Below are 211,686 nucleotides of genomic sequence, written 5' to 3'. Positions count from 1 at the left end.
GGTAGATGGTTGGACCAGATGATCCTGAAGGTCTATTCCAACCTCAATTTTTCTATGATTCTATGATTTTAAGTTATTGCAGGTCTTGAATTACAGCTGAGCCTACTTTTAAGATTTTGAACTGCTGAGATGGGTAGAAATTCCACTCTGTGGGCTCTGCCTCTGCAAACACTTTGGCACTCCTGGCACTAATAGCAAGGCAGAGGGGCCGGCAGACAGCAAGAATTCAATTTCTCAGAAAAGAACGGATTGGGCATCCATTTACATTCCCTATGCAACCGATGACAAAGTCAAAAAACCACCACCACCACCAAAACAAAACAAAACAAAACAAAACAAAACAAAACACTAAAACAAAATAATAATTTTTAAAAAAATGGACACATAGAAGGAACTACACGGAAAAAGGAGCACAATGAGTACAGGAGATGGCCCTTCTACCATCCAGAAGCACAGCAGGAGCAGCCTTGCACTGAATCACGTCTTGTCGCGTGTCCCTGTCCCTGTCCCTACCAGGACTGAGCATGTCCCCAGCTCGGCTTATTATAAGACACTGGGCAATGCAGGAGCCGTGTGGCTCCTGGGCTTTACTCCTGGGCACCTCCCGCTCCCCTGGGACCCCCAGAGGCAGCCCCACAGCATGGCAGCACCCTGGCCGTGCCGGCCCCGCCAGCTCCCACGGCACCTCCTGGCTCCCATGGATTATCAGGGCCTTTCTGCACAGCGCAGTTCCCTTCGCTTTGTGTCTCTCCTGGCTCTTCGCAGACGTTTTAGATATTGCATTCACATAAAATTCACATCTTTAAAGGATGTTTAGATGTAGAGCTTAGGGATATGGTTTAGTGGGGACTGTTAGCGTTAGGTCAGAGGTTGGACTCGATGACCTTGAGGTCTCTTCCAACCTAGAAATTCTGTGATTCTGTGTGAGGGCATCTTCCAGGCTGCTCCCAACCCAGCCGCCTTTGGCCACGCCTGGGCCACTCCATCACAGAGCCTTGCTGAGGTCACAGTGGCCACCACTGCCCCGTGGGCCCTATAACACAGGCTGCCTGCCACTGGCCCACCACTCGCTCAGCGACTAGCTCTTCTGACAGCCGGCGTACGCGGCAGGAAGACGACTAGAAGCATTAAGGCGAGAAGCGGCCCTTCTTGGTGTGCGAGGACAGGCATGCCGTCCGAAGGAGCACCAAGGAGGAGCGCAGCTAACATGAAGGAGATGTGTCGTGGGCGGAGGGAGAGCGCCGGCAGCACAAGAAACATCAGTGCTCGAGAGACCTCTGGCGCCCAGCCCACAGAGAGATATCAGCGGTACCACTGGTACCGCAAGGACGCGGGGAACAGGCCGCCCCCTCGAACACCCAGCAACAGGGGGCCCGGGCCTTCCCATAGGCACAGCGGTGGCGTGGAGCATCAGGCATGGAGCCGTGGGGAGCAGAGGCGTGCCAACGGTCTGGAACAGAGCGTGGGACCCAGGCATGGCCGGAAAACTGTCAGCAACATCAAACCCAGGTGTGAAAACCAAGCTGACAGCGGCATGGGACCTGCGGGCGGAACCGGACGACCACCTGGCTCGGCACCCTGGCCCGAAAACATTCGGAATGGGAGGCAACCCGTTTGGGCAGTCCCGGGCAAAGCCTGGCTTGATGTTCTGCCAAGCACTGTGGAGCCCATGGAGCTGGGCTCCACACCAGAAGAGGTGGACGAACAAATGGACGTGGATCCACCTCCACCAGAGCAGACCTGGAACTGCCGCAGCGTGTCGATGCTCTCTTCCATCCGAGAGCACCACCAGCGGCGCAGGAGTGCCCGCCCAGCTCCCTACTCCTTGCTCAGGCTCCATCCCAAGCATTAGCTTGGAGCCACCGAACAACACGGACATCCCGCAGGCTTTTCTGCAGGATGTCCTGGCAATAAACATCTCGTGCCAATTCTCAGGGGTTGCGTGAGTGCTTCTTTCCCATCCCACAGCCTTTGTGCGAGAGGTGGCAGCCCTTCTGCACAGAGCCTCGAGGAACAGCACAAGAGAGGCCCCAGCTCCCTTCGGGCTGCTGTGCTGGGTGACAGGAGGAGTCCCCAAGGGCTGCCATTCACCTTTAACAGTTGTGAAAATAGACTGAGGTGTGAAAATAGTAGTGGGTATGTGAGTACAGGTGGCTAATTTCTTCTATTAGGAGTGAGTTTCTATATCTGAGTAATGGGTAACAACAGACATGGAGAAGGCTGAGGTACTCAACAACTTCTTTGCCTCTGTCTGCACTGGTAGACGGGCTTCCCAAGCCTTTCATTGCCCTGAACCCAAAGACTGGGGGATCAAAGTCCCACCCACTGTAAGTGGAGAGCAGGTTTGAGACCACCTGATGAATCTAAACAGGTACAGGTCTATGGGACCTGATGACATGAATCCCAGGGTCCTGAGGGAACTGGCAAGCCAGAAATTCTGTGATTCTGTGATTCTGTAATATCCCTCTTTTTCTGTGCAGCACATGAGGTAGGAGCTGCTGGTGATGCTGGAAGGCCAAATGCATCCCTTCATCCTGCTGGGGCACACACATAACGTGCAATCGCTTCTGTTTCCTGATCAGGAGCCTGTAACGCCTGCAATGAAGAGGAGGGCTGGAAGAAGTCCCAGGGATTTGGGATCTCTCCAGGAGACAGAACGGCTTGGGGGAAGTTAGCAGAGAAACAGGATAAAGGCATTTCAGAACATATTGAACCTTTTTCTTTTTCTGGAACACACAGACATTGACTAGATGCTGTCTCCGGAAGCACTACACCACAAGTAGATTTATTGGCTTGCAGCAGAGTTTATACTAAATTTTTTCTCCACCAATTTACACAAAATATTTCTGTAGTTATGCAGGGAGTTTTTGTAATTAGATCCTCGTTTGACTGCTTTAATTGCAGCTGGTCTTTTGGCAGAGGGGTTGGGCAGTACCACCCTTTAGAGGGCTTGTGCAGTCTCCCACTCACCTGAATGATTGTGGGATATAGAGAAAAAAAAAGCCACAAACATTCCCCTAGCTGCCCTGCCAACACCTTGGAAATGGCACGTGGAGAGGCTTTTCCAGCTTCTAAAATTATCTAAGGAAAAAGGTGGGACAGGATGGATGTGAAGGCCTCTTCCATCCTCAGAAGGCATCTCCTGGGAGTTCCTCACATCACTTTGGTCACTGAGTACTGCAAAGCACCACGGCTTTTCTGCCCTCCCGAGGGACAGACAGCCTGGAAACCAAGGCTGAGTTAATGAGACACCAGAACAAATCACACAGGGAGGAGGAATTTTGGGGATCTTCAGCCAAAACACCACAGACTCTCAAGGCCTCTTTCAGTAGGCAGTAACTGCACTGGAAACATTTACAGACCAAAACCTAAGTCAGCTTTGGGGCTCCATAAATCACAATAAGAAATAACTAAATATCTTACTTTGAATAATTGAAAAACAATCTAGATTTATGTTGTAGTACAAATGCATAGTTTCCATCTTACAGATGAGAAAAATTTGATTTCTTAGACTCCCCTCAGCAATACAAGTCTGCCAATCAAAAGTTTCATGCTTCTAGGTTGTTGGGTTTTTTGGTTTTTTCTTTTTTGGTTGTTGTTGGTTTTTTTCTTTGACCCTTTTGTAACACTGAATGCATTAAAGCAAAAAACGTCCAAGGATTGATTTCTTTTCTCTGTACTGGAATTTCTCAGCACTTCACTTTTGCTTTTTCAAGTTGCCATTTTTACACAGTTGCAGTCATTATTTAAAGCTATGGAGTTGAAAAGACTCAAAAACCTGGAGAGAATGTCTTCTCTTCCCCATAAACATTTGCCATCCTATTGTGTTCTCGTTTTTGGCACAGAGAGAGAGAAAGAAATAAGAGAAGAGGGAAGGGAATAACTGAAGACATGAATAATTTCCTCTTTCTCAAACCCAAAATGAAAAGAACGTATGAATACAGAATGAGACATAAACTTTATTTTTTTTCTTTCAACTAGAAATTTTCCATGCAAAGATAACAATGTGCCTCTGCTGCATCTATGCCTGTGGCTCCTTTGACACTCAAATCTTTTCCCTCGCAGCCCAGGAGGAGAGAACGGGACATTGGAGCCTCCTGGGGGGTGACTTAAAACTCTTTGGGTGTCTTCGGTTTGGGATTTGCACAGACATTAGCACCCTGGAGATACGGGCTCTGCAGGAGGCTCCAGGTAGGTCCCACAGGTTCAGCTCTCTACGAGCAGAGCGAGCGCAGGACAGGTCTCTTCTGTGCTTGGTTGTGCTCCTTGGGGTTGCTTCATTAGAGCAAACAGCGGAATATTGCCCTTTTAAGGTTTTTAAGACATCTGGAGGGTCAGCAGTGGAGCAGACGGCAGGCCTGTGCTGGGCAGTGGGCTCCTGGGATCAGGCACCCAGCTCCCCCTCAGCAGCTCCTGCTCCTGAGGCTGTGGGTGCTGAGACCGGTGGGATGGGGACCAGGTGGTGGATGCGGTGCTGGGGAAAGACCTGGCTGAGTGTTGACTTCTTTTTTTTTTATTATTCTGTTGTTCTCCCATGATTTGCCGTGCCAAAGTGGGTGCTGTCAGCTCTCCCCCAGCATTGCTCCACCAACGTACCGGTGCTGCAGTCGGGGAGCAGCACTCTCCTCTCACCGCTCTCCTCAGCAGGCACATTGCTGGGCTGGAGGTGGCCCAGTAACAGCTGGGAGAAGGAGAAGGACCACCCAAAAGCCTGGAAAAAAAAGTCATTTGCCCAAATAACTACTGGAAGAACCCAGAAAGGAGTTGCCTGGAGCAGAAAGACCCCATGCCATAAGCCCTAGATCTGGCCACCAGAACCGTGGGAGAGGCAGCCTAGGTCGTGATGGCCAAAAAGGGATGGAGAAGGCTGGGGGCCCAGCCAAGAGCCACCATCTCAGCCCGGTTATGCAATAGACAGGACGGAGGTTTCCGGTGGTATTTGCAGCAGGAGGTGGAGCCCAAGAGGTGCGAAGGTCCACCTCCCACCGCAGACCTTTCCACTCGCCGTTTGACAGCGCTCGCTTCTCAGTTTATTATCTTGCGGTTTGAAACAATACAGGAAGGATGTAGGTGTTTGCAAGAAGAAAGAGAAGGAGGAGGAGGGGTGGAGGGCTGGCGAGCCGCTGCCGGGCTTCTTGGCGGGTGTCGCTTGCTGGAAACTGCTCACCCACGCACATTATTAAGGGCGATGAAATTAATTTGGGGGAGAATGGAGCACAAAAGGGTCATGTTCCCACCAGGGCTGGACTGGGAGGGGTGAAGATGCACTCATGAGTGTCCTCAGCCATGGATGAGGGTATCATCCATGGGAGGTTCCTCTTAACATGCAAAAAGAAGCTGCTGCTGAGGATGAACTGGGAATTTGGTGGAGATGGGATGAAATTGGAGAGTAAGGTTAGCTGGGAGGAGGGTGGCATGTGGGCAACACGGCCTCCAGCCAGCAACCTAAGGACCTATAGGAGGCCCAGCAGCATTTGGAGACCATGTGCAGGGTCATGCCAGGAGCCCGGGGTGCTGCAGGTCCCCATGGATTTGCCAGGCTGCTGCAGAGCCCACAAAACATCTGCTGGCCAAAGGGATGGGGCTGGCTGCAGGGCAGGTGTCAGCGCCTGGCCTGCCCTGGGCAGCATCTCCACTGCAGCTCAGTGCCCTCTCAAAGGGCTTCTCCACCATCACCGTCCCTTCAAACCACCTGTCTGTACCCCTTGCTCCTCTCCCAACCACAGAGAGAACACAAAATTTGTATCTACCTTCAGACCACAGTGATTTATTTTTCCTTTGGCAGTCTCAAGTGAGCCACACTCCGGCAGCACATTCGCACACAGCACGTGGCCATCATAGAGCAAAACCCAGGGAGCATCTCCAGAAACGGTGGATTCGCTGGGTTTTGGAACACCCCAGCACAGAAATGCCCAGGAGAGCCCGGTTTGCACAGCCAGTTGATTTGTACCTGGTGTAACGAGGGCTGAGGAAATACAACGGGGGCGGGCAGGTTGGAAGGCTGCTTGGAAACCAGCGGGTTTCGCCTTCAACACAGCTGAGCCTTCTTGCATAGCCTGCAAAATGCGCCCAGCGAATGATTTCAGCCCTGCACAGAGCACCCAGGGTAAAAACAGAGTGAGAAGCAGAAAGGTGTGAATGCTGTGTGGCAGTGCTCTGGTAGCAGGGAACATCACAGGAACAGCGCAGATGAGCCTGAACCAGGGGCAAGCTGGTCAAACCCCATAATTTCACTACACAGTAGTCAAATAGTAGCAGTAGCAGAATAAAAACCAACATTTGTGCAAGATTCTTTATGTTATATAATACTCTTCCTCCTCCTCGAAAACAAGACAAATAAACCCCACCAAACTAGGATCATTTTGAAAATTTCATCTCGGGGAAAAACACGGAATTGTTTTTTGAAAAGATATCCCCATTTTCAGAAGTGTTTTATTGCACTGCTGTGAGGTCACTGTGCTCTCCCATCACATCTGGCATCAAGCCGATAACAAAACAGCAACAAACGGTCAATCCAACCCACCGGCACATATTTTGCAGGAAAAGTTTCCCCAGGCTGCACAGATGCTGCAGGTGATCTCCACAGCACTGCGAACCTCACGTGGGAGCGATCTGAAGCGGTTTTGTCCCAGCTCCAGAGCAGGACCCAGCACAGCAGCAGGGACGTGGGACAACAGCAGTGCCCTCAGCACCGCCCCGCGGCTTGGCACCGCTGTAGGCTCCTGGGACACCGCTGTCCCTTTCCCCGCAGGGAACACCCCAAGCCGGGAAGGGAGCTGGCAGCTCCCCAGGCGGGATGTGGAAGGTGTATCGCTGCCGCAGTGACAGGAAAGCTGTGCTCTTGAGCGGCGTTATCTCATCTATTTTGCAAATACAAATGTGATAGAAATCTGCAAAATAAGGAATATGCATTAACTTCTGAAAAGTTTTGACTACATATCATTATCTGTAATTTCACTGCTTTGATTTGCATATTCATAAAAGAAACATACAGCACGGATGTGTCAAAGGCTTTCAGATGAGCATGAACAAAACCAGCAGACTTGCAAGCTCAGTTCTGAAGTAATTGCTAAGAAGCCTTTGGTTTCCCTGATGTTAGTTTAATATTTTGTCCTTGAGCTTGCGAAGCGTTTCCTAGGTCCTGCTCTGCTTTGCTCATCTCAGAGGGCAAGAGCAAGCCCTAGGGCTGGGTGATGTGCACGCATGGTGCATGAGCACTAGCAAGACAGCTCGGTGATTTTCCAGCTCAGGATGCTGTTGTTGGGGGTTATCCCAGCCCCAGCAGCACAGAGCATCCTCCAAAGATCAAGGTGACCTGAGAAGAGATGCTGGGTGGGTGCGCTGCACCCCATCGAGCTGTAGGTGCTCAGCCTGTGCGCATCCCTCTCCAAGCTCCATCAGCGAGCACCACCGGAGGTGTTGCACAGCCCTTGTTTTTCAGCCCTGGGACACAAACAGGCAAACCTGGGGCCACCGTCCCTGCAGGCAGCTGGGGAGGCGGCAGCGCCTGCAGCATGGCTGATACCGAGGTGATAAAAAGCATGAGAGACTTTGCTTTTAACTTATTTCCACGCTTTTAAGCTGTTGAGTAGGTGAAGCAACTGCAACTGCCGCTCTTTGTGCTGTTGCTCTTGATATCACAGCAACGTTATTCCAGGGCCTTGGGGACGCTTGTGATTCACCTCTCAGTCTCTTCTATAGCACCAAAATCTTTCCTTCCTTTTCCTTAATCTTGTACAGAGGAAGGGCTCAGTGAAATTGGATCCCACATTGTCACCCACGTCCCTGCGGCAGGAGCAGCACCCATCACGTTCAGTGGTCCTCGGGGAGATGCCAGCTGGTGTTCAAGGAGAGCAGAAAAAGGGAAAATGTTATTTTTCAATTTCCCTCTAACATTTTTCAGGGTTGTTTTTTTAACAAGATCGCAAAGCAGAGCTGACAGGCTTAAATACACCCTTGTGTTCAAAGTTGTTTTGGGTGCAGAGTGGGGAATTTTGGTTACAAAATTAAAATGCTCTGATTTCAGAAGCTGAGCCCATCCTGTTCCCCTTCCCTCCTTCTCCCCCACCCCCCACCTCTTTTTATTTTTTTTTTCTTTCTTTCCTTCCCTCTAACTACTAGAAAGCTATTTAGGTAAAATCCGATGAATTTTGGCACCAACCTCAGCCACAGCCTCACCCCAGGGGCAGGACAGCTGTGGCCCCGCAGCGCTCCTCTTACCCTGCAGAAGAGCACTGGTTTGATGGGAAGGATTTCAAAACCCTTTCTGTCTGAAGGGCAGCTGCAGCAGCCCCTGCCCATGTCGGATCCTGACACAGGTGGTTTTGGGGAGGCCATTACAGTGTCCAACTGCATGGAAAATGGGAGTTAAACTTTGCAAGACGTCTTCGGAGATTTTCAACTGGAACAGAAGAGCAGATAAGGGAAATTCCAAACAAATATGTTCAGAGTGGAAGAGTGGACCAAACCCTTTTTTCTGAGCCGTGCTGAGCACCACCAATAAAAGCTCTCTGTAGTTATCACCCTATCCCCTCCTGTAGCAGCCCAGAGCTGATGTCCTCATAGGTGCGAGGCAGCAAGGAATGTGCCTTCCATAAGGTGTGGTTTTCCCTCATTTTCCAGCCTTCCCAGTCCTTCCCCACTTGGTTTCTGGATGGGGACAGACAAGAAAATGGCCTTTGCTGTCCAAGGAAAGCTTAAAATTGCACATGCAAATGGTGGTGAAGCACAAGCGGGTGCTGCTTTGCTTGGAAGGGGATGAGCAGGGTGGGGGCAATCAGCCCAGCTTAGGCTGGGCAGTAAATTCACGGGTCTGCCTGTGAGGGTGGCACTGGCCCTGCCACAGAGGCTGAACCCATCCCTCAGCACAGGAATGCTGGTCCCACTGCGTTACAGGGCTTTGCTTTTCCCATATAGCTGCAAGTCACCTCTTCTGGCAAGTGTCCAGTGACTTACAAGAAGGCAAAAAGTAAGCTTGCCTTTCAGTTTCAAAGGGAAGCCTGAAAGTGGAAGCATTGCACGCTCAGAAAGCAAAACTGAACACGCAAAACTCAAAGTGCATATTTTCAAACACAGATTTTTCTGGTCATCCCAACAGATACCATGATTTTTGAACATCAGGCATCATTCGGCATCTGCCTGCCACTGCTCATCTCTGGGGCTGGGGGGCAGCCTGGGTGAGCAGCACCGTGGGATGTGCTGTTTGAGATGCTCTGCCGCAGTGGCCAGAGGCTGGACACGGGCATTTTGTGGCCAGAGCAGCGTGTGAAGCAAGATGAACTGATAAGCAGAGCAAGGGGCTCACTGGGTTTCTCAGAAAGCTCACCTGGGGCTTTCCCTTTCTCACGGTGAGAAGGGAAGGGCTGGGACAGGTGCTGGGCTTTGCAGCAATGCGGGCAGGCAGGAGGGGCTGCAAGGCTGGGGGCTCCGGTAAGCCCCATGCACAGCCAGCTCCTGTCTCTCGGGGAAGGCAAGGGAAGGCAGCCAGCCTGTGGTGCACTTGCCCCATGCCCCTCTCCGTCCCCAGTCTCTCCCAGCACCCATTCCCTACCCTCTCCCCAGTCTGAAGTCCCTCCTTGATGGAAGCTGCTGTTGGACTTGGTGTGGCCAGATGTGCACCACGTTCCCCCACCCCATCCCCGCCCTGCAAGAGCACCAGGGCCGGCACATTTACAGCCACCCTAATGCGAGAAGAGCTCTGGTTGTGCTTCCTCCAGCAGCTGCAGTTTGCACCCATGGCCGTGCAGCCCTGCCCTGTGTATCGTGGGTGATGAGCAGCCTCCAGGGAAGCTCCCAGACCTGCACATCTCCCGTCCCATGGGCAAAGCCAGGCCAGCACCAACACTTGTCTCCATTTGTTGTCCCCTTTGCAATGGGGACCATCTTCCCTACTCAAGTGGGCAGGCTACTGAGATCACCTTGCATGCTTCCACCCTTTTCTCTCCTTCCTATGCTCATTCCTTTCACTTTGATTCTTTCCTTTCCCCTCCTTAGGCCCTTCCCATAAACATCCCATAAATATCCCGTAACACCTGGACAACCGCCAAGCTCTCTTGTTTGGTCCCAAACTCCCTGCCCCAAGAACACCCTAAGAAGTCCCCTCCACCATCATCCTTTGCTGGCATGGCTCCCTGGTGAGCAGCTCCTCCATGGGACCCACAGGGACAGTGGCTTCCTTGTCACTCTCAGTGGCCTGAGACAGGGCAGGTGCCAGCACTGCTCCCCTGAGCCTAGCCATAGCATCTATTTATGCCATGAGCCAGTTATCTTTACAAATAGGTCATACGTCACATTCTGAGACAAAATTGCAAAGGAAGTGATAAATCAAATCTGCTTTTTGTGTTAAAATGAATCACTTCATTTAAATGAAAACACAGTATTCTCACTTAGCTTTCTAGCAGCAAGACTTCTTGAAGCCAAAAAAAAAAAAATATATCAAAAAAGGCATAACTGATAGGAGTTCTGTCTTTTTGGAGTTGCTTTTGTAGTTTCACATGAAGAGCTCCCCACTGCCAGCAAGGAGTGACAGCCACTTCCCAGCCACCAAACTTCCATCCTGGAACATTTCAGTGCGTCCTGCTTCAGTGGGATGTTGCAGTGACAAGGGTGACAATCAGACTTGCTCCATAGATCGGACCTGCTCTTAATCCAGAGTGACCACTGGCACTGGGGTTGGGATGTGGCATCAGCTGAACATCAGCCTCCTCCCTTCTGCCACGTGAGACCACCGTGGTGCTTCAGCTCATCCACAGCCACACCTGCAAGCCATGGGCTTGGGCAGCCTGAAGCCAGGCATTAATGAAGGCACCTTTCAACTATTCCTGCTGCCCCTTGCACCCTCTGAAGCTGCTGGAGATGTGGCTGGGTCGAGTATTTCTGGCCAGGGCCGCCGTTCCTACAGCAGAAGGAATTAGTCCAGCTGGCAACAGGAACAATCAGAATTGTCATTTCAAAAATAATTCTCAATTTATTCCCTTCTCTGTGCAACTCAAATGGGAGTTAAATTGATTTTTTACACTGCCTTCGCTTAATGTACACAGCTATTTCACTCTTTGCGTCACTGGAAGAAACCTACGAAAGCCAGTTAAACAAACATCTGTGCTCGGAGCCCCGGGAAGGCAGAGTGGGAGTCTCGCTGGGAGACCAGAGTGGTCTGCAGAGCCCAGAAATGGACCTCCCCCCTGCGCAGGGGCTTAAGAACATCACGTCTGGAGGAAGCCACACAGATCAGGGCCTCAGCCTGGGACACGAGCTGGGTGTGAGCCAAGGACATTATAGCAATGCACAGAGTCTGCTTTTCTGCTTCAGATGGTGCTCGGTGCCCAGCTTGCAGGAAGCACCGTGCCAGCACAGCCACCCAGTATCAGCGTGGCTACAAATGTCACCGAGCATCCTGCATGGCCTTTTCTACTCTACCGTTCAGCCACTGGCAGCTGTGTTGTGACTTCTGCCTCCCTCAGCATCACCCTGTGGTCTCTCTGATGAGTTTTTCTGGGGGGAATTAGGTGGCAGGCTCAAGCTCTAGCATTGTCCAGCACAGGTCAGCCCCAGTAGATGTGAGGGATGGGAAATAGGTGCTGCTGAGCAGAAGGTGCAGGCCTGGTAGAGGCTGGGGCTTCCACCAAACCAACCTTTGGTGAGATGAAAAGCTGTGTTGTGGGCATGCTGCTGAGCAAGCTCAATAGCCCTCTGCACGAAGCCTCAGGGCCTTGTGGCACTGCTGGAGCAGCGAGGCAGGGCCGCTCCCCTAGGGATGGGGGCAGCCAGGGCCCGATCCCACAGCACCTGAGCCAGGTGAGCAGGACAGGCCCCGGGATGGCAGCCAGCTCCAACCAAGAGCCCAGCACGTGAGGCAACACCGCAGTGATGGGGCACGTCTGAGGCCAGACCTTGGAGTCAGTCTCTAGGTGAGGATCAGGCTCAGCGACCACCAGAGAAGCTTTTATTGGAGATGTAGGGCCAACGCCAAGAAGCAGGCACTGGCCATGGGCAGAGGGGAGGAAGGAGAAGGCTGGGTGCCTACGGGGACAAAGTGCCTTGAGACAAGGCATGTCAGCTCCAGCACAGGCCCTGTCGCATCTCTTCAGGGAACAGGGTGCCAGGGACCACGCAGCCCCTGGCGTGGAAATCCCCCCATGGATTTGCCCACCTGGGGCTCCACGAGTCATGCACACGATGGCAGATGTTTAAAAAGGAGTTTGGAAGAATGCAAAACTTCGTCTTTGGGGCTTATTTTCTGTACAGAATATGGATATTGTTGGATGGATAATGCACTGCCAGAGGTATGTACCTAATGGATCTCAAGGAGCCACTATCTCTTTGCTGATGGTTTGTAAAGAAGCTCACCTATTCAACCATCAGAAACATGAACAGAGATTTAATAAAGGCATATTTCCAATATACAACAAAAAAAAATAATTAATTTGTATAGTATAGTATCCTGCCTACAAGATGCATTAATTTAGACAGACAGCACTCAAGGCTTTAAGAGCTGGTACTGCAGGAGGTGGACAGTACGAAAGCAGAGGAGAGTAAACAGAGAAGAGATTTTTCTAAGTGCCCATGACATTTGTGCAAATACTTTATTTCAATCAGCTTAAAAGGGAAACATAAAGCTGAGGTTGTTCGTAGGAAAGGGGATGAAATTGAAAACCGAGTAATGCACTGAGAGCAATTCAAAGGGAGCTGAGAGGCAGCCGTCTGCTGCAGACGGGGCACAAGCAGCCAAGGCTGGGCTACTGCTCTTCTGGTGGCATTTTTGTGTCCAAATACATTGTCTCAAGTGAAGCTACTCCAAAAAACAAAAACAGTGCCCGAATGACACTGGGAGTTTCACTTGCACTGAGTAAGCACAATTATTTTGCCAAGGAAACCAAAAATTTAGGGTAGGGGTCCAGGCTGGGTGGAAGAGCTTGCTTTTCGGGGAAATATCCAGTATGTAAAGCTCATGTTCAATTCAGTTTAGAAACACCAAGGAGAAAAAAAAAAAATGGCAAAGGAACCTGAAATATCATCTCAGAAAAGGCGTGAAATTTCACTGCAATGCTTTTTTTTTTTTTTTTTTCTTGAAAAAATGGAAAACCAGCAAGCTGAAGAAGGAAGGCTCTTTCTGACCACCTTTGCTACAGCAGACTGTGGAATAAAACATGTATTTGTTCAGCAATGCAATTTACTTCCAGTAACAGAAGAAAAGGGTGAGGGGCTGCTGGTTTATCACTATTTTATATTTGTTTTCTTCTTTTTTACGTTCATTAGCTCATAGTGTTTCTTTCATCTGGGAGCTGTCTCTGATGGTATTTCTATATATCATTTAGCATTTCTATAAATATGTAAATATAAGATCTGTATGTGTAAACACACACACGCATAAATAAAATGGTAATGATGCGTACATCTATATTTGTGTATATATAAAAGCTAAATTACCTCCAATTTATCCAATGTCCTTTATCTCTCTTCAATGCATCCCAAGCCAGCATTATGTTCCTAAGTACATACAGTCCTTGTATTTATGTGAGAATGGTACCTATGAGGAATAGATAAAAGACCAAAAAGTGTCTCTGACAGATAAGTAACCACTAATTCCTTAATTTCTTTTCACTTGCCTCCCAGAGCAAGCAGTGGAAAAAAACCCTATAAGCCTGCACACGTGTAACCTCCCTGCTCAGCTGTGTCTGTGGGGTTTGTACCAGAGATCGGAGCTGATGCCGTGAGCCTGCCAGGAGCTGGGTGCTGGCTTTGTGCTATCCGGAGCAAAGCCTAGAGTTAGAGCTGGGCAAATCCTCCCTCCTGAGGAGGGCTTGCACACCGGAGCTCCTTTCCCCAGCACATCAACATGCTCTGCAGCATGGCTCCCACCACGGGGCTTGCTGAGGGGTGTGTGGGACCGCATGTAATCCCCTTCCCCCAGCCTAAACACAGTATCCTGGGGGTTGTCCCCCTCTTCCTACACTCATGGTTGATCCTAGTTAATGTTGAACCTTCTCAGGTCACTAGAAGAGAAAATCTGCTGAGAAGAGTCTCCATCCTTGTTAGAAACCATGAGATTCCCCAGCAGCACCCTGAGATCTGGACCGGTACCTGGACCCCTTGGGTCACCGCAATCGCTGCTGCCACCTCTGCTGGTCCCCTGGGAAGCTTTTGCTGGGGCCTGGGGGAAAAGCATCCCATAGAGGCTGGCCCATGGCTTGGGCTATTTCATAGGCACCAGCAAATGGAGCTCAAAAGGCCAAAAACGGCGGGTGGGAAGGAGCGCAAGGAACTGGAAAACCAGGGGAGTTGGTTTAGGTTTGTACCAGAGATGCACAAGCTGAATGAGCCCAAAGATCGCCAATTGCTCTCATTTCAGGAGAAAACACTGCACCTGCTAGGCGAAGGCATCTCTTCTCCTGCTTCAGACCATGCATGAGCATCTTTGGGGAAGGGGCTTGCTCCTGCTGACCGCCCGCAGAGCGCTGTGCGTGCTGCAGCTGCACAGCCCCCGAGAAGCGCCCTGTGGCCGCTGTGCACCGCAAGCAGGGAGCTGTCGTCGCCCTCAACTTCTCCTCCGTCAGCCTGGGAGCCAAGTGCGAGGAAAGCAACCGGGACTGGCTCCCAAGGCCTCCTCCTGTGCCGAAAAAGCGACGGAGAGCGGCGGGCGAGGAGGAGCCGCTGCGGCACGGTGCGAGCTCCCCCTGCAGCGCCCGGGGAAAAGCGGCGCGGGCCTGAGCCCTCCCGCAGCCCCAGCACGGCCTGAAGGGAAGCAGAAGTTGTCCCTTCTTAGCCCCAAAATAGCCCCTGCGAGGGGCTTCGTGCCAGTGGTGTGCGCGAAGCTCCCGGTGCATCGCTTGGTGCTTCCCAGCCCTCTCCCTCTCTTCAGTCCCGTTCTGGATCTGAGCCACGGAGCAGCCCCGGTCTCAGCGGAGACCCCAAAGGTCCCTGCAGCAGTGGTGGCATCTGGGGGGGTCCAACCTGCCCTGAGCCACCACAGCCTGTTCCTGCCATGTGCCCAGCTCCCAGCTGTCTGTTTGGGGCCGCTTTTGCAACCCCCTGCACCTGTCAGAGGTCAAAATAAGAGGGAGAAAAGTGCAGGGCTGGGAGGGAAGGGAAAAGCTGCTGAAGCAGCCTGTAGGGGATGGGGGTGCTGAAATGCACTCACAGGGCCCAGCTTGGTGGCACTGAGAGCAAAGCCCCAGCTCGGCAGTGGCATGAAGGTCTGGGGGCTTGAACCCACAGGAACCTGTATGTTCTTCCCTGGGACAGCTCCCCTGCAGAGAGCTTGTCTCTCCTGATGCTGCAGAGAGGTCGAGGTGTGTGACACGGGCAACCAGAAAATTGGCCAGCCACAGGGACAGATGGCAAACACCCGGTGTGCTTTCCAACAACAGGGATGTGGTTGTGGATGTAACCACCATGGAGGTCCCCATGGGTCCCCTGCCCCAGAGCCCCGGCTGCTGGGTTTCACCAGGAACTCCCAACAAACTCCTGTTTTGTCCCCGAGCTCATAAAGCACCCAGCATCGGCGCCAGCTGGGTGCCTCCACTGTGCTGCAGTCAGCATCAAGCCGAGCAGAGCCCTGCCTGTCCAGCCAGCCTGGGTGGGGAGGACCAAAAGCAGGAGCATCCCTATCCAGCTGCCATCTGGGCCCCTCGGATAAGGGGACTCAGCCTGGGGTCTTGGGGACATCGCTGAGCTCCCACACCGGCCTTGCAGAGGACCATTCCAACCTGCCTGTACGTTTTGGGGTCAGTTTTCCCCTTTTTCCCTTCATTTCTGGGCCAGCTTCCCCTCTCTGTGCTGCAGCCTGTGCCCAGGGTTTGAGCAGGGCACCAAGGGGGTGTTTTTGCCCTACCTCTCGATGCTTCCCACAGGCAGGACCCAAAGATGCCCCCGAGGGGGGGAGGGCACAGGGTGCTGCCCCTGGGGGTGCTGATGTGGGGACTCCCCCACTGAGCTGTTCATCCCAAATCCCAGGCATTTCTGTGCTGGTTTTGTGCAGCAGTAGCTCAGCGCCACCACACTGCCCCTCCTCAGAAGGACAGGGGAGAAAGTAAGATGAAAAAAAGCTCAGGGGTTGAGATAAGGACAAGGAGATCGCTCACCAGTTACCATCAGGGGTAAAACAGAGTCAGCACAGGGAGATTAACGTAACGTATTGCCTGTTGGTAGCAGGGCAGAGCAGTGAGAACTCAAAGCAAGCTAAAAATGCCTTCCCCCCATCCACCCTTTTCTATGTCCTTCCCCTGAGCAGGGGAATGGGCAATGGGGGCTGTGCTCAGTCCCTGACACTTCGTCTCCGCCGCTCCTTCATGGTCCCTCTCTCTGAGGCCCCTGCTCCCTGTGGGCATCCACGGGATGCCGTCTTTCCCAGATTATCTTGTGGGGGCTGCCCACAGGGGCCTCTCCTTCTGCCCTGGCACCTGGAGCCCCTCCTGCCCTCCTGCACTGACCTTGGGGGCTGCAGAGCTGGGTCTCTGCATTTCCTTGCTCCTCTCTCTTGCTGTTGCACAGCAATTTTTTTTTCTTCTTTTTTTTTTTTTTTTTTTTTCCTTTCTTCACTCTGCTCTCCAGAGGTGCAGTAGCATTGCTCACTTTGGCCAGCAGCGGGTCCCTTTTGGAGCAGCTGGAGACCTCCTCTAGGCTCTCCTCTAACACAGGGCAGCTGCTGGGCTCTGCTCATGGAGGCCACCCCCGCAGCCCCCCTGCTACCTTACCTTACCACCTAAGCCCAGTACAACTTCCCATGGGGAAAAGCATACTTTTCCTACCCCTACCTTTCTTCAAAATGTTCTGCAAATCTCAACACACCCCTTTTTAACCACTGATAGAACAGTGACCCTCTGAGACCAGTCTCCAGGCCTCTTTGCAAAATCCCAAACCAGGAGAAGCTCAGCCAAGGTGCCAGATCTCCCCGGCTCTTTTCTCTTTACAAAAAAAGGGCAAAGTCTTTGCAGTGCTCCTGCAGCTCGCAGCTGGCCAGCACATCCCTGTGCAGCCACACGGCGGGATGCTGGGCACGCCGTGGTGCCACGGGGATGCTCTCTGCTGCTGCAAGCTGCACGGCCCCATAAGTTCCAGCTTTTGCCAAGATTTGTGTGGTTTTGGGGTTGCACACTGGGATGGATGTCCTCACTGGGGTCATTTGCATGGGAGGCTGAGGAGTCCTGAATAGGGCCATGGGCTGCTTACCATCCTCCTGCCGGCTCCGCAGCACAGGGGGGCTCAGCACGACCCCTCTGCAGGGTCTCGGGGCTGTCCCACAGAGGGGAGGACGCTGTCCCAGGGCTTCTCCCCACAGCCCCCGAGCTCCCACATCCCCTCTCCCCACCCGCCGCGGGCTGAAGAACAGCCAGGATTACTTTGCAGGCTCCTCTGTCTCATTCTTCACTCCGATGCCCAATATTTCATCATCCACCTCAGTGAAATGTATATTTCCCTTTTAAGAGCTCTCCTAGAATAATATATTTTTTTATTATCGTGACAGTGAGGGCTCCTGTTGCCATGGTTACGTGCCCTTTCCTAGAGCAAGAGCTTTCTGGGTGTTTGAAATTCTGTTATTTTTCCTGATCTACGGGGTTTGATTCTTTTTTAATTTGGTATTTATTCCCATTATCATCATCTGAAACAACAGGTCATTTATATTGCATACGGATATGTCACCACTATGGTAAAGCCTTCAGAAATAAGCTTCTGCTTTCAGAAGGAAATTTTTTGGGGGGGGCAGAATCTACCATGCAGCATCACTAATATAGAGTATAACAAAAACATGGAAACTCCGAAAGGGGCTCATCTGTATCTCTCCGCATTACACATTAAATCCCATTCCTGGCTTTAGGACTCCTGAATAAGCGTTATAAAACGAATTCCAATTTTATGTGGTTTTCATACTCTTGCTGCAGAACAAACCTCTATCTTCGGGTTGTCATCTCAGCTGTCCTCAGCTCCTGAGCCTCTCGAATCCTAAGCTATTTTAGGACACCGAGTGAGAAATTAAATGGATATATTCAATGGAGATAGATAGATAGATGGATAGATGGATAGATAGATGGATAGATGGATAGATAGATAGATAGATAGATAGATAGATAGATAGATAGATAGATAGATAGATAGATATCAATCCAGCTTTTATCTCTAGCATTTCCTGGCAGGTGAGTGCCATAACATTTACAAAGGTATCACACGTAGACGATTACAGGGACTTTTCCAAGACATGTGGCACCTTGGGGCCCTGGTGATGCAGGGTCACTCAGCTGCCAGCGCAGGCTGGGGCGGAGCACGAATATTCCCATTTTACAGAGGGGGAAGCTGAGGCACAGAGTGGGCCCAAAGCGGCTGAGTGGCAGAGCTGGGATGAAAACCTCTGATTTCCTTGGCTTGTTGATGATTTTTTTTTTTTTGAGACAGGCACAGTGTGGGCACGCAGAGAAAACAAAGATTTTCCATAAGGGATGAAAGGAAGAGGAAAGCCTGAGGAAGTGGCAGCGCGGTGGGCACAACGCAAAGCAGGAATGACGTGGTGCCGAGCTGAGGCCCCTGCAGGTCCAGGGCCATGTCCCCCACCCATGTCCTCAGGTCACCAGCAGAAATTAACAGCAGAGCAGCAACTGAAGGCTGCGTGGACATCGTGCAGGCAGCACCCTTATTCCTCCGAGCAAAATACTTCTGCGTGCAGCCACGACAGGAGATGCTGTTGGACGCCAAGTGGCTGCACACACAGATGCTGCTCCTCGTCCTCCTGCGAAGTCCTCAGGTGACAGCCTGTGGCAGCAGCACGCTGTTGGCACTAGGAAAAGCTGCACACCGAGCAATGCTGGGCTGACGTGGCAGCAAGGAGCGGTTTGGATGTCCCATGTCCTGGCCTCAGCATCCTCAGAGAGCCCCAGCGATGGGCAGCGGAGCCCAGCCCTGCCCACGGGGGCACGGAGCAGGAGCACCCGGGGGCACCCAGGCGCATGCCCCGTGCTCGGTTTTCAGGCAAGGATGCAGCCGAGGCTGACCAAGAGAAAACATCCTCATTACCGACCTGGCTCCTTAACATTTAATGGAACTTCCCCGCTGGGGAGGATCACCCGTGCTCACATCCATCAAATGCCAAATCCAGTTTCTCCGCGCCCAGCACAGGCACTGGCTCCGGGATCGCCAGCTCCGGCTGAATATTGACTTTTTAATGACAAGTGCTCCAGTACAAATACCACGCGATGCGATGCGGGCCCTGGCAGACAGCTGATGGGGGCCGGCGCGTGTGTTATTCGGCAAATGAATTATTTGATTCCCGTTCCCTGCAGCATGCTGTCTGTTAGGAAATTTTCATTTGGCCTCTCTAACGTGAGAACCAATTGTAAATGTCAGCGCTAAACGCTCCGATTTAAGTGTTAGGTTGTCTTGTTTGATTACGGCGCTAAAAGGTCAGAGCTGACTAATGAAAAGTACAGGGGGGAGCGGGAAGGAAGCCGGGAACCTCCTTCCTTCCCATTTGCCACCCGTTTCCCCAGCACTCACAGCACCTTCAAAATCCCCTCTACCTGCGCTCCTCAAGTCCTGGTGGCCAGACTTAGCTGCACCAAGCCGCCTTAGCTTCACAAATCTGCTTTTTATCTCAGCCCTTTAAGAGCAGCTCCACACGCGGAGTTCACTACATTTAGTTTAAAGCCGCTTTCGAAAATATTAGTTCTCATGCTGTAAAAGCACCTGGAAGAACAAAACCCTTGTGAGCTGTTGTTCCTCCCTGGGGGATACAAGCCGTGGCATCCCCAGGGAGGTGACATGCCCACACATCTGAACATCCCTGGACATTTCCATCAAGCCCACAGAGCAGGGAGCTGTCACCTGAGTAACTCGGTCAGGCTGCTGGCATCATAAAGTGGCAAGAGCAACCAAACCAGAGCTTGGCCAAGCTCACCACAAGGACTGACAGTGCAGGATCCAAGATGGTGAGAATTAGGATTTATTTTTTTTTAGGAAATAGATGCTTTAAGCAGTCAGGAAGAGCTGGGGGGGATTCTTGGCTGATGCTGTGTGGGAAGCTGCAGTAAGAGCAGGATGAGGAGCTCCAGCAGATGTGGGATTTCCCTTTTTTTTCTAGCCTTGGCTCAGCTGGAAGCCAAATTCCCAGCCCCACGCACCAGAGGAGCAGCCATGGTGCGAAAACGCAGAGTTCCCCCTGGCCTCCAGCCTTCTGTCCTGATGTGATAACTCCTGGCCACGAGCACGGGGCTGGCCTCACCCCAACCCTAAGCACCTCAGGTACCCAGGCTCGGAGTGACTCATGGGATCCAACCTCCAGGGGCAGACACAGGGAGACCCCACCAAAAAATACCCGGGGGAAAAACTCACCGCTCCATCACCAGCACCGAATGTGAAAAAAATCCAAGAAAATAAAGCTCCATCTCCAAACTGAACCATTTTTTCCACTGCCCAGCGACGGAGCAGGATGGCAGTTTGTAGGCTATGAGATTAATAGGAGATCTGCTTGGGACTGGGAGTGATTCCCTCTTTTATTGGAATGAACCCCAAAGAGTAATGGCTGTAGGGCAGGAAGAGGAAGGTAAATTGCAGTAATAACATTTTTCCTTGTGCAGACATGCTTTTCATCATAGAAAAATACACCATCTGTTTCTAAATTACTTGTTGTATTGATTTAGCAGTTAGTAACATGTTGGATTTTTTTTTCCTTTTTTTTTTTTTTTTTCCTGCAAATCCATTTTGCAAGACCTCCTGGAAATCTGACAGTGGTGTGCAGCAAGAAGCTGGGTTTGCTCACTGTGGACAGCGAGTGCCAGCAGCCACAGGGCTCCTGCAAGGGCACCAAGGGGGCTCCCTCCTCTCCTGCCCCCCGTCCCACCAAGACAGAGCAGCGCAGTGCTTGCGTGCCCCATCAGACCTATTTTTCACACCACATAGATGTTCCTCTGCTTTCTTCCTGCTCAGATCTCATGCACCTCACTTCCTTGGAAGTTTTGCACTTTGACTGCTTTCCCTCACCCCTTTTTTTTTTCTTCAGCTTATTTTTTCCCGTGCATCCCAAAGGCTGCATCAGAGTCCCCTTTGCAAGGGACCAGCTCATCTTCATTAGGGAAATCATTAACTTCAGTGGCTCCTCTCGAAGCAGACACCCTGCAATCTCACCTGCCGGTGCTGCCCAGCTCAATAAGCACTCAAGGAGCAGCACTGCCCCCCACAGATGTGGGGATTTCATTTCTCCAAGACCAGCAACACCACTGATGCACCCCACTACCCTGAGCCACGCCACATTAACACACAGGAACAAGATGCACGAGGAATTGTTAGGAAAAAAAAGGATATTTGCTGCTGATTAGTTGCTAATATTCAGTGTGAGTGTTAGCAGCTCTGCTAGGAGACCCCGGTCTCCCCCATGCACACGGACAGGGCCAGGACAAAAGAAAAAGGCTAACCCAGAATTTGTCACTTCCGAGTGATGTGAGCGTGGCCCTTTCCTGTCCCCATGTGCAGATGCTGCCTGCACTGAGACCCCTTAGAAACTCATCAGGCAGTACCCATGGATTTTCCACTTCAAGCAAAACCAGGAGACCCTCGGCTCCTGCTGGGTGTGAGCTGCAATGTTTATTTGGCCGAAAACAGAAAGAAAAAAAAAAAGAAAGAGACATTTTCACGCAGGATTTTTTGGTTCATAAAACAAGTTGTTTCCCACCAGCCGCCTGATGTCCCTCCCCCCCAAACCAAGAAATAAAATGATGCAGGAGTTGGCAAAGTAACACGAACCGTGTGACCATCCCAAAGAGAAGTGGTTCCTATAGCACGCTGCGATACTGAAAAATTTGGCAAATAAGAGCTGATCTGCAGTTCCCATCTATCCAGCAACACGGAGCTGACCCCAGGCTGCAGCCCCTTGCCGAGACGCATGCCCGGGGGACGGACAGACACACGGCCTCGCGCTGGAGAACCTGGGGGTTTCTCCCGGGGTTCAAAGCGGGTGGATGAGAGCTGCCCCATCGGCACTTGTAACGGGGTGATATAAATATAAAACATCCATACAAACAGGTTCATTGTACAGAAAATATCATCTCACAAGGCACTCGGGTGACTGTGCGGCTCCCACGGGGGCTCCTCCAGCCGAGCATCGTGGTGGGAGCAGGGAGGGGAAGGGGGCACCGCAGGCGTCCTGGTGCTGCCATCCCAGAGGGACGTCACCCCACTGCTGTCCCCAGCGCCCCGGGGGCGGGTAGCGGGACCCCTCGGGGACTTTGTGTCCTGTCCGGATGGCTTCGGGCTGCACTTGGCCTGGAGGGAGGTGCATAGATGTGACGGGGGCTGGGGCCCCGCTCCGTCTTCACGCCAGCAGCCCCAGGCGGGTCACCTTGGCCGAGAGGAAGGAGTGGATGATGAAGACGATGGTTTTGGGGCAGGAGTGGAGGTCCAATTGCTGCAAGGAAGAAGCAGAGAGACATTTGCAATGGGAAGGGCTGCAGAACAGACAGCGGGTGGGTGCCATGCACGGGGTGGGCACCCCACTGCACCTCCCGGGTCGGAGGGAGCCAGGGGGAAGCGAGGGCGATGCCAACTCACGATCTCGCCCTCCGGGCCGCCAAAATCCAAGTAGAGCATCTTAGTGCCGTCGTCGGAGGACATCTGCAGCTTCTCGAAGGGCTGCTGGAGCAGGATGGTCTTGCTGAGCCCCGGCTCCGTGGTGGAGATGGTGAAGCCCTTGTCGATGTGGATGGACAGGGTGCAGTCCTGCCCCTTCCAGCTGCAGGCTGGGGACAGGGACGGGCTCAGGGACGGGCGCAGAGCCCCCGCCACCCCACATCCCCCCTCACGGGACCCCGCTGACCTGCGGACACCTCCTGGGCGAGCTCGGCGGCGCCGTGGGTGCCGTCCACCAGCAAGCGGGTCCAGAGCGCCAGGTCGCGGGGGCTCTCCAGGCTGAAGAGGTGGCTCTGCACCCCCAGCCGGGTGCCGGCCCGCAGGGCGAACGCCAGCTCGGCCTCGTCCAGCGCCGAGCCCTTGGCCGGGCCCGAGTGCACCAGCCTGCGGCACGGCGCGCTCAGCCCCCAGCGGGCCGCCAGGGGGCGCCGCAGCCCCGCCGCTGGGCACGGCCATCTTGTGCCGCCCCCCCCACACACACACACCCCGGGCACTGCCACCGCCAGGCTGTGCCACACACCCTGCACACCCTGTCCCCACGGTCCCAGCACGACCCCCAGGCGCTGCCACCACCTCCCAGGGTCCGCCACTAAGTCGTAGGGTGCCCGTCACTACCCACAGATCACTGCCACCACCCCACAGACCACTGCCACCACCCACCGGGCACTGCCACCATCCCTTGGGTACTGCCACCGTCCCCCAAGCCCCACCGCTACTGTAGGACACTGCCACCAACCATGCGGCCCTGTCAGCACCCCTGGGTGCCACCACTATCCCAGGACACCACCATTATCCTTGGCCACGACTGCCAGCCCTGGGACACCACCACCACCATCATTGGGGACACTGCCACCATCCCTGGGGACACCAACCACCAGCCCTGAGGACACCGCCACCATCCCTGGGGACACTGCCACCATCCCTGGGGACACCGCCACCATCTTTGGCCACAACCACCATCCCTGTGACACCACCACCGTCCCTGGGGGCACTGCTACCATCCCTTGGGGCACCACCACCATCCCTGGGGACACCAACCACCACCCCGGGGACACCGCCAGCACCCCGGGGACACCCGCAGGACCCTACCTGGTGGCAATGAGCGGGTAGCTGTGCACAGGCTTGCCCAGGGCATCGCGGCTCTGCGGCAGGCTGCCGTACAGGAGCAGCTCCTTCTCGGTGAGGACGGCCAGCAGGTTCCTGGTGCCGGCACCGGGGAGCTGCAAGGAGCCGGGGTGGGTCAGGGCTGGCCAGGGACCCCTCGGCAGCGGGTGGCAGGGGTGGGGGGGACACGGGGGTACCTGCTCGGTCAGCCAGCCCACGTGCCTGACGTCCCTGCCGCCCGCCGTGCCGGCGCCCGCCAGCTGTGCCCGCAGCTCCTCCTTCACCCGCGGCAGCAGCGCGCCCGCCGCACCCTGGATGGCCCCGAGCCACGACTGCGCCGTGGCCTCATCCTTTGCCCGCAGGAAGAGAGCCACGCGCCCGTCCGCCGAGCAAACCTCGAGGTACCTGCAGGGACACGGCCCCGCTGGGTCTCCGCCGGCCCTCCGCGGGGCACCCCGAGCGGTGGCCGGCACGGTGGTGGTGGCATCACCCTGACCTGTGCTCCGGGTCGGCGGGGAGGCACTTGCGGGACACGTAGCACATCTTCAGCGGGACGGTCCGGCTCTCGCGGGGCGGCAGGACGGGGGACGACCGCTTCTGCTGGCCAGAGGGAGAGGGGTCCCAGCTGACCGTCGCCCCCGCCGCCGAGTTCTTGAAGTAGGGCGAGATCTCCTTCATGTACTTCACTGGAAGAGAGAGGGCGCCCAGTGAGAGCATGGCGTGGCGGCCACATCCTGCCCACCAGCACCAACCCACACTGCCAAAACCCCTCGTGCCTCCTCCATCATTTCCCCCCTCCCCCCGGAGCTAACACCCATGGGTGCTCTGTCTGCAGTCACCCCACACCAGTGCACGGGGCACGCTGCCAACTGCTCTGGTGAGCTGAGCTGGGCTGAAAAAAAGTCTTTTTTAAACGTGGTTCAGGTCACAGACCCAATTCCAACCTGGACCCTGTTGGCCGGGGCAGCACATGGAGGCGCAGGGCGGGGAACGGGCAGGAAGCCCAGGCCAAAATTACACAGTCCAAATTGTGCTGGTACAGCCGGTCCCGCGGCCAAGTGGGAACAAAGCAGTAATAGCTCTCAAATACCATGGCTTGGACCCAGGAAAAGCCTCGAACTGCGTGTGCACAGCTCACATAACCCTGAGTGGTGAGTTAGAAACCAGGGACGAGAAATCATCTTTAAGTGCCCGGCGACTCGGAGTCAAACATCAGAGCCGCTGTACCGCAGCCTGGCTCCGGAGGTTTAGGAGAGGGGGAGATGAAAGTTACAGCAAATTGATGGGGCCCCACAGGCACTGCTGGAAAACTGGGTCAGTGGCTCCCAAGGCTGATCCAAACCATGGGGAAAAATCCTTTGGTTGGGCAAGGGGATGCTCTGAGTGCTGTGGGGCTGGCTGATGGCTCTGGGGAAGGGCTTTCCTTGGGTGGCCCTTGGGAAAGGACCAGGGGACAGACATGTGCCTGCTGCCACGTCCCAGACTGTCACAGCTGGTTTCACTCCATGCCTTGCAGCTGAGTGCCAAAGGTGGCTCACTGGTGGACCAGCTCCATTGCAGCGGCAAAGCCAGAGCGAGCGCTCCTAAACCTCAAAATCCCCAAATCCGGCGTGCGAGCTGCAGCGGGGTCACCACGGGGAGAGGCAAAGCCCCAGGGCACGAGGGGACGCACCCCATGGGGGGACACAGCCCCATCACCTCGTCTCACCCCGTTCGCAGTGCTGAGCCGCCTCTATAGAGGGCTGCGACACCGCTGCCGCACGTGGGTCGCTCACCCCGTGGCAGCCCCGTGCCTCCCGGTATAAATAGCCGCCGCGCTCCCGCAGGCATGCGAGCTGCGCTGGAGGCTGCCCTGGGCCAGCAGTCTTGGCACAGACTCGTCGTTATTCGGGTGCTTGGGAGCTAATTGGATTTCACAGAGACCAGCGTTCATCCACGGGCACCGGCGCGCGCAGCGATAGCGCTTTGGGGCATGGGGACACGCTGCCCGCTCTGCCCCCACCCCAAGCCCTCCCTTCCTGACGCCACCCCCGGGAATTCCTTCCAGCATTCCCGCAGCACCTGTCCTGTGTGTCACCTCCGGCCAGGCAGGGGACGTCACCGGCATCAGCTGTGCCGTGGCTGGAACACGTCCCGATGGCTTCGGCTCAGGGCAGGAGGAAGGGGCACAGGGAAGTGGGCGATGCTGCCTAACTCCAGGAGAAATTCCACTGAGCAGGGATGGGGTGCAGGGGTCCTGCCCTGGGGGTGCCCTGGGTGAGTTGTGCCAGAGACCCCCAGCCCAGCACACACACTGCAGAGCCCATAACATGGGCACGTGGCCACCGCGCCCATGTGAAATGTGACCTCAGGCCAGCTGGCTCTGTCCCTGCCCCGAGGACAGGCTGCAAAGCTGGTCAGGGGACACTGGTGCGCCCCAAAAAATTCAGGGCAGGACCCCGAGATCCTAGCACCCACCCCTAGGCATTCAGAACAGCCCCATCCATGTGCTGTGCTGCAAGGTGGACATCACAGCACGGACGTATGGCGAAGATGCTCACAGCTACGCTGCTGGCCAGGGCCTCACTGTTTGTCCCCGAGAGGCAAGAGCGTCCCAGCAGCACCTGCACAGCATCGCAAGCCAAAGCGCTCCGGCTGCAGGAGCGGCCATCACATCTGGAAGGCTTCCAGAGAGGTCCTGGGGACCCAGCTCCAGCCCTAATGCGGTCCTAATCCCAGCTCCAGTGGGCTCCTCTCTGCCTCAGAGTAACACCGGGACCGACGGCATGAAACTAGCAGATGAAATCACAAGGCAGAGGTGGGCAGGCTCCCACACTCTGCCAGGGGCAGGGGAGGGGAGGTGAAGGTAGGACAGGGACCCTCACCACCTCCGCATCATCCCAAGGTGGCTCCGAAGTCTCCTGCTGTGGTTCATGGCCGTGGTTAAGCCACGTGAGCACGTGCGGCACTTCCTAGGGCACAGCCCAGCCGCAGCTTCTCAGAGCGGGGTTTTGCTCTTGCGGGTTCAATCCTGCACAGCTCCGGCAGGCACAAAGCCAGGATGCTTGGCCCCAGTGCCCCGTGGGCACCTGATTTCTGCTCCACTGCGCAAATACAGGTCACTGCCATCCCAAAACCTCCAGCCACTTTGGTCCTGTGGTTATTTCTCCAGGGCCAGCTGAACGTTGCGGCTATTTAATATCTCACACCATGCACATCTCCACCCTCTGCAACCACTGCAGCCGGATCCGGGCACCCAACAGTTATTTTTTTCTGAATTTCAACCTTCCATGCTATCCCTCGGCCAAACAAGTCCTGGAGAACTGCTTTATACCCAGGGATACAAACGCCAAAAAAATAAAATAAATAAAAATCTAACGAGGAAAAATAAGGTCAGGCAGAGCGCCTCTCCCTGAAATAACAGTGTGATATAAATACAAACTCCTCCTCCAAGTATGAAGATGGCAGCTTGGCACACGCAGAGGCCTCCTGGCAGGGCACGCCGGGAGGTTTCCGCACGTCATCGCGCCCGGCCAGGACTGGCACTGCCACGCGGGGCCGGATCCAGCACGTGGGGCACTTCTGGCGCTGGGACCGACGTGTTTCAGTGCTCAGCTCGGCCGTTTTGGGGTTCCACCTGAATTCACCACCCCGATCAGTGACCACGCGAGGAGCGTGCAAACTCTGCCGGTGCTGCCGCGTGTGGTTGCTCCCCTAATTAGAGCGAGATGAGAGCTTCGTTTCCTTCTGGCACATCACTTGGGAACCGCCCTTAAAGCTCCAGGTCTGAGAACAAGCGTGGCTGGGAGGAGCAAGGTGGTGTAAACACGTGCTGGCCGTGCTGAATGACTCATTTTCGGTATTTCTGGCAAACGTAAGGGAAGGCTGAGCTAAATGAAGAGTTGGGGAGCACCCAGGGGCTGCGGGGACCCCGTGCTGCTGCTTGTCCTTGTCCCCAGCCGTCCCAGCACAGATGTCACCAACCCTCTGTGCCAGGCTGGGGTACACAGGGGACATTTCTGGAGCTAACTGAAACAGCACAGGGCTGGCCCGGAGCTGTCTGCGGGGCCAGGGGACAGCAGGGGACAGCCAGCCCTGCACAGAGCCAAGGCACAGGGTTCTGCGAGGGAGAGAAGTCAGCACCAGAAGGCACCTGCTGGACGCTAAGGTCCTCGTGCTGTTTTTCACCGAGCCTTGGAGCAAACCCAGGGACAAGAAAGGAGCCGGGGAGTCCCCTGCCACCACCCCTCTGGCTCCAGAGCAGCGCTCTGCCCCCAAGCCCTGCTGCACTCAGAAAGGAGCGGAGATGGAGACGCCGTGCGCACATGCGACGTCCAGCAGCTGCCCACAGCACCCCGAGCAGCACCGTGCCACAGATCGACAGCATCGATCCAAACCAACCAAAACCATCACGGCAGGAGCCAGCCCAGCTCTCCTCCTGGAGCAGAAGTGTGCCCGCTGGGAGCTTTCGTTTTGGAGGAAGCCCGGCTTCTGCAAAAATGTAGGTGCGTCCCGGCAGGGTGACCAGGAAGCACCCACCCGGCTCCCCAGGAGAAGGTTGGTCCGGGAGAGGAGTTGTTCTCTCGAGAAAGGGCAGCCCATCTCCACCTCCCGCAGAACCTCCAGCAGAAAGGAAGCCCATGCCAAAGTAAAGGATGAAAAGAAAATGACAGAGAGAGGGTGGTCTGAGTGCAGCGGCCACGGGGAGGAATTTCAGAGACTTCCAGAGAAAGAGGCTCTTGTATTTCTCTTTGGTCAGAAAAAAAAAAATAACCCCCTATCTGCTCCCAGCAGCTGTGCAGAGCAGCACATTCCTCAGGCTGAAGCGTGGTTCTGCGGCTCCCAGGAGAGGAGGAACCCACAGCAGAAAAGGGCTGAGCGAAGCGAAAACTGAAAATCTGGAGATGACACAATCTGGGGAAGGAGCAGGGAGGAAAGCGCCGCGGAGGTTGCTCACAGCAGAAGACACAGAGCTCTTCTTTGTCCGGGCACAGCCCACAGCGCTGCCCCCAGCCGAAAACCTCCCTGTGGGACCTGCAGCCCTAAAACCGCCCAAGAAAGTGTCTCGGGCACCGAGACCACCTGGGGCAGCCCGCAGAGCCACGCGGCCCCACTCTGGCCAAAGCTGTGGATTTAAATGGAAGCCAGGGGAAGAACACGGAGCTGACCACCAGCCCTGGCACTGAGGACCTCGGGGTGCAGCAGTAGGACAGAAATGTCACCTGCCCCATAGACCTGCCCCAAATCTCCCATTGCAGCCTGCCCGTGGTCCCTGCAGCTGGGACACAGCCACCGGCACCCAGCGCACCCCTCCGGCTCCCCGGATGAGCAGAGAAGCCACTCTGCATATTTTGTTTTCCATTTAAAAGAGCATGCAAATGGCGATGCAGATGCTGTGCCACCCCCGGGCTCCCTGCTCAGCTCCAGCACACCCTGGAGTGTCACGGGGTGGGCACCCAGCACGTGGCTGTGCAGGAGCTCTGCAGAGAGGGGCATCGGCAGCCCAGAAACAGGAGCCCCCCGGTGCCGCCTCGGCCCCTACCTTCCAAGACGACCTCCTTGCCCGTCTTCTTCAGCGCCTGCACCGCCTCGTCGTGCGTCGCCTCGGACAGGTCGGTGCCGTTCACGGACAGGATGGCATCTCCCACGTACAGCGCCTCGGTCTGATCCGCCGCCAGCCCCTTGAATATCTTGGATATCAAGATGGGCATTTTATTCTCTCGGCCACCTTCGAACAGAAGGGAAACCAAGCGGTTATGGATGTGCAGAGGGGGATGCCCGGGTTCCAGCCAGCCCTGCAGCGACCACGCTGCCCTCCGCATCTCTCCCTGGCAGCACCCAGCATACCATGAGGCTTCACGGCAGCTGATAATTGCTCCCACAAAACCTCCGAATGCTTGCAGATTTCCTTGTGGAGCAAACACATACCTTGGCTGTCTCCCCATCAATTTTGGCAGGAAAACACGACATTATTTGCACTATTAATTGTGTGTGCTGAGCAACCATCCCTGCTCCGAGGACTTCACGATCTAAATGGATCAGTTTGGAGAGGCAAAAGAGCCAGGGAGAAGCGACCCGACCTGGGTATTTGCTCCCCTCTGCCCAGTGGCTCTATTTACCTGCTGCTTTCCATTCTGCAGCCTAAAAGGATGCTATTCAAGCCTCCTGGCAGCTCAAGGAGATCAATTTGCACATTAACTTTTGAACCGGTGGGGAGATGCGAGCAGCCTGCAGGCGCAGGAGCAGCAGCTCCAGCAGCAGGGTGGCGAGCAGGGACAGCAGTGCCCGACGTGCCCCGCGCCCCCCGGGACACCCTGTCCCCAGGAGCCCCCCCGGGAGGATCCCTCGTCCCAGGGGGAGAGCCCAGCGGTGCGTTACCACCCCGGGGCTGCTCCCGGCCCTGCCGCAGGCATTTCCTTGCTCAGATTTCTGCCAAGCCGCTCGAGGAGCAAAGGGCTCCGGTTATCAGCTGTCAGAGGCCCCCGTGGGGGTGCTCCGAGCTGCTGAGCCCCCCCTCGCAGCAGCCCGGGCTGCGTGCACAGAGGGGGAGCTGCTGCCAGGAGCATCCACGGTGGCTCCAGCAGGACGGCACCCTGACCCCAAAACACCAGAAACTTGAGCAAAAAAAAAGCTTAGGCTGGCTGGGGCATGGACCCAGCCACAACGCTAGGGCCAGAAGGGTTTGGTTCAGGTTCTGCCCCTCGCCCTGCCCCATTCCACCCCTGGGCCACGGAGAGGAGCAGCAGGAGCTGGTTGGCACGAGGGGGACCAGGCTGCCGGAGCCCCTCAGCTCCCTTCCCCGCCATCCCCTCCACACCCCCTCAGGGCAGGAAAGCAAGGTTAAACTGCAAGAAGGGGGCTGCTTGTTATGAGGAATAGGAAAGCATCCGTGTGTGTCCCCCCCAGTTAAGGCAGAGCAACCCAGAGCCTGGGCTGCCCAAGCAGCCGTCACGCTTTGCAGCTCCCAGTTTGGATTACGGCTCCTTGGTTTCCACATACGTCACTGCAAAAATAAAGTTTTAGCTGAACCAAGTAACGTTTCTCCTTTCCTGGGAGAGCCTCGGAGCCAGCGGCAGCTTCTCTGCCAAGGGGTTGTTGCAAAGGGGGGTTTTTCGCTTCCCAAAAGGGCTGGCGAGCTCCGGCATCCCAAAAAGCAGCCCACAGCACTGGGTTTTGACCCAGTCCCCGCACAGGGACACCCACGGCACAAAACCTCCCTGTGGCACCCGCTTACGGAGCGAGCTGGAGGCTCCGGGGAGGGGAAGCCACGTCAGGAGGCGAGAGCCACGCTGCCACCGTCCCCGGGCCCCCCAGCACGCAGCCCCACCACCCCCTTTGGCCATGCACGGGGGCAGCCCCCCGGACTAAGCTCCCCCTGCACGGAGTTTCCAACAGAGCTCAGAGCCCCGTGAAAGCCAGACGGGGCCAGAGGAGCCACCCTCGCCCCGAGACATTTCCAGCCCCAAATTCGGGCAGAGCCAGCCGGGTGCAGGGCGGGCAGCGGCTCGAAGGCGCTCGGACACAGGGACACGGGGACACGGGGACGTGGGGACACGGGGACACGCCGGAGACGAGGACGCACGGGCGGAGCGCTCCGCCCGGCTGCACCAGGGGCAGCTTTTGTGCCCGTCCCACCTGCTCCCGCAGCCCCTGTCCCCATATCCCCGTGTCCCCCCGCTCCCGGAGCCCCTCTCCCCGCGTCCCCCGCCCCTCCCCGGCAGCCCCCTGCCCTTCCCCACCTCCCCGGCGGCTGCGCTCGGACGCTGCCCGACACCCCCCTTTTTCTCCCCGTTCCCCCGGACCCCTCACCCCTCACCCTCGCCGCTCGGAGCACGGCAGCGTCCCCCCCCCCCTCACCTTTAATACTGATGCCGAGCCCCCCCACGTCCTGCTTGACGACGTGCACCGTGCGCCTGATGTTGGCGAGCGCCTCGGGCACGCCGGAGCCCCCTTCGCCGCCGTTCAGCTGCGCCGCCGGAGCTTCCCCGGGCCCGGGGCCGTCGGCGGGGCTCACCCCCAAATTGTCCTCGGTCAGGGTGAGGAGGACACGGAGCCAGCGCCCTCCGGGGCCGCGGAGCTCCAGCAGCCCGCTGCGCGGGGCGCGCCTGCCCGCCGCCATCTTCCGCGCCCGCTCCGCGCCCCCCCGCGCACCGCCCCCGGCCCGCCCCGGCGGGGGGGCAGCGCCTCCCGGCCGCTGCGGGGCTTGGGCTTTTTATTTTTTATTTTTTTTGGGGGTGTGGGACGGCTCCGCACCGCCCGCCGGGCCGCCCCGCGAAGGGCCGGGGAGGGTTCTCGGGGGGGTCGTCGGGGTGCGGGGTCCGCGCCCCCCGCCCCGCTGCGCGTCTCCGGACCCAAAGGAGCCGGGAGCGGCCCCGGGGTTTTCTCCGAGGCTGCTCCCTGCACGGCCCGGGGGTGGGCGCCCCCCGAGCTGCTGTCGGGCAGGGGAGGCACGGGGGGGGTGTTCGGGGTGTCCCCTGCCACCCCCGTGCCCGTCCCGCTTCTGGAGCACAGCGACGGCGCTGGGCTGCCCTTGGCACGGCTGCACTGCTCGCTGCAACCGAGTGGCAGCAATTAGGATGGAAAAAACACCCCTCGGCGCAACCCCCTTCCGTGGGGGCAGCTCCAGAGGCCTCCAGGATTGGGGCTACCGAGGTCTCTGAGCTCCAGCCTGTGCAAAACGCCAAGATTTAGAAGGATTTTGTGGCAGCCACCTGGAACGGGCACAGGGGCTGCAGGGACGGGGGGTGCAGCCCTTCCCCATCCACGCACCGAGGAGGAAAAACGCCCCTCCTATCCCGCTGCCTCCCCAGCAGCTGTGGGATTTTGTGAGGCTGCATCCAAGGAAACCCTGGAGGTTTGGTCCTTATGAAACAGACAGTTCAAATATTCTACATTTCTTTTTATAAAAAACTGTTGGAGTTTGGTTAAGCAGAACTGGGAACGCTGCTTTAGTGCCGCAGAACGGCCCCGTCTGAGCTGCTGGCATGGCTTGCTCAGCCCTGGCAGCACGGATACAACACCCGTGCGTGGATGAAGGGAGCAATGCAGAGCACAGCGATCCCATGTAAAGGGAGAAACCTCCTCTCGCCCCATCCTGCTGGCATGCTGAAAGCAGCTGGGCCCCCAGGGCCCGCCTGGGGATGAGTTCACCTCCCCGCAGCTGCAGCCTCATCCCAACCCACGGCATCATTTATTTCCCCCGAGTCACCCAGCGTGGGCTTTGTCAGTGCGAGAACATGGAGAGCAGGGGAGAGGGGTGTGTGGGATGCCACGAATCGCCCCCCTGTGTCCTGCAGACACGGCAGAGCTGTTGGCCCAGCCGTGCTCGGGGACAGGCACCGCTGTCACCACAGGAAGCCTGTATCACGGACACGGTGGTCGCACAGCTGCGGGACCCCTCTCCCCTCTCTTTTTCAGCACCTTTGTAGTCCTTCAGCAATCGTAGCAGTTACTTACATGGGATGGTGACCCAAGGCGAGGTGTCAGCACACTGGGAGGACAGGCCTGCGGGACGATTTGGGGGTCCTGATGTCCCCAGAGCAGAGGGGCTGCTGTTTTAGGGACCTTCCTGGAGGCTTGGTTCCCCAGGCATGCCCTCACCCCGCGTGTTCTCAGGGTCCCCGCATCCCAGCACAGGGGATGCTCCTGCTGCAAGGTGCTGTGAGCACAACTCACACGGGAGAGGTGGGTGAAGGACGACAGCTCTGGCTGGGCACGAGAGGTGGCTTCCCAAGACTTTTCCAAATGGATTTTCCAAGCCAGCTGGGCCAGATGTGCAAAGCCCCCAGGTTACAGTGTGGAGGGTGTGGACCCCTGCCCGCCCCGGGGTCCCCATGCCCGTGGGGCTGGTGCCACTTTTGCTGCTGGTTTTCATTGCACGCCGGAGCCTGTCCTGGCATTTTCCCTGCAGAATCTCCCCGCTCCCCTGGACTCGGTGGTTAAGCAGCTATTATTAGCCTCATTTCTTGGCACAGACGGGAGCTGTGTCAAAGCCCACCGGCCTATTTATAGAGCGCCGTTAGTTGCATTAGTTAAATTAATCACTTGTGAAACAAACGAAAATCTCGCGTTCAGGGTCTGGAACCATGTTCCCAAGCCAGATAACGACACCTCCGGCTGCCCACGGTGCTCGGGCAGCACACGGGGCAGCTGGTCCTGCTCTGCCCAAGCGAATCTGCAGGAACCAATGGCTGGAAACCCACTGGCAGGGACAGAAAGGGAAATAAAAGAGATTCAGATGTGCAATATGTACTTAACTGAGTGATTCATCCTTTGGTATACAGGAAATGCAGCGAAATGGCTTTGTCTGACCATAAAACCTCTGGAGCCTCTGACTCCTCTCACCCGACAGCGTGCTGTTTTCTCCGGGACACCATCAGTCCCAGCAAAGTTTCTTCCTTCTCGGCCCAGGTTCTCGTATGGATCCCTACAAGACAGTCACGTCAGCAGGGCTCCCTGCTGTGAGAACACCTTTGTTGGCACACGGCAGACGCGTTATCGAGGCAGGATGATTTCCGTCGAAGAAATGGGACAAAGCAGCCCCTGGGGCCTAAACCAGCTCTGGGCAAGGCAGAAGCTGGGTGACGCCGCAGAGCTGTGCACGCCCTGCCAGCAGTGATGTGCACAGAGTCCGGCTGCTCCGGCAGGCACGGCTGGCTTAAGCAAGTCAGCAAATCTCCTGCAAGACCACTTGTTGGCCTTGCATCAGGCAGACCTCACCCGTTAGAGCCCGGTATTCACTGCCTGCTGCAGCTTCTGTGTCTCAGATCCAAGTGGCATCAGTGGCAGGACTCCGCTCAGCCCCCGAGGGAGTTCAGAGGGCGTAAGTCAATCATAAAACTCAGCTCATTAATTGCAGACTGTAAAATGTACCAGCACGCTTGTACCTGCTGCTGGGCTGATCACCCTACTCGCCTCTTATGTAGGCCACAGGGAAACCCCCTGTGGTTTGGATAATTCGCAGCTCACAAAGGAAAATGCCAGATCCTGGGTGCCCCTGGGACTGCCACGATGTTGAGCTGCAGCTGCTGGTGGTGCCACCCCCGATTTTGCACATCCCCTGGTACCATGGGTGCAGTCTGTGCCACCAGCATCCCCCTGCGGCCTCTGGCCTGGGGTGTGCTCAGGGGGAAACCGAGGCACGGAGCAGGCTGGGGTGCAGCGTTCCCTCGCCCACAGCTCCCAGCGGCTTATTTTTGAACTCCCAGAAACGTCTGGAGAAGAGGAGGCTGGGGAGGGGGAGGCCTCCCCTCCGTGCAGCAGCCCGGCAGGAGGACGGGAGGGTCTCGGTGCCACGCGTGGGCAGGGGGCCCCCACGCCACGCCGCAGCCGGGGCCGGGCGCAGGGCGCGGGGCTGACAGCAGGGGCCAGCAAAGCGCCGCTCGGCAGCGAGCAGGGCTCCTCCGGGGGGGCAAAGCCCTCCTCGGCCACCCCCAGCCCCCTGGGGGGCGCACACCTCGTTCCCCACCCTCCCCAGCCGGGTGCGCACAGCGCCCTGGGGCCGGGGGCTCTGGGGGTTTGTGCGCAGGGCTGGGGTGGGGTGAGCTGTAGGAGGGGGCTCTGAGCACCCCATTCCCCCGAGCAGTTTTGGGTCCGGGTGCCACAATGGGGTGGCAGTGACGCGGACATGGGGACGGTGCTCCCTGCAGTGTGTCGCCAGGCTCAGCTTGTGGCCGGGCCAGCAGCACCCTCAGGGGGCAGGGGACGCGCGTCCCACCCCACGCACCCAGCTCCAGGCTCCGCAGGGGGTTTTCACCTCTGCCTCTGTGCCCCAGAGCTCCAGGCTCCGGGCTTTCTGCTTGGTGCTGCAACACCAAAACCATCCCCACCACCTCCAGGAGTTGCCTTGTGGTGGGTGTCAGCGATGGTCCCCCCCCAGCTGCACACCCACTGCCATGTCCCGGACGTCCTGGGCCAGTTGTGTCCTGCCCACCCCGTGCCACCACGCCATGGTGCCACCGACTGTCCCCATCTCCGTGCCTGCCACGCTCTGCAGCCACCCCGGCCCTCCTCTGCTGGTGGCCGTGCCCTGCTCCATGCCAGTGCCCCATGGCCAGCGCTGCCAGCCCTGCCCACGGCATCTCCAAAGGGCCCCGCGGCACAGGGGGGGTGCAGGGATGGCAGCACAGGTGTCCCCCACCTGGGTGTCCCCCATGGCCCTGGGCTGGCACCCACGCCTCTCTGCTCGCCTCAGATGCAGCCTTTTGTTCCCTTCCAAACAGAGGTTTTAATTTACCCTCTCGGCTGGCGAAATCCTATCCAAAGCAATTCCCCAGCCGTTCCTCCAAATCACAGTAATTACCTCATTACTTTGATATTAATAGAATTCATATGGCCTGGAGAAGATAATTGAAATTAGCCCCACGCCGCTTGCAAGGGGGAAGCCGAGCCGGATGTGAGGCCGGATCCTGGCACCCACCCCAGGGCTGAAATATCACCCGAGGTTCACCCTACAGAAAAGGGGCGAGCGGGCAGGACGGGAACCCGTCCCTGTCCCCATCGGGCTGCTGCGAGCCAGAGCAGGAGGATGCTCAGCACGGGGCCAGTCCTGGTCTTTCTGGGGAAAAATACAAAATAAAAAAGGGGGGAAAAACAGAGTGATTCATCATCTGCAAGAGCAACAAAGGCAGCACGGCTCTGAATGGGTCTCACAGCCGGTGCTGTGCCCCCCGAGACAGCCACTGCCCGCCGGAGCTGTCCCAGCGCCCTCCAACCCCGCGGCTCCGTCCCAGCTGCTCCCCCGCCAGCCGGGGGTGACCCCAACAAAGGCCGGGGCCGCCCCTGCCACCCTTGGGCTTTGCCCTGCCACGTGGCTCCGTAACCTCTTCCTCGGGGCCAGCTGCCACGAGGGGACCCTCCTTTGTGGCCCCGGCGCAGGCGGCGCGGCAGACGGGTCTCCCCATCTGGCCGGCGAGCCCTCGTCTGTTGGAGACCCCCTGCCCCGGCTTATAACGGCATTAAACGGCCCCGCTCCCACCCCGTATCAACCGTCACGGAGAGCCCTCGGTCCCCTGGGGATGTGGGGCTGGGGGCTGCTGGCAGCACAGGCTCCTCGGGCACCCGTCCCCGGTGCTGCCTGCCCACGGCCAGGAGGGATGCGTCCCCTCCGCTCCCCTCCCGACACCACGGCACCAGTGCTGCGTGGAAATGCTGAGCGCAAATGCTGCGTGGTGTGATTGCTGCGTGCGCATTGTGCACGGTGTAAGTACCACGTGGATGAAATGCTTCGTGGTCTGGGCACCGCACGGCATCAGTGCTGCGTGTGAACGGTGCGTGGTGTAGGTGATGCCTGCTCAGTTTTGCAAGGTGTAAATGTTGCGTGGTGGGTGTGTAAAGGCTGCACGTAAGCTCTGCCCGGTACAAATGCTGCACATCGATGCTGCTTATAGGTAGAAATACAGCAATTCAGCATCTCCGAGCCATAGGGGAAGGGGATGGGAGTGCCAGGCCTGCAGCCACACTGCGCCCCGCTGTGAGGGTCTCAGCAGCAACACCTCCAGCCCTGGCACTGCAGGGACAGGGGCCAAGCCCTCAGACCCCTCATGCCCAGGACCTGGACCCCACCAGGGTGGGTCCATCCCAACCCTCTACACCCTCGTCCCTTGCTTGCTTTGGCACCCAGCCCCCAGGGAGCGGGGGCCCACCGGGGGCAGGGGGCAAGGAGCAGCGATGCGCAGGGTCTGGCCCCCCAGCCCCGGGGGAAAGGAGCTGGAAAAGGAGCCAGAGGTGTCCCCAGGCCGGGGCTGAGAGGAGGAGACCCCGCCACCGCCGCCTCCCTCGCCAGACATCCATCTCCGCGGAGGGCCTTATCTGCCGCTAATGCTTCGCAGCAGCCTCCCAAAAAGCTTGTGGGCTTGGCAAGATGCTCCGAAACTGCATTTGCTCCAAATGGATTGTATCAGAGGGAGAACAAAGCACTGGAGGGTTTTCAAAGCAAAGCCGCGATGGCAGCCCCGAGGAGAGGCAGCCGGTCCCCTCCGGCGGCACCGCGCGGGTGACTCAGCTGGCTGCCCTCGCTGTCCCTGCACGGCGGTGGCTGCGGCGGGAGCCCTTCGGGATGTGCTGGCCAGAAACAAACAAAATAAAATAAAATAAAAAAGCATCCTGCTGCAAAATCTGGCCCCGCTCTAGCTGCGAATGGAAAAAATATGATTTTTTTAAATTTTTTCCTCCCCCAAAGTTTCTTGGAAAGGCGCAGCAGCGCTGGGGATGGAGCAAGCTCCAAGCGGGCGTTGCAGCGCGGTGCTGTGTGGGTGCTCGCCCCCCTGGCTCCCCACCCCTGCTTCCTTCCCAGCCCTGCACCACTCCTGGCTGCTCCAGGTGATGTGGGGCTGTCAGCACACATGGGACATGTGTGTATATAAACCAAATATCATTTCCAACTTCTTCTTAGTGTGCAGAAATGGTGATGGCAGTGTCAGGATCGGTGCTCGGGCAGCTCCGTGCCCTGCAGCATCAGCAGGGACGGCCGCAGTGGGCACACCGAAGGCAGGCAGGAGGACACGGCCTGGGGAGCCACGGGGAAACCTGTTTTCCAGCTGCCAAAACGTCCTCCCCTAAATACCAGGGAGGTGGGCATCCACATCTCCAGATTTCTTCCGGAATGGTTCAAAATAGAGGAAGTTCAGCACTATGGTGGTGCTGCGGTAACACGCGAGGTGCTGCGCTCTTTGGGAAGCGCCTGAGGAGGGGGAACGGCGCAGGCAGAGGCAGGAGCAGGAGCAGAAGTCGTGATGCTTCGGCTCTCCCTCGGGTGTGCAGAGAAGGTGGTGTCAGCAGTGAGTCAGCTCCAGGAGTGATGTGAAATCAGAACTGAAGAATGTTGAGAAAACATCAAAATCCCATGAAAAAATAAAAATGGTGTGTGCTGGGGAAGACTCAAGCCAGAGCAGCAGAAGGGCTGCAGATCCCAGAGCCGTGCCAGGGGCTGTGTGAGCAACTTGTCCTTTTTCGGCTCACGCAGGGAACATTGCAGGACTGAACCCACAGTGGTGGCCAGGAGGGAACCCCACAAAACCCCAGAGGTTGTCCCTGCCCCTGCTTGCCCATCAGAAACATCACATCTGCAAGGTGCTGTTGAACACGTGCCATTGGGAAACGGGGAAACCAGAGGGGCACGTGGTGCCAGCCTCTGTGGAGCAGCTCCCTCGTGGCACAGCCAGACAGTGCAAGATTTGCTCATTTGGGATCGATTTGCCATGGGGGAGGTGCAGGGGCTGTGCTGGGACGGCTTGAAACCCCCACAGGCAGTGCACAAAGCAGGTGAGCTGCCTGCAGCAGAAAGTGCAGGATGGTTCACCAGGAGCTGGAGGGAAGAGCCATGGGGAAATCAACCAAAAGGGCACAAATCCAGAAATTCAAAGAAAATAGGTTTGAGCAGCGTACAAAGTTGAGAAGGGACCTGTGGCACGGGAGCATCCACCCAGGGAGGGGTGGGGAGAAGTGAGAGCTCCTGCAGCAGCTGAGCTTGGGTCACACACGGCCCTGGAGCTCCAAAACTGTGCGGGATGGGGGCAGGCAGGGAGGGACAGGGTTGTGTTGTGCCCCCCCATGCCCTCACCACCGTGTCCTCGTCCTCATGCCCCAGCTCTGCCCCGTGTGTCCCCGTGTGGTCACCACGTGGCCGCATCCACCTGGGGCTGTGCCCTGGGTTTGGGACAGCCGATGCGATTCAGAGCGCACTGTGCTCTAACCCTGGCCACCTGGCATACGGTGCTGAGGCTCTCCTCTCTTTTTTTTTGGGCTGTCCTGCCTTGTATTGCTGCGTGTGGGCTTTGGGCTGGGATACAAAGCAAGCCCCCAAGCACAGTGCCTGTAGCGCAGCTCATCCCTCCTCCTGGCTGCTTTTGGGGATGCTGCCAAAGGCATCCGTAGCCCCACAGGCATTTTTGCTCGGAAATATCTCTGTATAAATCCAACTCCAGCCATGTGTCAGGTGCAGATCCACTGTTTTCTCTGATAACAGTTCAATATTTTGACTCCTTGACGGCACAGGGTGGAATTCCACAAACAAAATCCGTGAAGGTCCCTGCTGAAGCTGGAGCAGGGCTGGTGCACGTCCCCTCCCAGCACCCTGCTCTGGGCTTGTCACAAAAAGCCAAGAAAAGAAATCGGTCCTTGTTGATTTTTGATGTAAAATTTAAACTGAAAAAAATAAAAAATAAAAAATAAAGGAAAACTGAACCCCCCAGGCTTCATGGCTGGCTGCTGTGAGCGCAGAAGACGTGATGCCCCTCACCACGAGCTGATGCGTTTGTGCCTCTTTCCCCATAAATGACCCCAAACGGAGGGGCCACCCCGCAGCAGCCGTGCGGCACCCATGGGTGCACCCAGGCGCTCGCTCAGAACAGAGGCGCCGCGGGCAGAGCCGGCAGCTCACCGACATCTGCAACCATCCCCGGTAATCGCACCCAGAGGCCCCAAAACGTTTGGGAAAAAAACAAACAGGGCTCAAAGGAGGCGAAGGGATCGAAGGGAAATGGCCATTAGCAACTCTGCGTCTGCAGTGAGAACGCCAGCCGTGTCCGGCGCTCTGGAGCTAATGGGATTTTAATATTCTCGTGGCACGCACCGTGGTGTGCATGGCGAGAGGCGCGTGGAGGTCTTGCACGAGCACCAGTGCTCAGGGGCTGCTCGTGGGGCTCGGGCTCTTCCCTTCCCCGCCAGCTGCCGCGTCGATTTAGATGTTGCAATTATTCTGTCAGCTGCGTGTTCCAAATTAAGGCCGGAGAAGTGTCTCTGCATTGCACAAATATATATATACACACACACATATATCCCTAAAAGGAAAAGAAACGAACTCAGAAATTAATAAGGCTGATTGACAATGCTGCTTTGGAAGCCCCGGTACCATATGGCATCCCTGAATGGCTGCAGTGCTGCTCGGCTGGGGCTGACCAGCTGGAGAGTTACCGGGCTTGTTTGTAATTGTAATAATGGATATCAGATGGCTGGTGTGGAGCAGTTTGTAAATGAGAACAGACAATGAGCCGCACTGTTTGTCAGGAAATCATTGCTGATATGGGCTGCGCGCTCCCCACCGCTCCCCGGCGGGGCTGGCTGCTCCGGGGCACCCCGCAGGATCCGGCCCCGGCTCGGGGAGGAGAGGGGGGAAGGCTCTGGGGACGCAGAGGGGATGGGGGCTCGGCCACGGCCACTTCCAGGTCTTTTTTTGTGCTGAACGGCCAGAAAGATCACGACATTTCGGAACTGGCCATTTAACGGATTTTTGTGGGTGTTCTTTTTTTTTTTTTTTTTAAGCTGGCAACAATAAAATTCATTATTTCGATTCCTGGTCTAAGCTCTGTGGCTTATCGTATCAAACAAAGCTGAGATGAGAATAAAAACGCCACATGCTTATTCCCTGGTCTTTTCCAAAAGGAAATTTCATCCAAATTAGTGCCCAGCGTTGCCCAGCTGAAGCTTCCCGTGGCAGCAGCTGCCCCGTCCCTCGCGCCCCCGCTGCACCAAGGGCAGCCACACCGCCTGAGGGGACAGCAGCATGCACCTGCACAGGTTTTACCCCAAAAATTATCCAAAAAAAAAACCACTCACATGAGTTTGGTGCCCTTGGAGCACTGGAGAGGAGCTGGCGGTGCCGGGGCATCGCTGGGGCTTGCACCTCGCCCTGCTCTCGGCTCAGAAAATGCTCCCAGAGCTCCGGTATTGCTTTTTTTTCCAGTTTGGAGAGAATTATTTATTTGAGGCTGCACATTCAGAGCCTCAATTCCTAGCCTTTTATACAAAATGTAGGCAACTCATTCACTTTCATAGCGGGGACTCATGGTCTTCCCTCTATCAAGCACGGTTCAAAGGGGAACGGGCAGCGCATCACAGTGCACCCAGCATCACAGGGAGTTGTTTTAATTAGGGAGCGGACACGGGGATTTGGCACAGACGAAAGGCCCCAGTTTCTGAGCCCACCTCCTGCATCTGCACCGGCTCGGGAAGCAGAAGGGCTGACCACTCGCCAGAGGAGCTCTTGCTCCCTGGTCCCCAAATCCCCACGGACTGGTGACCTGCCAGGCCTCGCCCTCCCATCTTTAGCCCCAATTTTTCGCTACAAGCCCCCCCCCGGACATGAGGGAAGCCCCCCAGCATCTTGCTGTGCATGATCATGGTGCCTCAGAGTCTCTTTTGGCAACCTGCAGGCTGCTTTTCCTGCCCCACCCATAGCAATATTTCCCCATTTCTCAGCTCAACAAGTCCCCAAATTCCCCTGTCCACGCGACTCCACTGGCACCTCTTTCCAAACGGTCCCAGCAAAGCTGTTGTTGGTTTGTTTTATTTTTTACAGGGGCAATCGAGCCTCCCCACATCCTCCCAGCCCCGTCCCGCCCTGGCTCCCACCCACGCACCACCTGCATTAATGGGTTTACTTTGCAGGTACCGGCCCCCGAAGGCAGCTGCCGGTTTGTCCTCCCCAGCCAGCAGCTGCACATCGGGGCAGCAGCAGGTGACAGCCCCGCGGCCCCTCGGCATGATGCTCACGGGACCAGTGTGTCCTGGAGGGCCGGATTCGGGCCGTGGCACCGGCCCCATCCCACTCCCCGAGCCCGCTGGCTCCGAGCCCCGTGCGTCTCCGTCCTCGCGGAGCGTGACCCCGTGCAGAGACACCAGCCCGAGAGCCTTGGCCAGCTGCTGGTGGCTTGGGAGTCCCCACGTGTCCCTCGGAGGAAGAGGATGAAAGCACAGGGATTGGGATGAAGCCAAGAAGGTGTGATAGGAGCAGAGGGAGGTGAAATAAAGGGAAGTCCAGGGTGATGGCAGCAGCGGCAAGCTGCAGAAAGCTCCTAAAAGCTTCCATCCTCAGCCACCGGGCAATCAGTGTGTGGTGCGAGCCCATCCCGTGGCTGGGGAATGCCACCAACACCTCGCCGAGCTCCCCAAAAGAGCCAGGTACACAGGGGCAGGTGGGGACGACCGCTGGGGCACATCCTGCAGGAGCAACAGAAGGTCTGGGAGCTGTGCGGGGAGCTGGAGTGGGCTTGGGCTGCGATTTGTAAAATGTCCTTCCCTTAAAGGAGGAAAAAATACAGGGTTTGCTCCGGGGATGGAGGTAGGGCTGGATGCTGAGCCTGGAACAGCCCCTCTGCCCCCCCAGAGCCCCTCCAGACAAGGTTTGCTCGGAGCATCCCCAAAGCCTTCATCCCCCAGCCCATCTGCTGCGTGAATCCCCGCTCCCTGCTCCCGCTCCTCGTTAGGGGTTGCAGCCCCTGAGCAAAGATTAATCTGGTGCTTGTGAGAGTTCAGCTGCTTGAAAAGAGAGGGACCGGTCCTGACCTCACAGTCTGGAGGCTGCTGGGGAGTTCACCATCCCCGGAGCTGTCAAGCCAATTCCCTGCAGTACCAAGCTGTTGTTCTTGGCATCTGCTAGGCAGAAAGCCCACGAAACACCCCAAATATCTGTTTGCTTTAAAAGGTAAATATTAATTTCAGGATGCTGTTTACACAACCAAGACTCTTCGAGCTGGAAGTCGCTGCCTCTCGCTGGTTGTCACACGGTGTTAGTGTGCGTTTAACATTTATTTAACTCCACTCTCGTGCCAGATGGCAGGCAGCCCGCGTGGCAAGGCAAGGGCTGGGCTCAGCGCTGCTTTGGGATGGGAGCGGGGGACTGGGGACCTCGAGGTGTCTGCGGGTCCCCGAGGCCATCCCAATGCCAAGGGGGCACGAGGAGGGAGCGGTGGGCTCCCAAGTGCTCCTGGCAGCCCCACTGGTCCCCTCGGCATCTGGCGGGGTCTGGGCACCGCGGCCAGCAGCAGAAGGAGGAGGAAGAGAGCAGAGCTTGCAGAGGGAGGCAAGCTGAGCCACGGGGCTCAACACCATGACCAAAGCCACGCGGTGACCCAAGAAATGCTGTCAGGAGCAGGGCTGTGGGGTGGGCAGCACCCCGGGGCTGCAGAGCTCATCGGGTTCTGTTTGGGGGTAGAGACCGGGAGGGAACCCCCCAGCTCTGAGCACCCTGAGCAAGGCTGAGCTCCCTCAGCGAGGAGTTTAGGAAGTCCCTTAGTGGGAAATGAGGAGCTGAGCTGTGGGAAGCCAGAACAGACACATGTCTTTGCCCAACAGCTTGTTCCAGCCCAGGTCACCAGCACCATCAATGAGAAACAGATGCCAGGACCGGTCTTGGGGAACCACCAGCCTCCAGCCCCTCCCTGATGCTGTTTGCCTCTCTCTTCTTTCTCCACTGTTGTGATTCTTGTGCTAAACTTTCCATTTTGCCTTGAAAACCAGCCCGTAGTGAAGGATGCAGGCAGGTAACTCTGCCACGACCTGGCCTGCGAGATAAACCCTTTATCTCATTTCCCACTCAATTTTATGGCAGTAATTACTCTTTCTTCAGCATTTTTAGAGCTACACATGCCTGTGAAGTGAGATGTCCAAACAACTTTCCCTCCTGCTCCGTGTTTGCGAATCGATTAATTTCCATTAATCCTTGCTAGCAGATTCACTGCCCCTTGGAGGGAGGGGGAGGACCTGGGAGGGGACAGCAAAGGGTGAGCCCAGAAGGGTGCCCGGGGACGGCTGGGGATCTGCTGGGGCAGAGACCAGAAATGAAACGATCTGTCCCCGAAATGATCTGTCCTCGGGGCACAGCTCGGGCAGCGTGGCATGGTGCGGGGTGCCTCCAAAGCTCCACAGCAGATGCCAACTTCCATTGCCTGTGCACCAAAGAGCCACACTCCATGGGAAATCACCGTCTGTGGCTTGATCGTTTGCCTGGCACACAGCTAAATGCGGTCACACGGTTGAAGGGGATGGGAGCATTTCCTGGCTTGTGTAGTGCGTGATTTTGTGGTCTGAATATTTAAGGTTGTTGTGTTTTACTGGCCATAGATGTATCACATATATCATGACTGTGTACCTGTAGTCCTAAAAATGCTCTTTGCAAAACTGTGGATGCTCAGTCAGATGTGCTACATACCTGTGTGTTATACACACGGATCTTCCTCTCTGGGATGTGTACCCACAAACACCACCGGGCTGAGCAATTGTCTCTTGTCCCAGACACATCACTTTCAAGTGACACAATGAAAAGGGCTCCAAATACAGTCCATGTGCCCATAGAGCATCTTCCTAATGCACAAGCCCATTTCAAGGATGCACAGAACCATCAGCTGGCGGAACAGGAGTAGCTCGGTCGGACACATCCCATAAATCTGGAGTCACAAGGGGAGCCAGGGAAGTGGTGTTCCCCATGCCTCGTGATGGCAGCTTGTGTCCCAGGGCGGGTCGTCCCCCTGCTGTCCCTTCTCATGCCCAGACCTGGCACCACATCTCTGGGAGCACAGAGAGCCCCTGCCCTGCTTCCAGCTCCCCATCACTGTGGAAGATGCGTGGTGGAGGAGCGGCAGGGTGACACGTGTAGCACAGGAGCTCATTTCTGCGAGGCAGCCACATGTAGGTAAGGAATTGTCCCCAGAGCTGCTGTCCTGAGCTCCTACATCGTCCATTGGCCTCGAGATCTGCAAGACTGGCCCCTGTATGTACCATGCCCTGACTCTGTGCTGGCATTATGGGGATATGCGGCACAGTCCTTTAGTCGCTGAGGTTTTCCTCTGTGGCTATTTCATCTAGAAATACCAGAACAATACAAAGCCTGCAGCGGAGCTGGTTTGTACCCATGGCTTCGCCTTTGGCAACTCCAGGGCTGCTTACCAGAAAGATGAACACACATCATACATTGCTTCTCCCTCAAAGCTTCCCCCAGGGCGATGGGATGCTCTGCATCACCTCCTCCACGTCCCCAGCAGTGACACCTCAAGGCAGGGCATGTCCCCCAAGGCCATGGTGTCTGGGATGGTTGGGACACAGAGCAGGGCAGGGACAGCCCCACGCTGTCACCACGGCTGTTCCCACCTCCTCTCCTGTCCTGGGGCATGTGGAGGGCTCCAGAGCAGGCAAGCTCTCCTGGGAGCCTTGGGGAGACACCGAGATGTGGGTGGGGAGGACAGCCAGGTGATTTGGGAGCTGCTCCCATCACCTTGGTGAAGCCTTTGGGAGGCTGCCCCAAGGACGGAGCCCAGCCTGCTGCTCTCCTAGGGGTTTCCTTGGCTTCAGAGACCAGCCAAGTTAAAACAAAACACCTATCAGCACCCCAAACAATGGAACTTGCTGCCTCGCTGGGGTAAATTTGGCCACAGGAAGGCTGGAGTTGACACCAAAATGAAAGCAGTGATAAACAGGGGCCAGAGTCAAGCCGCAGCCAGCGTGGCCAGAGATAAGAGCCATGGGAGGATGCAGGCTCTGATGGACGGGCTGGGCCAGTGAAGTGCCGGTGTCTCTCCAGGGGAGGGGGCAAAGCCACAAAGTTAAATCGAGGCCGATGCAACCAGACGGCTGCTCCTGTCATGTTAGAGCAAGTTTGGATCTGCTCCATCACGGGACTTCTGGACCTGAGAGATGCCAGCAAACTCCAGCCAAGCTGCTCTCAGCCGGAGCACAGCCGCTCACCCACAGCTGAGCCTTCAGTGGGTGCCTGACCAGGACCAACCAGCGCAGAACTGGGGGGATTCACACCCCGTTTGCTGGGAGTGTGATCCTACTGGGAAACAGCAGCCCCGGCCCACGGCTGGAGGCAGGGGCTCCTGCCTTTTCTTCCCGAGCTGTGCAGGGCTCACAGCGCTCGCGGCCTTGTTTGTAAAGGCAGAGACTCGGTGGTGCTTAGGGCAGGCAGTCTGCGTGTCCTTCTCCATCCCAAGAGGTCCCCTCCACTGGGTAGGAGCCCTGCAAGGGCTGGGCCACCAGACTGCAGGAAGCAAAGAGCCACAGGCACACTGGTACCAGCACGACTTGCCAACTGGTGGCGTGGCATCAACCCAGGACAGGAGACTGGGTCCTCACCCTGCTTCCAGGCCCACGTGTGTATTTTATTGATGGGAACAGAAACCCCAGCTATAACGCAATCTGAAGATGCACAACAACTTTCTTTTAGGTCTGTTGGGAAGTCCCTGACCCAGCTGTCCCACCTGCAGTGCTCCTGGAGAGCCTCTCAGGGCAAATTCCTTCAGGACAGGAGCAGCCTCGTGCTTGGTTTTCAGATGCCGGCCAGCCGTCAGCACAGGGCTGGTGCTGCACGTGCGGCCTCGACAAACCCCAGCAGAACTCAGAGACACTCAGAGAAGCTTTCATGATCCAAAATTGCAGCATTTCTGGGCTTGGAGGTACCGACCAGAGGGACATGGCACCCAAGCTCTGGACTCTACCAGAGTTTAAACTCCCCCATTTCAGGTCTTTGACTTGGCTTCATCTCATGAGTCTGCCTAAAGGAGCTTTTCTGTGCATGGACTCCGTGGGGAATTTGCAGACAGAGGCGCTGGGAGATGGGCCGGGCCCGTGGCAGAGCTGCAGGCACACAAAACTCCCTCACCAGCGACGTGACACCGAACCTCACGGTGAGCTGGTGGCGGAGCTCCCAGCCAGCTGCACTCGGAGGAAGGCCGGAGCCGTGACCGCCGCTGTCCTTGCCGAGGGGCTGCGTTCCTCACCCCGGTTGCCCTGCAAGCAGCACGGGGCTCCCTGGACACGCTGTGAGCAGCACTGTGCGGGCAGCACCGCGTCTGGCCCCCAGTTTGTCCCCAGGACAGAGCCAGGGCGGTGGGCACGGTGCTCACCGGGCACCAACACGGCCCTGGGGTAACCTGAGCCAGTGTGGACCTTCCAAAAATGAACGCCAGAATGCAACTCCCAATGAAATCCTCATGAAAGACTCAGCTACATCGAATTTCTGAATCTGATTTTTATTTGAAGCGGTCATCGAGAGCGAGATGCCATGCCCCGCATCGTGGCGTCACCGCTTTATTTTGGGGAAGGGAGCCCAAAGCAGGCAGCGGCGTGCTCGGAGCCCCTCCACCGGCCGTGGGGGCACACACGGGGGGCACACACCGGGGGCACACACCGGGAGGGGACACACCGGGGCCCCGCCGTGCCGCCCCCCGGAGGCAGGCTGTGGGCGGGCTCTCCCCTTCTCCTCACAGCGCTCCCGGCTCTGGCCGCGCTCCGCTCCGCGCCTTCCCCGCGGCCCCACGGGGAGCCCCCGCGGCAGCGCCCCCGGCCCGGCCCCGCCACCGCCAGCAGCGGGGCCCTTCCCCGGCGGCCGGGCCGGGGCAGGCCGCGCCCCCGGGCGCGTCACGGCGAGAGGCGGGCGGGGAAGGGCCGGGCAGGGCCGCGGAGGCAGCGGGAGGAGGCGGCGAGGGGCCGGGCCCGGCCGGGCCATGGTGGGGATCCCGGGGGGCTGCCAGGGTAAGGGGCGCGGCGGCACCGGGGGGGGGATCCGGGGGGAACCGGGGGGGGGCAGCGCCGGTACCGCGCGGGGATGGGGCGGGTTGGGCCGGGCTGGGTGCCCCGAGGGCTCTGCTCCGGCTGCACACAGGCTTGGTGTGTGTGCATGTGGGTGTGTGGGGGAATATGTGGGTGTATGTGGGAATATGTGGGTGTATGTGGGTATATATGGACATATGTGCATGTATGTGGATGTATGTGCATATATATGGATGTATGTGGATAAATATGGACGTATATGCACGTATGTGGATGTATATGGATATATATGGATGTATATGCATGTATGTGGATGTATGTGGATGTATATGGATATATGGGGATGTATATGGATATATAAGGATGTATATGGATACATAGGGATGTATGTGGGTGTATGTGGATGCACATGGATGTACACGGCTGTTACCCATGTGTGTTAGCACACGTTGCACTACCATGCGGTTTCTCTCCACCAGGCACAGCTCAGGACTGGCTCTGCCCCATCCTGCCGTGAGCCCCGTGGGGCACAGCGGGGTGGGCTGGGGGCTCCCTGCCTCCTGGCAGGATGGGTCAGGCCCCACAGCCCGGCCGTGGGGCAGCGGCAGTGGTCCCAGGTCACAGCAGTGGTCGGTGAGCTGTGAGCTGCCACGGCCCGCTGCCAGCGCTGAGAGGCAATGGGGACTGGGCAAATTTTGCACCCGGGGCGAGTTTTTGGATGTCTTTGCTTGGTTCAGGGTGCTGTGGGCACGATGCTGCTGTGTTGTCCTCTTGTCTTTGCAGGCAGGCCATGGTGTGCTCGGCCGAGCAGGAGCAGACACACGTGTGGGCGTGTGGGGTTGTCGGGGACCCCCTGAGTGTGCCCTGTTGTTTGGGAGTAGGACCGTGGGTAACGGGAGCTCTGCTTTCATTAGTTTCTCAAAACAGGGCGTTTATTTCTGGAAGGGTTGCGGTCTCTCTGAAAGCCGTGAGGCTGGCAAGAGTGCAGGCAAGGAGCAGAATAGATGGTTTGCATGTGCCCGCCAGGTACTGGCCTCCTGTTGTTCTCATTTGTCTGTGTGCAGCAGTTATCTGTAGGGGAATGTGTGTGCTGGGAACGGGGTCAGCACCCTGCTGGGACGAGGGAGGAAGGACGATGGCTCATGGGCTGCGTGGGCCTTTCGCAGGCTGGACCGTGGCCTCCTCGCGGCTCATTTGTGAGTTGTAGTTCAGAAAAGCACCAAGGGCTTATCGGGACGCTGAGAGGAAATGAGGGAACTTTAAAATGAAGTGTGACTGCTCAAAGGGAAGCAGCACGAAGATAGCTGCCTGCTTTAATGTGGAAACCACCCTGCAAGCTACATTCCTGCTAGGAAGAAGGAATTACCCAGGGACGGCAATCGTGGGGGGTGGGTGAATACTTTAGCACGCCACTCGGTGCGGGGTGAGTGGGGATGTTCTGAGCGAGGTTGTTTTGCCCCCGAGGCAGTTACAAATATTGGTCTATCAAAGCACGCAGACTGGAAACAGCCGGCGGTGAAGACGGCTGCTGCGGGAGGCAGGCGTCGCGATGAGCAAGCTGTGTGAGCAGCAACGTGGGTTTGCAGAAACCTGGCACCTGATCGAGCCACTCCTAACCTCGCTGCGAGGGAGGGCTCTTCTCTTCGTCTTGGAAAAGGGACCCCACAGAAGGAACTTGGGCAAGACCACCTGCTTTAGCTGCAGTACCCAAAAGTCAGCCGTACGTAACTGGTCTCCTTTCTCTGCGCTCCCTTTACGGGAGAAGCAGGCACTTAGGAGGGTGATTCATCTCTCCTTCCTTGGACACCGCTCTTGGGGTGAGATGAATTATGCTCTGGAGGTGCCTGCTTTTTTTCACAGCCTGCAAGGGGAGCGTGGGATAACGAGCTCAGACTTTGGCAACGAGGAGTTAGATGAAACAAATCCCACTCAGGGTGTCTGCTCAGGGTGCAGAGACTGGTTAGGTTCCCTGTTTCTGTTAGACTGAGCGCTGGGAGAAAAGGCAGCCCTTTAAAATCCCACTGAGGAATAATTGAAGCGAAAGGAAATGATGATCTTGCGCCTGAAGCCAGAGCTTCAGGGGGGATATGCAAAACCAGTTCCTGCCTCGGCTGCGGTGCTTTCTGCAACCTTGGGCAAGTTGTCTGAGTGTTTTTCTGGATTGCAGACGAAATGTAAGTCTTCATGTAGCTGTTCAGTTTGGCAATACAAACCGTGCCTGCCGGCAGGGCTGTTAACCTGGATCCCTGTGGCAGAACCGGCTCAGGAAGCGATTGCATGGGGCCAGAAGCCGGCAGGGATGGCAAGGCCGTGACCAGGGGCAAGAGAGGGGCACAAACACCTGGCACGTAGCGAGGGGGCTCTGCAGATGACTCAGCTGCAGCTCCAGCAGCATGTTTTATGCAGCTTTCATATGCCTGTGGCTCGGCTTCCACCGGTGAAGTGCTAATGCTAACACTGATGAGCCGTGCTGCTGTTTTATGAGGGTAAGCATGTAAATATGTGTTACAGCCGTCAGCAGCTTTATAGATAGAAAGCAGGGAACGATGTCCTTTTCCTGCCAGGTATTGACCAGGCTGACTGCTAGGACAAGACGTCACTGGTTCTTGTCGCTGGGCCTCGCATCTGCCCCAGAGTACTGCTGGGTTTTATCTTCGGTCTCTAGGAAGTGAGCAGGAGAGACCCGTAATTTGTTTAAGCACAAATTTTGTTCATTGCCTTTGTTATCAGCCCAGGGATTTCCACTGGGTTGTGAGTACTTGGCTGTATTGGGAGCTTTCCTGATTTCTTTGAGGGAAGTATGGCCAAATGCTTCAGTGCTTGCTCTGAAACGAATGATCCAGAAAGAAAGGAGAAATGTGGGACTGCTCTAAAACTTTGGGCTGTTCCAGAGGAGTTTAAGGCGCATGCTGGCTCTTGTGACCATCCCTTTCTTACACCGGTACTTCCAATGTGTAGAAATTACGATAGGTCTTGGAGGGGCTTGGTATTGATTTTCCTGTGCTGTAATCTAACTGGCTTAAGATGTTACTCCTCCCTTCCACCAGTGTGCGGGAGAGTGAAGCAAACTGACTTTTTAAAGAGTTTTTCTCTGACTTGCAGCTTCTCTGAGGACAGGAAAGAGCGTGTGCTTCAGGCAGAGCTCGGGTCTGGGACTCTCAGAAGCAGGGCAGCAGTGACACGCTGAGCACCACTGCCACCGGCCTGAGCTGCCAAGGCTTCACGGCTGCCTCGAGGTGTAGCCACCAGATACCCCCTCTGATATAAAACGTCCTGGAGGCAGTGCTTGCACCCAGACGGCTGCCCCGAGGGCTGGGGAGCCCCTGGAGAGCTCCCAGCGCCTGCCCGGGCCTGAGGGGCTGCAGGAGAGAGGGGAGGGAGCCTGCAGGGGGTAGGGACGGGACGGGGATGGCGTTAAACTGGCTGAGGGCAGGCTCAGGTTGGGTGGAAGGAGGAAATTCTTCATTCCCAGGGCGGCGAGGCCCTGCCCAGGCTGCCCCAGGAGCTGGGGGTGCCCCATCCCTGGGGGTGCCCGAGGCCAGGCTGGGGGGGCTGGGGGCAGCCTGGACTGGGCCCTGACCTCAGAGCTCAGCTAAAACTTTCTCACTCCCTTTCACGCTCTCCTAGAGAGAGAAGCATTAGCTTCTACAGGTAATAGCTTATCTGGTGATTGGGCTTTGAGGTCAAAGACTGCACATGTGTTTTCTTCAAAGTCAAGCTTTGCAGCCTCTCTCGAATTTAAAGGATCAGAACATGCAGGCAGGGATTTTCTCCAGGGTGGATTTATGGTGGAATTTAAGGCAGTGTTTAGTAATAGCTCTCAACCTTGAGCTGCAGGGATATTTTCAGAAGATAAATGGCATGCTGTTGTCTTGACTTTGCATCCACAGATGACGCTGAAGCTTCTTGAAATAAAAAATTAAAAAAGAGTAGCAGCAGCCATTTTTTTTCTGAAGATGTCACAGAAGGATCGGCTGACTGCACTTAGTGAATGCTTGCAGAAACACTGCTGCCTTGCGAAGCGGATTTACCAGGCACGCTGGTTTGCTAGCATCAATACCAGCTTCTCCTTGAGCTAAACGCATTGAACTAAACACATCTGCTTTTGTGAATCCTTGTGGGCTTTTGGGATTTGGTCTGCCACTTCCTAATAGTCGCTGTAGCAGCACGTTCCTCCAAATACCTCACCTGGGACACTCCCGCCGGGCTGCTGTTTGTGTTTACCTCGCTGTTCCTGGCATACACGACTTGGAGTATCTTAAATTTCGCCCAAATCCAGGAGTTGCAGAGCGTGAGGGATTGGCCGTGACGTGGCAGAGCAGGGCTCTGACATGGCACAGCTGCGTAACCTCGACCCAGACTGCTGAGAAAGAGCTGTGAGAAAATCTGTACAGAGATAAGAAAAACCGAAATTACAGCCAGAGGACCCAGAGTCACCCCAGGACTCGAGAAGGCAAAGAAGCGACATGGGGAGGTATCAAATCCTGAAGGGTGCTTGGTGTGTGTGGGGCAAGCTGCTCTGCTCTGCCAGGGAGTGGGGAGGACCGGTTGGGTCGAGCACTGGGGGCACTGGTGGGACTGGGCTGGTGGCAGGCAGCAGCTGGGCAGCGCTGGGGAGCCGAGCCAGGGACCTTCCCTGACGCCTGCCGGCCAGCAGAGCCTCTTCAGACGCCTTATCAGGAGTGGTGAGCACACAAATGCTTCGCCTAATAACTCATTACAGCCCAGCTATCTTCTGTGTGTGTGTTAGCCAACAAATATTTGCTTTATACTTTTAAGTTCTTGTGTATCCTGCCTGCGGAGTCTCTCTGCATCTGGCCGGAGGTGCCTGAACGAGCTGAGCTGGAGGCGTGGGGCCGGCTCCTGCAGCGGGCTCGCGGGCGGCAGCGTGGACGGGGAAAATGCTCAATCTCTCCTTGCCTTCAGGGGAAGGGAGGAAGACGGTGGCTGCTCCTCCATGCCTGCCTGCTGGGCCAGCGTGGGTGCCCGCAGCCCGTCCTCTCCTCCAGGCCCTTTCGTTGCAGTTCCGTGAGTACGGGGGGAGGCAGCGGTTCGTGGCTGTGCTCCTGGGGACAAATCTGTGGACAAAGTGGCTCTGGGTTAGGCAGAAAATTCATTTAGAAAATTAATTTAACTTTTTAAAAGGACGTGAACGCTCGCTGCGTGGTGCTTCCAGGTGCAGATGAGGATGGTTTGTTTGTTTGAGGTGAGGGCAGGTAATTGCACGAGCAGGGGAGGCTCTGCAGTCAGGATGTTGAAACAGAAAGAAGTCAAATGGTTTCCATCTTCCTCCCCCTCGGGGCACGCTCTTTTGCATCAAAACACCCAGCGGAGCAGATCTGCAGTCAGGAGCCTTCCCTCCTCCTCCCTGGCTAGGTCTGGGGGGGCCGAGAAGCCGCTGCTGAGCTGTGACAGCGAAGCTCTGAGCTTTGAGGGGAGATGAAAACCTCTCGGCGGCGTTTGCCTCCCTGGCAGCGCATCCGTGGGTCGGCAGTTGGGTTTATCTTGTGACATCATTAGGATCTCTGACATTTCGAGCTTAGGAACAATAACTCTCCTTATCCGTCGTCATGTTTTTCTAATTAAAGACAAAGCTTGGTAAATATTTTTTAAATGATTGAATTTCCCAAGTATGGAAAACACATGGTGGGAGTCAGGCTCCCCGAGCCCCGCGCGCCTGTTCCCAGCGCGGCCCTTTGAGCGTGCGAGTGCAGATGCAGCCTTGGAGCTGTGGGTGACAGGTTTATCTGGGATGATTGGCAAGGATTTATAAACCAAGGGGGGATTTACTTAGCTCTCGCTCCCTCCTCTTCCCTCTTGCCTCCCCCCCGACCCCAGTCTCAGAAATAGGAAATTGGGATCACATTAAACCCTAATTGGTTTGGCTCCAGCGCTAGCTCGGTGGCTGCCAAATAGTTAATTTATTGTGTGAGAGTTTGGCCATGTGTTGAGAGGCAAATTTGCTTGAAGCGAGGGATCTTTGTAAACTGTACGTCCATTCATGTGCCAGGCCCTGTTTACAAGGCAGGGAGCGGGCAGACGGGCAGGAGGCTGCTTTCCATGACAATCGGGGATGGCGAGGGGGGACCGAGCCCCGGCCCCCCCCGTGACGCAGGCTTCTCCTTCCTCCTTCCCTTTCCCCCATCCGAAATGCCCTCAGAAACAGTTGCATCAAAGAGCTTAGAGCGGTTTTAGCCGGACCGTGCGATAGGCGTTTGGAAACCACCGCTAGATAAGACGTGGGAGGCTCTCCAGAGAGTGAATGCATCTGCGCTGGAGATAACAGCAGGCCCGGGCTGTCACCTCTGAGCGGGGCCAGGTGGGGAGTCCCCGGGGTGGGGAGATTGCTTTTCCTCTACCAGGCGAGGAGGGGGCGAGCGGGAATTGTGGATCTGGCTGCCTCCCTGCGCTCTTTGTTCCTCCCCTGCTGCAGGAGGTGGCCTGGGCTGGGGGCCGTGCCCGGCCCTGAGCTGCTGCACTCGGACCCGGAGCTGCCTCTGGCTCCCGTGACGGCCTCTGCAAGCTGGGTGCCAGCTGGAGAGCTCGAAGCACAGCAGGGCTTATGCAGGTTGTCCCCTCGTCCCCGGAACGGGAGTTATCGCGATCGGAGGGGGTGCTGCAGCCTGGGTTAAATCCTCCTGCTCCTGGCGGGGCTCGGGGTTTGGAGCCTGATTTGCGAGAGGAATAAATCGGCGGCGGGAACGTTTTCTTTCATTCCTTGCTGAGTTAAATAACAAACTTGACGTGAGGGAGCTGCCTCCAGCTCCGAGGCAACAGAATTAGGACTGCCGTGCTCAGCGGTGCCCTTTCCGTGTCAGCTGCTATTTCCATTGTGAACTTGATACCTGAAGGCTCAATATTGTGACCCTTTAATTTTCAGCTGCTAAAGTGTACCGTGCACGTCGGCTAAAAGGGAAGAGCTGAAAGGGGAATTTGAAATAGTTGTGCTGTGGAAGCAGTGCGTTTCTCTGGATATTTCTTAAGTGCTGAGTGTTTAGGAGAAATTGATAGGTAGCAGCAATGCACGCTTAGCAATACTTCTCCTTCTGTAACTCGTGCTTCCTGGGATGTAATAAAATCCATTAAGTTCTATTTATGATCCAAGGCCCAATATAGTAATAGTTTTATTTGGGTAATTGTGGCTGTTCTGCTGATAATCAGAAGACTGCAAACTCCCAGCCCTACTACAAAAGTCAGGCAGCGTATTTTGGGGGGTGCAATGCTGGTGTGGCCAGATTTTCTGAGGAACCGGAGCCAGGTCGGTTCAGCAAAAGCAGCTGGGATCGAGCCCAGCCTCTTTGGGACCAAGCCCTGCCCACGGTGGCCTCTCTGCCCCCGGCTGTTGTGTTTGGGCTGGGCTGCCCTGGGTTTGCTGGGCTGGCCCCGAGGTGCCAGCAGCGCTGGGCAGCACCGAGGCTTTGTGGAGACAAATGGGACAGGTATGAAGCAAACAGCGACCGTCTGGAAGAACGTCTTTTTCATCCAGAGGTCTGAAGGCAGGTTAAACATTTCTCGAGGAGCCGCCCCTCGCTTTCTCATCTTCTGCTTAGCTTGAAACGCAGCCACCTCTGGGCTGAGCGGCTGTAATTACTTTACAGCACATAGTACTCGCACCACGTTTGGCAGGAGGCGAGGAGGAACACTGTACAGCACTGCAAGGCAAAACAGAGAGCAACAACTGGGATTTTTCTCAAAGAGCCGATCTGTCTCCTCTGCCAATGAAACCCGCGTTGGACGGCAGCCTTATGCCCATTTCGCTTTTGCGATGCGAACGTGGCGTTTTCAGCACACAGCCCGTGTTTATGGGGAGCCTTACAGCAGCAAGTTCCAGCCAGAAAATCTTCCTAGCTCTTCGCTTTCCTTCTGCTGTTTGCTCCCTCGTTCACACTGCAGCTGCTAATGGATCACCTGCCCGTGTGAGTAATGGCACAAGCCGTGCGTGGCGTGGGGCTGAGCAGCTCAGCTGCCCTCAGGAAGGTTGTCTCCTAGACCTTCCCAAATCAGGGAGCGCTGAAGAACCCTCAAACCCAACTTGAGATCACTTGTGTCAGCTTCAACAGCCGCCTCCTCTCTGAGCCTAGACATCTCCTTTGGGATATTTCAGTGCTTCTGCCATGGCTGGATGTACAGACAAGCTGAGGTGTCCAGGTTTTCAGCCTTCTGTGCATTCCCTACTCCCTTCTCCTTCCCCAGGTGATAGCTGGAAGTCATTATACCTGATATCCTTATCACGGAGCCATCTGATAAATTTTTGCCAGGAGCTCTGCTTAGAGACAAAAAGGAAAGGTAGCAATGAGAATGGTTTCCAAACAAATAAAGAAAATGTCAACTCAGTGGCAACCTTGAAGTTGAGCAGATCTGGAAAAGCATCCCTGGGACCACCGCAGAGAGAAAGCAGAAGTAATGGAGAAGCAGAGAGGCAGGAGCAGATCCTTCTCCTGGGCTCTGTCACCGTCCATCCATGCCTCGTTGTGCCGAGGGGGAGAGGAGGCTGTGTGCCCGAGGGAGGCATTTCTTCATGGCACACGGAGCGGCTGATAACAGGGCATCACCTCCAGGTACGTTCAGCAGCACGCAGAGGTGGGAAACGCACGGTTCCACAGTTGCCTTCCTGTCCTCTGATCTCCACTTCTTCAGCCAAACCAGCCCTCCCTTATAAATGTGCACGCAGAAAGGAGGGGCAGGGATGTGGAGACGCCTGCAGCAGCTTTTCGTAGAGGTGGTAGATCTGACCATGAGGTAACCGAGACCAAAATCAGCATCGTGCAAACAGGAGCTGCTGCTGAATCGCCTGCACCCATGTCCTGCTGTGCATTTACTCCTTGGCTGCACAAGGTCTGACCCCGTAGGTTGCAGTTCTTGGTCCACGAGCCACCAGCTTTCAGAACAGACTGATCAGTGCCTTTTCCTTTCCCCAAGGGGTGGATTTTTTTCCATGAAAGCATGGCCAGCCCTCGGGATCTAGGTGTGCCTGGCGCCTGGAGATGAACTGGATGGAAGCTTCTTAGGAAGAATCTTAGACTGCAGCAGATTGCCCTCTTTTGGGAAGCTCATGGGGCTGGAATACAGTCCTTTGCTTTACATTTTAATGCTATTTTTCCTTCTTCTGGATGTGTGCAGGTTTTCCATACAGCAGAGCATTTATTTCATGGTTCCCATCACTTGACAGGACCATTTTTTCAAGCCTTCTTCTGTGTCTTTCTGATCTTACTCATTTGGGATGTGCTGTTCCAACACCAGCCTGCAAAAGTCTTTCCTGGATGTGTTAACGGCCTGAAATGCCGTTTGTTTTTTTCCTGCTCTTTGGGAACTTTGAGTGCAGTTGTGTTTTCTGCAGCTTAGTCGGGCTGAAAGCAAGAGAGGGTCCAACGGTGGAAACAAATCTGTCAGTTTAATCCCGTGGCTTTCCATGCCAGCTGCCCTGCGAACCCAAGAGACATGCAAACATTTTTAAATGATTTATTTTACAAGGCTTTGTACAGTGCTGTGGCCATGACGTTGGGAGCTTTGCCCTTTGCTTTGGACTTTCAGGTTCTGCCTTGCCAAAATGAGAAGCGGAGGCACTGACAGCGGCCGACAGTCGTGGTACAGCTTGACAGACGCTGGAAAGATGCCGAGGGCGCTCTCCCCACTCCAAAGCATGTGTGGAATGGGTACCTGAGGGTCATGACACAACACAGGTCCTCTGGATGGGGTCCTCCTGGTTTTATTTAAATGCGAAGTCCTCAGTCACTGCAGCCACCGTCCCATCAGGTTTTATTTTCCGTTCAGTAATTACAGCAGCTTCCCTTGAGCCCCGTACCTCTAATTAAGAGAGCTAAGTTAGATATAAAGTTAAGGGAATGAAACGCATTCTATTTTTATGGTCAAATATGCTTAAAAAATACAGCCTGCAGGCTGAGTCACTGCTCCTGGATGTCATTTACCGCACCCGGCGCTTTCCTCCATCCTCTGCCAGCACCGGTGACACCGCACAGGCTACAGCGAGCGTTTTGGGCAGGACCAGGTGATGATCTCGGAGCTTTTCTCCAACCTTCATCGTTGTTCCGTGTCCCTGAGTGGGCAGCAGCTCCGCAAAAGCCGAGCCCCCCGAGCTCTGCCCTGTTTGTGGGAGGGTTTGCAGCCAGCTGCCCCCTCAGCTCCACGGCGGCCGGGGTGATGCTGGGCGCCCCGCAGGAAAGGCCAGGCGGGCTCAGCTGGGTGAGGACATGCAGGAGCCAGCTGCCTGCTGACCACGTTTCTCTGGCGTGGGGTGATCCCGTGGCTCAGCCCGAACAGCCAGGGTGAGGACGGTGCGAGGGACAGGCCGGCCTCCGTCCGTGTAGCACGCCAGGAATTTCAATCTGTCGCCGCCGGTAGCGTCCAAATGGCCGTGCCGCTCCGAGCGGCTGCTCCCTGAACGGAGATGCACCTCTCTGCACCTGTTTTATAACACTGAGGCAAAATATTCAGGGCATCCAAATAGTTTATACCCCAGCAAACATGTTCTGGCAGCGGGACCGTGAGTTTCCATCTCATTAAGCTGTTGGCAAAGCTCTGGTAATTCCAGTCACTGATACAGCGCAGGAATCCTCCCCCAGCACGCCCGGCTGTGTCAGCTCGGAGCATCGCTGCTTTTCCTCAGCGGCTGCGTGTTTACACTCGAGGGTCAGAGAAAGTGTTGAAATGTCACTTCTGAGCCGCTGGGACGAGGTCTCGCCGGGGCAGCAAACAAGTGTCAGAGGAGCTTTGTGCGGTGAGCACACGGCGATCGCTGCACCTAGGCTGTGCTGAGGAACCGTTTTCAAACACACACACGAGCGTTTAATGCAAAACCTGGCCCCGGGTCTCGGTTTCACAGGGGCTTGAAGAGGCTGAGTAATAGCAGAACGCCAGAGCAGAGGTCCCGGGCTGCGCCACAGCCCACGCTGGCGGTGACAAAGTCCTGGCAGCCAGCTGTGGGTTTCGCTGTGTCTCCGCTGAGCCGGGTGAGATTGCGGTGTCCTCGGGCTCCTCTGAGTCGGGATTTGTTGGAGGGGTGGCAGGCAGGTGGCAGGAGGCCGGGGAAACCTGCCCTCAGCACCGCTGCGGGTGTCACGGTGCCCTCCCAGGCTGCCCTCCCCGCCCCGCATTGCGTTACGCGGCTTAAGGCAGGCACACACTAAATTCATTTTGGAGGCCCGCTGTCCAGGCCTGGAGACAAAGGAATGTTTTAGTCGGGTTTTTATGAAGTTTGTGTGCTTTATCAAAACTCCTATTGTTCCCTCATTAAGGCGGGATTATCCCGCTGGGGTCATCCCTTCTGCATGGGTCAAGGAAACGGCAGCGCTCCCGTGTCGTCGTAAATTTGGGACTGCAGGACCGGGCCGTGAAACAGGCGAGGTGAGGGGGAGGCCGAGCATCCAGCGGGCACAGCAACCTGGGCTTTTGGGGCTGGGACCCACAGGGAGCTGTGACCAGCACCGGCTCAGGTGGGCTGGGCTGCAGAGAGACGTCCCATGCCTCTCACCACGCACAGGTCCCATCTCCTGGGCTGCTCCTCTCGTTCCGTGGCCTCTGCCGCTGATGTGATCCTGAGGGTGTGAAGCCGGAGCGTTTCCATCCTCCCCAACAAGCAGTTTGTTTAAAAACCTTTTAGTTTGCAGAAGGACCTATCACAGAGCTGTAGGGGTTGGAAGGGACCTCCAGAGATCACCAGCCCCCCACCAAAGCAGTTCCCTGCAGCAGGCTGCCCAGGGAGGTGCCCAGCCAGGCCGTGAATATCTCCAGAGGAGCCCCCCCAGCCTCCCTGGCAGCCTGTCCCAGCGCTCCGGCACCCTCACCGTGCAGAATTTCTTTGGCATGTTGGTGCGGAGCTGCCTGGGCTCTGTTTTGTGGCCATCGCCCCTTGTCCTGTCCCCACAGACCGCTGAGAAGAGGTTGGCCAAATCCCTCTGTCTCCCACCCCGCAGGTATTTATACACATTGAGATCCCCCCTCAGTCTTCTCCAGGCTGACCAGCCCCAGGTCTCAGCCTCTCCTCACAGGGGAGCTGCTCCAGGCCCCGTATCATCTTTGTGGCCCTCCCCTGGACTCTTCCCAGAGTTGGTTTGCCCTCCGCTGGACTCATCCCAGAAGATCCCCGGCTTTCTTGTACTGGGGAGCCCAGAACCAGAGGTGATCCAGTTGCCCCCTGGGCTCTCTTGGGCTGATTCCCTGAATCTGTCACTTTTGTCTTTGCAAATTTTATTTTTTTGCCCTCAGATTATCTCCTTCCTTCCAGACTGTGTTCCATCTGGTGGACCTTTTCTCCATAAGGCTGTGATTCTGAATTAGGCTCAACTCCTCCAAAACTCAGTGCTCAGCCGCAGGTAGCTCCTCCTGCTGCCCTTGTGCCCGGACGTTTGGCTGGGTTCCTGTGCGCGTCCCAGCGGTCTCCTCTGTTTGCAGGTGCTCTTCATGTGCTCCTGCTACAAACGGCCTCACTGGTGAATTTGGGCTTGCAGGAGGAGGGTGCAGGGCCCGGGTGTGAGTTTGGGGCACCCTGTGCTGGCGGCGTGCTGCCGAGTCAGCCCGCCGTGACCGCGCCGCCCTCGTGCACCTGCCCTGGCTGCGACCTACAACTCTGTAGGACGCGCGATTTTGCCAAAAGCTAACCTCATGCAAACGAGTCTCACTCGCCTTAAAATCACCACACGGGGTTTCGGGGTGCTTGGATGGCCGCAGGAGCCATGCGTGGCCCCGAGGAGGGCAGGAGCTGCTGGAGCAGCGAGCCGCTCCTGCTGCCCGCATGGGGCCGCGCGGGGCCAGGTGCTCGCCTCCAGCTGCAGCTGCTCCGTCTGCAGAAGCAGGTGGGGAGGCTCGGGAGAGCCAGCAAAACACAGCTGGGAAAAGTTAAGCAGGAGACGTGCAGCGTGCCGCCTCACCTGGGCAGAGCCAGAGCCGACCCCGCAGCAAAATTGCCGGCAATAAACACAGCTTCACCTCGGCTCCGGGTGGGATTAGTGAAACGAAGAGGAAGTAAATGTACGCTTGAGATGTTTTTTTTTTTTTTTCCTTCTTCCTCTCGTTAGTAGCACGGCCAAATCAAATCAACTATTTCAAGAATGCTGCCTTGTAACTGGGCGCACCATCAGCTCCAGCCCCGCTTTGGAGAAGCTTTGCTGGTGAACGTTTCTTTTTCATCTCCTCCCCCAAGCTTTTCGTGCTGGGTTTTTACATTAAGAGGTTCCTTTCGCGTTGCTTTCCCTGAGCCGCCTGTATTTTTTTTAAATGTCTTGTGGTGTAGAAAATCAAGGTTTTGACAGCTGCTGAAGTTTCGAGTTTGGTGCGTCTGAGCTGTGGATCGAAGGTAATTTTTGGCCTCTTCCTCTTCCCCCCCAGGCACGTTAATGAAGGGCAGCACGCAGGCTGCTCGCTTCTGGCTCTCGGTGGTTGCCTGGTGAGTGGGGTGGGTGGAAGACCTCCGCCTGCTTTGGTGCGGTGCTCGGCTCCAACGCTCCTCTTGCTCTGTTGGAATTTCTCCTTGAGCTGCCTGAGCGTTTTTCTGCGCTGTGCTGGGTTGGGCAGGGAGGCTGGCAGGGCTCAGCACGCAGGTAGCAGAGCACTTCGGGTGGAAAGGAAACCCTGAGAGCTTCAGGTGGCTTTCTCCTCGTTTCCTCCTTGCCATCCAGCTGATCCAGCCGGGTGTTTTGTCGTGCAGCCTCATTGTGGAAGCGCTCAGGTGCGTAGCAGCAGGCGGGGATGCGCCTCTGGCTGAGCTGGGTCACCCTGAACCCACCGGGAGTGGCTGCAGCAGGGTTTGGGTGCGGGTCTGGGGAGGGTCTTCATGGGGGAGCTGGTGCCTCTGGCAGGTCGGGGCCTTCTCCTTAGCTGGGCTGGCTTTTAGCTTCTGCACATTATATCCTGAATGCCAGCTGCGGCACGGCACTGTGTGTGGGGACTGGTGGGCACCGCAGTGCCCATGTGCCAAAATCCTGCCTGCCCCTCGCTTTCACAAAGGCCTCAGGACGGCGGCGAGCCCGGGGAGCCATCCATAGCACGGGCCCCAGGGCGCCCACATCACGGGGGTTACAGGGGATTTGGGGCCAGAGGAGAAGAACTCAGCTAGCGCCTGAATGCAGCTTTTCAGCCTCTTAAAATTCTTCTGTTTTTATTAAGCGTGAATCCCAGATGCTAAAAAGTATTTTTCCAGACATGGTTGTAGCGTCTCGCTGTGTATTTTCCGCTAAATTGCTGAATTATTGTTTTCTTTCTGGCCTTCGGTTTTTTTCCTAGCTTTATCTTTTTGTCTGCATGTTTCAGATGGCTAAAACTTGTTTCTGCTCAGCATACCGATCTGTGAACTCCCATGGGAGGCAGAATTCTCACCAAGCGATTGCATAGGACAGGAATGCTGCCTTTTTTTCCTGGAAACTTGTAAACATGAACTTCCTGTTGACATGAACTGTAAATCTGCAAATAGGCTGCGCTGCTGACAGAAGATGGAGGTAATAAAATCTTAGGTCCTCGTTCCCTGCGTTTGGCCCTCCTCGGGCTGTGTCCAAACGCCCCAAAGGCGGCGGAGCCAAGTGAAGGGAACCTGCTGGTTGTTCTCCAGCTCTGGAAATGAGCCTTTCTTAAACTATTTATTTTTCCTCGTCTGTGGGCACCCAAATATGGATGCAGTCCTAACAGAAGCCAGTTGGAGACTCTCACAACCCCAATGGCTGTGGAGCGATGCTTCATCGCTTGTTTTCTTCCTTCGTTTCTCCTCCAGAGAGCTCATCCTCGCTGTCAGAGAGTTAACTCTCCTGCGTCCCAAGCAGGCGTTTTTGGATAACGAGCCAGCCAAATTTTGGCAGCTCTTAAGAGCCTCTGCACGTTACCGCCCATGTCACTTAACCTTGCGTTTATTCCTACCTCCAAGAGGAGAGCTGGTGGGAAGCGTAAGCCGGTGGGGTTGTTGTCACCTTCCACGCTTGGCTCTCCTGCATCTTGTGCATCTGCAAAGGTGCCACAGCTTGCTGGGGGCGAGCAGCAGCGCAGGGAGGACGTCCTCACGGTTCCCCGTGCCTCTGATTTTTTGGGGTGCTACCTTACTGGGCTGCTGTGGGTGGCGGAGGCAGGCGGCTGTGCGGCATCGTTGGGGTGCTGGAACTCTCCGTGCCACCGCAGCAAGGGGTGGAGGCAAGTGAGAAGGTGGTGGAAGCAGAATGGAGACGTGGAGCAGAAATCAGGTGAGAAAGGGTGGTAGTGGAAGGAGGACAAGGAGCTAGGAAGGAAGGAGGAACGATTGCAGGCCACCAAAACGCACAAGAGAAGGAATGGGGGCAAGGAGCATCGGGCAGGGGAAAAGCAGAGAAGGCAGAGCCGGGTGGAGGCTGCGCTCCCTCAACGAGCTCGCCGTTAATTAATATTTTCTCCTGTGGCAGCAGCGGGGCGTGGATGCGATCCAGCCCTTCTCCGCCTGACCTCCGCGCTCGCCGCCGGTCTGGCTTCTCGCTGGCTTTCTGCCCGCAGCGAAACCGCAACCTTTCCGCCTGCTCCGGGCAGGGGGGGAGAGAGGCACATGGCAGCGGTGTAAGGGGAGCCTCCCGCAGCCGGCTGCGCCTGGGTGGGCGTGCTGGGGCTTTCGTAAACTAATAGCTCCCAGCAGTGCTACTAAATCAGACTTGGTGGAGCCAGGAGCGGGGAGCTTGGAATGCCGGCCAGGCACAAAGGGCTGCGCTGGTTTTGTTGTGTTTTTCTTTTTTTTTTCTTTTTTTTTTTTTTTTTCCTTTTTTTTTGTCGGCTGTTTGTTTTTTCGCCCCCAAACCTCGCTGTGTGTCACGGGCCTAGCGGCCCGGCAAGCCAACTGAGAGCAGAAGAGGAGCCGGCAAAGACAGGCTCGGGGAAGAAAAATGGTGAAAAATTAAAAATAAGAAACCAGAAGGGAAGTCACCGTTGAAAACGTGGTTTTTTGGCTGTTCAGCGAGGCGGGGAGGGAGGGAGCCCCGCTCGGTGCTAAACCTGCAAAACCAACAAAGCTGTGGCAGCAACGGGGATGGACTCCGCCGGGAACCTTACAGGGAGGCTGCAGCGTGGCTGAGAAATTTGGCTTTTTTTAATCAAGGTTACTGTGTTGGCAGCAAGTAATCCCCAAGGAAATGAAGCTCCTTTGGTGCCTGTCGATGGCAGGAGGTGGCCGGGCCGTGGGACACGGAGCTGCCGCCTGGTTTGAGGGGCTGGGACAGGGGCAGGGACACCCGGTGTGCCTGCCACTGGATTCATCAGTGGCACGCTCAAGTCAAGCTTGGGAAGCGCTCACAAATGCAGCCGTCTCCAGGGGCTAGAGGGAAGGGAAACGATGATAAAGGGTGAAAAAGGCTCCTGGTAAAGCAGCCCGAGATAAGGAAAGAAAAGCAGCTCCTGGGGGAGAAGTCTCAGCCTGGAGGAGGGAAGCGAATGGTGGCAGGAGGGATGGGGAGCTTGGAGAGCTGCAGGGCAGGGGTTTGGGGCTCTCGCCTCGTGTTTGTGGCCGTGAGCTGCCCTGTCTGTGCCAGGATCGGAGGCACGCGGCGCATCCCCGAGCCCTGCTTGGGGAGCACCCCCACCACGGCTCCAACCTTCAGGATCCCCCCCAGGGCTGGGGCAGGCGCTGGAGCCCCCTCCCCAAAGGGGGATCGCTGAAAGTGCTGGCCTCGGGCAGCTGGGGGGGTTTTGGGGAAGAGCAGGGCGGTGGCCGCCTCGGCTGAGCCTGAAGCTCGGCGTCCAAGGGGCACCTCGCGAACCTCCGCGGCGCCGCTGTTGATTTTGCACCTTTTGACCTTGCCCTTTGGAAAATATTGGCGGGCTGCAGGGCTGCCGAGCGAGGCCTAATCCTCTGCAGGCTGGGCTCTCCTCTCTCCAAGCAGCATTACTCATTTTTTCCGCATTTCTGTGTTTGGTTTAAATGCCCGGGACAATTACAGAGACTTGGATTTCTAATCAGTGAGGGTGTTAGATGGGGGAATTGGTTGTTTCCATTCCCCCCCCCTCTTTTTTTTTTTTAATGACATCACCTCCTGGGTGTTTCTTCTTTACCAGTGCAGGAGGAGGGCAGCCGGCGCTCAGGTCTCTTATCTTCCTTTCTGCCCCCCCCCAGCCATAAATCAGAGGCCGTAAGTAAAGTTTTGGTGCCTTGATTAGGTTGTGCCTAATTTGTCGAACCTTTGCCCCGCTGTTTTTTCCTTGGTGTTTGATCGTAGTTCTGGGTATAAATTCTGCTAATTCAGTTAAGGCCAGCTTTTGGTGCATGTTTTCCCCCTCTCCAGGCGATATTGACGTGGCACAAACGCTGAACGCTGCTCCTGTTCCCCGCTGAAGCAGGCAATATGATTAGATTTACTTGACAAATTAAGCTTGTTAACGTAATCTGCCATGTGCTAATTTAAAGAACGGAGGTATTGAAAAGAGGATGTTTGGTAAACGTGAGAAATTGGCTGGGGATGGGGCGCTCTGATCTCCGCTCAGGGCTGCCGGGGGGATGCTCCTCCAGCATCCTTCGAAGGGAGCGTGCCCGGCCTGGCTCCAGCCGCCTGCGAGGACGGCGTAAGGAAGGCAAAAAACCGTGTGAGCCGCCTGCCAAACCTGAGCCCGGAGGAGGAGGAGGATCCCGACTGGTTTCCATCGGCTTGCAGTTAGCATGAATTTACAGTTTCCATTTAGCTTGATAAATGGCTTTGGCTGCCTTGGTGCGTTTGGATTTATTTTCTGCGCGGTGGAAAGCGGTCAGCTTAAAATGGCAAAGGCTTTCCAGGCCTGCCACGAGGGCCTGTGAAGCTGCTTTCCAAGGTAAGAGCACAGCAGGCAGAAAGCACAGCCACGGCGTGCCCCGAGAGCCGGGTGGGACCGAGGAGACATCACAAGCAGCTCGGGTCCCTGGTGCTCGCTGTGGAAATGGGCCGTGATAGGCATAAAAATTCCACTGGAAACTGGGAAAATATTTCAGATTTCCTCACTTTCCTCAAAAACCACACTTAGCAGCAGGTATCAATAGCTCGCAGTGTTCAAACTCCGTTTGCATCGTTCTTTCCATGGAGCGTTCCCACGAGAAGAAAGCAGAAGCCGATTAACGCGGCGTCGGGGAAAGCAATTTCCCGAGCTGCTGCCCTCCGTCTTTCCACTGCATTGTCCGTGGGTCGTGGGGCTCCGGGCTCTGGTTTTTGGGTGCTCGTGGGGCAGGCTGGGCTGACTTGGGGGTGCTGCTTGGTGCCTTGTGTGCCCCTGCTTCACAAACAGCCCCTGGCGGTGTTCGGGAGGCTTTCTCCAGGATGGATTTCCATGAGCGAGGCTTTTGTGTGGCACCCGGCTGTGCCCCAGCTCCAGTAACGATGATTTGAGAGCCGATACAAGCTGGTGTGGAAGGGCACGTTGGCCTTTCACCAAGGTTTATAGAGTCAGATCATAGCTGCACTTAAAAATCACAAAATCATAGAATGGTTTGGGTTGGAAAGGACCCCAAAGCCCACCCGGCTCCAACCCCCTGCCATGGGCAGGGCTGCACCAGGTTGGCCAAGGCTCCACCAGCCTGGCCCTGAGCACCCCCAGGGATGGGGCACCCGCAGCTCCCCTGGGCAGCCCGTAAAAATACTTGGGGTGGCCTGAAGTTTCCCATCCCATCCCCTGGTCCCTGCTGCGTTGGGGCCGAGCTGTGAGGGGACCGCACAGCGCGAGGCGCCGGGCATCGCCTCGGCACACCCGGGGCCGTAGGAAAGCAGCGGCGCTCCTTCTGGTGCAAGGGGAGCTGCTCCTTGTTGTTGGTTTGTGTTTTCTTTTTGTCTCGCTTCATTGTCTGGGTAATTTAGGGATGGTTTTTCCATCTCGGCTGATGAAATGTTGAGAGCTGGAGGATTTTTGCGCAACCCTCATTGCAAGTGTCGGGAGCCCCGGCGAGCTGAACTTTCTGGGCTGCAAATTTCGGTGCCGTGCCCTGCGGGGAGGTGCCTGCAGCTGCTGGGGGGGGGCACAGGGGCACAGGAGGCGGGGGGACTGCCGTGGATGTGGCTTGGTGAGCTCCCAAGTGCTGGGAATGCCCTAACCAGGAGCGTTTGGGGCTCCTGAGCCAGGAAATGTCCTGCCACGCTCGCGCCAGCCAGCTGCAGGTCTCTGGGCTTTTGAGAAACCGGCGTCCCTCCGCTTTGGCAGCGGGGAGCTTGTAGTTTGTTGCTGTCCTGGCAAGGTACCTCGCTGTCTGGTTTTCAAATAGCTGGAGGGAGAGCTGCAATCGCCTGCGAAGGTGTCAGGAGGATTACAGGGAGCCCAGGACCTGCCCGGCTCCGCGGTGAATCCCTCCTCACATCTTGCAACGTGCCCGCGCGCTCCCTGCCCGGGCTGCGGAGCAGATTTGCTGCAAGCAAAAGGCAAACAGCATTTCCCCTCCCAGCTGCCTGCATGGCCTCGGGGGGGGGGATGCAGTGTGTGTGTGTGTGTGTGTGTGTGTGTGTGCAGGGGGTTCCCTGGGGGCTGCCCACCAAGGAGGGTGCTGGAGGTGGCAGAGCTGCGGAGCCTGGGCGTTACAGCGGGGTGTGGGGGGGGCACGGGCTGCAGCGGTGTCCAGAGGGTTTCTTTTACGAGCCTGCTCTGTTAGTGCTGTGAAATCCCTCGTGGGCTTTACTCCATGTATAAAACATTTAGGATTTACATTTTCCTTTAACACTTCCTCTTCGATCTGAGTAATACGTTACACATTTAATTGCGCTTCCTTTGAATTTTCCAGTCCTCATTTGGTACCCTTGCAACATCAGTATCTTGTTATCTTGTTGTTGCTCCTAATTGCTAACACATGCCGGCTTTCCAGCGCCGCAAACTGCGCGGCTGGGGCTGGCGGGGGACTTCACATGAGCGATCCTACGTGCGCGGGGAAACCTTCAGGAAATCAATTCGCTGCTTCGCCCGACAGCGCACCCCGCTCTGGCTTACAGGAAAAAAAATAAAAAAAGAAACCCAAAGGCTCCTCCCGGCCCGATGCGGGGCGATCTCCACTGGAAGGGGCAGCCTGCTGGCAGAGCCCCGGCTGTCGCCGGCCGTCAGCAGCATCCTGGTGGGCTGCAGGCGCTGGGAGGTGCGCGCTGGGTGACATCAGCTGGCCTGGAGCCCGGGCAGCGCGGCGCAGGCAGGAGCGGGCAGGCGGCCGCGGGCGCGCGCCTGGAGCGGGGCGTTTGGCAAGGTGGGAGCCGGTCTGCTTGGCAGGACCTCCCCATCTGGGATCCATCTGTGTTTCCCTGGAACCGGACAGGCGGCTCCAGGCGGTGAGAAAGCGCAGATGTGAGGGACCTGACACATGTCCAGCTAATGAAAGGAGAAGGAAGGCTGGGCTCAGCCTGCGCTCCCGGATTAAGAGCGGCGGAGGGAGGAAGAGCCCTTTTTATTTATACTGCGAAGAAACGAGGTGTGTTCACCAGCAGCTGGATCGCGCTAACCTCGCCGCTTAGGGTAAGCAATCTATTTTTAAACGCGACGGGGGGGCGGCTGGGCTGCCTCGCCGTGCCGTGCCGCGGGGTCCGCGGCGCCCCGACCCCGCCGCAGGTAGGGGCGAGGGGGGAGCGGGGGAAAACTTGCACGGGCTGCACAGCTGGCAAAACACCCAGCCCACGGGGGGGAGAGCTGCGTGAGGGCTCGCGCTGCGGGGCTGTGGAATGGTTGTTTTAATTTTTATTTTATTTTTTTTAATCGTTTTTAATCCCCCCCCCCCCGAGCACGAGGCTAGGATTCGGTGCTTTCGGGGGAAATGGAGAGCCGGGGAGGTTTGTGCGTGTTGTAGCAAAATGTGGTTTTTCCACTACGCCTGGTCTGCCTCCCGTTGGTGCATGCTAATGCTGGAGCCGGGGGGAAACCTGCAGAGACGGATTTCTTCCCTCGGCCCCCAGGTTTCCTCAATTTCCCCCGTATTTTCAGCGTGGCTCTGCATTGTGTCAGAAGGCTCCTTTTTGTCTCTGCGCTCCTCCAGCAGCGAGTGATGCTCCCAGCATGTAAATCTCCCGGATCAAGCCGGTGGTACAGGAGCAGACCTCCCTGCCCTGACGTTTTCCCTGCTGGGCTGCAGAGTGCTGCATCTCGCAGCCTGCCTTATTCCGCCAAAATCTCCCGACCCCACAGGCGTATTTTAAACCTGCCTTTCCCCCTGTCTCTCCCCCCATTCTTTTTGGGAAGGTCGGGCAGCAGCAGATGCTCCTCTAGCCCTCCGGAGCTGCGGGATGTGAGCATCCCTCCACGGCATGGGGGCTGGGTGGCTGCTCCACGAAATATCCCTGGGAAATCAACCCGGCTGCTCCTGCCCCTGCTTTGCGCGGGGCCGAAGCGCTGCCTGGCACGGGAGGGGTGCCCAAAGCAAAGTTTGGGGAGCCAAAATGTGCCGGGGGGGGGGGGGTCGCTCGCTGTGGAAGCGGAGAGGAAGAGAGGCGATGTGCTAGGTGCTCCGTGCGGGATGGTTCCTCTTTTGTGCGCTTGCTGGTGCTTTGTCCAGGCTGGTTCTCGCTGTGCCAAGTGGCAGGGGTTCCCCAGGGAGCGCTGCCTTCCCACTTCCAGGGTTTCCTGCTCTTGGAGTTCGCGGAGGGCGGAGGTATGGCTCGGTGGCCGTTGTTTTTTGCTGATTTATTTCTGAATACGTTACGAGCCTGCTTCCAGACACGTTAAACGCTCGCTAAGTGTCCCCGTGTCCCCGGGGAGTGGGCAGGCAGCAGCTCTGCGGGCTGAGCGGCTCACAGCGCAGCAGCACAAAGGAGGAAAGAAAACCAGCAAACCTCCGGCGAGGCTCTGCGGGCTGTGACAGGGTCTGAAAGCCGAGCTCTGTGCTCCGGCAGGAGCCCCACTGCAGCAAGCTTGGTGCAGGAGCAGCTGCTCCCGGGGGCTCGAAGCAGACGGAAGTTTTGCCGGCATTGGCACGGCGTAATTTGGCCGTCCGACAACTAATTGGCTGGTTTCTTGCCTGGGGGAAACTTTTTTTTTTTTCCTTTGCGGGTCCTGTAGAGGAAAACTAAAGGGAAGGAGGTGGGGTGTGGGTGGGGAGGGGGTGGCGTGGAGCTGGGTGGCTGCTGGTGGTGGCTGTGTGGGGATGGGGCAGCGCATCCAAGCGAAGCCGTTTTCAGAGCTGCCTGCTGGATGACACAATTTTCAGGTTTAATCCGGAGAAGGAGAAGTCTTGTCTGATGTGAGGAACTGCCCTGGCTCAGTCGGGATGGCTGAGGGCCCCCCGTAGGTGCCTCGGTCCCGGTGCTTCCAGCAGGCAGCAGCCACTGCCAGCCCCAGAGAGCCCAGACGTGGAACAAGGGGAGGAGGCGAAGCCGGGGCACTTTGGGCAGACAGTGCCTGCGGGCAGGGTGGGAAGGCTCTGAGGAGGGATAAAAATCGCTAAAGGCGAGGAGAACAAATGGTTAACCTGAGGAGTGCCCCTAGGAAAAAGAGCAGAAACCCCATTTAACATGAAAAGGCCAAAGCGGTGCTGCTGGGCCCTGCTCTGTGGGGTGACAGCAGTGTCACCCTGCCGGCCTCCGTGACCCTGCAGGCTGCATCTGCTGGGTGTGCAACCCGCCAAAACCGAAGGGAACCTGTGGTCAGGCTCTTGGGGTTTTTCCTGTTTTGTTCCTCTTAACCTTACCGAAGCCGTGCCCCCAGGAGAGGTTTTCCTGTCTTGCTGCAGCCTCGCTGGTGGGTTTTGGTGCCAGTCCCAAATCGCCTCACCTCCATTTCAGAGAGCACAGGGCACTGCTGCACGTCGCTCCCCGGGGATTTTGGCTCGTACAAGAGCGAAAGGACATGGTTTGACCCCAGAAGCCAGACTGAGCTCTCGAGGCAGCTCCTCGCTGCCCCGTGGGCGCCGTTTCGCAGGGGGCAGCGCTCCTCTGCACTGCTGCCTTGGGATGGGCGAGCCAGGTGGCTCTTGCTTTTTCCAGCTCTGGTTATTTATTTTTTTTTTTAGGGTTTGGACAAAACCCAAGATTTGCTTGACGTGCATGCACAATGTTTATAGCAGAGCTGGACAGCTGAATGAAGTCAGCTGAGGACTTGGGCATACGAAATGGATGTAAGGAGATGCTGGCTGGTGTCTTCAACTGGAGGTGGTCGTAATCTGCTGCTGGGTGGGTTTTTCCCCATCATAAAAGTGCTGGCTTGTTCTGGGTCAGATTGACAGCTTTGCTTTATCCCAGCATCCAGTGAACATTTCCATGTTGGGTTGCTTGGGGGCTAGGTATGAAGCGGGTTTTGAGAGAAATTCCGGAGCGGTCCCTGGGGACAGCATCCCTGCAGCTTTCTGGGAGCCCGTGAAAGTTTTTGTCTTAATTGATGTGGCTTTGGGGAACTGCTCCTGGTGGGAGCTGGAAAACCAGGCGGCTGTGGAGAGCAGGAACTGGGAGGAACTGGTGAGCAGCGAGCCTTCAGCTGAGCGGAGAGGCTCGGGTTTGGTTCCCAGCTCGGCGAGGCAGGACCTCGACCTTCCCACTGCTCCGTGTCAGCTGCTTACGTGCAAAAGGACAATGGCAATTTCAGAGGTTTCAAAGCATTTTAAAGTGTAACTCTCACGGCCTTTATAGGGGCGGTACAGTGGCATTTCTATAAGCCAAGCTTAAGGCTTTAGGATAACGTGCATTGAATCCCCTGGGCTGGCTCCCAGCCGTGGGGCTCCCGTCCTCCCCATCAGAGGCAGGACGGGAGGTGTGGGGGTGAAGGGGGACGGCCCCGAGACCGCTCTGAAGAACCAGCACTGCTGCAGACCTGCTGCTGGGCTTCCCCAAGTCCTGGGGGAGATCCACGAGCCTGTTTCCCGAACAGAAACAGGACACAAAAAAAACCCAACACCCAGTTCCCCAAGGCATCAATAACGCGCCCCCACTGAGCCACCGCAGCCGAGGTGGGGAGGATGAAGATGAGGATGAGGATGTGCGGAGCCCGCTGCAGCCTCGCCACGACTCCAACCTGTTGCTCTGCGGCGAGCCGGGCGCGCTGACAGCCCTCGCCTGGCTTGGGCTGCTGGCGGGGCGTCGGGGGAGCGGGTTATTGTGGGGGAACAGATGTGCCGTGCGCTGCTGCCGCGTGCCGGCTCTGTGCCGCTGCGCCCAGCACCAGGTGCAGCCATTGTTCCTGCTGGTCCCTATTCAGCCGCCCTCGTCTGCTGCGCCCCGCTCGCTCCCTCATTGTTTCCCGAGGAAATTAGCATTAAAAACCCATCCGAAACCCCCATGTCCCTCAACTGCAGGTGACTGTTATTGGCCCCAGCTGCCACCCTCGTGCTTGATTACTTCCATATGGGGTTGTGGCAAGAAGTAGGATCCACTTATTGATTTTTTTTTTCCCCTTTTTTTTTTTTTTTTTATTCCCCCCACCCCACACACACTTCAGCACTCCCGAAGAACAATGCCCTGAAATCTATTAAGCCCCCGATAGGCTCTGCATCCCAGGCGCTGTTACAACTGCGATGAACATTTTACAAGGAAAGCTAATTACACCCTCTCCCTGCCTCCTTCCTTTCTTCACCCCCACCCCATAAATGTAAAATAGCCAGAGGGCAAGTGGCAGTAAATTAAATCTTTGCAGTGTCCTGAGAGGAGGTCCCTGGCTAGCAGGAAAAAGTCTGTTGGTTTGCGATGTTTGGTGTTGGGTTTTGCTTGCTTTTTTTTTTGTAATCAGAAAATGGGAAACCCGTCTGCCTGGCATGCTTTTATGCCACACCTATAAAACAAACAAGCAGATCCCAACGTGGGTCTGGATAGAGAAGGAAGAAAACAAACAGGTTGGTTGTTAATTTGTTCGTGTTGTCAAATGTTGAGAGGAGCCGAAGGCAAACGACACACAAATCGAGGCTGCCAAATTCTGGGAGCGGGATTGTTTTCCCCCAGTACAGGCTGCACGGGACCCAAACCCCGAATCTCTTCTGGGTTTCTCGCTCCAGAGCAGCAATGGGGCAGCCCGGTGGTTCCTAGCTGAAAGGAGGACAGTCCAGAAGGAGGATGGATGGATTGTGTGCTCCTACGGAGGAGTTTTGGGTGTCCCATGGGCTGCGCTGGGTCTCCCAGGAGGAGTTTGTTGAAGCTGCAGCATTGCAGCTGATGGCTCCTGGCTGAGCAGCTCGCTGGGGGCTGATGTTCTCCAGAGCACCCGGCCGAGCTGTTGGGTGCGCTGCCAGGAGCTCAGCGGGCTGGCTGGAGAAGAAATCCCTTCCGCACCCCGTGAGCCTCAGCCATCGCAGCCCAAGAGGCTGTTTTGTAGAGGATCGGTGGGATTAACGCATACAACCCTTGCCTTTGCCTTCTTGGAGTGCCCCAGCAGCCACCTCCCTGAGGGTCTGCGTCGTTCCTTGCTGGTGATGCCCTGGGCAGCTCGTGCCCCTGCACTGCTGACACCCATAAATGTATCTGAATCTGCCCATAGATGTTCTCTTCTGTCCTTAGAGCAACCTGTTAAGAACTGGTAACTGTCCAGATTGAAGCAAAACTAAGGAAAATTGTCACAGACTATTTTTACTTTCCTTCTAATTTTTTTTCCAGGTTATGCTCAGTCTTTAGAACACGGCCCTTCCAGTGGAGGAACTGCAGTAGGATGCTGGGGATGGTCGGTCTCTGGCCTTGTTTTCTTCCCAAGTCTGAGAAGGGAATTCCCATTTTCCCCCAGCTGCTCACTGGAAGGTGTGTTAAAAACAGAGAAGCCTTTTTGTTTGGATAACGCAGCATCTGTGGGCAAAGCATCCCTCTTGCTAGGCTGGAAGATGCTGAGGCAAGTGGTTATTTGTGTCTGTGTCTTTGGGAACAGCCGGGGCTTGGCTGGTTGACCTCATGAGTAGGAGTGCAAAGTTTCCTACAGGCAAGGACCAGGCTTGTCCGGAGGCTGTGTGTCTCTTGTAGGCTCCCTGGTGTTTGTCTGGCTGCCCTCCGCCCCAAGGAGCACCCTGCCTTGATGGGGGACTCCACCGCTGTGGTTTGTGAGAAGGACTCAGAATAAAACTCGGGTTGGCACCTGAGGAGAGGGGTTTTACTCAAGCAGTCAGATCGCCTGCTGCACGTACCTCCTCCCTGACACAGCCCCCCCAGGCCGAGCTGCCCAGCGTGGGGCAGGTTGTGCACATCTGGCAGTGGGCTTATAAAAAAGAAAACAAAAACAACAACAAAAAAAGACCCTTAAGGTGAGTCGCCAGGTGATGGGGTCAGCAGGATGGATGGAGCCAGAAAAGCAACCACACGCAGTATCCTGAGCGATTTTCCTCAGACTTGTTTTAAACCCTTCAAAGTCAAATCTCAAACTTAGGGGGTTTCTTCTCCCTAATTAAATTAACAGGCCATATGGTGTTTACTGTGAATGCCTGCAATATGGAAGGAGCTACCTCCTGGATCACTTTCTTTTTCAGAAGAAGCTGCTTTACCTGATGTCGCTGTTCTGAAATGTTCTTTTCAGCAGCGGGTGAGATGGGTTATTTCAGCCGCCGCTGGTGTCACCTTCTGGTCTGGGAGATGAGCTGTGCCGTAACCTTCTCTGTGTCTGCAGCCTCTGTCTTCTTCCAGCGTTTGCAATGCTGTTGTGCTGCCCGGTGGCAGCATGCACAGGTCAGGGTTGGTTTTTCAGGCGTTTTCGCATGATTGCTTTCTTGATCTTGGAGCTGAGGAGCATAGAAAACACCTCAAGGTTAGGGTTTGGGGGTGTTTTGTTAACAGCTACTACTACTTTTGTATCAAGGGAAACGTTACCATCTCAGGAGTATGTGAAACAGAAAGTTTTGGAGTTCTGTTCTTTATTAACGGAGTGCTTAAAAACAGTACTTTGCTTGAGCTGCTTTTATCTTTGCATGAAATCTGGAGGAGGAAATTAAGACTTTGGGGAAGTAAATCACCGGCTTGTTACTGGGCCCTTGTATTTAGGTGAATGGCAAAGTGGGGGAGGCATCTCCAACCCTCCAGGAGAAATGAAGGAACAAAAGCTTGGATTTGCTGTCTGTATTCAGCTACTTTAAGTCATTTAGTAGGGTTTGGGGGAAGCATAATTCTTCCGTGCGTGTGGCCTTTGCCGTTGGCTCATCCTGCGTCTCTGCAGCGTTGGAAGTGAACCTTGCTCTACAATCTTAACTTGTTGGTAGATCTCTTTCGCAGGGGCTCGGTGCTGGCGGCAGGGCTGGGTTCCCCTTCATCTTCAGCCAGGCTCGGTGTGCACTGGGCTGTGTGGGCTCCCGGGGGCAGCCACGTTTCCGTCCGCTGCAAACACGCTGCTGCATTAGCATATTCCCTGTAACGTATGCTCAAAGGGTGCTTCTGTGCAGAAGAGCCTCTCTAAAGATAGCATCATGAAGTTCTGTGTTGTCAACCAGGGACACTTGATCTAAAAAACAACATTTGATACACAGACAAGGTTTGCAAGTGCCATCTGGATTCTGGGAGATGAGCTGGGTTGTGTCTGTTTTGCATAAACTCGCCAGGAGAAAAAAAAAAAAAAGTACTTGTAGGCAGATTAATTTTTCGGGATCACCTGAGCAGGACTGTTTATTCCACGCAAATGCCCTCGGTGACATCGGACACCGGTGTAATCCCATACCGCCGGGCAGCGTGTGCTGCTTGTGCATCCTTGGGGTGCTGGAAATAGTCGCGGAGCTCAGTGCTGCGCAGTGCTCGGCCCTGCCCGAGAGTGGGACTGAAACCCAGGTGCAATCTATTTAAATGCTTTTGAGCCTGTGATATTTTCATCTGTTCTCCAGCCCGCTGCAGGACAGGACCCAAAAGCAATGCAGAGCCCTACAGAAACGGCTGTATTTTTAGGGAGATGGGGGTGCAGATGCCTGTCCTCAGAAGTACACCATGGCCCCGGCAGAAACCCAAAGAGCATCAGGCGCAGCCCTGGGCTGAGCAGCGGTGCCTGCATGTAGGTATAAAACATATTCTACTTCAGGGCCTGTTTTGTGACTTTCTAGTTCTCCTCTCATATGCAAATGTCATTTGCCTAATGGGCTGGTGAGTGTAATTGAAAGGCAGCCTGCACTTACACGATGGTGAAAAGTCTCACCTGTGCCCAGGCACAGATGGGGCCCTGCCTGGCTGCTGCATCATTAGAGGGAATTTATAGGCACCGTGTCACAGGCCTTGCTGTGACTGGGGGGAGGATAGCCGTTTAAAACAAACTTGCTTTTTATGTTTTTCGTTTTTTTTCCCACTTGTTGGTGTGTGGGGTGCCGTCTCTTTCCTCGTCTGCAGTTGTGGTGGTCACGCTTCTTGGTTAACCTCTGTCACCAGGTGACAGTGAGCAGCTCACTGCGGACCCGTTTGTGGCAGACCCGGGAGCTTGAAGCCCTTTCTGTGCTGTGTGTAGGATGATGATTTGGAAACGAGTGCATCAGCAGCCACCCCGTGTACGTCCCTGTCCCGTGGGAGCTGGGCCGAGCCCACCCTTCGTTCCATCCCCTGAGGAGCTCTGGAGCCCCCAGGGCTGTCCGTGGGACACCTCTGCCTGCACCAATCGTGCCTGTGTGGTGTCTGTCTGCCTGTGTGGGGCTGTGGCTACAAAAGGCCTTACAGGCCCGTAGGTGCCCACCCACACCATCTCTCTTGGATGCCTTTAAAATCCGCCCCCCGTGCCTTGCTGCCAGGGCCCAGCGCGGCAGGGTTCTGGCTGGGTGCAGGGTGAAGGGAAGAGCGATTTGGGTGGGGATGTGAGGAGTTTTTCTCACAAATATCCTCTTGGCTTGGATCCCGTGCCTGTCGTTCATCAGGAGTGTTTGTGGGGCTGCAGGTACCGTGCTCAGCACCCGAGGGGATGAGGCACCTCAGGGAAAGGGGCAGAGGCCTGGCTGGCCAGGTCCTGCCTGCGGCCCTCCCCTGGGACTTGGGCACCTGCACGAAATTGTTAATGCCGGGGTGGAAATGACTTCTGCCCCCTCCAACATGCTGCAGGCCTCTGTTTTCATGGAGACCTGGTTTTAGGTCCCATTTAGTGGAGTGTCAGCCCTGGGGCTGGTTGGCAGCGCCTGAGCTCCTGCTCCTCAGCCCTGTGGGGCCCTGCGATGGGACCGAGCCCATCGGAGTCATCCTCCAGGGACCCAAGGGGCTCCTCCAGCCGTTTTTCCTTTGTCTTTAAGTGGCTGCTTCATTCTGGGCAGAGTTTGGATGTTTTTTCTTCTTCTGGCAAAGAAGACCTTTGTTTTCACCTGACCACGATGAGGTTTAGGACTCGCACCTGCCCTGCTCTGTGCTTCACAAATAGGTTGGCTTTTTCTAGTTTAATTGAGGCTCTTGGTAATAGGTTCAGGTGGCCTTGGTATTACCTTTGCCTCTCTGTGGTCTAGCAGGTTGGTACAGATGGTGGTCTTCTGCCTTGAGATCTTCTCACTTCATAAAGTGCTTGTGCTTTTTTACTTGGTGTTATTGGTGCGCTGCTTGGGGTGCTGGTATTTCCGTGTCTGCCTCATAGGAGTGGACCTTTTTTATCTTAGTTCCTATATTATTCAGTCTGAGTATTTCCTACTCTTCAGACACCTTCACCCCTTAGACGCCAGACCTGCTGGAGCCATTCTCGTTAGCTTCAGGTCCCTGCATGCTCAGTGGCATCTGTGATGCTGCAAGAAATCCAGGTTTGCTCAGTGCTAGCTATTTTTGCAGTCAGTGGTGGTTTTTTAGGTTGATTTATAATGATGGGAACCAAATCATTCAGCAGCAGAGCTTGGGAGAAGGAGAAAGGGAAGAGGAATGCAACCCTGAATCATTGTTTTGAAGCTTCTGACTTAAACCAGCCTCCTGTGGATCTTTTGGTCATTAGGCTAAAAAATTCTGAAATCTTCAAATACTCAATGACTTTAAGAAGAGTTGGTTGTGGCTTTCGATCCATCCTCTTATTTTAAAGAAACTCTGCCCTCAGCAGCTTTCTCCCAGCCCAGGCCCTGCAGCGTGCTGCCCCTGGGGCTGCCCAGCCGGTGCCCACGTTGTCCATCCTTGAGGTGTTTTAGCTGTCCCTCCTGGTTCAGCTGCGCTTGGAAATGCAGCTGAAAACCTGCAGTTTTGCTCCCTAAAGCCCTCCTGGTTATGAGCGACTTCCCTCGTGGTGTGCTGGAAGTCGGAGGGGGATTTAGGCGGCAGTCTGCAGCCAGGAGCATCGGGGCTGCAACATGAGGATTTGCTATGCTGGACACGTTGGTCAGAAAGATCCTCTTAAGGATGGGTGGGAGCTTCTGTAGAAACAGAACAGCCTCGTGCCGGTGCATGGGCTGCCTGCTTCTCAGCATCAGCCCCTGCAAAGCAGGCACAGGCTTGCCAGGAACCCAGCAGCTCTGCAAACATCAGCTGGGACGGAGCACGGTGGCCACGTGTCATGATGCAGAGGCAAGTGGTTTGACCTCGATCTCTTTCATTTGAAACAGCGTGTCTGCAAGCGCGGAGGTTAACAATGCACCAGCAAATGAAATGGACCCTGCTTGACGTGAGGTTTTTCCCAAAGGGAGCTCCCCGGATGACTGATCCTGGGCAGGCAAGGATTCATCACGTAGTGAGGAGAGAGGAACCGCTGGTGGGAAGCCCTTAAGCAAAAGGGCTCACTGCAGTGACCTAGAAACAGCATCTTACTCAACATCTGCTAAATTTCTTACAGAATTGGCTAGAAAATCACTTTCTCTTCCACAACTTTATTTTTCCTACTCAAATTAAGATCTGGGGAATAAATGGGCAGTGAAAAAGTAGGGTCAGCAGCCTGGTAGCTCAGAGCAGACCATTGTGGCTTTTTTTCTGCTTCCAGCAATGAACCAAACTCGCAGTGTGGAGGCTGCAGGATCTGTCTGCAAGATAGATGAGCTGTCCGATGCTCCCTGCTACAGCCTGTGCATACCAGGCAAGGTGCTTGGGTTGGGAACATCACTCTCAGTGCTCACCCGAACGTTTTGCAGCAGCCCTGCACAAAGAAAGGGCTGCATTGGTGGCGAGCGCTGCTGCAGCGTCGTAGCCGTGGCCGGGATTTTGTTCAGCCTCCTAGGAACAGTGCTGCAAAATCACAGCCCTGCTGCTGCAGAAATGCTGCCTGAAGGTTCCCTTCCCTGGGTGCTGCCGACGTTGTGCATGCCCTGCTCGTTGTGCCCGTGCCGGGGTGAGTCCGTCCTGCAGCCGGAGATGGGCTCCGTGCCACCGGCCCCACACGGGCTGCTCCGCGGGCTGCTTCTCCTGCCGGGGCTGCACCTCCAAGTCTGCATCAGCATCTCGTAATTTTCTGCAGCGAGCCCATATAAATCAGCGGATCCGTTTCTATTGACCATTAGGAGCTGTGGAGAGCCCCTCAGAGCTAATTAGTAATAAGAGGATGCCAATTAAATGCTGCTCCCTGGGCTGTACTGTCACTTCTCCGATACTGCTGCGTTGAAGGGGAAGGTAACAAAATGGAGCTCAGCGCATATGTATTCCATCTGGGAAGCAGGAGAAGGGTGGAGCCGCTTGTTAAATGGCAAGCGGTCCAAGTTTTAAAAGGGTTTATGAGTGCTAGATAAAATCATATCCTAAATGCGGTCTCAAAGCCTTTGCAAAGGTAGAAAACGTTTACAAAAGTTGGAGCTTGCTTTAGTGACTGTTCTCCTTTTCAGGTCACCCATTTACAGGTGTGGAAGTTGTATCTCTATCTAGTCTGTAGTGTTTAATGTAAGCAGGAAGAAAAAACATTTCCACGCTGCAGATTATAGCGCAAACGTGTTCGATAGAACCTAGGGGAATTCTCATAACAAATGAGTTTCATTTACCTTCAGCAGATCGTAGCCCAGCTTTGTTCTAAAAGCAGTACTTGCACAAGTTTTGAAGGCAGTCTCACCCATCCCAAAGGTTTTGCTTTGTGAAACTCAAGTCCTACCTTAACAGACGGGAGGATGAAATTGATTTCGTGCTGTCAGTACCCTGCTCAGCAGGCTGGCTTCTCCAGAGAGGGCTTGTGCTGAAAGCCTGCTAAAATTGGTGGGCATTGAATAGATACCAAAAACCAGGCTGCTAATTAGGAGTAAGAAGAGTTTTGGGGTTGTTTTAAATGGGTACCTCTGTAACCAAGACGTGGAGGAGGGGGAGGAAGGCTGCAAGACCCCGGTGTTGTGCTGGGGGCTTTGGCCTTGAGGCACAGAGGCCGCCTTGCACGCAAAGCGGAGGCTGGAAAGAGCAGGCCTTTGGGGACAAGCCCTTAAAGCCAACTTCTTTAATGCCCTCATGCCAAAAGATTGGCAGAGATGGTAGAAGTGCTCATGTCACCCCTGTAAAGTGCAGTTAACTCAATTATTGCTTTCACTACGCACAGCGTTGGCTATAGGTGAACCTCGGTCTCTTTGTTCCAGACGCGACCTTTCTGTGTGTGAATCAGTCCCACAAAACGGTCATTTTAAAAACACAAAACCTGACACCAAGCTGTTGCTCCGAGACTCTTTCTAAGTCGTATTCCTTTTGTACTTGTTGTGTCTGGGCTCCGCCGGGCTCGGGAGCTGTTAATCTTCCTCGTGTTTTCTTCCCCGTGGCAAACGAGAGGCAGATGTTCCCGTCTGGAGAGCTCCGCGCCCAAACGCAGCCGGGGTGCTGGGAGGGCCGTGTGGCGGGCAGGGACTTTTGGGGACTAATTCGTCCCTTGTTGTCAAAATTGCCTGGCTGGTTAGTTTAATTAGTTGCTTGGGCATTGGTCGAACGCAGTTGGCCCCCATGAGGCCCTGGTTATAACCCAGCCGGGTGGGCTGAGCTGTGCTGGGGGTGGCTTTGGGGAGCGTTCTCCTGATCCCCACAGCGCTTTCCTTTCCTCCTTGAAGGCGAAATCCTGGCTGCTGCCTTGGTTTTGGTGCCAGGGAGCCGAAGCTCGGAGCCAGCTCCTGATATCCGAGTCCCCAAATGTGTTTGCTGGGTGTGAGCCGTGCAGGGAGGGCAGGGATGGAGACGGCTTCTTGGTAAGCAGCCCCAGCTCCCGGGAGGCTGCTGAGCCAGGTGTAGGTGGCTGTGAGGCCAGATTTCACTGTCTTAGTACCTACTCATAGGATCCTAGACTCGTTTAGCTTGGAGAAGACCCTTAAGATCACAAAGCTAACCATCAACCTCTAAAGTCTGCTGCTAAATCATGTCCCTGAGCAACACGTCCACTTGTTCCTTGGTGTGGGGGTACCACGCTGGTTTATTTCCTTGCACAAGCAAGGCTATGAGAATTTGGGGGCCCCTGACCAAGCCTGTGGGGGATTTTAGATGCGATAATAGCTCGTGGGGTGGATTTCTGCAGCCCTTGGTTTGCACCACTGGCTCCGGTATGGATCCATCTCGTCTGGTTGGGAGCAAAGCAGAGGAGAATTGCTGCAAAGTCCAACCTGGGCTACTGATGAGTCTGTAGAGTCAGGAACATTAATAGGTTTTTATAAAAATCACTGAAGGGCAAGACAGATAACGATCTGCAGTCTGCCTTCAGGAATAAATTATTAATCTTATTTCCCTTATTAACTGCTTTCTGGACTGGTTGCGAACGATAAAATACTTTGCTCTTTCAAGTTCTCCTATCCAAGCTTGGTATTGAATTGAGATTTAAAGTGAAACAGCTGTGTGTGGGAGAGAAATAGATGGCAATGGAGCTACACGCGTTTATTTTTGATTTATAAAATGCCTGTCCCAGACTCAGCAGCTCCCTCCTGAGCGATGCGAGGCTCTCCTGCGAGGTGCCGAGTCCTCTCCACTCCCACAGCATCTCGCAGATCAGGAGCCTAGATGTGCTATAAACCCAAGCAAAACAGTGTAAAAATAGGCTGATGGCGTTGAGTGGAGGAAGTATCCCTGCAGCACCATAAGTTTCCCGCTGCCACAGATGCTGTAGTATCGTCTTATACAACTCGGCGCGGGGGCAGGCGGACAGGAGCGAGTGGACTCGGCCGACCGCCGTTGCCACCGACCCGTTTCATGCTCCTGTCCCCCAGGTCTGGCTGTAAGTTCTCATTTATTGACTCAAGGAGACCTCTGGAAGCCACCCCAAATGCAAATAGATGTCAGTAGTCGTGTAGCAATGTAACCTCCTAACTCCAGACCTCTTTGCTCTCCCTCTTCCCCCCCAGTGAGGACTTAGCCCACTCCTCCTCGTCTTCCTCGGGCTGCTGCATCAGCTGCCTCATTTCTGATGCTTATCTTCTGCCTTCCCCTTGCAGCGCTTTCTGATGCAGTGATGCTGCAAAAAGATAAAATATTGGGTCTTTCCTAGGCGCCGTGATTTCATTTTGAGCTTTGGGGAGCTGCCGGGAAGCAGGTGATGGAGAGATTGCGATGGAGCAGCCGTAAGCAGCGTCTGCGGGAAGGCTGAGTAGCGGCACTGTTGCTTTGCATGCAGATGAGAGGTTATCTGCAAGCCTTGGAGAGCCGCAAAGGTGCTCTGCAGATGGCTTAGAGCTGTCAAGGGGAGGGAAAGGCAACCTTAGAGCAGAGGGAAGATGTTAATAAAATTTAAATGTAATTCTTCCCATTTCTCAGTTCCTAAATGTGAAAAATATTAGCTTGGTGGAGACTGAAAACAGATGGTGAGCAGTTGGAGCAGATAAGCATGTTATTCAAAATAAACATTCGCCAAAGCTGGGGAGGTGGCGAACCATATTTCATTTCACCCTATTTACATTATCGGGTCAGGTTACACTGATGCTGCCTCTCGTTTGCATTCAGATTATCAACAGGGAACCCTGCAAAGCAAGCCTACTGCAGCGGGCCCTTGTAATCACATGGTTGAGCTGGAAGGGAGGTTTTGGGGCCATTTCCCTGGCCTTTTCTCCCAGACAATATATTAGGTTCGTTAAAGGAACTCCCCATGACCATCAGGGTCCTGCCAGCCACCGGAGAGGGCACCGGGGTCCTCGGCTTCCCTCTTGCAAATGGTCTCTGTTACCATTTAGACAAGCTTTGTGTTGTTTCATCCTAAACCTGTGACTTTTACCCATTTAAATGGGGGGGGGAAATGAGCCTCTGCTTCAACGGGCTGTTTCTAGAAGTGCTCGTCTGGCTGACCTGTAGGCATTTTGTAATTTATGCCTCTAGCCCGAGCGGTCATCTGAGGTGCTAGGGCCAGTGGAAATGGAGACGCATCTAGAGTGTGGCTCATCTCACCTGCTTTGATGAATATTTTAGGACGGGCTGAGCTGCCCTCGCAGGTCTCTGCCTTTCGGTGGGCTCCAGAAGGTGCCTGCGTGGCCGGCTCCAAGCGAGCGCCCGCGTGCCCCACGGCTCTGTCCTGCCAGACCTGACCTTGGGCTCTGCTCCGGAACAGCAGCCGGGGAGGCAGGTCTGAACCTGGGGATCTTCACTTTGAGGTGACGAGTGGCTCTTTAGGGTGGCTCTTCAGGTTTGGGGCACATTCTGCCTATTCTGTATGAAAGGTGAAAACATTTGCTCCAGTTAAACCTCTCAAAGTCTCATTTTGTGACTGTTCTCCATCCTGCAAGCTGCAGAAGCGAAAAGCTGGCTGGGTGGCACCGTGTCCTACTCACTGCGCTTCTTCCTTATTTCTTCCAACGCGTTTCATGTTTTGACTTCTACAGAAAGCTGGAGCACGCTAAGCTAGAGTGCCTGCACCCACCAAACGGCTTTGTGAGAAACAGTTCAGGCTCCGTGCAGCTTTTGGCAGGAGGAGCCGCAGCATCGGTGCCAGCACAGGCAGGTTCCTCCTGCCTGCTGAGCCGGCGACGGAGAGCCAAGGGGATCCTACACCTGCATCAAAAACACCTGGAGATACCCGTGTCTGTGCTGGGTGTGCCCCCAAACGCTCAGCCACTGGCTTAAATGGCTTTCCTGTGAAGGAGGAGGAAAGGCTTTACCCTCCTGAGCTGGCAGCAGGGGTAAGAGCCAGCACACGCAGCCTGTGCTCACACGGGGTAGCTGTATGGTGGTGGCTGTGCCCCTATAAACGTTATTATGTAAATTTGTATAAAGCTCTCCCTTCTCTGCATCGTATCGGTGGCTGTCTCTCTTCCTGTGCCCTTTGCTCTCTGCAAGCTCGGGGCTCAGCTGCTGCCACCAGCTCAAGGGTTCTGCTTTTGCATCGCTCTGCAGAGCCGGGAGCAGAGCGCCGGGCTGTCCGCCTGCCTCCTCGGGCTCCTCCTGGTCCTGCTTTGCTGGGAAGGTAACGCAGCATTTTCCTTTCTTTTCTTTACTTAGTTTGCTCTCTAATTGCTAAAGGCACTTAAAAATTAATTCCAGTTCCAGCGTATTTGAGATGGTCCCTAACGCGCGACTATTTTTACTCGTGCCTTTTTCCTTTTCTCAAACCCGCAAGCACGAGGAGATTAATAAAGCGGCTTCTTTATACAGTTTACAATGGGAGCAAATGCTAGCCATTCTTCTGAGGTTACTTATCATAGCAACACTCTCTTTATACTAAACACGACAGCCAGAAGACTTCTTTAAAGAAAATAAACCCAATGAAATCTGTCTGGGTGTTCAGGCTGCCTGCTCCATGTCCCTGCGTTGTGCAGCTCAAGCCTTGGTGAGCAAGGAGCGGGGCTTCTCCCCGAGCACCACTCGGAGCCCCGGATTTTCCCCTGACGGGTGCAGCTTGGCTCTTCCTCCTCTCCACGCAGGGGACCTCGTGGTCTCTGGTACACCTGGGTCCGTAACTGGGACGCAGTATGTAGGGCACGCAGCAGAAACTGCAATATGCCTACAGCTGTCCCCGATCCAGCCAGAAGCTTTGCAGCATCTGAAATCTGGAACTCCGAGCGCTGTGAAATCTGCTCTTCAGACTTCATCAGCTTTTCGAGAATATGAAATTCTCGCATCAAGCCAAGACTAAAACAGCATCTCCGTGCTCGGGTTTTGCTTTGCTCCAAGTGAATCATCTCCCCATGTGGAGCTCCAGCACCCGCCCCGCGTGGCCGCGGCGCTGCGTCCCCTCCCCAAGGTGCCATTTGCTGTTTCTGGGCGCCAAGTTAGCGCGTGGCGCTGCAAAGTCTTGCTGGTTGGCAGCTCGATGGCACAAGCGTCGTGCCATAAACACATCCAATCTGTGTCCTGCAGGCTCTGTTGGAAAAATAACGACACAACATTTGTAAATGTTTCAAAAGGAGATGCCATGAGAGCAACCCTTCCAGCCCAGTCCCCTTCGGCAGGGGCGGCGGCTGCGAGGAGCCCGGGGTGGCTGTGCGTGCAGGACCGAGGTCTCGGTTGGGGTTGGAAGGAAGCCTTTTTGATGGAGAACCCATCAACATTTCCAGTGTAGGCAGACGTCTTGAGACTCAGAGTATTTGGTCATGGACACATCTTCTTGGTGGTGTGACCCAAAGAGCCCCGGTGGCACTGAAGCACGATTTTGGGTGGCTGACGTGCTGGTGGGACCCGCAGGCGTTTTGAGGAGCTTCTCAGCATCCTCTGTGCATCTGGATGTTGCCATTGGTGAGCGAGTAAATATATCCAAACCCTGAAATGGGGAAGGAGGAGTGGGGGAAGGCACCGTGCCTCCAGGGACAGACCCGCTGGCTCGTCTGTAGCCCCGGGTCAGCGGGAGGCTGACTCCAGCCCTCGCTCACGGTCTGCTTCGCTCACGTGACTCTCGTTAAATGGATGTGTTTGGACTAAAAATCGGGAGTTTTAGAAAGATGGTTTTTATCTGCGTTTATAGATGCCCCAGGTCATTAGCAGGAAGCTTTTAAATTTCACAGCCCTGGTTGCTTCTCGCCTGTCTGTCAGCGTGCCTGGAAGGGGAGCTGTTGGCTTCTCCTGGGGCTTGGGTTCGGAGCCTCGTGCAGTGAACCCCTCGTGACGGGGTTTATTTCGGGGGAATAAACTCCATCTGACTTCCCCCGCCCCTGCTGCAAATTAACTTAATTAGCTCTGCTTTCTTTGCGGGTGCTCCGGTGCCGTATTTAACATGCCCTAGGACTGCGTTAGGAGGAAGGAGTTCTGAAGGCTTGGGCTCTCTTCCCCGATGGAGCAAGCGAACTCAGGCCAGGCTCTGACTCTTTGGCTCTCCTGCCCCATTTGCTTAGGGTGGGAGGAAAGAAGGGGGTTGTTTCCTCCTGCCCTTGCCATAAAGCTGCCCGCTGGAGATGTGTGCACGAACACTGGCGGTCTTCCTGCGGCAGCGAGGTGGTAGTTGTACAAATGCTGTGTTTGTGCACGAGTGTGGCCGGGCACACCAGTGCCAAACCACGTGTGAGCGGGACCAAACGCCCCGGAATAGTTGGCAGCATGGTGTTAGTATCGGTCTTACATTACTGTGTTAAAATTGATTGTAGTTTGCCGTGATTCTCGTATCTCTCCGCTTTGTTCGCGGTAGCAAAGCCCAGCAAATGCTGTTTCTGGAAGGCAGGCTGAAGCGAAGACACAAACCTGCTACCGTGGCAGCACCACGAGCACGGGTTTCACCGTGATTCCAGCCCCATCACCCCAGTCGCTCCAGCTGTGCTGAAGTGGCAGGAAAACACGGGGCCTCAGCATCCAGCCAGCGCTGCCCCTGCCTCTCCCGGACAGCCCTGCAACCAGAAAAAAAACACAAGGAATAACAAACTGAATTTGTTACCTTGCTGGCTTTAGCGGGGACATGCCATAGGGGAAATAAGGCAGCCAGCTTGTGCAGGGCGTGTGGGGGCAAGGCTCCTGCTGGTTCCTCGCCGAGAGGATTCCTGGCCAGCGCTGTGGCTGCGCTCCCAGAGGCGGCAGCTTCATTGTCGGGAGTGTCGGAGCAGCAGGTTTGGTGCTGGTGTTCTCTACCTGCTCAGTGCTTCTCTTTATGGGAACGCAGCGTTTAATAGGAGCTGCCCGAATTTGAGAGCTGGTTTTCTTACAGCTGGGAGGTATTTGTAAGAACAGCGGCGTTGTGTGGCACGGGTGTGTTTCCGTGCCACCAGCAGGTGATTACAGCACGCGGTGTCTCTATCAGCAGTTTGAAGAGGCATCACCTGCCCTTAATTACAGGAGCCCTGTGTTGGTTTTTCCAAAGGTGGATTTGGAAGCACTCTCTTTCAGCAGGCGATGCGGGCTGTGCAAGGGGCAGGAGCCCCAGGCAGATGCTAGGAACGACCAGCACCCATTCAGCAGGGGCATCGCGCAGCGGGGAGCTCGCCAGCAGAGCTGCACGTGGTGGAGGAGACCCGGGCAGAAGAGCCCTGCCTGGCAGGGAGGGGGCACGCACGTGTCGCTCTGCTGCCTGCCTCCATCCCTGCGACGCGCTGCGAGCTCCTCTGGCAGCGTGCTGAGCACCGACGTTCGCTTTCCTGGGAGCACAAACCCATTTTGCAGGTCCAGATGTCTCTGCTTACCAACAGCAGTCGAAGAAAATTGCTCCATTTCGCCCTCTGCGAGCATCCAAACCTTGCAGTTTCATCTCTTCTTGGCTGGATCGAAGAGGAGCTCTCCCGCTGGACTCCCGCCGACCCCGCTGCTCGCCTGTGCTGGGTGCTGATGGGTGCACCACATCGAGCTGCTCCTCTGGGCCCTTGGCTCCATCACCCAAAAAGCAGGTGGCCCGAAGCGTGCACACAAGGGGAAGAAGGGGAAGGGAAAGACAACTGGCAGCCCCATCCCTCCCCACACCGCCCCCAAACCAGGGCACAGATGGACATGCTGGAAACCTGTCAACGTTTTTGTGAAGGGCATGCTGGAACGCAGTCACAACTCATTAGTGAGCTAATCAAACGAGACAGGCGTCGCTCGGAGGAGCAGAAAGTGGTCAGCGCGTTGCCGAAGGGATGGCTCGCGTCGGGTGGCCCCGCGCTGCTCAGCTGAGGTTGCGGTGCCCAGTGCCTCCTGGGGAGGTTTTGGCTGCTCTTCGGAGATGCTCAGGCTTCTTTTATAGTGTCAGAAGTATTTTACTGTCTGGATTTAAAAACAAAACAAAAAAAGGCTTGCATTAGCACATATTTCCTATTTCTGTCTTGTTTCCTTCCGAGGATGAGTTTGGAGCCTGATGCTGCAGTGAGGAGCGCAGCCACCACGTCCAGCTGAGCTGTGTTAGAGAGAGAGAGACCCCACACAGGAGAGCGGCTGCAGATGCCTTGTGTTGAGTTGTTTTCAAGACACTTTGACAATTTCGGTAGCTTGCTGGAAGGATGCCACCCTCCTCACGGCTCGGACCTGGCAGAGGTTTTGGAGAAGTCACCTCGGGGCCAGGCACAGCAGACACGGGGCGGTGCGCGCTGCCTGGGCACCCGGCCTTCGGCAGCAGGCAGGAGGCGAAGGGCAGGGGCTGTGGTTTCAGCTGGGGCTGGCGCTGCCTCCAGGCACCCGTGCGCTTCCTTGTGGGCCAGGAACTGCGTCGCCGCGCGGGCTCGCTCATGCGTGCGTGTGCGGCCGCGTCTGTGCAGCGCGGGGAGGCTGCGCTCGGCGTTCACGAGGGAGAGAAGGGGCAGAAACGCTCAATTTGTGAGTTTGCTTTTAAGAACCAAACGTGCAACCAACCCGTGAGCCATCATGGGCGTACCCGGGAGTACCGAGGGGATTTAAAGGACGAGGGGAAGCAAAGCGAACAGGAAAATGTTTGTGGAAGCGTTTTTGGGCTCGAGGGGTGAGAAAGTATGGTTGAGAGACTTTGATGGTGAACATCAGCATCCTGAGCCTGTGTGTCAGGGTCTTGGGGTGCCCACTGCACCCCAGCTGTGTGGCCACCTGCACGGGTCCGTGCCCTGCCCCTTCCTCCGTGCAGAGCAGCCGGGCAGGCTTGTGTGACCGTCCCTCCTCCCATCTTCACCACCACAACTCTGCTTTGTGAGCTTGGCAGGGAAATCCTCGTCTGTGACTGTCAATAATGATACCACATTCTCTTTGTACAGTTGCTGGTGAGAAGAGGGTGCCAGTGATGCCCGGATCGCCCGTGGAAGTGAAGATTCAATCCAGATCCTCTCCTCCCAACATGCCGCCGCTGCCCCCCGTGAACCCCGGCGGCCCCCGGCCTGTGTCCTTCACCCCAGCTGCACGTAAGACGCCAGTAACACTGCTTGTCCATGAGATTAAATCCAGCGAGGAGGGAACTTGGCTTGTAGAAGTCACTGGTGGGGTTTCAGCTGCTTGCCAGGGCCGCTAGCCAGCATGGCAAGCGTTGGCAGTGCCGGTGGTGGTAATGGAGCGAGGGCTGGGGGCATCCTGCTGCTTCGCTGCTTACACAGGACGTGTGGTGGGGTCTGTAATGTTCCCCCAGCACCTGCCAGCTCCTCCCTTGGCCCCAGTGCTGCTGCAGTCGCTTCAAGTCACTCTCCTTGCAGGTGCAGCCCTGATTTCGGCAGTAAACTCCTTAAGAAATTGAAGTCTTTTATCAGGTTGGCTTCAAAGGAGCCAAGAGCTGGGCTTTTCTCTGTATCTTTGGAGGAGTTAATTCCCACTCTGCTGTATCTTGCTTTGCAGACAGCATTTCTGCAGCTGAGATTAGAAAGTTTTCGTCTTTTAATTTCCCAGCCTCAGAAATTCCTTGCTGTCCGTCCAAATTCTCTTTTTCTCCCTGTTTGCTTCATAATCTTTCCTGTTAAGCTGCAGCTCATCCTTGCCCTGCCCAGCCACAGAGCAGCCTCATGCCAGCAGCTTCCTTCACCTAGCTTGTTGCTTGGAGGTGGCTTCCCCAAACAGCCTTTTCTCACACCCCAGAAAGAACACAAACTCTTTTTTCCCCCTTATACAACATTTAAGCCATCATCTCTTAAAAGCATTATTCCAGAGCAAAGCCATTTAACTTAACATTTGGGCTTGAAATTATCTTACCCCGACAAGTGGCACATACACATTTTTCAGGCTCTGCCTGCCTTTTGTTCCCCGTGCTGACAGTCTCCCTAGCTGGTTCTGTGTTGCTTTGCTATCCACGGTGGTGTCTGGGATATCTCACAGTTTCATGTTGGCAGGGGATTTCGCAGATTTACAATTCAGCCTCTCTTTCAGGACGCTCACTAATGTATTGAGTGATGCTGGCAATAACGCTAATCACTGGGTTATCCCGCCAGACACGTTGTCCCCATCTTTATACACTGAGGGTTTTTTAATGGCTCTCCTTTTGCGAAGGCAGAAAAAGACCATTAGCAAAGTGACAGAAATTAATTTTTCCAATAAGGTTGTTTGACACACTGCTAAGGTCCAAGTAGCCTGAATCTGCTGATTCCAGATGACTTAATTGCCTCTTTTCAGGAGAGATGAGAGCTGCAACCTGTAATGAAGTTTACTCTTGCTTTTTAACTTCTCAGCTGTGCCTGAGGGTCTTGGTCAGAGCCAGGCTGTGTGAACCCTGCCCTGCAAAAGCCCACAGCGTGGGTAAGTGAGGAGGAGCACGCTAGAGGAAGGCTTTGCCTGCATGCAGGCAGCGAATCAGTAACAGAAGGCTTGGAAAAACAAGGAAAGTCTTAGGCTGTTCAGTACCTAAAGCAGGATTTAATGGTGTCGCCCTAGGCGATGACTTTTCCGTTCCTCCTCACACCTGTAATTCCACCAGGGTCTGTGTGCTGTCTCCCCAGCCTGCTCTCGCTTGCTTCAGCTCTGCTTTCTCATCTGGAGCCCAGGACCTGGTAAGGCTCCGTGGTCTGTGGCTGAGCAGATCCTGGAGATAGGCAGGATCAGATAACTGCCAGCTGCTCTGCGGTAATCCAGTTTGCAAGAGGGTCAGACAGGGTGAGCCTAAAAATGCTGAGAGCAGTTACTGGAGCTGCGTCCATCCAAAGACAGCCCCGGCTCGCTGGGCTGCCACAGCAGCGCCCAAATTCATCAACTGCTGCCTCCTGCCCTGGGCAGCCCCTGCAGCCCCTGCTCCCCCCTGCCTGCACGCAGAGCAGCCCGTGCTCTCCTCCTCCTTCCTGTGAAAGAAAAGAGGAAGAGAAATAGAGAATGGGGCAAAGCGCCTCAGCCACAGGCTTCAGAGGGCACAGAGCTGAGCCCGCCTCTGCTTGAGAGGAGCTCCTCCTGGGTGGCTTTGCCCCACGTTTATAATGTTTGTATCATGAATTAAATGTTCATTATGAGTATTTGTCCTTTCAAACCAGCTCGGTGCTGGCTGGTACGCCCCTTACTGCTAATCCCGTGGGTGTGTGCGGTGTCTCTGCGGGACATCTCTGCTCCTTTACTGGCTCGGGGATGCCGGTGTGGGCAAGAAGTTCCCAAGTGGCATTGATCCGTAGCAAAAGGCATGAGCTCATTTTGCCTTTACACCTCTGTCCTCACAATCTGAAATGAGAACTTCACTTCATCGTCCCTGTGCGTGCAAAGGGACGTGCCTTCGTTATGCCCCCAAAAAGCCTTTCACCCCTTGGTTAGCACGAGCCAGCTTTGAAGGTCTCTTCAGCCTTATCTTTCCCTTGGATCTTAACTGACTGTGGTTCATCTTCCCCGGGCTCACCACGGCAGGTCCAGGTGTGTGGAGCCCGCACACCCTCGGCGTGCCCCAGGGCGGTTTAACTGCTCGGGTACGTCCCGTATTTTTCTCTGAAAACCCCTAACCGGCGGTGTTCTTCGGAGGAGCCAAGAAGCAATCTTTGTGAGGCTGCGGTGGGAGTTTTTGCATCTCTCACGTGCTGTGAAACTTCAGGAGCAGCACACGCCTTCCCCTGCCCGGGCATGCCAGGGTGCGAGGGCAGAGCACTGGCTCTGGTGTCCTTCAGCGCTCGCCTTCACAAAGTTTTTGGGTCTGGGCTTTTAAGGATAACCCAGTGCGTCAGCTAAAACTCTATTTAGATGGTGTACTTTTCACCTCTAAAATTCTGGGTTTGTGTGGAGTTGGGCCCCACGCGCACAGCTGCTCTCCACCGTTTCCCAGACACGACTTCAGATTGCACAACGGCAGCGTGGGGATGTCAACAATTTATTCTAATCCCTCGCGGACTTCCCAAACTTCCCCAACCGAAGGCTGTTTCAACATGCTTTCTGCTTAGAGGAGGCGAAGGCGCAGATGGGACCAGGTTGGGAAAACAAGCGTGTTTGTGAAACACCCTGCGAGGCCCCGGGGAGGCACGCGGCTGGGCACACGGGCAGGAGGCGCCCCTCGGGACGTGCCGCCAGCCCCCCCGCAGCACCTGAGCTCCGGTGCCCGTCGGCAGGTCCCGGGCTGCGGCGAGCACTGCGGGCTGCCCATAAATGATGTGGCCGGGAGGGATGGTTGGATCGGCTGGGGTGTTGCTGGTGACCATCCCCGTCCTCTTAAACAGCAGCCCTTGGGGACGTGCCCACCTCACACCGATAACGCTTTTGTCTCTGCCTTGCAGTGCCCAACGGGATAAACCATTCCCCCCCGACGCTCAATGGGGCACCGTCCCCCCCCCAGCGGTTCGGCAACGGCCCTGCCTCCTCCTCCTCCTCCTCCCTGACGAACCAGCAGCTCCCCGCCACCTGCGGCGCCCGGCAGCTCAGCAAGCTGAAGCGCTTCCTCACCACCCTCCAGCAGTTCGGCAACGACATTTCTCCGGAGATCGGGGAGAAGGTCCGGACCCTCGTCCTGGCCTTGGTGGTAAGCACGGCCAAGCACAGCCCCGCGGAGCCACACGGCGGCCGGGGGGGCTTTGCTGTGGCAAAAGCATCGTAGCGGTGGGATCCTGGCAGCCGCCACGTGCCGGCGTTGCACAACCCCGTGTGTCTTTACAAGCAGGGCTCCGCAGTGTTTATGCTTTCTGGTAAACTCGCTGACTTTTATTTCTTGTCTTCAGTGGGTTTCAAAAGCTACTTGGCCGGTTGCGTTGCTTTGACATGAGCCCGGCTGCAGCTGAACCTAAGGAAACCTAAAAGATTTTGGACTGAACTTGATTACAAAAGCTGCATGTCTGGGGCTTTTTGCCATCCTTGCTGGAAGCTGTGGCTGTGCTGTGCTTCCTGGGTAGCTGTTGGGGGTGAAGCTTCCACACAGGTCAGAGGAGACTGCAGTTTTCTGCTAGGGAAACATTTAATTCCTTGCACCCCATAAGCCTAGAGTAGGAGGGATTTACGGCTTCTGGAAAATTGGTAGTTGGAAGTTGAAAGCTGCTCTGTGTGAGAGCACCTCTGACTGCAGACCAATGCTTGTGGGTAACTGGTGGGCCTGTCATGCCCAGGGCCCCATCCTATTTCCTGCAGCTCCGCAGTACGGTGTGGGGGCGTTGAAAGCACGTCTTTCTGAGGGGAAGGAGGATGCTGAATTTTGGGGCTTCCGGAAATGCCGTGTGGGGGTAGTGTCTGCGTCTGCTCCTTTCCAAAAGTCCAGTTCTAAGTCTGGCGTGTGGAGAACCTCCTGATGCTTCAAGCATTTCAGTTCTGATACGTGGTGCTGAGCCCAGTGTATTTAATGGGCTTCTTTCCTCTTTATGGGCTGTCCCGCGCAGCTTAGCCCAGCCCCACCAGCACTGCGGTGTGAACCATTGCCGAGGTCTGTAGGAGATGGGAAACGTGCAGCTGGAGGCCTCTTCTGATACTCTGCTGCTTCGCCTGCATTAACAAAGAAATTGGTGGCTGTGCAAACTGTCATTCGGTCATACTCGTGTTTAGGACATTCTGAGGGTGCAAAGGTAGAAAGGGGCTTGGTAAATAACACCTCTGTGCGGCTTTTGCCCTTGGATTTGCAATAGCTGAGACTATATAGCATGCAGAAGCAGTAGATCTATAGCCTCCTGCCCCTTTGTGTCTTTGGAGAGCTGAAAGCGTCCTTCAAAAAAGAAAAGAGTGGGTCTGGCTGCAGGATTGTATCTAAGACTTGCAGATTCACAAATTCACTGCTAGCAGTGGCTGTGCAGTCTGTGTGCGAGCCTAGCCAAGGCCCTGGAGCACAGCACCATGCCACCTGCCCAGCTGCACCATCACCCAGCACAGCTCCTGAGCTGGTTTCTGCTTTTTGGCAGGCTTGCTCTTGAGGCTCAGTGCACAGCAAATGGGGCTGGACTGCAGGCACAGAGTATTTCTGCTTCCCAGATTGGCATGGGCAGAACAAATGTGAGGCTGGATGCAGCCTCGGGTTTTTACAGAACTTGAGCACTGGATGCAAAATGCTGCCTCTGAAAGCAGGCAGGCCTGTATATCTCCGTGGGTGTAAGGTAGTAGCTTCGCTTACCACTTCGGAAAGGAAATTAAAAGCTGTTCAGGTTCCCTGCTCATCCTTCTCACCCCTGACAGCAATTACTGCTGCAGGGATGAGCTCTGTAGGTGCAGCGTATCCAGTGCTGCTTGTCCAGGTCCAGGGAGTGCACAGCCTAAACAGCCTTGGGGGAGCCCGTGCTGCTGGGGTGAGCAGCAGGCTGGCAGTCACTTTGTGGGTAGCAGATAGGTGAGATGAGCTGAGCTGAAAGGGGGGAAGGAAGGAAGGGGGAAGGAGAGCAGCTCAGAGCAGCTGGAGCCACCGCCTGGCTCCCCTGGCTTGCCCCAGGCCACCTGGGCAGGGTGCAGGAGGTGGCAGCTGGGTCCCGCTGCCTCCAGAGCAGGTCCCTGCCTCCCACCCCAGAGCTGGGAGCGCCTGGCTGCGTGCCACGTTCACGCCTTGCCTGGTGTGGTAGATCTCCCTGCTTTCTGCTCCGTTGACCTGAGTCTTTTTGGCTGTGCTAGGCGGGATCCGATGCAAACGTTGTCAGTCCTGTCACGGCAGATGCAGTCTCCCTTCCAGTTCTGTTCATTTTGAGCTGTTTCCCAAGTGTCTAAAAATAAGAGCAAATTGTCATTTCATTTCTTAATTTCTTTTCTCAGAACTCAACGGTGACAATTGAGGAATTTCACTGCAAGCTGCAAGAGGCGACGAACTTCCCCCTCAGGCCGTTTGTGATCCCCTTTCTGAAGGTGACAGTGAGCTGATGGGGCTTGCTAACAATTTGTGTGTTGGTCTGTGCTACTTGGCAGCGTGTCACTAGTAGCAAAGCTCTCATTTCAAGCACCAGAACAATTTTGTTGAAGTCCAAGACAGACTGCGCAGACCATAGCGATCGCCATGTGCGACTGGCTCACGGAGAGCGAACGTTGTAATGAGTGCCACGTATGTCTGCGTGCGTGTCAGGGATAAGTGAGACAAACCGAGCTCTGTGCTGCACCTTCTCATCCAATAATCTGATTTGAAAGTGCTCAGATCTAGAATATTTGGGGTGTTGGCACAGGGAGTGTGCCTGGAGCAGCTCGGTGCTGTGATCATGCTGAGATCACACCGGTAGATCTGCGCGGCGCAGGCATCCCAGGAGGGAACGCGCTGAGCGGGGGCCCAGGCTTCACCTTTTATTGCTCGCGGGGGTTTTGTGTACGGAGCAAAGGCCCGTGCAGCCCGCGTGAAGCAGAGCCCTGCCTGTTTTCCAGGCCAACCTCCCTCTGCTCCAGCGCGAGCTGCTGCACTGCGCCCGGGCTGCCAAGCAGACGCCGTCCCAGTACCTGGCGCAGCACGAGCACATCCTGCTCAACACCACCACCGCCTCCCCAGCCGACTCCTCCGAGCTGCTGATCGAGGTGAATGGCAACGGGAAGAGGCACAGCCCGGACAGGTAAGAAGAGCCTGTACCACTGCCAAGTTCCTGAAGATGTGAGTTTTGACAGCAGCAAAGGTGAAACAAAATTTGTAGCGGCGTCCGGGGCCAAACTGTAAGATCTTAACAGCTATGTGAATGAGAAGTGCTGGCTGTCCGTGGCTGTAGCTTCTCCTCACAGTACTCCTGCACTGAGAGCTCAGCTGGGGATCCTTTCTGAGGGCTTTCAGGCAGATTCTGTCCCAGAGGGATTAGTTCAGTAGATGGTCACTGAAATACCTGGGCTGGAAAGGCGGAGAGCAGCGGCACTGTCAGCGCCAGGAGGGATACGGCTCATTTTCACTACTTTTATTCCAAGAAAAAGTTGTTATGTAATTATGTGGAGCACACATCAAATTTATAAAAACTGTGAAATCTTAATTTGGTCATGCTTGGAAAGATGAATCACAACACTCAGGCATTTTGAACTTTTTTTTTTTAACGAGGTCATTTCGTGGATTTGTTCCCAAGTTGAGCGTGTTTGGTTTAGCTCCCTGCTTTTACCCCCCAGTAAAATCATCGTTGCCCCAATTCTGCATCCTTCCCTTTCTGAGCACGTTGATGCGGCGCTAACGAATCCTGTCTGTCGGTGTGCTTGCAGAAGAGAAGACAACAGCTTCGAGAGAGAGACGCTGCCGACGGAGCCCCCGGCCAAGCGGGTGTGCACCATCAGCCCTGCGCCACGGCACAGCCCAGCCCTCAGCATCCCCCTGATGAACCCCGGCGGGCAGTTCCACCCCACCCCGCCGCCCCTCCAGCACTACACCTTGGAAGACATCGCCACCTCCCACCTCTACAGAGACCCCAGCAAGATGCTGGAGCACAGGGAGATTCGGGACAGGCACAGCAGCCTCGGTGAGAGGGTCTGACGGGCTTCAGGTTGTAGGAGCTGCGAGGTCCAGCAGTGGAGCTGAGGAGTCTGTCCCTAGTTAGCCCCTGTTCAGCCACTCACACCTAAAGCTGGGTAATTCCAGGCACGCCAGATCAGAGTAGGGAATTCAGAGAAAACCTCTAGCATTGAAAGGTTTGAAGCAGGAAGGCTGAGAGGCAGAGCGGGTATTTCCCTCTGTCTGTATAAAGGATGGAGCCACCGAGGACGTGGAGGAAGGACCCGGTGTTTGTGTTGAGTGTAGCCCACCCAGCAGGCAAAGATGATGGCCATGGGAACAGAACGGAACTTTTCAGAGGTGACTCTGTCCCCAGCCCTGGTGGGGGTGTGCAGGTGAGCTCTCTGTTTCCAACAGGGCAGCCTGAATCACGAGCTCTGAGCTCCTGCGGCTTTATAAAAAGGGAACTGCCCTCCCAAGCGAGTCAGGTCCAGACCAGTGAGGGGACTGTGGCACTTCTGAGATGCTGACACAAGCAGGGGTACAAGCAGCAGTATGCAATTAGCCTTGTCTTTGAGAAGTGTTTGAAATCACAGCTCTGTTTGTTGCTTCAGGGCCACGTTACCTCTCCAGCTCTGAAAGCACTTGGTCCATCTAACCACTGTTGTGGCTGTGGTTTGTTGCAGGTTTGAATGGAGGGTACCAGGACGAGCTGGTGGACCACCGCTTAACAGAGAGAGAGTGGGCTGATGAGTGGAAGCATCTGGATCATGTAAGGAGCACTGGGAGCTGTGGGAAGCTCTGTGGGACACAACCCAGCACTCACCTGCCCCGATCTGTGATTTTCTTCTTGTTGGCACCATGTCCAGGCTTTCCGAGTAGATGAGCAAGCCACCACAGGAAGGTCGATGGTGGGGAGGGCAGATAGGAGCAGTAGCAGTGTCCTGGTAGTTTTCTTCTGCCCGTGGGCAGTGGAAGCCAAACCCAGCCTGGACTCAGAGCTTGAGCGGGGGAGTTTCTCCTTTAGAGCACGGCTGTCAGAGCAACCAAGCCCAACCTTGTCCCTATAAAGGTCTTTTCTGCAGCTGCCCAGGCCAGCACTGTACCAACAAGCATGCAGATGTGTTATGTGCAGCAAGTATATGGAATTTGCAGAATAACCAACCCCATCATTATTTTTTAAAAGCTTTTTTTCCTGGGTTGCCAGCCTTTTGTGGGTCACAGCTGGGTATGGACAAGAGTTGGTACTTCTGGCAGACCCTGTGCAGAGCCTGGTGTTCTGCACTGAGCGAGGCTGCTGGTCCAAGCTCTTCACTGGAGCATTTTCCCTACAGAGAGGGGATTGAAATTCAGCTTTAATCACAAATGCAGAGGGTCCCCATGCTTGCTTATACCCAAAAGGTGATGTTTTGTGGGGGTGTCAAGCCCCATAGCTAAATGTGGTGAGTTGGGATGTGGCTGTAGAGAGCTGGGACCAAGCCCAATTCCTCTAGGTCAGAGACAGAGGTGTCATAAAAGTCACAAAAAACTGTTCCCTGGCCAACAGTGCATTGCATGGACACACTGTGCCCTTAGAGACCGGTTTGTTCTCACCTCCACCTTCAGGAGCAGGACCCTAAAGGTGTTCAGCCACACCTGATGGTGACCAAAGCCCAACGGTGTGGGTGTGATCACCTCGTTCCCAACTTGTGCTGTGTCCAGGCTCACCTGCACTCCATGTGTGGGTAGGGACCCACCTCAGCTGCCTGCTCGGGCCCTGCTCCCTCTGCAGCACCGCGCTCAGACCCCAATCCTCTGCATGGACCTCCCACCTCCCCGGCACAGCCCCCCGGGTACCTCCAACGAGAAATCCCGGAGCAGCCCTCGTCGTCAGGCAGAAAAACTGAAAGCTGGTCCTTCCCCGCAGGCGCTGAACTGCATCATGGAGATGGTGGAGAAGACGAGGCGCTCCATGGCGGTGCTGCGGCGCTGCCAGGAGGCGGACCGGGAGGAGCTCAACTACTGGAAGAGGCGCTGCAGCGAGACGGCCGAGACGCGCAAGGCGGGCGGCGAGCTGGTCTCCAGACAGCACAGCCCCAGCAGCTCCGACTCCATCAGCAGCGGTAAGTTCCACCTCTGGCTAACGTTTCTTAATACCTGCTGTGCAGAAAAAAAAAGAAAAAAAACAACAAAAGAATGTGTGCAAAGTTTTAATTTCAAAAGATTCCATTTTAATTGTGAACTTTTTAATTTACCAAAAAAGAAAAAAAAAAGCTAATGATTTCTTCTTTCCAGCATGGTGACCAAATGCTGGCTCTAAAACTCTTTAGACTGATAATGAGTTGTTAAATAGAACATACTGAAAAGATCAGCTTGACTTCCCTTAACGAAATTATAGGGAAAAACTCACGCTGGTAAATCACTTTCTGTGATAATTCATCTATCATCGTGGCAATTTTGAGCATTACCTTGTAGATGAAAAGCTGCCATTACTCTCCCCAGTCAAGAACACAATTTCCATTGGAACCCAAACTATTTTTGACCTTGAAGAATTAAAAAATAAATAAATCTTGATCAGTGCATAACTGTTCTCAAAGCTTTGAAGAGAGACGAGTCATTGACCGTGTGGCAGCTCCTGGGTGAGCTCCTGGAGCCAGCGCTTGCTGAAGTGTGAAGGCATTTTTTAGCAGCAGCTTCTGCTGGTGCCAGGAGAGCGTCTTCCTCGGCTGGGTTTGGCCAGCAGGTGCAGCTCGACACCAGGATCCTCCAAGGCTGAGAACCCAGCTGGGCAGGAAAAGTTGTTGGTTTCCTTCCTCTTTTGCTTCCAGCCTGTCTTGCATAAAGGATTTTAAAGGGCAGGACCTGCTAATTCTGAAAATGCTGAAGGCTGGTGTAAGAGCTACTACTACCTCTAGTTCAAGTTATAAATGCTTTTTTTCTTTTTTTTCCTATCATGAGTCAATTAACTTCATTGCAACTGAGGTCTCTTCCAACCTAGAAATTCTGTGATTCTGTGATTCTGTGAATATTTTTTCCCCTCCAATAGGCAAGGGCTTTTTACCCTTCACAAAATCCAAGCTCGACGTGCTGATTTTATGCGTTTGGATGGGAATTCTAATCTCCATCCAAAAGCATTTGCTGCAAGTGCTGGAAAAAAAACCTCATTCATTCAATAATGAAAATACATGTTTCCTAACAGTAATAATAAATGTCAAACTCAAAATGTCAATTTGGTGTAACACAAACAAGTTGGGTAAGTTACATAAAGAGAGCGAGCAAATCTTCCTGCATGTCAAAAGAGCACCTGAATTTGGGTCCAGCTTAGATTTAGCTGCAATTGAACAAGTTTTGGTAGTTCTCAGGCAGTGAGAATGAGTATTTCATAGGAAAACAATAACAAGTACACGAGCAAAAGCAACTAAAATAGAATATGTTAATGAGCATTTGCTGTTTGCAGCTTTAAATCTTAATTTACCCTTAGGGTTTTAGCTCAGTTTGATTTCAGTCATAGCACTTCTAAACAGAAGCAACAGGGAGGATTGTGTATGTGGAAACTTCAGTGTGGGAGCAAGCGCGTAAATGGAAGGAAGAATAAATTAAAAAAAAAAAAAAATCCTGCTTCTAAATCAGCCCTTGCCCTGCTTTGGGAATATCATGCAGATCTGAATTTCAGATTTGAAATTGTGAATGGCTTTTAAAGTTTCACCGAAAGGAGGTAACTTAATTTTTGGTTAAAAATAAATAAATTCTGCAATAGCTTGACGGCTTCTTTTAGAACAATTTTAGAACTGTGAAGAGCGCAGAGGACGGGAGAAGCGTGCAGAGCTTGAGGTCAGGGAGATGAGCCCAAGCACGCTGGGCTCCATCTGATTGCTGAGGGTAGGGACCGAAGGAGCAGGGCCAGCCCCTAGCCCTCCAGCACCTGGGTGCAGCACAGCCCGTATACCTACAGCCCTGTGCTGCTGAAGGTGGCACCATTTCTGGTTTTATCGGGAGCCTTGTTGATGTTTTCTCCCTTCCTGGGAACCCAGAGCCAATTCCCAAACTCTGTCGCTGTTGCGAGAAGGTGCAGCTAAATGTCAGGAAGCTTCCCCGGACACACCGCAGACTGCCACGAGCTTAAATAACCTCACAGCCCTTGACATGAATCAGCTTTCGTTCTGCCAGTGCCATCTGACCCTTCAGAAAGTTCCTCTGAAGTGTTAAATAAAGGGATGTGGATAGAAGACAGTGCAAGGTTTCTGTGTTTAGATCCTCGTGTGAGCGTCCCCATCTGTCAGGTTGGCTCCCTGGGTGCTGGGGAATGTGTACAGCTCTCAGTGCCAGAGAGCTCGCAGGACGCTTTGTCCATCCACCCGAGCCTTTGAATTGCCCCTGGGAATGGAAAGAGCTGCCTTTAATGTAAACTGCTGCTCCTATAGATTGATGTTCCAAGCCAGTGGGCAGTGCAGATGTTTGATGGCACGGGTTTATAAGTATTGCTTGTTGTTATAAAGTACCGGGAGATGGAAATGGGTTGTACTGCATCATAAATTATGCAGGGCGCTAATTAAATGTTGTAATTTATCATCTAAGTGTTTGATGAATGGCCCTAACTGTAGGAATCCTTTGTTTCAAGTTTTAGCCTGTTAACCCGACCCTGCCTGGCCGCTGTCTGTGCCAGGTCCCCGGACAGAGCCGGGCATTCCCCAGCCACCCCGCGGCCGGCAGTGGGCTGGGATGAGGCTCTGCCAACCTCTCCCCTGTCCCCTGTCCCAACAGATTCGTTGCGGGAGTTCAGCAGCAGGTCGGGAACGGGCTACGTCACCGAGGAGATATGGAAAAAAGCTGGTAAGTGTTTGTTAGGAACCTTGGCAGGGGCCGCTGCCAGATCCCTTGAGGTAAACACAGATGCTGCACGTTGCTCCGCAGCGACTGGAGAAGCCCAGCTGCAGGAAAGCCCCGGGATGTGCACATCTGGCTGCCCGCACCCCCAGCCCCGGCTTTGCCAAGGGTGCTCCTGCCTACGGTGTCGGCGGGGAGCCCGCGGGGCCGAGCCTGGCTCTGCTGCTGGCGGGAGCAGCCGCGGCAGCGGCACCAACCGAGCCCCGTGTCCCCCACCCGCGGGTGTCCCAAGTCGAGAGGGGCCGCGGCACCGCAGCTCCGTGCCCCCGTCCTGCCCAGGCTGGCGTCGCCCCGAGGCTCGGGCAGGCTGCTGAGGCTGCTGTTCCCTTCCAGAAGAAGCCGTGAACGAGGTGAAGCGCCAGGCCATGTCGGAGGTGCAGAAGGCCGTGGCGGAGGCCGAGCAGAAGGCCTTCGAGATGATCGCCTCCGAGAGGGCTCGCATGGAGCAGACCATTGCGGACGCCAAGCGCCAGGCTACTGAGGACGCTTTCCTTGTGATCAACGAACAGGAGGAGTCTACGGAGGTACGGTGCCAGGGCCGGCCCAGCTGCGGGGACGTCCCCAGCGGGGAGTTTCAGGGACTCACCAAGGCCCTGGGTGCCTGGCTGCCCAGGGGTGGCCTGGAGCCTGCAGCTCCCCCATCCCTTTTCCCTTTTAAAAGCCTCTCTCCGGTCAGTAACTAAAAGGATGCACTGATACTGTAAAAAAAAAAAAAAAAGAAAACTTTAGGTTGGATTTTATTGGCAGAGGAATCAGCCTAAACTGATTCCCCTCTGGAAGAGCCCTCGGGTGCAGTGTGGTTGTGTGAGGGCCCAGCCGGGCACCGTTAGCTGGACACGGGGCAGCCACCAGGGATTTCTGTGCATTTGGAGAGCAAAGAGAAAAGGGTGCTGGTGGGTACGGCTTTAAAACAGTGCAGGGTAGAAACTGGGTCCCACGAGAGGTCAGAGTTCCTCATTTCTTGATGGTCTGTAATCACACCCTGCCTTGGTGCTGACCAGCGCGGTGGATACGTGCTGCCTTGGACCTTGTCAGTTTGTGAGCTCACAAAACACGTGCCCAGGCAGCATGAGTTAGCTGCTCTCCAGAAACAGGCCCCGCAGTGCTCTTGCTCCTCTGATCCCATGAGATCAGAGAGAAACCTGCGTGTGGGACGGCTGTCCCTGTCCTGCTGGTGACACCTAACGAGGTTTTTGCATCTCAGGAAAGAAGGGAGGGCTCCTGGTTTGTCATAGCCAGCGACACCTGCCGAGTGGGTGTCTCAGGGAATTCCTTTCCACCCCTCAGTCATTAATTATCACTCTCGCTGTCCTTTAACTGGAAACACATTTCATTAAGTTTTGGAGATCTCAGCTGCACTGAGCACAAATTGCTCGGTTAATTCCTGCGCTGCGATGTCATGGCCACTTGTGGCTGCCTTACTGCTTTCATTTCTCTGCACAAATGCTTTGGGCTTTGTTTCTGCTGACCAAAAATCTGATGGGAGTGAGGGCTTCGTGTCGCTTCAGGCCACGTGGGCAGTGAGTCTGGATCCCTTCTCCTGCGGGGCCTGGGACACTCTGGGCACCCCACGCAGCAGGAGCCATGTAAGCATCAGGTGTTATTGCAGCAGTGGGCATGCTGTGAGACTTCCCCTGAAATCACTGCAGGACAGATGCGGCAGTCAGTAAACACATGATGGGAGTGGGTGGAACTGCTGGGGAAGGAATGAGATAAGCAATGAGCTTTCTGTAGGGGAATACCAGGGGAGCGTCCTCCTGGCTGTGTGTCCCCCTCGCGGTGCTGCTGCACAGGGGGTGGGAGCAGTGCAGGACCTTGGGAGTCGAGTGAGCACCCCGTGAACCCCACATCCCTGGCCTGTTTCCCTAAGGGCCCTGTTCACAGGCTGGCGTGTTCTGGCATGCCGGGGAACCTTGGGAATATGTCTGAAGCCGCTGCTCCAAGTGCAAACAGCCGCACAGCGCTGGCCCAGCTCTCCCAGTTACTGTAGGCTCCTGTGGGGCCTCTCTTGGTTGCGAGTCCTGCTTCTCCCAGCAGCTGCTCGCTCCTGACCAGCTCGCTTGGGCTCTTTGGCAGCCCCAAAGTCACCGTGGGCACAGACCCCGCTGGTGTATGCGTGGGGCCCGGCAGCCTTCCTCTCGCCTTCGCGGCAGCAGTGGCCATGAAATGTGCCCCACTGAGCAGGCTGAGAGAGGCCCGGGGCTCTGGCAGGGGCTGCTCTTTCACAGCTGAAGCTGCCCTCCCAGTAGGCGTTTGCTAATGCAGGGGTCCAGCTGCAGGGAAGCAAATCCTCCCGCTCCCCTCTCCGGAGCAGCTGCGGCCGCAGCTCCCGGCGCTGGCCCCCTGCCCCCGTGCTCGCGCCGCGCGGGCGGTGAGCCCACCAGCTGACGCCTCGCCCGCCGGCCAGAGGGGCTCTGCTCCTCGTCCAGACTGAAGGCTGCGCGCTGGCAGCGCTTCCACCTGGCTGGGAGGCTTTCAAATGGGCTTTTTCTTTTCCAAATTAGCCGGCTCTGACCTCTTGTGCAGCTAGGCAGGGTGCAGAGCAAATGGTGCCTGTGCAGCGCTGTAATCCCCGCGGAGAGCGCTTGGCTGGGAGCGGTACCAAAATAGAGCTGCTTAAAACAGGAAATAAAAAGACCAAATAGCAGCATCTGTGGTGTGTTTTTCAGTCCTTGCCTGCTGTTTCCTGTGTGCGTTTGGGTGGATCTAGGGGAGAGGATGTGTGCAGCGCAGTCTGGCAGGCTTTTGTAGGGCAGAGGAGTAGGGGTTAGTACCCTTGGCAAAGGGCTGTGAAATAGCAAGAATAAATGGATTGCTCATCTTAATATTACTAAATCTGGGCCAGAGGGGGATGAACGTCCCCTCCAGAGCTGTCGAGTCAGCACTGTCCTACAGCTCTGGAAATGAAACATGTTCTGAAGTGTGGTGTCTTGGGTCCTTTCAGAGCTGCTGGAACTGCGGCCGCAAGGCCAGCGAGACCTGCAGTGGCTGCAACATCGCCCGGTACTGCGGCTCCTTCTGCCAGCACAAGGACTGGGAGAGGCACCACCGGATCTGCGGCCAAAGCCTGCACAGCCAGAGCAAGCCGCTGGCTCTGCCCGCGGGGCGCTCCACAGCCGCCAAGGCCATCGATGGCGTGTCCAGCCCGGCCCTCGAGAAGACTTCGGCAGCCACATCTCGATCCTCCACTCCAGCGTCTGTGACAGCAATAGAAACGAACGGACTCTAAAAGGGAAGTTTTGGGTCAGTCCATTTGATTAGTTTTCCCGATTTATTTGTTTTTTAAGTTGGAAAAAAAAAAAAACACACCGCAGAAACTTCTGTCACTTGGCACAATTGACAAATCCACGCCGCCTCCTCCGGAGCACCGGTACTTGGGCTTTGCCATCTCATTCTGCCTTTTTTAGGGCTCATAAAGGACTTGGGTCGGCCTCGCTCAAGGTGCCTCCGTGCTGCTCTCTCCGAAGGGCTGCACCAGAGCATCGTGTGGGACCCGGGGGGTCTGGGCACTCGCTCAGGGGAACCCGGCCCCCACGGAGCACCGGCAGGAAATGCGGAGCAAGCGGTGCCCAGCCAAGGAGCCCTGTTCTCAAGGGTCAAACGCGCTCAGGCTCTTCTCCTGAGGTGTCTGAACTGCCCCCTCATTCAGCTACCTTTTTTCCATAATACGCATCTTTTCTTTTTTAATCTTGCTGCCAGACAAAGGTTTCTCAGTTAGCTGTGCTGGCTCTTTGTTGCTTTGAACAGACCAGAGCCGATTTTCCAGCAAGAGCATCTCATTCTCTAGTGCAATGACAAATACGTAGCTGCTTGGGGAGAACCGAGCTTCTCTGCTCCTGCCTGCGGCGGGTGGCGGCTCCAGGCTGCGGAGGCTGAGGAGAGGACACGTCTGCTGAGGACAGCTCTAAACCAAATGTCAGTACCAGGGAAGTACAGCTGGTCACTGCTGGAGGGCCTGTTTTTAATCCCTCGCTGTAACTGGACAGGCAGTTGCGTGATACTCGGGGTTGGACCTTTGCTGAGTGCAAATGTGCAGACCAAATCTGGATTCCTTGTGGGCGGTTATTGCGCTTTCCACCTGGCTACCATTATTTTGCTGTGCAGAAAGCATTTCTTCTTTGCATGGAAGTTGTTGGTTGGAGAGTTACCGGTGGTGTTTTCAACCACAAAGATCCCAATGTGATTGCAGCGGATTATTTATAGCCCATTCTCTCCCCGCGCATTGGCCACACCAATGCAGAGCTCGGCACCCTGTGCCGGCTCTCACCCACCCCAGGGATCCCTGGCCCCGCTGGAGGTGTGTGGGGACGCGCGGCCCTCCCGGGGGCCCCGTGCAGCTTCCCCCACCTTGTCAGCACCCTGAGCCCGACCCAAAGCTGCGGGGACCCAGCGCCAGCCCCAGGAGGGAGCAGAGCCCCTGCGTCAGCACGTGGGGAGGGCTCGGGGGCAGCCTGCGGAGCTCTGACCCGCCAACAGCTACTGCGGGGCTCGGCTCCGGCGCAGCCTCGGAGCTCTCCCCTCAGAGGCTGTCGGCGGCGGATGGGAGGCACCGGAGCGTGCCCTCGGGGACGCACACAGATCCCACATGCTGTGCGCAAATGGGATCCAGGAAACCATCTATTCAGCAAAGCTGTGTTTCCGTGACTGCTTTTGTATGATTGCTGGGTTGGAGCCCAATGAGGCAAGTAATTCCCAAATTATTTTTGATCACTTTTTCAATTGGAGGTGAATAATAGAGATGTAATGAATAGTCACCGAGTGTGCCGTGCTGTGGCTGCCTGCTGGCTGGCAGGGGTGTGCCGAGGGATAACCGAGTTACCCAGCGAACCGGCTTCATCCCACGGGGAACGTTGTTCTGGAAGCTGCTGTCAGGGGATGGAGCGGGCGAGTCCCGCATCGGCGAGGTTTCAGTTTGAAAAAAAAGCCACGAAGTCTCCTGGTTTCCACAAAAGCTCTCAAGTGGCAGCTGGGACTGTCCCGTGTCCGCAGCACAACGCACGAGAACTGGGAGCTGCCTCAGGTACCAACACGGGGCTGCGATGTCCCAGCGGGTCCCTGCGGCCCTGAGCGCACACCAGGGGCCGGGGGGGCCGAGCGCTGCCAGAGCGGCTGAGAAAGGAACGAGCGCGGTGCCGTGCTGGAGAAAATGGCTTGTAAATAGATTGTCTTCCATAATTCTCATGCAACTTTGGCTGTGTATTAAAATTAACCCCAGTGTAAATGAATGAAGTACTAACGGTCATGATTAGAACGATTGCTTTTTAAAAAAACAAAAAAATTGTAACGATAAATGTGAAATTCAGACCTGGGAAGAAGACTTGGTGGGGTGAGTTTTCTATTTTTTTTTTTTTGACATTTAATTCTGTAATAGGAATTTGTTACTTCATTCCTGTGCATAACTTATTTAATGTACTGTATAAAGGAACCCAAACTGTTACAGATGTATTTAGTTTGTTCTACTCAAAAGTAGTCAATAAAAAGACTATATTCATCGTACAGCTCCTCGGGCCTCTTTCCTTGAAGGACCGATGCTTTGTGGCGGGGCCCGGGCAGCTGCCGGGGGTTCTGCGGGGGCGCAGGCAGAGCTGGACGTCAGTCAGGTATTGGGGAACTTTGGGTCTCTTTCCCTTCGCATTGAAGCGTGTTCTTTTTTTTAAGCACGTTGTTGATTTGGGGCACAGAGGAGCCTGCAGCATGCTGGGGGGGGAGCTTGCAGTGCCAACTCCTTGCTGCCTGCTCCCCAGCACCTGGGGGGCAGTGGGGGGACCCCAAAGCCTGGCTTCTCGGCGTGCGGGGGGCTCAGAGAAGCAGCAGGGAGCATCCCAGAAGTGCCCTCACCCTCCTGAAATAAATGCAGGACTCAGGGACTGCCCATGGCTGGGGGTGTCCTGGCAGCTGGGGGGCCCTGGAGCTTGGGTGGGACTTCCCAGGCCAGGAACCGGGGCTGCCCAAAGCTGGGGGTGGCTGCACGCGGCCCCGGACCCTGCAGGAGCCAAGTTAACCAGGAGCTGGTCTCCCCCAACCCCACTGCTGTGGCCAGGGATGAGCTGGGTCCCCTCCTGTGCCCCGTCCCATGCAGGGAGCCCCTGCTTGCTGCCACCCCCCAGGGCCCACCCTGGCTTCGGTGACCCCCCGTGGTGGTGTGGCAGGGTGCTGGCGGGCAGCTCCCAGCCTCTGAATGCTCCTCCTGACCCTGACCCCTGCAGGGAGCCCCCGTCCTGCCCAGCCCCCTTTGCCCTCGGTGCCACCAGCTCCACACCAGCACAGCAGCTCCTGGCTCTGCAAGGTGAGGATGGGATGGGGCGGTCTTTGTGCTGCTCCAGCCCCAGGGGCTCTCCTGGCTCCTTGCACGCCCCGAGCTGGGTGTTCAGCCGGACAGCCCCAGCCTCTGGGTGCCGGTCTGGGTTTGGGTCCCTCAGCTGCAGGAAAAAGGGGGGGCAGGCAGAGGGGAGGTGCACCCAGGCTGCCCCAAACCCCAGCACTGGCTGTGCGGGCTGCGGCTGGCAGTCCTGTCCAGAAACACACTCCGCTTGCCTTTGCTGAATCTTTTTTTTTTTTCTCCTATAAAACACTCTTCACAGCACGAGCCAGCCCAGCTCCCCGGACAAAACCACTGCTCCCCCAAGGGTGGCTCTGAGGGGTGAGGGACGGGGCTGTGACAGCGGGCCAGAGCCACCCTTGCCGTGCCACATCCCCCAGCCCCTCCCTGCACGCTGTCCTGGGCACCAGGAGGAAGAGGAATAAATACATCACGCGAAACGAGCAGAAGGGTCGAACTGCCAGAGCTGAGGGGCGGGCAGCCCCCGGGCTGCGGGAGGCGAGCACGAGGCAGGGGCCGCAGGGCAGGGAGGCGGAGGTGACAAACGCTAGCGATGGCGGTGGCTGTGCAGGGGGCTCTGCGTCCTTCTGCCTGCCAGCTGCGTCCTGGGAGCTGCTGGTCGCCGGGGTCAGTTGTTGTTCATGATCCACCAGGATGCTGGGGAGAGACAGGGGAGGGCTGAGGGGGCGGCAGCAGGCAGGAGAGCATCACACGGGGGGGCGGTGGACGCTGGGGGTGATGGAGAGCAGGGCTCTGCCCCTGCCCCTGCTCAGCAGGAGCTGATGCTCCCCTGTAGGCAGCAGGCTCTGGAGCACCAGAACCCACGGCCACAGGTGGTGCCAGGAAACCCAAGAGACCCTCAGCTGGAGCTCGACGTGGTCCTGTCTCTCTCTACACTCCCCCCGTTCCTTACTTCTTGGTCAGGTTCCTGCTGCTGCCCCAGGGAACACGCATCTTCCCTGACCGGCTCTCCCCCCTGCCTCTGCACCACTCAGCCTTCAAACTGAAGCTGGGACACAGCCACTGTGAGAGGCGCGGGAGGGGCAGCGCTTTGCAGAGAGGTTTCAGGGATCTGGGGAAGAAAACTGAGGCGTGAAGCGTGCTGAGTCCCACTGATAGCAGCCTGAGCCCTGGCTCGAGCACAGCTGCCATCTGGGACATGCTCCCAGCTGCTTGGCTATCCAGGCCAGAGAACATGCTAGAAAACACGATTTCAGTGACCCCCCAAGCCAATTTTCTGCCCCGGAGTGAGACGAGGCGCCTGCTCGCCCTCGCAGCAGCAGCGCAGCACGGCCGGCACCTCGCGCCCCGCTCACCTGGGAAGAGCATGGTGGTCAGCAGCTCCGGGGACTCCAGCAGGCTGATGATGGCGCGCTGGAAGCTCTTGCTGTAGCTGGACTGCAAGTGGCTGTAAGGCAGCGGGCAGGGTCAGGGCAGCACGGGGCGAGGAGGCCGTCCTGCTCCAGCCCCAGGGGCAGGGCTCGCTCGTGCCCCTCTGTTGTAGGCGCATTTTTGTGCCCCGGTGCAAGGGGACGGTGCTGCCCAGAGCAGGATGTCCCATTCTGCCCCGCTCCCCACCCCTGCCTGGGCTTCCATCCCCATCTCCACTGCAAATGCCCCTGGGGCTCCGTGCCAGGCAGGGCAGTGCCAGCAGCAGCACAGGCTGTGCAAGAAGGGGGTGAGCGGGGCCACCGTGGAGTCCCAAGGGAGCCCTTTCAGCCACCCCCCAGCGTGTCTACGAGCACCCGGACCCGCCACCACCACCACGCAGAAGAAAAGCCTCCAACCTCCTCCACGAAGTCACGTCCTGCCAGAACTCGTAGAGGATGAAGCAGGCCTCGTCCGTCAGCTTGCAGGCAGACACGCTGCGGGGACAGGAGCAACCCTGAGCTGGGGCCGCCTGGGGGCGAGGGGCGCAGATCCACCTGCCAGCCCCACACCGGGACCCCAGGGGCAGCAGCGACCTCTGGGCACAGCCACAGCTGTGCTCCAGGGGACCCCGCACCCAAACCAGCTCCTGTAGCTCTGCCCAGCTCTGCCCACCCGGGGAGCCCGGCTGCCACACGGGCAGCTCTCACGCCAGGCAAGCCTGTCAGCTCCAGAGAAAAAATATCATCCTCTCTGCCACACGTCAAAACAAGGACCTTCCTTTTGTTTGGCCTGAAAACGCAGGTTTGTACAGTTGGAGCTGAAGAGCTGAAAGATAACACTTGAAATGGGAACAGGACGAACATCTCCCTCCGCGAGTGCCTTGAAGCCTCCCGTGGGAGGAGAGAGCCTCTCCACGCGCAGCTGCGCGATCTCCAGGGGCGCCTGGCAGCGCTGCACCACGGCACCCAACCTGGGGCTCCATCCTCAGCCCTGCCCCAGCTCCACAGTGGTGCTGAGCCTTGGTCTCGCACGGGGGGGCAGCTCTAGGTGGTCCCAGATGCTCCCCACCAGCCTTGCACACATTTTAAATAAAGCAGTGCCGTGACAAGAGCTCTCCCCTGGCTTCTCCCCCTTCCTCGCAAGTCCTCCAGTGCTGGAGCAGTGCTGCACCCTCTGACACGCACACACCACCTCCGTTCCTGTCGGTGTAACCCCCCCATCCCTTGCCCAGCCCACCCCCGTGCCACTGTGCCCAGCGTGGGGGACGAGGGGCTGTGCCCTGCTCACTGCCCAGGGCTGGCACAGGGCAGAAGCCAAGCCAGGGCCCCTCTCCCCGGGTCTGCCCTTATGACTGACGGGGCCCCCTGTTTCTGGGCAAGCCCTGCCCCCTGCCCCACTTACTGCAGGCAGCTGCTCTGCCCGGCGGTGACCTCGGTGTAGGACCTGAAGGCCTGGCGGAACTCCTCCACGCCGCTCTTGGCCACCGAGATCTGCCTCTTGGCCACCAGGATGTGCTGCGGGGACAGGCGGTCAGGCTGGGGGGGGGCACCGCAGGCAGAGCCGTCCCCTTGCCTGCCCTCCTCCCACCCTGCTGCAGCACGGGGAGGTGACGAGCACGGGGCTGTCCCCACCAGGACAGAGCCAAGACCACAAACCATCCTCTTCCGAGCTGGGCACGTCCCTGTTACAGCAGCCTGAGCCCGCACAGCCCAGGGGTTTGTGCTCCACCTGGTGACAGTGCCCTGCTCTGGGACTGCTGCATGTCCCTGTGTCTGCTGCCAGCCCACAGAGGAACTTGGCCCTGGGGACTTTCTGCTGGGGCTGTGCACGGCCTGCAGGGGCTTGGAGAGAAGCCGGGAGGTCTGGGCCCTCCCGAGCAGGGGGCTGCCTTCCTCGGACTGCTCGTGAGCACCCACAAGCCCCAAAGAAGCCACGTGAGCCTTGGGCAAGGAGCCCACCCAGAGCAGAGGCAGCAAACGCAGGTGACCCGTCCCGGAGCACGGAGGTGTGCAAGGGGCAACCCGTGTGCTCCCCAGTCACTGCCCAGGGAGCTGGGACCACGACTGACCTCATCCCTTCCTTTGCTCGCTGCGTCCTCCTTCAGGGGCTCCAGGCGTGGGCTCTGCGTTTCACAAAACCATCGTTAACTGCAGGGAGTTTGTAACAAAGCGAAACGAGAGGCACCCCCAGCCCAGCACAGCTCGCTGTCGGGTGGGCCCGGCCCCAGCCCCCCCCTGCTGCCACGCACCTTGCACTCCAGTTTCTCGATGAGCTGCTGGAGCCTGCTGATCTGGGCCATCCACTGGCTGTCAGTTTCGACGCAAATGCCTGCGCAGGGGAAGGCAGAAGGCTCGCTGCGAGCTCAGAAAACTACAAAAGCTTCTGAACTCCGAAACCAAGAAACTTATTTTCTCCTGAAACTCTCCCCACTGCCCAGGAGACACATGAACCCTGCCACATCCAGGGCTGTTGTTTCTGGGAACACCGGACCCAACCCCACAGCAGACAAGGTCCCAAGCACACAGCCCCAGGCTGGCCGGGCGGTGCTACCTGTGGTCAGCATCCCGGAGTAGGGGTCCGTCGGGGACAGGCAGACGTTCTTCTGCCCTCTGCGCCCACACCGCCTCCCTGACCTCAGGCCCACGGAGCTCTCTGACTTCTTCACGTCCTTCCTGAAGGAATGAAACACAACAGGGCAGCCGGAGCCAGTCCTCAGCGGGGCCAGCTGAGGCTGCAAAGGGCAGATCCTGCTCCCCGCTGTCCCCCCAGGGCCCCGTTACCTCTCCCTCCCCGCCTGCTCCTCCATGGTGTCCACGGCACACTCAAGCGAGCCCTGCAGGGACTGCAGCTGGTGCATGGTCTCCCGCAGCAGGAAGCGGGTCAGGAACTGCTCCGTCTTGGAGGAGGTCTCGTACCTCTGCGGGGAAGGGGGGAGGAAAGGTCAGGTGCCTCCTGCGTCTCGGCTCCCTCACACACCTGCACGGGGCTGTGCCCTTACAGACACAAGTCCCCAGCTGCTGGTGCCAGCGGGCAGGCTCGGGGCAGGGCAGGGGCTTTGCAGCAGGATGAGGAGGTGCAGCGGGACGAATTCCCTGCCTGCACACAGCAGCCAGCGCAGCAGGAGCCCCGAGGGGGCAGGAGGGATGAGCTGAGGTTACACAGTGCTGTACGACAGCAACTCTGCCCCAGGAGGGGGCTCCTCACCTTGACACCGCAGCAGCTCGGCACCGGGTACAGGGCACGAGCTGATGAAAAGCAGAAACCTGAGCTCACTGCTGGGGGTTTTGGCACAAAGGTGTGCTGGGCGCTCTGGGCAGCGGGCAGATCTCACTGCACTGTCACGAGAGAGCTCCCTGCTCCTTGCTGCACCTTTAGCGAGGTGCCTCCGCTCAGTACACGGCCAGGCAAGGTGAGGAGGAGGGCAAGGGGAGCAGCTGGGAAGTGCAGCCAGCAGCCTGAGGCCAGCCCCCGTGCCCAGCGTTTAAGACTCAAGGGACAGAGAAGCCACAGGCAGTGCTGTGAGCATTCCCAGAGACACGGCTGGGTGGTAGGAGGCCACAGAGGGAGTCTCCACCTGATGCAGGAGAGCTGGCTGCTCTGCAGGAACATCCAGCAGGAGCGGACCACCCCTTCCCTCGAGGACACCACCAGGCACACCAGACCTGAGCCACCCCCACCACCGCAAGAGCCAGGCTGCCACCCCTGCAACAGGCACTGCGAGCTCCCTCTCCCCTCTCCAAGACAGCCTCCAGTGATGTGACTGCTTTATTAAGGTCAAATACTTCCAATTCCTATCCTGTTTTCTCTCCAACAGGCAGAAGAACCGAGGATCCCAAATTCCAGAAGTTCTGCGTAAAAGCACTTGGACTGAAACTCTCAACGCCAGTGCCAAAAACGCGGTGCGAGGCCCAGGCCCCACCTGGGGCCGCCCCGCTCCTCGGGCTGGGGCTCAAAGGCAGCGTCTCTGGGGGACAGGGGTGGCACGGAGCCGGCAGCCCCTGCCCCGAGGGACAGGCTCAACGCCTGCGTGGGAGAAACGAAGCCGTTGCCATAATTACCCCAACACACAGGCACATCCGAACGCAGCAGCCATCCCACCTGAAGCTGCAAACAGCTGCTGGGAACAGCTCCGTTTGGGGACGCGTCCTTGCAGGGCTACAGGAACACCAGCTCCTGGCCTTGGAAGTGGAGAGGATGCTCGTCTGCAGAGCGCCGACAGCCCACTGCTCCCCACCCAGGTGGGCGGGCAGCTCTCAGTGCAGCCTGTGCTGTGTGTCGGTTTCCATCCACCTTTTATTTTTTAATGGCACGGTCCATTTTGTTTCCAGGATGGAATTGGGCTGAATTTGCTGCCCCTGCCCCTCTCTCTGCAGGGAGAGCCCTTTGCAGACTACCCCAGTGCCTCTGTCCCTACCCCAGCATCTCCCCGCAGGCGGGGGCTGGCACAGCCTGGGCTGTCTGTTCCCAAAGCACACGCAGCAGCCCCAAGGAGACCCGTTCCTCCTGCAGCTCTGCAAAAGAGAAACCCCTGCTGCCTGGCCTGGCTCGGGGGAAGCAATTCTCCCTGCCTGGAACAGCGCTGGGAAGGTGGCAGCACCCCCTGGGAGATCCCGTGCTGGGTGCCTCATGCTGAGAGGCCTGGGCTGCCCCCACAAGCTCACCCTCAGCTGCACACAGAGGAGCTCAGGCTCCTGCCTGATGTTTCTGGAGGCTCCAGCCCGTGCTGACCCCTGCCCAGAGCTCCTCCCAGGCACCTCCAACCACTTTGCACAGGCAAAGCCGGGTCCCATGGGGACGTGCTGTTTCAGACAGGCATTGCACCAACAAGGCAGCTCCCTCCCGCGCCTTGCTCAGCCCACCAGCAGAGAGAAGGCTGGAAATAACCTCTCAGGAGCCCCGCAGAGCTCTCAGGAACGCAGCAGGAAGCAGCAGTCCCCAGCCTGGGGCACGTCTGCCCAGTGAGACCCCTCCGAGGCCAGGCAGCCCACCTTCACCCAGCACCTCCAGCCCCAAGTGCCGTGCGCCCTGCGCTCGGGTCACGGGAGGCATCTCAGTGCCCTTCAAATGCTGTTTCCCTGCTCTGCACCAACCTGGGTGATTGCACGCTGGGGGAGGGAATGAAGTGACTGCAAATACACTCCTCTCTGCTTCAGCTGCACCTTGGGGGCAGAGCAAAACCCGTCAGGTACTGCAGAAACAGAGTCTCAGTAAGGTTGTGTCTCAGCGAGCACACCGCGTTTCTTGCTGACGGCAAAGACTCCTGGAAAGCTGTAAATAACTCGGCAGACACAAGAGGAGTTCTTCTGGTTGCAGAGAGGTATTTCTGCTCTGTTGACCCAACTGAAAATCCCCAAGCTGCCAAGAGCTGCTGCAATTGTGCTTTGCGGGGTTTTATTAGTTTCCTATGATGATGTTCACAGAACGGAATAGGTGAACACACAATTCCTGCCAATGGAGACGTAAGAGCATCTGACTTGGAGAGGTATTTATAGCTTAGCGTGCAGCGACGGCAAGCTGGGGAACGAGAAGATTCTAGCACTTGGGTTCCTGAGAGAAATATCAGACTGCTTCCCGAGGTATTTCCACAGTCTGCTCCTTACTCTGAAACTATGACACTGTAACCGCAAAGTGGAGCCACAGAAAAAGGTGCATTTAGCATATTTAGCATAGCTAGCAGCAGTTGTATTTTAAAAATGCATAAGGAAATGATGGAATTTGGTAAAAAATGAAAAAAAAAAAAGCACCTCTTCTTGAAGAGGCATCTTCCTTTGCCACGTTTCCAGCACTGAAGAATGGGCACAACCCATTGACAATTTGCTTTCGTTCTGCCAACCGTGGACCCACAAGAAGCGACGTGCAGGTTTGCTGCCCGCACAAACACCGTTTCCTGCAGGAACCGCAGCCTCGGAGGCGGTGAGGATCAACCTGGCTTCCACTCCCCACGCTTTGCAGGCTGCTGGGGCAACAAGGTGTGCTACGGGCACAGGACCGAGCAGCCTGGCAGAGGGCACCGAGCCCTCTCTGAGCCATGCCAGGTCTCCTGGCCTGCAGCGAGGTGGGAATCCCGGACACTGGAAGTCCTTCCAGTGGCACTGCTCCAAACCACAGCTCCCAGCACGGCCTCAGCATACTCCCTCCGAGCTCTGGTTTCTGTGTTTCCCTGCCTCACCTGCTGCAGCACTGTCCTAGCACCATCTGAGCATGCCAAGCACAGCTCCCGTGAGGCGTGCTTTCTTTCTGCTAACAAAGTATCTCATGCTCTGTTTGGTTTTCATCTTGTAAAGTGGGCTCGTACGTACACGAGACCTTCTACAGCTGCGCAGTAAGTGCCTGGAGGGTGCAGGGGAGAGCAGCCCTCCAGCAGCAGAAGGAAGGAGCTGGAGGCAGATCGTGCTCTAAGCAGGAGGTGCCATGGTTTAACTGGTGAGCCCCAGGTCACACTCGATGTGCCCTTCTTCCTCTAGCTGGTAGGGGTATCGCTGCCTCCTTGGGCACCACAGGAAACTCTCTTAAATACAGCCTGGGGAAAACCAGGCAGGGACTGAAAATTATCTTCTGCTGACCCCGCAGCCCTGCTGTGTAAGCAGAGCTTTATGGAGAGGGCCACATCAGTGGGCAGATCCCGTCCAGCCTGCTCAGCTCCCGGTGCTGCTGTGCCTCCAGCACAACCCCCAGGGTGAGGTTTCCTCTGCCAAACCGCAGCTCTTGGTCCTCAGCCCCAGGGCCGTTAGGGATGTCTGAATTAACAGAACTGGCAGGCAGGCACATAAGATGGGAAACCTCTGCCCTCTGCTCTGGCTCTGAGCGGTGTGAGCTTTGTCTAAAATCTTCCCATCCAACCCTATAATCCCAGAATAGCCCAAAACCAATCCCCACCTGGGAATACAAACACGGGTATGCATCCAGGTCACGGCAGGTAAGAAAGCAGCATTTTATCTCTGCCAGCCTCCAGCAGCAACAGATTTCCCACAGCTCCAGCACAAGCCATGGCTACAGAGCCACAGCATTGCCCTTCTCCTGCCTCCTCCCTGGTGTGGAGCCTGGCTGAATGGGGAAGTGCAGGGAGCAGCGCCCCGGGAGGGTCAGCACCTGCCCCAGGGCACCCAGGAGCTTGGGGCTGAGCCACGGGTGAGAGCCGTGCTGCAAGTGCCTGCCCGCCCTGTCCTCCTCTTCCTAGCTCTGGGCAGAGCCACCACAGGTGGGAAAACAACCCCACAGAACTCTGTTTCAGTAGGGGAAACCGGCTTCCCCCTTGCCAGAAGTCCCTGCCCAGCCCCATTTCCTAGCAGCTGCATCCAAGGTCTTGTAACTTAAACAACAAGCCCAGCACAGGTTGTTTTGTCTTTCCTCAAGCCCAAGGAAAGGGCCGGGAGATAAAAATGAGAAGTTAATTTAAGAAAATGATTAGTTCAAGGTACGTGCTGAACACGGCTGCAGAGCGATGTGTAATTATAACGGAGCTCTCTGGGATGTTTACACCAGGAAGCATTAAGTGAATGAATACATCACGCCAGCACTGCGCAGCAGACAGTAATTGTGCTGTACTTTGGAGAAATGCATGAATATACAATGAATTTGTTGCTAAGATAAATAAATATATAAATAAGGCAGAAAAGAACTCAAATAAAGCACGGCCCCCTCCAGATGAATCATTCTCCCTCTGGACTCGCACTTAATAAACTTGTACAGGGAGACGCTGCTGAGGCTGGATACGGTCAGAGGGAGGTTCAGGGGGCAGCATCCCCGGGGACTTCACAGAGATGCAAACACCACTGAGGCTGCTGGGCAGAGCCAGCAGCAGGACCGGCCCTCCTCGTCCCTCTGCTCAGCGGGCAGCTGCCCATCTTCCCCATTCACCTTCCTTGCCATGGCTACAGCTGACTCAGCCTTGCCCTAACTCCCCCAGAAGCACACAGCTCCCAGCAGGCACATGGAAAATTTCAGTCCAAACTTCCTCCCGTGAGGTTCAGGACAGCTCGAGCTGTGGGTGCTTCACTCGCCCTGCCTAGAACTGAGGTGATTCTTACCGAAGTCAGAGCCAGCAGAGAGCTGCAGCTGCCCTGCCGGGCAGGGCCACGCTGGCTCTGCCGCCCGCAGCAGCACTGGCACAGCACAGAGCCTCACCTGCTGCCTGCCACAGCCTCACGAACGGCCTTTTGGCCCAGCGCAGCACAAAGGAGGTGCAGGTGATGCAGGGCTGGGGCTGCAGCCTCCATACCCTCACCTGCCTGCTGAGAGAGGGGCACGTGGAGTGTTTCTCAGACCCGCTGATCCTTCTCCTACCTCTGCCAAGCAGAGAAGAGCTGCTCAGGCACCTCATGCTTCAGCCACAAGAGCCCTGCTGCTCCAGGGCCATGCCGATCAGCGCAAGGTCCTGCTCGTGTTCCTGCTCCCGCAGCCACGTGCCGTTCGTCCGCCTCACGCTGAGCATCAGTCAGATGCAAGGGAAAGAAAGGGGCCAGCCCTTCCCACGGCCACGAAACAGAGCAAGACCCAGACACAAAGCTGAGCCATTTCACAGGCTCCAGATGCGAACAAGATCCTTGTACCCATGGGGGTTGCAGCTCTTCCCACAGCTGTACGTCAGCTGCAGTGCTGGGCGCCACAGCCCCTGCCCTGCAGTGTGCAGGAAGGCTTGCGAGGCAGGACACTGCTCAGCCTAATTAGCAGCCTCAGATGTGCCTCCTGTCGGCGCGAGCTGCAGGAGGAGGGAAGGCATTCGCAGCAGGGATGGGCACAGCACGGAGCCGGCAGTCTGAATTTCACCGTTCCTTTCCTTCTGACCGTTTGGCACTTTCCCTGTCCCTACAGCAACTCCTGTCCCTGCGGGCAGGAGCACGGGCTGCGAGGAGCTCCAGCTGCCTGCAGCAGGACCGACCCTCGTGTAGCCCACCCACCTCACATCTCCCTGCTGCAGGCAACCCGCTGCACCCGGGAGGCACCACGGTTGTGGCCCCTGCAGCCCAAGGATAACACTAAACGAGGAGCTGAGCTCACCACAGCTCTGCTACCCCCTGGCTGCCCCATAGCCCTCCTGCCCCATCCTTACCAGCTTGGTTTTGTCCATGGCTGCCAGGACAGCAGAGTTGAGCGTTTCCAGAGCAGAAAGCACGTTCCTGTACTCTCCAAGATACGCTGAGAAATAATCTGAAATGGGAGAGAAGGCAACAGTGAGCTCCCAGAGCAGCTCCTTCCCAGCCTCCCCTGTGCCAGCTGCCCCCAGCACTGCTTGGAGCACTCCCATCCCTCTCCCAGGGGTCACACCTCCTGCCTGGCAGCAAAAGAGCCCTCTACTCCTGTGACAAAACCTCTCCTCCCTGGAGGAAAGCACAGACGCCCTGGGACACCCTCCTGGAGGGATTCACATGCAGGGTCAGAGCCCCTGAGCCACCCAGCCCTGCCCTGCCCTGCTCAGGTGGGCACAAACCCCACTGCGGACCCGCAGGAGACAAAGCCCACCCCGAGCAGGAAGGTCGTCCCACTTACCACACAGCTTCTCTGTGTCCACGTTGCTGCAAGAAAAAAAAAACAAAACTGTTAGATGGTGGGGCTGGGCTGGGAGAAAGAGCTGTGGTGAGCAGGGTCGTGGAGGCTTGCCTGGAGCCCCTCAGAGCGTTTTTAAAAGCTCTGTTTTTAAAATAAAGAGCTCCGGGTCCTGGACCTGACAAGACCCAAGAGCTGCTGCTGCAGCACCTCTTTCCCCACAGGTCACAACGTGCTCAGTGAGGACACCCCCCTCCTGTCTCAGCCCCATCCTCTCCTCATGGCAGCAGGCCCTCTCCTGGCCTCTCTGCCCCAGCTGCAGCTGCTGCCAAGGGGCCCTGGAGCTGCCTTCAGCCCTCTGGGGGCAGGGGAAGCTTCACAGCTGCAAATAGTCCAGGAGAGGGGTTGTTCCTCTGATGGACTCTGTTCTGGGTTCCAGAAGCCAGAGGGGCTTCACCCTCCTGCCCCTCTGAGGCAGCCAGAAGCGAGGCTGGCATCCTGCAAGGCTTGGAGCTCCACAGGACCTGCAGACAGCAAACATGATAAAGAAAAGAACAAAACACACACGCTGAAAAGCTGGTCAGATCCCCGAGCCGTTTTGATGCCAGGTAAGGCAGGAATCCTGCAGAAAAGCCAGCAGGTCCAGGTAGGCAGGGAGGCCGTCCCGTTAGTGCCAACGGGGTCGTGGCAGAACAGCCCCCCCCAGCCCCCAGCCCAGCCTCATCACCCCGTGCCTGCAGCTCTGCGAGGCCTAGCAAGCACCGCAGGCAGAGGGCTGAGCTCCTTCCTCGTGCTCACAAAGGCACAGCTGGGGTGGAGAGGGAGGAGGAAGCACTGAGAAACACCTACCGGCTGTCACGAGGGGACTGCGGGCAGAAGCAGAGGTTTGCTGATGCCTCGCATCACCTACACGGCCTCCAGGGAAAATGCCCCAGGGTGGCACTCACTCACATCAGCCTCCCCTGCAGAAATTCTGGTCTCAGAATCCCCTCAGTGTCCGCAGCCATTTGTATTTCTCATCGGGAAAGTGGAAGGCAGCACGAAGGAGATTTTTAAACGTTGAAGCTCCATCACGTGCAGAGGACCTGGAGATGCCTGCAGCTTGCTGGGCTCCAAGCATGAGGACGCGGCCCCGCTGCTCGTGTGAGCGCTGCCAGGGATGGTTCTGGGTCTGCCTTCCTGCTGAGCTTCCACTGCACGGTTCAACACCACGCAGTGCTTCAAATTAGCAAAAGGTGCAAATCCTGCTGGGCAAGGCCACCCACGAAGCCTCTCATTTCTGATCTGACAGCTCAAATTTTAGGTTTGCCCACTCCTTACAGGGCACACAACACCTCAGCACTGCTTCTACTGCAAGCAGAGCCATCCGCTGGGGCACCCCGGAGCTCGCACAGCCACCAGAGGCCAGGGTGGGCAGTGAAACGCTGGGACTGGCGGTGAGCGGGTGTCCCAGGGGAGGGCACTGACATGGGAGGATGCTCCCCACCTACAATTTCCTGGAGAACCCAAATTTGGGGTGCTAGGAGGGGAAGTACTGGGTGGTGAGGAACAGCAGCTAGTTGTGTTAAAGCAGCTGCACCTGAGAAGCAAACCCAACCCCTATCAGTGTGAGGGGTCCCCACAGCCCCCTGCTTAGGCAAGGGACAGTTTGGGGATGGGATTTGGGGTGGGATTTGGCTCCTCTGCTTCAAACACCTACTGTAGGAGCTGACTAAGGCGGGGATCTGGTGCACTGTCCTGGCACTGCAGACAGTGTTTGATGAGAATAAAAAATAGCATTTCCCTTGAGAAACTACACAGATAGTCAACAAAACCAACGCCCCTTCATCTGCCAATTCCACTCTGTCAAACTTTGCTGATCCCATCTCTAAGCAGCTCCGTGCATCCAACCACAGCTCCGCAAGGAGGACTGGGGTTTGAAGCATAAATTTACATTGCAAAAACGTCCTGCTCCTTCTTAATTTGTTCCACATAATCCTGAAAGCTGCCTGGAGCCTGCAGAGCCACTGAAGTGCCCTGCTGCTGCAGTGGCACAAGAGGCTCGGCACGCACCGCAGCACCCGTACCCCAGAGGAGTAACTGCAGCCACTGGTCCCCGTCCAAGAAATAGGCACAGCCTGCCAAAGCAGAGATGTGGACCCACGTTAGCAAAACGCAGGCACATACCTAGCACATACATTACCCCCGCATCTGCGTCTGTCCCCAGTAAGAACCTGGAGCTGGGAAAAGTTCCAGCAGGAATGAGAAGGGGCCGCCAGCTGAGAGCACTGCCCAGACCCCAACCTGGGCATCCAGGTGCCCGTGTGTCAGAGAGCTGCTGGCAGCACCCACGCTGCGGCTTGGAAGGAGAGGCCAGAGACTGCTGGTAGCTCTTTGTAGCTTCTCTTTTCGCTACGTAAAGCAAATGCTAATTAATTAATCACTAGAACACTGAACGAGTAAACGCTGAGCCCATCACCAAGATCCCGTGGCAAACCCAGCCTCCTGCAGCAGGAGACCCGCTCCCTGCCCAGCCCAGCCCCTTCCCAGGTCCTGCCCCCCCTGCTCCTGCCCACACAAGTGCAGAATCACACCCGGCTCTTCCCAGGTCAGTGCTGAAACATCAGCTCCCGGGGCACAACGTGGCTTGGTACGAACAGAGCACAGCACGAAAGCATCGGTACCAACAGCATCGTTGTAAAGCCACCAGCAGCTCTCTCACACCAGAAAGCAGGAGGAGCTAACGCAGAGATCCTGCGGGCCAAATCCTGAGCCCTTCGCAGGACGGCAAGGGTGCAAGAGGCTTCCCTCTGCCCCTCCCTCTGCCCTCCCCTGTCACCGCAGAGCCACCCTCTGTCTCCAAAGCGCTTATCCTGAGACGCTCCGCATTTCCACATCGCTCTATTTTGACTGTGCTCAAACCTCTGATTAACTGTAATTAAGCTTGAACTGATGATGGAGGATCTTGTCATCATTATGTTGTTAGGATTTTGTCAGAATGCGCCTGGAATTTATGCAAGAAAACATCAATCAGCTTCGGCAACGCAGATGGGATTTTTTTATTTATTTTTTATCATTTAATGCTCAGGTTGGAAACCTCCGCCGTGAGGTCTGGCTCCCAAACCCTCACACCGCACTCTCAGGCGGTGCAGTTGCTCTCCAGAGCTGAAAGACTGGCTGATGCTGTGACACCGAGGATCTGACCAAAGACAGGAGGACAGTTTACACAACCATTCTTCCACAGCACCAAAGGACTGAGGTTGTTTCCTCTGAGATTATGTTTGTTTTTAAAGTAGAAGGTCAGTGCTTCTACTGAAACCCAAAATCTTTCACTCGTGGCTCAAGCTCAGAGCCTCAGACTCCCAGCAGCCCATATCCAGCCTCCTGTCACTCCCCTCTGACCGCTCCCTCTCACCCAAAGGAGGATTTTCTGACCCTCATTTTTCTAACCGTTCCCAGGAGATGCAGGACAGAAAGCTCCACGGGGACTACATGACACCTCCCGGGGCAGACTGCAGCAGCTGACGCCAAGAGCAGCGAGTGCCCAGCTGCACACCTCGCAGCTCGGTGCTGACAGCTTCAGAGCGGGGTCTCTGCGACGCTGCCCCCAGCCCCCGTGCTGAGGTGCCTGGGAGAGGACGCGGAGCCCGGGCTGGGGGCTGCTGCAGAGAGGTCCGGGGAGGCTGCGAGCTGTGTGTTGGTTCTCCCAAGGCCCTTCTGCGGCAGCAGAGCTTTTTCACCCCTTCCCAAACCATTTCTTTCCTCTCCCAGAAGTTGTGGTGGATGAAAATGCCTTCTCCCCGGGAGACGCAGCTTTCTGTTCTGCTCCAGCGCCAGATTGAGCACTGTGCTTTCTGACAAGCAAAACCAAACAGCGAACCTGGCGGTTGGACCCAATCACAATGAGAAGTTGCATTTGGTTTCAACGTGGAACATCATCTTTTAAATGTCAAAGAATTAAAATAAGGAGATATTTTAAAGCCAAAATGGAATAATTTTGAGAACTGCAGGAAAAAGAAGTCTCATGGGGAAATATAAAATTTTAAACAAAATCGTTTAAACATTTTGGATTCAAAGACGTTACAGGGAACATTCTGACGAGCTTTACTATTCCCACCACCCAGACCACCGAAGATATGCTGGGCTACACCTCAGCTTTTATTCCACTGACTCAAAATAGAACCAAACCTTACGGAGGTGGCTAAACACACAGGCTGCCAGCACCCTGCCCCAGCGCCAGAACAAACAGGAGGTGGAGCACGACCTGACGGGAAGGACAGAGGAGAGGGGAGGGAAGCGTGGTGCTACGGCCTCTCTGGATGGAGAACGAATAATGTATGAGACCTCTAAAATATTAATCTTCACAGATGTCAGCTCTGTGAGCCAGAGGAGCAGATGCAGTCTCGCAGTGATGAAAGAGAGTCGGGATGTGTCTGGGCAGCACTCCATTACTCAGGCACGGATAACGTCTGGGTGTAAAAATCTCTGTTGCTGTGTCTCCCTCGGTCAGGCTGGCACTGACAAGAAAACAATCTTTTCAACCCAGACCTGATGAACACAGCACCCTCACGGCCAGACCCAGCCGCTGGCTTAGTGCTGAAGCTTTCCCATCACCAGAAAAGCTCCGGGGCATGAAAGGAGAACGCCGGGCTTGTTTGCAGAGCTGCCCATGCCTGTGCTGAACTCACGTTTAAGCAGCACACCGGCAGCAGGTTGACCTGGAGCCTTCTGAAGGTCTCTGACCACCACTGCTCCTTGAGCCTTTGATTTCAGACACAAGCAGACTGTTTGAATGTGCTCTGCTCAGTCATGGAACATTTTTTCCTTCCATAAAGCCCAAAGCAATCACAGCATCTGCAGGGAGAAGGCTTCACTGAGCACCTCGCAGTACCTCTCGTAACGACCTGCAGCGTATCCCACACGGTTGGCAGACACCAGCATTAAAACACACCGAAGGAAAACCAGTTTATGCTACACAGCTCCACTGTGGAACTCGCTTGCAGCCTATGTGGTTGAAGCCGAAAGCCTAAATGATTTCAGAACAAAATTAGACAGATTTGTGGAGCAGAGAATTACGGGAGCTAGTGGTCTTGTCAAGAAGGTTCCAAACCAGTGGCCACTAGAAGCTGTGAGGGTAAAGGTGCTTCCTACGTGGTCTTGTTAAGCACCTTCTGTGCACACTGGTGGCAGAAAGATACTGGCAGAGCCCTGGCCCAGCACAGCTTGGCTCTCCTTGCATCCTTCCCCGTGCTCACAGCCCCTCCACAAGCAGTGGTGCAGACAACCACCACGCCGGGGGTTTTACAGCACCTCAAGGGTCCCTCAAGCACGGAGCAAGCAGGCAGCCCTGGAGGAGGGTTCTGCTGAGGGGATGGCCAGGGTACAAGCACAGCCCTTGGGAGCCACGAGTTTGCCCAAAGGGGAAGGTCACCCTGAGCACCCCAAACACAAATGACAAAGCCCAGCTCCAGACACAGAGCCACGGGAAGCTCTCTTTGGTCCCGCACATCGAACGCTGCCTGATTTCTGCTGCCCGTGCTGTGCAGTGGCTCTGCACACAGCCTTGTGTACGCTTTTTGGTCCCCTCTTTATACAAACACAGAGCACAATCCCTTACAGCCCTGAAGTCTTTGGCAAGCTCAGCAAAATGATGAACCACCCGACGCATCCTGAGGCTGCCCAGAGCCAAGGCTGCTTGCCTGCCCCAGGCAGTTTCTGTGCCACGCGTGTGACAGCGAATGCCACGGATCAGCGCAAGGCCAAACCCAGCCTGGAGCAAAAGCTGACGCCAACTCCTGGCAGGCTGTGCTGTGTGTGACACCAGAGGAGGTGGCCCAGGGGAGACACGGCAGCCTCTGGGCAGGATCTCCCTGGGGACAAACCTGTCTTGAAGTCCCTGAGCCTGGCAGGCACACAGCTCCCGGTCAGGATGACAGCACTCTGAGAAACGTGTCTGCAGGGGACGAGATGCCTCTCAGCAGGCAGTGAGAGAGCCAGGCTCCTGCTCCAGGACATGCCCCCCCCTCCTCCTTCACCAGCTGGGGGTCAGGCTGGAGCGATCGTGCACAGCTCCCTGCAACCACAACCCCAAATCCATCCCTCTCTCAGCCGCTCACACCATTCCCTGCGTGTGGGTCACGTACCAGCCTGGGACACAAACAGGGAGCATCCCTGAAACAGCCTCACGGCCAGGCCTTCCAGCCTGCTCCTGCAGAAACGAGAGCATCCTCGTGGGGCTGGGGGCCTCCTACGTGGCCTTGAAGTCCCAGAACACACAAATTTGGAAAGCAGCTCTGTCTGCGAGGTCCCTTCTGTTCTTCACAGCAAAAAGGGATCAAAACCACAGTGGTCATGCCCTGCTAATAGATGTCACCAGCTCAATGCTGCCACGTTGTCATAGCTACCGCGCCGTCATGCAGGGAGCACCGCCGCAGCCAGGGCCACGCACGGCGCTTGGAGAGGGCGTGCTGCTGGGGACATGGGGGCACAGAGCACACGGGGCAGCTCGGGGCTAGGCTGGCACCTGCTGCCACACACCCCAGCCAGCTGGGAGGGTGCCTCAGCGCCCTGCCCAACCCCAAGCAGAGGGGCTGAGGTTGGGCAGAGCTGCCATGGGCTGTGGCAGCATTAGCAAGGCTCCGTGGTGCCACTCGTGTGCCTTCTGACAGCCCCGTTTTGTTGCTCAGGACAGGTGGAGGAACCCGACTGGAACACAGCAGGGAACCAGGAGATGTTTGGCATCCAGGTAAAGCCCCTGCTCCGTGCAGTCTGCTTCCTGTGGTCACCAAAGTCACCCCAAAGTGAAGCTTGATGGAAGGAGCGTTCACACAGAGGTGACGGCTCTCTGCTAAACCCCTGGGACCTCCAGGAGGACGAGGAGGTTTTGGCAGGGCACCTCCTGCTGCCTGCATCCAACGAGCCCAACGAGACAGACAATCAAAGGCTGGCTCCTGCCAGGGCCAAAACACCCCTGGTTTCAGCAGCAGGCAGGGCACAGGATCCCCAGCAAGGCCACACTGATCTCTGAACGACTGGGACAAAGCCAGCCAAGCCCAGCAGATTTCTCTAGAAAGCCCAACAGATTTCTCTGGGTAGCCCCAATCTACAGCAACCAAGAGCTAAGTGCAATTCATTTCTGTTTTTAAAGAAGCTGGCCTAAATTCACAGTTACACCGACACTCACAAGGCCCATTTCTGGTGGAAAGAAGTTCTTACATAAGTGAAAACGAGTTCCCTGTGTCAGCAACCACCGAGATAGCTGTCTGTTCATCGTCCTCACACCACCACATGCTCCTCCTGCAGATACACAACCTGCTCCGTAGGGCTGTGTATTTCTGGAATACGTTTTTCAAACCAACATAATGTGATTTTAAATGGATGCTTGCTTTTATAGCACTACAGTAAATCTGATAACGCCTGTTCTCAAAATGTCTGGCTTCTCTCACCAGCAATACTTGTACCCGGTGTTTAATGGGTTTTAACATCTGCGTGTTACAAGAGGTAGGTTTATCTCACCCTGACTATTTATTGCACCCGCCTCCGAACGTCCTCCATCTACAGTCAGGCAGTTTTATATCCTCCTTCATCTCCTCTCCTCTGCACCACCGTGGTACTTACTCTGAATGACGCCTGTCAATGCCACTGAACAACTCCCACAGCTCCTCCGAGCTCAGGATCCCATCAGCGAAATAGTTCTTGAACTCCTCAAATGACAGTTTCCCATCATCTGCATTTAAACAAAAGGGAAGAATAATTATATATCTGCAGAAAGACGCGTACAAGCCCCAGCGATCCTCCCAGCAGCCTCTTTACCAGCAGCGTGGGATGGTTGGGCGTGTTGTGCATAATAATTAGAGCAGAGATCTCATTGAAAGCATGTCCCACCAGCCAGAGCATCCCCACCAAACACCTAGGAAGGCTGGCAAGCAGTGCGGGTGCTGCCAGGCAGGCATTTCAGCCACTCCAACCCTTCCAAATGACCCCTTTGTAGCATTTTCGGAAACACATCCAGACGCTCTGTACTTCAGTGACATTCCAGGCAGGCTTTCCCTTTAGCTCTCCCCAGCACAGAGCTATTATACACAGAACGGTGAGGATGGTGTCAGATCTTTAAGGGAAAGAAAATCTCTCGGTTGACTCATGAGCTTCCCCTTTCCCATGTGTGGAGAACTTCAGCTCCTGAGCTGCATTCTGCTCTGCAATAAAAGTGGCTCCTGGAATCTGCAATCTCCCAGAAGAGCCTGGTGGGAGGAAGGCTCAGAGAAATGCCTTGTGATGTTGGACTTGCCGGTTTCCAGGTGTCAAATATAACAGAGCCCAACTCTCAGACACCAGGGACTCCAGCAGGTCACCCAAATACGGGGCAGAGACCCAAACAGTCCTGCAAGGGGTGGAGAAAAAGCCTGCTGGAGCCCAGCCAGCCGTGCTGCACAGCCTGCTCTGCCCTCCCTCCCGCTGCTGGCCCCACCGAGCAGCACCCAGCACCGGGAGGCTCTGCCCCCCGTGACACACAGGTGGTGAGGCTGGGGAGCCCCTTCCCAGCCCCTGGCCGGTGTTTCCTCCAGCAGGCAGAGCAGAAAGGCGTTTTTCTTCCAGGCAGAGAGCTGCCTGCCCTCGTCCTTTGCTCTTGCAGCGAGCCTCTCGGTGGGGAAGGGCTGCCGCTTCGCCCGGAGCCAGGCTGCGAGGGGGAGGCGGCGGCAGAACAAAGCACTCACCGTTCTTGTCGGCTCGCCGGAAAATCTGAAAGGGAAAAAACACGACGGGGTTGAGAGGCGGCAGGAAGAGCGGCGTGGCTCAACAGTGAGCGAGCCAGCTGCCAGCTCTCCCCAGCCACCGCGGGGAGACCTCCGGGCCCCGCAGGAGCCCGCGTTACCGGGGCTGGGAAGGACAGCGCTGCACACGCCAGTCTGGGGGAGATTTCCCTTTGTAAATGATGAAAACCATCGCTCTCCTCTGCCAAACACAGCTCCCGGCACACCCGCTGCTGCCTGAGCGGGCCCAGCACTTGCTCAGAGCATCTTTTAGAGAACAGAGGGGGACAGAGGAGAAGGGGCATTGCTGAGGCTTTGCTACAGACTTGTGATGGGAGGTGTTGAATTGTTCAGATCCTTTCAATGAAAGGACATTGAGCAAAAAACACCCCACAATGGAAACACTTCGAGCATCACCGCCAGCACTTCAGCCCTCAGCACTGATGGGCAGCTCTTGCCCTGAGCGGTGTAACCACCCTATGCAGTCCTTCTGCCTGGGACACCTGGACACATGAACCCCCTCCAGTGCAATTCATTCATTCATTCATCTGTAACAAATTTGGCCCCAGGGCACAGTTTGAGAGCGGCTCCAGTGCCGTGTCTTGACCCGACTCTCCTGCTCATGGCCCAGCAGAAAGCTGGGGCTCCTCGTCCCTTCCTCCCTCCCTGCTCACCAGCAGCTCTCTGCAGGTTTGGCTGGCTGGGGAGGAACAGCACGGTTTCTGCAGCCTGGGAACATCTCGCAGACAGCGCAGCACAGGCTTTGGCTAGCACATCCTAGCAGAGCTGACAACAGCAAGTTGTGTAACAACTTTCTTTTCAGCCATCCCTTCCAGGTCTGAAGAAAGATCAGGAATGAAAAAAAGGCAGGAAAGAGGAAAGGCAGACCGTGCTAGGTTCTTTTCCAAGCAGCTGCAAAGTAGAAAGCGCTGATCAAAGCGCCCCAGACCAGCTCTGCTCCTGGCTGCAGGAGGCCCCATCCCTGCTGAGCTGCCCCTGCACCCCCTGCTCCCTGCTGATGCTTTTGCTGCACTGTTTGAGGGCTCAGCCCGCAGTCAGCCACAGAGGTGCTCGTGATAACTGCACAGAGACAAAGACAGCTGAAAGCAGAATCCTGTTCCCAAAGATGCTGCTCCCTTGCAACTGGGCAGAGGATTTTCTGATGCTGGTCCCAGCAGGGAACTCTCCGGTCCATCCCCACGGCCAAAAACAGGCAGGGATGCCTCGGAGGATGCTCTTCTGAACAAAGCAGGCTCCTCTGGAGGCGCTGCCCTGAGCTGCCCAGCGTTAGGTAACGTACCTGCAGGGTGCCAGCCTCCAGCAGGGCCAGGCTGCCTTCCTGCATGAAAGTAGAGCAGGGAGCTCTGTGGACGCCCATCAGGGCTCCCACGTCGCGCTCCAGAGCTTCCTCGCTAGAGCTAAGTACAGAAACCTGCAGTTCCCACACATTAGGGATTTCTCTGGGTTTTAAAGCAAAGGTTTCTCCAGGCTAAAGGGTCTGCTGGTGCATCTGCTGCCACCAGGGCTCTCGGGTCTGCACTTCCTACCTGAGTTCAGCTCAGCTGGGAAGCAGCCACCAGAGCCCTGCGAGAGGGGGCAGCGCCTGCCCTGTGTCCCCTGAGGCTGGGTGATGCTGGGGACAGTGAGGGGGACTCAGCCTGGGAGTGGGAACAGGTCTGCGTGGGAGCCCTGCCTCAATCCTCACTCGCATTCAGGGCAGCTGGCAGCTCCAGAAACGCAGGAACACTGCTGCGAGCCTGAGAGAGAGATGTCTCTGTCCCTTTGTCCCTGTGCCCAAGCAGCTGCACCCCACTCAGTGCCTGCGATGGCAGACAGGCTGAGAACGATGGAGGAAGCACCAAAACGACACTTCCCAAGCCCTCCAGCCCTGGGAAGGAAGGATGTCACAGGCTTACCCCTGCACGCAGGACTGGAAGCAACCCCAGCTCCCAGACACTCAGCCAGGGCCAGGCTGGCAGCAGGGAGGGGACAGCGGGGTGAAAGCACTGTGCTCACGGCTGGCTGCCCAGGCAGCTCTGCTCAGTCTCTGGTATGCAGAGAGGAAAGCAAAGGAGCCCTGAGGTCCAGCCTGGGGGCCAAACATCCCAGAGGCTTGGGATGTCTGCAGAGACAGAACTGCAACGGCAGCGCTGCGGCTCGCACAGCACCCACACCGAAGCATCAGATAAAGCCCCCCCCTCCTCCTCCTCCTCCTCCTCCTCACCTCCCCGGGCTGTGAGCAGCTTCCAGCAGTGGCAAATGCCGGAGCGCTGACCAGGAGAGCTGACCTGGCTCGTTAGGGCTGGCCTGGCACAACCTGGCACATCCAGGCAGGCACAGGCTGCTTTTCTCTCCCCTGGCCCCCTCTCTCACCTCTCCCCCGAACCTTCATCACAGCAGAAGCCCCCAGGAGCTCTCTCCGCCACGAGCATCAGCAGGGACCCCCTGGAGCTGCTCCCAGCCCTTCCTGCAGCTCCCCAGGCCCCGCTGGGTGCCCCCAGCGAGCCGCAGCCCCCCGGCCCCATCCACACGGCTCTGGGGGAGGGCAGGGAGGCAGCTCCGCGCCTCGGGGCTCTCGGAGGTGCCGGTAGCGGAGGCGATGCCCGGGACGGAGCACGGCTGGGAGCCGGCCAGCCGCAGAGAGCCGCCCGGGGAGGCGTTAAAAGGCGTTAAAAGACGTTAAATGCCCTCCTGCAAGCTGCGGGGCTGAGGCCCGGCCCGGCCCGGCCCGGCTCCGTCCCGCTCCCCCACACCCCCCTCACCCCCCTCGGCCGCCCGGGGCCCGCTCCCCGGCGCCGCTACTCACGTCGTGGAAGATGGGCAGCGGCTCCCGGTGCGGCACGGCACCGGCCTTGGCCGGCAGCAGGCACATAGCCAGCAGCTGGGCGCACGCCATGGCCGTGAGGGGCGCTGAGGGGCCGTGAGGGGGCCGTGAGGTGCGGCCGTGAGGGGCCGGCGGTCCCCGCGCTGCCCCTGAGCGGCTCCGCAGCCGCCCGGCAACTTTGCCTCAGCCCCGGGCCCGCCCCCGCGGCGCTCCGGTTGGCCCAGCCGGGTGATTGGCACCTCCCGGCCCGCTCCTCATTGGTGGAAAGGGAAAGGGCGGGGCGGGGCAAGGGGGGCCGCGGTGGTCGCCGCTGTGGCGGCCCTGCTGAGGGGGGGGCCCCAGGCGGTCCCAGTGTGATCCCAGTCAGGCCCAGTGTGGTGCCAGTGCGTCCCCAGTGCATCCCCAGTGCGGTCCCAGTCAGCCCAGCCTGATCCCAGTCAGCCCAGTGTGACCCCAGTGTGATCCCAGTCAGCCCCAGCATGATCCCAGTCACCTCAGTGTGGTGCCAATGCGCCCTCAGTGTGGTCCCAGTCAGCCCAGCACAGCCCCATTCAGCCCAGTTTGATCCCAGTCACCTCAGTGTGATCCCAGTCAGCCCCAGTGTGGTGCCAACGTGTCCCCACTGCATCCCCAGTGTGGTCCCAGTCAGCCCATCACAGCCCCAGTCATCCCCAGTGTGATCCCAGTCACCTCAGAGTGGTGCCAATGCATCCCCACTGCATCCCCAGTGTGTTTCCAGTCAGCCCAGCGAGCTCCCAGCTGGCTCCAGTTGCCCCCCAGTGGTGCCAAGGGCCCCTTGGTGTCCACAGCTGGCCCAGGTGGCCCCTGCAGCCTCCCTTCTCCCCACTCCTCTCCCACCCCACATCCCAGGGGTTTATTTACAACCCGGGGCTTTGGGCGCAGAGTGAGGGCCCGGCAGGCTGCATCGGCACAGCTCCTCTCCTCACAGGGCGCTCTGCAGCCTCACCCATTTTGCTGAGCTTCTCATAACCCAGCTTCCAGAGCCGAGACGCTTCCCAGCCCGACATGACGGAGCCACAGCATGCGGGGCTGGCCGGCTGCCCCCTTCCCAGGGGAAAATGGCTGCGAGCGCAGCACGGGGCCAGCGCAAGGATGCCTCACGGGGAGGTTTCGTCTCATGGCTTCTCCAGGTGCACGCGCAGGGCCGTGCCGAACCCTGCTCCGTGGCTGTCCCACCTGTGAGGAGATGGCAGGCCCCAAACGGGGCTGGTGTCAGGCTCCTTCCCTTCGTGCCCAACTCCCCGCTCCAGGTGGCACAGCCACGCTCGCCCCATCCCCACGCGTGCTTGTCAGAAGCGAGAACTCCTACACGGGCGATCAGCTCTTTCTGCAGCGATCCGAAATAGAAGCAGGGAAGCCCTTCAGCTGCACCGTGACTCATCCCTGGGACACAGCAGCTATTCCTGTAGAGCTCTGCCCGGCGTGGGGCAGCCCGCGCATGGCTCCGCAGATGGGCTGCATGGCACAGGGGGGACGTGCTCTGGCCCTGCCAGGGCTCACGGTGCTGGCCCTGCTTTTGTAGGGACTGCTGATCCTGAGGAATCGCATCCCGCAAGCACGGCGGTGAGCACTGCTGGTGGTGGTGCAGGGAGGTTCACCTTTGCTCGGGGGAAGGGGAAAAGCTGTGCTGCTCCACGCTGCAGACATCACGAAAGTGGGTACAGATTTCCACAAATAAAAATAGGGACATGAAAAATGGGAAGGGATAAACGACTGCTCGACACGCGCCACATATCCACCCAGGCCAGGCTTGGCAGCCAGGCTCTCCCAGCTGGGCTTTGTTTGTCAGGAAACAACGCCGAGCACTCACCAAGAAGGAAATCCCTATCAGCACAACCTGCCACCTTCCCACCGCCTCGGCCCAGCCCAGCCCCAAAGGCCGGGGTGGTTTGTCCCATGGCAGGAGGCAGGAAAGGAGGTGAGCGAGGATGCTCCAGTGCCACGAACCCCTCTGGAACCGCCTCCCTGCATCATGACTGCTCCAGGCTCTGCATCCCCACCAGGTCTGGGCACCCTGCAGAGGAGAAGGAAGGGACCAGCACACCCCTGAGGGCAGGGAGCCCTCACCCCCAAACCCAAACCCATCCCGGCTCAGCACGAGGAGCCGTGTGAGTACTGCACCTGCCCCAGCAGCACGGGGCAGCCCAGCACCACACGGCCTTGTATGCCCAGGTGGGAGCAGAGCAGAGGGCTTATGCAACAACGCAGGCCGGAGTGAAATATTTATCAGGGTATTTAAATAAGTAACACGCAGGAAGCCAGGCAGAAAGAACGAGGAGCGAGCGCACAAAGACGGGAAGGAAGCAGCACGGCCCAGCCACCCCCAGACCCGCCACGCCGTCCTCCCCCACGTCCCTCGATGTCCCCATCTCCCTGGGATCTGTGGTGTCCCCAGCCCTGCAGGGACACCCCCTTCCTGTCCTTCACCCACAGAAGTGCTTCCTGCAGACTCTGAGAGCCCCACCTTTGCATTTCAAGTTAAAATAAACAAACAACCCCCCAGCCCTTAGCTCTGGGTGTAGGCAACACTTCAGGCCCCCATCCGTCCCCAGGCAGCTGAGCCCAACCCCAAAGTAGAGACCAGAGTCAGTAGAAACCTTTATTAAACACGAAGCTCAGAGGAACACAAGCTTGTTAAAAGGCAGTAAGTGAAAGTGCGGCTCCAGCCCGGCCCAGGGCCCCCCCTTCCTCCCTGCCACCCCCCCAGACCCTTGGGCCAGGGAGGAGGAACCAAACCCCAGAAGGGGCTCGGCCTGGATGGCTGCACGGGAATTTAGAAGAGAAAACCTGGAGACAATGTTTGGTCCTCACCGGCACCAGGGGGTGGGGATGCTCCCCGGCCCCATGCACCCCCAGGACCCCCCCATCCCTGGGGGACACACACACGGCCCCATTCCTGTCCCATCGCCCTTCCCATGGCCACCTGGCACGGCAGGGGCTTTGCCAGCACCCCGTTTGGGGGCAAAAGCAAAGCTGGGGTGTGCCAGCGGACCCCCGCCGGGGCCCTCCACCAGCACCGTTCCCCCCCCCACTTCATGCCCCACTCTTGCTCCCCCTGCCCACCACGTCCTGGGAGAGCTCCCACACGGCATAAATAATAAATAAATACCCCACGCTCAGCCGGGCACGGTGCCCTCCCCGCACAGGGGGGGCTCACAGCGACCCAGCACCCCCACACCTCCGCCAGCCCCTTCCCAGCATAAGGAAACCTCCCGGCACCCCCACACTGCCGCACGCCTCCCCCCCCCGGCCCCTCCCAGGAAACGAAACGCTGTCCCCAGGGAACCAAAATAAATTAATCCAATCTATACACAGGACTGCTTAAAGCTCTGCCACGGGCACCCCCGTGGCGAGGGGGCACCGAGAGGGAAGCCCCCCCCCGCACCCCAGCATCCCCCCCCCCCCAAGGACCAGAGCTGCCCTGAGCGGCGCTGGGCTCGGTCACACCGCAGCGAGATGCTGGAGGGGAAGGAAATATTGCAGGGGGGTGGTGAGAGGGCCTGTGGCCGCTGCACCGCCGAGGGACACCCCCAGGAAAGGCACCAGAAACCACGCAGAGGCAAAGCCGGGCACGGGGCGGCCGTCCCCTGTTCTGCCCCACGGCCCCTTGGCTTCAGGGGGCTTCGCCCTCGGCGGCTGCGCCTGGACGCGGGCACCCGCCTGCCTCAGAAGTCCAAGGGCGTGAAGTCCCCAAAGTCACAGTCGAAGAGCTCACTGATGCCCTCGCCCTCCTCCAGGCCGAAGTGGTAATCCTGCGGCTGCGGCGGCGACAGGGCAATGAACTCGTCCGCCAAGAAGCCCGAGAAATCGTCCTTGCTCTGCTCCAGGAGGGCGTCCATGGAGGCCAGCGGCGAGAGGCTCACCTCCTCGGCGGGACACTTGCTGGGCAGCACGCTGGCACCTGGCAGCAGGGCCTCTGTGGGGACACAAAGTGACTCTCAGCCCCATGACACACCACAGAACAGCACCTCTGGGCAATGCTCCGCACCACCACCGAGAAAGCTCGCATGGCACGTCCTGAAGAGCTTGGAAACATCCAGGTCATCAGGACAGCGTGGCCCAAACTGCTCATGGGGTGCCGGGACGGAGAGGCCCAGCGACCTCTCCTTGGCACACACCTCCAAGGCTGCCTCTGCCGAGCTCAGCACGGCGCAGACCATCGCTGCTGGTGGGCAGCCGGGGAAACACGAGCGCGGAGGCCAAGCCACCCATAACGGGCAGCAAAAACACAGCCCGAGCATCGCCTGCAGCCCCGCACCCTCACCCCAGGGCTCGTGGGGCTTGAGCCATGCAGAGCCCAGGCACTGCCCCCAGCCCCGCCGCCCACCTTGCTCGCCGGGCAGCAGCGGCATGTTGATGTCCTGGGCGGGATGCAGGAGAGGGGAGGCTCTGGGCTGCGACGAGCCGGGGGACAACTCCTCTGAAGGCGCTTTGAAGGGACTCTTGACGGGGCTGCAGACCCCCGAGCTGTCCTCGGGGCAGAGGAACACGTCAATGGGGCCCTGAGTGCTTTTCACGGAGACCTGGAAAGCCTGGGGAAAAGGCAGGACGGGTGAGACACGGTGTGGGGGAACACCCAGGGAGCCCAGGAGGGTTACCAAGGGCTCTGCAGAGCTGGGGAGGGACTGGGGAGGGCCCCCACTCACCTCCGTCGGGTCCGAGACCTGGAGCTGGGTCTCCGGGGGGGCTTTGATAACCATCACCATTTGCTCCGAGGGGTCCACAATGCTCCGGAGGTCCTGGCAGGTGACGTAGGCTGCGGTGTGGCGGGTCAAGGAGCAGACACGGGGACGCCTTCACGCACCGAGCCCCACATGGGCAACCACAGGCGCCGGGGCTCGACTGCCCCCAGCCCTCCAACCCCGCCAGACCCGGCCCGGCCCCGCACGGAAGGATATTGCTGGTTGGCGGGGTCCTCGGTGAGCAGCCGCAGCTGCACCGTGCACGTCTGGATGAGGTCGTCCAGCTGCCGCTCGGCCGCCTGCAGCTCCCGCAGCTCCTTCTCCAGCAGCCGGTGCTGGCTGGAGGCCCCCGCGGCGGCCTGGCTGCCCCTGCAGGACACACGGGGGCTGTCACCTCCCCCTCCGGCTGTCCCACGCAGCCAGCACCCCCCCACGGCCATCTCCACGGTCATCACCGCCACTGCTCCGAGCGTCCCCCCTCCCCGTCCCTGGGGACGTACAGCCACTGGATGTTGTTCTTGGACTTCTTGGTGATGAGCTGGATGCCCTCCAGGACGTTGGTGATGTCGTAGATTCGCCTCTTCTGCACCTTCAGCACCTCGGCCGCCCAGTTGAGGTCCACCACGCCGTCGGGCGACTTGCTCAGCAGCTCCAGAAAGCGCTTGGTGGTGAGGTTCAGCGAGGTTTCGTAGCGGGACTTCTCCCCGGGAGACTTCACCCCTGCCAGCGGGCGAGGACAAGCAGCATTCAGCCACTGCAGGAACCCAGCCCTGGAGCCGGGAGGCCCCCAGACCACCCCGGTGCCACCTCGCTCTGCATGACCCCAAGGTCTATTTTTTGGGGGCAGGAGGGTCCTCCCCGGGAAGGCTGCTGCAGGACCCCGGGGCAGGGCTCTGCCAGCTGCACTCGATTGCGAGCGTGAGCTGGGCTGTGGCACCAAGGCCTGGGCTTGGTGGCTCACACGGGGACACTGCAGGGTGGCAGGAGTGCATGCAGGAGGCTGCGGTGACAAGGACAGCCCCAGGGGCAGGGACGGGGCCCCTCAGCTGGGCAGGGCGGCCCCTGCAGGGGGTCCTCGCCCCCAGCCCAGCGCACAGCGGCGCAGTTTGGGGACAGCGCGGTTACAGCCGGCCCGGCCTGACCCCGGGACGCGGCGCGGTGAGGTCTGGCCGCGGTGCCGGTACCTTTGCCGGGGTTCCTGGGCTTGCCGCGGGCGGCGGGCAGGCTCTCGGCTATGTACTGGTGGTCGCTCTCCAGATTCAGCTTGCGCTTCACCTGCGGGACAGGGGCTCCTGAGCGGGGCGGCCGGCACCCGGCCCCCCCCCGGGCCTCCCCCCGGGGCTCTCGGCGCTGCCTCCCCCCCCCCGGCAGGAGGCGGCCCCCGCCCGCGGCTTCCGGAGCGCCGGGGCCGGGCAGGGCCTGGCTCGGCCCGCGGGGCACCGCGTGGCACGGCCCGGCCCGGCCCCTCGCCGCCCCCCTGCACCCGCCCCATCCCCCCCCCGTCCCGGGGGTTACCGGCGGGCGCCCCAGTGCCGGGCGGCGGGGCGCGGCTCCGGGCCGGGCGGGCTGCGGCGTGGCGAAGAGCAGGAGGTCGGCGTCGGGGCGGCAGCCGCCCGCGGGCTCCTCGGCGGAGGAGACGATGAGGAGGTGCGGGGAGGAGCTGCCCAGCAGCGCCGCCAGCCCCGCCGAGCCGCCCGCCGCCGCCGCCGCCATGGCTCAGGGGCCGGGCGGCGGGGCCGGGGCCGGGGCGGGGGCCGGGGCGCGCCCCATGCCGGGCGCGGGGCCGCTCCGCGCCGCGCCACCGCCGGGCAGTCCCCGCGCTCCGGCCCCGCGCGCCTTTGCGCGCCAAATCCTTTTTGCCGCGAAAGCGGCGCCAGGCTGGGCGCGCCCGCCCATTGGCTGCGCCCTTCGGGCGGAGGCGCCCCATTGGTCGGAGCCGTCGGGGAGAGGGGCGGTGCCGGCCGCTCATTGGTCGAGCGGGGCGGCGGCGGACGCGCTGACAGGCGGCCAATCCGAGGCGCCGCGCCGAGGCGGGGGCCAATCGCGGGGCGGCTCCGGGACGCGGAGCGCGCCCGCGCCTTAAAGGGGAAGCGGCGGCGGCCGCGGGCACGGCGCGCCCGGAGCGGCCCCGGGGGCACGGCCACGGGCACGGCCCCGCCGCGGGGCCCGGCAGCCGGGTGGGGCAGGGCCGCGCCCCCCGCCGGCACCCCCGGCTGCAGGGCCCTGATAAGAGCCCCGCGTGGGAGGGCAGAGCTCAGAGAACCCAAAACGAGGGAATCCGACCCCAAAACGCCCCCGGGGGCCCGGGGGGCTTGGGGCGAGGAGCGGTGGGGCCGGGCCGGGAGCCCCCAGCCCCGCACGGAGCCGCTGCCGCCCCCCGTGCTGGGGCAGGGCTCGGGCAGGGCTCCCCGCTGGGCTGCTGGGCCCTTGCCGTGTCCCGCCAGCAGCAGTCGGAGCAGCTGCCTGCGAGCTGCCGGGGGGGGGACACGCACAAAGCCCACCCCAGGGGCTGCCGGCGCTGCCCGTCCCTGGGGAGCCCCGGCCGGGCCAGGCAGGGTTTGGCAGGAGGCAGCTGCCGCACCAGCTGCTCCCTCACACACACACACAAAGGCCGGGGGCAGCTGGGGGGGCTGGCAGCCTGAGCGTTTATTTATTTATTTTTATCCCCCCCCCCAATTCACAGGGAGGTTTATTCAGAAGCAGCAGGCTGAGCCCTGCACCGTGCCCCCCCACACCCCCGCCCGCACGGCTTGGCTGTGCCACGGGGCCGCGGTGCCAAATCTGCGAGGTGGTGCTGGAAAAGGGCAGGTGCGAGGACAAACGGGAGGCAAACCGGGAGGCAAACCCTCACTGCAGCAAATGCTGCGGGGACAGGGGGACGGGGGCTTCCCCTGCATGCAGATGAACCCCCCCGGCACAGCTGCAGGGGCTGCTGCTCCCACAGCCCTCTCCATCACCGACAGGGTCAGGCCACCACGCTCTGGCCACCAGCGGGATTTATCCCGTTGCTGTCATGATTTTTGGCTGCCTCCAAAGCAGGTGTGTGCAAGCAGCTCCCGGCTGTGGGAGCACGCAGCAAGGAGGGCTGGAAGGATGCAACCTGCAGGAACAGGCTGGACCCAAACAGTGCTTTGTGTTTGGAGAGGCCAGAGGGGATGTGTGGGCCTGCCTGCCAGGCACACCTCCTTCATGCATGCAGCTGGCAAGATGCAGAGGATGCTGCTTCATTCCCGATTCGGGCTGGAGCACCCCGAGCTCATCCAGCCTTAGCACGCAGAACCCCCAAAGCGTTTATTGTCCCTGCCAGCTGCAGCCCGGCCCCGCTCTCTGCAGCTGTGAGCTGTGAGCTGAGAGCTGTGCTCAGCTCGCACACCGGCACAACCGCACCCGCACGACTTCCTCCAGCGGGCATCCTGCTGCTGCTCTGGGTGGGTTGGCTCAGCTGGTGGCACAGAGACACCGAGGAGAGGAGCCACTCAGCTGGTGGCACCAAGAAGAGGTTCTCCATGCTTCCTTTTACCTCCATGGCACACCTCCTCTGTAGCTCTCAGCTCTAAAGAGGCACCCAGATCATTTGTGTAAGTCCTTATTTTTCTTAGCTAATGGAAGAGGCAGACTCAGCCCTGTGTTCTTTGGGAGCTGCACGCTTTCTGAAGCCACCTGCCCACGTCAGCGATGGGTTGCAAGGTACCGAGGAACAGCCTGCCCTAAAATCACCCCAGGGAGCCCAAAGGAGCCAGGCTGACTTCATGCTGCAATGCAAGAGCTGGTCCTGTTCATTCCTGCTCACACCGAGCACGTCCAGTTGGCACACGTCACGAATCGTACAACCCAGCCCCAGTTTGACTCACTTGGTCTGAAGATACAGCAACACCTGAGAGGTCCAAGCAGCCAGTACAGGGGGAAGTTCGTGCTTCAGGAAGATGACAGGCACCCCAGTTTGTCTCTGGGGATGGGATCCTTCCCAAGGGGCTGCAGCAGGTCAGGCTGGTGGCTTGGTAAATCCAGCACTGGCTATTGGGAGCAGGTAATGTGAGGGCATGGCTCATTCAAAAAACCCTCTCTGCATTACTGCTCTGCAGACAGGACTAGTAGCACGCAGTAATTAAGCATTACTTTAAATAGTTTAGCCTCATAATGATGACAGTAAAAAAAAAAAGTCAAAAAATTAGTTTATTATTATTATTATTATAGAAAGCACAACATGATCTTCAAAACCCAACTATACAGAAATAATCTGCAAAGGAGGTGAGCAGAAATCTTACAGCAGGCTGACTGCTGCACCGGCTGCACAGGAAGCTGATTCACAGCAGACAGAGCTACTCCAGCCCCACTGCCCCTTCCTTCACACTGCTTAAACCCCCCGGGGAGTTGCCACAAGCATTCTGATTGGCATCATCACAAGTTACCTGAGGTTATGGACTTAGCGTTATCCTACGCCATCCGACAATCAGGACCTGGACTACATAGCAATTATGAATGCAAAATACAGCGAGGCCAAAACCAGAGGTAACAATATTTGCATTACAGAGCATTTAATTTGTTTCTCCCCTCCTCATCACAAGTCTCATAAAGAAATGAGAGAGAAGCAAATTCTACGTAAAGGAGAAAAAGTTACCTCCTCCAACAATCTGGTGTGAACACACAGGTTGAGAATTCAAGATTAGCACCCCTAAAACACTAACAGTGGCAGCCAGACATGGCACTGGGCAGCATTACGCCTCGTTTTTTCTACTCCTTATCAGGTGGATTTCAAAACCAGCACCAGAAAGGCGAGCACAGGCTGCTCAGGTTAGCAGGATCCAGGCAGACAAACACAACCTGACAAATAGGAAACAGTGCGCGGCTCAGGGTATTTTCCAAAGGTCGTGTTTGTGCTGAGGCAGTGAAAATGAGCTTGAGTCATACCAGTTTCTCCTTCGAGAGGATACCCGCAGTGGTTACTGGTTCCTTCACTAGCACCAGCCATCCACGAAGGCTCCCAGCTGGCTGCAGAGCTCAGGGTGCAGGGGGGATGTTCTGAACACCCCTGCTTCAGGAGCCTGAGGCCATCCCATCATTGCCACCCCACACCCAGCTCGGTTTAAAGCAGAGCTTAAACTTCTCCACCGGGGCAAGGAAGTCTTGCAGCACCGACACCAAAGATCTTCTGCAGTTTTTCTTTCAGAATGACCCTCTCCTGAACTGCACAGATCAGATGCAGTACCTCAGCTAAACCAAATATCACGCACCCATTCAGCTTTCACCCTTGTTAAATAATGTAATTGTCCCGGACACGTTTCCTTCAGCAATCCTGAAAAAGCACACTAATGTAAGAGCAATTTTCCAAAGAGAAGTGAAGCACAGCAGGTATGCCAGGGCAGCATGCGGCGGCTGTAAATAACCCTCAGCTCGCTTTGTTCACTCATAAAATAAATGATTAATAGCTCAGGATACAGAGTCAAGGCTTGGTGAAAACTTTTGATCAGTTCAATTCATTAACCTTTAAAGTTCCCTCTGTAAAAGAGGCTTAAAATCTGAAGGAGGAGCATCAATTTAAAACGAACACACCAGTTTTATCCAGAAATCCCCATTTTTGACAAACCGAGCTAAACATGGAGATGCTCTGCTCCTCTTTCGAGGCGCTCAGCATCTCAGAGTCAGGTGGCTGAGAAGAAATAAGAAGAGGAAATAAGGTCGACATAGACAAACAAAAGCATGTTCATCTTAAAATTCAAAACTGATCAGGGTCGGGGAGAAAAAACGGCTCTCTTTTGTGATTCCTTCAGCATTCGGCCGATTCGCAGGTGGCTTCCCAACTGTCTCTTTATTCCTTTTGGTTTTAATGCTAATAAAAAGGAACACAAACAGGGGACTCAATTCCTTACACAATGCGCTGGGGGAGGGCAGGGAGTGTCACTTATGTATCCAAAAGTCTGACTCAGACAAATTACTTCTAGTTCGCTTCCTTACTACACGCCCGCATTGTTCCGGCACATCGGCAGCATAAGGGGTCCGGCCCCAGCTATCTGGTGGCAGAAGAGGCAACGTGCACTAATGCCGTTAAGGAACCGTCCCAATTACCTCCCCGGGGAAAGCAGTGACTTGCAGCTTAGCGCCCTGCCCGCACACAGCAGGAGCACAAACCGTCCCCCAAAGCGCAGCGAACGGCGGCTGCACAGAACCTGCTCCTGGGACGAGCTGCACTTCGCTTCCAGGGACAGCAGCTGGTTCCTGGGTCACCAGTACAGATGGTTGGAGTCTCAGGCACGATTTACTTTGAAAGTGAGGTTGGCGGTAGATTCCCAAGAGAAAAAGGGCAGTTTGAACCAAGGACGACCGGCGGCCAGTTGCCAAGTTGCTGCTGGAGCCCTGCTGTTGGCTTGATTCTGCCACCTAGAGAGGACAGAGGTACTGCGTGTGGCAGCACAAAAAGGACATTTCCCTCTGACTTCACGACTAGCAGAAGCACATCAGCTCACGTGGAAGAGAACTGTAAGCCCTTCTCCTGAAAGAACACCGGCAATTTGTTCAAAACGTTAAAAACTTCAAATAGACACAGCTCAGATGTGAGCCAGGCCGCAGCGTGTGCTGCAGTAACTACTCGTGGCCTGGGGTTTGTCAGTCTAACAGTTTTAGGAAGAAATTCTCAAGCCATTGCTCTGAGATTCTGGAAGTTTTCTCAAATCCCACCAAAGGCTGTTCAGCAACATCAGCTCAATATTAACACGCTCGTTCAGAACCACATTGAGGCTTCTGCCACAAAGGTCAGGTGCAGCACTCCCCTGTCAGGACACCCGGCCTCAGGCATCCACCAGTGGAGCAAAAACAGACACGATACTTACACAGAAATCACAACTCAGCTACAGCTTCATGTTTTTTTCTCCCTCTACTTGAATCTTTGAGATCACCAAGACAAAAGAAAATATTGAACTAGAAAGAAGTGCAAAAACAGTTCCTAACTTCTCCAGGCCCAGAAAAATTGACAAAATTCTGTTCCGTGTTCCAACCCCAACATTCCAGATGGACCATGACAGCAGGTAAAGGGACCACAGGTGATGGTAAAGTAATACCTTGTTTTCTGGGCACAAAGAAGAATATGTCACGGATCTGCATGGGATGAGCACAAGGATGCTTCCATCTCTGCACTGAGACTTCACAGCACACGTAGCTCCCCTCAGTGTCAGATGTAGGTCAAGACTGAAAAGAAGACTTGATTTCTACTCAAGCTGAGCCTCTCTGGATGAGATTCGATCCTGAACCTCACAGCAACAGACAGGCTGTGGGGAGGGGAACATTCAACTCTCCATCTTGGTGACACAGAGCGTGGAAAAATAAAAAGCAAAGCAGCACTCAGAAGATGCACAGTAGTAATAAAAAAGTTTATGAGATGAAGGAAAAACATCTTTAAGATATCAAGAATTTTTTCCTACACAGAAGGTACCTGAATTTGGACTTCCTATTCCAGTCATACCATTAAATACAACAAATTGCTAGAGCTTGGATTGTAAAGAGGAGACTGCAAAAAATGATGAAGAGCACCATCAGTGGGATTATGAAACAACAAGGTCAGGATGGAAAAGTGGATGTGTACACGGACGGCTAACTTCTTTTAGACAACAGAAGGTAAAAGAGCAAGAAACAAATAATATTGACTGAGACAAAAGGGAACAGCACAGGGAGCTTATTGACTCTTGTGATATCACACTGAAATAATTCCTGATGTACTGGTTTTACACAGCATCATTAAGTGAATGACTGGATTAGTGTCACACAGACCTATCAGCGCTTAATGCTGTTAACAGTTTGATTTCATCAACTCGAAAAGTTTTTGTTTTGATGAAATGGAGCATTTCTCAGCTGGCCGGTCAACCCTCAGTGAAGGCCTGGCACGTGCTGTTTGTGGGACTCAGCAGTGCATTTAAAGGAAGAGCCACCTGAATACTCCTCCGTGACCTCAGCCTGGCCCAGCGACAGGACTGCAGCAGCTACGTGTAGCTTGATGACAGCGAGGTCGTCCCACTGGTGCAGGGGGTGGACTCTGGACCCACGGGCTTCCACCAAAGCGAAAGTGCATCTCACTGCTACGTATAAAGTACCCAGCGTGACAGCCGAGGGCACGCAATGTGCCTCAGCCGGTTTTCAAAGGAGTTTATATTGCGTAACTGTTTCTGGTATTTAATTTAAGCAGCTTTCAAAAGCTTTACAAATAAGTTTTAAATAATTACAGGGTATTAAGTTAGTGCACTGGGTAGAAAGACAGATGCAGCCCAAGTGGATGAAAGAAACTGAGAAAAAAAATATTCATTCCAAGCCTGATTTACCAGACTCCTGTGAGAGAATCTCAGAAGTTTTAATCTCAAACATCTTATTGCCTCCCTGAGAGAAGAAAGATTGCAGAGGAACTCTCTTAGGGAGCACACAACCTTCCTTGCAATATTTTAGAAATCAAGAAATTATGTCTCAGCTTCCAGAACTGAGCAGGGCTCCCACTCCCATCTTCCCACGACAGGGAGCACAGCAGCGCAGAAAAATGCTTCCATCTCGTGAGCACCCAGAGAACTCCTAGAGCATTTTTTCCATGATTAGACCTATTCCCCAATTACTGTCAAGCTGCCATTTTACGAGCATATTTCCTTTCTTAAAAGGAAACAAAAACCCAACCAACCAAACAGAAAAAAACATTCACAGGAAAAATAAGGCATCTTTAAAAGAAGACTGATTTTAACTGAAGGTTCCCAAGGCATGCCTCTCCCTGAGGCATTGCAACAAGTTTCTGCGGGGTATTAACTCGCTCTAAACAGAGCTAGTAGAAGACTGATCAGAACATTTTGGTCAGGACACAAGAGGCAACTCTCCTTGACAGAAGTTAATTAAAAAAATAATAATAATAACCAGTCGAGAGCGACAGAACAACCTTTTCCCTTAGGTACCGTCATGTTCACAGGTGTTTTCCAAGGAACCAACTACTCGCTTGCAGGCTTTTTGTTGTAAATGAGGAAGTCCGAAACGTCGTGCCATACGTTACTGTCGTCATACAGATAGGTCATGGAGGCCTGCAGGGAGGGCTGCAGAGTCTGTCGGTGGTACTCAAAGAGCCAGAGAACTGTTCCCCACACCAGAGCAGCAACGAGTGGAAAGGGATCCTGCTTGGGCTGCGGGACATAGCCCTTCTCCACCGCCAGCCGAGACAAGCCAAACAGGATACGAGACAGCAGGTACATAACAATCTGCATAAAGATAAAACCCAGAGAACATTAGGAAGAGAACCTAGCCAGTAAACCTGGTCAGAGGAAGTGATTTAGAAGGGATAAGCTGTGCAAAAGGGGCAGGAACAGTTTACCCAACGTAACGGCAAACGGACTGTAGGTTCACATATCAAAAAATCTTAAACTGGAGATGTTTGTGTCTTCCTTATGTCCTCAAAGCCTTGCTTCCCTGCAGGTGCTCTCATTTAGTAAGCAGTAAATCACACCTGATGCAACAGATCTTTGCACAGTTGCAGCTCAGTTGCACAACTTTCATCTTTGCTAAGTTAACACTACCCCAGATGCTGCTGCCGATAGCCACAGAGCAGCCCTGTCACCCTGCCAAGCAGATACAGACAGGCTCAGTAGGGTGGACACATCCTAAAACCAGACCGAAGGTGCTGTCTTGCAGGGGATTGCACAAGTAGAATGCTTCTGATTAATCTGTGTCTGTGCTTTTCTGACCCAAACTGAAGTCGGTAACAACCAGCTCTAGATCAGACTCCCCCGAGCACCTTTTGTCAGTTTAAGCAGTTCAGTTAAGCGTAGCTCTGTAATCAATCGTTCTCTACAAATGACAAAGCCCAAGATTGTGGGTTTAACTCTACAAGCAAGCAGGCCAGGAGCGCAGAGGCAGGCAGTTACCACAGCTCAGAGAACGTGTGGGGGAACCAGGTGGCTTTGGGCTGCGAACCCGCTGTCCTAGATGCAACTCTGGAGGCCAAGCAGAGCTGCTAGCTCTCGAACTGCACTCTCTGTCCCGGAGGCACACAGCCACCTCTCCTACTGCTTGAGCGCAGAGCACTCAAAAGGAGAACTTGTGCAAAGAGCAATACCGTGAAGGGGTCCTGCTGCACAGCAAGAACCACCAGCACGATGCCGCGCTACACCGGCCAGTTCCCAGCACACAACCACCCACCCACTGGTCTTTTTGTCAACTCAACGTCCACCAAAGACATTTACCTGGCTGTTGACGGGATTGTTCTCACCGAACACTAACCAACCCCCAATGCAGGCTGCCAAGAAAGAATGAAATGGGATTTTTTTCCCCTGTAGCCAGGACTGCAACGCCATCAGCCCCTTGTAGGTGAACACAAAATACGCCAAGTTCCGGGAATGGGTGTACGTAGCCTGAGCGATCGACTTCAGTTTCTCTCTTAAACTGGACAAAAGAAAGAGACAATTAGGAGAGCAAACAGGCAGCACCACCAGCAACCAGCCCCGACCTTACCCCCCTCACCCTGCCCACCTCCACCGGCAGCTCTGGTACCCCACGGACACCTCCAGCTCTGTGAGGGGGGCACCCATTGGGGGTCAATCAACGCTCTGCTCACGCTGTGCTTTTGCCTGATTCTGCCAAGGCCCAACCCCCAGACAAGTGGCTGCCCTGCACACTGCATACACTTGTGTGTGTATTTCCATACACGTTATCCTGCTGGTTATTACAGCAGTGGGCTCACGGATCCTCCTGCTCTTAAACCCGGGCCTTAGGGGAACAGGGCCGGAGTGATGCGGGCCGGTACCTGCCGCTCCTGAACAGGAAAGTCATCACCAGGGCGTGGGGGGCGCGGATTTTTGCCCCGTAGCTGTGAAAACGAAGAGATACGGTGAGGTTTGGGGGGACACCACCAGGGGAGCACCCCAGGAGCGGGGCGAGCCCCCCCGGCACCCAGCAGAAGCCACCCCAGGGAGCGCGGTGCCCCCCCCGGCCGCCCCCCCCCGTCCCCATCGCGTCCCCGCGGCCCCATGTCCCCGTCCCACTCACACGGCTCCATTTCGGAAGCCCTTGATGGCGGCGAGCGCGGCGCGGTGGCGGCGCTGCCTGAGGAGGGCGTTGAGGGCGCGGAGCAGGGCCCGCAGCGGGACGCGGGGCGCGGGGCCCGGCGCTGCCCCCCCGCCCGCCATGGCGCCCGCCGCTCCCCGGCCCCTCAGGCTGCGGGACGGGGCCGCCCCCTGGCGGCGGGCGGGCGGGCGGGCGGGGGCCGCCCCCTCCCCGCTCCCCTCCCCTCGCTCCGTGCCCGCCCCGGCTCCAAGATGGCGCAGGCGATCTTCGAGGCGCTGGAAGGTAACGGGCGGCCCCGCTGCACCCCCACCGCCGCCCCCAGCCCAGCCCCGGCTCGGTTCTGCCCGCCCCAAACCCGCATCCACCCCCCCCGCGGCTCCCCGCTGCCCTCCCCGCCCGGGGACCCCCTCCTCCTGCCGGCCCCGTGTCCCCCCCGCTGCACCGGGTCCCCCCCTCCACGCTCCTGCTGCCCCTTCAAGCTCTGCCTGGGGTCCCTGGGGGTCCCTGGGGGTCCCTGTCCCCGTGTCCCTCAGCCTTAGGGCCCCATCGCCCCCCTGGGGTGGTGCTGTGGCACCCCTGTCACCCTGTCACCCTGTCACCCCCATCCCTGCACACTGCTGCACCCACCCATGGGACATTTCCCATCCCCGTGACCTTGCCTTTAGGGGCTCCCCATCACCTCACAGCCCCCCACACATGGGGGCACCCCGTCACCCCGTTCCCAGCCCCCGGGGTGCCCCTCGCTCCCCGTCCCTGTGCCAGGCACGCTCGGGCACGGCCACCGACCCAGCTTTGGGGTGTCCCCTGTACCCCACAGCAGGGCTCGAGCCGTGCCCCCCGCTTGCCTTTGGGCTGCTTCTCACCCCTGGGTGTTTGTGCGTGGCCCTGTGGGGTGTGTGGGGGCTCCGTGGCATGGCCAGCGCCCGGCTGTGTGGGGTTGTGCCTGGGGTCAGCCCGTTCAGAGGCGAGCTCTGTCCCAAAGCGTGGATCCCCGGAGTGGATTTTCCCATACGTGAGGGGACCCCGCTGGCTGGCAGGCCTTGCAGCGGCACCACCGCCCCGCTTTAGGAGCAGCACCTGCGACCGCAGCAGCGGGGAGACGAGCAAGGAGCGATGCTTCGCCCCTTTGGGTCTCCTGGGGCGTGTGCCAGCACCGTGTGTGCCCCGGTCCCTCTCTGTAGGGCAGGTTTCATCGCCAAATTCAGGAGGGCAAAACATCTCAGCGGAGTGGTTTTTGTTTTGTTTCCCAAGCCCACAGTGACTGGAGCTCTCTGGTAACTGGTGTCTGTCTGTTGTGCGCTGTCAGACTCCAGGTCGGTGACTCGGCATCTGTGCGCTCGTGTCGGTCCTCCTGGATCCTGTCAAATCCACAGCCATGGGTTTTTAGCACTCAGATCCTCGTGTTTTGGGCAGGTTGTAGGGAAGGCTTGCTGCTGCTGGGAAGGCAGAGGTGGCTTTTTAAAGGTCTCACGGCTCCAAAGGACATCCCGCAGGCTGCTGCTGGCTGTGCTCGGTGCAGATCTGCTCCGCAGCTGCCTCACGGAGCCCGGGGATGGCATCGGTCCGGCCCGGTGGCCTGCTTGGTTCCTGAACCTGGGATGTAGGGTTTCTGCCCTGTGTTACGGGTGTCAGCCTGCATTTAACTCGAGAAACGGGGGGGACTCCCTGCGTGTCTGTGCAAAAGGGAGATGGACGAGGAGCGATTGTTTGGGTTGTCCTGGACTGCTGTTCTCTGGCTGCCCCAGCGCTGCCTGTCTGTAGGTTTGGGTTTCTCCTTAATCCCCTTCCTGCAAGCCGGACCGAGGCCATCACGCGGATTTTTCGCTCTGAAGAGCCAGAAAGAAACCCAGGCGCAAAGTGCTGGGCATAGCGAGCGTGGTGGTCTTGGTGCAAGCCAGATGGGAGTAGTTCACCATTTCCACTCTTATCTTTATGCACTGACACTGAGCGTTTGATCCCCGTTTTTCTGCTGTGTCCCGTTAGCTTGCTTCCCCCGCAGACGCACTCCGCTTCCCTCTGGTTTGGATGTGCCAAGCACAGCCCGCAGTGCCGCCTTTGCAGTTGCCCAGGAGATGCTGTGCAGAGCAGGAGGTGGGTTTTGGGTTTTAACGCCAGCCTGCCAGGATCCAGCGGCGTGGTGCCGGCAGAGCTGGCCTGCGGGAGGGACACGGCTCTCCGTGCGAGAAAAGGGGCTGCAGAACGGGCCCTGCAGCTGCGCTCTGCCTCCGTCAGCGATGTCCTCCCATCGGTGTGGGGGTAATTTTACAGGAGGGTGTAAGGCGGCATCATCTGCTCGTGCCTCTGCTCCCCGGCAGAACGGTGCTGTCCCGCCGAGGAGGTGTTTGTGACCTCTCCTTGGTGAAAGATGATGGATGGAGAAGGCACTCCTGGAGTCCCGCTGTTGATCGCTTCGTGCCTGAGGTGCAGGAGAAACGAGTTTTTAGAGTGTCTTTAAAATGCTGCGGGTCCTGCCTGTGCTTCCCGCCGGGGAGGTGACATCCTTGCTGTCCAGGAGCAATGCTAAAATGGCAAGAGGAACCCGTAATGGTGAAATGAGGCTGATGCTTCTGCTGCGCCGTGCCGTTATGCGGGACTCCGTTGGGTGTTTTACTTCCCTTCCTGGTGCTGTTGGCCAGGGGACCTCTCGTTGGGTACCACGCTCACCGGCACGGTTTGAAAATGAGTGCATGGACACACTTGCTGTTCACTGCAGCGTGTAATCCTGAGGTCAGAGTTACTCAGAGCTTTACAGGTTTCTTTTTTTTTTTTTTTTTCCAGATCTGCAAAGATCTTGATGAAAAGTAAAAAGCAATCAATGAACTCTCCCCTCCTGCTTTGCCCCTTAATCTCCACGTGTGGCCTTGGCGTGCCATTTATTGTATTCACGGGTTTCTTGTGGTAAGGGAATTGGTAGAGAGGAGTGGTGCATTAAAAATCACCCCTTTTAGCTATTTTTTTCATGATCAGATTGTTCTCTGATTCTTCCCCTATGATTTCTAAAGAGAGAAGGGGTGCATGGGCTGTGATGCGTCGGCCACGTGCTGCTGGCCGGCTGTGTCCCGAGGCGAGCCCGCCCCACTCCGGTGTTCATCTGGAGCGTTTTAGAACATGTTAGCTGTGGTGACAAATATTTGTACCAAAGCAAGTGAGCTCATTCTGACAACAAATCTGCCTGGGTGTGCATGTGCTCAGGGAGTCCCGGGGGAGCTGGAAGTGACAGAGCCACCGGCAGCTCTGAGGGAGAGGCACCCGTGAAGGCTCCGCGCTGGGGGCAGCGGGAGCTGTGGTCCTGCCCGCCCCTAAGTGGCTGAGCCAGGTCTGCTCAGAGCATCTCTCCAAGGAGCCCGTGCTTGATCTGTTCTTTTTAATGCTGTCTCTGAATCCTCCTGTAGCTCATAGCCCTGTGTCTGATGGGATCCATGAGCACTGACCCTGGGCACAGGGAGGTGTTTCTCCTGCACCGCACAGGAGCTCAGGTGAATCCAGGTGGCTGCACCCCAGGCATTTTGTCGTCAGCGAGCTTGGTAGCTTGCTTCTGCTGTGTCCCACTGTGTTCCCAGAGAGCCCCTACATGGGCTGCATGGCCCATGACGTCCCAAATACCCGCCTCTGAGCTCTTTTCATACCTGCTGTCTGCAAGCATCCTTCCTCACTGCAACCCGTGCCTGAAATGAAGCTCTCTCTCAGCTTTCTTGCCCTTCTTCCCTTCCCTTTCCTTGTACCAAAGGACAGGTGGGAGCGTTGCTGTAGCGTGACTGCCCGTGGAGCAGGGTGGTGAGAAGGTGAGAGGGGCTCTGTGGGGAACACCTCCCTGCACGACTCGTCGTGAGCAAGCTCCCGGTCCCCAGGTGCTCTGCGTTCACACCACGCCCGATTCACCCCCCTGTGCTTTGTCTCCTTCCAGGAATGGATAACCAGACGGTGCTGGCCGTGCAGTCCTTGCTGGATGGTCAGGGAGCAGTGACAGACCCGTCTGCTCAGAGCGTCAGCTCCTCCACCGCCATCCCGCCCATGGGTGAGTCCCGAAGTGGGGGAGAGACGGGCGAGGGGTGGTGGGCTGGGGGTCTCCTCCCATGGTGTGCTCTGTGACTATCAGACCAGGCACCCTGCTTGTGTAGGGCGCTGCTGGAAGCGTTGTGACCCCTCAGCGGGGCCTGGCAGAGCAGGAGAAAGGGGCAGAGCAAGCACCTGGGCAAGCAGAAATCCTTTGGGGCAGGTCAGGCGTTAGGCTGGGCTACATGGTTCCGTTAAAGGCACGGAAGAAGGGAGCAGCCGCTCTCTGCCATGACTGCGTGTTTGTATTTTTTTTTTATTTAATGAGCCATTCCTTATCCCCTGGGGATGTATCAGTGCAGTCACACATGCACTCACAAACTCCCAGTGCTCGACTAGGACGGGGGGTGCTTTATCCCTGGGCTCCCCGCGTGCTGCAGGCTGGCAGTTTGGCACCAGGCAGTTCAGTAGATTGATACGTTGCGCCTTTCCCCGTGAGTGTGTTTTTTCTTTTTCCCCTTTTTCCCCTTGTGTGACTGCTGATCAGATCAGATTAGATAGTGAGTTCCTGAGGGATCCCATGGGAGAAAGAGCCTCTTGCAGTGCCCAGTCTGAGCTGTGCTCCTGCAGAAGTTACGGCCGTGTCCCCAAACAGGAGGTCCACCTTGTGAGCCACAGAATATTATTTTTTCCAAGAGGTTTGAGTCTGACTGGTTCAAGTGAAAAGTGGTGTGAGCTTATGTGATTTGCTCGTGCTGCAAGTTTCATCTAGGCTAATGATAACTGGGCTGTGGTCTCCTCTTGCCTCTAACACCAAGCAGAGGCACCAAAGACCAGAGGTCTTGTTGGGGGTGGGTCCCAGACAGAAGCCGCCCTCCCCTGTGTGCCCTGCTGCATTTCTCATCCTTTGTGCAACCTAAGCAATAAAATCTGCCTCAGCCAGGCTAATGCAAATGCTTTGGAAGAAGCTATTTTAACAGCAGAAGTTGCTGGGGGAGCAAAGCTGGGTTCTTTGATCACGTCTTTGGGATGAGAGGACAGGTGATGGGATTCAGCTTGTCAGAGGGTGACAGCAGGGTTTGTGTGTGGGAGCGCAGCCAAGGCCGGCTCGTCCACATCAGCTGGCTGTGGGGAGAGCTTGGCATCAGGGAAGAAGGACGGTTGCACCTGATGTCTACTGACGATGATGTCCGCGAGGTGCCAAGACACAGCAGGCGTCTGCTGCCTCGCCTTTACTTGCTGTGGTTGTCGGGTGCAGCTCTGGGGCATGCTGAGTGCGGCTGGCAGCAGGGAGCTGTCTCTCTTACTTGCAGATGATGAAGATGTCTTCCTGTGTGGGAAGTGCAAGAAGCAGTTCAACTCCTTGCCTGCCTTCATGACCCACAAGAGAGAGCAGTGCCAGGGAAGCGCCCCTTCCCTCTCAACAGTCTCTCTGGCCAGCAGCAGCGTGTACAGCCCCCCCATCACAGCGGTGCAGCAGGCTCCGAGCGCCAGCCGACAGGTACCGTGCTGCAGGCCAGCAGGCTCTGCCACCCGGATTTTGGGAGTCAGGGTACCGTATGTGAGGCTTTTAGGTCCAACAACGCCTCACGATTGACCTCTGTCAGTCGCGGTGCTGTTGGCACCTCATGGTTAAATCTGCCTGGTCCTCTGCAGTGAGGTGGCCTTCAGCACCCAGTGTCTGATAGCCCTTTTTCTGGCTGGGAAGTGTTTCCCAGCGTGTCTGTGTTACAGCCAGGCTTTGGTTCTGCTCAGGAGCCCCAGCGTCACCACCTGGCAGGTCTGCAGCGTGCTTGGGTGCTCGCTGCGCAGTGCTCAGGGGGGAGAAGGTCTCACTGGCTCATGGGCAGAAGAGGAGGGCAGCGTCTGTGCAGCCTCCTCCCTGCATCCCTCTCTCAGTCTCCTGCAAACAACTTCGCCATCTGGAGCTGGAGCAGCCTCCCTCTGTTCTCCACCTTTCCTCGCTGGGGGGAGGTGTCCAGTGAAAGCCTGAGCTTGTCTGTGACCGGTTTGTCCCACAGATCTTCTTTAATAACCACAGATTTTAGCTGTAGCCAGTGGGCACCTTCTCAAGCCACTGTCATCTTTTATACCTCCTTTTCTGAATGAAGAACATTTCTGGAGCTGCCTTATTGTTACAGCTAGGAGCTATTAGGGACCCATAGATCATTACTGTGGCTTTTCACAGCCTCTGCTCAGCGGATAGCAGAGACTCAGAGGCACAGCAGAAAGTAGTGCCATCATTTTTCTGCGTTTGTTATTCTGTCCTGTTGCTGGCCAGCAGTGCATCGTTCTGTTTCTTTTTCTTCCAGCAAATTTCCACGTACATCACCGTTCCCCCATCGCCTTTGATTCAGACCCTGGTGCAGGGGAACATCCTGGTTAGCGACGAGGTGCTGATGTCGGCCATGTCCGCCTTCACGTCCTTGGACCAGCCCATGCCCGCCGTGCAGCCCCCGGTGCAGGTGAGGGGCTCGGGGCTGTGGTTGGGCAGCAGGAAAACCCAGCTGGTTGATCAGAGCCTGGTGATCTGCTTCCAGGTGGGGTCCCGGGCACCTTCCTGCAGTGGGACAGCCAGCCCCGGGTAGGAGCATGGGGTATGTGACAGGGTAACTGCAGGGCCTGCTCTCTGCTGGCGTCCCTGTTGCTGGATGCCCAAGTCTTTGTGTCCCTGACTTTCTGTTGCACTGACTGTGGTTGGCTTTCAGGGTCCTTGTCAGTTTGCCTCACACATCTCCCTCCAGGGATGGTTGTGCTGGGCTCTCCGCAGGGCTGCCCAGGCTGGCCACACTCCCCTTGCTCTGAAAAGGTCTTTTGTAATCATGAGGATTAAAAGCTTTAGAAACGAAGCAAAAAAAGAAGCAGTGGGGCTTGGATGCTTGAGTTCTGGAGGAGGCAGTGCCTGCTGACAGGCCAAAGCAGCGTGGTCTGATCCAACCTGATGGCTGGATCGGGCTGTGTTGTGTTGAGACACCCCCGCTGCTCCTGGAGGTGCCCTTTTGTGTCAGGGCTGGGAGCGTGTGTGAGGGAACAGCCCCTCCAGCTTCCTGCTGCTACCCTTGGGCTGTGTTTTCAATGTCCTGTCTGTCTGTCTTTCCCTGTTCTGGTTTCAGAGCAGCCTGAGTATGCACGCTGGGGCTGGGTACCTCTCGCAGCCCCCTCCGCCACCACCTCCCCCTCCGCCGCCTCCTCCTCAGCCCCCACCGCCTCCCCCGCCAAGCCTGGGGGCTCCGGGACAGCCCAGTGCCGGCGGCGTGGTCGAAGTGTACAGCGCTCCTGCTCCTCTGGCAGCAAACAGCTCAGTGGAGATCCAGGCGCTGGGCATGCAGCCCTACCCGCCCATGGAGGTAAGGCTGAGCCCGAGGCTCCGTCCTTCGGGGTGAGTCAGGCTGCAGCGCTGCTCGGGGGTCACCTGGGCTCGAAGCACTGAGTTAGAGGTGGGGAGGGTATGGCAGGTTATCTGCCCGTGCTTATTTCCTCTGGGAAGAGGTGCCGATCAGAAAGGTGTCAGCGAGATGAGTGCTCAGAAACAGGCTGGGGTGTTGGATAGCTGGCACTGCATTTATCGGGGTGGGAAACAGAAACGCCCCGAACCCAAATCACCCTGGACTTTTTTACTCCAAACGTCCATTTCTAGGAGCAGCATTGATGCAAGCAGCTCTGCTTTGCCACCTGGCGTTTTCTTGTGCTCCTCCTTCCCCTCTGCAGGCACGCTCAGGGTGCTGTGAGCCCACAGGCTCAGCGGTGGTGGTCCTGGTCCCCTGCTCTGAAGGGATGAGAAACTCTTGCAGGCACTAGGCATAGCTGGGTACCAGAGGTCTCCTTCAGAGTTTCTTTGCTGTTCTGTTCTTGCTGTAATCACTCCTGGGTACTTTGTGGTGTTCAGCAAGAGTTTTGCACTGTGCGCGTTGTTTTAGAGAGACACCGTTGGGTTGCTGAACCAGAAATTTGGTTGTTTGGCGGGGGGAGAAAACTCAGCCAGACTCCCAGCTTGGTGGGGCAGCTGCTGGAGGTGGCGGGTGGTAGGAGCTGTGCTGCGTAGCAAGCCTCTTTTCTCTGAGAACTGAACTCTTGCAGGTACCAAGCCAGTGTGTGGAGAGCCCCGTGTACCCCTCTCCCCCTGTGTACAGCCCTGGGAAGCAGGGGTTCAAGTCCAAGAGCACCGGTGCTCCCGCGCCTCTGAGCGGCTCAGGAGGAGGCAATGTGGTTGGTTTTGATTCCACCTCCGCTGTCAAAAGTAGGCGATCCAAAAACGAGAGTGGGCTGCAGGAAGGTAAGAGTCCTCATGGCAGCTGCCCTGTGCCAGGCTGCAGGATGCCGCGCTTGTCCTGTGCCACGGGCTCTCTGGGTGCAGTGGGGTGGCACCGGCTGTGCCTGCAGCTCCCTGGGAGGACACCAAGCCCTGCCCCAGGCTGGCAGGAGCAGGTGAAAATGTGGATGTGCTTCTTCATCACCTCTGAGCGCACGTGAAGGGGCTGTCCCTGTGCTTGTGCTAAACCTGCGCGGCTCCGCGCCGATTGGATCACGCTTGAAAATGGGGAGATTTTGCGAAATAGGGTGTTAAAGCTTGGTCCTTGTTCTCCAAAGCAATAATGCCCAGCCACAGGGTGTGTGGGTGTTTCGCTGTCTGTGAACACAACACGCTCCCAGGTGAGGAAGGACAGGGGCATGCCCAGTCCCAGCACAGAGGAGCCCCAGATCCTCCGCTGCCCGTTACTGGTCAGAGCCTGCCCTTTCCTGGTGCAGTGGCCGTGAGTGTAGCCCAGTGACGAGGGAGGTCCCAAGCACGAGGTGGAGGAAGGCTGCTCCAGGAAGGCTGTGCCCGTAGAGTTACACCAACACCAGGCTTTAACGTTGTTTGCAGAGCTGTGAACGACCGTGCAGGCTGCAGCTCTCAGTGCAGAGTTTCCTAGAGCAGCCCACGGCTCTGCTGTTTTCCATTGGTTTATACCCCATCGTAGTAGACAGAAGATGTGGCTGACTGATCTTCTGGAGGGGAGAAATATGCATGTGCTCTGGCTGATGGCTGACCTTGGTGAGTTCATAGGAGAGAGACAGAACCGGGGCCCTTCCTCTCACTGATCTTGTGTCTTTTCCTAACACCCAACGTGCCTTTACTCTGTAGTGTAGCTCGAAGGGTCCCTTGGAGTGGTTAATGCCCAGAAGGGATTCCCTGTCCCCCACTTTTGTTCTCCTCAGTGCTTATAGAGTTAGCTCAGGCTACGTTAAATACACGCTTGTCCCGTAACCTCTCCCTGGTCTGGCCAGGCAGATCTTATCCTTCCATGAGCCCTTTATTATTTGGTCCTGCACAGTCATGTCTTGGGGTGAGGGCCCTGCAGTGCAGGGGGAGGCAAGGTTATGCCACACCATCTCATTCCTCTGCACACTCTTGCTCTTTCAGGGAAACCAAAGTCCCCCAAGCTGAAATGCACTTACTGCGACAAGGCCTTTACCAAAAACTTTGACCTGCAGCAGCACATCAGAAGGTAAGGGTGATGCTAGGCCGGGCACAGCAGAGGGACTGGGGTGGATCCTGGGCACAGGAACGCTGAGGGACTCTGCACAGCCCAGCAGACCTTGCATTTGTCGTGTCTCCCAGAGTCCATGCTGCACTGGGAGGTCATCCTTCATCCCCCTGCCTCCAGGCTCTCCCTCACAGTTCAGGAGCTGGGCTGAAGGCTGCATTGTAGACGTGATCTTGCTGATTATGGGCTGAGACTGGAGCCTGCTTTCCTCACTGATGAGACCTTGAAAGCCACAGTTGTTGTTACCTGACTGCTGGAGCAGTGTCATCTGCACTGCTTCCCTCTGCCCTTTCCTTCTCCATCGCAAGCTGCTTCCTGCTTGCAGGAGGGTTGCTATTAGCAAACCATAAACCAAGCCCAACGTCTACATGGGGAGCTCTTACAGAGCCAGAGCTCTGGCAGGAGGCAGTTGAACTCTTCAGCATTTTCTCCAGTGGAGACTGCTGAGCTCAGGACAGGTGAGAAGGAACAAGTGGTGATTTTGCTCCCCTTCCCATCCTGGACTCCTCAGGTGGCATGCTCCATGTGTCACAGCCAGCTTTTTCTCCTGCAGCAGAGGAGGGCAGAAGGATGTTTCTGCTGTGCACAGCAAGGAGCAAGTTCAGAGAGACTGGGGGACTCCAAGTTAGAAGCCACGTGTGCAGGGGAGGGAGGGGTAACAGGGAAGAAGAGGCTTGTACCCTTGAAAAGAATGACGGGGTCCCAGGGGTCCATGCAGAAATCCCAGACCGAATGCCCTGATGTTGCTGCAGAGCTATTTTCCTCTCCCACTTCTCCCTTTGGTCCCTTGCTACCCCCAGACTGTGAGCACTGCAAATATGTGCCAGGCTTGTTTCCCCCAGGCCTCTGACCGTCGTCTTACTCAGGTTGATGGGGTCTGAAAGCCCTCGTCCAACCTGGTCCAGGTGCTGATCTGCTAAGCAGAGAGTTCCTAGTGCAGTCCTGCAGCAGCCGCCTCACCACGGTCCCTGCCTGGGGGCTGCCTCCTCTCTCTGCTGGCTGCTGATATGGTGCCTTCTGCCTTCAGTCACACAGGGGAGAAGCCCTTCCAGTGCATCGTGTGTGGCCGAGCCTTTGCCCAGAAGTCCAACGTGAAGAAACACATGCAAACCCACAAAGTCTGGCCTCCGGGGCTGGGCTGCACCATCTCCCGCAACTCCATCACGGTGCAGGTCATGGCCCTGAACCCCAACCAGACGGAGGATGAGGAGAACACAGGTTTGCTGCCTGGGAATGTGAGCTAGGGGCAGAGCAGTGATGTGAGGTCTCCACGCATCCCTGTGTCGCTTGGTCCTGTACAGGGAAGGAGCCGTGCGTGCTGTTTGTAGTCCTGCCGTGGGATTTAACAGCACTCACCAGGGAAATGCTGCCCAAGCCACATTTGCTCCACTCTAGCTGGCAGCTGCGTCCTTGGGTGCCTCCAGCTGCTGTCAGTTCAGTTGCTGGTGAAGAGAGGGGCTCCAAACTGTGTGCCAGGACATGCCAGGAGCAGGGAGAACCTTCCTTCCCCTTTTCACTCCCTGGCAGCTGCAGCACTGGTACTGCGCGAGCCACCCTGGGCTGCCCTGGTTCAGTGGCTGGAGAAGCCAGTGTTAGCACACCTGGTGCTCTGGCGATGTGCAAGCCAGGCCTGGGCTGTGTCTGTCCCCAGCAGCCAACCGAACATTCTAGAAGCAGAGAAAAGCTTCTTGATGGTGTCTGCATGCCCTTTCCACAGGAGGGGAGGGAACAGCACTGTGGCAATGTCACACCTTGGGGAAGGTCCCTGGGAGCTGCTCTCTGCAGCCATCGGGGCTGCTGCTGGCTGGAGGTGACCACTGGAGCTGGGAGTGAGCCTGGCACTGGTTCCCTGGATGGGGTCTGTCCTGCTGACAGGGAACAACAATTGCGTCCCTGGAAGAGAATTGGTCAAGGAGAAGAAGACGGAGTGGTCAGAGCCCTTGGTCATCTGTAGGCAAGCTTAGCACTAGGCCGTTAGTGAGATTCTGATCTGAAGATCTGCCTAAACTAAAGAATCTAAAGGTTTTTTTTTTCTAGATCTAAAGAACTCGGTTGTTAGAGAGTGAGATTTGATCTAAAGAAAGGAAAGAGGAGCCTGGATCCATGGATCCAGAGCCAGGCCTGGGTGTCTCAGCAGCGCAGAGCTTGCAGAACAGCTTTCAGAGCTGTCATGTGGCAGCCTGTGACTTTCTCTCTCCCTTTTCTCCAGGTTTGACTCAGCCCTCGAGGAACCCCGCACAACCGCCCCAAGACATGAGCCCGATGGAGGAGAGCGAGGCAGGCAAACTGGAAGCCAAGCAGGTTGTCTTGATCGACAGCTCTTACCAGTGCCAGTTCTGCCCCAGCAAATTCAACACCTATTTCCAGCTCAAATCACACATGACACAACACAAGAACGAGCAGGTAGGAACCAGGAGTACCTTGTGGTGCTGGTGGGATTAAGACAGGATCGCAGGCTCTGTCCTGAGCGTGCTGCTTGCTCAGTAAGTGCTTGCTGTGCAGCTCAGCTCCCTGCACGTCTGGGTTGCAGCTGTGAGCTCTGGGTGGCTTTGGAAAGCTCCCCCGCCCTGCTGAGCCACTGGGGAAAAAACAGTCAAGCAGGTTTGGGTGGCTAGAGGGAAAAGAAAAGAGGCAGAGGCCAAAGTTTGCAGCGTAGGTAGCAGCTCTCAGGCTGGTCACTGCTGGGGCGTTGTGGTCTCACCACTCCGGTGTTTCCAGGCGCTCACACCGACACCCCTTTCTCCTGCCTTGCTTTCTTGCTTGTTTTCTCAGGGGAGTGCCCAGGCAGTCTGTGCAGGCAGAACAAGTATCGTGTGGCAGTTGGGTAGGTTTGGCCCAGCTCTCACGATGTGGAAAGAGGCAAGGGCCGGAGGGGTTCGCTTCCTGGAGCTACATCTGCTCCTGGGCCTGGTCCCACCCCAGAGGTAGAAATGGGAAGGGAGTGAGCCCTGCTTTGGGCTCTGTGCAACCTGGGTGTCCTCTGAGTGTCAGGGAAGGAGGCTGGGTGTGTGGGGCTGGCTGTGCCTGGTGGGGTCCTTCCCTGAGCCAGGTGAATCATAGAATGGTTTGGGCTGGAAGGGACCTTAAAGATCCCCTGGTTCTAATCCCCTGCCATGGGCAGGGACACCACCCACTGCACCAGGTTGCCCCGGGCCTCGTCCAACCTGGCCTGGAACACCCCCAGGGATGGGGCACCCACAGCTTCTCTGGGCAGCCTGTGCCAGGGCCTCACCGCCCTCTGAGGGAAGGATTTCCTCCTAACCTCTGACCTAAATCTTCCCTTTTAGTTTAAAACCATTCCCCTTCCTCCTGTCAAAGAGTTGCTCCCCATCTTTTTAGAAGCCTCCTTCAAGTACTGACAAGCTGCACTGAGGTCCCCCCGGAGCCTTCTCCTCTCCAGGCTGACCAGCCCCAGCTCTCTCAGCCTTCCTGCCCAGGAGAGGTGCTCCAGCCCTCTGGGCATCTTCGTGGCCTCCTCTGGCCCCGCTCCAGCAGCCCCACATCCTCCTGGTGCTGGGGGCCCAGAGCTGGACGCAGGGCTCCAGGTGTGGCCTCAGGAGGGCAGAGCAGAGGGGCACGATCCCCTCCCTCCCCTGCTGCCCACCCCTCTGCTGATGCAGCCCAGGACACAGTTGCCCTTCTGGGCTGCAGGCACGCACTGCTGGCTTGTGTTGAGCTTTTTGTCCACCAGAACCCCCAAATCCTCCTCTGCAGGGCTGCTCTCAGTGAGTTCTTCTCCCACTCTGTGCTCAGGCCAGGTAGATGACATCGGTTGCTTTCCCTCTGTCAACTGATGCAGTCACTCCACCATAGAAAGCCACCAGTTGGTCAGGCACGATTTGCCCTTGGTGAAGCCATGCTGGCTGTCTCAGATCACCTCCTTGTGTGCATGTGCCTCGACATTGCTCCCAGGAGGATCTTTTCCAAGATCTTGCCAGGTCCGTGTGTGTCAGCCTGATGGGTGCTGTGCTGCAGGAGTGCAGTTCTGGTTTCTGTTCAGCTCCCAGCAGGTTCTGCTGCTGCCTTCACCTAAAGCTGTCAACCACATTTGCTCTTCTGCACCGTTCTTGCTCATGGGAAGAGGATATTATTTTTTTTTTTTACTGTAACGTTGTGCTCCTGCTGCAGTTGAGAGCTGGGTTTCATCGCTCTGCCCTGACCGAGCCCTGTAGCCAGTGTGTGAGCGTGGCAGGGTGCTCTGGGAGCCCTGGTGCTGTTTTTCCATAAAATCAGCTCAGCTGCTCCCCAGCACAGAGCACTAAGGGGCAGCAGTTGTGTTCTGTAGAGTGCCCAGTTGCAATGATTTCCGAGCTAGGAAGGCTGCTCTGTCTGCTGGCAGAGGATTTGCCCTGTTTGTTCCCACGCTGTGCCACTGCCCCTGCTCTCCCTTCTTCACCCAGGTGTACAAGTGTGTGGTGAAGAGCTGCGCTCAGACCTTCCAGAAGCTGGAGTCTTTCCTCGACCACATCAAGAGCCACCAGGAGGAGCTGAGTTACCGCTGCCACCTCTGCAGCAAGGACTTCCTCTCGCTGTATGAGCTGGGCATCCACCAGTACTCCCACAACCTGCTGCCCCAGCACAGCCCCAAGAAGGACGTGGCCGTGTACAAGTACAGTAGCAATCGGTGCTCACAAGGCTTGTAGGAGTGAGTGTGTGCAGAGCGTGGCTGCCTGAGAGCGGTGGGGACGCCAGGGGGACGAGGGGGCTGCCTGCTCAGCAGCCACGGTTCTCTGGGGCACACAGGTGGTAGCTGGGGTCCCACCGGGCTGTTGGAGCCACGTGTGGTGAATGCAAAGGGCCTTTCAGAACGACAGGAACGGGCTGGGTGCAGCTATGTGGGAAGAGCCCACCACTGCAAGCCCTCTTAGCACCCAGTCAGGAGGGAGGGGAGCACAGCTGAGTCTGCCCCAACGGGACAGTGACCCCGGGAAGCCCTTGCCCAGGCTGAGTCTCTAAACTGCAAAGGGATTGTGGGCTGTAGAAGCTGTGCCCAGGTAAAATGAGTTACTTCTGTTCTTATGCTGTGAAGGGCTCTATCTTACCTGGAAAAAAGCCCTTCTACTAGGGTAGGGGGAAGGGGTGAGGGAGTTCTGTGAACAGCTCTCTGGAGCTGTTGAAATGCCTGTAGGGACATCAGGAAGAGAAGGAAGCCCAGAGGATACTGCAAGTCACCTCAGAGCCTAGTAAGTTAATGCCTGCTACTTCTTAGACCATAATTTCTAGTCAGCCTGGTGCTGTGGAGCTTCATCCTACAGCTTGCTACCAGGGATCCGTGGGGTCAGAGCCTTCCTTCTGTTCGAGGAGGTTTTAGTCTGCTCTAAACAAAAGAGGCTTCACTGCAGATACGTGGTGAGAAGGGTGCCTGTGTGCGTGTTCCTCGTTGGTGATGCACGTACACATTGCCTATTACCAGCCAGCTCTGGCAGAGGTCTCAGAAATACCACCAGGGTTTGTGAAAACAGGTGAGTTAGGTGGAGAGAGCCGAGGAGAAGCCGTGGAAGCTGTCCCCACGGAACGTGTATGTTCCTCTGTGGGTGCTCCCACGGGAGTTTGCGTGGATGAGCTCTGGAAATTTCAAGGCTTGTCTGCCCAGTGTTCCAGTTTCTCCCCCGGTGCAGGATGCTGTGTGTGTGTGTGATCTGGCCACGCGGGTTGCTGAGGTGTGGGGGCAGTTGGGCAGTGGTGGTATCACCTGTGCCAAGCTGACCCCGCCAGAAGTCAGCCTGGAAGGCACTGGGTGAAGGAGCTGCGTGGGTCTGCCTGCCGTGGGGGGTTTGCTGCCGGTAGCCGTGTTCACAAGCTCTGTCCTTTCTCTCCACATTCAGGTGTGTGAAGTGTGTAAATAAGTACTCCACGCCAGAAGCCCTGGAGCATCATCTGCAGACAGCAACGCACAACTTTCCCTGCCCTCACTGCCAGAAGGTGGGTGGGGAGCCGCTGCCTGAGCTGGTCCTGGGCACGTAGCCGGGGCTGTGCGGGGCACGAGACCCCTCTACTCACTCTCCTCTCCCTTCCCACCTCGCCGTGGCCTGGTGGGCTCGTGAGGTGCTTTGCAGAGAGGCAGAGGTGACTGCACCCATCCCTGGCCTCACGCAGAGTACGTTCATGCTTGTAGTGCTGGCTTTTCTCCCAGGTCCAATTTGCTGACCAAACAAACAGAATTTGGAAGGAGAGTTCCCTTATTCCCATGACAGCACAGAGCTGCACTCTCTTGTTTCTTAAAAGCAGGTGCAGCAGTGGTGAGGCTGGTTTTGGGAAGTCTTAGGCTGGTGGCAGTGCCTTTGACCCCCCATGGCTGGCTACCTCTGTCTGGAAGGGTTGTGAACAGAAATCCCTAGGTTCTGGGGGAGCTTGGACACCTGTGTTTCTGACCTCATCTCCTGTTGCAACAGAAGTCTCTGGGTTTCCCCTTGTTCCTGTCTTTTGGATGAATGTTCTGTGTCCTTGGCAAAGGGAAACCCTTTTGAGTGATGTGACTGGGACTGGAGCAGTGCATGGATGGGTTTGGGCTGGAAATACTCTCTTCAGCATTGCCCTGAAAAGGGTTTGAGGGACAGAATTTTGTGGGGTTTGAATTCCAATGAATTCCTTTTTGAAATCCAGAGTAAAATTTGGACCCTTGCTCCTCTGTTCTTAGCAACGGAAATGAAAGCCCTGTGATAGGGGCAGGAGCAGTCTCAAAGGGTTGTCCTCTCTGCACTGAGGTAGCTCAGGGAGGAGAAACACGCTCCTGCCATTAGGAACCCGTCTTTACCTGTCATCTCTCCACTTCCCCCCACCAGGAGGGAGATGGCCTTCTGCACCAGGATGGGACTTTCAGCATGCAGCAGGGGGGCTTGGAAGCCCACTGTCTGCAGCAGTATTTTTCACTTCTGTTTGTGTTCTTAAAAATAGTGCTCTTTTCTGGAGATGAAAGAACACAATTCTGGGTACCAGAAATTCTGTGCTCCCCCTAGATACGTGCTCACAGCATCCGCACCAGGAATTCACTTAGCTTGGGTATTTCCAGTAGTCCCGTCAGCCAAAGGAACCATTCGTACTGGTTTTGTAAAGACCACGAGTGGGAGCTTTTGGTAACGGATAGTGAGGAAGCACAGACTGAAATCATCCCTGTGGAAGTAGGAACTGCTGGGGGTCCAGGTGCAGCGGGTCCCTGCTGGCCTTAGCATCCATCTGGGGAGCCTGTCCTCAGCACTGTGGTGTTTGAAAACTTAGTAGCAATGTTTCAGCTCATGTGTTTCCTAAGGATAAATGGTTTTGTTGTTTGTTTTTAAAGCTCTGTCTGTATTTTCCTTATACAAAACTAAAGGTTTCCTCAGCGCTTCCTTTCCAAGAGAGCGGTCACCGTGAGCTGCTTGTGCTTTTTGTACAGGCTAAAACTCTTCTGCCCGTTCAACTCAGCGATGTCCCTTCTGTGCTGCTGGCTCTTAGCCTGGTTTCTGTGTGCTGACAGGTGTTTCCCTGTGAGAGGTACCTGCGCCGCCACATCCCCACGCACGGTGCGGGCAGCAAGTTCAAGTGCCAGATCTGCAAGAAGTTCTTTCGCCGTGAGCACTACCTCAAGCTGCACGCCCACATCCACTCGGGTACGGGCTCTGCCGGTGCTGCAGTGCTGGGTGTCTCCGTGTCGTGGTCCTCGCTGAGCTCCGTGGTGCTCTGGCTGTTGTCCTGATAACCAGAGTAACAGAGCTGGCTGTCTCAGTCGTCTCCAGTAACGTGGCTTTTAGGAGGTGTATGGCTTTGATTCAGTCTTGTACCCAGCAGCTGGGAGCAGGACACAGAACTGGCTTCCCCAATGTCCAGGGTTGCAAAAGCTAGGGAAGCTGCCCTGGAGATGAGGAGCAGCCCGCAGTGGGGACAGTGTCCATCTATTTACCCATAGGGCGGGGTAGGGAAACTTGGGACAGCTTCCAGAGAAGCAGAGTGGCACTGCTGCCAGCGTGAATCCTGCACGTGACTAGAAGAGCCCTGAGTGACTGCACCTTCCCCGACTCATCTCTCTCTTTCTCTCTCTTTCTTTAATTCAGGTGAAAAGCCCTTTAAGTGCTCGGTGTGTGATGCAGCTTTCAATCGGAAAGACAAACTCAAGAGGCATATGCTGATCCACGAGCCTTTCAAGAAATATAAATGTCCCTTCTCGTACGTAGCGTCTCCAGCATGGCAGCATGTCTTAATGGCTCGTTGTGGGGTTTGGAAAGGAAAAAACATCCCTTGTAGGTATCCTAGGGTACATGTAGCATCTTCCCATCCTCTGCTTCTTGGGGAGGCAGGAGTGCTGCACGCTGTTGCACTGGGAACCCAGAAGCCTCAGTTGCCACTGACTTTCTGTGGGACCACATCACTTCATCTCAATTCCTCAAGACCTGTAAAATAATGCCTATGTATGTGGGAGGCTTGGGGGATTGCACCTGCAGAGCTCTGGGGAGGAGAGAGAGTTATTTGGGTACCAAGCACAGGATTGCCTGACTGACAGCATCTCCCCAACTGCACTTAGAAGCAGAGGAGCTGATGTACAAGCTAAAGAAATCTAGGTGTAGGAGGTCCATCCCCAAATCTGTGGCACGTTCATGGGCCTTCTGAGGCAGCCAAGACTGACTTCTCACTGCTTCCAACCACCTCCTTCCAGCATTTTTCTGCCTCCAACTGGGACCCCGAACCTGCTGCTTTTAGGAGAATTTGTGGCAAGGCAAAGGCGATGCGTAGCCTAGCAGAAGCTCCGTGTCCCTGTAGCAGCCTGATTATCTCTCCTCCCCCCCAGAAGGGCAGAAGCACTGGGGCTCTGACTGTGACCGCACACAGGGCCCCATCTGGGTGCTGCTACAGAGAAGGGCTGTGGATCTCTCTCTGGTCCGGGCTTTTTATACATCAATCCTCAGCTGATTCATGCTGCTGACCAACATTTTTTGTTCTTACAGAAGCCACATGGGCTGCAATAAAGAGTTCAACAGGCCAGACAAGCTGAAGGCTCACATACTGTCCCATTCAGGTGAGTGCAGCTGCCCCTGCCTGTGCTGCGGGCAGTTGGGAGCGAAGTGGCTCTGATCCCGTGTGGCTGTGTGGGAGTGTGGTACGGGAGCAAGCCAGAGAAACAAGAGAAGGAAAATTGTGGAAGCGCTTCAGCTGTATATCCCCAGAAGTGCCAGATGTGCTGGGTGCTTTCCCTGCAGTGTCCCTTCGCTTGGCTAACCACTGTGCAGTTTTGTATGGAAGAATTTCCCCCTGCATATGGTAGTGTTCCCCAGATATAAACCCAACTTCTTAAAATATCTTATCAGCTTTAGACTTTTTTTTTTTTTAATCTCTGTTGCTGCAGGCCTGTTTAAATGAGCTTGCGTTTTACAACCGTGTCTAAGCTCTAGGCTGTTTCCTAAAGCGATGCAAGTCTGTAAGTGGGGCCTGCTGGGGAGGCTTGAAGTGTGTTTGCTATCAAATGAACATCCAGAGTGCCCTGCCCACTCCTCACCGATAATATCTCACATTCAAAAAGAGATGCCTTGGGATTTGACTGCCTTCTTTCTGTGGTCCAAAAAAATGCTTCCACTTCTAGTAAAGACAAATCATTCCTGTGCCCTAGGGAACTTTTTGATTTTTGTCTGTTAGAGTAAAACTGAACTTCTCTTCTTGTTCCTGGCACATCCAAAGCCCTACAAGGTGTGATCAGATGGGACTGCGCTGGCAGTGCAGTGGATGATGTGTTTCAGACTACATTTGGGAGGGAACAAAAAGTGTTGTTGTATTTTTTTTCCTCACCAAATACACCCGGGGAAAAAAGGTCAGGATGTAGCTGTTCTGCATTTTCATCACAGTCACCTGACTGTGGTTTTTTATTATTATTATTATTTTGTTTTTGTTTTTGTAGTGATACTTTAAACCTCTCCTTTGAGGCAGGAATGAATGTTGTAGCTGTTTGTAACCACGGCCATTCAAGGTGTAGCAGCACATCCTTTAGGGGCTGCATATTTGCCTGACACAACTTCTCCTTAAACTGTGGGGTTTTTGGTTGTTTTAATTAGCAAACTGAAAAGAATGGGGCTTCTCGAGGGAGGAGGTGGCTGTGTCAAGCTTTTATTGGGGAACATCTGCTTGGAAGAGGAGGCGAAGCTGTCGTGCACTCCCTCTGGTGCAGGTTTTCCTGAAGGTCTGTGCTGTGAAGCAGGGTCTCTAACTGAGCTCTCTCTCCTCCCACGCAGGGATGAAGATCCACAAGTGCCAGTACTGTAACAAGTCCTTCAGCCGACGAGCCCACATGATGGAGCACCAGCGCTCGCACACCGGCAACTACAAATACCGCTGCCCCACCTGCAGCAAGGGCTTCACGCGCCACAAGTACATGAAGGACCACAAGTGCCGCCTGGGCTCACCCAAGGACAAAGACCTGCAGCTCAGGAAGCCCCAGAAGAAACGGGTGGCACGGGGGCGCAAGGTGGGCCTGTCCATCCCCAACCAGCTGGCTCTGGCGGAGCTGAAGGACGGTGCCGCTGGGGAAAGCCCCCAGGACGACAGCCCGAACAAAGAACCCTTTCAGGAGTCGGACGCAGTCCTGTCCATTGTGGTGGGTGGGTCAGGAGCTGCTGACTCAGACCTCGTTGTTCCTGGGCAGCCCAGCAGCATCACGTCCAATTTGTCCTTGGCAGAGCTGCAGGCTGCCTCGGACGGCCCCTGCACCATGCTGGCTGTCCCCGTGTACATCCAGACGACGGAGTGACTGTGTAAAGAGCCACCGTGTGGCTCAGGGCTGCTTCTGGGGTCGTCAGACGTGGTGCAGAAATTTGGCTCAGTGAAAAAGACCAAGGCTCTTGTGGGGAGGTAGATGGATATGGGAGAGAAGGGCTTTCATCTCCACTTGTTCTTCCCGTCCTTGGGCAAAGGACTGCTTGGAAGCTACTGATGGCACAAGGCACTGAAGGGAATGGCTCTGTCTCTTCTTGTCCCTCTGCATCACTGGTCAGCCTAGGGCAGGAAAGACTAAGATCCCTGAATCAGGGTGAGAAGAAAGAGCAAACAAACGTGCAACAAACAGAGCTGCTGAAATCAGGTGGCTTTGCAAATCACAGCCTGTCCCATCTGTGGTTTTTCTGGCCTGAAAGCTATATTGCCCAGTATTTGGGTGGCCTTTCCAAGAGCAAACAAATGATCCTTCCTAGTGGAAGCAAGTTCATCCTGAGATCCTTCGGGAACACTGTTCAGAAATACCCTGACAGACTTGTCTGGTATCTTTCTTTTCCCTGTCTGTTATCAGCAGAAAGATCACCGTGTCTGTACTACGTGTTATAAACACCATGGAGCTGGCACGCTGTGTCGAGTCGATGGGTGGGAGCAGCTCTGTGCTGCTGGCTCTGGGCACACGTGTGCTTGGTGTTGCTTCCACAGTGGTGGTTTCATGGTTTTCTCCATACCCAAGGATCTCCAAGTGCCTTAGATATCAGCGAGCCAGTCCTTGGAACAGTTAAATGTGGCACCTCCCTTCCTGACACTTCTGTACAGTGGGAGAAACGAAGGCCTGGGCGAGGCGACCTGTCCAGGGTCACACAGGAAACCTGTGATGTGCCCACGAGCCAGATTTGTAGCATCTGCTGCACTCCTCCATTAGCTGATTCCCAGCCCTACATTCCCTTAGCTCAGTTTTATGGGCTGGTTAATCATTTCAGTGGGACGCTGGCAGCGGGGTGGCAGTGGTCAGGGAGCAGGAAAGTCCTGTGCGACTGGAACAGCTCTTGCTGTCCACACGGCTCCTCCGATCTGATTGCCTAAGTACGAGTCCCAAAAGCGAGGTGGGAACACCAATCCCAGGGCACCTAATGGGAGGGAACTGAAAGCTGTGTGGTGTTGGGAAAGGAGCTGCGTGGGCAGGCGTGGAGCCCAAAGTAGGCAGGAGAGCAGTTGAGTGTGGTTTTACCTGCTAGGCTCCCTCTTCCTTCCCATGCCACACTCAGCCTTAGTTTGGTGCTGGTGAGCTGGTCCTGCCTGTTGGAAAAAGGAACGTGACCCAGACCTGGAGAAACACCCCTGCTGCCTCGGGGTCCACCTGGCACGTGCTGTCCCCATGCTCTGCTCTCCCCACTGCATTTGTCTTGTACAGGTCAGCAGAGCAGGTGGTGAATTTGGGGTGATGAGCTGATCAGCTGGCGGTGTGAAGATGCTGCCGATTCAGCCTAAGGGTGGTGCAGGGCAGAGCACCGGGTCAGTCAGCCCTGGGTACCTCACTTCTGCTGCCACGTGGGGCAACCTGTGGCTGTTCCTGGCTGCTGGCGCAGTCAGCCCAGCGTTACTGCTCCCACTGCTCTGCCCCTGCTGCCTGCCTGCAACCTGCCTGAGCTCCAGCCCACGGCTGGACCTCCAGGTACTCCTGCTGTGTCCTTGCGGTGTGTTTTGCTTAATTCTGAAACTGGGAGTTTGCAAGAGGGCATAGAGAAGAAAGGATGGGGCTGGACTCTTCAGGGGTGCAGAGGAACAGGATGGGAGGCAACAAGGACGTGCCAGAACATGGCAAATGCTGACTCAGTGGAAAGAAACATTGATCAAAAACACATCCGGCACCATGACGAGGTTGTGGAGGGGCTGGGAGGTTGCGGTACCTGCTCGTACTCAAAACTCAGCAATACCCCAAGCGTCCTGCTGTGAGGGAGCGTGCTTGGAGGAAATGGTTCTGTGCTTCTGGGAACCTTGTCTGCTCTGAAGGGCAGAGTTTATTTGCCCACAATAACTTTTAAAAACAGTTCTCACAGGAGGGGAACAGGAGAAGGAACTAGGAGGAGTATATTTAGCAAACTGTTTTCCTCCCCTCGCTGCCCACACTGCACAGTGTCATTATGTGGCTTCGGGCGTTCGCTGCAGCTGGCTCTGTTCGGAGAGGCCAACGCGTGGGCACTGCTCTCCTTCAGCTCACAGGCGGGGGCTGGAGGCCCCCATGGCCCTTCCTTTAGGGCCCCTGCTTCCCCCAGCTCAGCCAGTTGAAACAAGGTGCTGGAATCTGGTGTCCGCTGGCTGCACTGAGTGGAATTCAAGGGTTGGGAGCGGAGCTGTAAAACAGCTTCACGTGTGGCCGCGGGATGCTGGGGCCAAAAGATGCTGCACTGATGCTCGATACCTGCGTGGTGGGGCTGTGCTCACGGGCACTGCTAGCTCAGTGCAGCTTTCCCTCGGCCGTAATGATCTTAGAGTAAATCTCCGAGTGATTAGTGTGAGGTAACAACAGAGGGCCCTGAGCTGAAGGGCGGCTGGGCCGGGTGGTTGTGCAGCTCTGCCTGGAAGCCTTGTGGCTGTCTGATGAACGCTGCCGCCCTGGGGAAGGGCTGGGTGATGCCCGGGAGCGTGGCGGGTGCTGTCCCCCTGCTTCCCAGGGGCTGGCGGCTCTGCAGCTGCCCCAGGTAGGTGGTCCTGGGGCCTCAGTGCCTTTGTTTGAAAAGGAACAAAATGCAGGTATTCAAAAGAAGAACAAAACCCTCTCTTCTGCAGATTAAAATTTGTCATGATGGAAAACCTTGTGGGAAAGAGAATTTAATTACGAAAAAGCAGGCGCTGTCACTGAGGCGCGGTGAGCTGTGAGCAGTGCTCGGTGCTGTGCTGTGTGGGGAAGGCGGCTCATCGCAGCAAGCCAGGAGCTCTGAAATCCCATGCCGTGCTGTTTTGCCCAGCTGAATAAGCTCCGATGAAACCCAGGGCCAATTAAGACACTCACAAATTGTTCTGTTTCCCGTGGGCCAAATGGGGAGAACCCAGGAGCTGCGTTCCTGTGGCGGGTGCCTGGCTGCTGCCGGGCTGGGGCAGGGGGCTGCGAGTCACCGAGGGCAGGCAGAGCGCTGCCGGTGTTCCAGCTCCTGAGGTGTCCTGCTGAGGGCTCTCCTACCCTGGGCACATTTTCTTTGAGCCTTGGTGGACTTTTCTTGTGTATTTTTTTGTGTGTGTGCCTGTCTTTGTTCTGTGTCTGCCGTTACAAACTTAACAAGCCAGAATGAGGCAGGGGCTGTGTGGCCAGCAGGGCTGGGGAAGTGATTGTCCCCCTCTACTCGGCTCTGGTGAGTGCTGTGTTCAGTTTTAGGCCCCTCGCTTTAAGAAGGACATGGAGGTGCTCAAGCGAATCCAGAGAAGGGCGACGAAGCTGGTGAGGGGCCTGGAGAACAAGTCCTACGAGGAGCGGCTGAGGGAGCTGGGCTTGTTCAGCCTGGAGAAGAGGAAGCTCAGGGGCGACCTTATCGCTCTCTACAGGTACCCTAAAGGAGGCTGTAGTGAGGTGGGGGTTGGTCTGTTTGCCTGGTGACAGGACGAGGGGGAACGGGCTGAAGTTGCGCCAGGGGAGGTTTGGGTTGGATGTCAGGAAAAACTTCTTTACGGAGAGGGTTGTGAGGCACTGGGACGGGCTTCCCAGGGAGGTGGTGGAGTCACCATCCCTGGGGGCTGTAACAGACATTTCGGTGTAGTGCTTGGTGTTACGGTTCAGTGGAGGGCAGGTCAGCGTTAGCTCAGGGGTTGGGCTGGGTGATTTTGGGGGTCTCTCCCCCCCGTGGGAGCCCCGGGGGCTGCCCCTGCCCTGCCCAGCGCTTGCTGGGTCACGGGGCGCCCTGGGCGTTTGCTGAAGCGCCGCCCCAGGACCAGTACCGGCAGTACCGATACGAGCAGTGCCGATACAGGGCTGTATCGCTGTCTGTATCTCGATAATTATTAACACCAAGCCCAGCCCCGCTGCGGGACCTCCCCCGGCCGGGCCCTGCCTCAGGCCGCTGCCGCCATGGCAACGCCCCGCTGACGTCACCGCCCTCTGGGGGCCGCTTCCCGGTTCCTCCCGGCAGCCCGCTCCTCCCCGGCGTGCCCCGCGCCCGGCCCCTCCCCTCCGGGACTCCATTTCCCAGCGTGCCCTTCGCGCGGCCGCCGCTCTGCAGTGCGGCGCTGCGCCGCGGGGCACGCTGGGAGTTGTATGCGGCGGGAGGGGGGGAGGGCGCTGAGGCGGGGCGGTGACCGGAGCGGCCCGGGCGGCGGCGGCAGCAGCAGGAGGAGGCCGAGGCTGAGGCTGAGGCGAGCGCCGAGCGCGGCCGGAGCCGTCCCGAGCCGCCGCAGCCATGTCGGGGTTCCTGGAGAAGATATTTGGGGTGGGGGCCGGCGGCAAGGGCGGCGGGAAGGGCCCGTCCCCGCAGGAGGCCATCCAGCGGCTCCGCGACACCGAGGAGATGCTGAGCAAGAAGCAGGAGTTCCTGGAGAAGAAAATCGAGCAGGAGCTGGCGGCCGCCCGCAAGCACGGCACCAAGAACAAGCGCGGTGAGGGGCCGGGGGGGGGGGGGTGTGGGGGTGTTTGTGTGAGCCCTGCCGCCGGGGCCGGTTCCCTGCGCCTCTTGTTTGCCTGCTGCGGCCTGGGGCAGGCCGGGGATGGCGTTAAACGGGCAGGGGGCAGGCTCAGGTTGGGTGGAAGGAGGAAATTCTTCATTCCCAGGGCGGCGAGGCCCTGCCCAGGCTGCCCCAGGAGCTGGGGGTGCCCCATCCCTGGGGGTGCCCAAGGCCAGGCTGGGGGGGGTTGGGGGCAGCCTGGGCTGGGGGCAGGGGGTGGCCCTGGGGGGGCTCTGAGGTCCCTTCCCACCCAAACCCGTGGGCTCTGGGCTCTGAGGCCTCTCCCCACGCCTCTCTGTGGGCAGCAGAGGCATTGCCTTTCCTTGGAGGCGCAGGAGGGAGAAGAACCTGCCCGAGCTGCAGGATTCTGGGTCAGGCTAATTGAGGTCTCCGAGCAGAACAGGATCCCGAGGAGTAATTAAGGAGCTGTGAAAACGAGAAGGGCTGAGGATGGTTTTCTGGTGGAAAGCCAACCCCCCCCCCACTCCCCCCCCCCAAGGAAACTTTTATTTTTTTCTCCTCTCCGGAGCCAAGAGGCCAGTGTTAATGCTGGGCTCTGGGAGAGCCCGTGGGTTTCTGCTGGCTCGCTGGAGAGTGAGTTCTCCTCGGGACACGCCGATTGTTTCTGCAGAGTTCGGGGTGTCACTCATCAGCTGAGCTGGGACAAATTCCGTCTGCGTGTTTCTTTTTGTCACATGGCTGCGTGGATTTATCTCTCTCTGACTTCAGGCTGTTTTATAATCCGGAAATTGTGACTGGTGCAAAGTCACTTAAATTTGTAACTTAGGGGAAAAAGAAAAACAAATCAGTTTTACTTAGGAAAGTCTGCTTTTAATGGGAATGTTTTTATCTAATGGAGACGTTTTAAGCAACTCCAAAAAAAAAAAAAAAGCTAACTTATTAGGGATGGTTTTTAAGGATTGGCTTTTTATTGGATCTGAACTTTTAAAAGACCCACCTCTAAAAATCCTTCCAGCTTTCTTACCTCTCCGAGACTCCTGGATTTCCCTCTGGGGGTTTTTATCCCTGCTCTCTGCCAAGATGCACGGCCGGGAGGTCTCGCTGTTGTTAGCAGGGGCTGCTGTGGAAAGCAGGCAGGGGAACCTGCACATCTGCAGCAGTGGGCAGGGAGCTTCACGGGGGGATGGAGGCGCCCTGGGGAACGCGGAGCGATGTTCCTGGGGGGAGGATGCACGTCCTGCCCCCTCGGCGTCACGGCAGGAGCCGCGCTGTGCTGCTGGCACACCGAGCCCTTGTTCGGCTGCCAAGCGTGCGCGGTTTCTGAAGGCTCGTTCAGCAGCTCCTTCGGCACCCCTGGAGCCGGAGGGAAGCACAGAAACTTTTTACAGCGCCTGCCCCAGGCACACGCAGGGCTTTTATGAAGTTACGGACGTGTTTTGTGTGTGTGTTTTTCATCGTCTGCGTGGAGGGTGTCTGGGCTGTGCAACCAGGCAGCTTCTTGTCAAATTCTGAAGTTACAGCGAGTAACCAGCTGGTATAAACGTCCTCAGCGTGTCCTTAGGCTGCATTGCTTCTTTGCACGGGAGGCTTTCAACTTGTGCTAGGAAGTTGTTTTTTTTTTTTTATGGTCTTTCTTTTCTGGCTGCACGCTGTGGCAGTTTTACGACCACTGTGCCTCCGGAAGGGACTCGAGCACTGGGATGTTGACAGGCAGCAGTTTTTTTTCTTTTTTCTTTTGCTCTACCAATTCCTTCTTACTGCTCCACAGCACCCAAGTAGCTCCTGGGGAGGGGGAAGGCAACAATCTGCGAGGTCAGGTGGCTGCGAAGGCGTCGGTGCTGTTTTCGGTGTGTGGTAGGGAGAGCAGCAGCTCCGGCTTTCCTGCGGTTACCGTTTGTTGTCCACGGGGTGGAAAACTGCCAAGGAGAAGGTTGGTCGTCCTTAGAACGGGATGAAAAGATGCAAGTGAGGGTTCTGCCTGCTGGAAGGACCTGGGTTGTGCCTGTTTTGTGGTGTTGTCTCTGTAAGTGCCTTTTCTGATGGAAACCTGGAGGTGAAGTTGTCTCAGTGGGAAGTTGACAGCAGGGGGAGAGCCCTGGTGCCCTGCCGGGTGCTGCTTTTAGGAGCAGCCCACCAGGGATCGGATCCAGAGTAAATCAGTGCAGTCCCGTGCCAGCCTGCCACTGGGTTTTACCGTTTTGTCAGCGAACACGAGGTCCCCAGTCCTGGAAAGAGGGAGAAGCTGACACCACGCTGATGTGCAGTAGCTATATTCAGGTGTTAGCAGGAGGCTGACGCTTCGTGGATTTTCTACCAACTCTGATTCCTGCCAGCTAGTCAGCTCCTCCTGCTCTGTAAATAAACACAGTGCTGTTTTTTTCAGCACCAGTGACCAAGTACAAAATGGATGCAAAACCACAGCTAAATACCAGCTGTGTAATTCAGGCTTTTCCTGGGAAGAGAACACTCCTGTTGTCTGCCTCACGCCAAAAAAAGAAAGCCAAACGAGAAAGCTGGGCGGGAGCTGAAGCTGAAAGTTGAGGCTTTATGCCCTCTGTCATCCTTCAGCAGACCCTGGAGCTGCTGCGGGCAGGTTGGCTTTCAGCTCCAGGTGCTGAACTGGAGAGCACAGCTTCAGTGCAAGAGTGGGGATAGCACATCAAAACACCTGTGGAAAAAGTTGCACAAAGCTCCCCCCAAACCTGCGGTTTTGCCAGCTGCGATGTGGTGACGCCGTGCTGCAGCCCAGCCTTCCTCTCTTCCGTGTCAGAGGGGAAGCCTGGTGTGCTGGCAGCCACTGCCTTTGCTTTTAGTGCTTTTTTATGGCTTTTTCTATCGCGGTGTGTAATGTGCTGGATTCCAGGACCTCAATAAGCTCAGCTCTAGCTCGTACAGCCTGCTGAAGGGCTCCTGGGCTGGGTTCGGAGCTGCAGTCGCACAGCAGGCCACATGCTGCTGGCTGGAAGGCCGCTGCCAGAATTTGGCTGGATTTGTGCTCTCCCCAGTGAAATCCTTACCTGGAAAAAAACCCTGGAGCTGTGAGTGCTGCCCTCCCTGTTGCTCTGGGGTGCTTTGTGCTGCTCGCACGGTGTGCAGTGTGAGCGGGGAGGATGTGGCTTGGCAGGCAGCGAGGCTCTGCACGTCTGGCAGGAGCAGGGTGTAAAGCCAAACATCCCCATTTACTCGTGACACCCAAAAACGCATCATTTTGCAAACCTAAAAACTGGAGCAGCGTGGGCACTTCAGTGCTCTCTGGATTTGCAGCCGTGTGTCCAGCGAAGCAGAACTTGTGGCACAAAGTGCCTGGGACGGACAGGGCGCAGTTGGAGGATGCTAAAAACACTCACATCAGACATGGGGAGAGCCCGGCCGTGCCCTCGGACACCTGATGGCCCTGGGGAGGTTCTGCTGGTGGCCAGGCGAGGAGGCTGGGGCACCGCAGACCTTCCTGGTGGTACCGGGTGCTGAATTAGGTGGCTGCTGCTGGGAAGGGCACGGGCACAGCTGGATTTGCTTTAATTTTGGGGTTTTCCCAACTTTTTCCCCTTCTCATCATCCGTGTTGGAATTGGAAAATTCATGAAAGAAGTTAAAATTTTCAGCCCTCAAAATAGCGAAACTTCCCCAGACGAGATGTTGAGGGAAGTGCTAAATATTGTGACAGCCTCAGTGAAATTCTTCAGCGTGGTGACACTGCAGTGGGAGCTACACAGAGCTGGAAAAAGGGTGACAGATTCCCAGCCAGTAACTTCATTCCCCGGGAAGAACAAGTCTCCAAATGAGCCACTTAAAGGTAGGGTCTCCTGGATTTTGCATCTTGGTCTAAAAACTATTGCTTAAACTTAGGGATTCTTAATTCCTGTCAAAGAAGAACATGTTGAGATGTTGAAGAGGAGCTGTTTCTGTTCTTGTACAGCTGAACCTCTCCAACACGTTTCTGGCAAGGAGACTGAGAGGAAGACAATTTTTTCATGGGTTTCTTTTTAGTTGGGCATCCTTCAGCAGTCACAAAATAAAGAAGAAAACCCACAAGGAGCATTTGCGGTGTGTAAGGATCCCAAAGAGCCCTTAACGAGCACACTTTTTTCATCCAAAACCCTTCAACATTTGTTGAATTCTGAATAATGTCTCTGAGTGCGTATAAATATCAAACTGATGTGAAGTAGGGTGCAGGTTTTTAACAGCGAGCAATGTTAGGGGGCACTTGGAAAGGGTGAGAGGGTGATTTACCCTAGCGGCCGCAGGGAAAAAGACAGAAGTGCCCAGGACGGCTCGCCTGGAGATCATCTCAGTGAGGATTATTGACCAGAGGATTGCTGTCTTGGTGTTCAAGGAGCAAAGAAATCAGCTTCAAAGGGTTTCTGTGATCCTGGACCTTTAACCTCGCTTCCCGCAGAAGGCCGTGCCCAGGAGGAAGTTCCTCGTCTCGCCAGCTCCGGCCCCACGAGCTTCGCTCGGCGATTTTCAGCCCGAGTGCCCGAGTCACCGCCTTGACGGTAAATCCCCTTGCAATCATGGGTTGTGACCTTCGGAAGCACGCTTTCTGTGCTCATAAAAATGGCTATTTCTGGCTCGCTGGTATAAGAAAGGGTGACGAGGAGGTGTGATAGGCTTCCAGTACAGCTCCTCCCACCCCAGCTGTGGGGTGCGGAGCCACAGGGCCGGTCCTGATGTGCTGTGGGTGCTGCTCGGGCAGGGCAGTTGGTTGGCACCGCTCTGCTGGGTACTGCACGGAGCAGAGCTTGTGGTGCTGGTGTGCAGGGGTGCTTTCTTCTTGCTCATCCCCCCCTTGTGTATTTCTACGTTTTTAAACCATGAATCCGTGTTGTTTAGTTCAGTCTCTTGCACTGCTTTCTTCAAGAGGAAGTTGTAATCTTCTTGGTTTGAATTCAGAGAGGGCAGGAGCCTTCTTTTACTCTGCCTGGGTTGAGATGCTTTCCTCGAGTAGTTTTAATCAGTCGCTTAATCTTTGAGCTAGGAAACATTGCCGTCCTTTGAGGAGAGGGTTTGGGAACAAATAGATGCTTTGTAGACAGACACAGAAAGATAAATGGAGAAAAAAGACAGAGCCCCGGTCTCTTCCCGGGCAAAACCACCACCGCCTCTTGAGGAGGGGCACAGGAGGCTGCTGCCAGCCCTGGTGGCTGCTTTCTGGGAGCTCTGCTAGAGGCATTAGGGCCTGGGAGTGGGGGAAATGTGTGGTGATGGCTTCAAGCATTCAGCATAAAGGGACTTTTAGGCCTGCATGTATCCTCTGGACATCACAGATCTCGGTAAGTGATCTTCCCTGGGAAAGAAATGCGGCTGCTTTGCCCTGTGTGAGCCTTGGAGTTGATGTGAATTTATTTTTAACCACGCTTGAGTGCCTCTTTCTCCCATCCACTTCCACACCGTGATGCTTAAAACCAAAACTTTCTTCTCTGACCTCCGACGTTTTGTGCTGAATGTAGGCAGGTGATTCACGGGCCACCAGTTAGGAACAGGCTTTGGTGCTGCTTCCTGGCCCTGCTTGCTTCCTCTGCAGTCCCTGGTCCAAGCTGGTGTGCTGTTAGTGTCCTTCGAAGGCTTCGTGTTCCTTCGCAGCTGGAGAGGTGTCACCAGCGTGCAGGACGGGCACGAGGCTCTGCTGGAGCAGCTGAAGGGCAGGAGGTATTGCCAGCACCGGTACCTGCGCCAAAAAAAAACCAGGCAGAAGTGTGAAGGACGAGGGTGCTCTCTAGCTGCTGTAACAGGACCGGGGGGTTTGGAAACAGCCCAGAGGGTTTTAGAAGTGCTCTGAAAAGGTCTGACCTCTGGTCCCTGAGCAGATAAATGAGAGTTGCCAGCTGCCGCACGGTGCGAGCCCCGGCTGCTCTCACCTTCCTCGGGACGTGCTGCGGGTTGCTTGTGGCAGGGTGCTGCCTGGGGCTTTTCTGCTGGGGGTGAGCCCCTACGAGCGTGCTTCAGCTCTTCTGAGCCAGCAGGCCTCAGAGCTAGGTCGCTTGTTCAAGGCTGAGCTCAGAGCTGCGAAGGAATTTTGGGAAGCGTGGTGGGATTTATCATTACTGGGTTAACATCGAGCCTTCTGTCTGCTTGTAGCATTGGAGGGTGTTTTCTGATTGCTTTAAGTTAGATCTCCGTGGGATTTTTGTGAGACACCGTGAGCTGCTTGCTAATTCTCAGCGGAGTGGGAGATTAACAGGCACTGTCAGAGGGGAAGCCGCTGCCAGCCAGGCAGCAATTTGTGTTACGCTTTGTGGTGCCTCTTGCTTATCCCATTTCAAGGGCAGCGAGGATGTTGTTGATGATTTTATTTTCTGCCTAGGCAAGCAGCAGGAAGATGGAACCACGTTTTCAGCAGCAGCAAAAATAATGAGGCTGCTTCTGTCGGGTGAATTAGAGACGGGCTGACGGTACAATGTGCCGTGCCGCGAGTCCATCACCTCTGGTGCCTGGGCTTTGTGAGAGGGGCAGGAAGACCCCTTTGGGAAGCCTCTCTGCTCTTCTCTCACGGTATTTATTTTGGCATGACACGGCAGGCACAGTATACGTGGTTTTTTGAGGCTCTAATGGAACTTTTTCCTTGTGTCTGAATATGGCTGGTGATCTTTGCTGCTGCTGTCTCTGATTCTGCCATTTCTTCTTGCCAGAGAGAACTGAAAAAATCGGATGTGAGATCACCCCCACCCCAGCTGCAGCAGTCAGAGCTATTAACCCATCTTCCTCTGCTTCTGTTTCAGGTGTCTGGTGTAACGCTACCAGATCGCTGTGCCATTCCTTCCAGTTACAGGCGGGAGGTGGGCAGGCAGGGAGCGTGCACCTTGTGAGCCGTCAGTCAGGACAAATTCCCCGGGTTCACAACGCCCGGAGCTCCGTAGGAGCCTGGTTTGGAACTCAGTGAAACTCCCCAGTGTTTTTTGCCACCGTTCCCAGTGCTCCTTGAAGCACCCAGTCCTCCTGCTCTCCTCAAGCTGAGACGCGTTGTTGCCAGCAGAGCCTGGAGCTCCAAGTATTTGGAAAAAAGGAGTCCTGAGTTCTTGTTTCCGTATAAATCAGTCTGTATTTTGCTACTAAGGATATTTAAAAGCATTTTTTCAGTAAGATTGCTGTGGGTGTAAGTACCCCATCAACACTGCTTGCCCTGCAAGTGTACAAGCAGGACTTACTTGCAGCAGGGCTGTTGACTTTTGATGGACTTACAGATGTTCTGAGCCAGTTTTTTTTTTCTCTGAATGCAGTATTACTTAGCAAAAAATGTGTTTTTATTATCCTGCTAACTTCTGATTGCTCTGACCCTTTTTCTTATTTCATTCCCAAACTATTGTAAATATTATGAGGGAGATCTTAGGCTTATATTGGCTCTATTAATAATTGTTTACTTACGGGTTGAAATATCTTAAAAATTACATAAAATTCTTCCAGATAGCTTTTTTTTTTTTTTTTTTTTTTTTTTTTGAGAAAAAAGTGAAATTATTTGGGTGAACTGTTTTGCTCTTTCAGACTTGTAAGCCCAGACAGAGGAGGATAGTCTGGCAAAACGACTCTGCCCTTTTCACTCATGAATGTTCATTTATCGCACAGAGGAGTGGCTGAAAACCATAACATGAGTTCCTGCTTATCAGCTGTGTTGGAGCCCTGGCTGCTGTTGTGCCTTCTTTTTGCTCTCTGTGGTCGAACAGTAAGCGTAAAGCTGCTGCTGGCCTGTTGGGGAGGGCTACCACAGAAATTCAAGGAGGTAGGAAACTTAAAAGTAATAATAAAAAAAAAAAAGAGCAAAAAATTAACTAATATATTGCAGTTCAGCAAGTGAAGACTAAAAAGGAAAGAAGGAACGCATTTTTATATGTCAAAAAGTTTGACTTCCTAAGGAGGCTGTGAAATTTTCTTCAAATTTGCTTGTGCACGTGTTTTTTCCGTGCAGGAAATTGAAAGCAGTTTTCACCCAGAGCTCTGACCGTTTACATCTTTATCAGTGCAAATTGGGTCCAATGTCCCAGCTGTAGCTGGTAATAAAGGCGAGGAATATGTCAAACTGCCATATGGAAAAGATCCCTTGGAGCTTGCTCACCAGCTCTTAATGGGTAACAGGAGTCACCCAGCTGGCTGTAAATGTATTAGCTTCCAATTTAATTATAATAATATACATTTCTGGTTTTTCTCCAGTGGTTGCTTGCCTATGGAAAGTGCTGATAAATTTACTAAAATTCAAATAAGTTTTGTTACCCGCTGTTAGGTTTTGGAGGGTATTTAAAGTATCTGGATACCCTCCTGCACGTTGGGGTTAGGAGGCAGAGCACCCACTGTCCCCCTTCAGGCTGGGGGTTGTGAAGTTTGCCTAAAATCCTGTGTTAGTGCTAGCGGGCTCTTGCTGTTGTCTTGTGAAAACTAACTTTGTGTAACCATCAAATGTTTTTGCTATCATGGGGTTTGCTTTGATTTATTAAGCGAAGATAAGCATTGATCTTAGGATTTTTATTTTTAAATAGTTAATTCTAAGTCTACCATCATGCTGCTTGCATCGACGCATCGAATCCAACGCTGTTCAGCAGGTTGAGTTGGTCATCTGTCACTTTGTTCTGATGGGTCAGCAATCGCTGTCCTTTTGTGCGAGAGACTTGAGCTAAAAAGAAAGGAGAGGGGGGGAAAAAAAGGCAAGCCAAAAGATCCCCTCCTAAAGCAGCCAGTGCTTTGAAGTGGTGCTGCTGTTTTTATATAGAAATAGGCTAATTCAAGAGCAAGTTAACCCCAATCCGAAGCCTTCCTGCTTTTTGGGAGGAGAAATACCTGGCGTTACCTAACAACTTCTGTGGAACGTGATGAGGGAAGGCTGTCAGGGTGATGCTACAGCCCGCTCGCTGCTTTCTGAGCAGACACCGTGTTTCCTTTTCCCGTGCCTGCTGTCCTTCACTGCGTGTCCTGTGCCGAGGAGCTGGTGAGGGCTCAGTGCAGAGCCCGGCAGCACCGGGCTGCTTTCTGCATCCCAGCCACACCGCATGATCCAGCGCAGACCCACCGCTGGATAACTCACTGCTGATGGGTTGGGATCACAGCCTGTCTGTGCTTCGTCCTGCACAAACGCAGATTCTCTCGTAAGAAACGCATCGCCCACAGTTTGGTGGAAGTCCCGAAGAGAAAAGCATTAATCCTGTTTGCTTGGAGTGTCTGAATCTCAGGCGCTTCACAGAAGCTGCTCTGGGATGCTGGTTTGATGATTTTACAGTCTCATACAGCTTTTTATTCCAGGGTAAGGAAATGATCTACATTTTCCGCGTGTGACGAGCTCCTTCTAGAGAAACCTGCTGCCAGGGTGCTAGCAACAGGTTCTGGGTTGCAAGCGAGGCACGTCAGGCAGGGTCAGGGAATAAATGGTTTGGGTTTAATAGCTGGTTGCAGGTCCTGCTGAGGCAGTTCCGCAGCAATTACAGGTGGGTATTGAATTGCGTTGCCTGCCGATTTAATTGCTGTCTTGGAAATAGTAAAGGCATAATTAGAGGTGCAGGTCCTGAGGTCTCCTCTTTCATGGCTGCCTCTTCGTGAAGAGCAGAGCTGGGCTGTGTTACATCTCGACTGCAAAGGCACGTCCGTGCCTTGCATCTGTGTGAGACGCCGTCGTGCTGCAGGGTGTTCTGAAGCCAACTGGCTCGTCTTCGGATGTATTTCAAGTTCTGAAAATGAATGTTGCGGAGAAAGATTTAATGCAGTTCCTTTCAGAGGAAGTATTTATAGCTTTGACTTCATTGAAAATGTAATAAAAATGTGTAGTTCTGGTAGCGCAAGGTATTTGTGCAGGTGGTGAGGGCTGTTCTGCGGGATAAAAGCAGCAGAGCTGCTCATCAGTCCTCCGAAATCGACACTTAAATAGGAGAGCAGAGATAAAGTAGTTATAGATCTAACCAGAATCATCCCCTGAGCTGTACGCTTCCATCTGATACCACTGCTCTGTGAAGTTAACAGCAACGTGGACAATTTATAGCCCCAGAGACACCTGAAAATTAAGAAATCAGCCCTAGGAGGGAGGTGGAAAACCAACTTAATCGTAACAAGCTTGGAAAAAAAAAAACACCACACTTTTAAGTATTTCACTTGAAAGTAGATGCATTTGTATTGATACTGCTTGTTGTTAGATGGCAGAAATGATCAGTTAGTGGCCTGCGGGGTCTGAGCTGTGAACAGGGACGTGGGGAGCATGGGGTCAGCACTGCTTGCAGAAAGGAGACCCCAGAGGCACGTGTCCTCTCGCTGCTGGGCTGTGTGTGGGACTCAAATTGCCCGGAGTTGGAGGGTGAAAGTGATGTGGGTGACCAAACTGAACTTGGTGTTTTTTGTTTTTTTGTTTTTTTTTCAGCTTAATAAAATCTTCTACTTATAAACACAATACGTGGGGATAGTTAAGCAAGGGAACGTGGATGAAAATAAATTGCAGAAAGTTGTGACCCTCTAATCTGAGGTACTAAATACCTTGTTCTGTGTTCCTTGGTGCCGTTAGATGCAAGAAATTGCAGTCTGTTGTGTGAGGTTTTCATCGTTGCAGAAACTCCTTTATCACTGGGTGCTCGTTGGGCTGTGCTCAGTGTTGGTCCCCAACTGCCCGGACACGAAGCTGTGTGTGTGGCCCTGCTGCTCCTGCTAGGGCTGCGTATTGCTCCTCAGCCCTGCAGCTGGCTGCAACACGGAGGGATTTCTACAGCTTCATCTTCCAGTAGGTCTGGGTGAGCATCCAGGGCAAGGTGGGTCCTGAGGGGTCCTCGCTGGGGGGGCGCAGAAACCTCGTGGCCCTGGCTGGGCTTGGTGCTGGGGGCGAGCAGTGGGGGCACGCCGAGCCTGGTGGTGGTGGGGCTGCAGCCCAGATCCATGGGCTCAGCCCTGCAGGTTGGAGGAGTATGTAGCTTGTTTCTGCAAAAGCAGGAGCCTTGATCTCTCTTACTTTCTCCCCTGCTAACGTGGGAAAGGAAGGACAGACGGAAGGAAGGCAGCGAAGGCCGGGCAGCGCAGTTCTGGTTCGCTGAGCTGGCGTGCTGGGGACGGAGGGAGGGGTAGGATTGCACAACCCCCGGATACACCCCGACCACGTGCTCTGTCACCATGATGCTCGTGGTGTTTGGTGTCTCAGGGCTCGCTTAGTACGTAAGCAGGAAGTGTAGAGAAACCATGGCTATTCTCAGGGAAAGCTACAGGGGGGGAACTGTACGTAAATCACAGTGCTTGGGTTTGTGTAATGGTTATAAACCCCCTGGCTTTGCCTATAATTCTCCTTAATGCACAAAGGCTTCACTAAAAAATTGTTCTTTTGCTATCTGACGCTTTCCCGGCATCTGTCAGTGTATAAGCACAGCCTATTAAGAGTTTTATCTTCCTAAGATAACTTTGTATATCCTTAATTAAGCAATTAGTGCAGCATGAACCAGACTGAAAGTGCCAGTAACGCGCTGCTCTGCGCTTTGTGCCTGGCACAAAGCTGGGACATTCCAGGTGAGTCTGTGTCGTGTCCCAACAAACGCCTTCGTGTTACACGGAGACCACTTCCTGCCCTGCTCCTGCCACATGGAAACTGCAGCTGCTGCCACCAACACTCGTTGGGGGGGGATTTGCTGATTGTTGGGGTGGCAGCCACCGAAATGGCCTGTGCTGGAACAACCGAGGTGATGTTCGTTTGTCCTTGTGATCACATCTGCGAAAGCAGCCTGTGGTGCTCTCCAAGTCTGCTTGGCAGCCGAAGCTGCAGCTGCCCAAAGGACTTCTTTATTCCTCCAGGATGCTGGGGTAATTTGAAAAGGATCAAAATGAGTGTATTCGTAGCCAGTTGCAGAGCTGGGGGTCTACGTACAGCTGCTGGGTGCTAGGGTGTTATCTTGAAGGGCTGTCAAGCTTCTCAAGATGGCATCTGACAATACAAGAGGTGTCTGCTGGCTTAATCTGCTCTGAGGAAACAAGCTATTCTGCTTCTGGTGCAGGAATTTACTCAGCGTGTCACAAAGTTATCGTGGCTCTAGTAGAGGAGATAAGGGAAGCTGCCAGGATTTCTTCCTCTTTAGTCCCCCAGCTCTCCAAAATAGCTGCTAGGGAATTGTAACAGGGACAGGCAAAGGTTTGAAATAGTGTTGTAAGTTAAGAAACGGAGAGGAAGGCTGTCATGACAGCGGTGTGTGTCCAAGCTGCGTTTTTAAAGTGGGTGGATGTGTATTGTACAACCAAGTCCATGACACCACGAGCAAGAAATCCACTCTCAGGGGAGCAGCAGTGCCTCGGAGGGAATTTGTTGTCTCTCGTTGTGTTGTACTTGGTCCATCAGCAACAGTGCTCGGTAGATTTTGCCTCCGCACAACCCCTACCAGACTTTTAACCATGTCCAGGTGAGGCCACGTGTAAATCTGACTCCTTGTCACCGTGTCCTCGGATCGAGCGTGCACCAGGCTGCTGCTGCCTGCCAGGGTGCCTGCCCTGCCTGGGAGGAGCTGAGTGCTGCAGGAGGAGCTGGACCAGTCCCCGCACAGTTTGTTTATTTGGGACTACTTCTCTCTACGTCCAAACACGCTGCTTCTCCCTGCAGCTCACAGGAGTTCAGCTGGCCGGCAGGGGCAGCAGCAGCATAACCTCGTGTGATGCTGTGCCAGCAGCTGTGCCGTGCCGCTTGGCTGAGCGAGCAGAGGTGTTCCCAAGCAGAGCAGCTCACAGGGTGAAGCCTGCTGTTTGCTCTAACGTGGCTTCTGCCTTGTGGTCTGTTATGGCTGACAGGGCCATGCTGAGCCCTCGAGTCACTGCTTGGCTCGTGTCCTTCTGGAGGCAGGGGATGGATGGGCAGCTCATGTTTGGCTGCATTTGAGCAATGTTTTTGAAGGAGGTAAATATAAAACAAAGAATAGAAGATGTTAGACATTGCTCTGTACCTCGTACTATTTTTTACAGAACGTGAGGGGCTGTCTGGGGCACAAATCTAACAAATCCTACTTTTTTTTTCCCTTCTGTTGATCAGCTGCTCTTCAGGCCCTGAAGCGTAAGAAAAGGTATGAGAAGCAGCTTGCACAGATTGATGGCACGTTATCCACAATTGAATTTCAGAGGGAAGCCCTTGAAAATGCCAACACGAACACGGAAGTGCTTAAGAACATGGGGCTTGCTGCTAAAGCCATGAAAGCTGCTCACGACAACATGTAAGTGACTCCCCTCTTTTTCTGCCTGTAGCAATCTTTAGTTTGGTGCTTGCTTGAGCTGCTAAATGCCAAGTTTTTCATAACGAACAGTACAGTGAGTGTAGCAAAATCTTTTTAAAAGGCTATAACTTAAATAAAACTAAAATATTAGGTATATTTGTGTGTTGACCAACACTTTCTCAGTTTGGTACCACGTCATATGATGCAAAGACGATAATGGCAAATGTACTTTGTCCAACAGAAGGCTAGCATCAGTGTAGTTTAAAGCAAATGGGGGGGTGTACCACTGGAGATCCACCTTACAACAGCAAGAATTTTAAGTCTCAAGGGGGGAGAGTTAAACTTCTTTCTTTGCAGTTTGCGTTTGTAGCAGTTTCTTTGGAATTTGTGTATGTAGCAGTAATTAAAGGTAAACTACATTATGGGAATGTTGTACTTGTTCCAAAAGCAGATACTTTAGATGTAATATAATAATGCTGGATTAGGGAACAGAACAAATTATTATTAATGTCAAAATACAAACCAAAACCTCTTCATACAAGGTCTCTGTATATAATTGCTGTGAGCTAAGCTTCTTGGGAAAAGTAGAAAAAAAAAATAATAGTTTTGCTTTGAGATCAGGGTGTGAGGTGTAGGAAGACAGAACTTAGACTTGCATGCAAAATATTTTTTGAGAAAGAACCTTGTGAAATGTCACCATGGTGTGGCATTATTATAGAAAACAGGAAATACAGTCATAAGTGCTGATTGGGAAAGTGCCTGATTTGCTTACTCTTTCCTTTGTTTTACAGGGATATTGATAAAGTAGATGAGTTAATGCAAGACATTGCAGAACAGCAAGAGCTGGCAGATGAGATTTCAACAGCCATCTCAAAGCCAGTAGGATTTGGGGAAGATTTTGATGAGGTATGCTTTGAATTTTCCTCTGTTTAAGTGAAATCGTTTAACATCTGCATGCTGCGTGTATCTAGTTATAGTACTGGGATATAAAATTTCTCCTGGAACGTGTTACTTGCTGTTTCTACCAGTACATACAGCAGTTGTGTACCTGATTTTATGCTGAGAATGGTCTGGATGACTTGATCTGATAACATTTAGGCTTGCACTATCTTCTTTTTTCACTGCTTTCCCCACCATCTTCAGTCTACAAGAGAACAGTACAGGAATTCAGACAAAGATTCAGATTCCTTATCTCCTCCAATTGCTCTGATCCTGTGCAATTAAGCTATTTTCTGCGATAACGTGACCAGCTAAATCTGCTTGATAATAAATATGATCTAAAACTTTCTTCTTTTTTTTTTTCTCTCCTTTATAAAACTAGGATGAACTTATGGCGGAACTAGAGGAACTAGAACAAGAAGAACTAGACAAAAACTTGCTGGAAATAAGTGGTCCCGAGACAGTACCACTACCAAACGTGCCCTCAATAGCAATACCATCAAAGCCAGGTATTTATGGACCAGAAACATCCTGGGTTTTTGTAACACACACACACACTCACTTAAATTCTAGCTCCTCTGATTTAAGAATCTGAGCTACAGGCAGCACAGACACGTTGCTTGAAACAGCTTCATGAGTTCAAAATCACATCTGGTGACGTTCCTTCAAGGAGCTAACCTGCCTTTCACAGTAACTATGGGAATTAATAACTATCACAAGAACAGTTATCTATTCTAGCACTTCCAGTTTATCTACAACCTGGATGATGCTCAGGGTAGAGTCAAGCTGTGGAAGAAGGAAGCCAGTGGGAACCTTCTACCAGTCACTGCTGATCCAGCAGGGAAGTAATATTGACAAACAGACCGTGGATATAAAAGGAAAGGAATTGAAAGCAAATTAGCTCTTAGAATTAGTCCCAGGCTGGTTCAGATATCCACACTGAACCATGCTTCCTTGCTGCTGTTTATTTTTTAAATGTTATTCCCATTTTTCTGGCTTTTGGGAGGAACTCACTTGTATATCCTCAGTCTCCTATTTGGAGTCCATGGTTGCCTCCTCTGTCTGACATTTGCACATATTCAAGCCAGACCGTACCAGACTTGTGGTCGTGACAGTTTTAGAACATGTATACCTAGCAAAAATGAGTGTGGTGATGTAATGTGAAGAATGGTCAAGAAGTGTTAGTATTTACACAGTTCAAAGCTGCTGTTAAATCTCACCTAATCATTTTTCTGTGAACTAGAAGTGATACCTCGTGACTTACAGTTGAGTGCGAAAACCTTGACATGCATTAATGGGATGTGAAGCTTTACTACCCAGTTTGTTAAATCTGCCATAAGGCATTACAAGTAGAGTTGCAGAGACTACAGCTTATTTTGTGTGCTTACTTAGGAGGGGAAAAAAGGTCCAAAAAGATAGAGGACAAAATAAAAATATTCCCCACTAGTTGTCAGTGTACCTGTAAAATATCTTGCTGCTTTCCAGGCTAATTAAAGACTTGGGAAGCAGCAGACAATACCAAACAACAAGGTCTGCTTCAGATGGCACACTATCAAGTTTGCTCCTTGCGTGCTCTGTTTTGTTTCAGTGTAATCGATTTTGCACTTTTTTCCTGGTTCTGTTTTGCTAGGCAGAATCGTTGGTAAGTGTTGATGAGAAAGGAGTGAATTCCATCAAACTATCTGGAGCCTGAGACAATCCAAGTTCAGATCCAACAGCAGCAGGAAACGTTTACATAAATGTGGGCATTACCTTTTTATTTCATAGCTGTTTTGATGAGGTTTGTTTTCTTAGTGTTGGTTGGATATGGACATTAAAACATACCGACTAAATAGACCTGCATTATATTAGCTAGTAATGACTGCTGACTAGTCAGGGGCATTATAATTGTACATGTTGCAGCAGCTATACAGCATAACGTGACACTTACGTAGGCATACCACTTAAAATAATAATTCATAAAAATTATGAATGTTTTTCATAGAAAAAAACTGAGTGTGCAACAGTGTCTTACAGGATTGGTTAAGCTGATTTTTCATGGAAATTCGAATCCCACTACTCTGAATGACATACTAGTCCCCTCTTACTTAAAGCTGCCTTCGAGTCCAGCATTTTGGAAAACCTGGGATTTTGGGGATGGTGCTGGGTGGATTTTTTCCTGTTGTTGTTTGCTTCATTTTGTGTGCTTTTGTTTTCATTCATTGTTTTTCACTTAAAATTGACTTAATACAGACTGGGGTCAAAAGTATTTTTGCTCTCCATGGCCCAGACTTCCAAAGGGACTGCTCTTCCTACCAGCTCAGGGGCATGCTTAGCGTGTCTTCTGCAGCAGAGGTGACTCTTCCCTTCTTTTCAGTGGATGGAAAACAATTGTGAGCTTTCCTGCTTTTCCAGTTTTCAGGAGCTGTCTGGATTTTGACTTAATCAGCCTGAATTCGAGTTTTGTTGTTGTTGTCTGCCAACTAAATGGGTGCCTGAAACAATCCAGGCAAAAGCTGTTTTTGTTTAGCGGAGTCCGGAAGATCTTAATTTAGAAAAACAAATTCCAAAATTCCAAATCTTTACAAGGAATAGGTTTTGAGTTTGACTTAAAGCTGACTCAGTTCCCTCTTGCATCATCTTAATGAAACCTTTATGTAAGCCATTCTAAGTATTAATTATTTGACATTTTTTTTTCCCTTTTGAAGCAGAGTGATTTTGAAGCTGAAACACCTTTTTTGGAAAAAAGAAAATCCCTTTTTTGGGTGTTCTCCAAAGTTATTGCAGCTCTTTCTTGGTTAAAATGTTTTGCTAAGTGGATTGTTTTCATTGCAGAAACCAGATTTATCATGTTATATCGTAACAAACGGCATGGTTTGGTCCTTTGAAAGGACCAGACATGATAGCATCATGCTTACTAGTAGCTGTACCAAACCGAGTCCTGGTGCTCATGGCACGAGGAGGGGAGTAGCACAGAGCTAGTGCTAGGTAGCTTCAGCCCAAGAGTTGGACTCTTCTGACACAAGAGTTGGAAGTCTCTCAATTCCAATCTCAGCTAGACCAAAACACAGTACCTCTGTGTTTTGTTGGGCTTTGAGGACTTACGGATGGAGTAAGGGAATTTGTTTTTGTTTGGAAGACTGTGTGGTACTGGAGATAGGAGATAGGTTTCTGTAAGAAACTAAATCTTTCTGGGAGGGGCTCAGAAACTGAGGGCTCAGGGTCTGCTCCTTTGTGGCGTGGTGATTATGGAAAACAATAGATGCCACTGGTGTACGCATCCTGACCTTCGTGTATGTTTGCATTCTTCCTATGTTTTTTCATATTAAAGGGGCAACATCAGAAAATTTAGCCCACAGTAGCTTTTCAGAAGGTACCTTCAATTGAAAAGGTCTTGTGTAATTTTTTTCCCCTCACCTGGCATTTGGTGCTTCGTTTATTGGTTAGGTCTTCTCTCCCCCAACAAATGGGAATGCTGTAGGGATCTGTCAAGATTTTCTTTCTTAACTTACTGGTTTTCTTTTAATATTTTGCAGCCAAGAAGAGAGAGGAAGAAGAGGATGAAGACATGAAACAGCTGGTAGCTTGGGCAGGGGCAGGAGAGCAGTAACCACAGCAGTAAATGGCTGGAAAAAGACTTTGATTACCTATTCTGGGTGCAAATATGTTGTGTTGAGGAGAAAGCATAAGCAAAATGTCTTTACCTTTAATTTTAACCTGAAGCAGTGGGAACTGCATTGCTGTTTTCTGCATAGTGAGGTCTGCACGGAGGAAAGAAGGAGGAGCAGGAGGAATTGCCTGCGGTTTGTACGGTTGAATTTCTGTAAAAAGGTATTCGCAAAATCAAACATTCGGCTTTTGGACTGTGCTAATGCCACTGCTGGATCTTCATCTTCAAAAGTTTGGGCCATATTAAATTGACATAAGCTGAAAAACACTCTGTAATTTTAAGTCAGTTTAAGTGTGTTTAGAAGTCTTGTAAGGCATTTTAAAAAGGAAAAGTCGTAAGCCACCATCGGCTTCTTATTGTGTTTAGGTGCAGGAATGCTTTAGGTTTTTAGTTCTTTGCAAGTTATGTTTATATCCCTTTACTGATGTGTGGCTAGCCTTGTGTTTGTCACCGCAGCAGCGTAGTCACTATTCCCATTTTAATTGGTGATAATGATTTGCAGTTGACAAATGCATCTTGGAAGTTGGGAAGATTTAAATTTCAGTTGTACATTTTTCTACATAGCACTATGATGTTTATTGCTTTTTCTGTGATAATAACCCATTCAGATACATGCACACAATTATTTTAATTAAGAAACTACTATGGATTGCACTGTATTAAATATCTTGATTAATTTTCATCTGTGACTACTGCCATCAGTTCCTTATGATGTTGAAGTTATCCGAGTCCATTATGTAAGTGCCATTTGGCCTCTTCCTACACGAGTGACATCTACTCTTTAAAGTTAGTTGAACGTTGGTTGTATAACTGTAGCTTAGTTGTATAAAACTAGAGTTTTAGCTGAGCAAAATTGCCAGAGGACTCAGAGCTCTTACTCTAATAATCTTCTGGGGCACAGTGTCAAAGTCCACACTAAAGAGAAATGAAAGCTGGGTTAATACTGGAATCAACAGGTTTAAGGACGGCTGAGAGCCTTGGCTTTGTATTTTTTTGTCATAGAAATAACTCCCATTGTACAGTGTACAAACAAAATGCGTTTTAAAGCTCTGGTATTGTATAGGAGTTATGACTGACAATCTCAAGTGCAGTGAAGTGTCTTAGCAGAAATGTTCAGGTTTAGCTGGGAGAGGAAAAAGCAGTCCCCTAGCACTTAATGCTTTTAAGGCTGCTGATGCAGAAGCTCAGAACCTGTGAGTGACAGAGGCACCACCTGGCAACCCAGCTGTTTCCTGGGTCGTGTTTTCTTTCCTGTTCATTTAGCCAATTGCTTCAACTCAAGGAAAAGCCTGGTTTGCACAGCAAGAAAATGCAATAAAGAGCGTCAAGATTCCTGTTTACATTTAGCCAGATGGCTGGGACAATCTTGTTTCTTTTCTTTTAACTTTTTTTTTTTTTTGAGAAATGATAGGGTGGTTTCTTAATCCTACGTTTTATTAGCATGTATGAGGATTGATCACTCTCTTTCTGCTTTGACATCACTGGATTCCTTGATACTGTGCATCATATCAGGGAATAGCAAAAATTCTTAGAGTGAAACTTTTCTGCCTTGCTTAGGCTCATTCTGTGGGCAAAACGTAGCTGTAAAGAACACCGAGATGCAGCACAGGAGGCAGCAGCTCTTGGTGGTGAGCAGGCTTTCTGCAGCTTTGCACCCAGTGCCCAGAGTTTCTCCCTTCCCAGGAGAAGCAGTCTGTCTCCTGACAGCAAACTACGCTCAATTAACTTGCCCTCCTTGGGCACCTCAGTTTGCAGCTGCATCGGTATCTTCCTATTTTCCGTGCTGTTAATTGTTAAAGGAGGCAAGCAGAAAACTGGGACCTGGATATTTTCAGATTTTGGTTAACCCTGCTTGTTTTTTTTTTCCAACAGAGAAGTCGTTCAAGCTTTGTTGCCTGTGTCTTGGATACTGCTGTATTTAAAGTAGGGCACAAATGTAGTCCAGGCTGGTGGACCTCCTCACAGCTTTGCCCTTATGATGCTCTCGGCCTTCTGCAGCGGGGTGGCTGTTATCTCTGCTATGCAGGTAGAGAACTGGGGCTTTGCAGTCATACTTTGACCCTAGGGGTGTGCAGTGCTTCCACCAGGCATGGCAGGGAAGTGTTTTGCATTTATGCTGTGTGTTTGGGTTAGGGGAGTTGGGGAGAAAATCGCTGCTTCAAGGCTCAGGAGTTGAGCACACCAAGTATCTGCTTCCTCCCTTCAGAGCAGGGTGAGCAGCACAAAGAGCCCTTGCAGAAGCTGCACCAGAGAGTGGCTGCGAGGGCTCTGCTTCCAGCAGCTGTCTGCAAACCTCAGCACTTGTCCTGCCCCAGGGCCGGAGAGCGCTCGTGTCGGCACAGCAGATGGCACTGTTCCCTCCCAGGAGCAACGAGAATCCATTGCTCAGCCCAACACTGCTTTTTGGGAATAAAATTAGGCTTCAGTCTCATTGGATCTTTGCCTTTCTAGATGGATAGAGGGCTTTTCTTTGTGCCTTTTCTGGCCTCGTCTCCAGCAGGCACTCTTTCTGGGAATACTGTAAGGTGCAGCTGTTTGTGTGATAACTTCCAGTGCAATGTTAAACAGGAGGAGGGAAGGAGTGCCCATCAGGCACTGCTGGGGCAAAGAATTTTCCAGTTGCTTAATTGATGGGTTGTAAGCTGTTAATTAATGCTAGTAAGGAGCTCTTGGGAAGCCCTTCATGGAGCTTTCCTGCTGAGGGCAATGAAGAGCCCCAGGAGGAGCGGTGGCCCCGCTGCACAGCTCCAGGCCCAGCAGGAGCCCCACCGTGCGTCCTGGGGGGGCAGCTGAGCACAGAGCCCCCCGGGAGTCCCCTGGGGGGGCAACATGCTCACTGCAAAACACAATTTAAAACACAATTTACACCTTGGTGCTTGGAGCACTGAGGACTTGGGAGGGGAAGGCGCTGCTGCTCCAGAAAAAGCGTTCAGCCCCGTCTGCCCGGCCAGCTGGGCAGCGCTGGCAGCCACCGAGGGAGAAGAGGCTGGGGTTGAGCAGGTAGGGAAAAGGGGGGGCAGCAGGGAGCAGGGTGTGCTTGCTGCCTGCCAGGATGTTTTTCTGGGCGTTTTCCTTTCGCCTGCGACTCCCTCTGCTCCCCTTGCAACCACGTATTTAAGTCTCAGCCCTCATGTTAAAAGCCATCGGCCTGTTTGAAGGCTCCGAAGGCAGCATGTTCATGAAATTAGCCCGTCTGTGGGATTGGGTTTGTTCTCAGTGAAGAGGTGTAATTCTGCTAATCGATGTAATAGGTTAAACCCTTTTATTATGGCTCTGCTCAGAGGAGCTGGAGTTTGACATTTGTATGCTGTGCTCACGGCTCCCTTTCTCCCCTGCTAGTTATTTTTATCATTATTTTGGTTCTTATGACAGAATTGCACTCTGTTCATCTGGAAAGCTCTCCTTGCTCTAAATCCTGCTTGTGTTCAGCTTACTTTCAGCCCTGTGGCATATAAAGGAGCTCTCCTGATTTAATTTTCAAACACAAAGGGCCATTAACTCAGAGTGATGCCTCCCCATGGCTCCCAGCAGCCTCCCACCCCTCCCTTTGGGCTTTTTGGCTCTGTCCCAGCCTGGAGCTGGCAGTGAGCAGGGCTTTGAGGCTGCGTTTTGGGACCTCACCGGAGGTTTCCCCTTATCTCACCTGTGTGCTGGGAGCCCCCTGAGGTCTTTCCACGCCTTGTCCCAGAGCTGTGGCCACGAGCATCCCTCATCAGCTGTCCCGTGGGTCTGATTTTGGGGTGGTGCTGTGCAGAGCCAGCAGTTGGGCTCTGTGCTCCATGGGCTCCCTTCCACCTCGGGGCGTTCTGTTCTAATTTAGAAACGTGCTCCAGAAGTTTACGGACTTGTGATTTAATAAGGGTATGGGAAGCAAGAGAGAGACGCCTAGATGGAGAGATAAATGCACCTCTCTCAGGAGTCCAGGTACCACCAACAGGTACAAAGCACCATGAAACTCCTCAGGCAGGTTGCTGCTCTCGAAAAGGAGCAGCCTGCACACACCCAGGGGTGCACACACGTCCCCCACCCTGCTCACAGTGCCCACGGACACAGCTCAGCAGCACGGTTCCGCAGGAGGAGCAGCTCTGGCTGCATCCCGGTGCAATATCGGGCTTGAACGCTTGGAGGCAAAGCTGCATCTCGGGCCAGGCAGCTGAGCAGCAGCTCCACCTGCACAGCGCTGGGAGCTGGGGGCACCCTGGGGCTGCAGGGACGTGTCCAGGAGCACCTCCCGGCCTCTCCCCCTCTCCTGAGCTGTGTGAAATTCCTCTGAATTAGGGACAGGGGTTTTAAGCACAGTGAGTATAAGCTGGCTGCCAACTGTTCACAAACAAAAAAAAAAAACCACCATTTTTTCCTCCTTTGCTTTTCGTTTTCATCTCCCTCTTCCTCCAAGGCTGACATCAGGCCCGGGAAACCACCGGGGCTGCATGAGGGGACCTTGGGCATCGTGGCTCCCATGCCCCGGTGGGTGGTGGGGACAGCACCGCTGCCCGGGGGTGGCTTGGGGACACTGGAGGCACCTGGCAGAGAAGCTACTGAGCATGGAGGTGTCCCCTGCCTCTCCAGGAGCATTTTCCTGGGGCGCACTGGGTGTTGTGGAGCCCAGTTTTGCACCTTCTCAGACGCAGCCGCGTGGGGAAGCGGTGGCGGTGGGGCCATGTGTCCCCTGGGGTGTTCTGGCCCTGGATTTTGGGAACTAGGCGGGGTCCTGCCCTGAGCCCTCTTTCCTGCTGTTCTGGGGTGCCTCAGTGGGTGGTTGATGGCGGGGGGGGGATCAGGTTTGTCAGCACGATTGATGTGGCCGATGCCAGTGAATCGTTTCTGCCTCATCGGTGGGGAAAGCAGCACAGGAGCCCCCTCTTGGGGACTGCAGCCACCACCCGTGGGCTGCCCGTGGCTCCGTGCTGGCCCCCGGCTGGCCGTGCTCCTCCCGTGCCCGTGGCGCTGCCTTGTCCAGCTCAGTCCTTCCTCCCCTTCCCCTCTGTGGGAAGATTACAAAGTGGAAATTTGCCATATGGCTTCTTACAGGCATGTTACTGCTGCTTATGGGGCCATGGCCGTGGCGTGGGCCATTTCTTGGAGTGCTGTGCCCAACCCTAACGAGCCTGGGTGACACCGGGCAGGACATCGGAGCTCGGCGGGTGTCCCGTGTCACCCTGCTGGGATTTTTTCACCCTTTGTCTGCTGCCTGCAGGCACAGAGCAGGCGCTAAAGCCCTGCGATGGGACACTGGGACACGTGTCCTGCAGCCCCAGGAGGTGTCTGAGGGGTGGTCAGGGTGGCGGAGCCATCTGTCACTGCCTTTTAACGAACGCTGGGTTTGATGCGATAATTAAATCTGGCTTCCGCATTATTTTTTTCGCTAATTGTTTACAACAATGTTTGGGATAATTGTCACAATTCTGCACAGAAACGGGGCGTGGCACCCAGCTGGTGGCCGGGAACCCGGTGTGGTGATGGCCTCGAGTTCTCTGAGGTCCCCCGGGGTTGTTCTCCTGGCACGGGGAGCGGAGGGGTCCCAGGTCGGCAGGGACAGCCTGCGGGGATGCGGGGCTGGCTCCTGCCCCCCTCGTGGGCAGGGTGAGGGGTTGGGGACGGGCGGACGGATGGACGGATGGATGCACGGACAGATGCTGATGCCAGGATCCAGCCAGGTCGCAGTTCAGCCCCTGGGCAGCTCAGTGGAAGGATGCACCTTTGTTTTATTTTTTTGTGGATATCTGAATGGAAATTTCGTCCGTGTCATGGCACAGCCACCCAGCCCTGATGGAGCACCACGGTGAGCCCTATCCCACGAGCACAGAAAATGAACACCACTAAAGTCGTGGTTTCAGGCTGTGCAGAACAACCGTGGCAGAGCTTTAAGCAAGTTTTCCACCAGCCAAGCTCAATTTGAGGATGGCAATATTTAAATTCAGGCCTGGGATTCTCACGTGCTGCTTCTGTGGCTCCTCTGCCTCCTTCCCGTTGGGCTGGGAGGGCAGAGCGGGCAGGGTCGAGCCCCAGCGGCCCCGGCTGCTGCTTTTCCCTTCATTAGCATGGAAGCAGCGTGCGGATTAGCTCGCCCTGCTGAGCCTATTATAGGTTGCCAGTTTTCTGTACCAGCCAGCTCCGTGGCTGTACAATGTGTAATTCGCGATCAATTTACCTGAAGTTAAAATACAAAGGAAGGGAGGAAAAGGGAAAAAAAGAAAAAAAAAAAAAAAGAAAAAGGCTTTTCAGCTTAGCAGCTGGTAATACCTCAATAGCTGCCACTGTGGGCTATCAACTGCACTTTACAATCCAATATCTGACATTGTTTCTTAGCCTCACTCGGTTCAGTTTCACCTCCATCCTGGGCAAATATTGACAAAGCTCTCATAATCCCGCTGGTGCCATTGCAGAGAACTTCATTTTGTCTGCAGTGTGCTTGGTGCCATCTCCGTGCCCTGCGCGGCAGCCAAGAGAGAAAAACACCGAGTTAAACACGGAGGGGATGGGCGGCAGCTTGCAGACCCCCGGACAACCCCGATGTCCCCCAGAGGGACACCCTGGGTGTCCCCTTTAGTCCCTTTAGGGACATTGCCCTGCAACCCGATGGGTAGAGCTGGGCCAGGGCCTGCGTCCTGGAGGTAAAATCCCAGCACTTGAGTGGGAAAGCCCCCAGTCGTGCTTTCCGTTTGTCAGCAACACGGGGGTTAAAGCACCCATCTCCATCAAAAAGTGTGCTTTTTATGCAGCGAGGCAGGAGGATTTCTCATCCACAGCCTCCGCAGCGTCTTCACCCAACCCGAACGCTGCCGCAGGCACCCGAGGGACCGGCACGGGGGCACCGAGATGGATGTGCTGAGCCGGGAGTGATGGATGGACGGGATGGATGGCAGCAGGGTGGCAGGGGAAGAGAAAGCTGATCTCAATCGACTGGTTAACGACTTCATAAAGTCACTGACTTGTTGGCAGCGCCTGGCAGCTCATTTTTAACAGCAGCGGTCCCGTGCTCAGCCCCAGAGCTGGCTGCCTGGGAAATCTGAAACGCAATAAGCAGCTCTGGGACTGAAAGCAAGCTCAGTGTGAACCACGTCGCTGCCTTCCCTGCACCCTGTCCAGAGGCGTGGGGAGAGGCCTCAGAGCCCAGAGCCCACGGGTTTGGGTGGGAAGGGACCTCAAAGCCCACCCAGGGCCACCCCCTGCCCCCAGCCCAGGCTGCCCCCAGCCCCCCCCAGCCTGGCCTCGGGCACCCCCAGGGATGGGGCACCCCCAGCTCCTGGGGCAGCCTGGGCAGGGCCTCGCCGCCCTGGGAATGAAGAATTTCCTCCTTCCATCTAACCCAAACTTGCCTTCTTTCAGTTTAAGCCCCAGCCCTCAGAGCATCCTCACAGCCTCCTCCGGCCCTGCTCTGACAGGCCCACCCCTTCCTGTGCTTCAGGTGGGTTCTCAGGAGAGCATCTATAGTATAATTTAACCATAATAATATAATTTATTCTTTTTAAAGTCCCATTGTGCTGCTTGGTAAGATGTTGGGCATCCCCAGTGATCCTCCTGATCTCTGCTCCTTTGATTACCCCCCCACACCCCCTCACCTCCTCTCCAGTCCCTCCACAGCCGGTGGTGGCTTCTCAGCATGGGGAGAGTTTCTTGAAAATCACCCTGAAGCTCCGTCTTCATCGGCAGCTGCAAACCAGGACTTCATGGTCTCATTTGAAACCATCGCCCTGAAAGCTTTCAGGACTCTCACCCCCCCACCTGCATCCCCTCCAGGTCTCTCTCCTGTCACACCTGGGTGGAGCAGAACAGCTTCTGCTATGGAGGAGGCTCCAAAAAACCAGGTTAAAATAGTAAAACCGACATCCTTGCTTGGCCCTAACTTCATAACCTCGTTCTGGGCACAGGTGCAGGAGGCATTTACCTGTTTAAGCAGCCGGTTGGCAGCAGCGGGGGGCCGCGCGCTGGAGGTGCGGGGCTGCATCCCCGGCGAGGTGCCAGTCACGGAAGAAAAGCCTCTCAGTGCGGCGCTGTGTGGCAGTACACGCTAATTAAGACAAATGTAATTACTCAGGCTGCAACTCATACTTAACGAATTGGAACCAAAACGTGGCAAACGTGAGGAGGAAGGGAAAGGCAGGCTGAGCGCCTCGCACCTGCCCCGCTCAGGCACCTGCGGTGCAGCCGGAGCTCTGTCTGGGGGAGAAAGGGGTTTTTTTTGGAGAACAGGACTCGGTGGTGCCCTTCCGCCTGGTGTGAATGTCGGGAGGAAATGTTGGATGTAACACAAAGAATTGAAACAACAGAAATCTGCGCTGTGAGGAAAGCCAGTGCCAAACGGTGCTCCCGAGGGAGGTAATGTCCCTTCCCTCTTAATTTCTTAATAAATCCATTTTGATTAATGCTGTTACAGAGGGAATACTATTATTACAAATAAATTGCTGATGGCAGAGCTGCCGAATTAATAACACTGGGTACCACTTAACTAATTAGCGGGTGTTTTCAGCAAGACCATTATCCAGACGCATTAAACCATCGCCTTGCATTGCGCTGCCTTCCAGGCTGCCTCTGCTGCGAGGAGATGAGATTAGAGGAGAGGAGAGGAGATGAGATGAGAGGAGATGAGATGAGATGAGAAACGTTCTCTTTTTGCCCCAAAGCCACCTCGCCTTGTCCTTGTTGTTCAGCTGAGCTGCCTGGTCGTTGGTGGCACCTCAGCAGCAGGGCAGCCTTGTTCCAACACCTGTTTCTGGTTGTTTTTCCCACTTCCAATTAGCAGGAGGCTTCCCCAGCTGGGGCGGGGGGTGCTGCTTGGCACTGGTGTGCTGGGAAATCCTGACAGCAGCTGGAATGTGAGGGCATGGGGGTGGTAAGGGCTTAATGAGCAAACTGCCTTCAGGCAGCAGCTGGAGGAGCATCACAAGAGATGCAGGAGCACCCACAAACGTCAGTGCTGCGCTGGTGACCAGCACCCTGGGACCTTTTCCTCGCCTTGGGAAGTGCCTCTCCTCCTCTGGCCAGGTTGGTCTGGGAGTGGTGGGCAGCCTCGGGGCATTCAGCACGCTCCACGTCTAACTGAAGTCAAGACCAGTGGGGGTGAGGCCACGGGCAGGGCCTCCACAGGTCGGTGCCACCATCACAGGGGTGGCTGTGTCCCCGTCTGCCATGGTCAGGCAGGCAGCTGTGCCTACTTCTTCCTCCTCCTCCTCCTTTTCCTCCTCCTCTTCCTTGCTCAGCCCCATGGCTGCTGCTGGAGGGCTCCCTGCAGTGGTTTCCCATTAAGGCCTACTTAAAATTCAAATGCAAATAAATATTTAATTTCCTTAATTAAATCTATTTGCTCGTTAGAGCTGAATAATGAGCTTTGAAGAACAGAAGTAATGGCTTGTGCTCGGCCATGTCGGAGGGGACTGTGCCTGTGGGTTTGGGGAACTGGAGCTCAGCACCCCTTGCACCTCCAGCCAGCAAAAGTCACCCCAGTGGCTGCTTAACGTGGCCCCACAGCAGCTCCTGGCTTTGCAGTGGGTGAGGGCAATGGTTTGCTCCCAGCAGCTCCAAAACTGCACGGATGGCCCAAAGCAACGGCCAGAGGGGGGTTGTAGTTTGCTGGCTGGTTTTCTCAGTACCAGGGCTCACTGAAGATGCTGTGGCAAGGCAGGGGATTAGATCAGCTCTGTGCTCTTCTGAGCAGGCTGAAGGACTGTGGGGTGAAAGCAGAGGTGCTTGGGCTCCCACACGTCACTGCTCCTCCCTCGGCTACTCTCCCATCTGCTCCCAGTGTCTCCCCTGCAGTGCCCTGTCTTTGGAAGATTTTAATCTATTTTTATTTAAATTAATAATAATTTGCCCATTAAAATGCTGCAGATCAATGAGTTATTCTTAGTGAGGTGAAGAGCCTGGCATGTTCAGCTTTGGAGAATTTATTACCTCGTGCATTTGTACCTCTGGCGGCACACTTGTTAGATGCTGCACGCGACATGATTTATACAATCACTGCCACTTGTAGCGATACAGCCTAGAATAATGAAAGAGCAATTGTGTAAATCATTTATTAATTATTACTGAAGGATTTATGCAGGTAAGGGGCACCTTCATGTGAATTGTTGGTGGTTTTTTGCCAGCATTTACTGCACTGACAAAAAAAAATTGACTAATGCAGCCAGCTCACAGGATAAGCTCCTACAGGTGTGGCCAAGCCAGCCCCCCACAGCCCCTCCGGCTCTCCCCAGATAAGAGATGTCCCTGGGTCCCTCTCTGCCTTGCTGGGGTTTGGGCATGCAGCCCCCAGTCTGACCACAGCACATCTATGCTTATAATGAACAGGTTTCCTAATTAATCCTCATTTCCAGCCGCAGCCAGGATGAGCTCCATGACGAGCACAATGCCATTTGCTGCAGATGAACTGTGCTTTGGTGGGAATTCAATTACACAATTTTTCCTCGCTGAACATAATGCATTTTGACGATACAGTGGTTTCAGTGCTAATGAGATGCATTTTAACTGCTGTGAAGACTGTATTTCTCCCTGCACTTAGTACACAGGATCCACATTAATTACAGTTTCAGTGGAGAAAAAACCCCCAGAGTTACTACCTACGTTTTCCTCCCAGTAATAGCAGTTTCCTTGCCTTGCCAGGAATGTTATGGATTCACTTTTAAGCTGCATTTTATACCAAGCAACTTGATCATGATAGCAGGGAGAAAACAATTCTGCTGTGCTTCGACAGCTCGCTCTCCATCATAAAGGGGTCATTTATGGCAGGGAGATGAATCAGATGCATTCGAGTCGGAAGATGCTTGGGATAAAAGCATGTGCAGTTGTTTTAGGAAGCTGTTGTAAGGCAGCGGGGGCTCAGTGCCGAGTTAAAGCAGCGGCTGATGGGCTCAGCCAAGGGTGTCCATGCCCTGGGATGGGCCTTGTGACCAGCACAGCCCCGCAGCAAAGTCATGGCTTTTATCCCAGGGACAAAGCTTGTTTGCTCTTTGATTTATTTTTGAACATGGAGTTGCTCTAAGTGGGGGGCATGGGAGGTTTCCAACCTTTTTCTCTCCGGCCCTTTCCCTTGCTCTGCTCTGGGCCAGGCTAAAAGAGGAGCAGTAGCCAGCTGTGTGAGCACGTGCTCAGCGAGCAGTCGGCAGCCAAAAGCAGCGTGGAGATGCTTAATAAAAGATTGATCCAAGGCGCTGCAGCATGACACGAGTCACTCTGTGACCTTTGTGTAGCGCCAAGGCCTCATCCGTTAACAGACGTAAGTCATTTTGTAGCTTTCTATAATGCATGATGAAAAAAAACTGGAAACAATTATTTCTGCTAATCATTCATGAATTTATTTAAGGGTTTATATATCAATATTTATATCTGGAAGAGCCCAAGCCAGAGCTCCACAGCTGGGCAGTGACTGGCACCAGGGCAAATGACGAATAACCAGGGTGTTAAAGTAGCAGAGGGTTGGATGGAAGGAGGAAATCCTTTCCTCTGAGGGCGGTGAGGCCCTGCCCAGGCTGCCCCAGGAGCTGGGGGTGCCCCATCCTTGGGGGTGCCCAAGGCCAGGCTGGGGGGCTGGGGGCAGGGGGTGGCTCTGGTTGGGCTTTGAGGTCCCTTCCCACCCAAACCATTCTTGATTATGTGTTTGGAGGTGGGTAAAAGTGTGCTTCCATATACCAAATCTTTCTTATTCATTTCCCTGAGGAACATCTCATCCTACTTTTTTCTTCTTTTTTTTTTTTTTTTAAATTTTATTTTTTTACTTTTTTTGCATTAGTGGTTAAAACCCAAGCTGGAGCCCACAGCCCTGTTGCACCCATATTGCAGGCTCCCTGTCTGCTGACTGCAGCAAGGGTTTTTTTAAAGGGGAACAGATCTTCCAGAGTCCTCAGCACCTCCAGTGTGCTGGAAGCCCTTGGAGATGTGACACCAGACCTTATGAGTCCTTTTGGAGCCCCAGGGCCATGCTTCAGGCAGCGATGCCCTGGTACCGGGAGGTGGAGATTGCACCTGAGGCAGGTGTGTGGTGTCCTCTGCAGGGGTGATAGCTGGAAAGGTGACGATTTTGAGAGCCATGAGACACACACAAGGCATCCCAGGGCCCTAGGAGCCTGAAATTTGGGGATGGGGACGAGCTCCAGGTGCTGGCCATGGCCCAGGCACAGCGCACTAGATGGAGCTGCAGGACTGCTGCTGCCTCCAGCCCAGATCAGGGAGGTGCCCAGACACCAGGAGGTGACAGGAGTGACCTGCATGGGGACAGCAGTGGCCACCCACCCTGCTGGTCCCAGCAAAGCCCCTCTGACACGTTAGCCTGACCTCGTTTGATGCCTGCTCTCTCGTCTGGCTCCCGGCAAAAGAAACTCTCCGAAACGGCCCTGAGCTGAGGACACCATTTGGCAGGTGCCATAAGGCAGATCCTTTTTCTCACTTTAGCAAAACTCAGTGGAGGGTGTGAGGACATTTGACTCATCTGGGTCTATCTGGCCTCTGAGCTGTCTTTAAAAACAAACAAACCAGCACAAAACAGAGAAACACCTTGCTAACGGGGTCAGGTAGTTCAAATTTGTGTATTTCTGGCCTGGCAGGAATCTGTGAGGGTTTCATGGCAACCAACAGGAGGCACTGGACCAGTAATTAAGGAGACGGTGATGAAAAATCAGGTGAGTGGTTTTGGTGGAGCTTTTCATCTTTTCTGAAGTCCTTGGGTGCTCAGACAGGCATGCTCACTGGAAAGATATATATATATTTTTTTCCTTCAAGTTCGTTTATAACAAAAAAAATTGGGGAAAATTGGGGAAAATGAGCGAGGCTCTGGCTGGTTCTTCTAGCCCATGTGTCTGAGCCCATGTGGCACCGTGCTGAGCCCACCCTGTGCTTGTGTGGCCTTCTGTTGTATCTCAGCCCAGGCTCTGCTCCCAGGCAAGGCTCTGTGTCATAAATTCCCAACTATCTTCTATTTTTTGGGGGGTGAAACTTTGATAGTTTTGTGCCCGTAGTTGTGAACTATGGAAATCTCTCCTGGGATTGTGTCAGCTGAGGAACCCTTTTCTGGAGGCAATGTCCTGGCCAAGGCAGGAGGAAGAGGAAGATGCTCCTTGGAGTGGAGATGGCACTGGCGATGCCCCCACTGTCTGGGCTCTCTGTGGGTGCTGGGGAGCAGAAGCCAGCAGGGTTTTTAGGCTGGAGAAATGCCTGGTTGCCTGTGGCTGGGCTGTGAGCTTGGCTGAGGTCCTGTGGTGCAAATCCTGCCCCAGTGTGGATGCAGAGCAGTGTCTCACCTGCAGAGACTTCTGCTTTTGGTGGTTATTGAGCGGGGGAGAGGACCTGAAGGTCCATGAGGTCAAGCCCATCCCTGTGTCCTAAGTCATCCCAGACTGCTCTATTCCCTTCCACCCTTTTCTTCCTTCAAATGTAGGTCTACTTCAGGGCCTTTGTTGCAAAGAAATGGTAGCCATCTGTTCAGCCTGCGTGAACTTCTATTTTAATTTTCATTTTCACATCCTCTGCAATAACCATCTCTTCTGGGAAGAGAGAATACCTTGCAAATGCCATATGTCCAGAGTTGTTCTCATTGTAGTTCCCCAAAAGGACTTGAAAATCTCATAAGCAACCTGGCTTACCCTGAGTATCAACCTGGTCTCATTCACCAAAGGGGGATGAATAGTTTGCATCTATTTCAGAGAGGCGGCTGTGGTTTTGATATTTCTGTGAGATGAATTGAACCGTGACAAGTTTTGTGGTTCACCAGCTCCAGAGGTTTGGCCATAGAAATTTTTCCTCTTCTGCTGCTCGAAAGCAGATGGCAATTTATTCAGTAGTCATGTTGGAATAATGTGTGTTTCTGTGCCTTTCTATATGCATGGTCAACGGGGAGCAGTCCATCTTCATGTAATTTTAGGTATCTTAGAGGATCCAAATGCAAAACCCTGCACTTGGGGATTTTGTGTAGATTTGTGGCCCTCTTTGGAGGAGCTGGGGTCATAAAGTAGTGACTGGAATTCAGGGGGACATAAATATCATATTTTCATCTGTGGCAGCTATAACCTTGCTTGAATATTGTTCGTGTTATTGAGAGGGAATACGGAGCCATTTGGCTTATTTCATCAACCTGAAAGTTGCAAGACAGGATGGAGGAAGGAGCTCTGATAATCGTATAAACTGTGGAAAAGATCTGAAAAGGCAGCTGTACGTCCTCTGACAGAAAAAAAATAAAAATAAAAAATGTTATTTTCAGGCCTTTCTAACAGGTTATTTATGGAGGAATGGGTATTCCAGCTTTCTCTGGAGCAGGGCTGGTGGGAAGAGCCATCTTTTTGCCTTCATCAGAAAGCATCACACAATGTTTTACTGACCTTTAGCTGGGATAAGCAGGAAGCCTGGCTAAAGCAGCAGGGAGTGATGGTGTCCAAGGACAGAAGACTACCTGGGCTGTGTGGGATGTGTTAATGCTGGGGTGGAGATCTGGAGAGTCCTGGCTGTGCTGCGAAGTGCCAAAGTGCCTGGTCCTTGGAGGGACATTCTGGGGCTACAGGCCCAGGCTCGTCCTCTAAGCATGGCCATACGAGACATTACTGTCCAGTTCTGGGGCTGTCTTGTGAAGGTCCCGCAAAAGTGAAGGTCCCATTTCCCACTGTCCAAAGTAACCACGGAGATGGTAGGCACAAGGCAGGTCTAGAACAGGTGCCGTACTGATCCGCCTTCCTCCACTTCAAGGTCAGCCATCCTTTTTGGGCTTTTAGGGAGTCAAATCATAGTTATGAATAATTTATTTTACAAACTTTTCAACCGTCAACAAAGTGATTTGTGAACAAATGTTTTCATTACTTGGCTGGCTATAGAGATGGATGAATAATATCCATCAAATAAATTATTCATCTTTTTCTCTCCTTGCCATCATCAGACAAATTCTTTGTAATTTATATTTGTTCATTATTCATCTGGCTATAAGAAACAGACACATTAGAGGTGGGTTAAGGGTTGAATCTCTTTTATTGAAACCAGTGACAAAGTTCTTGCTGATACTGGAGACTGCACCAACACGGACCTCATCTCATGTAGTCCAGGTGCCCCCCAAGCAGCGATACTGATGGGGATTAGTGGTTATTATGTCAGCTTTTTCATCATCTTACATAACCCAGAGGTTGGGGCCAAGGTCCTCCCTTCCCATCTCCCACCTCGTTGCCCCTTCCTGCTGTATTTGCCCCTGATGAAGCCACGCCAGCAGGCTGGCCCAGGGGGCACCACAGCTTGGCAAGGGAGGTTTGTACTTGCTGTTGTGTCTTCCCAGAGCAGGATGCTGCTGGCTCAGGTGGCTTTTGAGTGGGAAATGAGCCCATTTAAACTCTCCTGGAGAGTTTAAGCTCATTTAAGCTCTCCTGGAGCTGGTGGGACTCCATGAGAAAGGGGCCACCAAAGCTGGGGCATCAGGCCTGAAGGGGTCAGGAGTGGCAAACTCTGCAGGGGTAGACTGGTAGCTTCACTTTTGGCTCCAACATCTTTTAAAACAAGTCCGAGATTAACAGAGGAAAGACTTGTCTGACTGAAGGCTTGGTGTTTGACACCAACTTGCTTGGGGCTTTGTGGTTTCCTAGCAGAACCCTGTTCAAAATACACAAGCAGGGATGCAGGAAGGCTTTCCAGAGATACGAGAGGAGGGAGGGGGAAAGGACTTCATTTGGCTTCCCTACAAAGAGATATGAAGAAAAACCACACGGAAGCTGTCTGAATGGACAGACACAGGACATATCTGCTGCTCCTGCTCAGAAGTGACCTTTCTCTTGTTCACCTGATTTACAAACGTTATGTTGTTCCATAGCCTGGTGACTGAACCGGTTTCAAGTTTCAAACTTCTGCTTTTTTTGCTTTATTCCAGTTCTGAAAAATGTATCTGTGGTTATTTTCTCTTTAAACTGCTGGGAAAAGTGTTTTTCAATTGCTGTCCCATAACTCAAAAAAATGACAAGACAAAATGTTCTTCAAACCCTTTCACTCTCAAAAAAAGTTCAGGCAGACAGGCAGAAGTAGAAAGTTTCTCCTTTAAACAGTGAATAGCTGGGAAAATATGCAAAAAGCAGAGGTAAAAATGGTGCTTTTTTGTAACCTTAACTGGAGGGTGCTGTGCCAGGCACCCCTCGTAATAGCAGGCTGATCTACACAGCGTGCTTGCAGACAGCCTGGGAACACAAGAAAAGCTTTGATTTTCATTCATGGCATCCAAGGTGGCACTCAGCTGAGTGATCAAACAGCTCTCGGTGTCAGGATTCAGCTGGAGAGAAGAAATGGAAACTGAAGAAAAACCCGTAACAGAGCGGTGCCAGCGAGCACGTTCTCCGCAGGCACGGGGAGGCGGGTGGCTGGGGGAACACCTCGCTTCGTGCTCCCAGGGCTGGGCTCCAGCCCGCAGCCCAGCCACCTCCAACAGAGACCATGACTGGCACTTCTTGAGGCTGTGTCTAACCTGGTTCCATGAGAACAGCCAAGGAAAAGCTGCAGAGCCAAGGGGCAGTTTCCCAAAGCGATGCTGCTGCCGTCACACCCAGGGGATGCGCCCCGTGCTCTGCCCCATGGAAATGAGGCTGCAGGAGGGAGCGGAGGGGACAGTGCTGGAAGGATGGCCAGAACTTTGCCTGGTGCTGGCTTTGCTCCTGAGCTGTCCTGCTCAGCCGGACCTGGTCAGAGAGGACACACGGACCTGCTCCCTGGTGCTGAGCAGGTGAGCCTACAGCTCCCATTCCTTCTGGGTGCCCCCATGTTTGGTGGTTGTGTCACGGGCAGGGTGCACACTCAGTGTGTGCACACTCAGCTGCTGAAATCTGTGCATGAGCTGAGGCAAGCAAATATGGCAGTGAGCAGGGGACCTTCATGCCTAAACAACATCTTGGAGTTTGATTTGTGGAATCATTTAAATTTTTCCTTTTTCCACCTTCCTGCCAGCTCTCTGGTCCAGGGGATGCATCCATCTTCATGAGCCCTTTTGAGCTCAGAAATGTATTTCAGCAGGAATCGTTTGTCTTGTGCACCTGCATGGGATGGGAAGGGAAAACAGAGGGGCTGTGGTCTCCAGGGGAGTGCTGGAGGGGGTGTTTTCCTCTTGCTTTCTATTTGCCTTTGACTTGGCACCTGAGGCACCTGCTGCTCTCCTGGGTGTGCAGGAGCCCTCATCCAATCCAAGAGCTGATGTTTGAAGGGGCAGTGCTGTAGAGGCTGGGAGTTTTTGCTCAAAATGAAGCCTACTTCAGTCTCCTTTTCAAAGATCAATGGGTTCTGGGAGCAATCATGGGCAACAAGGGTGTCCCAAACCTCAACTGGGAAGCTTGCCTGTTTCTCAGGATTCCTCAGGCTGGCTTTTCTGATGTGCTTGGGGAAACTGTTTTTTGATTCTTGCTTCTCCTCCCTCTAGTAACAGCAAGGAAAGATCCTTGCAACCAACTTTTCCATTTGCTGTTCTACGTAGAGGTCATAGATGTGGAGCAAGGGGCATGAGCCTGACACGTACTGAGCAGCAGGAGCTAGAGCAGGCCTGGGGAGGAGTGGTTGGGCAGTGGCCAGTGCCAGGGCTTGCTTGCACAGGGGCTGAGCCTGCTCCCGTGCAGGAGTGTGGTGACAGCTTTGCCGTGGATTTTATCCTCCTGTGGGTACCTGGGCATCACTCTGGAGAAAAACAGATGGCTAAGTGCAAGGTGCAAATGCACACATTTTGGGAAAGGTGGGGCAACTTAAACAGCTTGCCTGTGTTAAGCTGCACTGGGAGCCTTCCCACACGGTGCAGCATGTTTCAGTGCTGGAGCCATGGTCTCCTGCTGATGGGTGGTAATTAGCAGCTCCTGGGAGGAGTGGAGGGCACTCCTTCCTGAACGAGCTCAGATGTGATCCATACATGCCCATCTGTTCAAACCCTTAATTAATGTGCTGCATATGAGTACTTGAAAAACCTTAGAAGTTACCCCAGAGTGGCTCGTGGTCCTGTTTGGACAGGACTACAGAGCTTAGGCACTGCTAGATATGTTTTGAAAGATTCAGTGAGCGAAGTATTTCCAGAGTTATCTGGACAACACCAAATGTGACAAACTAAGGCTTGGTTTTCATGGCTTCATTATCGTGTTTTGCCTTTTCTCTTACCATTCCCTGTTGTTTTTTCTTCCCCCATGTCCTACCTTCATCTGCGCATCTTCTAGAGATGAAGAGGGAACAAATGCTCTTTTTTTGAGCTTTAATAGAAATAACCTGATCTGGCTGAGCATGTAGCTCCATGGTCATCTGTATCAATTCACCAGAAGGGTCAGTTAATGGGGGAGAAAAATGATAAAATGAGAGCAGGGGCTGCATCAGCCTCTGAAGAGCCTGTTTGCACTGACCTTGCTTTGCGCCTTCCCATTTCTGTTCCTTCTGGGCACCGCATGCCAGGGCTGTGGGAAGGCAGACGGCCTCTCCCAGGCTCCCAGAGAAGACTCGGCTGCCAAGAAGGAGAGAAAACCAGCAGCGACCTGCTTGGAGGCACAGGGCGAGGAGCGAGCAGAAGGGTGCCTGCAGGATGGTGGCAGAGCACAGGGTGCGGTGGGGAGCAAGCAGAGGGGAGCAGGGGGGAGCGGCGGTGGGGACCAGCTCCCTGCAGCCCTGCTCCTCCCTGGGGCTGGGCCCACACCCAGGAGGTGAGGGTGGTGATGGCTCTGGTGCCAGTGGGGAGCTGTGCAAGGAGCTCTCAGAGCACTTCTCCTCACTCCACGTGGAAGATCATAATCTATCAGAGCTACGGTGATCCCACCAGCTCAATTTAATAATCCCTTCTAAGGCCCCCGTTGCTACTGATCATCTGCTAGGGCAGAATCTTTCTGTTTTCAGGGCCTGTTTCTTCTGGTTTTGTTTTTCCGTGGATGTTGCAGCAGTAAAAGGCCACCCTCTTGGGTGTGAAAGTGCTTGAAAGTCAGAAATGCCGATGCTGTGTGTGTTTGTTAAAGCATTTTATCTAATCGCTCTCTTCCTTTGCTGCTGCTGCAGTCCCCTCTGCCCCTCTGTAATCACCTAAAAAGCTGCTCCCGACAGCCCCGAAGAGCAAACAAGAATTAATCGAGCTGTGCACGGCTCCTTATGTGCAGATGGAGCCTGGTGCTCCCTGCTCACCCTGATCGTCCTGAGTGTCGTGGGAAGGAGTGGTGGACTCGGCTCCCCACTGGCAGCCCTCTGAAGTCGATGCATCTCATCAGAACTGATTTTTTTGGATGTTTGGCCAAGGCAACAGGAAGAAGCAGCCACCCACAGAGGGCAGCTGATGTAATTTGCAGATTGGAATCTAAAGATAGCTGGCTGGCTCCTGGGGGATGCCTCCATAGCCTCTAGAAGCCCAGGGATACTCGGTGAGCTTGGACACCGAGTGGAAATTGGCATCATCCGGTTTTATGTCTCTTCTGCATTTTGTCTCACTGGGTTTCTAAATCTGAGAAAAAGCCTGTTTTCAGATTTCTTATCTGAGATGGTTGTGAATGCTTGTCACTCAGAAGTGCATATATTTCAAAATAAAACCTTCCAAGAGGAGTCCAGGTAACTAGCTTGGACAGGGACATCTGAGTGGTAATATCTGAATTTGGACAAATGTTTCTTCCCCAGCGTTAACTCAGCCTCCACCAGGCAGCTGCAGGCAAGCTACACGCACCTATCCAACGCAGACATAACTTCTCTGCTCTTTCTAGCCCCCAAACACGAAGTGAAATGCTATTTTAAAATGTTTTACTCTGTAAAACAACATATTGCACTGCTCTCCATTCACTTTCATTTTTATTTAACTTTCTTCACTGAAATGGGCTCAATGATCTCAGGAAATAATTGGTGAGCTTGTTAGACTAATGGGATTTTTATTTCCAAGGCTATAGATCAAACAAGTATGCCTGAAAATTCATTATACATGCAGTGTGCACTAAATAATTATTCCTGCCCATGAAAGTGCTAGAGGAGAGACTATGACAAGGTATAGTTTTAAAAAAAAGCTGCTTGATTTATCATTTATAAAGCAAAGTTCATATTGGATGTGATAGTTAAATATTCAGCAAATAATCAGTCACTTGATTAGCCCAGGTGCAGGAGGAAAGCCCTCCAAGAGTGGTGCCCTCTCTTATTTGACTTTATTTTCAATCTGGGCTTGAACAAAACTCTTCTCCCTGGGCTCACTTTCTTGTAGTCATCCTTGCATTTATTTCTACCACCCCCACACACCTTTTTCTGGGTGAATTTTGCCTTCAGTGTATTTGAAAATTGCAACTTGTTTTCACAGCTTTATCTGCGAACTGAGAAGTCCTGAGGATATTTTTTGTGTCTGTGTCAGATGGAGTTCTCCACTCTGCTACTCTTCTATCAGGTACTTAGTATGTGCCATTTGTAGAGGTGGTTAAAGAGGCTTGAGATTCATTAACACCTTCCATAGAAACACTTTTTTTTTTTATTTAAAAAATAAGGTACCATTTTGTGGAAGAAATGATAAATGCCTGGAATATGACAGGAGAGTGAGAAATAAATGAAGAAAGGTGAAGGAAAATCAAAAAGGATCAAAATTCTGAGCTGTTAAATCCTTCAAATGAAAATGCTTGATAAATATTGGAAAAACTTGAAAACAAATCCCCAGCATAATTTAAGAATAAGAAGGGGAAAAAAGGTAATTCTCTCCCTCTTTTTTTTTTTTTTTTTCTCCTCAGCCTGTTTTGTTCACCTCGTATTTGCCCTCGGGGTCCTCATTCCTGTGGCTGGCTGGGCTGACCCTGAGCAGGCAGAAGGAGGACCAGGAGGAGCCCCTCATCAGAGGCTGCTCCAGATACCCTGTTTTTTTTGGCAAGTGCCATTCCTGACCCTGCAGTGTGCTGAGGTTGCACAGAGCACAAGGTAAGGACTTGAATTTAGGTTTTCCAAGCTGAGGGTCTGAGTTAAACACTAATCAGATATGAAATCCATGCTCTTGAGAGCTGTGCTCTTGCCGGTGGCCACCTGGACACAGCCCATGCCCAGCGTGGATGCTCTGCTCGAAGCAGGAGGAGTTGTGGCTGGTTCTGCCCATGGTGAAGCGACCCTTCATTGCATCTTCTGGCTGACTCATGATCAAGCCAAAGTCACCGTGAACGTCACGGCCTAGGATGAATCCTCTTGGTGATTAATCCAGCGTTGGGGACGAACTGCAGTTCATCAATCTTGTTAACCATGGGTGTGCTGAGCGAGGGGAAGGCAGTGGGTTTGATGGATCGCTCATCATGCTACGGAGTAAGTGGATAACTAATAGGTAAGCAGCACAGTTTTGGCTGGAGTGTGCCTGCTGGATGGGGGGAGTGGATGCATCCATCTGCTCAGGAATGCTCCCAGTGCCTCGTGAGGTAGGTCTCTGGGCACACGCTGCTACCAAATGGTTGCAACTGCTTGTGAATAGCTTGCTGGGCAGATCACCCTAGGCAGTTCTTCAGAAGACCACAGCAGTACCTCTTAGAAATCCTCCCTCTAGAGCACAGTTTTTGACAAGATGCACATGGTTACTCTGCATACATATGAGAAACAAGCAATCAAGCATGCTAACAACCAGCATCATTAATTACCGTGCGTTTCCCTCAGTTGCTTCTGACCTCTGGTCGCAGCTGCTAAAATTGTTCACGTCGTGCAACAATTGCATTCAGAGGCTCACAACATTCCCATCCTTTCATTTGGTGTGTAAAAGGGGGATGACGATATGCAGCCCCACAGGCAAATTCTGAAGCTTGACTGATTATCTGCAAGTGACCATGAAATTCCCAGCTGCAACACGCTCTGCAAGTGTGAGGTGCTGCTTACATTGCTGTAAGACTGGTGTTGGTTTCATCCATACTGCTTCATGACAGAATCTGCTCTCCCTCCAAAGGTCCAATAGTGAAAAGCATTTAGATGCTGAATTTAAGCAGTGGAAGCCAAAAACGAAACCCAGAGCTGGAGCCCCTAATAAAGTTGGTCAGGAGGAATGTTCCCTCTCCTGCTTCCATTTATTGGGCAAGTATTACAATGCAAAGTGCTCATAGAATTAAATATATATTTGAACTTGTCTTTTCGTGTACTTATGGGTGACAAATTAATTTAAATATTATTTATTCTGTGATTTTTCAATAATTCATTGGAGTATGTTCATAGCAGTAATTAGAACATGCAAAGTAAGAAACAGAGCTCATATAAATTATTCCATAGCATTCATTATTTATTCGGCCATTTATAGCTTTGCAAAATTTACTGAGAAAATATGTACATTAATTAATACATACATTACAGTTTCATTAGTCTTACTGTATTTTTTTTTCAACAACAAAAGATACTTAGGATTTGGTGTGTGAACAGCTAGGAAGGTTTGGCTCATATCTTTTAAATAATTTAAATCTAACAATGAGTTCTCTGATTGGGATCCAGGAGGAGCCGCTTGTGGGCAGCCTTCTGCTGGGCTGCACAAGCAATGGGAAAGATGTTTTATCAAAAGCTGCTGGGTTTCCTGAGACAATCTGAGAGACCAGATTTTGGCTGTGTTGTTCAACTACTGGTGTTTGAATTACTGTTGAACAAGAGAGAATCCAACGTTTCAGGCCCTTTGCTTTAACTTCCTATAGCAGAAGGGTCTGTAGGGGAGCTTGGGTGCAGTTGGCAGGGCAGTGCCATTGCACATCCTTGGCCAATGCATGCCCAGTGGCTGAGGCCCAGGTCAAGGCCCTGGAGAAGACAGACAGAGGGGTCCTGGGGGCTTTTCTGGACCCTGCTCCCAGCCCCGCACACTTCACTCAAGGCTCCTGTGAAGTCATTCCACTTTCAACATAGTGCGTCTGAAAAAAGCCATGTACATCAGCACTGATGCACAACTCAAACAACGGGGAATTTGTGCCAAGGGGATAAAAAAAACACAAACACAAGACATACATTCTTTTGTAGTTTGGAAGAGGGACATTTTTAATCAATACCATAAAACCTGCTCACCTTTTTTACATCATTAATGCGTCCACAGGATGATGCACCAGGAGATTTCCACATGAGCAAACTCCACTCAGTGTAAAAAGGCTGTAGATCCACCTTGTAATTTAGTGGTTCAGCTCACACATAAAAGCTGTTGTCTGGGGGTTTAATTATTAAGCAAAAGTGGAATTTCAGCTTTTGGAGAAAGGAGCTTCCTCCCTTTGCTGATTCCAGCTGAGGGCTTCCTCGCTGGGCAATACCGAAGAGGATTTTTCCATGTCCACTTAAGACAACAGCCTCTGAGACGTGTGCCCCGTGGGAGCCTCACAGACAGCAGTGTATTCAGAGAACATTGTATCTTGGACAGAGACAATGAACTATTCATGTAATTAGTCTCATGAACCCTAAGCGTGTGTTTTGGACTGTGAATTGCTAACAGAACTTGTGACAAAAACTTGCTGTTCACTCCCATAGTTCCTGCTAGTCCAGAAGCCTGGCAGGTTCCTGGTCAGCGAGGTAATTTGGGTGGACATTGTCAACCTGCTCGGTGTTGTTGGCTCATTTTTCATGGTTCTTCCTGTTCTGCATGCCCACATGTGTCCCCTGCCACCCACTAGAACAGCCTGCTAAGGACACACCAACACTGGATATCCTGTCTGTAGCGTACCTTAATCATGTTTAATTATGTGCCCTTCCTGCTCCTGCTAATAAACTTGGAGTGCCTGGCTGTGGGGCAGAAGTAAGGAATTGCTCTTCATGGCTGTGACGGTGCTGTTTCCCTCTGCAGGGGCTCTGGCTTGCTGTGGTGTGTAATGGGAAGCAGCGATGCTGTGTGTGAAGACTCATCCGGGTTGGTCACTGATGAAGAAGACCTTGTGAGGACAAGGACTTTAACAGCTCACTCCATCTTTCCAAGCAAACCTGCTCCCACAAGCTGACGTGCTTTCACGGTTCTTGAATTAACACCTACA

At 55.0% G+C, this 211,686-nt stretch overlaps 7 protein-coding genes and 1 long non-coding RNA gene across 17 annotated transcripts in view; 4 read left to right on the top strand and 4 right to left on the bottom strand.

Moving 5' to 3' along the window:
- Positions 1-21,536: 21,536 nt before the first annotated feature.
- On the bottom strand, positions 21,537-31,852 carry SNTA1 (syntrophin alpha 1). Its single transcript, XM_068700400.1, has 8 exons — positions 31,543-31,852; positions 29,228-29,413; positions 24,203-24,392; positions 23,904-24,111; positions 23,692-23,822; positions 22,790-22,986; positions 22,525-22,712; positions 21,537-22,381 (listed from the first exon to the last, which is right to left on the bottom strand). Exons 1-8 carry the CDS (start codon positions 31,802-31,804, stop codon positions 22,289-22,291), a joined length of 1,455 nt encoding a protein of 484 aa, XP_068556501.1. The 5' UTR covers positions 31,805-31,852; the 3' UTR covers positions 21,537-22,288.
- Positions 31,853-47,684: 15,832 nt separating this feature from the next.
- On the top strand, positions 47,685-106,386 carry CBFA2T2 (CBFA2/RUNX1 partner transcriptional co-repressor 2). Of its 5 annotated transcripts, none has more exons than XM_068700051.1 (11): positions 47,685-47,928; positions 88,574-88,717; positions 91,970-92,211; positions 94,404-94,493; positions 94,998-95,179; positions 95,802-96,055; positions 96,714-96,799; positions 97,934-98,129; positions 100,768-100,836; positions 101,224-101,414; positions 103,835-106,386. In XM_068700051.1, the coding sequence occupies exons 1-11, from the start codon at positions 47,901-47,903 to the stop codon at positions 104,117-104,119; spliced, it is 1,767 nt and encodes a 588-aa protein (XP_068556152.1). In that variant the 5' UTR covers positions 47,685-47,900; the 3' UTR covers positions 104,120-106,386. The 5 variants fall into 5 exon arrangements, with proteins under 5 accessions (XP_068556152.1, XP_068556151.1, XP_068556154.1 ...); XM_068700050.1 differs by lacking the exon at positions 47,685-47,928 and adding an exon at positions 52,755-52,974; XM_068700053.1 differs by lacking the exon at positions 47,685-47,928 and adding an exon at positions 60,989-61,255.
- NECAB3 (N-terminal EF-hand calcium binding protein 3) lies at positions 106,158-129,824 on the bottom strand. Its single transcript, XM_068700054.1, has 13 exons — positions 129,599-129,824; positions 126,757-126,781; positions 125,660-125,768; positions 118,067-118,092; positions 117,630-117,727; positions 111,361-111,497; positions 111,131-111,252; positions 110,829-110,908; positions 110,649-110,702; positions 109,982-110,094; positions 108,997-109,074; positions 108,526-108,617; positions 106,158-107,866 (listed from the first exon to the last, which is right to left on the bottom strand). Exons 1-13 carry the CDS (start codon positions 129,686-129,688, stop codon positions 107,838-107,840), a joined length of 1,053 nt encoding a protein of 350 aa, XP_068556155.1. The 5' UTR covers positions 129,689-129,824; the 3' UTR covers positions 106,158-107,837.
- A 2,399-nt stretch (positions 129,825-132,223) lies between these two features.
- E2F1 (E2F transcription factor 1) lies at positions 132,224-136,167 on the bottom strand. Its single transcript, XM_068700837.1, has 7 exons — positions 135,835-136,167; positions 135,504-135,594; positions 134,820-135,039; positions 134,536-134,688; positions 134,284-134,398; positions 133,965-134,169; positions 132,224-133,553 (listed from the first exon to the last, which is right to left on the bottom strand). Exons 1-7 carry the CDS (start codon positions 136,030-136,032, stop codon positions 133,303-133,305), a joined length of 1,233 nt encoding a protein of 410 aa, XP_068556938.1. The 5' UTR covers positions 136,033-136,167; the 3' UTR covers positions 132,224-133,302.
- Positions 136,168-138,474: 2,307 nt separating this feature from the next.
- Positions 138,475-145,497, bottom strand: PXMP4 (peroxisomal membrane protein 4). The gene is made up of 4 exons (XM_068700839.1): positions 145,312-145,497; positions 145,070-145,132; positions 144,510-144,708; positions 138,475-143,528 (listed from the first exon to the last, which is right to left on the bottom strand). Exons 1-4 carry the CDS (start codon positions 145,449-145,451, stop codon positions 143,265-143,267), a joined length of 666 nt encoding a protein of 221 aa, XP_068556940.1. The 5' UTR covers positions 145,452-145,497; the 3' UTR covers positions 138,475-143,264.
- A 44-nt stretch (positions 145,498-145,541) lies between these two features.
- ZNF341 (zinc finger protein 341) lies at positions 145,542-166,139 on the top strand. 3 transcript variants are annotated; one of them, XM_068700835.1, is made up of 15 exons: positions 145,542-145,611; positions 149,234-149,344; positions 150,636-150,823; positions 151,635-151,787; positions 152,436-152,669; positions 153,400-153,595; positions 154,727-154,811; positions 155,878-156,068; positions 157,060-157,253; positions 159,251-159,459; positions 160,676-160,772; positions 162,304-162,436; positions 162,878-162,989; positions 163,766-163,836; positions 165,041-166,139. In XM_068700835.1, exons 1-15 carry the CDS (start codon positions 145,581-145,583, stop codon positions 165,553-165,555), a joined length of 2,520 nt encoding a protein of 839 aa, XP_068556936.1. In that variant the 5' UTR covers positions 145,542-145,580; the 3' UTR covers positions 165,556-166,139. The 3 variants fall into 3 exon arrangements, with proteins under 3 accessions (XP_068556936.1, XP_068556935.1, XP_068556937.1); XM_068700834.1 differs by lacking the exon at positions 145,542-145,611 and adding an exon at positions 148,974-149,111; XM_068700836.1 differs by lacking the exons at positions 145,542-145,611; positions 149,234-149,344; positions 150,636-150,823 and having other exon boundaries at positions 151,651-151,787; positions 152,441-152,669.
- A 3,643-nt stretch (positions 166,140-169,782) lies between these two features.
- CHMP4B (charged multivesicular body protein 4B) lies at positions 169,783-188,522 on the top strand. The gene is made up of 5 exons (XM_068700838.1): positions 169,783-170,099; positions 183,075-183,252; positions 184,044-184,158; positions 184,574-184,700; positions 187,707-188,522. The coding sequence occupies exons 1-5, from the start codon at positions 169,904-169,906 to the stop codon at positions 187,778-187,780; spliced, it is 690 nt and encodes a 229-aa protein (XP_068556939.1). The 5' UTR covers positions 169,783-169,903; the 3' UTR covers positions 187,781-188,522.
- Positions 188,523-207,870: 19,348 nt separating this feature from the next.
- Positions 207,871-211,686, top strand: part of LOC137865485 (uncharacterized) — a 5,545-nt gene continuing 1,729 nt past the window's right edge. The window contains exons 1-4 of one of the 4 annotated variants that reach the window (XR_011101923.1): positions 207,871-208,136; positions 208,234-208,430; positions 208,471-208,654; positions 211,503-211,686. The exon at positions 211,503-211,686 is cut by the window's right edge and continues 42 nt beyond it. This is a non-coding gene — a long non-coding RNA (uncharacterized lncRNA). Of the gene's footprint in view, positions 208,137-208,233; positions 208,431-208,470; positions 211,388-211,502 lie in introns of those variants that run through there. The other 3 variants (XR_011101921.1, XR_011101924.1, XR_011101922.1) reach the window with 3 other exon arrangements.

Source organism: Anas acuta, chromosome 16, assembly GCF_963932015.1.
Source record: "Anas acuta chromosome 16, bAnaAcu1.1, whole genome shotgun sequence".
NCBI lineage: Eukaryota > Metazoa > Chordata > Aves > Anseriformes > Anatidae > Anas > Anas acuta.
Note: the sequence above shows the minus strand (reverse complement) of the source record. Positions and strands in the feature narration are given on the sequence as shown.

What these genes read in the sequence shown, in the direction of transcription:
- SNTA1 (XM_068700400.1), bottom strand. Translation starts at nt 31,804, where the DNA reads ATGGCGGCGGGCAGGCGCGCCCCGCGCAGCGGGCTGCTGGAGCTCCGC. An exon ending in CCCGCCGACCCGGAGCACAG is followed by an intron (nt 24,112 to 24,202) that starts GTCAGGGTGATG and finishes GTGTCCCTGCAG; the next exon opens with GTACCTCGAGGTTTGCTCGG. An exon ending in TACCCGCTCATTGCCACCAG is followed by an intron (nt 22,987 to 23,691) that starts GTAGGGTCCTGC and finishes GCCGTGCCGCAG; the next exon opens with GCTGGTGCACTCGGGCCCGG.
- CBFA2T2 (XM_068700050.1), top strand. Translation starts at nt 52,848, where the DNA reads ATGCTCAATCTCTCCTTGCCTTCAGGGGAAGGGAGGAAGACGGTGGCT. An exon ending in AAGAGGCACAGCCCGGACAG is followed by an intron (nt 95,180 to 95,801) that starts GTAAGAAGAGCC and finishes GTGTGCTTGCAG; the next exon opens with AAGAGAAGACAACAGCTTCG. An exon ending in GGAGATATGGAAAAAAGCTG is followed by an intron (nt 100,837 to 101,223) that starts GTAAGTGTTTGT and finishes GTTCCCTTCCAG; the next exon opens with AAGAAGCCGTGAACGAGGTG.
- NECAB3 (XM_068700054.1), bottom strand. Translation starts at nt 129,688, where the DNA reads ATGGCGTGCGCCCAGCTGCTGGCTATGTGCCTGCTGCCGGCCAAGGCC. An exon ending in GGACACAGAGAAGCTGTGTG is followed by an intron (nt 117,728 to 118,066) that starts GTAAGTGGGACG and finishes CTCCCATTTCAG; the next exon opens with ATTATTTCTCAGCGTATCTT. An exon ending in CGAGCAAAGGAAGGGATGAG is followed by an intron (nt 110,095 to 110,648) that starts GTCAGTCGTGGT and finishes CTGTCCCCGCAG; the next exon opens with CACATCCTGGTGGCCAAGAG.
- E2F1 (XM_068700837.1), bottom strand. Translation starts at nt 136,032, where the DNA reads ATGGCGGCGGCGGCGGCGGGCGGCTCGGCGGGGCTGGCGGCGCTGCTG. An exon ending in CGGCACTGGGGCGCCCGCCG is followed by an intron (nt 135,595 to 135,834) that starts GTAACCCCCGGG and finishes CCTGTCCCGCAG; the next exon opens with GTGAAGCGCAAGCTGAATCT. An exon ending in AGGTCTCGGACCCGACGGAG is followed by an intron (nt 134,170 to 134,283) that starts GTGAGTGGGGGC and finishes CCTTTTCCCCAG; the next exon opens with GCTTTCCAGGTCTCCGTGAA.
- PXMP4 (XM_068700839.1), bottom strand. Translation starts at nt 145,451, where the DNA reads ATGGCGGGCGGGGGGGCAGCGCCGGGCCCCGCGCCCCGCGTCCCGCTG. An exon ending in GGCTTCCGAAATGGAGCCGT is followed by an intron (nt 145,133 to 145,311) that starts GTGAGTGGGACG and finishes TCGTTTTCACAG; the next exon opens with CTACGGGGCAAAAATCCGCG. An exon ending in TTCCTGTTCAGGAGCGGCAG is followed by an intron (nt 144,709 to 145,069) that starts GTACCGGCCCGC and finishes TCTTTTGTCCAG; the next exon opens with TTTAAGAGAGAAACTGAAGT.
- ZNF341 (XM_068700835.1), top strand. Translation starts at nt 145,581, where the DNA reads ATGGCGCAGGCGATCTTCGAGGCGCTGGAAG. An exon ending in CACAACACAAGAACGAGCAG is followed by an intron (nt 157,254 to 159,250) that starts GTAGGAACCAGG and finishes TTCTTCACCCAG; the next exon opens with GTGTACAAGTGTGTGGTGAA. An exon ending in CCTGCCCTCACTGCCAGAAG is followed by an intron (nt 160,773 to 162,303) that starts GTGGGTGGGGAG and finishes GTGTGCTGACAG; the next exon opens with GTGTTTCCCTGTGAGAGGTA.
- CHMP4B (XM_068700838.1), top strand. Translation starts at nt 169,904, where the DNA reads ATGTCGGGGTTCCTGGAGAAGATATTTGGGGTGGGGGCCGGCGGCAAG. An exon ending in AAAGCTGCTCACGACAACAT is followed by an intron (nt 183,253 to 184,043) that starts GTAAGTGACTCC and finishes TTTGTTTTACAG; the next exon opens with GGATATTGATAAAGTAGATG. An exon ending in AGCAATACCATCAAAGCCAG is followed by an intron (nt 184,701 to 187,706) that starts GTATTTATGGAC and finishes AATATTTTGCAG; the next exon opens with CCAAGAAGAGAGAGGAAGAA.